We start from the raw sequence: 247,588 nt of genomic DNA, 5'->3' as shown, positions 1-247,588 counted from the left end.
TCACTATACCTTCCGTCTGAGACTGCAATCTATCAGGGGAAGGGAAAAGAGAACTCTCCTGCAGGGATTACTCCCCTCGTCCTGGGGCATGCAAGAGATGGAGGTACTGTCACCATGAGTACGAATTAGTATATACCCCAGAAGCCTGTTCTGCCATCCCCTACCACATGCGAGAGACTCAGATCTACTGTGTATGCACCACCACACTCCATGTAGCAGCAACATCTCCCGAGTGGGGGGAAAGATGTGCTACATTTGGAGGCGCTGCTGATATAGTCAGGACAGCCTTTCAGCAAATGCAGAAAGGGGCCAGGGCCCCTGATGGTATAATGCCTTGGACCATTGGACACCATAGTCCACTTTGGAACAGAGGGCCAGGGGTCAGCCCCCGAGGTATGGAGGGGGGGCCCTGGGTACCAAGCACATAGAGTGTGCAGGGAAAGGGGGAATCCCCACTGGACTAGCCTGGTGGGAGATATACGAAAATCCCAAATCCTTTCCTTTAATGGATGTGTGGGGCGCCCCTTGGTGACATTCAGCATCAGGGAGCGTGTAGACCCTTCACCCATTATGTTCTATATTGGGGGCTCCCAACAGGGCTGCGTGTCCTTGGAGCATGTACCCCAATAGGTGAGAGCTGCCATTAAAGGAATCCCTGTGTTACGCTGTGCTCACCACAAACAGGACGAGACCCCGGTACTGAGATGGGAATAGGTAAACACCAGCCACAGACACGGGGGCCACGTCCGGAGTGTAGGATAGTCTTGGTAGCAGGGTCTGGAGTGGAGAGGCCAGGGTAGTTGTATACTTGCCAGGTTCAGTGCAGGAGAGGTCCGGAGCATGGAAGGTACTATGCCAAGGTCAGAGTTAGAGAGAGCAGGGTAGTTGAAGATCAAAGTCGAGTTCAGGATTCCAGATAAGCGGGTGGTCAAAGGCAAGCCAGGTCGGTACACGAGGGGTTATTCTAGGAAGCAAGGCAACAGGACAAGGACAAGACAGGATCAGCAGAGGCAAACACAGAGTAACACATTCAGCTACACTGATAGAAGTGGACAGCCTCGACACTGTGACAGCCCATGGTCAGTGTGCCATAACAGATGTTCCAGGGGGTCCGTGCACCCCAGTTTCAGAGCCAAAACCACAGATGACGGAACCACAGGGTAAGGTGACTGCCCAGGGAGAGTTGGGTGTGCTTCCCTGCGTAGCGCAGAAGCAGGACCACTTCCTGCCAATAGCCACCTGTGAATAGAGGTGCCCTGCCGCCGTTCCCCTGCGGAGGTGCCCCTGCCCCTATCATCGGATGATGATCACGACAGCCTTGCATCGGTGGTGACGCGCCAAGCGGCGGACTACTCCAGCGGTGAAGAGAGAGTCACCTACCTGCGACGCCGAGAGGGCAAGTCCAGAGGTCCCAAGACAGCAAGTGCTGGTGCTGCCTGGACCGCGGAGAAGCCCCATGGCCGTGGAGGATCCCAGTGCTGTCAAGGAGATACCTGCGGCTGCTCCAGATGACCGGGCGACCATCGTAAGCCAGTGGAGTGGTGAGGAACCACCCCTTACTTCCTGCAGGCTGCGACGGAGTAATCCAGTGATGAGGCCCAGCTCGGCGCCTACTTCCGTGTGAAGGACCACGCTGAGTTTACGATGCCATGCCCAGCGGATGACGTGCTTCTGATACGGGACCTGGACCTGTACTGGGACTCCGCGACATCTCATGCCGATGACGTCACTTCCGTGTCAACCGCCGGAGTGGACCGGGACTATGCTGCGACTGCTCCAGTGAGTACTGCCCTCTCTCTAGGAAAGACACAGAACTTTATATGAAAGCGGTTACGGGCCGAGGGAAGAGAAGGTCTGTAGACTTGGACTCCAAAAAGACCCCACTGGTCGCAGCATAGCCCGACTCAAGAACTTTGCCAAGGACTATACTGCTACCCAGGCCCCAACCCATAGTACCTTTGCCCCTGTCCCATCTAGTTCGGGGTTCCGTTCTAGTCACTTTGGGTCCAGGGGTAAAAAGAAGAAAGCCCCCACACTATCCACGGACTGGCATGATTGGGTAACGTCAGATGAGGGGTCTGATGGGGAAATTCCTGTGTCAAGTAAGGTTCCTGTAATGAATCCCACGATCTATAGGTGTGAGGATTCGCCATCCTGGCGGTCGCAGACCGTCTCCTCACCTCAACAAGCCTTCCGTGATAGACACTCAGGATGTGCGGTCTTGTGGTCCCAGTACGCGCGCGCGGGCCTTGCACGGCCTAATTCCCCATCTGCGGATTCGGACCCCGTCCCCCGCTCTGACGCGCGGTCTGGGCTCTGCCCCCGCTCTGGTGCTAGACAGGACCGGCGTGGGAGTGACGCGCGCTCTCGGTTCCGCACCCTGACCTTCGTGTGTGCGCAGGTCGGCGTGCGAGCATTTCTGCCCCCATCCTGATTAGGCTGTGTCATAGGGCACAACTGTGTGCACCAGCAGCCTATCGGTACTTGCTTCCTGGTTCCGCCCTGGCTGGCTATTGGAGGTGCTGCCTTTATATACCTTGAGTCTGCTCTCATTCCTTGCTGAGCATAGTCTAGTGTGACGCCGTGCCTTGCTGCATTCTAGTTCCTGTGACCTTGCCTTGCCTTGCTGATTAACCTTTTGTTGCCTACCTTGCTTGTCTTTTGGATTCCACACCTCTCCTCTCCTCTCCTCTCCTGATCCGGCTACGAACAACCATTCTCCTGTCTCCAGTCCTGACCTTGGCAAAGTACTCCAACGATCCAATATTCTCCTATCCTGAACCTGGCTACATACCCCGACTATCTGATACTCTCCAATCCTGAACTTGGCTACAAACTCCGACGATCCGCAACTCTCCACTCCAGACCTGGCAAGTACTTACATTAATCTCAAATCTATAACCCTGACCTGGCTTGAATGACTACTCTACATCCTAGGCGTGCCCGCGAGGCTGTGGGTCGGCGTTAACCAATCCCCTACCTCAGCACCGCAGTCGCGCTTCATTTGTGGTGAGCTACTGTACCCATTACAGTATGCTCAGCCACACAAACTTCGACCCCACTGAGGTAGGAAGAGTCCTGCGCACACACGCAAGCTACCTGACAACCTTAGAGGGAAAAATTGTGGGAAGCCAGCAAACCATGCTCTCCCTTCAGGAAGACTTTTGCACCCTTTCTCGTGCCTTGCAGGAACCACATTCTCCTCTTGTGCCTGCTGTCCCTGATATTCCCACTACTCCAGCTTTGCCCTTCTCTCAAGAACCTCCTTTACCTACCCCCAACCGTTATAGGGGCGACCCTCATGAATGTCAGGTTTTTTTGAATCAAGGGCTTTGAATCCGAAGATTGCAGCGGAGCACAGCAGAAGAATGGGGTCAGCACCAGCAGTGAAGGGTTAAAAGCATGAATTTATTCGTACATTGTGTAAGAGGGGGGAGACAGAACACACTCTGACGCGTTTCAGGCTATGCAGCCCTTTTTCAAAGAGTACAATCGCGTCTCACAAACCCACAGTTAAGAAGGGGATTCCCCGTCTACATTACCCAGAGATGCCGCGCGGTTTTGGCGCGAACACCAGCATATGATGCTATTGGGTGGAACAGGCTTCCAATCAAAGAGCTGATTCGGGAGGTACGTCTGGGGCTGCTAAGGTTTCCCATTCAACTGCGGGAGTGAAGAGAAAGACAAGGGATAACACACGAAGTTTAAAATATACAGTACAAAAACATCTAACATATATATTGTTATTGTATACGCAATTGGTTCATCATATGGATGTGGTCAGGATGTGGGATATAACTTTCTGTTTGATTGATCAAAGAAAGGGGTATAATCTAAATGAATTATATAAAGTTAACCCTTATGTCATATGTGGCAAGTAACAATATTACAGAATGATGAATACAGATAATAAATTTCGAGAAAACAGCATAAATACTTGATAATTTACATCCTATTTGCCTCTCTTTGTATACTGATCTCTAAAGTCTATACAGAATGGTAAAATGTATTAATGAACCCAAAGAGGGAGAAGGATGGATTAGAGCGAATGGGTGGGGAGAGGGAGGGAAAAAGGAGAGGGGGGTGGGGGGGGTGGGGGAGGTGGGGGGTGTGGGGTGGGGCGAAAAAAAAAGGGGGGGGAGGGAAAGGGAAAAAGGGGAGGGGGAGGGGGGTTTTGGGGGTGGGGGGTGGGGGGAAAAAAGGGGGGGGGAGGGAAAGGGAAAAAGGGGGGGGGGGGAGGGGGGTTTTGGGGGTGGGGGGGGGAGGGGAAAAAAAGGGGGGGGAGGGAAAGGGAAAAAGGGGAAGGGGGGAGGGGGGTGGGGAAAGGGGAGGGGGGGAGGGGGAGGGAGGGGAAGGGGTTGCAGGGGAAAGAAATATATGTTAAAATATAGATATATTCAATATAATAGGAACAAAATAAACATATTTGAGAGATACATAATCATACCATACATTTCATATATGAAATATAATCCTACAATTTATGGAGGTAACATTGCATTAGTATTGAACAAAATATAATTAGTTTAAAAAATGTTTAAGTTCCCAGTCCTGGTTCATGCCCCTGGGTGCCATTGTCCCAAGGGCATAAATCCAGAACATCTCCCTGCGATTGAGCAAAGCTTCTCTATCACCTCCCCTGACATGGGCCTGGATATACTCTAGGGCACTGTAAGAAAAAGATGCTAATGTTCCTAATGGGCAGTTGTTGAAATGATGTCCGACCGGAAATCTGTCGTCACGTTTTTTAATGCTCCTAATGTGCTCATTTATTTGAATTTTGAGTGGTCTAATAGTACGACCTATGTAACCACTCCCACAAGGGCAACTGAGTAGGTACACCACAAAATTAGTATTACATGTTAGGAATATTTCAATACGGTAAATTTGATTGGTATGTACATTCTTAATAGATTTTCGTTCTTTAGCGTATTTACATGTGTTACAATTCCCACATTTAAAAAATCCCTTTGGTATTTTATTCGAATAAATGAGCACATTAGGAGCATTAAAAAACATGACGACAGATTTCCGGTCGCACGTCATTTCAACAACTGCCCATTAGGAACATTAGCATCTTTTTCTTACAGTGCCCTAGAGTATATCCAGGCCCATGTCAGGGGAGGTGATAGAGAAGCTTTGCTCAATCGCAGGGAGATGTTCTGGATTTATGCCCTTGGGACAATGGCACCCAGGGGCATGAACCAGGACTGGGAACTTAAACATTTTTTAAACTAATTATATTTTGTTCAATACTAATGCAATGTTACCTCCATAAATTGTAGGATTATATTTCATATATGAAATGTATGGTATGATTATGTATCTCTTAAATATGTTTATTTTGTTCCTATTATATTGAATATATCTATATTTTAACATATATTTCTTTCCCCTGCAACCCCTTCCCCTCCCTCCCCCCCTCCCCCCCTTTCCCCACCACCCTCTCCCCCCCTCCCCCTTTTCCCTTTCCCTCCCCCCCTTCCCCCCCCCCCACCCCACACCCCCCCACCCCCCCTCTCCTTTTTCCCTCCCTCTCCCCACCCATTCGCTCTAATCCATCCTTCTCCCTCTTTGGGTTCATTAATACATTTTACCATTCTGTACAGACTTTAGAGATCAGTATACAAAGAGAGGCAAATAGGATGTAAATTATCAAGTATTTATGCTGTTTTCTCGAAATTTATTATCTGTATTCATCATTCTGTAATATTGTTACTTGCCACATATGACATAAGGGTTAACTTTATATAATTCATTTAGATTATACCCCTTTCTTTGATCAATCAAACAGAAAGTTATATCCCACATCCTGACCACATCCATATGATGAACCAATTGCGTATACAATAACAATATATATGTTAGATGTTTTTGTACTGTATATTTTAAACTTCGTGTGTTATCCCTTGTCTTTCTCTTCACTCCCGTAGTTGAATGGGAAACCTTAGCCGCCCCAGACGTACCTCCCGAATCAGCTCTTTGATTGGAAGCCTGTTCCAACCAATAGCATCATATGCTGGTGTTCGCGCAAAAACCGCGCGGCATTTCTGGGTAATGTAGGCGGGGAATCCCCTTCTTAACTGCGGGTTTGTGAGACGCGATTGTACTCTTTGAAAAAGGGCTGCATAGCCTGAAACGCGTCAGAGTGTGTTCTGTCTCCCCCCTCTTACACAATGTACGAATAAATTCATGCTTTTAACCCTTCACCGCTGGTGCTGACCCCATTCTTCTGCTGTGCTCCGCTACAATCTACGGATTCAAAGCCTCTGTTCATTTACTCTGCGTGATGCACGCATCTATGGAGAAAAGATCTGAGAAGTGAGTATTGATTCTCCCCATTATGGATCCAAGGGGAGTTGTTGACCGGCAACAGTGCTGCAGGTAAGAGTTTAAAGTCTTTTGAGGTGCCAATAGGCATTGGATATTTCTTCACCATAAAGACATTATATCTCATGACATACTCCTGCTTTATAATGCACTGGGTCCAATACTCCAAATAATTGTATCATATCTCTCCGGATTTTGGTTATACATTTATACCATTCAACCGTGTACCTCACCTGCTGAAGCGCTGCTTCTGGGATCTTTCCCGTTCCTCTACTTTTTTTGAGTCAATGCTTTATACAATTTGAAATGAATCCTTCACGCTTAACTGCACCCTGCACCAAGGTGGCGTACATTTTTTCTTCCCTTGTAAATGACGCTCTTGCCTGGGCCTCTCCCATCTGGGATTGAAGATCCTACCTCACACAGGATATCGGAGCCTTTGCCCGGGAAATCCGGAAAGTTTTTGATACACCCGGTCGTCAGGTATGTGCTTTCTCTGCACTTTGTCATGTTTCCCAACGCAGTCGTTCAGTGGCCAAATATGCTCTTGAGTTTAGAACTATAGCTGCAGAGACCGACTGGAACGATGTAGCTCTGGCCACAGCCTTTTGGCAAGATTTATCAGATGCCTCGAAGAATGAGTTGGCAGTTTACGATCGCTCCACCGATTTAGAGGAGCTCATTGCCGTCTGTATCAAGGTGGATCATCGCCTCCTGGAGAGGCGTTCAGAGAAGGTTCGCCATCGTACCATTCCATCCCGGATCAGCCCAGGTTAGGTGAGCCCAGCTGAGGTTTCTCCCCTGGATTTTAGCGACAATGTATCAAAGTACTTTTCTCCAATTTTGCCTCATGTATTATTTTGTAATCTAGGAACTGCCAATAGAAGACATTATGGTTAAATTACACAGTATACATATTACATTAGAATGTTTGAAATGTTGCCATAATTTATTAATCTTTCTGAAATGCTGTAAACTTACTTGGCTAACAATCAGCATCAAATGTATGCAATTTTTTTAACATTTGACACCGCGCTGCGGTGTGAAAATAAAGTTTATTTTGTTTAATACGTCAACTTTTTAGTGAAAACTTGTTGCTGAAGTGAAAAAAATTTCAAGGAAATCATTTGGGTAAAGAATGTTTGATTGTCTTCAGTTCTTACTAGTGACGTACTTAAAATGCATGGAGCGGTCAATTATTCCAGGCTTATGAGGCCCTTTGTGTACTATTTTGTGGTGTTAATGTTTATATGTCATTATGTGAATGTACAATTAGTTCTGACCTATTTCATAAATAAGTTTCCTCAGAAAATACAAGAAAAGACTAGAGTGAGATCTTTAGTTTTGCATAAACTGCAGATCTCAAAGCCAAGTATGAAAGTCCAAAGTCAAATGATGCTCAGCTGTGGAATATTCATATGCAAGGATGCGGAAACTTGAGGTTTATATGTACAGTCTGGATGGCTTTCTGTTTGTGAGGCTTGTGCACATTAACACAGTACTGTACTATGAAATATTAACCTAGGGAGACAACCAAAAATATGGCATTCTTATAGCAGTTCAACAAATGACATAGTGCAGTTTGAAACAATATGAGGTGCATGAAAACAGTACCTTTTTGCCTTGCTTAAGCCTTCCATCCTTCATGAGTCCAAACTAGTCCCGGGTGTGCTTATTCACAGTAACATGGTCGTATGCATTACATAGTTACAAAGTTACATATTAGATGAGGTTGAAAAAAGACGTAGGCCCATCAAGTTCAACCTATGCTAAAGGTACTTTGGGGCTCATGCAGAGAGGAACGTTAAAAAAGTTTAAAATGCCTGTAAAATAGCCACAGATTTGCCGTTAGTGAAGGTGTTATGCAGAGAACACCGTTAACTCATTTCGGCAAAAAACTGCTAATTGCCAACTTTTCCTGGCTATTTGAAACTCGCCATACTAATGCACATATTGGCGTGTTCCAGCGATTCAAAGCTTCTGGATTACCACGCTATATTAGCATGGCGAGTTTCAGGTTCTCGCCACGAGTTTGGCGAGTTTTACAGCTCTGAAAAATTTTCTGAGCACTTTTAAAAATCGCGCCATTTTCTCCCGAGTTTAAGGATTTCTGGCTAGTTTTTTCGCCAGAAGATGGCGCTATTTCCTTATCTATGCTCTCTGCATGAGCCCCTTTATCCTATATCTATACTTACTTATTGATCCAGAGGAAGGCAAACATAAAACCCCAGTGTCATATCATCAAATGATATCTCATAAGGGGAAAATAAATTCCTTCCTGACTCCAAGAATTGGCAATCGGATTAATCCCTGAATCAACATCCTTCCCATGTATATTTATTTGGTATATCACTGTATACCTTTCCATTAATAAACATGTTAAAAAGCAGGGGTCCTAGTACCGATCCCTGAGGTACTCCACTCACGACTTTAGCCCAACCTGAAAAAGTTCTATTTATGACAACTCTCTGTTGTCTGTCCTTTAACCAGTTTTCAATCCAGGTGCATATACTGTATTATTACTAAATCCAATTTTCTTTATTTTGTACACCAACCTCTTGTGTGAAACCGTATCAAAAGCCTTTGCAAAATCTAAGTAGACCACATCAACTGCATTACCCTGGTCTAAATTCCTACTTACCTCCTCAAAGAAACAAATAAGGTTAGTTTGGCATGATCTATCCTTCATAAATCCATGCTGACTATTACTAATAATTTTGTTTTCCATTAGGTATTCCTGAATATTATCCCGTATTAAACCTTCAAGTAGTTTCCCCACTATTGAAGTCAGGCTTACAGGTCTGTAATTTCCCGGTTGTGACCTAGCTCCCTTTTTAAATATAGGCACCACATCTGCTTTACGCCAATCTTGTAGTACTGAGCCTGTGGAAATGGAGTCCTTGAATATTAAATATAATGGTTTGGCTATTGTGGAGCTTAACTCCTTGAGAACTCTTGGATGTATGCTATCGGGGCCAGCTGCCTTATTTACTTTAAGTTTTTCAAGTCGCTTATGAACTTCTTCCTCAGTTAACCAATTGTTCATTAATATGGAGGTTGTGGCTTACGCCTGCGGCACTACTATTGAACTTGATTCTTCCCTGGTAAACACAGAGGCAAAGAATTTGTTTAATACCTCAGCTTTTTCCTTATCTCCAATAATCTGCCTACCCATCTCACACTGAAAGGGTCCTATATTTTCTTTTCTCATTTTTTTCTTATTAAGGTACTTAAAGAACTTTTTAGGGTTGACCTTTCTTTCTATTGCAATCCTTTTTTCATTATCCATTTTTGCTAATTTGATTGCCCTTTTGCAATTTTTGTTACATTCCTTATAATTCTGATACGATGACCCCGTCTCTTCTGACTTAAAGAATCTAAACGCCTTCCTCTTCTTGTCCATTTCCTCCCCTACCTGTTTATTTAGCCACATTGGTTTTGATTTATTTCTTTTATACTTATTACCCAAGGGTATACACTGATAAATGTGCTTTTCTAACAATGTTTTAAAGACTGCCCATTTATCTTCTACATTTTTCCCTGCAAAAACATCATCCCATTGTATTACTACTAGATTAGACCTCAGTTTATTAAATTCTATCTTTTTGTCTGAGACTTCAATAAATATCATTTTTATTGGGGTAATCTTGTGATTATTTTTTGCTACATGGTAGTGCTCTGTTTTTCATCTCTACTTTAAGATCTCCAAGTCAATTTTTTTTTAATAACTTGTACTGTATATCCATCAACAGGTTGATAAGGTAACATCTCTTTCCAGACTAAAGCAATGCAATGATGCTCAAAACTAAGGGGTGTATTCTATATCAGATGAAAACTGCCCGATTGGTCACTTCAGGTGATATAGAATGAACTGATAAATCGGTAATTCAATAGACGATGAATTGGCCAATCAAATTTTTAGGCTGAAACCCCCCTTTTAAATCAATAGATTATCTTTTATTAGTCCCTAAACAATACAAGTATAAGGAAGAGCAGGAGAGAAGAAGTTCTGCCTAGGTAATTAAGGGATTAACCCCTCCCGCTACACACCCGGGAGGCCTAACCACCCACGCTGGGGCAACTGCAGTATAGGTTCTAAGGGGATGAGAGAGCGGAGGGCATCAAAAATATATATAATAAAAGAAACAAGAAGAGACCATATAATAGTATTGCTGGAATAGGTATGGATAGCAAAAATAGAAAATCCCCAAAGGTTGTACTCACGTCCTAGTGAGCATCAATGGGCATATCACAATCTGTGCAAATTCCAGTTGGTAAGGATGTGGATTATCTTGGAAGAAGAGAAGAAAACACTATTGTGCAAAATATATATGACAAGATTTATAAAGTAATAAAAACAAACCTCTCGAATGCGTACTTACAATTGGGCTATTCTTTAGGATGAAGGCCATCCTCCTTGTCCTTCGTGGGCAGTAACATTAAAATAAAAAACGAACTATTAGCCGCTAACCTCTTAATCACCTTAGCGGTTTGTAACCACTATAGTAATTGAGGGGTTAACCCACTCCCCCGCTACCCAACTGGGAGGCCTAACCACTCTTGCTGGGGCAATTACCCAAACCCCCACCACCTCTACCAATTGATGGTCACAGTTGTAAACTATGCCAACAATATGGGCATTGATTGCCACAATGACGATGAATGTATAATCTAAAAATAAACGTAACAAAAAATACAATACATTACAAGTTAATAAAAACAAACATTTGCCAAAAAATGCTTTGCTTGTCACTGTACTTATCCATACCCAGAAAAAGGCTGAGATAAGGACACTGCAGTCCAGAATGGTTTAGCAATTTCCTACCTCATGGTTTCTTTCTTTTGACTAAAAAGTGAACATGTAAAAAAAATCTAGTAGACAGGATTGAGGCTTTAACCATATTAATATATTATGGTTATTGGTTCACTTTTGTCCTAGAAGGAAATGCACCTCTGAACCAAAGAAACGTATTTGGGAATTTCACATTAAAGTCAAACAGAATGCAAATATGTTTTGAATATTTGTGAATATAAAACTTATTTCTAATTAACAAATCATTTATATCTGAACACTGCAAATAGCTTTGATCTTAAAAATTGTAACGTTTGCCAGTTACACTTTTGGGCTGGACAAACTGAAGTCATATTAATAAATTTTCATTGTAGCTGTAACAGTGTCATATTTTTTATTTATTTTTTACACAGAAACGAATGTGAAGCTTAACCTTACTTCTGGTACATCTCTTAATGCTTCTGTAACCTGGTAAGTACATGATAAACCTTTTTCCCAAAAAACAGACGTATGTATTTTGTAAAATGTGTGTAAACTTGACAAAAAAATGTCCAACTCAATCCTTTAAGTTGGACTTAAAACGCAGAATGTTGGTCTTTAACTGTATCTCCACAAGAGAGCAAATTTGACTTGATCGTTTAGTTAACCAAGTGTCACTAATAAAACTATGCATATAAGAGGATTGACTAGCATAACATTTATACTGCTCAACAATAAATCTAGATGAATTTTTTTAGTGCTCCATAAAATGTATCTTTCTTGTGTTTACACTCTAAACTAATCATATCCCAGAAACAATATAAGGCTGTGGCCACACTAGCGCTGAGCTTGCCTAATTTAGTTTTGGCAAATTCAAATTGTCCCGTCACCGCTCACACGGTGCGCGCTTAGCGCTTAAGTAAACAAAAAAAAATTGTCTTTCAAGCGTGCTCAACTTGCTCGCAACACCAACCTGCTTGCGCTTACGAAATAGCTAGGACAACCGGCGCTCATGCTTAAAGAGCTGGTGACGTCACCGTTCTCAAGCATGAGCGCGGTAAGCCGCAGCCTTAGAGTGGCGTAACAAATGATCTGCTCATGTAAATTAATTGCAGGCATTTAGACATTAAAACAACAATATAGGAAGCGCTCTAACAAAAATAGAAAAGTCCAAACTTATAGAAATGATTTGATGTGGTGCAGCTTGAAAAGTTGAAGTGTTTCCAATTCCAAGCAATAGCAAATTATTCAGCGCTCCTCGTGAAAAGGAAAGAGAAGATAAAAAAAGAAAAATAGTGAAGTACGTTCACGATACAGTATGTCATAAACATATAGAGATGGTAAGATATGCACTTACATTCTAGTGCCTATACCAGGCATATAAAGGTATCTTTTGAAGTTGTTTCACCTTTGTGTAGCAATAAAGGATTTCAAGAGGGACTTCTTAAAAAGCTCCAGCTTTATATAAATTCAGGGGTAGGTTAACACATAACAGTACATTGTGCAAATATTGTATGTACAATTAAACGTGAATGATTTAAGAGCTCCCAATTGCAAACACACAATAGAGTAGATATTAAGGAGCATATAATATATATATTATAAGGTTTACCATCGCTCCCTTGGTGTTTTTCTTCATATCTTTCCATTGGACCATGAAACAGTCCTATCTGAGGGTTTGAGTGATCATTTAATCTTATTTCACTATTTATTCACTGTCACTATTAGATTGCACTGATTATTTTTGTGCACGTATTTGATTGTGTTATGTTAGTCACTTAATAGGCATTGTCCACAATATAATTTAAGTTTGCACTGAGCACTATTGAGAGTATATTAGAGCGCCATCTTGTGTCGTTTTATAACACATAACAGTGTATAATACAGAGAGACAGACCAGTTCATGTGTGCTAATCCGGTTTCCGCGACATCCACCGCCGATCCAGCCGGCATTCTATGTCTCTTCCGGTTTTCGGTGTTACAAAAAAACTGGTCCTCCCATCAACCTATGTGTTTCAAAGGTGGTCCTTCTTACCCATTTGTTTTTTGGATGCACAGGAATGACACTATAACACGGCGGTGGCCCCTGGGTGGTCCCGCAGGTCCCTGGGGGTCCCCGCTTGCGTGCAGTACCAATTCTGTGCCCCAAAAATAATACAAAAATACATAAATACTTTAAAATAAATACACCCCGCCCCTTAACACATACAATACAGTAATGGGCAAAATTACTATTATCCACATATGGATAATAGTGCATTTGCGCTTTTCAAATACATAAAGCAGAATAAATAAAATAAATACATCTTGCACTCACCCTTGCCCGGCTGCCACGAGGAAGGCCATCCTCATCCCCGTCCATGTCCCCCTCCGTGGCTGCTAAACATACACAAGAATAAAAAGAGCCAATCTAATGTCCCCTAACCCCTTAATCACCTTAACGGTTAGTAACCACTTTAGTAATTAAGGGGTTAACCCACCCTCCCCCACCACTCACTCGGGAGGCCTAAACACTTTCCCTCGCTACCCACCCTTGAAGCCTAACCACCCTCACCCACTACCCACCTGGGAGGTCTACCCACCCACCATTAGGGACAAAAAACCCTTCCCCCACCCCAACTACCCACAATAAAAACAATACAGGAAACAGCCCCACAATAAACATTACTATATTTAATAAACAATACATAAATATGTATATATATATGTACTGTATGTTAGGGGGTATAGGAGTTTTTGGGGGCACAGGGGGTGGGTAGTGTATTATATATAGTAATGTTTATTGAGGGCCTAGAAGGTGAGAAGGCTTTTGAAGTTTGGAGAGAATATACTTCACAGGTATTGGAAGAGTCCTGAAACGGTGAAAAGACAACTAATGATGAGTGCAACAGGGGACTTACCCTGTTCAGAAATGGTTAATTGACCAGCACCTGGCTGATTAGAGGTGTTAGAAAAAGCCTGCCTCTGAGACAGGAAGAGAGACTCCTTAGCACACATGTGAGCTGAACAAGGAGACAGGCGTCTTGAGCCTGCCAGAAGAGACTGCACGCTGCCAGCAAGACACGGGGAAAGGACTTCTAAACCTGGAGAACAAAGAAGTCTTCCCCTACAAGAGACAGATAAGACTTTCCTTTCTAAGACTTTTTGTATATCTGCACATATCAAGATATATGTTTGGGGCTGGGAGACATGCTAATCTAAAGGGAGTTGTTGACTGTATAGGTTTAACTAGAAATACTCCCAAGTGGAACAGAAGCTTTGTTTGACCCCTTATTTGCATACATTTGAATGATTTTCTTGTGTTAAAGAAACAGGCGCAATAAAAGCCTTATTTAAATTTCACCTTAAAACAGTCTCCATTGCATATCAGAAAGCGTATCACACAGCAGATGCTAATGCCAATTATTGACTATTGAGACATAGTATATGGCTCGGCTCCTCAAACCCACCTTAGCAAACTTGACACCCTCTACAATTCAATTTGTCATTTTGTTCTCCAATGCAACTACAACACACATCACTGCGAAATGCTCAAAGAACTAGATTGGTCAACACTAGAGTCTAGGCGCTAAGTTCACCTTTCCTGTCTTGCCTTTAAATTCTTCATGGGCAAGCTACCCAGCTACCTGAACAAGCTCCTCACCCCTACCACCTGCAGCACCTATCACCTGAGATCAGACTCCAAAAGACTGTTCATGGTCCCAAGGCTCAACAAAGTATCCGGACGTTCCTCCTTCTCCTTCCGTGCACTCCAAAACTGGAACAACCTACCAGAGACTCTCACATCCACCACCAGTTTAAGTTCTTTCAAATCTAAGGCTGTCTCACATTTTAACTGTGCACGCAATGTCTTGTATATAATGTATACCCTGTTCATTTATGTAACTGTACTTGTAACCATGTACTATTTGTTTTACTCTGTGCCCAGGACATACTTGAAAACGAGAGGTAACTCTCAATGTATTACTTCCTGGTAAAATATTTTATAAATAATATCTCTGCACATGTCCTCTTATGAGTGTCTACGTCCCCCAGCGTCCACTACCATAAAGATGTATAAAGATCAGCATGTGGAGGTTACGGCACAACAAATGATGGATTCTCTTATCCGGCCTACGGAATGGAAGACGACGTGAGTTATGACTAAGTACTACAACCTACGCCAGAAGGAGGGGGAAGACCTATCAGTGTTTATACAACGGATCCAATTGGTCTTGTGGGATCTACGTTCCCTCTAAGTCATTAAGACCTCAGAAGTGAATGAGTATAGGCGCACTCAATTTCTGCGGGGAGCCATACCCACACATCATATTGTAGTAATTATCAGATGCTCGCTACTGAAGGGGAACCCCCCCTACGTTATAAGACCTACTGGACGAGGTGAAGAGTCATGAGGCCTACACTAGGTTGCACACTCCCAAGAAGACTAAAGACACTTGCAAGGACGAGACCAAGGAAGTACCCGTACCCAAAGCAAAGGGAAGCATGAGCGGAAAGGACACGACAACCCCGGAGGTGCCTTGGTCCACTCTCAGGTCACCTGGAAGTCCGGGTCCCCGCCCAGACTTCCGTTGCTTCAACTGAGGCGAAAAAGGCCATGCTGCAAGGGTCTGTCCAAACTCCAGAAAACCCACTAAGGCCCAGACCTACACAGTAAAAGTGCAGAAATCACTCTCTTCCTTATCAGCAATACCTGAGGAGGATGAGGGAGAGTCTGAGGCCCCCAACAGAGAGCCCCTCTCACAAGATGCTTACATTAGGGTAGGACCCACTGCTATAATAAGAGTCGTCGTGGAAGGGTCTATGCCTCAGCTTTGATTGACATTGGGTCTCAGGTGACCATTAGCTATCGGACATTCTGCAACCAACACCTCAGCCATCTGCCCCTACAGTCAGTCGAAAAGATGAAGTTGTGGGGCCTTAGCAACGAGGATTATCCCATCGATGGGGTGATAGCCGTGCAGATGAATATATCACAATTGAACACCAATCAGACTCACCCAATGAGAGTGGAAGCCCTGGTCTGTCCCGAGTCCCAAGAACACCCGCGTGCTCCCATCATACTAGGAACTAATGCTGATTTAGTGAGATCGGTGATCCACGCCTATCTTCAGGAGACAGGTGAATTATTCCTGTCTAAACTGCAGCTCCCTCCAGCCCTCAAGGATGAATGTTATGAGTTGCTTCACAGGAAGAATACGGGGAGATCTTCAATCACGAGAAAGGATTGATAGAGATTCCACCAGGGGGAGTGAGACACATGACCGCCTTGGTCAGATACTGGGTCCGAGACACCGCAGACACCTTGTTCTCTTTAGAAACCACCCCTGAAGACGATCTCAAGAGAGGGTACTAGATGGTACCGGAGATGAGGGAATGGACCGCGGCTATTCCTGAGAGAATCACGGTGTCCATGCAAAACATCTCCCTACATCCGGTGATGTTTGAATTCGGACAGAGACTGGGCAGGATATACCCGGTTACAACCGTGGAGATAGTTGTGCATGTCAAGGCTGCTACCGCACAGGAAGAGCCCGAGGGGTTACCATTTGATTTTGGGGATTCGACCATATCTGAAGAGTGGAAGAAGCGGCTAAGTACGCAGCTGAAGGAAAGCCGAGAAGTGTTCTCTACTAGTGAGTTGGATGTGGGCTGTAGCCGTAATGCTCAACACACGATCCGATTGAACGATGCCACTCCATTCGGAGAGCGATCCAGGCTAATTGCCCCCAGGGATGTGAATGACGCAAGGAATGTCATCAATGAGATGGAAACGGCCGGCATAGTGACTGAGTCACGAAGTCCCTACGCCTCTCCAATAGTGATAGTGAGAAAGAAGAATGGTCCGTCCGCCTGTGCGTTAATTATCGTACTCTGAATCAATATACCATCCCTCTTCAGTAAACACTACCTCGATTGAGGAGATCCTCAATGCGCTGTCGGGGAGTCAGTGGTTCAGCGTATTGATCTGCGCTCAGGCTACTATCAAGTCTCCATGAGTCCGGAAGACCAAGAAAAAATGGCCTTCATCTGCACTCTTGGGTTTTACCAGTTCACCCACATGCCTAAAGGTATTTGTGGTGCTCCTGTGACGTTCCAGAGGCTGATGGAGAAGACGATCGGGGACATGAACCTGCGCGAGTGTCTGGTCTATCTGGATGACATAATAGTGTTTGGGAAGACCCTTGAAGAACATGAGGCCCGTCTCCTGAAGGTGTTGGATAAATTGGGCAAGGAAGGCCTGAAGATATCCATAGATAAGTGCCTGTTCTGCCGAACCTCCGTCTCCTATGTGGGCTACATAGTTTCTGCAGAAGGAGTGGCCACCGATCCTGCCAAGGTAGAAGCCATGGTTAACTGGCCAATACCCGACAATGTGATGGAGTTACAATATTTCTTAGGGTTCTGTGGCTATTACGTAGATGCATCGAAGGATACTCTAGCAAGGCCAAGGCTCTCAATAATCTACTCAAGATTTACCCAGAGGAGCCTCGGCAGAAACTACATCTCCAAGAACACCCTTTGGTGATAAATGGACCTCCGACTGTGAAAAGGCATTCATTGGACTGAACAAAAGTCTGACGTACGCTCCTGGGCTGGCCTATTCTGACCCTCAGAAACCCTACTGTATGTCTTGCATGTGGATGCTACAGACGAGACAAGGAGTATTCTAAAGCTTGCCTTAAACTAGCCCGGTTATATGCTGGGTACATGCTGGGTGTAACCTGGCTAGTTTAAGGCAAGTTTAAGGCATTTCTGCATTGACTAATGACCCATCGGATTAACACAGCAGGGGTCCTTGGCAGTCCCATTCAGTTTGAATGGGACTGCCAGGGACCCCCGCTGTTTATCTGATGGGCCATTAGTCAATGCAGAAATGCCTTAAACTTGCCTTAAACTAAATCCAGCATGTACCCATCATATACCTGGGTCTTTTTGGTGATTGCCACTGGTTTGGGTTAGAATAACTGCCGGCACTACAGTAGTTTAAATGGTCTGGGAGCCATGTTACATCAGAAGTAGTGAAAAACAAAAATATACTGTGCGCAACTAATTAACCTCTATACCAATAAGTGATAGGTGCAATTACCATATACCCTTCTAATTAAGTAGCCCAATGTAAAGCCAAAAAAACCACAGTGTAGATAATAAAAATGATTTACATAACCGTGTAGTGAATATTGAAGGCGTCTGCTGCTATAAAGATAGGGGGTGGCTCAGCACCCCCCAACACACTACAGAAATGGAAACAAACAAAACAGCGCAAAACGCAAATGGTGAAGTAAGTAAATACAATTGTGTATTAAATAAGGGAAAAATATTCTGCGTACATCAAGTATAAAATTTCAAGCATTGAGTGTGTAAAACACATAGGTTACCACTCGGTGACTGCTGGTGTGGAAGTAGGATGCTAGCTTTCCTCAGTGGGCACTTCAAACAGTAGCTGTAAAGCAGGACTCTCTTGGGAACTCCTCTTCAAGCTGTCAGCGTTTCCATGGGGAATTTCCCTTAAGGTCAGCTGGGCTCCGCACTCGATACTGGCACTCACAGGGTCCCCAGAAAGTTCAACATGGACCGGAGTGGTTTGTAAAGCTCCTCGATCGAAAGCCGTCACTCACAGAGGTGAGTCTGCTGGCTGCAAGTGTACCCCCAGCGTGCCACGCTGCCGCTTCCTTGCGGGACGCTGCGTGATGACGTCACTGTGTCAGCGACTAGGGATCGATCGGCAAGAGTGTTTCTCAGTCTCTCAAATGCCCAAAATTACACACAGAGATTTAGATAACCAAGGCACAGGCGCTATGCACAGTGGCTAAAGTGCTGTAGGAAAAGTATTTTGTGCACTATGGTCTGCCAAATAGGATGCACTCCGATCAGGAAAGAGATTTCGAGAGCAATCTTATCAAAGTATTGCTAACGCTGTTAAATATTCAGAAATCCAGGACCTCTCCCTACCATCCTGAGGGAGATGCGCTCCCTGAAAGATTTAATCGGACATTGCAAGATATGCTAGGCACTCTGAAAGATTCCCAAAAAGGAGAATGGAGCAAACATGTGGAGGCCTTGGTGCATGCATACAATTGCACTTGACACGAGTCCACAGGGTACACGCCATATTTCATGATGTTTGGGAGAGAAGCTAGATTGCCGGTCGACATCCGTCTGTGGGTATCTACCGATGGGGTACCCAATATGGCTCATTATCAATATGTGAGAAGACTACAAGATAGTCTGCACCGTGCCTATCTGCTAGCAGAAAGAGCCACAGCTAAACTAAATGCCAATAACAAAAGGAGGTACGACCACAAAGTACGTTATCGGGAGCTCTGACCTGAAGACGCAGTTCTCCTACGCAACTTGGGGATTCCCAACAAGCACAAGCTGGATGATCGCTGGAGAGAGGGACCCTTCCAAGTAGAGTCCCAAATGCCGGGCCTCCCTGTCTATCGCATACGTGATGTGAATGGCAGGGTAAAGGTCTGGCACAGAAATTACTTGTTGCCTATCCCACAACTGAGAGAAAGTGATCCAGAAACAGAAACTGTAGTAACCGATAGTGAGCCTGAATAGTCTACAGAGAATTCCGCTTCAACAGCTGAGATGATTCAAGATCCTCTGGAAGGAACTTCCAACAGAAATTGGTGGGCACCTCCCGAAGAACCAACGGGTAATGGACCTGCGCCTCAAGTACCGCAACAGGCGAGTCACCAAATCAACAACTAAATCCTAATAGCCAGAGTTTTGTGCCGCACAGAGACAATGTTCAGTTACAAAGAGACTTTGCCCAAACTGGTTCACCCTCTACACGAGAGTCCAGGCCTCAAGCCTATGATGGTCTCTCCCAAGATGAAGAGATGGAGACAGACTCGCAGAAGCCAGCGAGTGAGACGCCCTCCCACTAGAGTGGCTTATGATTCATGAGGGGCACCTCACTATGAGTCTCAGCAGCCAGCAAAAGCTAAGCTAGACACATACCTGCACGCTTTACAAAAGGAAATTCGGGGCTACCAAAACTGGAGAAGAGCTCTATTCCTCATTCAGGAGGCTATATTAACAGGAGGGGGAGAAAATATCATAACGTCCACACAGGTTAGAAGTGGCCGTGCAAGATGTTGTGAGGAACAAATGGGTCCTCACTGGCAGGGTTGACCGCACCAGTGTGGAACAGTTAATACAGGGGTCCCTAGGCCAAGAGACGTGATAATGCTATGCCATCGTTCTGAGAATGGAAATTTACACCCCCCTATATTCCTGGAGCTCCTAAGGGAGATAAGGGATGAGAAACAATAGATGGCTGTTTGACTGTCCATATTGAGTGAGGTCAAGTAAAAGCATCGCGGCTAGCAAACAGTAAGGATCTGGAGATCATGCTGTCTGCTCATGGCCCATGCACCTGGACACATGAACGGGGAATTACAGAGCAGCATGGATGTGACAAAGCAGGTGGGCCCCTCATCGGAGTTCCGGAGCGCCTGGCCTCAATATGGATAAGAGAGAAGCCAAGAGATGATGACTTGAGTGGAAAGGCCCAGGGGGCCCCCAGGAGAAAAATGCCTTCTAGAATACAAGACAACCCCCACTCTAATGGACACTAGCCTTGGCTACTGCTATAGATGTGGAGAAGATGGACACTATGCCAAGTACTGTATAAAACAAGAACATCTGCAATATGTGTTTAAGAGATTCATCTGGTCTTACTTTAAGCAGAGAAACAAAAAAAAGGACCAAGTGAAAAAGTGTACTTGGAACCACATGAAGCAAGACTATTCCTGCTAATAGACCGAAGCAATCTCACCTGCCTAAAGGCCTCCTTGGCCAGTCATCCCAGGAGGAAGCAAAGATAGAGGGGAAGAAATGTGAAGCCCTTTTGAATAATGGATCCCAAGTATCCATTATATTTAAGCCATGAAACAATAAACACCTGAAGCACCTACCATTACAGCCATTGGAGGGGCTTGTTGTGTAGGGTTCCAGTGATGAAGTGTAGCTAGAATTACCAAAGAAGATTACGTGAGTATAGGGACCTCTGATGATGGTTGCCTTAATATGTCAGGAAGTCCAAAGTAAGTAGAAGACTGGAGCCATAATTGGTTCCACTGCCAATATCTTTGGGCAGCTAGTGACATGGTGCCAGAAAGTAATCAGGAGCGACTTTGGTCAGACCTTAACCCATCCACTGTGTTTGAAGGCCTACCAAAAAATAGAGAAGAGAGCCATCTCCCATGGCAAAGGACCCCTAGTTAAAGTCAGATGGATGGGCCTGCATCCTGTCAGGATATACCAAAAATATAAAGAAGATAAATGGAAAGGTGACCCTTCTATGGGACTTAGAAGGGCCCACTGTTATGATAGTCTTCCTCACAGTGGATTTCCAGGGGGACTGTTGGTAAAGAGTGGGGAACTGTCTGTACCCACGAGGAAGAAGGAGAGTGCAATGGTAGTAGTAAGGAACGAAACCACACACGATGTGCTGGTACGAAGAGGCACTGTGGTGGCCTAACTTTACGGTACTGAATTAATGGGACCAGCCTGTCAGGAAAAAACTGACTAGAGTAAGTTGACCCCAGATATGTTTGACTGGAGACAGTACTGCCCGGAATAATGTAAAAGGCATCTGAGGGACAAGATTGCTCAAAGGCCTAAAGTGTTCTCCCCCCATGAGTGGACATGCAAAGGGGGTGGAGCACCAGATGCATGTTCCATGATACATGCCCCTTTAGAGAAAGGTCACAAAGATAGAACCCCGGCTGATGTAGAAGATGCAAGACATCACCTAAAAGAATGGATGGTGGCAGGCACAATCTTGGAATTTCACAGCTTCACCCCATAGTTGTGGCCTGAAAGAAAAGTGGGACAGTGAGAATGTATATTGACTACCGTACATTGAACAAGCGGGCAACTCCTGACCAATATACCATGCCACACATAGAAAATGCATTGTACTGTCTCACAGGGAACAAGTGATTCTCGGTCCTCGAATTATGTAGTTGGTACTGCCATATTCCCATGTATGACCAAGACAAAGAGAAGACAGCTTTCATGTGCCCTTTGGGGTTCTATCAATTTGAACACATGTCCCAAGGAGTGTCAGGGGCCCCAGCCACTTCCCAGAGACTGATGGAATGAGTAGTGAGGGACATGAACTTGCTGGAGGTACTACTGTAGTATACTTAGAAGATCCAGTAGTGTTTTGAAGAACCGTGGAGGAGCATGAGGCCCGCCTGATGAAAGTACTGGACTGGCTCATTTAAAGAGCGGACTGAAGCTATCGCTGACAAATGTAAGTGTGACGGGAGAGGGTTAACCAGGCCAATAATAAAGGTATTATGCCTGGCTTGTTAACCCTAAATCCTGTTGGGAGTGAAGGGGTTAAAATGCATTATCACCATAGAACCCTGTTTTCCTCTACACTACCGTTATTGTCCCTGTTTTGCAGCCTGTTTGGACTGAAAAGGTTCAAATGTATTATCCCCATAATACCATGTTTTCCCCTACCCTACCGTTATTGTCCCTAGTTTGCAGCTCAGAAGCTAACTGCAGTTAAATAAATAAATGAAAATGTGCTAACTGTATTTGCGTCACAAGGGGGAGCTTCTAGCGCTGAACCAAGCGCTAAGTGAAGAAGCGTGCCTGTGAATAAGCGTCTGCTTTGAAGATGGGTATCACTTTCTAAGCCGTAGACCTCTAAACCGCAAAGTCAATTGGATAAGTGGTGTGCAGTCTAGCTGAAGTGCCGTCTTGTCAAAATATATACAGCGGTCTTGTTATCCATTTAAGCTGAATTGTTGGCGTGCTTCTGCGGTAACGATCAAAAGCCAGCATGTATGCAATGTATGCCGGCTTGTAACCCAGACCCATTATAGGTCAAACCACAAACCACATCACAGAGCCGATTCAATTAAGTGGATAACTTGCGCTAGGAAAGAGCTAGCACTCTAATTTTTGGAGTGGAGTCAGTTACACATGTACCATGAACATACGTATGAATTTTATATTTGTTACACATGCAGAACATACATTTATAAACATACTGTTTTTCAATGGTGTTTTAAATACAAAGGCAGGAAACCCTTTCTGCCGGTCCGGCAATTAATCCATTAGCATGCCCATATGTTATGGATGAATGAGCTGGGGGATTTTTCATCTCTGGACTTCAAAGGAGCACCTGCTATGGTGGTGACCCAGTGTCTAAGAGAAGTCCGGAGTTGAAAAGCCTCAGAGACCCTAGGTGTTAGGGTGGCTGGGATATTGTTAAGTACCAGATACCGGTGTGAAGTATGGGCACTTCACACTTGGTGGCCAAACCCCAGACTTACTGTCGCCAAGTAAGAGGTTGGGCCCGGTATGCCAAGTAGCTCAGGTGTGAGGTTAGCACATGCTCTGTGCAAACCAGGAAGCAACTTCTGCCCTCTTTGTAAGGTACTGGCAAGTCTGGGATAGGTGGGGAAAATTATTCCCGCGAGAGGATTGGGTGTATATGTTAAGTATAGGACCCTTAACCCTATAAAAATGCCTGCAGCCTAGTCCCAGTCAGATTCATCTCAGCTTTACCAAGATACGTCCAAGCTACAGCGTCATCGGTTCCAGAGTGTGAGGGGTTAACTACATTGTAATGAAGATTTGTACCTCTCTTCCAGAATTCGTTTGAGCTAAGGATTCCTGAACAAATCCTGTAAGGACTATATGAAAGGACTCCTTTTGGCGGAGATATAGGGCTGGCAAGTTGCGCCCCTAGCCAAGGAGTATTGCAGGACTCAAACCGCGCACCCACTTGCATGCTTGCAGGCGTGCCCAGAGACTTTGATTCGTTCTGTGGACATTTGATTTTGTTTCCCCATCCCAGTAAGTGTTTTATTGACTGTAATTGTGAATATCGTGTGTTTGTCTTAAAAGGAAATAAATTACAATTTATTTTGCCCATCTTGTGTGCTCAATCCAGAATCCCGGTATTAATGTATTGGTAAGACCTGGTCTACTGTGACAGTCAGTTCCATCGAACTTACATCACTTATGTGGGTTACATTTTGTCTGAAGAAGGGGTGACTATGGATCCATCCAAATTAGAGACTATTGCATCCTGACCAGGCCCAGACAGTTGACGTAGCCATGATCATTATTGGTGTTCTGTGGATATTATAGGCAATGCATGCTGAAGGTCTCGGCCATAGTCTAGCCATTGACTCAACTGTCTAAAGGTTATCTGCCAACTCAAAGATCCAGTATGGCCCTTGGGGCCACCAGTAAGGATGATTTCAAGATTAATAAACAATTTGGAGATACAGATGGACTCCCAAGTGTGAGGAGTCCTTCAAAGCCATCAATGCTTGTCTCACTAATGCACCACTACTGGCATTTGCCAACCCATAAAAGCACTATGTATTACATGTGAATTCCAGCCTACAGGGACAAGGGGCCTTATTCAGAGAGGGGTAATAAAAAAAATCACCAGGGAATTTAAAATGACTGTTTTTTGGGCGTTGCTATCACGGTATTCAGAAAGGCTCGATTACCAGTGATAGCAAAATGCCCAAAACGGTCGAGTTGCTGCCAGCGAGAGCATCGAGCCTCTGAAAAGGCCTAAACCAGTGATTCATTTCTGCTGCAGAGAGAGCTGCTCTGAGAGAGCCGCCTCTCCCAGCTGAAATCTCGCCCGAAAACTATTTATTTAAATATACATTTCTTTCATAGTGTAGAGGTGCAGGGGGTCTCCGGAGCTGAACCACGTTGGTTTTAGGTCTGGGGACCCCCTGCTTCCCGAGATACAGGCCTCTTTATGGGGTGCCGGTATCTCCTATGCAAGGAAATTTCCCAGTCACGTGACGCGGGACAATGCAGAGGGATACCGGCACCCCATAAAGAGGCCTGTATCTCGGGAAGCAGGGGTCCCCGGACATAAAACCAACGTGGTTCAGCTCCGGAGACCCCCTGCACCTCTACACTATGAAAGAAATGTATATTAATAAATATTTAAAAACACATCAATACACGCCCTCCGCCCAAACCCATACAGTACAGTAATGGGCAAAATAACTATTATCCAGATATGGATAATTAATAATGGGCAAATAATCTAACACTGCATTAGCATACATAAATAAAATAAATAAATAAAGTTATACATACCACAACAGCAGGTCCCTCTGTCCTCCGTTGCCAGAAAGCATATATACAAAATGAATACATTCTAAAGGCCCCTAACCCCTTAATCACCATAGCGGTTCCTAACCGCTATAGTCATTAAGGGGTTAACCCACCCTGACCCGGGAGGCCTAAGCACCCACCCCAGACTGACTATACCCACCCTTTACCCATTGAGTAGTATAGTGGTACATCATACCCATATAATAATAATATGGGCATGATAAGCCTCTATAGCACTCAATGGGCACCCTAATCACAATACAGTAATACACAAGACACACAGTAATAAAACGTAAATAAACTCCCAAAAAAACACACTTCACTAAATAAAAACAGTAGCCAGCTAATCCAATCAATATAATCAATAGCAACATCAACAATGAATTAATTAAACCATTAACCATCTAAACAATTAATTCCGAAACCAACTCAAAATGAATAGTAACACTAACCAATGTAAACAATGAATTACTCCAACATTAATTAATGTAACCATTAAAAGACAAAGAAATAAATTAAAACAATCTCTGAAGTAACCATAAAACACATGAGCTAACATAATATAACATTAAGTACAAGCGAACACCAATCGCAAACCTTTTATTATATTAAGCATAAACAAACAATCACATCCACATAATAAACTGCAATAACAAGCGAGAAATGCCCCCCAAATATTGTCATAATAATGTATTAATCTGTACCCTAAAGAGGTACAGATTAATATATTGTCAGTCAATGTGCCTCCCCCAAAAAATAAAAAAAACACATCCAAAGAATAAACCTGTAAAAAGAGACATTTACAAACATTGAATATATTACTTACCATTAGAAGCGGTGGCCCTCCGACTCCCGGGGAACTGGAAGCTCACGTACCTTGAAGGCCTCCAACAGCATCCGATGACATCCGCCATGAAGATCCGGCTCAGGTACCCCAATCTTCTTTTTTCTTTCTTTACTCATCGTCTTCTATCTTCATCTGTAACCATTTCTTGTTCTTCTTTATCTTCTTTCTTCATCTGTCAATCCAAAAAACCCCATGTTAAATCCCAGCCGATACTGTCTCGTCGGCTTCTTGGGCTCAAATGAGGCGTCACGGCCTTAAATATGGCTTGTGACGTCACATTTACCCTCAAAATGGTTAACAGCCACCTGATTGGCTGTTAAAACCACGTTCCGACATAATTTTTATTTTTTTTGCTGTGACGTCACTTAAAGGGAATGATGCCAGCCAATCAGAATGGCTGTGCTTCATTTGCCTTTAAGATGAGGTCACTAAATCCAAGATGGCCGGCGTCACATAATATTTCAGCCAATCAGATCATGTGAACCAATTCCACACTCTGATCGGCTGAAATACCTTGTGACAGAGCTAACTAAACTACCAAAAAACACACTTCACTAAATACAAACAGTAGCCAGCTAATCCAATCAATATAATCAATAGCAACATCAACAATGAATTAATTAAACCATTAACCAATCTAAACAATTAATTCCGAAACCAACTCAAAATGAATAGTAACACTAACCAATGTAAACAATGAACTACTCCAACATTAATTAATGTAACCATTAAAAGACAAAGAAATAAATTAAAACAATCTCCGAAGTAACCATAAAACACATGAGCTAACATAATATAACATTAAGTACAAGCGAACACCAATCACAAACCTTTTATTACATTAAGCATAAACAAACAATCACATCCACATAATAAACTGCAATAACAAGCGAGAAATGCCCCCCAAATATTGTCATAATAATGTATTAATCTGTACCCTAAAGAGGTACAGATTAATATATTGTCAGTCAATGTGCCTCCCCCAAAAAATAAAAAAAACACATCCAAAGAATAAACCTGTAAAAAGAGACATTTACAAACATTGAATATATTACTTACCATTAGAAGCGGTGGCCCTCCGACTCCCGGGGAACTGGAAGCTCACGTACCTTGAAGGCCTCCAACAGCATCCGATGACATCCGCCATGAAGATCCGCAACCCCCCCCCGCAACCGCCCTGTAATGCCTAAACAGCCACTAAGGGCCAAATTCCCTCTTCACCCACCCCTGATAGCCACAGTATTGTATTGTATGTTTTTACAGTAAGCCTGGCACAGGTGTTTAACCCCTTCATTGCCTTCGCGGTTATCCGCTAAGGTAAGGAAGTTGCTGTACATGCATGTTTCCTGCCTCGGATGCATGCCGGGGGAGTCCGGAGCTGCTATTAATGGCTATCAGCTCCGGAGACCCCCGGCATCAATCCGAGGCAGCAAAGGGGCCTGATTTTTTCTAAGTCCCGACACATCGCTGCTCATCGAGGCCATCTCCCCACCAATTGACCAAAAATTTTGTGGTGAATTGGATTTGGGGAGAAGACCGCCTTTTAGGGCTGCGATGGGCTGCGATATGCCGCGACAGCCGACTCGCGGGTCTCTGAATCGCGCGAGTTTATCAACCATCCGAAAATGGTCGATAAGGTGCTGATCGCTGCTCTGTCAGCGAATTTCGGATGGAGATAAAATGTTGCGTCGATACAGGCCGTTATCAAGCACTTATCGAGGCTATCTGAATACGAGTACCCATTTTGGGCGATAAGTGCTTGATAACGGCCTTATCGAGGCTTTCTGAATAAGGCCCAAGGTGCTGTATTATACAATATCAGGAACATTCTGAGGGACTTTGGCCTGTAGCATTCATGAGCAGGGGGTTAGCCCCATTGGAAATAATTACCCAGTGCACAAGCTTGAGTTTCTGGCCTTGAAAAGGGCAGTACATTGTCACGGTAGCTAGTACAGGGTTATAATATACACAAATATCACTGGGTTGAATCGAATGCGACTATGATATGACAAATATAGGTTATTCCTTAAAAAAGGTGAACACACAAAAGATACAAATAACACACAGAATATGAACACTTACTTAGGGGTTGGACAATGAAGCAATCAGGTACAGGATTGGCAATTCATTCAGGCATCAGGTAACAAGTAGATGTAGTAACGAAGACCCTGGACATAGGGCTTACACTCGTTTACATGGGGTTTCAGCCCTATCCCTTAACATTGGGTGCCAGGCATTGGTTATCAATTACCTCCACCCAATTACCCCTTGCCACCTCATGTGGGAGCAAGGTAGTACCTGTCCACAGGGGTGGGCATTATTCTAATCAGAGGCTCATTTCCCTAGCCCCCCTCCCACATGACTGGCGTCGCCTAGTCTGCCTGGGACAGGAAAACCTTTGTCTCAAGCTGTGAAACACAGCACTTTACACAAGTACCCATATTCTGTTCTTCTTTGTCCTAGAACACTCAATCCAGGGCGGTGAGCCTTTCATACATGGGTTTCCTTCAGACACCCTGACGCCATGTGGCAATTAACATTCCTTCTGGGCCAGTGGCTTTCACGGGCTTAGAAATATCAGGGATGCAGTGTCACATTTTAATATTAAACATATATTAAAATAATCCGTTCTGTGGGTCTGAGCGGGCTGAAATTTGCCAAGTCCTCATGACGGATGACCCTTGCCATAGTGGCCAAATATCAGCCTTCCACGACCACCGGAACCGGAGATGCCAAAACCAAGTTAAAATCCCCTATTAACTTTAATGCAGGAATCTCCGCAATGCTAAAAGAAATCACTGCATTTCACTCTTCCATTGAAATCAATGGGCTCCGCCACTATAGGCTTTTAATGGAGCAACTCCGCCATTGAAGTCAATGGGAAAATCTAATTTTTCACATTTACCCATACTCCGTCTGGTTGATCGGAGAGGGCTGGAAATTGCCATGCAGTCATGCCGGAGCAGTGACTACATGCTACTCAAATCCCAGCCCTCTGGTACTCACAGAACCGGAGATATGGGTTTTCACTTTACACACTTTTGGACTTAGCCATTTCAAAGCCACGCGGCTTTCCTCCATTAGAATCAATAGGGCCGGTGCTGCCGTAGGATTCAATGGGACCTACGCTACCATTGAAGTCAATGGGAAACACATACTTTTTTACAGTTAACCCTACTCCGTTCGTTTGAGGGGAGAGGGCTGGAAATTGCCATGCAGTCATGCCGAGCAGTGACTACATCCTGGCCAAATCCCTGCCCTCTGGTCCCCACGGAACCGGAGTTATGGGTTTTCAGTTTTCACTGTTTTGGACTTAGTGTTTGAAAGCCAAGCGGCTTTCTCTGCAATTGCGGACAATGGTGCGACCCTCATGGCTGGCGCGACCCTTTCTCGTCGCCATTAACTGTCGGACCCGGTTGGGGTCGAGTGAGGGCCAGGGGCCAGGGGCAAAATTAATTTTATTCATGGGTGCCCTAGAACCAAAGTTCCCATGCCAATTGGACGTGAACTTGACCGAGACCTGATCAAAGCTCTTTTTAGACATTGTTTCCGCTCTTGCAGTTTTGCGGTCTGGCTGGCTGGCAGCTCGTCTCCGGAGGTCGGCTTCAAGGAAACCCCATTTAAATGCATTACTCCATTCACTTTCAATGGGGAACTGCCGCTCCTCCTTTCGGGCACCACCTGCTTCTATGATATCGGGCCCAAACCACTGAAATTCCCATTGACTTGCATGGGACTTCAATGGTGGCATATGGACGAGCTGCAAGATGGAGCCTGAAAAGGAGGGAAAGGGGACAAAGGACCACAAACCTGCAAATGCAATTAACCCTTTCCCTCCCCGCCTGATCCCAGTGTATATGGTTGATGCATACACTGTACAGGTACAAACACCAATAATTGTACCCATATACATTTCTATCACATAGAACACAGTTTGCCCGAGGCAGGGGAATAAAAATACATTAATTCCCTCTAAATGTGGGAATAGGATAACCAAGGGACGTACATTTTGGTTGTGAAGCAGGGGAACATATGTATTATAAGTACATTTCGGGTTAACCCCTCACTTCCCAGATGGTGGAAGGGGGTGCCTAATGGGGGTAACCCCTATATTACTCGCTTGGCACCCCCCCCCCCCCCATCACATACATCTCAACCCCCTTATAACGCTGTGCTTGGGGTCCAAAGAATCACATCGCTTTATAAGCGGATTGTGTTAGAAATAGTGTACAATTGTATGCATTGTACAATAAAGTATTTAAGATACCAATAATCATGTTGTTAAATATTAATAAATACGAAAATTGGGAGCCATACTTGCATCGCGTTTTAAGCGGATTCGCGCTGTAACGGATCGCGTTATAACGGGGTTGAGCTGTAGTTGTCAAATTACATGACTATCTATACGGGGCAACTTCGTTGCATACATGACAATAAGCCGCTCACATACATCCTCTCATCAGCTAAATTGGATGGCCCTTGTCATAGGTAAACAAACAAGAGGGTAGTCCGGCGGTGCACAGCTGCCGTCTGGATATGAATCGATAGTCCACACGCATGTAGCTTAAAGGTAGTGGTTTAATGAGTGCATACACACAGAAAAAATACTGCTACAGAAGAACTCTTGACGCGTTTCGTCCCGCTTGGGACTTTGTCAAAAGAGGTGGTTAACTGCAATTGCCACGTAAAATTTTAGCCTGAAATATAGACCAAAGAGGCAGAATATTGATGCAGACATGCAATCCCAAATTTGCAGAAATACCTGGGAGACAGACTATAGGTGGAAGGAAATTTCTGCCGCTGGGGTACGAACATTGTGAGAACAAATTGATGCACCCGATGTGCCCTAACAGAGAACCTGATCATGGTTGCAGATAGTATGGGGATATCACTCACCGTTATACAAAAAGAAACGCTTCTGCTCAGCTATAATGTATTTTATTCAGTGTATGAGGGGGTGCATATAGGGATAAAATATGATAGCAGAAAAGAAAACAGTATCCCATAAACAGATGCACTCAACCTCTTGTTTTAGAACTTAATTTCATACTGGAAAGAGATGGAAATCCATCTCCACTAATATACATCTTTATTATTGTTGCAAAAGAAACACTGATATTTTAAAACCTATTTCAACAAATAGCGATATCAAACAAGTAGACCCCATGTATAGACGTAAACTTATTTGTTATTGCATCTGTCACATTGTATCCAAATTGGTGTGTCTACTCACAGAAGGAGGGATATACTGATCACATATATAGTGAAATAGTGCAAACATAAAATAGTAGTGACAGTGAAAGGAATCCACTAAAGTAGGGATATAAAAGTAAACTGCAGAGTGATAATCAAATCTGCAGTTGGTGAGTATATCTGTGACACACAAAAGAAATTATATAATAGATAATGTATCCCTACTGTTATTGTGCTTTATAATAGCCTGAGATAATCCCCTTTCTCAGTGGATGGAGATTAAAGGTAACTACTCACAATAATTTCTTGTATGGTGTATTTAACAAGAGAGTGATTACCTTAAGTAGTAGGAGTAGTTATTACTGCCTACCTTATAAACGAGTACTGTAGATGTGTCAGTAATGACTGTTTTAATAAATATCGGTCAGAGCCATATAATTTAATAAAATTGCTGCCAAAATTGCAACATATAATTTGTTGCAAATAATCATACCAATATTCTTATAATATTCAGTGGGTCCTTATTCAATCCTCCTTATACAAATTGTGGCCACTGTTCACACATGCAATAAAAGGAGAAAATGGTTGTTTAAATTGCTGCAGCATGAGTCCAGAACTTGTCACGTATCATTTTGTCCCTTTGTAAATACATTACTAATTATTAAGTCATCTAATAGATCACTATTTTGTGAATAACAAATTGTAGCGGTTATAACCACAAGCAGGTGGGTGGATAATATATTGACGAAGGAACAAATTGATACGTGACAAGCTCTGGACTCATGCTGCAGCAATTTAAACAACCATTTTCTCCTTTTATAACAAGATACGGTTTGCTTTGACTGCTCTCTTATTTTGGTACTCTTGCTGCCATTTGGATTCCTATGAACTGTTCTAATCTGTTGCTAGATATTGTATCTTTATTGTGGGACTATTTGGGATGTTATATTGGGGAAAGAGGGACTAAGGGAAGTACCTCTTGGTCCCGTGGGACCAGAAGGAATGGGCCAGAAGAAGAGGTTTACTCCTCAAAACGTTGCCCCCCTACCATACCCTCCTCCCCACATTGTGTTCCCCTCCCTCACTATGTCTTGTTTTTTCACTCCCGTGCCCTGTGTCCTTTCCCCATAATTTTACACCCCCCCGAGGCATTATTTTTCATTTGACACATCACACCAAGACAATATCCTTGTGTTGACATTAAATTCATTTATTATTTGGACTTTATTCCGTAGTTTATCATCATTATCTTTTTTGAGACAGTGAGTGCTGGAACATTTGTGTTTGTTTGTATATGCCTCTATTTATGAGTAATAGCGAAACGTGTTGATGTTGGCGTTAGAAGCCAATTAGGGTGTCGGACTGCTGGCATCTGCAAGTAAAGTTAATATGCTGCACACCAAATAAGTTTAGTTCAATACATAGGGTTACTGATGCGTCTGGCTCAGGGAATACCTGTCAAAGTAATCCAGAATCAGTAAAAGGAAGATGATTTAGGGCACTACGGATTTGCATTCAAAAGTTTTGAGCCGAGCTGCGCTGACGCTGACGCTGAGGCTCGCCTGCTGAAATCTGCACGATTTCATGCCCATGCAGGCGAGCCAGCGGGCGCGATCGGAGGCGGGGGGAGACTGAGGGAGGCGGGGCAGTGACGTCGCTGGGATAGGATAGGAAGCAAATGGTTTCTGTGCCATACCTTTACCAGGCCCTCGGCGTCCTTGATACGATAGACCGGGAGGGCAGGCACCTGAGACTCTACTTCATAGACACCTTCTCGCCACCGGTTGGCTAGCTTATGTTTTCCCGGTACTCCCAAGTTACGAAGAAGTACAGCATCACCAGGTCGAATGTCCCGGTGTTTGACCTTGTGGTCATAGCGTTTCTTATTGCCAGCATTCAGCTTCTCCGTAGATTTTTCGGCTTGCTGGTAGGCCTGTTGCAAATTCTCTTGCAGCCGCTTTACATACTTGAAATGATTGGCGTTGTGAACTTCATCTGTGGAGACCCTCAACCGTATATCCACAGGTAGCCGGGCTTCTCTACCGAACATCAGGAAGTAGGGGGAGACGCCCGTAGATTCATGTCTATTACAATTGTAAGCGTGTACTAATGTTTCTACGTGCCGGCTCCACTCTGTCTTTTGCACACCAGTTAGCGCCCCCAACATGTCTAGTAACGTACGATTGAACCGTTCGGGCAGGGCATCTCCTTCAGGGTGGTACGGAGTGGTTTGCGATTTAGTGATATTCAAAATCTTTAACAATTCCTGAATTAATTTGCTTTCAAAGTCTCTGCCTTGATCTGAATGTAGTCTGTTGGGAAGGCCGTAGTGCATGAAGTATTTTTCCCAAAGAACCTTGGCTACCGTGATTGCTTTCTGGTCCTTTGTCGGGAAGGCATGGGCGTATCGGGTGTAATGATCTGTGATGACCAATACGTTACTTTTTCCCTGGCTATCCAGCTCAATGCACAGGAAATCCATGCACACTAAGTCCATGGGGCCCGAGCTTTTCAGATGTTCCATTGGGGCGGCTCTTGTGGGAAGAGTTTTGCGTTGGATACACCTGTGGCATTTTCGACAATAACGTTCCACCGCCTCTCTCATTTTTGGCCAGAAGAATCTGTCTCTCACGAGTCCAAAGGTCTTATCGATGCCAAGATGACCATGCTCATCATGTAAGGACCTTAGTACCAAGTGTTGTAGCATCTTAGGGAGAACCAGTTGTCGTCGACTTGGGTGATTATGATAATCCACGACTCTATACAGTAGATTATCCCGCATCTCAAACTTGTCCGCTTCCCTCATAAGGATGCCCACCACATCACTAGGGGCATGCTTCAGCAGGTCTGTACAATTTTTCTGAATCGCATAGTGTATAGTGCCAGTGATTGAGTCACGGACCTGGTATCGCACCATATCTCTCCAGGATATAATTTTGTCAGACGTGATGTGCATTCCGCTGGGGTCACAGTACGCAGCCGGGATGGCTTTGGATGCACAACCTAAAGAGTCCGCCACTCTTAGTTCGGAGAACGCCACTTGATCATCAATGATGGCCGCCGTACAGCACATGGCCCACATCCCGGGTCCGGGAATCTCCTCCCATTGGTCATCATCGGGAGTGGCGTCCAGCTCCGGTCTTCTGGATAGGGCATCGGCTCCCACATTCAGAGGGCCGGGTTTGTATTTCAGGGTGAAGTTATAGCTGAAGAGCGCTGCCAACCAACGATGTCCAGCCGCGTCCAGTTTAGCTGAAGTTATAATATATGTGAGGGGATTATTGTCCGTCCGTACTTCGAATGTAACTCCATAGAGGTAGTCATGGAGCTTGTCCACTATAGCCCATTTTAAGGCGAGAAATTCTAACTTATGCACCGGGTAGTTTTGCTCACTGGGCGTCAGGCTGCGACTGATGTAGGCTATCGGCCTAAGCCCCGCGAGGTGTTTCTGATGCAACACGCACCTAGTCCGTTGAGACTAGTGTCCACATGCAGGATATAGGGTTGCTCTGGATCAGCATAGGCTAACACCGGGGCAGCCGTCAAACTCTGTTTTAGGTCCAGGAAGGCCTGCTCACACCCAAGAGTCCACTTGTCCCCGAAGAATTGTCGGGCAGAGGTCGCTTTTCGTCCAGTGTCCTCCGGATATATTTTAAGGAGACTGTTGAGTGATTTGGCACGACGGGAATACCCCTCCATGAACCTACGATAGTATCCGCAGAACCCCAGGAAAGAGCGCAGTTCCACAACATTATCGGGTCGCGGCCAGTTCACTACCGCTTCTATTTTGGCTGGGTCAGTGGCTATTCCGTTGGCGGACATGATATGGCCCACATAGGTGACTGAAGTTCGACAGAACCAACATTTGTCCAGGGACAGCTTGAGTCCTTCCTTGGCGAGGCGGTCAAGTACCTTCAGGAGTCTTGTCTCATGTTCCTCCAACGTTCTTCCAAAAACGATGATGTCGTCCAGATACACCAAACATTCTCTTGGATTTATGTCTCCCAATGTTTTCTCCATTAGTCTTTGGAAGGTGGCTGGTGTTCCACAAATGCCCTGCGGCATGCGGGTGAATTGGTAGAACCCCAACGGACAGATGAAGGCAGTCTTCTCTTGGTCCTCAGAGCTCATGGGCACCTGATAATATCCGGATCTTAAATCCAACACACTGAACCATTGGCTCCCATTGAGAGCATTCAGGATCTCTTCTATGCGGGGAAGGTTATACTGATCGGGAATCGTGCGATTATTCAACATCCTATAATCCACACACAGTCTCACCATCCCATTCTTCTTCCTCACCACCACAATGGGGGACGCATAGGGACTCCTTGACTCCGTGACAATCCCGGCCTCTTCCATCTCATGGATCACAGCCCACACATCATCGACGTCCCTAGGGGCGATGCGCCTAGAGCACTCACGGAGGGGGTCGTATCATTCAGGCAAATAGTATGCTGGGCGCTGCGACTGCACCCCACATCCATCTCGCCAGTAGAGAAAACTTCACGTCGGTCCTCCAACTTGCCCCTTAGCCTCTCTCTCCACTCATCGGGCAGTCCGGACGACCCGAAGTCGAAATCTAGTTCTTCGTTAGAGCATCGTGCCCGGGCGGCATTGACGTGGAACGGGTCATCCACAAGGCTGACCGGGTAGATTCGGCCCAACTTTTGTCCTGCATCGATGGCCATGATGAAGGGGGACAGATTCTGTACCGATACATAAGTTCGACGAGGGATGGCGGCGGCCCAATCCCGAAACTCATGTATTATTCGGTATCCTCTTCGGGCATCTTCTTCAGGCAAGCTCTCCAAAGAGAAGAGATGCTCGGCTTCTTCACGATCGGTATATGAACACCAGACTGGCAACCTTTGCACCCCACCGGGGGGAATTTCCGTTAGGCCGGCTCGACCGCAGAATAACAGTCCATAATTCTCAGGAGCAGGGGCCGTGGGGTCATTGCCCACCTGAATAAGTTGTAGTTGAAGACTGGACATGGGCAATTCATTGGTCTCTTGCAGGTAGGCTCGGATGATGGCCTGCACGATATCGGCATTGGTCCCTAGGATAATTGGATATCTGGGCAGGTCCTTGGGTTCTGGACACACTAGGGTGTCCACCTTCATGGGATGGGATTTCCCAGTGTTGAGCTGTTGAATCTCCAAAGACACCGTCACGATACCGTTGATAGAATAGTCTTCATTGCTCAGGCCCCTCACTTTTATATGTTCAGCCAATTTCAGAGGCCTCTTCTGCAGATGCTGATCATAGAACCCTCAATATATGATGGTCACTTGCGATCCTGTGTCCAGCAAGGCCAAGGAATAGATACCATCCACTAACACGTGTATGAGGGCTACTGGTCCCACTCGATTGTTCCCGTGGAGGGGAGAGTCGTCATCACCGGTAGTGGGTGGAACTAGGTCATTGGTGGCCCGGAGCTCTGGTGGTGCTGGGGCCTCCAAGGCCTCCCCGTCAGCGGTGTATACTCCGCAGACCATAGCACTAGGCGGAACTTCTTGAGGGAGGGGCTACGGTCACGGTATTCTCCCATTCGGCAGTCATAAGATAGGTGTCCTTTATTTCCACACTTATAGCATGCCAGGTCATGGGACGGCGTACGACGGTTGTAGGGGGGAGAGGTCCTTCCAGAGTACTTCGGCCGCTCTGACACGGTTTTGTTCGGGGGATCCTCTTTCTTTTCACCAGTTCCCTTATTCTTGGGGGTGGAGGCCACTTTTGATTTCGGAGGGGAATGAAGCAATAGTTGGGCCTTGTGTTCCTTAACTTGCTGCAGTAATCTCGTGAATGTAGGGGGGTTTCCTCGGGTGAGGTTATCACGAATCATGTTGGAAATGGAATGACTGGGGCTGGACCCCCGCACATGTTGTTTACAGAGATACTCATCCATCTGAGAGGCCATAACGAATTTGTGGTGAAGCAGAGGTCCCAACGCTATCTGCACATGATGGATGAAGGCCGACAAGTCCTCCCCTTCCTTTTGGTTGATGGCATAGTACTTGGCCCACAGGGCCCCATCGTCTTCTGTCACGCCATAAGCCTCTGTCAAAAATTCGACTATCATCCGGGAGGTTAAGGCAGGATGTTGCTCCCTGTGGATGCTGACCAGAGTGGAAGATGGGGGTCTTAAACATTCCATGATGCGTTGGCGTTTGACAGCGTCGGTACAGGACCATTCCTCCATTACACCCCGGGTGTGTTCCTTCCATGGTTCAATCCCGTCCTCTCCCGCTGGAACGGGCAGGGTTCCGGAGAAGGCCTTGAGTTTCCTGTAATTTTGAGAGTGCGAGGCCAGGGTTAGCGCTTCGACTAAGGGTGGTAAGCTTGGTGGGGCAGCCAGCTGGCCTATCTTGTCAGTAAGTTTTTGCAAAATATCCCTACACAGTCCCGCTTCTTCAGACGCACTGGAACCAGGACAACTGAATTCCGACCGGCAACTACCCGCGTCACTTTCAGGGTAGCTGGCAGATACGGGTGTATGACAAGCTCCTCCGAGCACATCGGTGGGTATGTCTCTTAATGGGTAGATGAAGGGACTTCCACCTGGTGGGGAATTGGGAGCTGTAGATATTGGGGAGCAGTTGGCTCCAGGACAACTGAGTCTCTGCGACAGTCAACTAGTAGGGTATTCCACTTGGCGTCTTTGTCTATTAGGACATCCACCAGGTGGGCTTTAGAGAATCCTGGTAGTTGCCTTAGGGCCATTTGCAATGTCTCTAAAGGTAAGGCCATAGGGACTTGACTCACGGCTACCACGCGGCGGGCGTCTGCATTTGCCGCGCCCATTCGCTCACGCTCTGATGCGAAGGGAGAGTCATTCTGGACAGATGGCTGTGTGAATTTGGAATCGGGGGCACCCCAGGTCTTAATCTCAGCAGCGCCTCCAAATGTAGCCCTGTTTCCTTCTGAATAGAGTATGCTACCAATGCTGTCTAACCTGTTGGCACGCAGGGCCTAAGCCTCCGCCACGGAGCGCCTGGGGTGATAGATATGTGTACAGATAATCTCTTACCAAGTGCAGCGTCTCCACCTGTGATGGCTCCCAGCAGAGCGGGAGTGGTTCCTCACAGGACAATAATATAATACTACGCACACAGCATATAAAAGGAACAGGGACTTTACTTCCGGTAACCATAACCATGCATGTGATACATTAAGTGTCTCTCTTCTAGGAGACACAATAGCTAACGCATCTCGTAGGATGTGACCCTTCACCGTGTGCCCACACCGTGTCCAATTCCCCCACACCACAAACCCCCACCCCCAAAGTAAGGTATGTGTGTGTGTGTGACTGCGCAGCCACTTAGGTACTGATATTATAGTTGGTGCACGTATGGATGTTACCAGGCCTACAAACAACTTTGCAAAGGATCCGACGACGAGGAATCGTCAGGGGTACCTTCCAGGGCGATCCCACCTGGTTGGCTGTTGCTGTGCTTGCAGAGGTCTGATCCCAAACCTCTGCGCTGGGGCTGCAACAGTCTCTGGGTCTTGACACTTCTCGCTCTCTCTAAGGGGACAGGTTCCTGTACTAGGGGCTGTCCCTGCGTTAATTCAAACTGACTGTGACTCAGGGTATAACTGGGCCAGGGGTATGAGGCCTTGTGTAGAGGCTACTTGCCTCTCTACACGCAGAGCTCCTTCTCCTTCCCCTTCCTGGTCTTCTCTGACTCACGTGCTCCCCTGCGCAACCTCCTAACTCTTCCTCCCGGCAATCCTGTCGTCCTACAGGCTCCCTGGCGTCACCTGGTACAGCTGAGGCTCCTGGGACTCGTAGTCCCCTGCGCTACGTCCCCTCTGATTGGCCCATGCTTCGCGGGCTAACACAACCCCTCCTGCGCATGCGCGACCTTTCCTCTGTCGTCGTACTCATTGGGCTCACTGCTCATGCGGCAGTATCCAACATGGCGGCGCCCTGAACCCTCGGACTGCCGCGGAGCCTCCGGTGCATCGGAGCGCTCCCTACACACGCTGCAACCTTCCCCTGTTCTCCCAGCAGAGCGGAGATAAGTGTGAAACTGGGGAACCAGGCTACATTTATATTTGATTGTATCTGTCACTTGACCCAATTTTTTTTTTTTTTAAACTTTCTTTTTTATTGGTTTTTGTATACATACATGGTAAAAGAAAATAATGTCAACATTTGTAGTACGCAAACAAAAAACTCTTTGGGACGTACAACACTAAACGGATGACGTGATGGGGAAACGACAAGACATCACGACAACACACACACGACCACGCAGGAAGGTGGGGGAGGGGAGAGTTAGGAGGGGTGGGGTGGGGAAGGGGTCAGGCGATGATTCTCCATCCTTTTTTCTTCCATCCGTGGCCACCGGTTGACTGCCACCTCCGCGGTACTACACCACCACATCGACTCATACTGTATTGCATCTGCTATACTATTTCTACCCAGGTGAACCCTACGTCCAGTCCGCCCATCCCATCTCGCTCCCGGGCCCCCTCAAAGGAGAACTCACTTGCTTCAATCATAGCCAAATTGTGGTATCAGTCGCCCCTTGGATGTCTGTCTGGGCCAGCCAAAGCAGCCAAACTTTTTGGAATTTGTCACCGGAATCATTAACTAGGCTCGTTAATTTTTCCATCCAGCATATGAACCAAATTCTATTCCTGATCTTTGCTATTGATGGAACTGCGTTCTGATTCCACAATGCTGCGGTCTCACACCTCATAGCCGTTGCAAAGTGTGCTATTAATTTGTTCCCCGAGCGCGAAACCTCCTCTGTGGGTTTGCTTAGTAAAAACAGCCACGGGACTTGACCCAATTTTTATTTCCCATTCCTTTTTTTAATTTATTGTTGATAATACGGTATTAGGATTCCTGTATGTGTATATGCTGTAAATGCAGAAGCCTATTTTCCTTTGTTCCACATCCTTTTTTCCTTTTTGTAGCCTTATCATTTTGCATTTATTCAAATTTGTTAAAATAACAACACAGGGAGGAGCAGGAAGTGTGATTCCTTTTATTGGACCATCAGATACATTTCAAGCTTTCAAACGGCTCATGGTTCTTCATGAGATATCCGTAAACTAAAGAGATGTAGAGGAAGTGAGATATATTATGACAGGGTGGGTGCTGGCAGTCTGGTGTGAAAAGGTACAGAGGAGACAGGAGAGGCCCAGGAGTAAGACGTGGAATAGTACAAGACAGTGTATGTGTAAATACATTAAACATACAATGTGTAGATATTTACTTAAAGAAAAAATAACAGTGAGAGATAAGAGCTGATAAAATTACAAAAGTTGTTTTTAAGATGTTTTAATAAACTGTTTCACAATTTTACATAATAAACATGCAGTGGGGTTATCCAATACACTGCAATAGTGCACATCGGGGCAATATCGCACAGACACTCCCATTGACTTCACTATCACAGGTTAATACATATTTCCTTGTTAATCACCAAATGTAAATAATTCAAATTGTATTTTCTGTATTTGCAATAATATCTTTTTCTGTGCTGCATCAACATGATTTCAGATTTTTGTATGATACAATGTTTGTAAATGAGAGGTTTACTGCTATTGAGTCTTAGAATCATCAAACATATCAGTTGGTGCAACTTCAAGAAAAAGCTGTAAATAGCAAGTGATCTTATCGAAAAAGGAAAAATGTAATTTGAAATATACAAAGGGAAAGTAGATAAGCATACCACTTAACATAAAGAGCAAGGCATAGAGGTATTGCACTTTTGGAGACTGTATTAAGGGTGCTAAAACCAAAAAGATAGACACTGCCACTACTCCAAACGCAATTGGAAGGAAGACCTGAAAATGAAAAAGATAACACTGGTAAGTTCATTATTGATGTAAACTACCAGGGGGGTCATTAACATATTTGTTCTGCACAAAGTTGCGTGAACAAAGGTAGTAAAGTGTGTATACACATGTTGCATTATATTGCTTAATACTGTATATCATAGTTTATTTGCATGGGAATTCATTTTAACTCATGAGAAAATTGACCTAATGTTGGCATAATTTTCAAAACAACACAAGAAAACAAGGACAGACACATTTACATGACCTTGGGAAAGTAAATACGTTTACAAAATAAACAGAATCTGAGCATTATTATTCTTTCTTTAAAAAAAACATTTCAATAGGGGGTTTATCTTCTACTGTAGGTGCAGGCAATGCTAATGTGAGAGTCTGGGACTGTCCTTTATAAACATTTCAGGAACACTCAAGTAAAAAAATAATACTTCATATGATTTGCATATGAACATTTTATTTTCCTTTTCGCTTTGGATCTCTTTTGTAGCCAGCCCTGCCATGTTCCAAGTGCCTTATTGGCCATGGATTATTAGATATGTTGCAAGTTGTGGCAATCTTGTGGCACACCGCCTAGTGGTCACACTCGACTCCTCTCTCCCATTCTCCTCTCACATTCAAAAGGTAGCTAAATCCTGTTGTTTTTTCCTTGACAATATTACAAAGATATGCCCTTTCCTCTGTTGCTCGACAGCTAAAACTCTGACACAGGCCCTCATTCTCTCCCATCTTGATTACTGTAACCTCCTGCTGTCCGGCCTTCCTACCTTTCACCTGTCTCCCCTAAAATCTATCCTAAACGCTGCTGCCAGAATCACTCTACTCTTTCCTAAATCTGTCTCCGCGTCTCCCCTCCTGAACTCCCTCTCCTGGCTTCCGATCAAATCCCACAACTCACACTCAATTCTCCTCCTCACTTTTTTAAAGCTTTACACTCTTCTGCTCCTCCTTACATCTCAGCCCTAATTTCTCGCTATGCACCATCCCGACTCTTGCATTCTGCTCAAGGATATCTTCTCTCTACCCCTTTTGTTTCTAAAGCCCTCTCCCACCTTAAACCTTTCTCACTGACTGCCCCACACCTCTGGAATGCCCTTCCCCTCAATATTAGACTAGCACCCTCTCTATCACCTTTAAGACCTACCTTAAAACACACCTGTTTACGAAGCATACAGTATGAGTAACACTGTGTTTGATACTTTATACCTCATGCATAAACCTCTGCATCTTGTAGACACAAATACCAGAACACCCGCCTACTGTCTCTGTATGTTCTTCCTACCTACCAATTAGATTGTAAGCTCTTCGGAGCAGGGATTCTTTTTCCTATATGGTACTTTTATGTCTAAAGCACTTCTTCCCATTATGTGTTATTTGTATTACTTGTTATTTATATGATTGTCATGTGTATTATTCTAGTAAAGCGCTATATCAATAAGGACATACATATATCATACATCTTTAGTATAACAATAAAAAACATTTTCTTATAGATATTGTAGTTTAACTTTTGATATCTCATAAGTCAGCTCTTTAGATGTAAATTCAACTAAAGCAATTAAGAGATCTTTAAAGCTTGAGCAATAAGCTCAACATTGATCAAATAATATCAAGCTATGTTATATGCTAGGCATATAAGCCATATAAAAGAAGTTATATCTCAAGAGTGTCCCACCTTTCTACTCTACTATATGGGGGCGGCGGTGAGGCGAGCCGGTCGCCAGGAGCTTGCGGCATACCCGGCTAGCGGGGGCCGCCATTTTGGATACTGCCTCGCGCATGTGCAAAGCGGGAGCATGCGCAGTATATCCCTTTCAGCCGACGGCCAAGAGAAGAGAGCCCACACATGCGCAGAGGATAGTGCTAGCGCAGGCTATGCAGGGGAAGCTCTGAAGGGACTACAGCCCACAGGAGGCCTATGGGCACATAGCCATTTGACGCCAGGGAGCCAATCGCACGGCCGGATTCCCCTGCACCCGGAGAAATACATTTCACGCGCTCAGCCCACGCTAGTCAGTCAGGACCAGGAAGAGCTAGGGGTAGGAGGTGAGAGCAGGGGTCTGTGACCCACTGCATTAGGCCAGCAGCCCCCTAGGCCCCAGTTAGGTCCTGAGCCATATTATAGTTTGTTGTGCTTCAGGGACAGGCCCTAGGTTAGAGACCCTGTCCCATTAGGGTTATATAGTGACAGTAAGGGATACAGCGGATGCTGCACTTTCTGCGAAGAGGCTTGGGATCAGGCCTACTCCCCCGAGAGAGCAGGATTATATTCAGGGTGGACTGCCCTGACAGAGCATCGCGCTGGTGGAACCGGACGTCGACTAGGAGGTCGTCGGATCCTTTGCGAAGATATTTAAACGCCCAGGTGCCGCCGCACTGGGCAGGTATCGTTTTACACATGCACCAACTGAGTACTCACACATAGTGGCAGCGCTGACCACGGGACACGGGTTGTACTGTGGACACGGTGTTTGGGTACATGGGGGTGGGAAGAGGATACACACTCTCGGGTGGGAGTGACTGACTTTGGGAACTTATAGAGTAATAAGTGAAATATATGTGTGTGTGTGTTCAGTAAAGACTGTTCTGTTTATGCCAGTGAGTATTACTGTGGTTGAGTCCTGTGAGGGACTCCTCCCACTCTTTTGGGATCTCTCCCAGGTGGAGGCGCTGCACCAAGTGGTAGAAATATATCGCCCCAGGCTCTCCGTGGCAGAGGTTCAAGCCCTGCGAACCAACAGGTTTATAAACAGCATTAGTAGTTTCTGTGTTCAGGGGGAAACAGTGCTACACATACATTGCTTCTTACCCATTAACCGATAATTAAAAATTGAGAAAATGCAAAAGAAAGATTTTGTTGTATATATATTTGTAGTTTATCTTACCTTGTATGGTCTATGAAGATTCGGCTCTCTGTAGCGGAGAACTATCAAACTAGTACAAGTTAGGCCAACTAACAGCCAAGAAGCAAAGCCAAAGTAATTTGTTAAAGAAAGTAGGTCAGAAGGGATGACAAAAATTGATGCAATAATTGTTGAGAGGATCATGGCTGGTGCTGGAGTCAAGTGATGAACATTAAGCATGGCTATGATGGATGGTAAATGTCCCTCTTTCCCACCAGCATAGTTTAATCTCCCTAACATAAACATGCCACCATTGAGTGAACCAAATATTGAGATAGCAACTGAGACAGGAATGATCCAGGCCACAGAGGGAATCGCTCTATCAGCCCAAGTAACAGACACCGCAGCTGCAATAAAACAATATGACAGTATCATTACTTGCACTCTAAAAGACACAGGTGGTGCTAAAATGAACAATTACTTATGTCCCCATTAGACTCTGGGAGACACTTTTCATTATAAGTCATTGAGGTTCCTTGACGTAATTGCTGTGCGGCTCAGGACCCTCAAATCTCACATTTCTATGCTTAAACATTTGACAATTATGATATATATTAATGGGGGTATCATTATGAGGAGGGGGTCACTTTTAACAACCAGTCTTAGATAAGGCAACAATAATAGATTTGGGGGAGAAAATGGGTGATATGAGTTTATAAAGTGCCCCAAAAATATCTTTTGTTTGAGGCTTATAGAAAAGTAAAGTTGTCACTGGCAAAAGATTAACTCAAAAACAATGAGTGATCCTCCTAGGATTAAAAATAAGGATGACTCCCCAATTTACAACCGACCATTTTGTTTCATAACTTCATATATAAAAGCTGTACAGATGTTTGTCGGTCTACTGTATACTATTCTTCTTTGATCACTTCAGCATGAGTTGCTACTTATAATATAAAGTAACCAGCTTGTGACCATGCAGTGTAGCTGATTTCATTTCTATGCCCATTAAAAAATAAAACAACCAAAACATGACCCAGCCAGCATATAGTAAATTAAAGTTGTACTTACCCCTGCCAGGATGAAGGCCTTCCTCGCCCCCCTCGTCTTCAGTGGGCACCGACAGTAAAATAAAATAAATAACTACTGGCCACTATCCCCATAATCAGCTTAGTGGTTATTAACCTTACCGGTATGGGGTGCTGGCATGCCCCTGCTTTGTTTAAATCTCCTGGTCACGTAGGCCGTGACGCGGGAGAATTTAAACATTGCGGGGATACCGGAACCCCATAATGGGACCTGTAATTCGGAAAGAATGGGGGGCCCCGGACCTGAAATTAATGCGGTTCAGCTCTGGAGACCCGTTGCTTCAATACTGTGTTATCTTCTCTTCTCAGGTAAATCCCATATTTGTATCCTGTCTTAATCACCCCTTGCTGTGTGTATTTTAGTATATGCAACTATAACAATTCCTAGGTAAATCCCATATTTGAATCCTGTCTCCAATCACCCCTTAATTAAATTCAGCTTTCACAACTAGGCATGGAACACCCTATGTAGAAAAAAACATCTGTTTTAATGTGCCTCACATGTGCTAATTTAGCAGGCTGATCTTAACTACGTTCTTTCAAATCTAAGGCTGTCTCACATTTTAATCTGATCTGTAACTGTTTCATTCGCCCATAATACATATTTTCTTTAACTGTGCATGCAATGTCTTGTATATAATGTATACCCTGTTCATTTATGTAACTGTATTTGTAACCATGTATTATTTTGTCTTAACTCTGTGCCCAGGACATACTTAAAAACGAGAGGTAACTCTCAATGTATTACTTCCTGGTAAAATATTTTATAAATAAATAAATAAACTGTCAGGTGACTTCTCGTCTATATAACCACAGACATAGCAGCCCATGTCCAAGTAGCCCATTGTAAGTAGCAAGCAAACATTAGTTTAAAAGGGAGGTCAAAAGGAGTGAACAAGTGGACAACACCTACTGGCCCTGATTCCTGGATTTGATCTACGCTGAAAAGGAGGATACTATCTATCCCAGACTGCATATCTCGGCACTTAACTATTGCTGTGATGCCGCCTTTACTATTTATATTTGCTATGGCCTCCCTTGTTTTCAAATGATGCACTTCTTTCTACCAGCCTCATGTCTCCAACATTATTCATATATTTCCATCTCTCCTTTTTTCGCCACTTCTGAGTTCACATGAACAACTTTCTTACCTGCGCCCTTTGTCACTACACAGCTATACCACCTGCACTAAAACACACCCCTACAAATCATCCTCACACATTGTCTTTCTATCCATGCTTCTCCTCCTTGCTTCTGGGGAAATCTCTCCCAATCCAGGTCCCTGCCTTATTTCTACATGCTCTCGTCCTCGCCTCCCACATGCAACTTCTACTCCTTACGGTGTTAACCCCTCCAACATCATACCCATCCCCTGCCACTCTCCCTCCTCTCTCCCATTCTCCATTGCCTTTTGAATGCCCGCTCCATTTCTAACTAGTTCCTCTCTGTGCATTACTTCTTTCTCTCTCACTCTCTGCTCCTATTTGCTATAACGTAGACCTGGCTCAGTCAGTCTGACTCTGTGCTGGAAACTGCCCTATCTCATGGTGGCCTTTCTTTCTCCCACACTCCATGCCCTGATGGCAGGGGTGGAGGCATGGGGCTCCTGCTCTCCTCTCTATGCCATTACTGAACCCTTCCTATTCCTCCCTCTCTTGCTTTTCCCTCCTTTGAGGCTCACACTGTCCAGATCTTCTCTCCCTGTCCATGTGGCGGTCATCTATTGCCCACCTACCTCTACTCATCCCTCTTCTGCCTTTCTCTCTCATATTGAATCCTGGCTCTCTTTATTTCTCTCCTTAGACTCTCCTGTTCTTCTCCTTGGGGACCTCAATTGCCACATTGATGACCCCTCTCTCCCTTGGGCTTCCCGCTTTCTCTCTCTAACCTCTTCTCTTGGCCTTCAACAGTGAACTGCAGACAGCACCCACAAGGATGGCCACTACCTAGACCTTGTTTTCATGAAAAACTTTTCTCTGTCTGATTTCTCCATTTCCTCCTTTTACCTCTCTGACCATCACCTCATCTCATTTTTTCTCTCGCTTCAACCCTACTCCATCTCCATCTACCCCTCGTTTCTGCAGAAACCTGTGCTCTATTAACCTACCAGCTTTTGATTCAACTTTACGCTCCTCCCTCTCCTCTCTCACTTCTGCTCCAGACCCTGACAACCTGGTCAGGAACTACCACTTTGCCTCTGGAGGAAAGCTCACACTCACAGACTTTCTTCACTACAACTTTATGCTATCCTGTTTCAACTCTGCCCTCTCAGGCTAAATAAACCTACTTTTCTTCTCTAATCAACATGCACAAGACTAACCCACGCCGACTCTTCTCTTTCTTTGACTCTACTCAGACCACCCTCAGCTGCTGCCTCTTCTTCTTCCTCCATCTCACTCACTTTGCTGACTATTTCAAGGAAAAGGTGGCATCCATAGATCAGAACATCCTCTGTTTCCTCCACCCATCCTACACTGCTTTCTAACTCTCCTCCTCCCTTCCTTGACTCTTTTTTCTGCTGTCTCAGAGGAGGATATGTCACTGCTGATCTTCTCTGCTCCCTCTACCACTTGCCCTCTTGACCGTATTCCCTCCCATCTCCTAAAATCCCTATGCTCATACACATTTTTAACTCATCCCTCTACTCTAGTACCTTTCCCTCCTCCTTCAAACATGCAACACTTATACCATTACTCAAAAATATCAAGCTTGACCCTACCTGTCTTTCTAACTATCGACCTGTCTCCCTCCTGCCTTTTGCCTCTAAACTCCTTGAACGTCTTGTATTCTCTCGCTTGGTCCACTTTCTCAACACCTATTCTCTCCTAGACCCTCTACAATCTGGCTTCTGTACTGCTCACTCGACTGAAAGACAGAGGTCATTACACTATGCTCATATTACTTGACTTCTCTGCAGCATTTGACACTGTGGACCACCCTCTTCTCCTTAACATTCTCCATACTCTTGGTATTCGTAACAGAGCTCTATCCTGGATCTCCTCTTACCTCTCCCATCGTACTTTCAGTGTCTCTTTTGCTAACACTTCCTCCTCCTTTATCGATCTCTCTGTGGGTTACCCCAGGGCTCTGTCCTGGGACCTCTTCTCTTTTCTCTGTACACACTTACTCTAGGTGACCTAATCACATCCCTTATGTTTAAATATCACCTCTATGCTGATGACACACAAATTTATTTTTCAACCCCTGACCTTACTCCTGCTGTACAGACAAAAGTTTCTGAATGTCTCTCTGCGATATCATCCTGGATGGCCCTCCGCCAACTTAAACTTAACAGAGCTCCTCATACTTCCTCCCAAACCTGACCCTACTACCTCCTTCCAGATTACTGTTGGTAGTACTATCATTTACCCAGTAGCCCAAGCACGCTGCCTAGGGGGTCACACTCGACTCCTCTCTCATATTCTCCTCTCACATTCAAAACGTATCTAAAACCTGTCGTTTTTTCCTCTGCAATATTACAAAGATACGCCCTTTCCTCCATTGCTCGACTGCTAAAACTCTGACTCAGGCCCTCATTCTCTCCCGTCTTGATTACTGTAACCTCCTGCTGTTTTGCCTTCCTGCCTCTCACCTGTCTCCCCTACAATCTATCGTAAACGCTGCTGTAAGAATCACTCTACTTTTTCCTAAATCTGTCTCAGTGTCTCCCCTGCTGAAGTCACTCTCCTGGCTTCCTATCAAATCCTGCACCTCACACTCAATTCTCCTCCTCACTTTCAAAGCTTTATACTGTTCTGCCTCCCCTACATCTCAGCCCTAATTTCTCGCTATGCACCATCCCGACTCTTGCGTTCTGCTCAAGGATGCCTTCTCTCTACCCCCTTTGTTTCTAAAGCCCTCTCCCGCCTTAAACCTTTCTCACTGACTGCCCCACACCTCTGGAATTTACTTCCCATCAATACCCGACCAGCATCCTCTCTATCCACCTTTAAGATCCACCTTAAGACACACTTGCTTAAAGAAACATATGAGTAGCACCGTGGCTAATAATATACACATGATACATAAAGCTTGGCCCCCTGCTGACGCACTTACCAGAATGCCCTCCTACTGTCTGTGTACATTCTTCCTACCTACCAATTAGATTGTAAGCTCTGCGGAGCAGGGACTTCTCTTCGTAAATGTTACTTTTATGTCTGAAGCACTTATTCCCATGGTCTGTTATTTGTTATTTATATGATTGTCATGTGTATTACTACTGTGAAGCGCTGTGTACATTTATATAAATAAAGACATACATACATAAATGAAAATAAAATAAAAGCTGTGCGATCATCTGTTGGAGGCGCGCAGGGAGAGTGACTCAATCAGTCTCACTTTTAGTGGGCGTCTCTTACAGACAATAGCAGCTCGGTAGGATTCACACATTTCACGTCCCATTTAAACACAGGGTCCCCCGCAGCGTTAATCCGATGGACCATGATGTCTGGTTGCTGAGATCTCGCAGCACGGGAGAGGAGGCCGTATGGGACACGCAAAGCGAGAGGGCTCAAACCAACGGTTTCATCTGTAGGTTGAATACAATGGCGGTTTTTGATGAATCCTTGCGGATTAAAACCGACCAAATCCATTTATTGATTTTACAGTCGGAAACTGATTTTGGGAGGGAAATTAGAAAAAAATCCGGGAAACGGATTTGGGCGGTGTAAGAGATGTATACAGAGGTATACAATGGAGACCGTTTTTAAGGTGAAATTAAAATAAGGCTTTGCCAGTTCCTTTAAATTACAAAACAAACAAAAATATACATAAAACAATAAACACCTATCCCTGTGTAAGGGATAACTTACATCCCCAGTCACTCTCTGCATGGCTGGGGAGGAAAAGCCCCTTACCCACTTATCACCCTGTAAGAGATATGTGCAGAAGTATGCAATGGAGACCGTTTTTAAGGTGAAATTAAAATAAGGCTTTATTGGGCCTGTCCCTTTTAACACAGCAAAACATATGAAAACAACAAACGCCTATCCCTGTTTAAGGGCTAATTTACTTCCCCAGTCCCTTTCTCAAGGGCTGGAGGGATAATCCCATTACCACCCTATTCCCCAAAGTCTTAAGAGATACCTTAAAGCAAGTGTCCCGTCATGTCAGTCTCTTGTAGGTTTCCTGGGTCCCCTGTGTCCAGGAATATAGGTCTTTGGGTGTCTTGATCACAGCAGAGCCTGAAAGAACCTCTTTCCTCTTGTCAGCACCCTTGTGTACTGATAAAAATCTCCCTTCCTGTCTCAGAGGCAGGCTTTTTCTGACACCTCTAATCAGCCAGCTGGTGTTGGTTAATTGTCTACCAGCAGTTAACCACCACACTGCTGGATTAGAGGCACATTTTTTAACAGGGATAGGTCCCCTGTTACATACCTCCCCTGTTTGTGGGAAGCTCGGGCTTGCCACGGCCAAGCCCATCCTACCACTCTCATTCAAGATCTTTCTGTGACTTAAATGAGAGTGGATGGAGGAAGAGAACCCTCAGTCCTGCTGGGATTGGAGCCCCTTCTCCAGTTTATTTGTGTTTCCTCCTGAAGGTGCTTGAGCTTAGCACTCAGTCGCTCGAGGAGGACTTTTCCCAAGTATCGTCTTCTTTCTGAGTGCGTGGTCATGAGATTTCCCTTGCATCGGTCGCTCTTCTTTTTGTAGATCAACTGTATGGTGACAGTTGTAGAGGAGTTAGGACCAGAACTTTGAGTTTTCCGCCCTTGAAGCTGTCTTTCTGCACTTCCTCCACTCAATGGAGTCGCCAGTCTAGCTTCTTTGGGAGTGAGTTGCACTTCTACCTCCCTTCCCAGAGAACGTCCTACCTTCTCAGTTTCACCAGCTAAGGATTTTTCTGGTTTTGATTCGGCACGTATACATTTTTGTGTTGCCTGTTGGGCCACTGAAGGTTTAGCTAGTGCTTGCTTAGGTGGTTTAGACTTTGCAACCTTGTTTTTTAGGTGAGCGGTGTTCCCAGCTCTCACTGTACCCTTTTTTCTTTGGGTTTTCGTGGCTGTGGGACACTGACGCTTGGTCAGGGTCAATACTTGTCCTTGTAGTACTGTAATCTCATCCGTGAGAGATTCCTGTTTTTTGAGTGCATCATGCAAGTCTCATCTCAGGGAATTTGTCTGCGCACTTTGCTTTCTCTGAGATTGTATCAGTGTCTCCTTCATATTCTGGAGCTCTGTAATTTTTGTCGTCAAGGTTGCCGCTGCATCTGTTTTCTCCTTGGTGTACTGACTCAAGGGGATGGAACAGACTCTCTGTCTCTCCAGCTCTTGCTCCAGTTTCTGGGCCTTCTCCTGCTCCCGCTCATACAGAGTCACCTGATCTCTAAGCTCTGCCTTCAGCGAGGCTCTGGTGACATGCAGCGTGGCCTTTAGCTCCTCATACTGCTGTGTGGGGACGCACTGGGTATTCAGACGTTCCTGCAGCGCTTGTACCTCTTTAGCAGCCTGCAGATTTTCTTCCTGCAGAGTTCGCTGCTTCTCCTCGGTATTCTGGAGGTGTGTATGCAGACCTTGCAGTTGGTTCTGCAGTCGGTGCTCTGCTTCAACCTTTTCACCTTCCAGAAATGTCTTTATTATTTCCAACTCGTGGAGCTTTTCATTCTTTCCATTGACGTGGTCTGTCAACTCAGAATTTTCTTTTTTTAGTCTTAATTTTTCTTTTTTTCAAGTCTTTGTAATATTCAGGGCATCCTTGTAGTCCGTCTTCCATTTTCGCACCTCTGCTTGGAGACTGACTGTCTCCTGGCGTGAGACTTCCGTCTCTAGGTTGAGGGTCTGAAGCTCCTTCTGAGAGACTTTGAGATCTATATTACGATTTACAATAGTTTTTTTAGAATTGTCCAGCTCCTCAGCGAGACTGTGAAGTTCCTTTTTGGAGACTTACAGTTTTGTGTGGCAGCTGCCGATCTCGTGGTGTGAGGCATCCAGTGCTGTGCGGAGAGTATGAACCTCCTTCTGGGATACGTCCACCTCTGTCCGGACACCGTTGACCTCCTCGTTGACCTGAATGAGGCATTCAGTTCTAGGTGAAGACTGTGAACCTCTTGCTGAAAGACTGTAATCTCCTTCAGTGCCTTCTCATACTTCCGCTTCAGCTTAGCCATCATTTGATCGGATTGGCTCTGCTTTTCCACCATGATGGCATTAGTAATGTTTGTAGCATCTAGCTCAGACTTGAGATTGTCCAATTCTGTTCCAGATTCAGAGTACATTGCGAGAACAGTCTTCTGTAGCTCAGCATTATCTTCCCTCTCAAATTTCAATTGTTCCCGGAGCAGATCACAGTCACGCCTGGCAATTTTCAGGGCATTTTCAGGGCTGGTCAAGGGATCGCCACTCATTGGTTCTGGCTCCGCTTCCCTGCTATGGTTGGTTGAGGGTTTCTCACTATTAGCACCGGACAGACACTTCTTTGGGGTACATGACTTCTGCTTTGGGCCCTCTGGATATTCGGTCATCCGCGGGACGAATTCTTCATTTTCTCTAGGCTGCAGGGCATCTCGGACCCCCTTTATCTTCGCGGGATCTGCGGATGTGTCTGTTCCTTCCACGGTAAGTGAAGAACCACTTTTCTTTTTCTTTTTCCGTCTTTTTGTTTTGGATGACTCCGTCCCATCAGGAGTACTGGGGTCTCCGTCTTTATTTGAAACTTCGGCAGCTTCATTCTATACGCCAGGCTTTTCTTGCAGTTGCGTTAGCTAACAGAAATATTCAATGATCTGCTGCTCCCGCTCTTTCTCCTGCCGATCATATTCGTCATCATAGAGAGCGGTCTTTTCGGTTCGTACAGAGTTCAGGCACCCCCACCATTCTTGGGATGTTTTGTGGGTGTGACTCTGTTTGGGTTCCCCATAAGAGATGTTTTCCTCCTCATCGGACTGGAAGGGCCACTCTTCTGTGTGGTAGGGTTCATTACAGGAACGCTGCATCTTGTCCTACATTTTGGGGCTACCAGGTGTATTTTTCTTCCTGACCTCAGGAGGCGCTATTGCAGCTGTTGCCACTGTTTTTGCTAGAACCCAAAATTGTGGTAGTCCTACAGGTGGGCATATTTTGCTTGTAGAGGTCGTAGCTCTCACAGGCATCTCTGTAGACTTTCTTTTTCTTTCGTTTGGTAAGTTTTAAAACATCAGTAATACTATGCATGCATTCACTCTCATCGTCTGAATAAGAGCTGAAGGGACACTGCTTCGTGTGGTCGGGTTCTTTACACCAGGAACACATTTTCTTTCCCATTTTTGCAGAGTCTGTATTTGACTTCAGCTGGGCGGCCATTTTAAATTCCCAGAATCAGTACCTTGCATCGGTCACCGTCTGTAAACGTTTCCCTGCTTCAGCACAGTCTTGCATCAATATTCATACTTTTCTGCATTTACTCCATCACAGCTGGTAGTCCTATGCGGTGTGGCAGCCTTTCTTCCAGAATCAGTACCGCTCATGGGTCACTGTCTGTATTCAATGCTTCAGCGCATTTTTTTTTAAAGAAAACAATAAACAAAGCCTAGCTCTGGAGCGCTAACTCACTTCTTGAACCCTGACTACGGCTGGAAGGCAAAGCCCCTTTTTCAACAACCATATTACACATTAATGTGATAGGCAAGTAAGGTTTACCTGCTTCAGCAGTCTCTCTCTCTCTCCTCTTGGGATCGGGGAAAAGAGTCCATCTGTGGTTTTGTGGCTTTCTTCAGTGCAGTGTATATTTCCTGCCTGGATGTGTATCCCTTTAATTCTGGTCTCTGCTCCATGTGATTCTTTGCTTTGTTGCTCAGGCTATTGGCAGGAACTACAGTATGCAGGCAAAAGCACAAAAAAATTCACAGGCAGTCTCCGGGGCCCCTTTGAACTTCAAGGGCCACCTCTCATCCCAACTTCTGACACCATATGTAAGAGATGTGTGCAGAGGTATGCAATGGAGACCGTTTTTAAGGTGAAATTAAAATAAGGCTTTATTGCGCCTGTCCCTTTTAACACAGCAAAACATATGAAAACCACAAACGCCTATCCCTGTTTAAGGGCTGGTTTACTTCCCCACTCCTTTCTCCAGGGCTGGAGGGATAATCCCATTACCACCCTATTCCCCAAAGTCTCAAGAGATACCTTAAAGCAGGTGTCCCTTCATGTCAGTCTCTGGTAGTTCCTGGGTCCCCTGTGTCCAGGAATATAGGTCTTTGGGTGTCTTGATCACAGCAGAGCCTTTCTGCTCAAGACCTCTTTCCTCTTGTCAGCACCCTTGTGTACTGAGGAAAATCTCCCTTCCTGTCTCAGAAGCAGGCTTTTTATGACACCTCTAATCAGCCAGGTGGTGTTGGTTAATTGTCTACCAGCAGTTAACCACCGCACTGCTGGATTAGAGGCACATTTTTGAACAGGGATAAGTCCCCTGTTACACACCCCAAAGTCTCAGAGGTACATTAATGCAGGTGGCCCTTCAGGTCAGTGTGTCCAGGTAGTTGTCTGCTTGAGTGTCCAGACATAGAGGTCTGGTCCCCTTTTGTCTTGCTCTCAAGATACAGCCATCCTTTTCCTTATCTCATCTCCCTTGCGAGCTAAAGAATCTCGTTCCTGTTTCTCAGAGCAGGCTTTTTCTAAAAGTCCTAATCAGCCAGGAGGAGTCTGATTGATTGCCTGTGTGCAATTAACCAGCACACTTCTGGATTTAGAGGCAGTTTCTCTCCAACAGTGATAAGTCCCTGTTACATACTGTACCTCCCCTGTTTGTGAGAAGCTTGGGCTTACTACGGCCAAAGCCCATCCTTCCACTCGCCCTCGAGATATCTTGTAATCTTGCTCGGGTCTTGCAAAGCCTCTGTCAGCTTAATTTTAAATTCTGTCTGATGTCCGGAATCTATTACTACTATCCTAGACTCATGCCATTTCATGGTATCACTTAAAGATTGTTCAAGAATAGCTATTTGAGTTTTCAGCTCTTGAAGCTGTCCTTCTGCAATTCTTTTTCCAATCAATGCAGTTGATTGGCATTGAGTTGCGATTCTACATCTCCTAGTTGACTCAGAGCAAGGCTTAAATCTGTTTTCTTTTCTCTATTTCTGATCTGTGGCTGCCAGTGCTCCTCCAGCTGTAGCCGGGCTCTCTCATTGTCTATGGTGTTCAGCAATTTATGGACATCGGCCATCTTGGCCTCATAGCGCAGTATCAGGCTGGCTCCTTGTCGAACAGACACCTCTTCACTCTCTTCCCTTTCTTCGAGCTGTATCTTGAGCTCAGCAATCTGCGTCTGCAGAGCTGCACATTGCTGGGATCTGTGTTTAGCTGCCAGCTTTAGCTCTTCCACTTCTAGGCTTTGCTGCAAGTTCAACTCATCAGCGATAGATCCCTATTTCTTGAGTGCATCCTGCAATTCTCCTCTCAGGGACTTGATTTCTTAACTGTGCTTCTCTGAGCTTGCTTCCACATATCCTTCATTATATTGTGGAGCACTGTGAATTTCTTCGCTAGGACCGCAGCTGTTTGCCTAAGTTTCTGGACCTTCTTGTGCTCCCTCTTGTACCGAGTCACCTGGCCTCTTAGCTTGGCCTCCAGCGAAGCTCTGGTATTGTTCCGGAAAGCCTTCAGTTCCTCATGCTGCTCCGCGGGGACACACTGGGTAATCAGCCGTTCCTGCAGCACTTCTTCTTTAGCAGCATGCAGATTTTTTTTCTGCAGAGTTCGCTGCTTCTCCTCAGCAATCTGGAGGTATGTACACAGACCTTGCAGTTGGTTCTTCAATATTTGCTCTGCTTGTGTGCGTCATTCCAATGCTTCAAATTTTTCATCTTCCAATAGTTTCTTTATTTTTTGTAGCTCATGCAGCTTTTCTTTCTTTTCATTGACGTGGTCAGTCAAATCAGAATTTTCTTCTTTCAGCTTGTATTTTCTCTTTTTACAGTCTCTGTAAGATTCAGGGCCTCTTTATAGTCCTCCTTCCATTTACACACTTCTGAGTTGAGACTCCTAGTCTCCTGGCATGAGACATCTATCTTTAGGTTGAGTGTGTGAAGCTCCTTCTGAGAGACTTTAAGATCCATACTAAGACTGTAGACAGCTTTTTGAGAGATGTCCAGCTCCTCAGCGAGACTGTGAAGTTCCATTTTAGAGACTTCTAGTTCAGTGCGGCAACTGCTGATCTCTTGGTGTGAGGCATCCAGTGCTACACGGAGAGTATCATTCTGCGATATGTCCACCTCTGTTGACCTGGTGTGAGGCATTCAGCTCTATGTGGAGAGTTTGAACCTCATTCTGAGAGACTTCCATCTCTCTATGGCAATTGTGAACCTCTTGCTGAGAGAGGCTGATCTCTTTCAGTGCCTCCTCATACTTCTGTTTCAGATTAGCAATCATTCTAACAGATTGGCACTGCTTTTCATCCATGGTGGTAATAGTAGCATTTGCAGTATCTTGATCTGTTCGTAGATCCTCCAATTCGGACCCGGATTCAAAGAACATTGCGAGAACAGTCTCTGTAGCTCAGTGTTATCTTCTCTCTAAAGTTTCAATTGTTCACGGAGCAGATAATAGTCATGCCTGGCATTTAGCAGGGCATCTTCAGGGCTGATCAAGGAATCGTGACTCATTGGTTCTGGCTCCGCTTCCCTGATACAGTTTAAGGGTTTCTCACTATTAGCACTGGACAGACACTTCTTTGGGGTACATGACTTCTGCCTTGGGCCCTCTGGATATTTGGTCATCCGCAGGACGAATTCTCCATTTCCTCTAGGCTGCAGGGTATCTCGGCCCCCCTTTTCCTCCGTGGGATTTTCGGATGTGTCTGATCCTTCCATGGTAATTGAAGAACCTCTTTTCTTTTTCTGCCTTTTTGCTTTGGACGACTCCGTTCCATCAGGGGTACTGGGTTTGAAACTTCAGCAGTTTCACAGCATCCACCATGCTTTTCTTGCAATTGCATTAGCTGGCAGGAATTTTTGGGATCATAGAGATCTGTTTGTCCAGTGCATACTGAATTTAGGCACCTCCACCATCCTGAGCGGTGTTTTGTGGGTGCATCTTGTTTTAGGTTCCCCATAAGAGATATCTTCATCCTTGTCCTCATAGGACCGGAAGGACAACTCTTCCGTGGGGTAGGGTTCATTACAGGAGCTCTGCATCTTGTCCTCCATTTTTGTGAAATCAAGTGTATTTTTCTTCCTGACCTCGGGAAGCGCTATTGCAGCTGTTTTCACTGTATTAATTAGCATCCCATCTGGTAGTCCTACAGATGGGCAGACTTTGCTTGCAGAGTTTTTAGCTCTCACAGGCGTCTCTGTAGACTTTTTCTTCTTCTTTACTTTGGTATGTTTTGAAACAAACAGCCATACTGTACACACATTCTTTCTCATCAGTGATACTGGATGTGCCCTTGCCAAGTAAACTTCTGTATCTTCCTTTTGACCACAGCGCATTGTTTGCTGCTGCAGTTCCTTGACTCTGAAAAAAATATTCCTCTGGATCCGCATAGGGATCATTCTCGTCATCCGAATAATGCCTGAAGCGACACTGCTCTGTGTGACTGGGCTCTTTACACCACCATTTTCTTCCCCATTCTTGTAGAGTCTGTATTTGACTTCAGCTGGGTGGCCATTTCAAAATCCCATGGCTTTTTTTTTTCCTTTCACAAGTGGTGGGGTAGACTCTGGTCACAGCATCAGTCCCTTGCGTGGGTCACCTTCTGTCGCAGTCCTCCCAGTCAAACTGTGGCATTGTGGCCTTCTCCAGTACAGTGTATTTTTCCTGCCTGGATGTGTAGCTCTTTAATTCTGGTCATTTCTGCAAGCGTTTTGTTGCTCAGATTGTTGCAGGAACTTATGCAGGCAAAAGCACAACATTTTTCACAGGCAATCTCCGGGGCCCCTTTATCTCCGGGGCCCCTTTGAACTTCAAGGGCCACCTCCCTCCCCATTTCTGACATTAGATGTAAGAGATGTGTGCAGAGGTATGAAATGGAGACCATTTTTAAGGTGAAATTAAAATAAGGCTGTATTGCCAGTTCCTTTAAATAATACAGCAAACAAAAATATACATAAAACAATAAACACCTATCCCTGTTTAAGGGATAACTTACATCCCCAGTCCCTCTCTCCAAGGCTGGGGGGGAAAGCCCCTTACCTACTTATCAAACCAAAGTCTCAGTGGTACCTTAACGCAGGTGGCCCTTCAGGTCAGGGGTGATCAGGTAGTTGTTTGCTAGAAGGTCCAGGCATAGAGGTCTGGTCCTCTTTTGTCTTGCCCTCAGAACACAGCCCTCATTTTCCTTATGCCAGCTCCCTTGTGAGCTAAGGAATCTCGTTCCTGTTTCTCAGCGCAGGCTTTTTCTAACAGTCCTAATCAGCCAGGTGGGCCTGGTTGATTGTCTACAGTATGTGCAATTAACCAGCACACAGATGGATTTAGAGGCAGTTTCTCTCCAACAGTGATAAGTCCCTGTTAAAGGCAGATTCACCCATCTCTACTGATTGCTGTTGTATATATACTTTATGCTGCATATACTTTATTTCTTAGTTTACACGCGCAAAGGCATTGATACGTCCCCGGTAGACTATATCAGTATTTTTCCTGTTAGTTGATATTTATGAGATTTTAGTCTATTAAAAAAATGGCTTTTACAAGTTTTAATTACTGTATTTAACTATTATACATAAAATTACAGACGTCTGCGACTCATTCAGTATGTAAGTGCAGGCTTTCAACATAAACACCTAAAATATTTTTGCAATTAATGTCTGTGTATTTGCCAGAATTTATTTTCTGTTTATGATGTATGTTACAAATTCATAATGAAAAATGCTAATTTTGTTGATTTACTCATTGTAATATCAGTACTATATACAGGGGCCCCCAGCACACAATATAAGAAGAAAACCAGACACAACTGTCAATGAAAAAAGGCAAGGACGTATTGAAAAATAGCAACTAAAACATCAACCACAATACAGGGTCTGGAGAGTACCTCTCATAGAGAATAAACAACAAACAGGGAGAGGAGGGTTGGAGGGGAAACAAGGGGAAATGAAACACTAAAAAACAACAAGCGGAGGGAAAACAATGTACAATACACGTAAAGACCGAGGTGATAAAAATGTAGGGGGACGATGATTCGGAGCCACAAATGCCCCTTAATGATGCCCGTTCCCACAGACTGAAACAGCCTATGGTACTTCCCTAATTTACACACCTCCAACCAAACACCTCTCAACAAAGTAAGTGTTGATTAATGAACCCAATAGACCGGATCTAAGTAATCACAGCCTGTCCTATGGATGTAGGTACATGGGCTGGTCCCTGAAGCACCCACAAGCTAAGTGGGACTCAAGCCTACCTGGGGCCTAAGGGGGCAAACTTGGCTTAGTCTCATGGCCACTGACTCCTGAGACACTACCTACTTGTTGCTGCTCCCTCACCCGACTAAGCGCGCGGTCCCAGCGCGCCAAAAATTATCTGTCTGCACAGGGGATATCTGCAGCCTTATTGGCTAATGCGCACCAGCTGGTCCTGCAGCCCCAGTGGCTGCTGGGGGTTGTAGTTCCCCTGCGGAGTTCCATGCAATGCCCGCCGCTTGTGCTATTCAATGTGCATTCCCAAATGGCCGCCGCAACTTGCTTCTGCGCATGCGCCGATCTCAAGCATGCACACTGATTCCCAACATGGCGGCGCCCCCGCAAAGGGAGTCGTCGTGGCCATCTGGCGACCCGTTCAACCCTGCTACCCCCTGCGCAGTTCCCTGCATCACCGGGCATCTGCACCCGCAAGCCTCCGTCGTGAGGTAAGAGTGCTCATGCATTCAGACAAATGTTTTAATCAGTGAAAGCAGCTTTTTTTTTCATTTGACAAAATAGAAATTTCAGTACCTGAAGATACAATCTCCTTGGGTGTCAAAACAGTGAGGTATGAGATGTTCACCAGTAAGTAGAATACAATCACTGCAGACACTGCTGTTATGACACTGCGAGGGATGTTCTTACTTGGATTTTTCATCTCCTCTGAAACAAAAAAAGTAATCAATGAAATAATAAATAACTAATCTGGCAAAAACCTTTATCCATAATATCTTTGTTTTTAGTAATTGAAAAACATAGAAAAAGTCACCTGCAACCAAAAGTTTGAAGCCATTGCACTTGTGGCCGTGACTTTAGAATTAGTACAGTATGTGAAGAATCCAACAGTGTGTTGTGGTTTGGAACTGAAAATAATACTTTTATTATGGGCGGTCTACTGATGATATTACAGTATGTTCTGAAAATACTATCATAGCATGCACCACTGAACTGGAATAGAACTCCAGCTATTTCCATATATGGGTGATCTATAGTGACTTCTCTTTCATCGTTACAGTGTGCATTATGCAAGATGTCTAGTTATTATAAACGTAAAAAGGCATGGGAAGATTGGTTGACTCACACAGGGCAATTACTCAGTTTATATTATCAAGCTTCTATCTATTTGTGTGTGCTTTTACACATTTTGGCACAGCGGTACATAGCCATCTATAATGATAACACTTCAGCATTCTCTGGCAGGCTGGGAATCCCATGATTAATTTTCCCCTCCAAACCTGGACTGGATAGGGAATAGCTGTGAATGTATAGTAACAAGTGTCTATACAATAAAAAAAAAGTCTGCAAGTGTTACTATATCATCAACTGTCTAGGGGTCATCTTTGACTCTGATCTCTCCTACATTCCTCACATTTAGTCCCTCACGAAGTCCTGCCGTCTCCACCTCAGAAATATTTTCAAGTGTAGCCCTGGTAAGAAGTTGGGCTATATGTCTTTCCTCCTACTGATATAAGCCCTGGTAAGGGCAGACTGCCAGTAGTTATCATGGGTTTCCCCCACCTCAAGCACTGCCCTGAGTGGTGGAGGTAGGTCACCTGACCCTGCGTGGAAGGCAGAGACACAGGGGCGGTGCCTGCCAAAGTCATAAAGAGCAGTGCATCCCTATTTAGTGACACAGACAGAGTTCCTGTTAAGAGTGTCTGACTGTACTGTTAGCACAGTGTGTGTAGCTAGAGCTAGGTTCCTGAGGAGTAGGGCCTAGTGAGTTATAAGTGGACCAATTCCTCTCACCCTGTTTAGGGGGTAAGGGAAGAGTTAGCCCCACCCTGGGTGCCCTTGGCCTGGGGTGGGGGCAGGGAACAAAGATACCATCCTGAGGGAGAGCAGTTTGGAGGAGAGAGATAAGCTATACCTGACTGTGATCCTGCTGCTATATCTGCTGTGCTGTGTGAATAAAGAGCTGCTGCTACTTTTAAGAAAAGACTGTGTGTGACTGAAATCTCTCGTCCCTGAGTGAGGGACTCTCTGGAAGGATTTCACCCCACGTTCCTGGGGCTTACCAGAGATAGAGTTGTTGCACCATTAAATGAGATGGAGGCATTCACCCCAGTAACATGGTCCTGTTATCCCCCATACCATTGCGGGAGACTCAGGCCCTCCTGTTGCCAGCAGGTATGCACCACCCATATACACGTAGCCAGACCTTAGTACAGAGGAGGGGGCCCGATCTGCGATTGGCCCAGGGAAGAGGGGCTACACAGGCTACGCCCTTTTCTCACTCATGATGCAACTAAAATCATAATTCACTGAAACATCCTATCCCACTTTAACTACTGCAACCTTCTCCTACAGTTAACATTCCCTTTAACCACCTATCCTAACTCCAGTCCATTCAAAATGCTGCTGCCAGACTCATCTATCACTCACCTCTACACTTCTGCTGCTCCACTGCGCAAATCCCTACGCTCGCTTCCCATATCTTCCAGAATCAAATTTATAACATTAGCTCTGACTTGCAAAGCTCTCAACGATGTTTTCCGCCCCTCAACCCTCATCCCCAAATATACAACTAAATGCCCCCTATGCTCTGCTTACGACACCCGTCTTTCCTGCTTCCTTATTTTCACATTTCACTCTGGCCTACAAGACTTCTCCTATGCTGCCCCCTCTCTCTACCATGTACCATCAGACTCTCTTCCAGCTTCCAATAATTTTAAAACTCGCTGAAAACTCACCTTTTCAAGGAAGTCTAACTAGCACACCTATAACACCCTCCCCGCCAGTCCAATTGATACCAGCTGTGTGGATATACCAAACTCCACCCTTTGTAACACCCCCAACTGCCACACACCCAAACCTTATTGGGACCAGCTATGTGGCTAGACCATACCCCATGCTGAGGCGTACTCTGTACCCCAATGAGCAACCACTTTACCTTATGTTTCAACATTGTCTCTCATTCGCTTTAGATTGTAAGCTCTCTCGAGCAGGGCCCTCATTACCTTTTTCTATCTGTTTGTGCATGCTTGTCCATATTTGTATGTAACTGTTTGTTATTATCAAATCCCTGTACCTCCAATGTACTGCGATGCGGAATATGTTGGTACTTTACAAATAAACGATAATAATAATAATCATTATTATAATAATATGGAAACCATCAGAACATTGGTGGTTTAATTGCATGTCTCTAACATACCCCTCTGTTGCAAGTAGCATCTAAAATATCCAATAACGTTACGTGTGGTTATCAATCCTATCCTCAGGGAACTCCAATAAGTCCATGGCCATTATTCTTTAAACTGTGATAGTGCAAACCCCGCTTTTCATTGGGGCTTTCCGTGCGATAGCTCAGATCTGGAGCTAATCATAGTTTATAATATATGGTATATATGGTATATATGGTATATATGGTCCCATGTGTTCAGGATAACTAACCAATATTCCACCCATACTGTATGTAAACAAAATTAATTCCCATTGGTTTGCTGGTTCATTGACTGTTGTCTTCTCAGTTTCCCAGAGGATGGAGGACGCATGTCTATATAAATCCTCCAGATAAATGACTAAATTGATGCTTATTTGCTGCCTCGATGTCAGTAAATGAACCAAGCTGAGTAGCTGAGTATAAGCTCAAGGAAACGGCACAAGGAACAATGTTATAATAACTGGTGCATCATTGGCATTACTATACAATCAACTGCTACAGAAAAGCCCAAACTGGTGGAGGGAGAGAGAACTGGAGAACACAGCAAGGGTACTGTACAGTATATCGACAGGCTAACCAGGTAGTCAAAAAGAGGCAAATATATTACCTCTGTATCATAGCCTGGACTGGAAGTATGATCAGTTGTCTCTTGGAGTTATCGGTGTGGAGTCGTGCTGCTCCCTGTGTAACACCGTCTCTCTCTCGGTTTGGCGTGACGCTGTAGTAAGCATGCTGTGCAGGTAAATCAGTATTGCCTGTGTGCATCGCTCCAATCATGGACAGGCATATAGAGAAGAAACAAAAGATTGGTGGGACAGCGGATCCTTAAAAAAAATTTTAAACTCACCAGATATACGAAAATACATTTTTTATTAAATTACATAATAAAAAACATAGAACTAAATATACAAGGGACAAAACAACTCCTCCCACGTGTTTCTCACCGAATTGGTGCTTTCTCTAGGACTCTTTGAGAAAGCGCCAATTCGGTGCGAAACACGTGGGATGAGATTTTTTTTGTCCCTTGTGTATCTTGTTCTATGTTTTTTATTATGAAATGTAAATTAAAAAAAGTATTTTTTGTATATCTGGTTAGTTCCAACATTTTTTTCATGGGTCCGCTGACCCACCAATCCTTTGTTTCTTCTATCAACAATGTCAGTGTCAGAGACTAAGTAAAATCTTTAAATATAGTTGTTATTTCCAATCGGCTCCATAAATATAGGATATCTTAACTGCAAACCTTCATAAACTTATCTGATTCACACAGTAAATAAGCTCATTTAAATTTTTTAAAAGTCTACAGTCTATCACCTTAATATTAAAAAAATAGTTAAAAAGTTAAAAAGGATAAATTGTGATCAACATTGCTGGAAATTAATAAATGAATCTGTGGGCAACAACAGCTTAATTGGAAACAAACAAAGTAGTACAGTATGTGAATAAGACCACTGGAATCAGTGTACTGTACATTACCGACATTTGCCAGAATTTGGATGATTCCACTTGTGTCTAATTATAGTCGTACAATGTTCTGCAAAACTAAACAATTATTTGCTTTTGTACTGTGTTATAAATTAATATATTTACAGACGGCAAGAAGCTACTCAATTAGAAAGCTAATCCCTACTCCACCTAGCGAACCAACAAAGCAAACAATTCTTGGAAGAATGCAATGAAAATACATATTTCACCCTAATATAGAATAATTTTATATCCTTAAAAACAAATTATATAAATAACAATATGGTAGGAGTTCAACCACACACACAAAGACCACTTGGGAATAAGGCACAAGTACCCTAAAATGAATTACAACAGCTTATAGAATGTAAATACATGAAACTCCATACAGAAACACATATTATGTTAAGAACACATATTATTCATGCACTCTTAAAATGCTGTTTAACAATACAGCATTGCTAAAACATATTAAAGGCTACAGTATAAAAAATATTTGTGCACATTATTAAAACACAGCACACACAATGCGTATTGTTTTAAATAGGCATCTTAAAATAAACAAGATCTATTTGCATCAAACCACAAGAAACCCTCTGCGCAGTTCTGGTCTTAATATATCCTTTCACTGTGTAACCCTCTAGCTACTACACATCTCACGTTGAGCAAACCTCTCAACAAGCTTAGAAACTGAAATATGGAGAAAAGAAAAGTATAATAGTAAAATATACCACATAAAAAGAAACTATCTAAACATACAATATAAAAAAACATTGAGGAGTTCATAGCAGAGATGATAGGCACTGGTGCTGGATGATGGTTCAGGCAGTATCTGACTTGTAGGGACATCCAACAGCTATACACAGTCCTCGTGGTTCGCCCAAAGAACAGGAAGTATGGCAGAAATGGCTTGACCAATCCCTATGTGTTTCGCACTTGTTTCATCAGGGGTTGAGCTAAAGGGATGTCTTCCAACGAATATTCATCCCAAGGGGAGTACAAAGGACTCGGGTCATCCCTTAAGGTTGGAGGAAAGGAGATTTCACTAGCAACAAAGGAAAGGGTTCTTTACAGTAAGGGCAGTTAACATTTGGAATTCATTACCCATGGAGATTGTGATTGATGGCAGATACAATCGTTTTGTTCAAAAAAAGGTTGGACATCTTTTTAGAAAGGATATATATAAAGGGAAATACCAAATAAGTAGACATGGGAAGGATGTTGATCCAGGGAGTAATCTGATTGCCAATTCTTGGAGTCAGGAAGGAATGTATTTTCCCCCTTATGAGGTATCATTGGATAATATGACACTGGGGGGTTTTGTTTGCCTTCCTCTGGATCAATAAGTAAGTATAGATATAGGATAAAGTATCTGGTCTAAATTTAGCATAGATTTAACTTGATGGATACATGTCTTTTTTTCAACCTCATCTACTATGTAACTATGTAACTAAATACTGTATACAGTATATCAAGCCCTTCACATTCATTGGCTAACATATTGATCAATCAAGTGATGCTCAGGGGTCTTTTATCTTGTCTCTCAGGGAGCTGGAATCCATGCAGGCTGGTATGGTGAGCAATAATAGAGGGCGACAGGAATTTTTAGATGGTTTATTTGCAGAGTAAACGTTCTTTAGACATCAACAGGACTGGTTTTCAATTACAGGGTAGCTTCTTATTACATCTTTCACATATGTGAACATACATCCTCCACCATAATTAATCTGAGTAAGGGCCATATCTTTTTTTAAGCCTTCCACCATATTACTGGGAACAGAACTAGGGCCTTTCCTAAGCAATTCCCCAGCAACACCTCCAGGTTCCCCTTGAGGAGAACCTGTAACAAGGAGTCCACACTCTGCTGTGGTAGTGACCGGTTCCAAAGAATATATCTATAGGCCTCTTACTATGGGATGCTTCCCTGTCTTAGAAAACAAGAAAGATGGAACTTACCTTGAACTACAGAACTATTAGCCCTTGAAATCCCCATCACGTGGGTCCTCTAAGACCTGAGGTGCAATGTTCCTTCCCTAACTTATCTACCCCAAGTGTTATCACTATGCTTACTATGCTTATGTTCCCTGTAACTGGTCAGAATAAAGCAAAACTCAGCCTATGCTGAACCACCCTCATCAGGTGGCCCTTCCAGCACACACTGGAAACAGGGAGTGGCAAAGCACCAGTCTATGTGACTTGCAACATCAAACTAGCAACATTATACTTGGGGCCTGTAGATGGATTTAACCCCTTAACTCCCTGTAGGAACCAGAATACTGTTGACTTTGTTTCAGAGCTCTTTGATGTTCTAGCTGGACAAGTGATTGATCATAGCCCTTATTAATAAATCTAACAGATTGAGACACCATCTATATCCTGAGTTTGGAGATGTCAGAACAATTTCTGACTAACCTAAAAAAAATGTCCATAAGAGACCTTATTGATTCAAATGTTGCTATGATAGTCTGATGTCGGAAGGAAATTACATTAAAATATGTATAAGTCTGGAGAGTTCCTTCAACAATATATATTTTTAAATCCAAAAGGCTAATTGAATCAACAATATTTGTGCATGTAAATTTCTAATTATTCTAATTAGAATTCAAAGAATCCACAAATTTTAATAGAGATGGTTCAACACCCTGCCAGATAAATCATCAATGTATCTCCTCCAGAGGAAAAACTGTGGCAGACATACATTAACAGTCCGACCAAATCTCTCCTAAAAAAACAAACCACATTTACAAAATGAGTGTCAAAATGAATGCCCATGGCAGTGCCACAAATTTGTAAATAAAATTATTGATCAAATAAAAAATAATTGTGTTGCAATATACTGTAGTGCCGACGGTTATTCTAACACCGCACCAGTGGCAATCGCCAAAAAGACCCAGGTACATGCTGGGTACATGATGGGTCTAGTTTAAGGTAAGTTTAAGGCATTTCTGCATTGACTAATGGCCCATCAGATTAACAGCGGGGGTCCCTGGCAGTCTGAATGGGACTGCCAGGGACCCCAGCTGTGTTAATCCGATGGGTCATTAGTCAATGCAGAAAAACCTTAAACTTGCCTTAAACTAGCCAGGTTACACCCAGCATGTACCCAGCATGTAACTGGGCAAGCTTTAGAATACTCGTTGTCTCGTCTGTAAAACGAATAATTTGCAAAATAAATTCATTCTGTACAGGGCAACGAACCATCCATATCCCAAAAATATCTTACTGCTTCAAGTCCATCTGATTGTTTAATTGAAGTATAGAGAAACTGAACATCCAAAGAAGCAAGCCTGTAACACTTACACCAAAACACAGATTTCAATACTTTCAGTGTAGCTGTAGTGTTCCGTAAGTATGATGACAACATGACAACCACCTTCTGAAAATACAGTAGGTATCTACATAACAGGACAAGTTAGAAGTTAGTGAGTTAGTACAGGGATACCCCGGTTTAAGGACTCTCACTTTAAGTACACTCGCGAGTAAGAACATATCGCTCAATAGGCAAACGGCACCTCACGCATGTGCCTGTCAGAACGCCCTGAACAGCAATACCAGCTCCCTTCCTGTACTGAAGCTGTGCGCAAGCGGGGAGACTATAGAGCCTGTTACAAATGTGTTTATTACATCAGTTATGCACGTATATGACGATTGCAGTACAGTACATGCATCGATAAGTGGAAAAAAAGTAATGCTTCACTTTAAGTACATTTTCGCTTTACATACATGCTCCAGTCCCATTGTGTACGTTAATGTGGGGTATGCCTGTACTTATATTCTCAAAGAGAGCACTAATAGGAGAAGGAGCTACTGTAAGGTTGTTCTAGTAGAAGAAGGAGCTAGTAGGTTGTTTCTAAAAAAAATAATTTGAACACAAACTTCCTAATACATTTCTGTAAGTCTGCATAGGTATGAAAACTAACCGTATAGCTGGTAGGAGAAAAAGACAGTCCCCTCTTAAAAACATTAGCTTGATCCCAGTTCAATACAAATGAAGATTGGAATTTTTTTTCTAAGGACTTCAACACGAAATCAAAATGTAACCTTATATACAAGGAAACTAAGTGATCAAATTGAACGGAGCACTCAAGGATATTCTTATGCATAAAAATGATTTATTATGGACTCAAAACGTAAATTTACTTGTTGTGTCCATAATAAATAATTTTTATATATCAGAATATACTTGAGTGCTCCGTTCTATGGAATTTCTTAGTTTATTTGTCTATAAGGTTACATTTTGCGTTCATGCTATGTTTGAATCTCAGGCAGCACCAGGGCAATTGCTTCTTTGTTTCTTAATAACTGTAGGGATAGGGACACACATTATATACAGGTGCAACTGCTGGTTCTCGTCTGCTTGCCATGCGGCATCCTAATCTGCACCCTCCATGTCGTGAAAATTGTTTAATTTTCACGTGAGTTAGCTGTAATTTTACCGTAATCTGAAAAAGTGCAGAAATTGAAATTTAGTGTTGTCTGTTATACCTGCCAGAAAATCAAGTCGGCGATCAGGAGTTATTGTGTCTTAGAAATCTAATTGCATTGCAACCTATCACTTATTCCCTTTCATGTTCGCACTGTCTTCATGGCTTCCCACTCCGATCACTGCAGACATTGCTGTATCAGGGTATCCAGGGTTCAGATGTACAGAGGCGACACACTTTATTCTAACTCGGCTAGTTCCGCAAATTTCAGAATATCCTGGTGATGTTCGGTTTTGTATCGTTTTCGCCCGGAGTGTATTGCGTTATTTTCCCGGCTGTGATTTAAGCATTTTATTCCCGCTGGCTGCAATACTGCAATGCCGTGTAAAAACACATGGGGGCGTTTGCGAGCTGTTGTGTTTGAAGCCATCCCCTATAACCCCTAACATACAGTACTGTACACATACAGTACTGTATATGCACATCAATGATACTGTATATGCACATTTATTTATACTGTACATGTGCAGAAGGTCTCCGGAGCAGAACCGCGTTGGTTTCAGGTCCGGGGAACCCTGCTTCCCGAGATACAGACCCCTTTATGAGGTGCCGGTATCACTCTGCATTTAAAGGTCCCGATCACGTGACCGCGGCCTGTAAACCAAGCAGAGGGATACCGGCACCCCCTAAAGGGGCCTGTATCTCGGGGAGAAGGGGGTCCCCGGACCTAAAACCAAAACGTTTCTGCTCCGGAGACCCTCTGCACATGTACAGTATAAATAAAACACATATATAAATAAACACTCGTTCCTTACCTTAGCGGCTATGTGCTATGGTAACGAAGCAGCATTTCTGTATTTTAATAATATTGTACAGTGAGCAGGGGGTTCCCTGAGCCACAAATTAATGCTCAGGGGACCCCCTGCTCCTGCACAATATTATTAAAAATACATAAATGCTGCTTCATTACCATAGCTGATAGCCGCTAAGGCAATGAAGGGGTTAACCCACCGTGCACGCTTTATTGTGGGTAGCGGGGGTGGGTGAAGGGGGTATTTGGCCCTGGGTGTGAGTTTAGGACTTGCGGGGGGGTTGCGGGTGCACTTATCCCCTTCACGACCGTAGCAGTTAATACCGCTACGGTCATGAAGGGGTTAACCCCTCCCACTACCCCCCCGCAAGCCCTAAACAACCACCATTGGGGCTAATACCCCCTTCACCCACCCCCGCTACCCACAATAAAAAAACCTCACACACAGCAGCCGCCCAAAAAATAAATAAATAAATCTAAATAAATAAATAAATAAATGAATATAAATAAATATATTTAAAATACATTTTTATTCATAGTGTACATGTGCAGGGGGTCTCCGGAGCTGAACCGCGTTGGTTTCAGGTCCGGGGACCCCCTGCTCCCCGAGATACAGCCCCCTTTATGAGGTGCCGGTATCCCTCTGCGTTTAAAGGTCCCGATCACGTGACCGCGGCCTGTAAACCAAGCAGAGGGATACCGGCACCCACTAAAGGGGCCTGCATCTCGGGAAGCAGGGGGTCCCCGGACCTAAAACCAAAAAGTTTCTGCTCCGGAGACCCTCTGCACATGTACAGTATAAATAAAACACATGTATAAATAAACACTCGTTCCTTACCTTAGCGGCTATGTGCTATGGTAACGAAGCAGCATTTCTGTATTTTAATAATATTGTACAGTGAGCAGGGGGTTCCCTGAGCCAGAAATTAATGCTCAGGGGACCCCCTGCTCCTGCACAATATTATTAAAAATACAGAAATGCTGCTTCATTACAATAGCTGATAGCCGCTAAGGCAATGAAGGGTTAAGGCAGAATAAACAATAAATACATTAAATACATATTTTTAATGTGTGTGTTAAACCTCTCTGCCTTCACTGTAATCTATGTAAAAAAAAAACTCCCCCTATTGTGTGTGTTAAACTTCCCTGCCTTCACTGTAATCTATGTAAAAAACCCTCCCCCTATTGTGTGTGTTAAACCTCCCTACCTTGACTGTAATCTATGTAAAAAAAACCTCCCCCTATTGTGTCTGCTAAGTTTCCCTGCTTTGACTAATCTTTGTAAGCCCCCCTTCCCCTATTGTGTCAGTTAAATCTCCATGCCTGTGTTTCTGTGAGTGCAGTGTACTGTATGTAAATGTGGGGAGGGGGATCCCGTGTAAATAACCACACCCACACCCACTACCCACTACCCACCTGCACATGGCCCCTCCGCTGCTGCAAACAAACCTGGCCTATACATTCAATACATACACCCCCCCCCCAACATCTACAGTACAATAATGTGCAAAATAACTATTATCCAGATATGGATAATAGATTAATTGCCCATTATTAAAAACATTAACTAGCATATTCAAATAAATAAAGTACTACTGACCTCATCAATACGAAGTGTCCGTCGCCTGCAACATCCTTGTATTGCCCACAAAATGCATAGCCAATACAAAGCCAATACAATGCAATTACATTCAGATATCAATTAACCCTTTAAACACTTTATCAGATAATAACCGCAAAGGTAATTAAGGGGTTAAGCCACACTGGCCCGATACCCACCATTCACCCATGAATTTGTACAGTGGCTTCATCATGCAACTATATACAGTATGTTGATGAAGCCACTGAATATGCTAGTTAATGTTTTTAATAATGGGCAATTAATCTATTATCCATATCTGGATAATAGTTATTTTGCACATTATTGTACTGTAGGTGTTGGGGGGGGGGGGGTGTATGTATTGAATGTATAGGCCAGGTTTATTTTTTTTACATTCAGGGTTGGTTCCGTGGTTCTGCGTGGGACCTCTGGAGACCACCTGCGGGTCTCCTCGGGTATCCCACGGGTATCAGGCTGGTGGTTCCATGGTTGACACATGCGGGGATGAAGCGGTGGCCTCACATCTGTGGGGGCTCCGCCGACCCGTAGTCTGCGGGGATGAAGCTGTGTGGTCCCACTTCTGTGGGGGCACCGCCGACCCGTAGGTGCGGGGATGATGATGTGTGGTCCCACTTCTGTGGGGGCACCGTGGACCCATAGTGAGCACTCATGAGTTCCCCAGACCCCCGTGGGAACCACCCGAGGCCCCGCAGACACCTGTGGGTCTGACCCGGGGCTCCCAGACATCCGCGGGCCTACCGTGGGGACCCAATTGTGGCCCACGGTGTCCCAAGGAGACCACCTGGGGGCCATGGTGCTGGCGGGATCCACCAGCAGGCCTCCAGAACCTGTTTAAAAAGGGCTGCTGGTACCCTGTAGGTCTGTCCAGGTGCCCCGCCAGCCCACCGGGGACTCGCGTGGGGCTGCATTATGAACCCTGTATGTAAAAGAATAAATCATGTATTTATGGGGGGGCACAGGGGGTGGGTAATGTATTTAATAAATAGAATGATGTTTATTGTGGGTCACTGTATTGTTTTTATTGTGGGTACTGGGGGTGGGGGGGGTGTTTCCCCAACGGTATGTGGGTAGGCCTCCCTTGTGGGTACTGGGTGAGGGTGGTTAGGGCTCACGGTGGTGGGTTAGTGTGGGAGGGTATGTAGGCATCCCGAGTGGTGGGTGAGGGTGGGTTAACCCCTTAATGACTGTAGCGGTTAATAACCGCTATGGTGATTAATGGGTTAGGGGACATTACTTTGTATGTTTTAATTTTTGTCTCTGTTTTGCAGCAGCGGAGGGGCCATGTGCAGGTGGGTAGTGGGTAGTGGATGTGGGTGTGGTTATTTACACGGGATCCCCCTGCCCACATTTACATACAGTACACTGCACTCACAGAAACACAGGCAGGGAGATTTAACTGACACAATAGGGGGAGGGGGGCTTACACAGATTAGTCAAAGCAGGGAAGTTTAGCAGACACAATAGGGGGAGGGTTTTTTACATAGATTACAGTGAAGGCAGGCAGGTTTAACACACACAATAGGGGGAGGGTTTTTTACATAGATTACAGTGAAGGCAGGGAAGTTTAACACACACAATGGGGGGAGGTTTTTTTTTACATAGATTACAGTGAAGGCAGGGAGGTTTAACACACACATTAAAAATATGTATTTAATGTATTTATTGTTTATTCTGCCTTAACCCTTCATTGCATTAAATCCTGAACCATTATCAATTTACACATCAGCTGCGCATCAGCTGGGCATGACCCCTGGCTTGGAACGCGGCATGCTCCAGATGAACAGTGTCGCATTCCAGGAACCAGCCAGGGACAAACCGGTGATTTGTTAGAATAAAGTCTGTCGCAGCAGTACACTCGGTGCTGGAATACGTCCACAGGGTAGTAGGATCACGGATGTGGATAACAGGATAGACAGGCGGTTCGGTGGAACAAACTAGCACCAAACTGCTGGCTCAGGGATAAGGACACACAATGTAAGCCACAGGTCCACGGCGCTACCAGGCAATACATTGATGTCACTGAGTTGTGCCACACTAGGCGACCAACTCGCGCTGGCTCAGCAAAGTATCGCAAGCTTACCGGACAAGCTTCTAGCAGTGTAAGAGGATTCAAGCAATTTGCCAACTCCTTCATGTTTCGTTGAGCTGGTCAACTTTTTCAGGGATAGTTATTGAACTGGTTTGTAAGGTATTTAAACCCCAGGTCATTTTGCGATTGGCTGTTCAGTGGGTCTTAATTAGCCATTCTCAACTTCAAGACAACAAACACACAGATGTATACATAATTAACTAGTGTTACATACAGTTACAATTTAATAGCAAAGCATTTAATACTAATTGAAACCAAATACAATATCAAAAATTTGCATCACAACTTTTCTTTAAACAAGTTGCTGAAATAAAAGAAACATAATGTTAGCAACAAAAAAGTATTTGTGCAAAGATGGCATAGTGACTTACAGTAGATAGTGAGACACGACTAATTTACAAAAAGTAACAGTGATTGGAGATTCATAATAATTAAAATATAAATAATATTATCAGGTCAGTACCAAAAGGACACAAGATTAATAATATCATTACAATTATTAAATAACATATAAAACACATTTCTATTTCTACAAAAATGTATATTTTATATTATTATTTTTTTATTATATATTATAACATTTTGTAAAAAAGTAATTACATTAAGCAATGAATTCACAATTAAATGGTTAATATTTATTTTTTAATAGAGTTCTTCATTCTTCATTCAGGCCCCAAGGGGCCAAAATCTTCATCTGGTATATCCAAAATGTTTCCTGTTTAGAGAGGGATTTTAATCTATCCCTCCTCTTCTACTCGGTGTACTACCTGAATCCCTTTATATTTCATTAAACTAGGGTCACTATGATGATACATTTTAAAGTGACGTGTACACCGGAGCAGAACCATTCCTATAGGACAGCCGGGTAGGAGCCGGCTGTCCAATAGGAATGGTCCTGCACCAGTCACATGGTTCCTTGGCTCACACTGGTATCGGCTGTGTGCTGTATTCCTGCTGCTCCCGACGGCTGTACACAGACTTCTGTTGCTACCACCGCCACGGGACCTCTGCTGCTGTTCCCAGATGTCGCCGCGTTCTTCCTCCCCCTGCAGGTAAGTGCCGTCCGGGTAACCGGTTGCCCGTCCGGGTAGAATGATTGATTTTGCCCCGGCACCCATTACACGGTTTTCTTAAAAATTAGGACCTGGTACAATACTACTCCCAAACAAAGATTTTTTTTTACAAATACCTTCAAGACATACTGTATGTTCTTCAGGCTCTCCATGCTGGGAACAGAGACCCACATGTGTTTCAGAAATTATTTTACAAAACTAATTTCCCCACTGAGTTACTATCCAAACAATATCTTTAACTGAACCAGGCAGGTGCCCCCAGCAAGTTGCTTTTTGTAATAACCCCTTTATGTGGTAAGGTTCTTAGACTGACTGGAAATAAACCTGGACTATCCAACCCTTGGGATTCTAGCTTTGCTCTACTCATTAGATCCATTCAGGATATACCCAAACCTTCAGAATTTTTTTTTTCCTACAGTATACAAACAGTGGTTTGTTGTTCATTTGCTGCAGCCTGGAAATACCCAGAATTTCTATCTCGCTCCCAAATTATTCAAAGGTTTTGTGAAATTGCAAGAATTGAAAAGTTGACAGCCTCACTAAATACATTCCTATTCGAAATAGCAAGAGCTCTTGGTTAAATGGTGTGGAACATCCACCCCCACTGTACACTTAGAGTTGTATAATCCTTGACATGTATATATATATATATATATACACATACACATATATGTGTGTGTGTGTGTGTGTGTGTGTGTGTGTGTGTGTGTGTGTGTGTGTGTGTGTGTGTGTGTGTGTGTGTGTGTGTGTGTGTGTGTGTGTGTGTGTGTGTGTGTGTGTGTGTGTGTGTGTGTGTGTGTGTAGCCAGGTCACCTGATGGCTACTATTCTGCCCTGTACTGGCAGTAAGCCCTGGCACAATCAGGTTGCCAGTAGTCAGCATGGAGTTTTCACGTCCTTGGTGCTGCACTTAAGTGTCAGTGGGAGGTGGTGACATCAGGCCTAAGCATGTCCAATCATGGGATAGACCTGGTGCCCTCCTCCTGCCTGTACTTAAAGGCAGTACTGCCCCAAATTTAACAGTGCCTCTACCTGCTTGAGAGGGGCAGGTCACACAGCAAAGAGCCTGATTAATGGGCCTACTCTGGTCCTCTTCCCTCCGGGGGAGAGTGAGTGTGTACCATACCTCTGCCCCTGACAGAGGGTCAGGGAAGAGCTGGGACTGCTGTGGGTGCCCTTGGCCTGCAGTGAAGGTCAAGGGACCATCGTTCAGTGATAGCTGAGAGACTGCTTCGGGCAGAAGTCTGCCTTGTTACTGTGCTGTACAGTGAGGACAATAAATCGTTCCCAGAAGCCTAGTCCTGTGTCCCAACTACCACCGGCGGATGACTCAGCCCTCCTGTTACCAGCAGGTATCATGCACCACACGACCAGTAATGGCCAAATCTCCCACGGGTGGGGGAAACACCGTTTTATATATATATATATATATATATATATATATATATATATAAACTACAGGCCAATCTCACTTCTCCCAATTCTATTCAAAGTCATGGAAAAATGTGTCCACTCCCAATTAAGCGATTACTATACCAAGACAAATTTCCCTAGCCAATTCCAATCTGGCTTTCGCCCCAAACACTCCACCGTAACTACCCTGCTAACGTTTGGAATGAAATCCAGTGTGGAATGGAACGGGGACAACTCACTGGTGCAGTATTCCTAGATTTTGCAAAGGCTTTTGATACTGTTGATCATGCTATCCTGCTTAACAAACTCCAGAGCTCTGGAATAGGGAAGCATGCTTTAAACTGGTTCCAGTCCTACCTATCAGGTAGATCCCAATATGTGTCCATCTCAGGCTCTAACTCCAACCCCCTGGATATCACCTGTGTTGTCCCGCAAGGCTCTGTTCTGGGGCCCCTACTCTTCTCAGTGTTCATCAATGATCTATCCACAGCTTGTAAGGAAGCCTCAATACACATGTATGCAGATGACACAATCCTATATGCACACAGCCATAGCCTCTTTGACCTTCAACACATACTTCAGTCAGACTTTTTGAGACTCGAAAACTGGATTTCCCAAAACAAACTGTTTTTAAACACTGACAAGACTGTAACAATGATATTTGGGACCAAGACTACATTTTTAAAGCGTCCATCGACTGAGCTCCAGATTAGAACCAACACTAACACCACCCTAACTCCTGTTACTAGTTTTAAATACCTGGGCATATGGTTTGACTCCCACTTAACATTCGGTATGCACATTGATACCCTGACAACCAAGACCTATGACAAACTAGGGGTACTTTACAGGAACAAATCCTCTCTAAGTCTCCTGGTCAGAAAGCGTATCGCACAGCAGATGCTAATGCCAATTATTGACTATGGAGACATAGTATATGGCTCGGCACCTCAAACCCACCTTAGCAAACTTGACACCCTCTACAACTCAATTTGTTGTTTTGTTCTCCAATGCAACTACAACACACATCACTGCAAAATGCTCAAAGAACTAGATTGGTCATCACTCGAGTCTAGGCGCTAAGTTCACCTTTCCTGTCTTGCCTTTAAATTCTTTATGGGCAAGCTACCCAGCTGTCTGAACAAGCTTCTCACCCCTACCACATTCAGCACTTATCATCCGAGATCTGACTCCAAAAGACTGTTCATGGTCCCAAGGCTCAACAAAGTATCCGGCCGTTCCTCCTTCTCTTACCGTGCACCCCAAAACTGGAACAACCTACCGGAGACTCTCACATCCACCACCAGTTTAAGTTCTTTCAAATCTAAGGCTGTCTCAAATTTTAATCTGGTCTGTAACTGTTTCATACGCCCATAATATATATTTTCTTTAACTGTGCATGCAATGTCTTGCATATAATATATACCCTGTTCATTTATGTAACTGTATTTGTAACCATGTACAGTATTATTTGTCTTATCTATGTGCCCAGGACATACTTGAAAACGAGAGGTAACTCTCAATGTATTACTTCCTGGTAAAATATTTTATAAATAAATAATATATGACACAAACAGCAAAGATTTCCTCAAAAAGAGTACACAGGTATTCAATAATTATGAGCATAATTTTATTAATGAAACCATTAAAATTGTAATGAAAATGGTAAAATGGAGGGGGTCACCATTCATAACAACATAGTGATGGACCAACACAAGCTACTGCACCGACACACTTTATTCGAGCAAATACCCAATATGTACCTGGCAGATACCTGGAATGCGCCGCTCCTCACCTCTGACAAGCCCCGTTGCGTTTGCCTTCCCAGCCTGGGTTCATGCCTGGCTGACGGGCGGCTGATCTGTTAAATGATAATGATTAGGATTTAATAGGCTGCAATGCTTCGCGTGTCTACCAGATGGCATAAATTCATGAATTGTAATGCAGTATATATATATATACTGTGCAGTATTGCAGCCAGCGGGAATAAAATGCTTCAATCCCTGCCTGGAAAATACCTCAATGCACTCGGGCAGAAAACAGTCACAAACCTCAATACACCCGGGTATACCCGAATTCATGGGACTAGCCGAGCTCGAATAAAGTGTGTCGCCACTGTATGGGACTGAATACACAATTCTATTTTTGTTCGACAATGAACAAAATGTATGAACTAAGGCAGCACATAGCAGAAAAGTGATAATGAATAGGAAATTCACAAACCTATAAGGTCTAGTAGCCTCAAAACAAATGCAGTAATTGCATCCCAAACCATTAGAGCATATAATAACAGGCTAACAAACACATGCGGAAATCAGTGGGACCAAAATCATAGATCCCAATACAACACAAGTGTAGTTAAGATATAAACACTAGGGCACAGCTCTAATGAATCCTAAACACTAATAGCTGCAGTGTGTATAAATAAGCCTGTAGACTTTCTAGTCATATATATTGTTCTAAAAAGTAGAAGATACGAATCCTAGAGCTCACAGCTCATGACAAGAGGAGAAAAGAAAAAATATACAGTCCATGATACTTCACCAATGTAGGCATACGTGTGTCAAAAAGTAAAGTCCATGACTTAAAGAGAAGGGGTCCCCCACCAACTCCCACTCCAAGGACTAAAAAGTCTACAGGCTTTTTTAAAAATTGCCGGCCCATTTAAATCGCCGTTTTTGTGAGCGTTGCTATCACGGTATTCAGAAAGCGTCAATTACCTGTGATAGCAAAATTCACAAAACGGGCGAGTTGCTGGCGGCGTGAAGATCGACCCTCTGAAAAGGCCTTACCTGGCGATTCCTTTCTGCTACAGTGAGAGTTGCTCAGAGAGAGCCGCCTCTCCCAGTGCAAATCTTGCCCGAAATTTATGCTTTGCAATATACATTTTATTACTAGTGTAGATGAGCAAGGGGTCTCCGGAGCATAACCAAATTGATTTCAGGTCCTTGGACCCCCTGCTTCCTGAGATACAGGCCCCGTTATAGGGTGCCGGTATCTCCTACTGTATGCATTTGATTCCCACGATCACGTGACGTGGGACGTTTACATGCATAAGATATACCAGCACCCCATGACGAGGGCTGTATCTCGGGAAGCAGGGGATCCCTGAGGGTGAAATCAAAGTGGCTCAGCTCAGGAGACCCCAAGCTCCCACACACTAGTAATAAAAATTACAATAAAGCAGCTTCATTACCTTAGTGGATATCTGCTAAGGCAATGAATGGGCTAAACACCAGTGCCATGTTTATTTTGGGTAGCGGGGGTGGGTGAAGGGGTTATTTGGCCCTTGGTGGGTGCTTAGGCCTTGTGGGGGGCTTGCAGGTGGACTGAACCCCTTCATTACCTTAACGGTTAATACCGCTAAGGTAATGAAGGGAAGTAACCCCTCCCTCTACCCACCCGATAGACCTAAACACCCATCCTTGGAGCTACAACCCCCCTCACACACCCCCGCTACCCACAATAAAATAAAATACACACAACAACCCTACTAGCCACCTCCTAGGACTCCAATAAACATTACAATATGTAATAAACAACAATACACAACCCACCCATCCCCTGTGCCCCCACATGAAACAATTATTTATTTTTTTACACACAGGATTAATACCACAGGCCGACGGGGGTCCCTGAGTGGTCCCGACACGTGTACGCAGGCCCCACAGTGCACCCCGGGGGGTACCCACAGTGTCTGGGGGCCCTCGGGTTGTCCCCGCTAGGCTCCATGGGCCTCCAGGTGTTCCCCGCGGGTGTCCGGTTCCCACTGAGGCCTGGGGATATAGTTCTCACAATCTGATTGGCTGAACCACCATGTTCATCAATGATCTGCCTACAGCTTATAAGGGAGCTTCAATACACATGTATGTAGATGACATAATCTTATATGCACACAGCCATAGCCTCTCCGACCTTGAACACATGCTTCAATCTGACTTTTTTAGACTTAAAAATTGGATTTTCCAAAACAAACTATTTTTAAACACTGACAAAACTGTAACAATGGTATTTTGGACCAAGGCTAAATTTTTTAAACTTCCAATGACTGAGCTCCCGATCAGAACTAACGCTAAAACCACCCTAACTCCTGTTACTAGTTTTAAATACTTGGGCATATGGACTGACTCCCATTTAACATTCAGGATGCACATTGATACCCTGACATGAAAAACATATGCCAAACTAGGTGTACTTTATAGGAACAAATCCTCCCTACGTCTGCTGGTCAGAAAGCATATCGCACAGCAGATACTAATGCCAATAATTGACTATGGGGACATAGTATACGGCACGGCACCCCAAACCCACCTTAGCAAACTTGACACCCTCTACAATTCAATATGCCGCTTTGTCCTCCAATGCAACTACAAAACACATCACTGCGAAATGCTCAAAGAACTAGATTGGTCATCACTTGAGTCTAGGCGCAAAGTTCACCTTTCCTGTCTTGCCTTCAAATACTTTCTGGGCAAACTACCCGTCTATCTGAACAAGCTCCTCACTCCAAGGTAGAAGAAAAAAACTGAGAGCACAGCAAAAAGTGAGGAACTGGAGACCAATAAAAAATAACAAAAATAATTTTATTGAATCATAACCTAATTAAAAAGAGAAACCTCTAAGCTCCTCACCCCTACCACATGCAGCACTTATCATCTGAGATCTGAATTCAAAAGACTGTTCATGGTCCCAAGGTTCAGGAAAGTATCCGGCCGCTCCTCCTTCTCTTACCGTGCCCCCCAAAACTGGAACAATCTACCGGAAACTCTCACAGCCTCCACCAGTCTACGTTCTTTCAAAACCAAAGCTGTCTCACATTTTAACCTGGTCTGTAACTGCTACATACGTCTATAATAAATATTATCTCTAACTGTGCATGCAATGTCTTGTATATAATTATACCCTGTTCACTTATGTAACTATATTTGTAACCATGTATTATTTGTCATCTTAACTCTGTGCCCAGGACATACTTGAAAACGAGCGGTAATTCTCAATGTATTCTTCCTGTTAAAACATTTTATAAATAAATAAATGTGACTGTGGCCATGTGGATTTGGTGATGTCATGTTAAAGGGAAAGGAAGCACAGCCATTCTCATTGGCTGGCTTCACTTCCTTTACATGATGTCACTCTCCCCCCCCCCCCATAAAAAGAAAAAGGCACATGATTGTCACAGCCAATCAGAGCTGTGAGAACCATTTTCCAATCAAATATGATGTCAGAGACCATATTAAGGCCGTGACGCCTCATTTGAGCCCAAGAAGATGACGAGACAACATCGTGTTGTGGATCTACCATTGGGTTTTTGGATTGACAGATGAAGACAGAAGATTAAGAAAATGAAAAAATAACTACAGAAGAAGATAGAAGAAGCGTATTGAAAAGAAAAGAAAGAAGAATTGGGTTACCTGATCCAGATCTTCATGGCGGATGACATCGGATGGAGTTTGAGGCCTTTGCGGTACTTGAGCTTCCTGATTCCCGGGGAGTCGGAGGGCCAACGCTTCTAAAGGTAAGCTAAATAATGAATGTATGTAATGTATTTTTTACAGGGTTTTGTTATTGTATTTCTTTATTTTTATGTTTTTGATTGCCCATTGACTGCCAATGTATTAATCTGTTCCCGTTTTGGGTACATTTTAATACGGTGGCAGCCAATGCTTTTTTGGCAAATTGCTTATTTTCTATAGAGTTTTATTTTTCCCATTTGGCATGATTGTTTGGCTTATATTCTGTGTTATGTGGTTGGCTTGTTTATTTTTATGGTTTACATTGATTAGCGTTTTAAAAAAAATCTTTCTTTTGCTTGGCTCTTGGTTTGACTTGATTTGTTGGATAATGGTTTTATTACTTACTTAATTATAACTACTGGTTATAATTAATTAATTGTTTTGTTGGTTAGTGTTTTTATGTAATTGGTTGGCTAGTGCATGTATTTATTTTATTTGTTGGCTAATGTTTTCATTTATTGAATGAGGTTGATTAGCTGCTTGTGTATATGTTTGATTAGTGTTGATTTTTGGCCATCATGCATTTTGATTAGGTGCCCATTGAGTGATATAGTGGCTTATCATGCCCATATTATTATATGGGTATGATGTACCATTATGCCACTCAATGGGTACAGGGTGGGTATAGTGTGTCCGGGGTGGGTGGTTAGGCCTCCCCTGGGGTTAACCCCTTTATTACTATATCAGGTATTAACCCCTAAGGGGTTAAGGGCCATTAGAATGTATTTTGCTATTTTTTTCTGGCAACAGAGGACATGGACCTGCAGTAAGTTGATGAGGACACCCTTCATACTGCATGGGGTAAGTACAACGGTTTTATGTACTTTATTTATGCTGCATGGCTAATTTTGTGTTTAATAATGGGCAAATAATCTATTATCCATATCTGGATAATAGTTATTTTGCCCATTACTGTACTGTATGTGGTGGTGGGGGTGGGGGTTTACTGAAATGTATGCAATGTTTTTGTTTTTTTTAATACATGAATGGTACTGCAGGCCAGCGGGGACGCTTAGGGACCACCCGAGGACCCCGAGACGACCACGGTGGCCCGCCGAGGACCCCCGGATGAACACGGGACCACCTGAGGACCCATGGACACCTGTGGGGAGGAACCCGGGACCCCTATAGGGCCCCTGGGGACCACCCGAGGGCCACCAGACCCCTGTGGGAACCACCCAAGGGAACCCAGACCCCTGTGGGAACAACCTGAAGGCCACCAGACCCCTGTGGGGATGACCCGGGGACCCCCAGATACCCATAGGGACCACCCGTGGACCCCATTGAGGCCTACGGGACTGCCTGGAGGCCCATGGAGCCTAGCAAGGACCACCCAAGGGCCACAAGACACCTGTGGGTACCCCATGGGGTGCACTTTGGGGCCTGCGGACACCCGTCGGGACCACCCGGGGACCCCCGCCGACCTGTGGTATTAACCCTGTGTGTAAAAAAATAAATAATGTTTTCATGTAGGGGCAAAGGGGGTGGGTGTTGTGTATTGTTGTTTATTAAATATTGCAGTGTTTTTTGGGGGCCTAGGAGGTGGCTAGTAGGGCTGTTGTGTGTATTTTATTTTATTGTGGGTAGCGGGTGTGTGAAGGGGGTAGTAGCCCCAAGGATGGGTGTCTAGGCCTATCGGGTGAGTAGCGGGAGGGGATAACCCCTTCATTACCTTAGCGGTATTAACCAGATTGATGCCGGGGTCTCCGGAGCTGATACCCATTAATAGCAGCACCAGAGACCCCCGGCATTTATCCGATGCTTGAAAAATGCATTTACAGGCAACTTCATTACCTTAGCGGTATTAACCGCTAAGGTAATGAAGGGGTTAAATCCAACTGCAACCCCCCCGCAAGGCCTAAACACCCATCAAGGGCCAAATACCACCTTCACCCACCCCCGCTACCCACAATAAGTATGGCACTAGTGTTTGACCCCTTCATTGCCTTAGCGGTTAGCCGCTAAGGTAATGAAGTTGCTTGCAAATCCATTTTCCATGCATCGGATATTATGAGTATCAGCTCCGGCATCAATCTGATGCAGAAAAAATGCATTTTGTTTTCTATGTCCCGTATCGCCGCTCATCGCAGCTTCTCACCACCCTCCAGCCAACTTTTCCTGGCATTTGGATTTGGGGAAAAAAGAATCATTATTCTAGAGGCGCGATAGGCCTTGATAACCTATTCGCAGCTACTAGAATTGCACGAGTTTATGAACATTCCGAAAAGCGGCACCACTCAATCACTTTTTTTTAAACAAAATTTTCTGCAAATCAGTCATTTATCACCCACCCACTTATCGACGCTTACTGAATAGCAGTAGGCATTTTGGGAGATAAGTGCTCGATAAGTGGCTTATGAACGCTTACTGCATAGGCTCCGTAAAGTGATCTAAATCCTGTTTCCCTCCTCCAAGTACAATGAGGCCATAAATAACAATGATGCTCAAGGCTATCATCTTCAGGACTGTAACTATATTCTGAACCCAAGTACCCATTCTTACACTCTTGGTATTTATGATTCCCAAAACCCAGAGGACTGCAAGCGCTAATATTTTCTTGAGCAGCACTGGTGTAGGACATCCAGAGTAAAATGGCTGAGTGACATATTCTGCAAATGTCAGGGCTCGTGCTGCTTTGGCCTTATAAATATTGTTAAAGTCCAGATGAAGATGAAAGCAGGTAGGGATCCAAGTCCTCTCTTTACATGACAGTATTCACTACCAGCATATGGTAATGCAGCACCCAACTCTGCATAGCAGAGGACTCCCAGCAAAGCTAAGACTCCACAAGCAGCCCATATGCATAATGCCACACCAACATTAAGACGAGAACTTTCCCTCCCCCCCCCCCCCCTGATTTTGCCACCCTAGGCCTGGGTCTAGTAGCCCTATTGGGAAATACAGCTTGCCTGAGATAAAAAGTGCAGGGCCTGTCTGCCCTGAGTATCACTATGATGCAATGTTGTCAGAACGGCGGCCGCCAATCGTTTCACGTCATAGCGATGTTTTTTTAATGATAACCTGATCTGTGGCCCCTTAAGGAGTTTGATGTGTGAGCCGGAACATTTAGTAAAAATTTGGTCCCAAACACCAAAAAAATTCCTCAGACAGAGTTTTATATGATGGGAAAAAATTGATTTGCAGGCCCCTGGGAATAAGATTATTCTTTATGTAATTCTCCAAGCTAGATATATCTCACCAAAATCTTGCCAACTGTTTCAATATCTTATCCAATTCAAGAAAATAGTCTTTAATATACCTTTTTTGAAGAGATACGGTATATAGGTATCTCACTGTATTTTTGTGTATTATTGTCACATTGGATGTTGCTCTGGACTTCTTTGTTTCTTGTTTTATACAATTAGCCACGCCCAGTAGCACTCCTTTTGACGCTTATATATATATATATATATATATATATATTGGTAATTTGAAGGGGTTTCTGAAAGCTTGCTGGGTATCTGTGTGTTTGTATAGTTTGCAGAGAAAACAACACATTCTTAGCTTAATTTTGCCAAGTGTTACAATTAGTTCTAGTAGAGAAAACATCTGCCATTTCTAGTATTCGTATAGCGAGCTCAGGAGGGAGAGGGTTGAAATACCAACCCAGAAAGATCAATATGTTCTACACAAGAGAAACACTCCTTGCTCTGCTACAGTGATCAAAGAGAGTAGAGTAATTAGAAGTTGATGGTGCAAAAAGAAAAATGGTAATATATACAGTAGCAGCAGAAGAGAAAAGTACTGTATGCTGCACTAAATCAAATAATTGGGAAATGGAAATGTGATCAAAACAAATTAACTTTGAATGAAGTAATTAATAAAATGAATGCAGAGATAAAAAATAGACACATAATAATGATAAACAATTAGTCAAAACATGAGGGGTTAAAAGTGTGGCAAGACCTTGCAGCAGTGGATAGAGTACTGATGTCCAGGAAGGTACAACTGCACTAATAGGGATAGGTAAGTATCAGATCATAGTAGGGAATTCTCTGTATATTAGAATAATGATAACCGATCTAGCTGATAATAGTTTTAAGTTTAAGTTTTAAGTATGCCTGTGTGGACTCAGGCATAACTGGAATAAATTTCCCAAGTTTATGATGCCTACAATATTTATCCTATCCAAACATATAAAATAGTAACCATAGTAAATATGTAGCCTAGACCTGTATTTGCTCAGAGAACGGCTGCTTCCCTATAGTAAGCCCTGATAAGATCATGGGAAACGGAAGAGGGTGGAAAGGCCCCTCAGGTGGTGGTGGTAGGTAACCCCTTGTTTGCCTTAGTGGTTAGTAAAGCATTGCATAGCGAAGGCATAGCACTGCTATACCCTCCTTCCTAATTTCCCATTTTCTACTGTCATCTACCTCATTCTGCAGTCATCAACTCCACTTGATTTTCACATCCCAACCCCATCATCCAAAAAAATCCAGAAACTCCTTGTCTTACTCGCTCTTCCTCTCCTTACTATTAATCCTATTCTGTGATGACATCTTGGCCCTATGCACATACCAATTCTTTCACGTCCCACACACAACTCCAAAGTCTCCTTCTCACCAAGCACTGGCAATCAATCAAACCCCATCCACATTTCCCCTTTTGCTTCCCTTTTCCTGTGCCCGATGGAATGCACGATTTGTCTGCACTAAACTTACTGCAATATATGACTTATTAATTTCCAACTTTCTCAACCTTACCAGCTATTACAGAAACCTGACTCACCTCCTGTCAGGATCCGCTGTTGCGGCCGTTCCCATTTGGCACTGGCACACCCTTGAAAGTTTAACATCTCCAGTTTATTTGCCTCAATCAACATGAATGAGATCAGACGTTGCTTTCCCTTTCCCTCAACAAAGATGGCTGACAACAGGAAGTGACCTCACTCTCCCTCATCTAAGATGACCGAAGTGGCTTCATTACGTCCTGAAGCAAGATGGAGATTGCTGACTTGATGCACATGTCCTGCATCTTAACGTACCATCTTAGGCAGGGCCCAAGCAAGGCATCTTACCCCTGGTGCTCCTGGATACTGTCTAATATCCTGATATACCTTGCCGAACATCTACCTGTAATTGGACCCTGTTTGCCTCTCTCCTGCCCTAAACTTGTAACTATAACCCTGAATACGCCACCGCACCCTGCCTTGCCTTTGGAACTACTATCCTGGGAATGCTGCTGCACCTTGCCCGGACCTTCGCTTATGTCTCAGATTTTCCCCTCGATCAGGACTTAGGGCCTCATGCAGTAAGCCCCGATAAGGCTTTTTCGGCATTTTATAGCCGTTTTTTGCCCTCCTGATTCAGTAAGCCCCGATAAGTGGGAATTATCGGCAACTTTTCTTGCGAAAAAATTTTTTTCGCCACCCGGCTGCCGATAAGCCACTTATCGGGACTTTTTTTTCCCGCCTGAATTCAGTAAGCCCCGATCAGCTTTTTGGTGCTGATCGGCAGGCCAGATTGGAGATTTTATGGCCAATCCAGCCCGCCAACTAAAGTTGGCAACTTGCTGAAGGAGAAGCATCGGCAAGGGCGACACTTAGGAAAAATCAGCCCTTTTTCCTGCCTGTGATTGATGCCGGGGGTCTCCGGAGCTGATACCCGCACCGGAGCCCCCCGGCATGCATCCGAGGCAGGAAAAAGGCATTTAAAAGCCACTTCATTACCTTAGCGGCTAACCGCTAAGGCAATGAAGGGGTTAACCCACCGTGCCAGCGTTATTGTGGGTAGCGGGGATGGGTGAGGGGGGTATTTGGCCCTGGGTGTGAGTTTAGGACTTGCGGGGGGGATGCGGGGGCACTTAACCCCTTCACGACCGTAGCGGTTAATACCGCTACGGTCCTGAAGGGGTTAAGGCCTCCTGCTACCCACCCGCAAGCCCTAAACAACCACCGTTGGGGCTAATGCCCCCTTCACACACCCCCACTACCCACAATAATAAAAAAAAAACACCCCAGCACCACAATAACGAATTAAATAAATAATTAAATAATTATATATATATATATATATATATATATATATATACCCAACAACACCTATACCCCCCTAACATACAGTATAGTAATGGGCAGAATGACTATTATCCACAAATGGATAATAGTGCAGTTGTCCATTTACAATACTTACACAACAATAAAGACTTTAAATACATATAGCACTCACCCATGTCCCACTGCCACGATGAAGGCCATCCTCATCTTCATCCTGCCCATGCCCCATCCGCTTCTGCAAAACAAACACAAGAATTACAACATCCAAATTAATGTCCCCTAACCCCTTAATCACCATAGCGGTTATTAACCGCTACAGTTATTAAGGGGTTAAGCCACCATCACCCACATACCCTCCCCCACAAAGCCCCCCAACCACCCTCACCCAATACCCACAGGGGAGTCCTACCAAATACCCTTGGGCCTAATACCCCCTCCCCCAGCACATACAGTACAATAATGTGCCAAATAACTATTATCCACATAGGGATAATACATTATTTGGCCATTATTAAACACATTCAATAACGTTAAAATGTAAATAAAATTGTACTAACCTCATCAATAAGAAGTCTCCGTCGCCAGCATCATCCTTGGGGTCCGTTGCCAACATTAGAAATAGCCACAACATTTCAATATCATTAACATAACACTGAACCCCTTAATCACCTTATCGGGTACTAACCTGAAAGGTAATTAAGGGGTGAAGCCATCCTGCAATGCCTACAACAGTTATGCATAACATCTTCAGTGAAATAAAAACCAATTGCCTAACCAAATTCCATTTAATCATTCCATCTGTAGGCTCACATGCCTCATAAAACATTGCATTTACAGTGTATACATGTAGCATAACATGTAAACTGCATGTACATGCTGCAAATCAATGTTAACAATACAATAATGCCACTCAAATCGCCATACATCACAAGAAGTATATTATTTAATACAATAAACTCACCATCAATGAATTACCACACATCAATTACATCCCTAAACAATTAAAATACCATCCATACCAATTACACAATGAACTAAAGCTATCCTAACAGAGAACCACTTCAAAACATAGAAAAAAGTACACCAACAAATACAATATACTAAAGCAAGGCTTTCCATATCCTATTGTACGGCCTGGAAGCCCAAAACTTACATCTGTCTAAAAATAAAATACATTTAGCACACATCAATGCATAGCCACAATGATTAACAATACAGAATTAGAAGCTTTAACAACACTATCATTTCTTACCCTGTATATATATCTGTACACATACATACAGACATACATACAGTGGGAAGAAATGATATGCATTATAAAAAATGAAAACATGAAAAAGCAACACAAAAAACAGTTACATTAAGTACATTTCTTTATTTAACTTACCATTACTTGCCCCCACCGACTCCCGTTGATCAGCTTACTCACGAACCAATCCACGACACCATCCACGACACCATCCAGGAACAAATCCACGAACCAAACCAGGAACCAATCCAAGAACAAGTGCAGGAACCAATCCAGGAAGCAAGCCACGAAGAAATCCAAGAAACAATCCACGACACGATCCAGGAACAGGAACCCATAAAAGAAAAGAAAAAAACAAATTAAACATTAAAATAATAAAACATGACAATCAAGGGTTGTACTAGTTTTATTCTTAGTGAATCTGTATTACAATACCTTGTTCCGGGGTCTTCTTGACATCCGGTGCCACGCCCTGGTCTTCAATCTTCAGGAGGAGGTCCGTCCTCCTCGGCATCTGCCTTCAAAATGAGACGACATAGGCTTTTATAGGCCTATGACGTCACATTTGTCGTCATATGGTTCCCACGGCCCTGATTGGGCCGTGAAAACCATGTGTTTTGGCCGATGTAAAAAAATTGATGACGTCACTTAAAGGCAATGCCAGCACAGCCAATCAGAATGGCTTTGCTGCTATTGCCTTTAAGAAAACGTCATGAAATGACACATGGCCGGACTCACATGGTAAGCCAGCCAATCAGAGCGTGGGAACTCCATCCCTACTCTGATTGGTTCAAGTACCATGTGAGTCCGGCCATGTGTCATTTCATGACGTTTTCTTAAAAGCAATAGCAGCAAAGCCATTCTGATTGGCTGTGCTGGCATTGCCTTTAAGTGACGTCATCAATTTTTTTACATCGGCCAAAACACATGGTTTTCACGGCCCAATCAGGGCCGTGGGAACCATATGACGACAAATGTGACGTCATAGGCCTATAAAAGCCTATGTCGTCTCATTTTGAAGGCAGATGCCGAGGAGGACGGACCTCCTCCTGAAGATTGAAGACCAGGGCGTGGCACCGGATGTCAAGAAGACCCCGGAACAAGGTATTGTAATACAGATTCACTAAGAATAAAACTAGTACAACCCTTGATTGTCATGTTTTATTATTTTAATGTTTAATTTGTTTTTTTCTTTTCTTTTATGGGTTCCTGTTCCTGGATCGTGTCGTGGATTGTTTCTTGGATTTCTTCGTGGCTTGCTTCCTGGATTGGTTCCTGCACTTGTTCTTGGATTGGTTCCTGGTTTGGTTCGTGGATTTGTTCCTGGATGGTGTCGTGGATGGTGTCGTGGATTTGTTCGTGAGTAAGCTGATCAACGGGAGTCGGTGGGGGCAAGTAATGGTAAGTTAAATAAAGAAATGTACTTAATGTAACTGTTTTTTGTGTTGCTTTTTCATGTTTTCATTTTTTATAATGCATATCATTTCTTCCCACTGTATGTATGTCTGTATGTATGTGTACAGATATATATACAGGGTAAGAAATGATAGTGTTGTTAAAGCTTCTAATTCTGTATTGTTAATCATTGTGGCTATGCATTGATGTGTGCTAAATGTATTTTATTTTTAGACAGATGTAAGTTTTGGGCTTCCAGGCCGTACAATAGGATATGGAAAGCCTTGCTTTAGTATATTGTATTTGTTGGTGTACTTTTTTCTATGTTTTGAAGTGGTTCTCTGTTAGGATAGCTTTAGTTCATTGTGTAATTGGTATGGATGGTATTTTAATTGTTTAGGGATGTAATTGATGTGTGGTAATTCATTGATGGTGAGTTTATTGTATTAAATAATATACTTCTTGTGATGTATGGCGATTTGAGTGGCATTATTGTATTGTTAACATTGATTTGCAGCATGTACATGCAGTTTACATGTTATGCTACATGTATACACTGTAAATGCAATGTTTTATGAGGCATGTGAGCCTACAGATGGAATGATTAAATGGAATTTGGTTAGGCAATTGGTTTTTATTTCACTGAAGATGTTATGCATAACTGTTGTAGGCATTGCAGGATGGCTTCACCCCTTAATTACCTTTCAGGTTAGTACCCGATAAGGTGATTAAGGGGTTCAGTGTTATGTTAATGATATTGAAATGTTGTGGCTATTTCTAATGTTGGCAACGGACCCCAAGGATGATGCTGGCGACGGAGACTTCTTATTGATGAGGTTAGTACAATTTTATTTACATTTTAACGTTATTGAATGTGTTTAATAATGGCCAAATAATGTATTATCCCTATGTGGATAATAGTTATTTGGCACATTATTGTACTGTATGTGCTGGGGGAGGGGGTATTAGGCCCAAGGGTATTTGGTAGGACTCCCCTGTGGGTATTGGGTGAGGGTGGTTGGGGGGCTTTGTGGGGGAGGGTATGTGGGTGATGGTGGCTTAACCCCTTAATAACTGTAGCGGTTAATAACCGCTATGGTGATTAAGGGGTTAGGGGACATTAATTTGGATGTTGTAATTCTTGTGTTTGTTTTGCAGAAGCGGATGGGGCATGGGCAGGATGAAGATGAGGATGGCCTTCATCGTGGCAGTGGGACATGGGTGAGTGCTATATGTATTTAAAGTCTTTATTGTTGTGTATGTATTGTAAATGGACAACTGCACTATTATCCATTTGTGGATAATAGTCATTCTGCCCATTACTATACTGTATGTTGCGTATTGCTGCTATGTTTATTGGGGGCATTTGTCCCCAATAAACATGCTACTATGCGTTAACCCCTTCATTGCCTTAGCGGCTATCCGCTATGGTAATGAAGCAGCATTAATGTATTTTAATAATATTGTGCGGAAGCAGGAGGCCCCCTGAGCTGAAGCGCATTTATTTGTGGCTCAGAGACCCCCTGCCTCCCGAGTTACAGGCCCCGGTTTGGGCCATCGGTTACAGTGTGGACGCCATGTTTATTGCGGGGACGCTATAAACATGGCGGCGACACTGCCACCCGATGACACATACCGGGGCCTGTAACTCGGGAAGCAGGGGGTCCCTGGTCCACAAAGCAATGCGGTTCAGCTCAGGGGACCCCCTGCTCACTGTACAGTATAATTAAAAAGACATTCATGCTGCTTCATTACCGTTGCACATAGCCGCCAAGGTAAGGAACGAGTCTTTATTGATGTGTGTGTGTTTTATTTATACTATACATGTGCAGAGGGTCTCCGGAGCAGAACAGCGTTGGTTTGAGGTCCGGGGACCCCCTGCCCCCCGAGATACAGGCCCCTTTATGGGGTGCCGGTATCCCTCTGGTTTGTTTACAGGCCGCGGTCACGTGATCGGGACCTTTAAACGCCGAGGGATACCGGCACCTCATAAAGGGGCCTGTATCTCGGGGGGCAGGGGGTCCCCGGACCTCAAACCAACGCGGTTCAGCTCCGAAGACCCCCTGCACATGTAGAGTATAAATAAAAGTTGTTTTTAAATACTTTTTTTGGTGCCGAAGTTTGCGCTGAGAGAGCGGCTTGGCTCTCTCAGCTGCAAACATCTATCGGCACCAAAGGCTTATCGGGAGCCTTATCGGGAGCCAGGCTGTATCGCCACAGCTCATCGGCAGCTTTGCTTTCGCAGTGCTTCAGCAGGGATCGGAAGGATTCGGCCCTTACTGAATACTGCGAGGGCAAATCGCCCAAAAAATACATTTTCGCAATTCGTGCCGAAAATTTTGTATCGGGGCTTACTGCATGAGGCCCTTAGTCCCTAGGCCTGTGATCAGTTCCCATATCGTGCCTCAGTCCTTCGAGTCGGCCTCCTAGTTAGAGATGAGCACCGTCACACACCCTCCGACACTCATGCGGCACTTTCCTATGGTGGTCTTTCCCTTAGCCACACCCCCAGACCAGAGAATAGACAGAAGGAAGAAGTTGGCATACAGCTGCGGCCCCTTTAATTCTCCAACATCTCCAAATTTTTTGGGGATTTTTTTCCGAATGCCACGCACTTCACCACGTTCATGCCGCATTCAGACCGCATTCATACCACATTCATGTTGCATTCACACCCGCGGTTGATGCGCGGTTGATGTGTTTATTGATAATGGTTTGGATTTAATTGGTTGCAATTCTTCGCGTATCCGCCAGATGGCAGATATTCATGAATTGTAATGCGCATGCTCTTCAGTAACGTGTCGACTTGCAGGTGTTTAAAAGAATATCACAGTGGTCTATTGTAAATTGGCCTTGGGACTGAAGAAGTTACAATAATGTATCAATTTAGGCTTTTCATATTAAAAAAATACATGCACAGTGTCTGGTCTGGTTTTATTGTCCTGAGAGTCCCGCCATGAGTGCACAACTGCAGTCCGTGTTCGAAAAACCCGACAGAACGTACGCTTATTTAATATGGGCCGCGATTAATGCAACAGATGATAAGATGGCAACAGTTGTTCAAATTTATCAGTATTTTATCGAAAACTATGACTTTTACAAATTTTCGCCAGATGCTCATGTGTGGAAGCGTGCAATAAGGAAAAAGTTATGTAGCGATCCATGTTTTTTTCGTATTGATCCAGATGTTATTGGAGGGTATTGGTGTGTATCACCGGGTTTTTCCCATATCTATGATCATGGAGACAGCAAAAGGCGAAAGGTCATCTTTAAACCAACTAAGAAACGTCAGTCTCTGGCAAGCAGTGCGACAGCGACAGCTTCCAATAATGGTCCGACCGTCAGTGAAAACCTGGTGACCGGCAACCCTTGCTGTCTGTCCCCGCCCGGATACCTGCAGCCTGAGCTGGATTTCGCGCACAGATTCGAGCAAGCTTGCATGTACCTAAGCGATTTCCAGCCTCATCAGCTGACTACAGGTGTAGTAGTCCCGCTGTCACCTGTCAACATCGTGTATGATCAAGAATACGGGACTGGCAGTGGCTCGGGCGCCAGCTGATTGGCAAAGTCTATGGTGAGTAATGTTACCGTATTTTATTCTGTTTTTGAAATATCAATATCAATTCGATTCAAAAGTCAAGCACTTCTCCTGTAAGCAATATCATTGGCTGAGCAGCTTCTACAGTAGATACAGCACAATTGGTGGAAAACTAGGCGCATGCGCATTGGAACCTTCTTGAAACGCATATGCGTGTCATCACATCGACGGTAGGCGCATGCGCATGTGAACAGGAGACGCCCCCCGAGAAAATTATTGGTGGGACTGACTGTGGGAACTTCTTTAAGGGACTGACTGACCATTACAGTAAAACTTTTACTTTTTTTTGTCATCTAATGCGGAAAACGGCAAAGGGAGGGATTTCGAAGGATAATATCGCTTTGTGTAACAATGCCTGCACATTGCTGAATCTGATTTAAAAAAAACACGTACCGAAGTCTACAGTTTAGTGGTTTTGTGGCCGTTGTTATTGATTAGGATAGAATACTGTAACTGAGAGCTTCATAGAAAACCTGAAACAGTATACTGTTGTTTTCAGACCGTATACAATACTTTTTTTTATATATACTGTATAATAAACCCGAAAAATAAAAAGTATGCATTTATTCTACATGTATTCCAGTACATATGTGTATTCTATACCCGTACAGCATGTATTGTTTAATACTCTTGTGATGTACAGTACTGAGCATGCCTACAGTATACAGTACAGTATTCCTGGACAGTACTGTACAGTATGTTCTAGAAACACTGTATTTTGTTACAGTATAAAAGGAGACAATGGAACAATTTAAAACAAATCAATATTTTCTTTTATTGGTGGAGTAAGTACAAAAATATTTATTTACAAATTCAATGTAAAAACATTTTAAGTGTACAGCAATTCAAAACATCAACAGGTGTATGGTTTACTGTTAGTGAAAACATTTATGTACAGAAAGTCAAAAGATTTACAGTCAGTCAGTATGGTTTACAGTCACATGGTGTTATTAAAAAAATTCTTTATTCATAAAATTTAAAAACGCAACATCTCCTTTATTAAAGTACAGCAAGTCAAAACATTTACAGTAGGATGGTGTACAGAACAGTCAGTCAGGCCTGCACAACTCCAGTCCTCGAGGGCCGCAAACAGCCCCGGTTTTAAGGATAACCTTGAAAAACGGGCCTGTTTGCGGCCCTCGGGGACTGGAATTGTGCAGGTCCTGTGTACGGTAAGGAACCATAAACAACAGTTGAACAGTCACGCAAATTCGATCCCCACCAGATTGTCCTTCCAGGGCCGATGCCTTGTATGGCGCAAAATGCCATTAATGGCGTCTCGAACGATTTTCATTAAAGGATCTGAAATTGAAAAATAACGCCGCAATTCCTCCATAATAGTCTTTCTTAAATTTTCAGGAAGCGCCCTTTTTTCGTGATTTCCTTCGTAGTTCACATTGTAGGCCCACCCACAGTACACCAAGTAGGACACGTGGTGCTTAAAAATTAACATGGCATACTTCTGGGGTAAACCAGCACTCATCACCCTATACTTCAATGCTATCGAAATGATCTGGCATCAGCTGAAGGACCATATCTGAAAAGTCATGAAACCCTCCAAAAAGGATGAGTTGGTGCAAGGCATAATGAGTTTTTGGTACGATGTACTCACCGTGGAACGATGCAATAAATATATTGACCATATTGCAACTGTGTTGCACATTGTGATCGCGCGTAATGGGCAAGCATCAGGAAGGTAGTATGGTATAGTACTGTACTGTAGTATTGTAAGTACAGTATGATACAGGTAAGTATGGCACAGATTTTTTTTCCCTGAGAGAGCAGCACCAGCCATCTGGTTACAAAGTATTTAACAGTAGTCACAGTATACAGTTGTTCCAGTATAGACTAGTTTGACAGTACTATACAGCACACAATGCCATAATACAGTATGCACATAACTGCACTAATTTTTTGTTTTCTTGTCTTTTCGGAGAAAAAGGATGGACTGGGGGAGAGGGGGGTATTGTGTAAAGTTTGTGAACTGTTTGTAAACTGCAGTCATGGTGTGTACACAAAACCTACCTCTCTCAATGAACTACTGTACTGTACACAGAATGAGGACGAAGATAAAGACGGAAAAATGTATATTATTATATATTATATATATATTATTATATATTATATATTATTAATTAATATTATCAATGTGCATTATTCATGATTATCCACCAGCCCTCAATTGTCATCTGACAGAAGAACTGAATAAAGACTGCATTTTATATTATTCATGATTATGTGTATATTTGTATTTTTTGTTCCTGATAAAATAAAATAAATATTTCTTTACATTCATGATAATCATAATCATTGACAGCCCCCCCCCCCACACACACCTACACCAAAGAAAAAGAAAGAATGGCCAAAAAGTGGTAATTTACTGCATCAACAACATGAATCAAATAATGTTTTTTTTTAACTCTCAATTTCACAGTGCTGTGCAAATCAGATTTACATACTGTATCAAATTCGAGAAGGGATTATCAAAAGCGTTATCGTAAACAAAGCTTCAAAGGGTTGGGGGGGGGATGGGTGAGTCATGCGCAGTAATCATCAGCTAGCTCCCTTCCCAAAGAGGATTACAGAGAGGTGACTAAAAGCCAACAATAGGAAAATTAGGCACGCAGGCGCAGAGAGGTGATGCTCGGCTAGGGACGGACGATTAAAAACACAATGGCAAGCTTTAGAAACGGAATGGTTCTGGAGAGGTGTCTGTCGATAAGAGGTTCAAATCCTTGAGCGAGCCTTGTGTGTGTGCGTGGGGTAGGGGGGTACAGGGTACAGCTGCATGAAGGATTAGCTGTGCTGCAGTTCAAAGAAATGACTTATTTTCAAAAGGCAGGTCATCATAATAATTTGATCCCTACACCCCCAAATACATAAAAAGCACACAAATCAACCATGTGCAGTCAAACGCACAGTGTCGCAGTCAAAAGCTACAGCACAGATTAAAAATCGTAATATCAAGATGGTTTAGGCAGGCTTGTGGAGAAAATAAAAATAAAAAATGAGGAGAAAAAATATATATATATTTTTTTTTGGTCACTCACTCTTGAACTTCGCAAGCAATCAGTGGTGAACTTACAGACGCATGCGCAGTAATCATCAGCTATCAAGCAGGAATGTGATTGAAACCAGAAAGACACACATTCAAAGGAATTGTGTGGGAGAGGTGTACTGTGCTGTAGATAAAATAAGAAGTTGAAATACAGCAGTGCAGTAAATTATCCTGTGTGTGTGCGGTGGCGAGTGAGGGGAGAGCGCTGTTTATGCCGAAATGTGATACTGTTACAGTACACACCTATGCGTTTCAACAATTTTCAAATGAGACATACTGTGCAGCACTGCACATGCATGAATAAATATGCAAATTTACAATTACTGCGCACGCACACGCAGACTGTGTACTGACGTAGGTTGAACTGCTAAAGTATTAGACTTCAAAGACAACAGCTCGCGAACGACCCCCTGAGTTTTTAAACGGCATTGCAGTATTCCAGACAGCGCTAATAAAATGCTAATATTACGAGCGCTAAAATACCGCAATACACTCCGGAAAAAAAAAACATACTGCATCTGCCCGCGGTTATCAGAGTTGCGCCGCTACGGCCGCACTAGGGTAAAGGCAGCCGCCACTGTACTTCTTTCCCAACACTGCTCATTTAATGTCATACCCCTCCTTCCCTCCTCATCCTTCGAAGTCCACGCTTCCAGTTTTGCGAAATTGCAAGTATTGAAAAGTTGACAGGCTCACTAAATAAATTCCTATTAGACATTCCAGGAGGTCTTGGTTAAATGGTGTGGAAACTCCTTCCCCACTGTACACTGAGCGTTGTATAATCCTTGGCATACATGTATATATGTGTATATGTTTTTGGGTACATTGAGTGCAAGCTGAAATTTGTTATTTGTTATGTGTATATGTTTTTGAGTACATTGAGTGCAAGCTGAAATTTGTTTCTATATATACATTGAGTGCAAGCTGAAATTTGTTTCTATATATACAGCTAAACCCCGTTATAACGCGCCTCGTTATACCACGATTCGGTTATAACGCGGTTTTCCCGTGGCTCCCGTTTTTAAAAAAAAAAAAAAAAAAAAAAAAAAAAAAAATTTTTTTAAAAAATTTTTTTTTACATTTTTTTTTTTGCACACTGCACACACTCACTGCACACACACTGCTCATTGCTCACACTGCCACACTGCACACACACTGCACACTGCACACACACTGCTCATTGCTCACACTGACACACTGCACACACTCACTGCACACACACTGCTCATTGCTCACTGCCACACTGCACACACACTGCACACTGCACACACACTGCTCATTGCTCACACTGACACACTGCACACACACTGACCACACTCACGCACACTCACACACACTTACGCACACTCACGCACACTTACAGACACTCACACACACTCACACACACACACACACACACACACACACACACTTAGACACTCACACACACTCACACACACTTACACACACTTACACACACTTAGACACTCACAGACACTCACACACACTCACACACACTCACACACACTCACACACACTCACACACACTTACACACACTTACACACTCACACACACTCACACACACTCACACACACTTACACTCACAGACACTCACACACACTCACACACACTCACACACACTCACACACACTCACACACACTTACACACTCACAGACACTCACACACACTCACACACACTTACACACACTTAGACACTCACAGACACTCACAGACACTCACACACACTCACACACACTCACACACACTCACACACACTTACACACTCACAGACACTCACACACACTCACACACACTCACACACACTTACACACACTTACACACACACTCAGACACTTACACACACTCACAGACACTTACCCACACTCACACACCCATATACACACACACACTTTCTCTCCCATATATACATACACACACACTCTCTCACTCTACACAGACGGGCCGCGACCAGCACCACCACCCGCTCCCCCCCCTCCTCCCGCGCAGGCAGCGGGAGCACCGGGGACAGCGGTGGGGAGAAGAAACCCCCCGCTACAACCTCCATGCAGGCAGCATGGTTCTGAGGTAAGCGGCGACCTGAGGGACATCCCCACTCCCATCTCCTGCCCCGCGGCCTGTCCCGCGGTGACAGGGTGAAGCGGGGACAGGAGGGACATCCCCGCTCCCATCTCCTGCCCCGCGGCCTGTCCCGAGGTGACAGGGGGAAGCGGGGACAGGAGGGACATCCCCGCTCCCATCTCCTGCCCCGCGGCCTGTCCCGCGGTGACAGGGTGAAGCGGGGACAGGAGGGACATCCCCGCTCCCATCTCCTGCCCCGCGGCCTGTCCCGAGGTGACAGGGGGAAGCGGGGACAGGAGGGACATCCCCGCTCCCATCTCCTGCCCCGCGGCCTGTTCCGAGGTGACAGGGGGAAGCGGGGACAGGAGAGACATCCCCGCTCCCATCTCCTGCCCCGCGGCCTGTCCCGCGGTGACAGGGGGAAGCGGGGAGCGGAGGGACATGCCCGCTCCCATCTCCTGTCCCGCGGGATGAATATGCGCTAAAGCGCGGCGGCCATTTTTTTTTCTCGCGACCCCGTTAGTAACGCGGTGGTCTTGGGGTGGACCCCGAGACCCGCGTTATAACGGGGTTTAGCTGTATATATATATATAGAAACAAATTTCAGCTTGCACTCAATGTACTCAAAAACATCAACAGGTGCCAGTCTCTAATAATAATAATAGAACAACATTACCATTCTCACGTCCGGTAAAGGAAGACTGCACTCAGATCAGTAAAGGCAAAAAAAGTGTAGCCTAATACAGACTTTTTTTTGCCTTTACTGATCTGAGTGCAGTCTTCCTTTACCGGACGTGAGAATGGTAATGTTGTTCTATATATATATTTATATATATATATTTATATATGTAACGGGTATTCCCCCCCACCCAATCGCAGATTATAGTGTGGGTGCAAAGGACATACAATGTTACCAGGTGTGGTGCTTTACCTGTTGGCTCGCAGGAGGGCTGAGCTTCCGCTAAGGGAACCTGGGGCAATTATAGGACACTATGAGTAACCGCATACTCGGTGCAGCGCCTCCACCTGCGATGGCTCCCACTAGAGGGGGAGTGGTTCCTCGCAGGACAATATACAATAACCACATACAACTGAGTGGATAATAACTAATACCTTTACTAACGAACATAGAAGACATGTAATAACAACATATAACAACAGGTGTCCCTCTCTAGAGGCAACCTGACTACGGCATCTCACAGGGCGCTAACGCTATCTTGCGCCACGGCGGGCGCCCACACTATATGCGTCACGGCGGATGCTAACACTTTATGCGTCACGGCGGACGCTAACACATTATGCGTCACGGCGGACGCTAACACTTTATGCATCACGGCGGACGCTAACACATTATGCTCCCACCCCGTGTCCGATAACCCCACCCAAATGTCTCGCACTACCAAGTCAGATACAGGTGTGTGTGTGTGTGTGACTGCGCAGCCACTATGTCTGATGATAGGCCTTGTTGGTGCACTTGCTGTTATGGGTTACCTGCCGAGCACTCCAGTGCACGGACCTGCAACAGCTTCACAAAGGGTCACGGCGAACTCCTGCACGATGTCCGTGATCCACCATAGGATGATCCCTCAGGGGCGATCCCACCCTGATAATAGTCCAGTTCGCTCGGCCAGACACACAATATTCTTTATTCCTTACTATCAAATAGCTAATGGGGCAGGGTCCCTAACCTAGGGCCTGTCCCTACAATACTCCACTAGGGTGACTCAGGGCTATCTGGGGCCTAGGGGGATTGCTGGCCTAGTGCAGGGAGTCACTGACTCCTGCACCCCACCTCCTTCCCCTAGCTGCTCCGGTCACCAACTGCCAACGTGCTCCAGCCCGCGAAATGTATCTATTTGTTGCTAGCAGAGAGCTCCTGCAGCCCTATTGGCTCCCTGGCGTCATGGGGCCGCTCCAGAGGCTCATGGGACTTGAAGTCCCCTCCTCTCATAAGGTGGCATTTCGCGCGCTTGTACCGCGCATGCGCGATCTACATCAGGGCCTAACCTCGCATTGGCAGTCTGCGCATGCGCGAAGAACTGTCATGGCGGCACCCTGCACCGGGAACCGCCGGCGCGCCTCGCAACCCGACCGCGGCCCTAGCAACCGGCCGCACGCGTCTCCGGCAACCGGCCGCAGCATGGAGAGAACGCGTCACGCGCGCTCATGCCCACACACCTCCCCACGATCGGTCGCATGGTGAGTACCCAGAGGGGGGGCCCACAAACAGAAGGGGGACCTGGCTACATATATATATATGTAGCGGTCATGTAAAATGGCTACAGTCATCTCTCCTGCTGACAGTAAGGCCTGGTAAGTTGTAGGCATGCCAGCAGTAATTATGGAGGTTTGCCCTCACACCCTGGTGGGGTGCCCTGTGTATGGGTGGGAGTGGTCACATGCTCTGACTCCATGGTTAGTGATGTCAGAGGTGTGTCAGCTTCCAGAGTGTACATAAGGCACAGCACTGTGTCTAAGAGTTAGTTCTGCCAGAGTCCTGCGAGAGTTCTGCCAGATTCTGCCAGAGTTCTGCCAGAGTTCTGCCAGAGTTCTGCCAAAGTTCTGCCAGAGTTAAGTACAAGTTCTAGCAGATGGTTATGTTATAGTAACTGAAGAGGAGACTGTGTCCAGGGACCTGGCAAAGGGCAGAGATCCCTGCGGGGATAGGGAATCCCTATCTAAGGAGAGATACACCTTTTAAAGGGAGGCACTGACTGAACATGAGTGGCTAGAAATCTACTGCGAGGGGCAGCTAGCCCACTCAGGCAATAAAGATGTTCTCAATCACAAACCCTCTCGTGTACATGTGTTGAGTGAATGTACAGAGAGGAGCACCACGGAGGAGTTCCTCAACAGGATCATCCCCATGTGGACGCAGGGACCCTGATGAGGTGGAGGCGCTGCACTGGAACTAGGTGAGACTCAGCACACTACTTCAGCTGCCTGTCTGGACGGGTCTTCCCCACACACCATCATGCGGGAGACTCAGGAGTCCTGTTGCCAACAGGTGCACCACCAGACACTACCACACTGTAATGGGGGCCGGTTAGACCACAGGGGCCAATGGGAGATTGGGTGGGTCAGGCCGGTTCAGAAATACCGTTACATATATATATGTGAACATGGCAAAGAAAAAAAGAATCCCAGATTAGCACTCTAGCATTCAAAATATTTCAAAATGTATTAAACACATATAACAAAATATATAATAAAAAGGATCCACAGTGTACCAAGGACTGATTGCTACTGAACACTAATGAATTGAAAATACATGAAGTTACAGACATACTGTCCCGGCCAGCTTAAAACTAATGCAGCTGCCGCCGCAGTTTAAATACAGCTGCGGGCGGCGCACGGCTATCTTTGGCCGTTTTCGGCCGGTTTTCCTGCGCCTCGGGCACTTTCAATAGTAAGCGCCATTAGCGCTTATCTATTGAAGCGGCCGCCGTGCGGGAAATTCCATTTTAAACGGAGAGCAGCCCCGCGGTTAGCCCGCTGTACACCCGACAAGCTTTAGAATAAAGCTGGCCGGAACAGTAAGTGTAGCCCTCTTTTCTGCTGCTCTAGAGCAACTACTAGTGCTGTATGTACCTGCTGGCTCAGCGAGATCTGGGCCTCCACTAACTGGGAGCCTGGGGTAATATTTCTGTCTTGGCAGCACCTCCACTTACCCAGGATCCCCAAAAAGGGAGATTCCCCTAAGCAAGAATAATGATAACACACTTCAACCTTTGACTCGTTTACTATTATGTGATAGCAGAACCTTATCTCATATACATAACATATAGCACACATAGAACCCAGCATAGAACTGAATGACATGCAATATAACACCTGTGGCTCAGCCACTCTCCTAAAGAGAATTGTCACTTTCCCGTCACCGCGTGCACCCCACACCGTGTCCAATATGTATGTGCGCAGTCCCTTGGTCACCCAACCCAGTGTCCCCAATGTGTCCTTCCCCAAGGCGGGATCAGCGCCTGATGATACCGGTGTTGGTGCACTTATTAAATACCTTCCGGCTACTCCTGTAACCGGTAACTGACTTTGAAAAGGATCCGCCGATCCAGCGCAGTCTTTCACGAGTTGGTGATGTCCAGCAGCTTGAGCCCAAACAACTGTCACCACCGCAGCTCCACGACATTGTGTCCCTATCTGTTTCTACAGTAAGGGGCTGGGTGTCTCTATCTATATAGGGCGTCCCTGCAGCACCACAAGCTTATGGTGACTCAGGGTATACACTGGGGCCTGAGGGGAAATCTGGTCTGCACAGGTGGGTCACTGATCCCCTACACACACACACTAACTCTCCCCTAGCTCCTCCTGTGCCCTCTGACTAGCGTGGTCTCTCCCCCATGCTTCCTTTCCTGCCTGACAGCAATCCCTGCAATCTTATTCGTTCCCTAGCATCAGATGGCTTCCCTGAGGCTCCTGGGGGGTTGTAGTTTACTGCTGAGCCTCCTGGTGATTGGCCAGCCGTTCGCGCGCTTTTCACTGCGCATGCGCGACTTCCACAGGGCCTCCCGTCGCGCATTGGTACTGCGCATGTGTGACACACAACATGGCGGCGCCCTGTACTATCGGGCCGCCGCGGAATGCTCCCTGCTCAGCCCCCACCTTCCAAATGTGCCGCAGATCTACCATGCGACCCTGACAGCACCCATGATCACCCCCTACAGCGGAGGTACAGAGGGAGAGCCAGGGAACCCCACTACATAAGTATGAACACATTCAACAGATCACAAATAAGCTGGTATAAAAGCTGTAAGCTAATGTGTGAAAAACCAGAAATAATGTGTCAGAAGTAACTATGTATAGGCTGCCATATGCACACGCAGAGACCCAAACCCTAAAGAGTGGAGGCAACTAAGTTGCTTCCTAGCACTTGGACCGGCCGGTCAGAATCACCAATAATAAAGCTCAAAATAGATGCATATGCTGATGTGTGCACAGACAGTTGGTAATATATAGCAAACATGTATGAGTATTGCACATTGAATTGGCACACGCAGATAAGCAGCAGAGCTAAAGACATTGAGGATGAGGATGTCAACAATAAGTATAATGGAGTACTTAGCACTGGTCCAAGTGAGGGTTAATAGTGGCTGGGTGTTTGCAACTGGAGCGCTGGTAGAGAGTCCAGATAGGTGAAATCGCCACAATGCGCATGCTCAAACGAGCAGTGAGAGCGCCAAATTGAAAATTGCAGCAGGGGAGAGATGGCGGCAGGGACAATCCCAAGGGAGAACAGGTAGTGGACTGTGCATCAACTGTACCTGTCGGCTGCTGCTGCTGCCCAAGAGAATAAAGAGTCTGCTGGTTTTAACGATAACTTGTGTGAGACTGGAATCTCTCATCCCTGGGAGGAGGATTTCTGTGGTAGGGATTCCACCCCGCGTCCCTGGGGCTTACTACAGATGGAGGCGCTGCACCATTGAACGAGAATGAAGGCATTCACCCCAGTAGCCTGTTCCTGTTGTCCCCCATGTCATCGCGGGAGACTCAGGCCCTCCTGTTGCCAGCAGGTATGCACCACACAGAGACATATAGCCAGACCCCAGAACACCTTAGGGGGCCGATCAATGATTGGGGGGGATGTATGGGTTATATATATATATATATATGTATTGTGCAATTGTATACAACAATGGGCCTCATACAGTAAGCAGCGATAAACCACTTATCGCCAAAAAAGCTTAGAAGCTGCCGATAAACGACGAGACGCGACTTAGAAAAAAATGCATTTTTCCTGCATCAGATTCATGCAGGGAGACTCTGGAACTAATATCCATTAATATCAGCACCGGAGACCCCCAACATCAATCCAATGCAATAAAAATGCATTTACAGGCACCTTCATTAACTTAGCGGGTAACCGCTAAGGCAATGAAGGGGCTAAGGAACAACATCAGATTTATTTGGTGCAGAGGGGGTGAGTGAAGTGGGTACTTGGTCCTTCATTCACCCCCTCTGCCCCCAATAAACATTACAATATGTTATAAGCACCAATACATAACCCACCCCACCCACATAAAATAATTTTTATTTAACACAGGATTGATAACATAGGCCAGCGGGTGTCACCACGGGTCTGGATAACATGTCACCACGGGTGTCTGGGGGTCCTCAGGTTGTGGGCCTCCAGGTTGTCCCTGTGGGTGTCCAGGGGCCACACAAGGGGTCTCCAGGTGGTCCCTGTGGGTGTCTTGGGGTCCCTGGGTCATCCCCATGGGTGTCTGGGGACCCTCGGGGGACTCCCATGGGTGTCAGGGGGCCCTCCGGTGGTTCCCATGGGCGTCTGGGGGCCCTCGGGTGATTCCCACAGGTGTCCAGGGGCCCCACAGGGGTCCCCGGGTGGTCCCTGTGGGAGTTCAGGGGTCCTCGGGTGGTTCCCATGGGTGTCCGGGGTCCTCGGGTGGTCCCCACGGGTCCTCGCTGGCCTGTAGTACCAACCCTGTTGTAAAAAAAAAAAATATGGCATACATTGCAATAAATATACATTTACAGTAATACACATTGCAGACAATCCCATTGGTTGTTGTACCATGTGATAGGTTTCAAACCACATGACTAGGTTACCTTAGTTCACAAGGATGTGACATCATTTTAAGGGAGGATGTCACATCCATTTGAACTAAGGTAGCCTATCACATGGTACAACAATCAATGGGATTGTCTCCAATCCCATTGGCTGTAATACCATGTGATACAGTCATGTGGTTTGAAGGATGTGACATACCTCCCTTAAAGATGATGTCACATCCTTAAAAAAAAAAAAAGAGGCAGGCATATGATACAGCATCCAATCAGATTGGAGCTGTACCATCTGATCCAAAAATGCGACATCGTAGGCGATATTTAAGGCCTTGACGCCTCATTTGAGCTCAAGAAGCTGACGTGACAATATCGTGTTGTGGATCTAACATGGGGTTTTTTGGATTAACAGATGAAGATTGAAGATGAAGAGAAGCAAGAAATAATTACAGATGAAGAAAGAAGAAGGTGTTAGAAGATCAAATAAAGAAGAATTTTGTTACCTGGCCAGGATCTTCAAAGTGAATGGCGTTGGATCGAGTTGGATGACGTCGTGGTACGAGAGCTTCCTAAAACCTCAGGATTCAGAGAGCCAACGCTTCTAAAGGTAAGTTAAATATTGAATAAATGTAAATGTATTTTTTTTCAGGTTTTTTGACTGGATATGGTTTTTTTATGATTTACATTGCACATTGACTGATAATGTATTAATCTGTACCCATTTAGGGTACAGATTAATACATTATTAGCCAATGCCTTTTTTTTGGCAAATGCCTGCTTTGTATTGAGTGTTACTTTTTCTATTTCTGATTATTCTGTGGGTGTGTTTCTTTGTCATTTTGCTGGCTTGTGTTGTATTTTTTTTTTGATTGATTAGCGTTTTTAATTAATGGTTTTTTGTGTTGGCTCCTTGCTTTTAAGTGATGTGTTGGATAGTGGATTTAATAATTAATTGATTTATTTGATTTGTTGGGTACTGTTTGAAATTAATTAATTGATTAGTTGGTTACTGCTTATTTTTATTTATTTGGTTGGCTACTGTTTTTAATTATTGAATAGTATTTTTTAGGTGCTTGTGTTGTTGAATTTTGGCCTTTATGATTTTGGATTAGGGTTACCATTGAGTGCTATGGTGTCTTATCATGCCCATATTAAATGGGTATGATGTAACACTATGCCAATCAATGGGTACAGAGTTGGTACGGTGAGTCCGGGGTGGGTGGTTAGGCCTCCAGGATGGGTAGCATGGAATGGGGGTTAACCTCTTAATTACTATAGCGTTTATTAACCGCTGCAGTGATTAAGGGGTTAGGGGCCATTAGATTGTATTTTTTATATGTATTCTTCTGACATTGGAGGACATGGCCCTGCAGTGTGCTGACGAGGATGCTCTTCATGATGGCAAGGGTAAGTAGAATGGTTTTATTTACTTTATTTATGCTGCTTGGCTAATGTTTCATTTAATAATGGGCAAATGAGCTATTGTCCATATCTGGATAATAGTTATTTTGCACATTACAGTACCTTATGTTTTTGGTGGGGGGGGTGTATTTATTGCAATGTATGCCATATTTAGTTATTTTTCCAACAGAGTTGGTACTGCAGGCCAGCGGGGACCCGTGGAGACCTCCGAGGACCCCCAGACACCCACGGGAACCACCCGAGGACCCCCAGACACCCACGTGGACCACCCGAGGACCCCCACTGGGACCACCCGGGGACTATTGTGGGGCCCCTGGATACCCGGGAACCACCGGAGGGCCCTCAGACACCCGTGGGAACCACCGGAGGACTCCCAGACACTCATGGGGATGACCCAGGGACCTCCAAACACCCACGGGGACCATTCAGCGATGCCATGTGGGGCCCACAGACACCCGCGGATCACCTGATCACCGGATCACCGGATCACCACCGGATCACCTGAGGGCCCACAGACGCCTGCTGGGACCACCTGAGGACCCCAGACCCCTCAGGGGACCACCTGAGGGCCCACAGACACCTTAAAGGACCACCTGAGGACCCCCGGACACCTGTGGGAACCACCCGGGGACACCCGCCGGCCTATGTTATCAATCCTGTGTTAAAATAAATACAAATTATTTTATGTGGGTACAGGGGGTGGGTTATGTATTGGTGCTTATTTCATATTGTAATGTTCATTGGGGGCGGAGGGGGTGAATGAAGGGCTAAGTACCCGCTTCAATCAATACCTCTGCCCTCAATAAAGCAGCTATTGTGCCTTAACCCCTTCATTGCGTTAGCGGCTATCTGCTAAGATAATGAAGCTGCTTTAATGTAATTTGTATTCATACTTTACGGGAGCAGGGGGTCTCCTGAGCTGAACCGCATTGATTTCAGCCTCAGGACACTCTGCTTCCCGAGTTACAGGCCCAGATATGGGGTGCCGGTATCTCCTTCATTATTTAAATGTCCCACGTCACGTGACGCAGACTATTTAAAAATGGCGGCGATACTGGTACCTGATGCCCATACCAGGGCCTGTAACTTGGGAAGCAGGGGGTCGCTGAGGCTGAAATCAAAGCGCTTCATCTCAGGAGACCAACTGCTCCAGCACACTGTTAATAAAAATTACATTAAAGGAGCTTCATTACCATAGCGGATAGCCGGTACAGTAACAAAAGTGTTACATTTTTTATTATGGTTTTATTACTAGTGTATTGTAGCAGGGGGTCTCCTGGAGCAGAACCTTGTTGATTTGAGGTTCGAGGACTCCCTGCTTCCAGAGATAAAAGCCACGTTATGGGGCGCCAGTATCTCCTATGCATTGAAATGTCCCGCGTCGCGTGACCCTGGGAATCAAAAGCATAGGAGATACCGGCACCCCATAATGGGGCCTGTATCTCAGGAAGCAGGGGTCCCTTAACCTCAAATTAACGTAGTTCTGCTCCGGAGACCCCCTGCTCATCTACACTAGCAATACAATTCAAATTAAAAATTTTTTTATTTCAGGCGAGATTTGCGCAGGGAGAGACGGCTCTCTCTCTCTGCAGCAGATAGAACTCGTCGGGTAAGCCCTTTTCCAAGGTGCGATCTTCACGTCGCCGGCTACTCGCCATGTTTGCAAAGGTTGCTATCACTGGTATTCGGGTCTTTCTGCATACCGTGATAGCATTGCTGTCAAAAATGGCGATTTAAAAACCGTGACGATTTTTTTTATCGGCGCTTACTGCAATAACTCTTAATGGATAACTACGTACGTGCTGTAACTTCCTATTTTCCCCTTCCCCTCCAGTCCTCATCTCCCCTTTATTTCTGTATCCTCCCCTACTTCATTCCACTCATATACGTCTATATTACGAAAGTATCAATTAATGGAGAGTTTTTGCTCTTTTATTATTTTTAAATTCAAGCTCTAAAATGTATTGCTGATACAATTCAGATGCATTTTATTCAGATAGTTAAACTGTCTCCATGTTGAAGGACATTATTAGTCATTTTATTTATTTTAACCAATGGTAATATTAGAGACCAAATGGATATTAGCTAGTTGCAAGCCACTTCAATCTAATCAGCAATTGCTTAGTCTAAATAGATGAAACCCTGAGCAGTGATTAGTTTCTTTTATCAAATTAAAAGCGTAAACTAATTTCTCAGATGTGTCATTTTAATTTAGTTGTCGTCTTTCATTTTTCTTCAATATTAATAGTTATAGTACTTTCAATAGTTGATAGTATTAATTCCCCCAGGTGAATGTAAATTATAGATACAGCATAGTTTATTTCATTAAATTTCTCCAAACATTTTGAAAAGGAGAGAAGTAGAAGACAAAACAGATAAACAAGAAATGAAAAGAAGCATATCTAAACATGGAAACCATTCAAATGATTTGTATGAGAATTGTGTTCTTCAACACTACAGTTGATGTCTTTAAGGTTTGTTTTGCAAATGAGAAAAATATATACATACCAGCTATATAATTTAGGTAGCTCCACCCTCCATATGCATATGAACCTTGGAAGAAAGATTCTGCCCTTTGTGCTACATTTGGAAGTTCTGAGCTGAATGCATTCTTAAAGTGATCTAAATCCTGTTTCCCTCCTCCAAGTACAATGAGGCCATAAATAACAATGATGCTCAAGGCTATCATCTTCAGTACTGTAACTATATTCTGAACCCAAGTACCCATTCTTACACTCTTGGTATTTATGATTCCCAAAACCCAGAGGACTGCAAGCGCTAATATTTTCTTGAGCAGCACTGGTGTAGGACATCCAGAGTAAAATGGCTGAGTGACATATTCTGTAAATGTCAGGGCTCGTGCTGCATTGGATGCAGGCCTTAGAAATATCGTTAAAGTCCAGACGAAGATGAAAGCAGGTAGGGATCCAATTCCTCTCTTTACATGATAGTATTCACCACCAGCATATGGTAATGCAGCACCCAACTCTGCATAGCAGAGGGCACCCAGCATAGTTAAGACTCCACAAGCAGCCCATATGCATAATGCCACACCAACATTAAGACGAGCATATTTAAGCACACCTATTGGAGACACAAAAATGCCGGCACCTACAATGCTGCCAATGATGAAGCTCACACCATCAAAAACACCTAGAGTTCTTTTCAGGTTAACTTTTTCATTTCCGTCATTTTGTTCTCTCTCTGGTGTGGCAGCTCTTGTTTTCAGCATGTTGGAGTTTGCTCTTGTTTGTAACTTAGGTGTCAGAACGTCTATTAACTTTGTTCATGAACTGACTTTTTATTTTGGATTAGATTCACTGCAGTGATGCTGCTTGTACATTAACCAGTGCTGATGTAAAGCATCACACATTAACCTTTAAACAAACATCATCTTTTTTTATTTTATATATATATAACTTGAACACAACGCTTGATTACTAGGCTCTTCTAAATTGCTGATGGCATATTTAAAACATCTCCCAGGAATGATTGGCATATTAAATATCTATCAATACACTACTCAACTAACAATGCTTATAAATGGTTAACCTGTGTTGAATTTCCTGAATATCAGGAACAGTTCTATGTACCGTACCATATGTAACGCTTACATATCATAGAATACTCTGCCTGACTATTGATTAGGATGTGCAAGAACAAAAAACTAGGATGGCGCTCTCCAATATACCAGTGAGAACTAAATAAGTGATAATAGTAAGATGAGCTCAAATCTAAACTTATATAAAATTCCACTAATGCGGAAAATGAATAATGCACATGCAATTGTTTCAAGGTAAATGTGATGATAGTGAATACACTCAAATATACTAAGTCAGAGGTCCCCAACTCCAGTCCTCAAGGACCGCTAACAGTGCAGGATTTAAGGATAGCCTCTCATTAGCACAGGTGGCCCAATCATTTTGACTGAACCACCTGTGCTCTAGCAGGGGTATCCGTAAAACCTGCACTGTTAGTTGTCCTTGATGACTGGAGTTGGGACCTCTGTACCAAATGAAAAAATGAATGGATGAAAATTTGATATATAGAAAAAATTAATAATGGAATGGGAGTCCACCACTCAACCTCCAACAGAAAACTGTTTTCCAGTTTCTTGAAATGCGATGATTCCAAGGGGGACGAGGGAGCGGCAAACATCGAATGTGTGAAAAACAAAAATAGAAAAATACCAATAGTGTAGTATATAATGGCTAGTGATAAAATAGTCTCAAATACCTCAATGGTTATACTCACATTTGTGATTACAATACTGGTGGTATAAACTTATGGTGATATCCATCAGATGGCTCTTGTGTGGGTAAGCTCAAAGAAAGACAAATAAACCACAGGGCAAATATGTCTGTAAACTTTATAATTAAAAATAAGCCTTGGCCTCCCAAATGGAAACTCACATTTAGGCAAATCATTAAAAGCATGTAGCTAAAATCATCATGCTGTCAAGCGGCGATCTCACCGCTCCCGCGTCACTGCTCCGGATGGCTATGTGGTGTCGGCTTGTCTCTGCTCCAGTTGCGGACGCTCCGAGGAACTCTCGCACCTCAAATATCTATGCCTTCCTGAAGTATGGATGCCTTGATGGGACACAATACTTCTTCACAGACTCAAAGAGATTCGCTTGCAGAATCAGCTTCGTCAGGAGTCAGAAGCCATGACTTCTGACGAAGCTGATTTTGCAAACCCAATAGCCTACTTACACACCCAATATTAAATATATTGTACCCAATATTTGAAAGGTGTATTATCAAACCCACACAAACCAGATATGGCCTCTTGTATCTCTGTGTGCTTTAATGAATGGTCTCCCAAACCTTTTATAAATGTACCCATGGCCTTGTTTATCTTGCACCTGCAAATCACAATTTCCCCAGGGTTCCTAGCCCCAATACAACACAACAGTGGCATAATTTCAGACCAAATAAAAAATATTGTTAAACGCCATTAATATACTTGCCAAATTCCTTTTTATTTCCCGCACAAGATCCACTGAGTGCTTATAACTAAAGACGTTGCCCCAGAATGTACTACCAAAAGATCCAGGCGGCAGTGTAACCATTGCTGTCTTAATAAATCAGGTACAACCTGCATCCAATGCAACCTCTACTGCCCAACCATGTAATGTATAAATATTGTTAAAGTCCAGATGAAGATGAAAGCAGGTAGGGATCCAAGTCCTCTCTTTACATGACAGTATTCACTACCAGCATATGGTAATGCAGCCCCCAACTCTGGCAGAGGGCACGCAGCATAGTTAAGACTCCACAAGCAGCCCATATGCATAATGCCACACCAACATTAAGACGAGAACTTCGCCCTCCCCCTCTCTCCCCCCCCCCGATTTCGCCACCCTAGGCCTGGGTCTAGTGGCCCTATTGGGAAATACAGCCTGCCTGAGATAAAAAGTGCTGGGCCTGTCTGCCCTGGGTATCACTTTGATGCAAAAGGGTTAACTAAATTACCCTTTTTTCAAGAGATACAGTATATAGGTGTAGCCCTGTTTCCTTCTGAATACAGTATACTACCAATGCTGTATAACCTGTTGGCTCGCAGGGCCTAAGCCTCTGCCACAGAAAGTCTGGGGAAATGTATATGTAGGGATAATCTCTTATCAGGTGCAGCTCCTCCACCTGTGATGGCTCCCACCAGAGCGGGAGTTGCTCCTCACAGGACAATAATACAATTCTACTCACCGCATATAAAAGAAACAGTAGCTTTACTAGCAGTAACCATAACCATGCATATATCATTCCTGTCAATGTTACTCTTCAAGGAGACACAATAACTAACGCGTCTCGCAGGACGCGACCCATCACCATGTCCCCACACCGTGTCCAATACCCCACACCATAAACCCCCAAGAGGAATGTATGTGTGTGACTGCGCAGCCACTAATATGGACAGTGTTATAGTTGGTGCACTTAATTGGATGTTACCTGCTGAGCGCTCCTGCGTTCAGGCCCGCAAACGGTCTTCACAAAGGATCCGACGACGTGGGGCTGTCTGTGATGTCCTCCGGGCCGATCCCACCCGCCATTGATGGTACTCCTGGAGAGGTCTGGTCCCAAACCTCTGGGATGCAGCTGTGACAGTCTCTGTGTCCCTAGCTCCACACACACTAACGTGACAGGTTCCTATTCTAGGGCCTGTCCCTATATAACTAGACTTGACTGGGACTCAGTGCCTATCTGGGCCTGGGGTATGCGGGCCTAGTGTAGAGGCTTCTTGCCTCTCTACAGTGAAAATCTGTCAAGCGCTTCTGTGTGAGGCAGGTCTGAGAATATCAGACACTGGGGTAGGCATAAGGGAGCTGAATAAGGTCACTAATTCCACCGGTGCAGGGGGAAAGATTAACCTCACCTGCTCCTCCGGTTGTGGGACCGCTCTCCTTGCCTCCTCCTGCGTGCCGCCGCCGAGATGCAAGTCAGGGAAAGGATGGAAGTGCGGCGCAACTGCGCATGTCTGAAAGAGGCTCCCTTATGCCTACCCCAGTGTCTGATATTCTCAGACCTGCCTCACACAGAAGCGCTTGACAGATTTTCACTATCTGATATCCTCCCTGTCAGCAGCTCGTGGACACAGGCTGTCATACTTCCCTGGCACTGTTCCAAAACTTTCCCTGCATTAATTGCTTGACAATTTTGGGTTTTACCCCGTGCATTGCACGTGTGGTTTGAAACACACACACACGATATAGGGCTACACCATCATGGATACTGCATCTGAACCAGATCCAGAATTTTTATTTAGCTGTTGCAGCACTGCCAACCGGTTGCACAGAGCTGAGGCTATTTTTAGCAACACAAAAGAATTGTTTTGTGAGGACACTGCAGACCTCAAGGCACACTTCAATAAGTTGGAGAAATGCTTACTATCACGGCAACGCACATGGTGGGAAATCACGACTATGGAGAATTACAGCCGCGTTAAGCGTATCCCCAGGGGGTTAAGACATACCAAAACTCCCTCCTTTGGCTTTGTGAATGGGGAGTTTGAGCAACAATGGTGCCACATCCTCAATGATTGCTCATTTAAGTTAATGGACTTGATCATCAGATTTAAATCTGAAGAAAACAAAATTGTGTCCAAACAAATAGCAGAATTGCAACACCAATTAAAAGCCTTTTCGCACATGGAGAACTTTAAAGAGCTAGATTTGAAAACAGCTAGCAAGCTCAATAAACAAGAAAAAACCATCATGTTAAGTAAACAATCAAAATTTGAGCGCGATAAGGCAGATTATGAGGTGAATCAAGTGTATATGTCGCAGAAATTACCCTCTAGAAGCAAAGGAAAACCCAAAGCGAAGAAACCTCATAAGGAGGGTGGGGGTAATAGATCCATCCTGAAAGGAAACAGGGACAATGATTTAACTTCACATGCTGTGTCTTTTTCACTTTCTGAGAGTGATTTCTACCCATCTTCTGGAGATGAGAAGGCGGGCACCAGTGAGATGATGCATCCAGATCGACCGGCCAGCAAGAAGTCTTCTTCAAAAAACGAGGAAAGACAAGAAGAGGCAGGAGGAAGAACCTACAATGGGATGCCCTCAAAGAGATTAAAAACTTAAGTATTGAGAACAGCAATGTTATTAATATTTCCAAGTATGAACTGACGCAATCAGAACTGTCCATTCTACATCTAGGACTATCTTTTGCGCCTAGCACGTCATTCAACCTGTTTACCACAATGGTGGATCTTTTTAAATTCACAAGGAAACTAACCCTGAAACGTTTTTTCTCCACCAGAAGTAATGCGTCCAATACTCTGTTACCTATTTATGATGCTAATACAGTTGTCCCCTTTCCTCTAGGTTTTCAGGATCAATGTAATCAGCAGGACCTTAGGGATCTCTTCATGGAGAATAATACCCTAGATGACCCTGTTGATTTCCTGGGGAGTATAAATTCTGGCCTTAAGAAGAAGTCGGTGTTCTACCCCTCACATATGAGGGGTCAGTACATTGACATCTTCCAGAAGGGCATTGAGAGAGATCTCTCACTGCTAGCCAAAGGCATAGGACCTAGGGGTTTGCAGCGAGACAATCTCACAATGGATCAAAGGGCAGCTTTAAAATCTCTGAGTAACAATGACCTTATTCTCATTAGGAAAGCGGACAAGGGTGGCGCTACAGTAGTGCTCGATCGAGATTACTACGTATCGGAGGCCAAACGGCAACTGGGGGATCCAGAAGCGTACCATACCCTCGACAGGGACCCTACCCCTATGTTCATTAGGGAGTTCCAGGACCTCTTGGACGAAGGTGAGATTCTACATGTTCTCTCACCTAGTGAGCGGGACTTCCTCACCACTCCAGATCCTATCACTCCCATCTTTCATCACCTGCCCAAAGTACACAAAACACTCACTGCACCCCCAGGTAGACCCATAATTTCATCTATTGGTTCCCTGGGTGAACACTTATCACAATATATAGATCACTTTTTACAGCCACTGGTCGTTTCTTTACCCTCACACATTATTGACACCAAGCACGTCTTATCTCTTTTAGCACCTATCACTTGGCACCCTAGCTACATCTGGGTCACCCTGGATGTGGCTTCCCTATATAACATTATCAATCACGAGCACGGCCTCACAGCCACTGAGCACTTTTTACAACATCACTCCACTCTCTCGCCAGCACACATAGTTTTTATTCTTGATAGTATTAGATTTTCACTCACGCACAATTATTTTTTCTTTGACCAGCAGTATTATCTCCAAACACGTGGGACAGCTATGGGGACATCCTCTGCCCCCTCCTACGCCAACCTGTTCATGGGCTGGTGGGAGATGTCCCACGTGTTTGGAGATTCCAATCCTTTCAGGCGTCATGTGGTGTTCTACAAACGCTACATTGACGACCTGATTTTGATCTGGAGTGGTGGGGAGGAGGACCTATTGAGGTTTTTTGAATACCTGGCAGACAATACTCTTAACTTGAAATTTACTCACACATATAATAAAAACCAAATTTGTTTTCTAGATTTAAATCTATATGTGGATATGGAGTATAATATTCAATCAGACATTTATAGAAAGGAGAATGCCAGGAATTCATTGCTTCATTACAAGAGTTGTCACGCACGCCCTCTGGTTAGAGGCATTCCAAAGGGGCAGTTCCTGCGACTGCGCCGGAACTGCTCCACATTGGAGGCCTTTATCCACAGGGCGAACGAGATGAGAGAGAGGTTCCTGTCGAGGGGGTACGATGGTGCAGATCTTGACCAGGCATACCAGCATGCATTGAGCATAGATAGGAATACCCTTACTAATATGTCAGCCAGGAGTACACAGATAGACACCAAGGCCGAGAACACAGAAGCGCCATTCTTTATTACAAATTATAGCGATCAAGCGAACTCAATTAAAACTATCATACGCAAACATTGGGCCACACTATCATTAGATCCTTTATTAAAAGAAATGGCATGTGTGGGACCCAAAATAGTGTTTCGTAGAGCAGCTACGCTAGGGAATCTCTTGTCACCCAGTTTGTTGAAAACAACCAATACCAACCAAAATAAACTGTCTTTTTTTCCAAAATTGATTGGATCATTTAAATGCGGGCATTGTAAGATTTGTCCCAAAATGAAGAAAGTTACACATTTCACTGACAAAGAGGAAACACGTAAATATCAGATAAAAACCTTTATGTCATGTCAGACTAACTATGTCGTATACCTGCTACAATGCGGATGTAAGAAACAGTATGTGGGGCTCACTAGTAGAGCCTTAAAAATCCGCATTCTAGAACATTTAAGGCTCATAAAAAATCTAGACATGACACATCCGGTCCCAATCCACTTTAACAATTGTCCACTGGGTTCTGTGGACAATTTCAGTTGTTGCGCCATAGAACACATAGTCCTCCCCCCTCGGGGTGGAGATAGAACTAAGCTCCTACATCAAAGGGAGGCGCACTGGATCCACACACTTAACACGTTACAACCCAATGGACTTAATGTGGATTGGGATCTACGGTGTTTTCTCTAAGATATATATCTAGGAGTGTCACATGTGGAATGCTTATATGTATACATTACAGTCCTCTTTGGAACAGAACGTCTAGTGTGTATTTTGCACTGATCTAGTCTCCGCACTGTCCCCTTTCTCATTTCCAACCTTTTTTCCTTTCCTTCCCCCCCCTTTTTCCCCCCCTTCCTGTTTACCCTTCCTACCTCCCCCCCTCCCCATTCCCCCCCCTTCCCTTTCCCCCCCCCCCCTTTTTTTTCCATCCCTCTTTCTTTTCTCCCTACCTGCCTTCCCTTCATTCACTGGTCTATAAGTCATGGGTTAATAAATGTGTTTAAATTTAGCACTAGGAAGCCCTTATTTGTATAATTGACTGATAAGTGTATGACCTTGTCCAATGTGAATTAAGTGTTGAGCTTACATCTTTTTGCAGTGTTGACAACAGCATTTTACTGTATTTATACACCTGGAATGTGCAGCCAAACAGTCTTAACCTCACCTGCTCCTCCGGTTGTGGGACCGCTCTCCTTGCCTCCTCCTGCGTGCCGCCGCCGAGATGCAAGTCAGGGAAAGGATGGAAGTGCGGCGCAACTGCGCATGTCTGAAAGAGGCTCCCGGATGTCTTGTTCCAAATTAAGTGTTGAGCTTACATCTTTTTGCAGTGTTGACAACAGCATTTTACTGTATTTATACACCTGGAATGTGCAGCCAAACAGTCTTATCTTTTTTGCAATTAAGTATGTCTGATTATATATTTAAAATGCTCTTTATGCATAGAATATGTCTAAAGTGATTTGTACAGACATTAGGATTTAATAGCATTGATATTAGCTATTGGGCTAAAAGCACTGAAGGGGTTAAATTTTTAATGCCGCTTTCGCGGGCTTTTAGGTATTTAAGAGGCTGTCACCACTTCTCCCCACTCCAAGACGAAGCCCTCTGCGTAAGGGTGAAACGCGTTGAGGGGGAGATGCTGGTGTAGCCCTGGTGTGTGTCAATAAAGTTATTTTGGAACAAGACATCCGGGAGCCTCTTTCAGACATGCGCAGTTGCGCCGCACTTCCATCCTTTCCCTTACTTGCCTCTCTACACACTGAGCTCCTACCTCTTCCCCTTCCCGGTCTTCTCTGACCAGCGTGCTCCCCTGCGCAACCTCCTATATCTTCCTGCCAAGATCCTGTCACCCTATTGACTCCCTGGCGTCACCTGGTCTGCCTAAGGCTCATGTCGCATGTGCGACCTCTCCTCTGCTGCCGTCGCCTACGGGACACACTGCGCATGCGCGATTACCAAAATGGCGGCGCCCTGAAAGCTCGGGCCGCCGCGGAGCCTCCGTTGCACCAGAGTGCTCCCTGCACGCTCTGCAACCTTCCCTTACCCTTCCATTGCAGCGGAGATAAGGGTAAACCTGGGGGACCTGACGACATCGGTATTTCACTGTGTATTTTTGTCACATTGGATGATGGAGATTGCTGACTTGATGCACATGTCCTGCAACTTAAAGTACCGTCTCAGGCAGGGCCCAAGCAAGGCATTTTACCCCTGGTGCTCCTGGATACTGTCTGATATCCTGATATATCTTGCCGAACATCTACCTGTAATTGGACCCTGTTTGCCTCTCTCCTGCCCATAACTTGTAACTACGACCCTGAATACGCCACCGCACCCTGCCTTGTCTTTGGAACTAGTACCCTGGGAATGCTTCTGCACCTTGCCCCGACCTTCGCTTATGTCTCAGATTTTCTCCTCGATCAGGACTCAGTCCCTAGGCCTTTGATCAGTTACCATATCCTGCCTCAGCCCTTCGAGTCGGCCTCCTAGTTAGAGATGAGCACCGTCACACACCCTCCGACACTCATGCGGCACTGTCCTATAGTGGTCTTTCCCTTAGCAACACCCCCAGACCAGAGAATAGGCAGAGGGGAGAAGATGGCATACTTCTTTCCCCACACTGCTCATTTAATGTCATACCCCTCCTTCCCTCCTCCTTCTCATTCTTCTACAGCCGCGGCCCCTTTTATTCTCCAACATCACCGCATTTTTCCGGGATTTTTTTCCGAATGCCGCGCACTTCACCGCGTTCATGCCGCATTCTGACCGCATTTATACCGCATTCATGTTGCATTCGCAGCCGCGGTCGATGCGCGGTTGATGTGTTTATTGGTAATGGTTCGGATTTAATTGGTTGCAATTCTTCGCGTGTCCGCCAGATGGCAGATATTCATGAATTGTAATGCATGCACTTCAGTAATGTGTCGACTTGCAGGTGTTTCGTTTAATACCACAGTGGTCTATTGTAAATTGGCCTTGGGACTGAAGGAAGATGTTACAATAATGTATCAATTTAGGCTTTTCATATTAAAGAAAGACAAGCACCAGTTTCTGTTCTGGTTATTGTCCAGAGTCCCGCCATGAGTGTACAACTGCAGCCTGTGTTCCAAAAACCCGACAGAACGTACGCTTATTTAATATGGGCCGCGATTAATGCAACATAGGATAAGATGGCAACAGTTGTTCAAATTTATCAGTATTTTATCGACAACTATGACTTTTACAAATTTTCGCCAGATCCTCATGTGTGGAAGCGTGCAATAAGGAAAAAGTTATGTAGCGATCCATGTTTTTTTCGTATTGATCCCGATTTTATTGGAGGGTATTGGTGTGTATCACCGGGTTTTTCCCGTATCTATGATCATGCAGACGGCAAAAGGCGAAAGGTCGTGTTAAAACCAAGAATGAAATGTCAGTCGCTGGCAAGCAATGCGCCAGCACCAGCACCGACTTCCAATAATGGATTTCGCGTACAGATTCCAGCAAGCTTGCATGTACCTAAGCGATTTCCAGCCTCATCAGCTGACTACAGGTGTAGTAGTCCCGCTGTCACCTGTCAACGACGTGTATGATCAAGAATACTGGACTGGCAGTGGCCCGGCGCCAGCTGATTGGGAGATTCTATGGTGAGTAATGTTGCCGTATTTTATTCTGTTTTTTTTATTTTGAAAATATCAATATCAGTGCGATTCAAAAGTCAAGCGATTCTCCTGTAAGCAATATCATTGGCTGAGCGGCTTCTACAGTAGATACTGCACTATTGGTGAAAAGCTAGGCGCATGCGCATTGGAACCTTTTTGAAATGCATATGCGTGTCATTACATCGGCGGTAGGCGCATGCGCATGTGAACAGGAGACGCCCCCTGAGAAAATTATTGGTGGGACTGACTGGGAACTTCTTTAGGGGACTGACCATTACAGTAAAACTTTTACTTTTGTTTTTCCTCAGAAAAGAAAACTTTGTCATCTCATGCGGAAAACAGCAAATGGAGGGATTTCGATGGATAATATCGCTTTGTGTAACAATGCCTGCACATTGCTGAATCGGATTTAAAAAACCACGTACCGGAGTCTACAGTTTAGTTGCCGTTGTTATTAATTAGGATAGAATACCTGAAACAGTATGCTGATGTTTTCAGACCGTATACAATACTTTCTTATATATACTGTATAATAAACCCGAGAAAATAAAAAGTATGCATTTATTCTACATGTATTCCAGTACATATGTGTATTCTATACCCGTACAGCATGTATTGTTTTAATACTCTTGTGATGTACAGTACTGAGCATGCCTACAGTATACAGTACAGTATTCCTGGACAGTCCTGTACATTCTATAAACACTGTATTTTGTTACAGTATAAAAGGAGACAATGGAACAATTTAAAACAAATCAACATTTTCTTTTATTGGTGGAGTAAGTACAAAAACATTTATTTACAAATACTGTACAATGTAAAAACATTTTAAGTGTACAGCAATTCAAAACATCAACAGGTGTATGGTTTACTGCTAGTGAAAACATTTATGTACAGAAAGTCAAAACATTTACAGTCAGTCAGTATGGTTTACAGTCACATGGTGTTATTAAAAAAATTCTTTATTCATAAAATTTAAAAACGCAACATCTCCTTTATTAAAGTACAGCAAGTCAAAACATTTACAGTAGGATGGTGTGCAGAACAGTCAGTCAGGCCTGCACATCTCCAGTCCTCGAGGGCCGCAAACAGGCCCGGTTTTCAGGATAACCTTGAAAACCGGCCTGTTTGCGGCCCTCGGGGACTGGAATTGTGCAGGTCCTGTGTGTACAGTAAGTAAAAACATTTCTTTATTAATACAAGTTAAAACACGCAACATCTCCTTTATTAAAGTACAGAAAGTCAAAACATGTACAGTACAGGACAACAGTATGGTGTTATTAAAAAAAATGCTTTATTCATAAAATTTAAAAAACGCAACATCTCCTTTATTAAAGTACAGCAAGTCAAAACATTTACAAAAAATAAACAACAGTTGAACAGTCACGCAAATGCGTACCCCACCAGATTGTCCTTCCATGGCCAATGCCTTGTATGGCGCAAAATGCCATTAATGGAGTCTCGAACGCTTTTCATTAAAGGATCTGTAATTGAAAAATAGCGCCGCAATTCCTCCACAATAGTCTTTCTTAAATTTTCAGGAAGCGCCTTATTTTTGCAATTTCCTTCATAGTTCACTTTGTAGGCCCACTCGCAGTACACCAAGTAGGACACGTGGTGCTTAAAAATTAACATGGCATACTTGTGGGGTAAACAAGCACTCATCACCCTATACTTCTCCCTGAGTTGATTGGGCAGCTCGCGCAGGATGATGTTTAGCACCGTATCGATGCAAGCGTATGTAGGTTGGGTTCTGTGAGCGGGTGTGCTTCTGTGAGTGGGTGTGCTTGTGACGCGGGCGAGGGTAGGTTGTCTGGGAGGAAGCTTTCCTCCTGTCTTGTCACCGTGTTGTCTCCGGGCGTGGTCTGACGGGGTTGTCATGTTATCCTCCCGTGGATTTTAGGGGCACCAGCGGCAGCGGCGTCGAAGAGCAGTGGCGAAGATGGCCTGTGGGTTTCCGGGAGAGCGGCGGCAGCGTCGTGGCCGAGTAGTGGAGAAGATGGGCTGTAGATTTCCGGGAGAGCGGCGGCAGAGTCGTCGAAGTGTATTGGAGGAAGTGGTCTGTGGGTTCGAAGGGTTGGCTGACATTTGTTTTGCGTTGAGTGTACATCACCGTATTTCTTCTTGACATAATAAGGCTTATGTGTATTAAAACCCTTAGCCTTTGGGGTCAGCAGAAGGTTTTCTTTATTAGCCTTAGCCTGTTGCTTTGGCCTTGGCTTAGGAACGGCTCCTGCCTTTCGCTTTTTCTGCGTGACAGGCACGGCAGAGGCGAGTGGCTTCTTACGTCCGTAGAATCGGGGTTGATCCATGGAAGCAGATGGCACAATGCAGTATCTGGACAAGGGCAAGTTCAGATAAAGATCATCGAGTGGTGGGCTATGCAAAGTGTGTAACCTTTTATGCATGGCGACGAGGTACAGGTGTTGAAAGAGGGCGTACTCAAATGTGAGTCATTAACGTATAAATACACCATCCATTTTGTGGATTCACTGCACATTGAATACACATCGACTAAACATCGAATATACATTCTTGTGTTTGTATTTGTTTCTACTCACAGCAATGTCTGTTAAAAAGATTTCAAAGAATCTCAGCATGAGAATTAAGGAGATGTATACGAGCGGACACCGAATTGCAGATATCCAATGCTGGTTAGCTGCTTCTGGCCTCGTTGTGCCATCAACCACCGTGTGCTATCATGCACACGGAAAAAACAAACAACGCACGAGGACACCAACGGAAACTAACGCGTAAGTATATTTATATAACTATATAATACAGTATATCTATCATTGTTTATATTGCTGCATATTAATAGAACAATATATTGTGTAGATCTATCTAATTTTATAGTTATTTCGGTATATTTATATAACAACAGTATATATATTGTTTATATTGCTGCATATTAATAGAACAATATATTGTGTAGATCTATCTAATTTTATAGTCATTTCGGTATATTTATATAACAACAGTATTTATATTGTTTATATTGCTGCATATTAATAGAACAATATATTGTGTAGATCTATCTAATTTTATAGTTATTTCGGTATATTTATATAACAACAGTATATATCTTGTTTATATTGCTGCATATTAATAGAACAATATATTGTGTAGATCTACAGTATCTCATTGTATAGTATTTTTACTGCAAATGATGTGCTGTGCTTGTGGCCTACTGCACTGTAACTTACCAGATTGTTGTTTTTCTGTACATTGTAGGGAGACAACTCTTCTGGTCGACAAAATAAGTGAGGAAAATGATGAGAAGAGTGCATTAAGGGTCAAATACACTCTGCAGCAAAATCACAATCTCACTGTATCCGAGACCAGCATAAAGAAGATGAGACCCAGAATTGGATGGAAATATGGACGCGTGAGGTTAGTACTGGACAGTACAGGAGGTAAAAGTGTTGTTTAAGAAACTGTACTGTACCTCTAAAATTATTTATTCCTTGTCATTACAGAGCATACCCCATGATAAGGGACATTAACAAGATCAAGAGAGTGTCCAGGACCAGGCATGGATCGACAGTTTCGCTAGAGAGATTTGCAACCTTTGCATTCCACAAAAAAGGTCGCATATCTATGAAGCCGCGTCCAAAACACCCAGTGAAGATGCATGTGTGGGGTGTCATCTCTAGGCGTGGACCAGGATGCATCATCATCTTTGAAGGTACAGTAAAATGTATGTCATACGCTTTTGCCTTACACACTGTACTGTACTAGTGTGCAGTGTTTTGAGCACTTTTCTTTTCTTATTATAGGAATCATGAATAAAGCTTTCTTCCAAGAGAAAATTGTGCCTGAGATTGTGGAATACATCACACATGAGTTCCCGGATGGTCACCGTTTCTTCCAGGACAACGATCCGAAGCACACCGCGTCAACAGCGCATATCCTTGAGCGCGGTATCAACTGGGTGAAGTTGCCAGCGGAGTAAGTGCGGTAACCGTGTCTCATTTTTTCCCACTGTTTTTACTGTGTACTGTATCTCTTTAACTAATTGTCCTTTTTTTCCCCCTCCAATGACAGATCGCCAGACTTCAATCCTATCGAAATGGTCTGGTATCAGCTGAAGGACCATATCCAAAAAGTCGTGAAACCCTCCAAAAAGGATGAGTTGGCGCAAGGCATAATGAGTTTTTGGAACGATGTACTCACCGTGGAACGATTCAATAAATATATTGACCATATTGCGACTGTGTTGCCCATTGTGATCGCGCGTAATGGGAAAGCATCAGGAAGGTAGTATGGTATAGTACTGTACTGTAGTATTGTAAGTACAGTATGATACAGATAAGTATGGCACAGATTTTTTGTCCTAGTAGTCAGAGTATACAGTAGTTCCAGTATAGACTAGTTTGACAGTACTAACTGCATACTGTAGTCCAATATGGAGTAGCTATACAGTACACAATGCTATGATACAGTATGCACCTACAGTAACTGCTAAAAAAAAATATTTCCAGAGAGAGCAGCACCAGCCATCTGGTTACAAAGTATTTAACAGTAGTCAGAGTATACAGTAGTTCCAGTATAGACCAGTTTGACAGTACTAAAAGCATACTGTAGTCCAATATGGAGTAGCTATACAGTACTCAATGCCATAATACAGTATGCCCCTACAGTAACTGTTCGATTTTTTTCTTTCCAGAGAGAGCAGCACCCGCCATCTGGTTAGAGAGTATTTAACAGTAGTCAGAGTATACAGTAGTTCCAATATAGACTAGTTTGACAGTACTACACAGCACAAAATTACATAATACAGTATGCACATAACTGCACTCATTTTTTGTTTTCTTGTCTTCTCAGAAAAAAAGGATGGACTGTGGCAGAGGGGGGGGGGGTGTCGTGTACAGTCTGTGAACTGTTTGTACAGTTAAGTGTACAGTATCTAAACTGCAGTCATGAGATACACAAACCTCTCCTCTCTCAATGAACTACTGTACTGTACACAGAATGAGGAAGAAGATAAGACGGAAAAATTATATTACTATATATATATATATTATTATATATTACATATTATTAATTAATATTATTATCAATGTACATTATTCATGATTATCCACCGGCCCTCAATTTCCATCTGACAGAAGAACTTAATAAAGACTGCATTATTTATTGTTCATGATTCTTTTTATATTTGTTTTTTTGGTTCCTGATAACATAAAATAAATATTTATTTACATTCATCATAATCATAATCATTGACAACAACCCCCTCCCCTCACCTACACCAAAGAAAAAGAAAGAATGCCAAAAAGTGGTAATTTACTGCATCAACAACATGAATCAGTTAATGTTTTTTTTAACTCTCAATTTTCACAGTTCTGTGCAAATCAGATTTACATATCAAATTCGAGAAGGGATTTTCCAAAGCGTTACCGTAAACAAAGCCTCAAAGGGTTGGGTGGGGGGGTAGGGTGAGTCATGCGCAGTAATCAACTAGCTCCCATCCCAAAGAGGATTATACGCAGGCACAGAGAGGTAATGCTCGGTAGGGACGGATTAAAAACACAATGACAAGCTTCAGAAACTGAATGACTCTGTAGAGGTGTCTGTCGATAAGAGTTTCAAATCCTTGAGCGAGCCTTGTGTGTGTGTGGGGGAGGAGGGTACAGGGTACAGCTGCATGAAGGATTAGCTGTACTGCAGTTCAAAGAAATGGCATATTTTCAAAAGGCAGGTCATCATAATAAATTGATCCCTACACCCCCAAATACAGTACTGTACATAAAAAGCACACAAATCAACCATGTGCAGTCAGACGCAGAGTGTCACAGTCAAAAGCTACAGCACAGATTGAATATCGTAATATCAAGATGGTTTATGCAGGCTTGTGGAGAAAATAAAAATAAAAAATGAGGAGAAAAAATATATATATATATTTTGTTTGGTCACGCAAGCAGTGGTGAACTTTCAGACGCATTAATCATCAGCTGTCAAACAGGAATGTGATTGAAACCAGAAAGACATACATTCAAAGGAATGGTGTGGGAGAGGTGTACTGTACTGTAGATAAGATAAGAAGTTGAAATACTGCAGTGCAGTAAATTATCCTGTGTGTGTTGGTGAGCCAGGGGAGAGCGCTGTACTGTATATGCTGAAATGTGACACTGTTACAGCACACGCCACACGCCTATGCGTTTCAACAATTTTCAAATGAGACATACAGCACTGCAAATGCATGTACTGTATAAATATGCAAATTTACTATTACTGCGCACGCACACGCAGACTGTGTACTGACGTAGGTTGAACTGCTAAAGTACTGTATTAGACTTCCAAGACAACAGCTCGCGAATGCCCCCTGAGTTTTTAGACGGTATTGCAGTATTGCAGACAGCGATAATAAAATGCTAATATTACGAGCGCTAAAATAACGCAATTCACTCCGGACCAAAAAAAAACGTATCTGCCCGCGATTATCAGAGTGCCGCAGATCCGGCCGCATTAGGATAAAGGCAGCTGCCACTGTAAGTCCACGCTTCCCGTTTTGCGAAATTGCAAGTATTGAAAAGTTGACAGACTCGCTAACTAAATTCCTATTAGACATTCCAGGAGGTCTTGGTTAAATGGTGTGGAAACACCTTCCTCACTGTACACTGAGCGTTGTATAATCCTTGGCATACATGTATATATCTGTATTGTGCAATTGTATACACCAATGGGCCTCATGCAGTAAGCAGCGATAAACCAGTTATCGCCAAAAAAGCCTACAGCGATTCAGTAATCCCCGATAAATCAGCAGTAAGAGAGCTTTTCGACAAATTTTTTTGCCGAAAATAAAAATCGACAAATGCGTGGCGAGAAGCCACGTCACCTCTGTCTCCTCTGTGATGACTGCAGACTGTCTTGGATGCAGAGCTACGCGTTTCGCCCTATGCAGGACTTCCTCAGGCTCGTTTGGTGTGGAATGGCTGAGTGCTAGCCATTTTATGTCGCCTCTGACCAATCACTCTCCTTCTCCAGTCAAAAAACTCATCTCGGCACAACGGAGCGCAGCCATCTTAATTGATGCGCGCGCATCCTGCAGGGAGTTTCATACGCATCTCGCATGATGTCTGTAAGTGACGCCCTCCTGATTCAGAGCGTGTGTTTTCTCCAATAGTTCGCGCATGCGCCTTGCGCTAGTGTCCTGATGGATGACGTTTGGTATCCCATAGTCTTTAGTACGTTGTTATGGATACTGGTTTTCACGAATCAATGCATGAAAGAGTCCATTCTGAGGTATATACAGACGTGGATTCTATGGGAATATGAGCCCATGGTGTGTGTATAAGGGAATATGGATACCCTCAATGATAATAAAAAATGCACTGTGAAGTGTCAATTAATACTTTGTGGGGTGACCTGAAAAGTGTACCCCTAATTCCTCACTAGAATTTTATATAACGTATATGGGGAGAGAAATTATGTTTGATTACCTATTGCTGATATATCAAATGTCTAATGTCATGGTTAATTAAAAAGTGTATAATGATAATGCTAAGAGTGATGCTCGAAAGAATGATGCTAAAATTTCGCCTAGTATAAAAAATAATGAATAATGAAAAAATGTTTGACATGTCTCATAGTCTTAATGTTCGTGAATTGAAATGAGCACTTTGAGCCTCGATGGGTATATCTATGAAGAAAGGACAGATACAAACTTAGTGAATACATTGAAGTGGCACTTAAATTAAAATCTGGAGATAATCTACGAATTAATAGTTTGATTACCTCCAAATAGGTAATAAAATGAGTCTTCATATAAGGAAAAGTAGAGGTGCAGAAGGGCTACATAGAAGCCCCCAGGTCTATGTCTATATTAAGACCTCTGGGGGTTAGTGTCTTCAATTTATAAATCCAATACGTTTCTCATTGGCACAGCTTACGTAACCTATCTCCACCTCTCCAGTGGTTATCCACTCTCTCTATTCCTTTATAGGTAAAAGACTCCTGGGTTGCCTTCGTGAAACAGGCTAAAATGTTTAGAAACGCTATGTGTCATAATCTGTTTTCTTATGTTTCCCATGTGTTCCAGTACGCGGACCCTCAAAGATCTTGAGGTGCGGCCCACGTACTGGAGTCCACATGGGCATGACAGTAAATACACGATATGGTCTGTAAGACAGTTTAGAGTCTGTTTGATTTTGAAAGTCTCTTTTGTTACATTGGAGGTAAACTCCATTTTTTCCCCCCTTGATACCTGCTTACATGCCTTACAGCCGAAGCACCCAAAGAAGCCTATTGGTGGAGGCAACTAACTCTGAGTCTTAGGTGCTTCTTCTTTTCTGAAGATGCTAGGGGCCAGTTTAGATTGTATGCATGGTGCTTTTCTGAAAATCACTCTCGGAACATTGGGAATGTGATCTTTAAGAACCGGATCTATGTGCAAACCACATGCCAATGTCGTTTGATAATTTGTTGTATTTTTGTGGCATCTGAATTGTAGGTAGTGATAAAAGGTGTTTTAAAATCGACATTCCTATCCTTTGCTTTTATTGTTAATAGGTCACTGCATGGTAGTGCATTTGTTTTATCCACAGCTGATTTTATTAATTCGGGTTGGTAGCCTCTATCTAAAAACCTCCCTTTTAATGTGTGTGTGTGCTTGGTTTCTGAATACACTAGCATCCGTGCAGTTCCTTTTCACTCTCCGGAATTGGCCATACGGTATGTTATGGAGCCACTTCGGATGGTGACAGCTGGATGTCATTAAAAAATTATTAGCATCCGTCGGTTTAAAAAACGTTTTGGTTTTAATTTCTGAGTTCTCTATATAGATTGTTAGATCCAAGAAATTAATGTTCACTTGGCTATGTTCAGATGTGAACTCTAAATTGACATTGTTGTCATTAATGTGTTTAATAAAATGTATTAGTTCGGTCTCCCCCCCCTTCCATATTAATAGTGCGTCATCTATATACCTGTGCCAGGAGACCAGGTTTGCGCTAAAAGAGTGAGTAGACCAAATATTGGCTTCTTCCCAGTCTGCGAAAAAAATATTTGCATAACTGGGCGCAAACCTGGTCCCCATTGCAGTTCCGCACATTTGGAAGTAGAAAACACCATTGAACCAAAAGGCATTGTGTGTTAAAATAAAATTGATACTGTCGATTATAAAATTACGTTATTCGTCTAAAATCAGGGTGTCCTTTGTCATGAACCTTTCAAATGCCTTGAGGCCATCCCTGTGTTGGATGCTTGTGTATAATGATTTTACATCGCAGGTAGCTAATATAAAATCATCTTGCCATTGTACATCCGCTAGCAAATTTATGACCTGTGTTGTGTCCTTGAGATATGATCTCCCCCTTATTGCATACTTTTGTAGAAAATGATCCAAGTACTCCGAAAAGTTCTGAGTCACACGAGGACATCACAAGACAATTACGCAATACCGAAAGGCTGTATTACACCCTTCTTAATATTTTCTAGTCATTTATAGACCCACTGCATACTACAGATAGAGATAGCGCCCGGGTATTTTTCCAATTAAACTTCCCCATTATCCACATTACCTGTTGGCTGCTCTTCTCATTGCCTAGTCTATCAGATTCTGATTGTTACACTCATTATGGATACTGAGGTAGATAACACAGAACTAGAAATAGACACCATAGAAACAGAAACAGATACCACGGAAATTACCCTTAGCATCTTTGAAAAAAGATTGCTAAGAGGTAAAGACATGGTAAGCAGAATGAAAATAACAGAAAAGAAGAAAGACTCAGAAGTTGTTAATGAGAAGTTTGATCTTTTAGAAAAACTCCTGAAAAAGGAAATTCGAAAGGTACTAGACATGGCCTATTTAGAAGAATATATCAAGGACAACAGGGTGCCACAAGGACTAAGAGTCAGTAAAAAAAGCCTCTTTTGATCTAGAGGAAATAGAGTTTACAGTAAGGTGGGAGACCATACTGGATACATGTGGCATTGATCTCATGAGATTATTAATTGAACATCACCAATTTACCTTAAAAAAATTAGACGAAGACATTAATATAATAAGAGCTAAATTGGAGCCCCTGAAACACTGTCCCACATTTCAGGAAAGGAATAAGAAACTCTCAACAGAAATAGATACCATAGAGAGGAATCTAGAGATCTCCAAAAATGTAAAATTCAAAAGAGACGAGGAAGATTACAAAGAGGGATTAAACAAAAAATGGGATAAGAGCGGACAAAATAAACCTAATGACAAAAGCAGGGATGGGAGCACCCACACACCAAGGAGACCTAGGTTCAACTCCACTGATTATAAATCAAATCATGTAGATAATAAAAGCCCAGCAAAAGAGCCCCCTACCAAATTGGACAAAAAAAGTCCAGACAGATATGTAGATAAAAAACGGGAGAGGGAACAAAAAAGGCTACCTGATGATAAAGAAGCATACCGCACATATAGACACTATCATCATGAGAGGCCCCGATATTTTTGGGAAGGGGAGAGAAGATATGATCACAGAGATAGAAGAGATCATTACCGTAGGGACAATCAGAGCCAGGAAAGACGCCAAGGCTGGGGCACTAGATCCAAGTATGAAAGGGAAGCTAGAAGAGAGAGACCAGCATGGAGAGGTGAAGGGAGCAATTTAGAGAAAGGAGGGAACATTCAAGAGCAATGGAAAGGGAAAGAGAAACAGAGAGAGTAAGATATCTGAGTAGATCACCAAACAGAAGCCCCGTATGGGAACGCACGAAGACGGGTACAACGGTGGCTTTTTTAGAACAGAGCACACCACACCTCCACACATCAAAAAACAAATTTGCAGCACTAGCAGACCCAGGGACGGAGGAAAAGAAACAAGGGAAAAAAAGAGAAAGAGAGGAAAGAGAGGTAGAAGGAGGTCTCCCAAAAAAAACAAACAAAATAAAAGGAGTTTTCAACATCAGTAAGGCTGATTTGACTGACACACAACTTAATCTCATAGCCAGGGCCTTAATTTCGCACCAGTCACCAGACCAAGTGGTTTCACTATGTTCATGGATGCGAATAAATTTTTGAGGCAACTGACTATGAAAAGGTTCTTCCTTAACAAGGATACCCAAACTAGAGACATTAACAACACCACCCGGGTGGGAGTAGAAGAAAAAGAAAACTACATCCACACAGGGTTGAAAGAGAAATCCAAGTTCAATGCCACTGGCAGTAAAGGACATCACTTGGAGGTGTACCATCAGCTGATATTAGAAGATCTAGAGAAACTTACAGCCAGTAAAAAGAACTTCAGAGATAACCTGAGTGAGGATGAAAAACAAGCACTGCAAGAACTATCAGAGGATAGGTCCATCACCATCAAGCCGGCTGACAAAGGCGGCAGCGTGGTGGTGATGGACACGGACTACTATCTCTTGGAGGCCAATTGGATTTGGGGGGATACGGTAACATACCAGAAATTAACTCATGATCCCACAAAGTATCATAAGAAGGAACTAAAAAAAATCCTAGAGAGAGGGAAGACCTTAGGTATCCTCAGCGATAAGGAGTAGGGGTACATACATCAGGATAATCCAATTCTACCTGTATTCTATTTCTTACCAAAGGTCCATAAATGCATGGAGACTCCACCAGGTAGGCCGATCACTTCAGGCATAGGGTCCCTAACACAAAACCTTTTGGAGTACTTGGATCATTTCCTGCAAAAGTATGCAATAAGGGGGCGATCATATCTCAAGGACACAACACAGGTCATAAATTTGCTAGCGGATGTACAATGGCAAGATGATTTTATATTAGCTACCTGCGATGTAAAATCATTATACACAAGCATCCAACACAGGGATTGGCTCAAGGCAGTTGAAAGGATCATAACAAAGGACACCCTGATTTTAGACGAATAACGTAATTTTATAATCGACAGTATCAATTTTATTTTAACACACAATGCCTTTTGGTTCAATGGTGTTTTCTACCTCCAAATGTGCGGAACTGCAATAGGTACCAGGTTTGCGCCCAGTTATGCAAATATTTTTTTCGCAGACTGGGAAGAAGCCAATATTTGGTCTACTCACTCTTTTAGCACAAACCTGGTCTCCTGGCACAGGTATATAGATGACGTACTATTAATATGGAAGGGGGGGGAGACCGAACTAATAAATTTTATTAAACACATTAATGACAACAATGTCAATTTAGAGTTCACATCTGAACATAGCCAAGTGAACATTCATTTCTTGGATCTAACAATATATATAGAGAACTCAGAAATTAAAACCAAAACGTTTTTTAAACCGACGGATGCTAATAATTTTTTAATGACATCCAGCTGTCACCATCCGAAGTGGCTCCATAACATACCGTATGGCCAATTCCGGAGAGTGAAAAGGAACTGCACGGATGCTAGTGTATTTAGAGACCAAGCACACACATTAAAAGGGAGGTTTTTAGATAGAGGCTACCAACCCGAATTAATAAAATCAGCTGTGGATAAAACAAATGCACTACCACGCAGTAACCTATTAACAATAAAAGCAAAGGATAGGAATGTCGATTTTAAAACGCCTTTTATCACTACCTACAATTCAGATGCCACAAAAATACAACAAATTATCAAACGACATCGGCATGTTGTACAGACAGATCCGGTTCTTAAAGATCACATTCCCAATGTTCCGAGAGTGATTTTCAGAAAAGCGTCATGCATAAAATCTAAACTGGCCCCTAGCATCTTCAGAAAAGAAGAAGCACCTAAGACTCAGAGTTAGTTGCCTCCACCAATAGGCTTCTTTGGGTGCTTCGGCTGTAAGGCATGTAAGCATGTATCAAGGGGGGAAAAACGGAGTTTACCTCCAATGTAACAAAAGAGACTTTCAAAATCAAACAGACTCTAAACTGTCGCACAGACCATATCGTGTATTTACTGTCATGCCCATGTGGACTCCAGTACGTGGGCCGCACCTCAAGACCTTTGAGGGTCCGCGTACTAGAACACATGGGTAACATAAGAAAACAGATTATGGGCTCTATGCAGTAAGCGGCGAAAAAGTGCTTTCGGCAAGTGTTGCCGATAGGCATGATTTTGGCGATTTGGCCTCGCAGTATTGAGTAAGGGCCGAATCCATGCCGATCCCTGCCGAATCACTGCGAAAGCAAAACGCAGATGAGCCGGCGATAAATAAACCTGGCTCCCGATAACCTGCCGATAGGCCGTTTCTGCCGATATGTGTTTGCAGCAGAGAGAGACAAGCCGCTCTTTCAGCTCAAACATCGGCGAAATAAAAACATATCAAAACACTTTTTATTCATAGTGTACATGTGCAGGGGGTCTCCGGAGCTGAGCCGCATTGGTTTCAGGTCCGGGGCCCCCTATTTCCTGAGATACAGGCCCCTTTATGAGGTGCTGGTATCCCTCTGCATTTAAAGGTTCCGATCAAGTGACCGCGGAATGTAAACAAAGGGGCCTGTATCTCGGGAAGCAGTGGGTCCCGGACATAAAACCAAAGCGGTTCAGCTCCGGAGACCCTCTGCACATCTACACTATCAGTAAAACACACATATAAATAAACACTCGTTCCTTACCTTTGCGGCTATGTGCTACGGTAACGAAGCAGCATGAATGTATTTTTAATAATAGTGTACTGTGAGCAGGGGGGTCCCCTGAGCTGGATCGCGTTGCTTTGTGGACCAGGGACCCCCTGCTTCCCGAGTTACGGGCCCCGGTATGTGTCATCGGGTGGCAGTGTCGCCACCATCTTTATAGCGTTCCATTAGCGCCATGTCCGCTATAAATATGGCGGCGACACTGTAACCGATGCCCCAAACTGGGGCCTGTAACTCGGGAAGCAGGGGGTCTCTGAGCCACAAATCAATGCGGTTCAGCTCAGGGGACCCCCTGCTTCCGCACAATATTATTAAAATATAAATGCTGCTTCATACCATAGCGTATAGCCGCTAAGGCAATGGAGGGTTAAGGCAGAATAGCATGTTTATTGGGGACATTTGCCTCCAATAAACATAGCAATAAACAACATACACCCCCTGTGTATTTAAAATACATAAACAACAATAAATACATTAAATACATAAAGCACTCACCCATTTCCGGCTGCCACGATAAAGGCCATCCTCATTTTCATCCAGCCCATGCCCCCTCCGCTGCTGCAAAACAGACACAAGCATGAAAACATCCAATGTAATGTCCCCTAACACCTTTATCACCATAGAGGTTATTAACCGCTACAGTCATTAAGGGGTTAACCCACCCTCACCCACCACTTGGGATGCCTACATACCCTCCCACACTAACCTCCCACCCCGTGAGGCCTAACCACCCTCACCCACTACCCACAAGGGAGGCCTACCCACATACCCTTGGGGCCAATACCCCCTCACCCCACCCCCAGTACCCACACTAAAAACAATACACTGCACCACAATAAACATTATTCTATTTATTAAATACATTACCCACCCCCTGTGCCCCCCATAAATACATGATTTATCCTTTTACATACAGGGTTCATACCCCAGTCCCACGCGAGTCCCCGGCGGGCTGGCGGATCACCTGACAGACCTACAGGGTACCAGCAACTTGTTTCACACAGGTTCTGGAGGCCTGTTGGTGGGTCCCGCCAAGCGCCATGGCCCCCAGGGGGTCTCCTTGGGTCACCGTGGGCCATAATTGGGTCCCCACGGTAGGCCCGCGGATGTCTGGGAGCCCCGGGTCAGACCCACAGGTGTCTGCGGGGCCTCGGGTGGTTCCCACGGGGGTCTGGGGAACTCACGAGTGCTCACTACAGGTCCGCAGTGCCCCCACGGATGTGGGACCACCGCTTCATCCCCGCAGACTACGGGTCTGCGGTGCCCCCACAGATGTGAGGCCACCGCTTCATCCCCGCAGGTATCACCCGTGGAACCACCAGTCTGATACCCGTGAGATACCGGAGGAGACCGCAGGTGGTCTCCAGAGGTCTCACGCAGAACCAAGAAACCAACCCTGAATGTAAAAAAAATAAACCTGGCCTATACATTCAATACATACACCCCACCCCCCTCCAACACCTACAGTACAATAATATGCAAAATAACTATTATCCAGATAGGGATAATAGATTATTTGCCCATTATTAAACACATTAACTAGCATATTAAAATAAATAAAGTACTACTGACCTCATCAATAAGAAGCCCCCGTCGCCAGCAACATCCTTGTCTTTCGTTGCCCACAAAATACATAGCCAATACAAAGCCAATACATTGCAATTACATTCAGATATCAATTAACCCCTTAAACACCTTATTGGATAATACACGCAAAGGTAATTAAGGGGTTAAGCCACACTGGCCCGATACCCACCCTTCACCCATTCATTTGTACAGTGGCTTCATCATGCAATTATATATATATATACAGATATATATATATATATATATATATATATATATATATATATATATACACACACGATGAAACATTATACAAATAAATGTAGAAGGGTTATCAAAAACAGGCTGTACTACAAATACCACTTCTCCATACAGACACACTACAATAAAATCAATTTCCTTTAATAATCCAATCTGATTTTCCAATCAAAATCCTCAAATGCCAATCAAAAGCCACAAATGACAATGAAAACATTGCATTTACATTGTATATATGATGCATATAATCTATGCACCATATACATTCTGCAAATGAATGTGAACAATAACATATTCAAAACAAAAAGCAATACATCCAAACAAGTATACTATTTAAACCAATCCAGTAAACATAAATCAATTAGCATTCATTAATTACATCCCTAAACAATTTACATTCCGTCCCTAACAATTAAACAATTAACTAATTCAAGCGTTGAACAGAACAAGTTATCCTGTGAAATAATATAAGTACCAACAAGAATACAATATACAAAAGCAAGCCTCACCCTGACCTAAAGTACACCATAAAATAGCAACAATTACATCTATCTAATTTTAAAATACATTATACACACATTTATGCATAGCAGCATAGCCAAATTAATTTAAAACACAGCAAATCAAGCTTTTAAAACAACATCATTTCTTACCCTGTATGTATATATCGATCTAGACATACATACATACATACAGTGGCAAGAAATGATATACCAAAAATAAATAAATACACATGTTAAAAAAGCTTTTAAAAAAATTAACAAGTTAAATAAATACATTTCTTTAGTTCACTTACCATTACTTGACCCACTCACCGACTCCCGTTGAGCAGCTTACTCTCGAACCAATCCACCAGGCACAGGAACCCATAAAATAACAAACCATAAAATAATAAACATTAAAATAAAAATCCAATACAATCCACGGGTCTTCTATTTGTAATCCATCTTCATCTGTATTCTTCTTTCTTCTATCTTTGGCTCTCTTCCGGGGTCTTCTTGTCTTCTACGGCCACGCCCTTGCCTTCTTCTTCTGTAGGAGGTCCTTCCTCCTCAGCGTATTGCTTCAAAATGAGACGACATAGGCTTTTAAAGGCCTATGACGTCACATTTTCGTCATTGTTCCCACGGCCCTGATTGGGCCGTGAAAACCATGTGTTTTGGCCGATAAAAATAAAAATGATGACGTCACTTAAAGGCAATGAAAGCACAGCCAATCAGAATGGCTTTGCTTCAATTGCCTTTAAGATGACGTCATTAAAAGAAACATGGCCATCCCTCACATGGTACGGTAGCCAATCAGAGCGTGGGAACTCCATCCCAACTCTGATTGGCTCTAGTATACCATGTGACAGAGGCTTGGGGGCGAAAGGATGTGACGTCATTTAAAGCCTGTCACATGGTACTAGAGCCAATCAGAGTAGGGATAGACTTACCACGCTCTGATTGGCTACTGTACCATGTGAGGACGGCCATGTTTCTTTTAATGACGTCATTTTAAAGGCAATTGAAGCAAAGCCATTCTGATTGGCTGTGCTTTCATTGCCTTTAAGTGACGTCATCATTTTTTTTTCTCGGCCAAAACACATTTTTTTCACGGCCCAATTAGGGCCGTGGGAACCATGATGAAAATGTGACGTCATAGGCCTTTAAAAGCCTATGTCGTCTCATTTTGAAGCAAGACGCCGAGGAGGAAGGACCTCTTACAGAAGAAAAAGGCCAGGGCATGGCCGTAGAAGACAAGAAGACCCCAGAAGAGAGCCGCAGATAGAAGAAAGAAGAATACAGATGAAGATGGATTAGAAATAGAAGACCCGTGGATTGTATTGGATTTTTATTTTAATGTTTATTATTTTATGGTTTGTTATTTTATGGGTTCCTGTGCCTGGTGGATTGGTTCAAGAGTAAGCTGTTCAAAGGGAGTCGGTGAGTGGGTCAAGTAATGGTAAGTGAACTAAAGAAATGTATTTTATTTAACTTGTTAATTTTTTTAAAAGCTTTTTTAACATGTGTATTTATTTATTTTTGGTATATCATTTCTTGCCACTGTATGTATGTATGTATGTATGTATGTATGTATGTATGTATGTATGTATGTATGTCTAGATCGGTATATACATACAGGGTAAGAAATGATGTTGTTTTAAAAGCTTGATTTGCTGTGTTTTAAATTAATTTGGCTATGCTGCTATGCATAAATGTGTGTATAATTTATTTTAAAATTAGATAGATGTAATTGTTGCTATTTTATGGTGTACTTTAGGTCAGGGTGAGGCTTGCTTTTGTATATTGTATTCTTGTTGGTACTTATATTTTTTCACAGGATAACTTGTTCTGTTCAACGCTTGAATTAGTTAATTGTTTAATTGTTAGGGATGGAATGTAAATTGTTTAGGGATGTAATTAATGAATGCTAATTGATTTATGTTTACTGGATTGGTTTAAATAGTATACTTGTTTGGATGTATTGTTTTTTTGTTTTGAATATGTTATTGTTCACATTCATTTGCAGAATGTATATGGTGCATAGATTGTATGCATCATATATACCAGGGGTGAGCAAACTTTTTATGCCGAGCCCCCATTTTCATCCATAAAATTTCTCGGGCCCCCCCTGCCTGATTTAATCAAAATCACATGAAAAAAAAAAAAACCTTTATTAAACGGTATACAATATAAATACAAATATGTCTAAATATTTACATATTTCAACAGCTTGCGCTTGCAAAATTAGGCTGCGTCCACGCTGCCGCTGAGAGCGGTGACATCACCAACTCTCCAAGCATGAGCACAGGGTGTCCTGCATAATTTTGCAAGCATGGATCGGGGCTATTTGTGTGTGTTTGTGTGTGGTTGTGTGTGTGCATTGTCTGCTGCTGAGTGCGCTTCAAAGTCAATTTTGTTTGTCTCCCTAAGCGCCAAGCTTGGGAGAGCGTACGTGCACAAAGGCAATACTTTTGGGGGGCATTCATCCACCTCTTTGCTTCCTCCCTTCCCTCTCCCCCCCCCCTTTTTGTTTCTACCATCCCCTCCATGCTTTTTGTCTTGCCATCCCCATTGTCATCCACACTCCTACCTACATTATTAAAAAAAAAAATCCGTTTTCAATGTTGTGTTTTCACTTTCTTTATTATTATTTCTGTACATTCATAGTGTGATTGATATAGGTGCAGCCTACCCTTTCACTTGCAGAGGATCGCAGTGAAGCAGGTTGCCAGCGGAGGAGAGCAGGAACACAGCGCTATTGCAGGGCAGACACCGGGAGGGGCGTTTGACTTCACCGTGCTTGGGCGTGCTCCTACCCGTACCCCCGAAGCCACTGCGCATGCACTCACACACCATCACGAGGCCGCCACCTGCACTATCCTGTTCAGCCAACCGCACACATCTTCGGCTGCCCGCCCATGCACATCTTCTTGGCCGCCCCTCGCGCACAGCTTTTTCGTCCTCCCACGCACATCGTCTGCCGGCCCGCACACCCAGTTTTTGCCGCACGCCGCCTGCGCCCCCCTAAATAATCTTGCGCCTCATTGCCCCCCCACTTTGCGCACCACTGCATTACAACACACACTCTCTCTCTATAACAATCACCACATACACACACACTCACCACACACACACACACAATCCCCCCCCCACACACACACTCAATCCCCCCCACACACACACACTCAATCCCCCCCCACACACACACACAATTCGCACACACACACACACACACACCCCACACCCCACACACACACACTCAATCCGCACACACACACTCAATCTGCACACACACACACACATACACACACTCAATCCGCACACACTCACACACTCAATCCCCCCACACACACACTCAATCCCCCACACACACACACACTCAATCCCCCCCACACACACACACACACTCAATCCCCCCCACACACACACACACACTCAATCCCCCCCACACACACACTCAATCCCCCCCCACACACACACTCAATCCCCACCCACACACACACTCAATCCCCCCCACAAACACACACTCAATCCCCACACACACACTCAACCCCCCCACACACACACTCTCAATCCCCCCCACACACACACACTCAATGCCCTCCACCCACACACACACACACACTCAATCCCCACACACACACTCAACCCCCCCACACACACACACTACACCCCCCCCACACACACACTCAATCCCCCACACACACACACTCAATCCCCCCCACACACACACTCAACCCCCCCACACACACACTCACTAAATCCCATCCCACACACACAAACTCACTCAATCCCCCCCCACACACACTCACTCAATCCCCCCACACACACACGCAATCCCCCCCCACACACACAATCCATCCCCACACACACACAATCCCCCCCCCCACACACACACACACTCAATCCCGCCCACACACACACTCAATCCCCCCCCCACACACACTCACTAAATCCCATCCCACACACACAAACTCACTCAATCCCCCCCCACACACACTCACTCAATCCCCCCCACACACACGCAATCCCCCCCCACACACACAATCCATCCCCACACACACACAATCCCCCCCCCCACACACACACACTTAATCCCCCCCACACACACACTCAATCCCCCCCACACACACACTCAATCCCCCCCACACACACACTCAATGCCCCCCACCCACACACACTCAATCCCCACACACACACTCAATCCCCCCCACACACACACACACACTAAATCCCCCCCCCACACACACACACACTCAATCCCCCCCACACACACTCAATCCCCCCCCACACACACACTCAATCCCCCCCCCCACAAACACTCACTCAATCCCATCCCACACACACACTCACTCAATCCACCCCCCACACACACACTCACTCAATCCCCCCCCACACACACGCAACCCCCCCCCACACACACAATCCCCACACACACACACACAATCCCCCCACACACACACACAATCCCCCCCCCCACACACACACACACAATCCCCCCACACACACACTCAATCCCCCCCCACACACACACAATCCCCACACACACACACACACACTCAATCCCCCCACACACACACTCAATCCCCTCCCCCCCCCCCCCCCCACACACACACACACACACACACACACACACACACACACACACACACACACACACACACACACACACACACACACACACACACACACACACACTCAATCCCCCCCACACACACACTCAATCCCCCCCACACACACACTCAATCCCCCCACACACACACTCAATGCCCCCCACCCACACACACTCAATCCCCACACACACACTCAATCCCCCCCCCACACACACACACACACTAAATCCCCCCCCACACACACACACACACTCAATCCCCCCCACACACACACTCAATCCCCCCCACACACACACACTCAATCCCCCCCCACAAACACTCACTCAATCCCATCCCACACACACACTCACTCAATCCACCCCCCACACACACACTCACTCAATCCCCCCCCACACACACGCAACCCCCCCCCCCCACACACACACAATCCCCCCCACACACACACACACAATCCCCCCCCCCCACACACACACACACAATCCCCCCACACACACACTCAATCCCCCCCCACACACACACAATCCCCACACACACACACACACACACTCAATCCCCCCCACACACACTCAATCCCCCCTCCACACACACACACTCAATCCCCACACACACACACTCAATCCCCCCCCCACACACACACACACACTCAATACACACACACACACTCAATCACCACACACACACACACACACACACACACACACACACACACACACACACACACACACACACACACACACACACACACACACACACACTCAATCACCACACACACACACACACTCAATCACCACACACACACACTCAACCCCCCCCCCCCCACACACACACACTCAATCCCCACATGCACACTCACTCAATACACACACACACACATACAATTTCACCTGGGGGGCGACATGCTCCGATCCCCCAACCCCCCATGCTGCTGAAAACTGGTGCGGGAAGCAGACAGGAAGAGAAGGAGAGGCTGTCTGTGTGCAGAGAGAAGCCCCGCCCCCTCTGCAAGACACAGACACACAGAAGCAGCAGCACAGAGCTTCTGGCCGCCCGTGCACAGCTCTGCCCACCCCCAGGTTTCCCTGCAAGCTGCCCGCGCCCCTACCCCCCCACATAATCTTGCGCCCCCCCAGTTTGCGCACCGCTGATATATACAATGTAAATGCAATGTTTTGATTCTCATTTGAGGTTTTTGATTGGCATTTGAGGATTTTGATTGGAAGATCAGATTGGATTATTAAAGGTAATGGATTTTATTGTAGTGTGTCTGTATGGAGAAGTGGTATTTGTAGTACCGCATGTTTTTGATAACCCTTCTACATTTATTTGTATATTGTTTCATCATGTGTGTGTATGTATATATATATCTGTATATATATATATATATATATATATATATATATAGTTGCATGATGAAGCCACTGTACAAATGAATGGGTGAAGGGTGGATATTGGGCCAGTGTGGCTTTACCCCTTAATTACCTTTGCGGTTATTATCTGATAAGGTGTTTAAGGGGTTAATTGATATCTGAATGTAATTGCAATGTATTGGCTTTGTATTGGCTATGTATTTTGTGGGCAACGAAAGACAAGGATGTTGCTGGCGATGGGGGCTTCTTATTGATGAGGTCAGTAGTACTTTATTTATTTTAATATGCTAGTTAATGTGTTTAATAATGGGCAAATAATCTATTATCCCTATCTGGATAATAGTTATTTTGCACATTATTGTACTGTAGGTGTTGGGGGGGGGGGTGTATGTATTGAATGTATAGGCCAGGTTTATTTTTTTTACATTCAGGGTTGGTTTCTTGGTTCTGCGTGAGACCTCTAGAGACCACCTGCAGTCTCCTCGGGTATCTCACGGGTATCAGGCTGGTGGTTCCACGGGTGACACCTGCGGGGATGAAGCGGTGGCCTCACATCTGTGGGGGCACCGCGGACCCGTAGTCTGCGGGGATGAAGCGGTGGTCCCACATCCGTGGGGGCACCACAGACCCATAGGTGCGGGGATGAAGCGGTGGTCTCACATCCGTGGGGGCACCGCGAACCCATAGTGAGCACTCGTGAGTTCCCCAGACCCCTGTGAGAACCACCCGAGGCCCCGCAGACACCTGTGGGTCTTACCGGGGCTCCCAGACATCCGCGGGCCTACCGTGGGGACCCAATTGTGGCCCATGGTGACCCAAGGAGACCACCTGGGGGCCATGGCGCTTGGAGGGACCCACCAACAGGTCTCCAGAACCTGTGTGAAAAAAGTTGCTGGTACCGTGTAGGTCTGTCAGGTGACCCGCCAGCCCGTCGGGGACTTGCGTGGGGCTGGGGTATGAACCCTGTATGTAAAAGGATAAATCATGTATTTATGGGGGGGCACAAGGGGTGGGTAATGTATTTAATAAATAGAATGATGTTAATTGTGGGGAAGTGTATTGTTTTTATTGTGGGTACTGGGGGTGGGGGGAGGGAGTATTGGCCCCAAGGGTATGTGGGTAGGCCTCGCTTGTGGATAGTGGGTGAGGGTGGTTAGGCCTCACGGGGTGGGGGTTAGTGTGGGAGGGTATGTAGGCGTGGGTTAGGGTGGGTTAACCCCTTAATGACTGTAGCGGTTACTAACCGCTATGGTGATTAAGGGGTTAGGGGACATTACATTGGATGTTTTCATTCTTGTGTCTGTTTTGCAGCAGCGGAGGGGGCATGGGAAGGATGAAGATGAGGATGGCCTTCATCGTGGCAGCCGGACATGGGTGAGTGCTATATGTATTTAATGTCTTGATTGGTGTTTATGTATTTAAAATGGGCACATTCAATATTATCCATTTGTGGATAATAGTAATTGTGGCTATTACTATACTGTATGTGTTAAGGGGGGGGTGGGTTATTTCTTTATAAGTATGTATGTGTTTTGACATTAATTTGGGGGGGGCACATAATTGGTACTGCAGGCCTGCGGGTAACACCCGAGGGCCCCCGCCGGCCTATAGTATCATTGATGTGCATATATGTGTATGTTAGGGGTTATAGGGGTTGTTGGGGTAATATATATATATAAATATATATATATATATATATATATATATATATTTATTTATTTATTTAGATATATTTATTTATTTATTTAGTGTGGGGCTGCTGTGTGTGATTATTTTTTATTGTGGGTAGTGGGTGTGGGTGAAGGGGGTATTAGCCACAATGGTGTTTGTTTAGGGCTTGCGGGTGGGTAGCGGGGGGGCTTAACCCCTTCATGACCGTAGCGGTATTAACTGCTACGGTTGTGAAGGGGTTAAGTGCACCCGCAACCCCCCCGCAAGCCCTAAACAAACAACAAGGGCCAAATACCCCCTTCACCCACCCCCGCTACCACAATAAAGCTGGCACGGTGGGTTAACCCCTTCATTGCCTTAGCGGTTAGCCGTAAAGGTAATAAAGAGGGCTTTACATGCATTTTTCCTGCCTCGGATGCATGCCGGGGGGCTCCGGTGCTGGTATCAGCTCCGGCGTCCCCCGGCATCAATCACAGACAGGAAAAAGGCCTGATTTTTTCTAAGTGTCGACCTTGCCGATGCTTCTCCTCCACCAACTTGCCAACTTTAGTTGGCGGGACGAATTGCCGAAAAACTCTCAATTCTGGAGTGCCGATCAGCAGCGAAAAGCTGATCGGGGCTACCTGAATTCAGCCGAGTTCAAAAAGTGCCCATAAGTGGCTTATCGGCACCCGGCTGCCGAGAAGTTTTTATCGGCAACAAAAATTGCCGATTTTTCCCACTTATCGGCGCTTACTGAATCGGGAGGGCAAATTTGGCGAAAAAATGGCGATAAACGGCTTATCGACGCTTACTGCATGAGGCCCTATGACACATAGCGTTTCTAAACATTTTAGCCTGTTTCACGAAGGCAACCCAGGAGTCTTGACCTATAAAGGAATAGAGAGAGTGGATAACCACTGGAGAGGTGGAGATAGGTTACGTAAACTGTGCCAACGAGAAACGTATTGGATCTATAAATTGAAGACACTAACCCCCAGAGGTCTTAATATAGACATAGACCTGGGGGCTCCTATGTAGCCCTTCTGCACCTCTACTTTTCCTTATATGAAGACTCATTTTATTACCTATTTGGAGGTAATCAAACTATTAATTCGTGGATTAACTCCAGATTTTAATTTAAGTGCCACTTCAATGTATTCACTAAGTTTGTATCTGTCCTTTCTTCATAGATATACCCATCGAGGCTCAAAGTGCTCATTTCAATTCACGAACATTAAGACTATGAGACATGTCAAACATTTTTTCATTATTCATTATTTTTTATACTAGGCGAAATTTTAGCATCATTCTTTCGAGCATCACTCTTAACATTATCATTATACACTTTTTAATTAACCATGACATTAGACATTTGATATATCAGCAATAGGTTATCAAACATCATTTCTCTCCCCATATACGTTATATAAAATTCTAGTGAGGAATTAGGGGTACACTTTTCAGGTCACCCCACAAAGTATTAATTGACACTTCACAGGGCATTTTTTATTATCCTTGAGGGTATCCATATTCCCTTATACACACACCATGGGCTCATATTCCCATAGAATCCACGTCTGTATATACCTCAGAATGGACTCTTTCATGCATTGATTCGTGAAAACCAGTATCCATAACAACGCACTAAAGACTATGGGATACCAAGCGTCATCCGTCAGGACACTAGCGCAAGGTGCATGCGCGAACTCTTGGAGAAAACACACGCTCTGAATCAGGAGGGCGTCACTTACAGACATCACGCGAGATGCGTATGAAACTCCCTGCAGGATGTGCTCGCATCAATTAAGATGGCGGCGCTCCATCGTGCCGAGATGAGTTTTTTGACTGGAGATGGAGAATGATTGGTCAGAGGCGACATAAAACGGCTAGCACTCAGCCATTCTACACCAAACAAGCCTGAGGAAGCCCTGCATAGGGCAAAACGCGTAGCTCTGCATCCAAGATAGTCTGCAGCCATCACAGAGGAGACAGAGGTGACGTGGTATCTCTCAATCCGGACGCGGATACCAGGGATCTCTTACCACTTACCACTTAATAACTCCCCTTGCTGTTTGCATTTCTTTTAGAAGCAACAGTTGCTTCTTTGTTTTTAGCTTTCATTTATTTTCCTTTGTATACCATTGTCTTTGTTTCATTGCTTATCCTCCATTAAAGTGTATACCTTCCTTAGACCTCAGTGTCCCATAGTCTTTATACCCCTCCCATCAGCACATAGGAGGTTTCCACCACAGGAACCAGAAGCCTAAAGAAACTTCTACAAGTGTGTACTCACACTGGCCCATGTGAGTATTTGGTTTTATTTATCGTTCTGCATCCCTTCCCTCATCTAAATTACCAGGTGACCCCTAGATATACTTTCTGTACTCATCTGCAATTTGTTGCAAGATGGCCACAGACTCCTCCATCTGAAGACTTTGTCAATCCTTGACCAGAGTTATAACAAGGCACCGCTATAGGAGAACACTCACATTAGGCCGTGTGAGTGAGACATTATTATTAACAGCACTAACTTGCGATAATATATTGCATCACAGTCTCCCCTTGTATCGCAGTTAAACATTCACATATGTGCATCTAACTGCCTTTTCATTCCTATGAGAGACAAATCATCGTGAAGGAGCCACTTATCCAACGAAGAACATCCAAGACACAGTGAGGAACGAAGACAGGAAGAAGAATCTGCATTCCAAAGGGAGATCCAGCATTCAAAGAAACCTTGATGTGATAGAACTCACTCAAGGCCGTGTGAGCAATCATTTATTCTCTCATCCACTTACACACTTTATTTCATGTGCATCTACCACCCCAGGAGTTTACCTCATAGACTGAAGGCTCAATAGAGATGTTTCACACCACATTGATCTTCAGTGAAAGAAAATACACCTTCAACCTACTTTCCCTCATACTGTGCTCCCCCATTTCTCCTTGTGTTCTTTTACAGTACAGTAATACACATTGCAGACAATCCTAATGGTTGTTGTACCATGTGATAGGTTTCAAACCACATGACTAGGTTACCTTAGTTTACAAGGATGTGACATCACTTTAAGGGAGGATCACATGGTACAACATGAGCCTATCACATGGTACAACAACCAGTGGGATTGTCTGCAATCCCATTGGCTGTAATACCATGTGATACAGTCATGTGGTTTGAAAGATGTGACATACCTCCATTAGAGATGATGTCACATCCTTAAAAAAAAAAAAAAAAATAGGCGGCATATGATACAGCATCCAATCAGATTGGAGCTGATCCAAAAATGCGACGTCGTAGGCCATATTTAAGACCTGACGCCTCATTTAAGCTCAAGAAGCCGACATGTCAATATCGTGTTGTGGATCTACTATGGGGTTTTTGGATTAACAGATGAAGATTGAAGATGAAGAGAAGCAAGAAATAATTACAGATGAAGAAAGAAGAAGATGTTAGAAGATCAAAATAAGATTAATTTTGTTACCTGGCTAGGATCTTCAAAGTGGATGGCGTCGGATCGAGTTGGATGACGTCACGGTACGAGAACTTCCTAAAACCCCAGGATTCAGAGAGCGAACGCTTCTAAAGGTAAGTTAAATATTGAATACATGTAAATGTATTTTTTTCAGGTTTTTTGACTGGATATGGTTTTTTTTATGTTTTACATTGCACAGTGACTGATAATGTATTAATCTGTACCAATTTAGGGTACAGATTAATACATTATTAGCCAATGCCTTTTCTGGGCAAATGCCTGCTTTGTATTGAGTGTTACTTTTTCTATTTGTGATTATTCTGTGGATGTGTTTCTTTGTCATTTTGCTGGCTTGTGTTGTATTTTTTTTTTTTTATTGATTAGCATTTTTAATTAATGTTTTCTTGTGTTGGCTCCTTGCTTTTAAGTGATGTGTTGGATAGTGGATTTAATAATTATTTGATTTATTGGCTACTGTTTGAAATTAATTAATTGATTAGTTGGTTACTGCTTATTTTTATTTATTTGGTTGGCTACTGTTTTTAATTATTGAATAGTATTTTTTAGGTGCTTGTGTTGTTGAATGTTGACCTTCATGCTTTTGGATTAGGGTTACCATTGAGTGCTATAGTGGCTTATCATACTCAAATTATATGGGTATGATGTAACACTATGCCAATCAATGGGTACAGGGTGGGTACGGTAGGTCCGGGGTGGGTGGTTAGGCCTCCAGGGTGGGAAGCATGGGATGGGGGGATTAACCCCTTAATTACTATAGTGTTTATTAACCGCTGCAGTGATTAAGGGGTTAGGGGCCATTAGATTGTATTTTTGTATGTATTCTTGCTGACATCAGAGGACATGGCCCTGCAGTGTGCTGACGAGGATGCTCTTTATGATGGCAGGGGTAAGTAGAATGGTTTTATTTACTTTATTTATGCTGCTTGGCTAATGTTTAATTTCATAATGGGCAAATGAGCTATTATCTATATCTGGATAATAGTTATTTTGCACATTACTGTACCTTATGTGTTTGGTGGGGGGGGGTGTATTTATTGCAATGTATGCCATATTTAGTTATTTTTCCAACAGAGTTGGTACTGCAGGCCAACGGGGACCCCCCGAGGAGCCCCACACACCCACGGGGTCCTCCTGTGGGCCCCCCGGATACCCGGGAACCAACCGAGGGCCCTCAGACACCCGTAGGAACCACCCAAGGACCCCCAGACACTCATGGGGATGACCCGGGGACCTCCAGACACTCGCAGGGACCATTTAGCAAACCCCTGTGGGGGCCTCCAGACACCCGCGGGGACCACCTGAGGACCCCCAGACACCTGTGGGAACCACCCGGGGACACCCGCCGGCCTATGTTATCAATCCTGTGTTAAAATAAATACAAATTATTTTGTGTGGGGTTACAGGGGGTGGGTTATGTAGTGGTGCTTATTTCATATTGTAATGTTTATTGGTGGCAGAGGGGGTGAATGAAGGGCCAAGTACCCGCATCCATAAACACCTCTGCCCTCAAAGCAGCTGTTGTGCCTTAACCCCTTCATTGCCTTTGCGACTATCTGCTAAGATAATGAAGCGGCTTTAATGTAATTTGTATTCATACTTTACGGGAGCAGGGGGTCTCCTGAGCTGAACCGCATTGATTTCAGCCTCGGGATCCACTGCTTCCCGAGTTACAGGCCCAGATATGGGGTGCCGATATCTCCTTCATTATTTACATTTCCCACGTCACGTGACGCAAACTATTTAAAAATGGCAGCGATACTGGTACCCGATGACCCATACCAGGGCCTGTAACATGGGAAGGAGGGGGTCGCTGAGGCTGAAATCTAAGCGCTTCATCTCAGGAGACCCCCTGCTCCCGCACACTATTAATAAAAATTACATTAAAGGAGCTTCATTACCATAGCAGATAGCCGGTACGGTAACGAATGTGTTACATTTTTTATTATGGTTTTATTACTAGTGTATTGTAGCAGGGGGTCTCTGGAGCAGAACCTTGTTGATTTGAGGTTCGAGGACCCCCTGCTTCCAGAGATACAAGCCACGTTATGGGGCGCCAGTATCTCCTATGCATTGAAATGTCCCGCGTCGCGTGACCCTGGGAATCAAAAGCATAGGAGATACCGGCACCCCATAATGGGGCCTGTATCTCGGGAAGAAGGGGGTCCCTTAACCTCAAATTAACGTGGTTCTGCTCCGGAGACCCCCTGCTCATCTACACTAGCAATACAATTTTAAAACTTTTATTTCGGCCGAGATTTGCGCAGGGAGAGACGGCTCTCTCTCTCTGCAGCAGATAGAACTCGTCGGGTAAGCCCTTTTCCGAGGTGCGATCTTCACGTCGCCGGCTACTCGCCATGTTTGCAAAGGTTGCTACCACTGGTATTTGGGGCTTTCTGCATACCGTGATAGCATTGCTGTAAAAAAATGGCGACTTAAAAACCGTGACGATTTTTTTTGTCGGCGCTTACTGCAATAACTCTTAATGGATAACTACGTACGTGCTGTAACTTCCTATTTTCCCCTTCCCCTCCAGTCCTCATTTCCCCTTTATTTCTGTATCCTCCCCTACTCCATTCCACTCATATACGTCTATATTATGAAAGTGTCAATTAATGGAGAGTTTTTACTCTTTTATTATTTTTAAATTGAAGCTCTAAAATGTATTGCCGATACATTTCAGATGCATTTTATTCAGATAGTTAAATTGTCTCATGGACATTATTAGTAATTTTATTTATTTTAACCAATGGATATTAGCTAGTTGCAAGCCACTTCAATCTTATCAGCAATTGCTTTCTTCAAAATAGATGAAAGCCTGAGCAGTGGTTAGTTTCTTTTATCAAATTAAAAGCGTAAACTAATTTCTCAGATTTGTCATTTTAATTTAGTTGTCGTCTTTCATTTTTCTTCAATATTAATAGTTATAGACTTCTTTCAATACTTGATAGTATTTCGTTATAATTCTCCCAGGTGAATGTAAATTATAGATACAGCATCTTTGTAAGGTTTACATATTTGTGTGCTTTACAGGCATACCCCGCATTAACGTACGCAATGGGGCCGGAGCATGTATGTAAAGCGAAAATGTATTTAAAGTGAAGCATTACCTTTTTTCCCCTTATCGATGCATGTACTGTACTGCAATCGTCATATACGTGCATAACTGATATAAATAACGCATTTGTAACAGGCTCTATAGTCTCCCCACTTGTGCACAGCTTCAGTACAGGTAGGGAGCCGGTATTGCTGTTCAGGACGTGCTGACGGGCGCATGCGCGAGCTGCCGTTTGCCTATTGGGCGATATGTCCTTACTCGCGAGTGTACTTAAAGTGAGTGTCCTTAAACCGGGGTATGCCTGTACTCAGAGATATTAATCCTGATAGTTGACAGTACACCAGGGTTAGTTGACTTTAGTATAAAGCATGTATTATTTGACTTCTGTTTTCTTGCTGATTTTTTGAGGGATGTTTAGGGGGAGGGATATTATAAAGGGAACAACCACAGACTATTTTAGTCTGTGGGAACGGGCCTGAGGAAGGGGAATCTTTGTCCCCGAAACGGTCGTTGCCCCCTATAATATGTCACCTTTACCTTACCGTATGTTATACGTCACCCGTGTTTTTCTCTTTTTTGTCTACTGCTTTTTCTTTTTCCCCTATGGTTGTTGTTCCCCACATTTTTTCCCCCACCTCCCTCCCTCTCCAGACCTGTGTTTTTTTGTATAGCCCTCTTTTTCATGTTAGGCTCCCTCCTAGCCTACAGTAGGGTTGGCTTATGTTATACTGTACATTTATTGTTTCAATACATTACTGTTAGTTTTCTATTGATGTCTTTGACTTATTATTTCATATTTTGAGTGTTGGGAACCATCACATCTATATAGATAAACTATGCTGTATGTCATTCAATTTCTCCAAACATTTTGAAAAGGAGATAAGACAAAACAGATAAACAAGAAATGAAAAGAAGCATATCTAAACATGGAAACCATTCAAATGATTTGTATGAGAATTATGTTCTTCAACACTACAGTTGATGTTTTTAAGGTTTGTTTTGCATATGGGAATAATATATACATACCAGCCATATAATTTAGGGAGCTCCACCCTCCATATGCATATGAACCTTGGAAGAAAGATTCTGCCGTTTGTGCTACATTTGGAACTTCTGAGCTGAATGCATTCTTAAAGTGATCTAAATCCTCTTTCCCTCCTCCAAGTACAATGAGGCCATAAATAACAATGCTTGTCAAGGCTATCATCTTCAGTACTGTAAATATATTCTGAACCCAAGTAGCCATTCTGACACTCTTGGTATTTATGATTCCCAAAACCCAGAGGACTGCAAGCGCTAATATTTTCTTGAGCAGCACTGGTGTAGGACATCCAGAGTAAAATGGCTGAGTGACATATTCTGCAAATGTCAGGGCTCGTGCTGCATTGGATGCAGGCCTTAGAAATATCGTTAAAGTCCAGATGAAGATAAAAGCAGGTAGGGATCCAAGTCCTCTCTTTACATGATAGTATTCACCACCAGCATATGGTAATGCAGCACCCAACTCTGCATAGCAGAGGGCACCCAGCATAGCTAAGACTCCACAAGCAGCCCATATGCATAATGCCACACCAACATTAAGACAAGCATATTCAAGCACACCTGTAGGAGACACAAAAATGCCGGCACCTACAATGCTGCCAATGATGAAGTTCACACCATCAAAAACACCTAAAGTTCTTTTCAGGTTAACTTTTTCATTTCCCTCATTTTGTTCTCTCTCTGGTGTGGCAGCTTCTGTTTTCAGCATGTTGGAGTTTGCTCTTGTTTGTAACTTAGGTGTCAGTACGTCTATTAACTTTGTTCATGAACTGACTTTTTATTTTGGATCAGATTCACTGCAGTGATGCTGCTTGTTCATTAACCAGTGCTGATGTAAAGCATCACACATTAACCTTTAAACAAACATCATCTTTCTTTATTTTATATATATATAACTTGAACACAACACTTGATTACTAGGCTCTTCTAAATTGCTGATGGCATATTTAAAACATCTCCCAGGAATGACTGGCATATAAAATAACTACAGTGGCGGCCGCCTTTAGCCTAGTGTGGCCGTATCGGCGCAACTTTGAAAAACGCGGGCAGCCGCGGGCAGACGCAGAATTTGTTCCGGTATTTTAGGCGCTGTCTCACCATTAATGCGGCATGAACACAGTAAAGTGCGTGACGTTCGGAAAAAATCCCCGAAAAAATTCGGAGATGTAGGAGAATAAAAGGGGCCACAACAGTATCAATACACTACTCAACTAACAATTCTTATAAATGGTTAACCTGTGTTGAATTTCCTGAGTATAAGGCACAGTTCTATGTACCGTACCATATGTAACCCTTACATATCATAGAATACTCTGCCTGACTATTGATTAGGATGTGCAAGAACAAAAAACTAGGATGGCGCTCTCCAATATACCAGTGAGAACTAAATAAGTGATAATAGTAAGATGAGCTCAAATCCAAACTTATATAAAATTCCACTAATGCGGAAAATGAATAATGCACATGCAATTGTTTCAAGGTAAATGTGATGATAGTGAATACACTCAAATATACTAAGTCAGAGGTCCCCAACTCCAGTCCTCAAGGACCGCTAACAGTGCAGGATTTAAGGCTAGCCTCTCATTAGCACAGGTGACGCAATCATTTTGACTGAACCACCTAGCAGGGGTATCCGTAAAATCTGCACTGTTAGTGGTCCTTGAGGACTGGAGTTGGGGACCACTACTACCAAAAGATCCAGGCAGCAGTGTAACCATTGCTGTCTTAATAAATCAGGTACAACCTGCATCCAATGCAACCTCTACTGCCCAACCATGTAATACAAGCCTGGTCCGGGTGAAATACAAATTGACAGCCGTAAAAGTTTCTCCTTCGCCAGGCAATGGCTCAGAAGACAAGTGAATCCCCATGACCCAGATCTGCCTACAACTAGGGGCTTTCTGCCTCCGATGCGGCTCCGAAGTGAAATGTATTCATCCCGTCATCACGCCAAACCCATCACGTACAGTATGTATGCTCACCCCATCTGTATAAAAATGAAACCTCCGTTGTCTTACAAATTCCATCAACCTTTGTATCCAACACCAAACTTACTTGGCCAACCTGCTCCTTTTGGAATTTGAGCCAAACGCTGTATACACTCTCTCAAGACTGACCCCAGAAGGCTATACAAACCAACATAATACCTCTCCACTCCATACTAGAATGGAAAAAATAAAAGTTAACATACACCTGAATCGGTTCCGATGTCCGTTATGTCGATGGCCACTACCGTCAGCCATTTCAAAACGAACCATGCTGCCAGATAAAAAGAACGGGTGAGGGGAGGACAAACTACTCCCCCTGCTATTGCTCTGCACACACCGTTGTCCGCCCATAAAACTCTGCAAACAACGCCCTTGATACATGGAAAATTTGCAAGTATCCATCTCCACAGTCTTTTATTTCAATTGATTATTCAATAAGCTAATACATAATATGCCATGACTAGCTGTGTAGAGAAAGCCTGTTCCCGGAGGAAAATTTGCACCTTGACCACCAAAAGGCCCACCAGAGTGGAGTGTCATAAACTCCTAATTCTTTACCCTCAGACCTGATGTAATTATAACCCGCAGCATGCCACACTTTTCCCTATGGATCCTATACCCAGTCCCCAGTATCTATAATGATGCCTAGCAAAGACATAACAGAAGGAGGGCTCTCTGTCTTGTAATGGAAATGTTCAAAAGTGTCCAGTTTTAAACCACTTACATGTAGCACCAAACACTCCCGGTTCTTTCTTTGGGACTTACCCTAAAAAAGGGGAATTAGCCCCCCAAATCTTGCCATCATATAACTCCTGTTTAATGTCATACGCTAACAGATTATAGAAATCAAACTAATATCTCCCTTTCTGATATTATACCAATAGTTCTTAGACCTGATTGCTATTTTGTAACGTAACTGCATATATAGTTGCATCAATGTGTGACTCAGAAGTCTGCAATCTGTTGCATTAATGCATACCTCGGGGAATCGTGGAACCAGAATTGTGTGATGCCTACGGCCTCCGGCCGCCAACATTGTACGACTATATCGCGAGTGCCATGAAAAGGCTAAGGCTCAAGACCTGATACAGGCTCTAACAAAAGCATATGGCCTATAAGACGACCACATTGCGTTGCTAGTCCAGTTCCATGCCCTCAAGCAAAAGGAGGGGGAAGACATCCGATTTTCTATGACGGCTTCAGCTGACTCTGTGGACCCTGATTAACAAGAAGGTCATCCGCACGGCCGAGCTGGATGATTATCGAATCAGGCAATTCTTGCAGGGAGCTTCGCTCACACCCCCCCTCGTTACCAGGATCTGCTGTATGATCTCCACCACGAATCCTCCCAACGTTGAGGACCTAATGGACCAAATACAGGAGCAGGAGGCCATTTTTCAGTTTCAGACCCCCAGGGCATCCCATGAATCATCCAAGGGGGAGTGTAACGTGACTCCAGCAAAGAAGTCCAGCACAATGGAGAAGTCTGAGGACCTTACTCCCCAGAATCCATCCCAACAGATCTTCTCCACGCCTAGGAGATCGACTCCTACCTTCAGTGCCGGTGCGAACCGAAGTTACCGCTGTTACACCTGTGACCAAGAAGGTCATTTTGCAAAAGACTGTCCAAAGTCAAGGACTTCCCCTCCGGGAGCACCTGGCCCTGAAGAGGCACCCCAACCGGATGCCTACAGTCGAGTGGGGCCTGCCGCTATAGTACAAGTTCTGGTTGAAGAAATCTACGCCTCCGCATTACTGAACACAGGGTCTCAGGTGACCATAATTTATCACCCCTTCTATGACTCGCACCTCAAATACCTACCTATGCCGTCGGCGGAGAAGATGAAACTATGGGGCCTCAGCAAGGAAGACTACCCCATTCACGGTGTGGTTAAAGTACAGTTGGACATACCGCAACTGAATACCAACAAGACCCACCCCATGCAAGTGGAGGCTTTAATATTATAACGTGTGGTCACAACAATGAAGACGGGGCCGCGAGGCTTAGGTGGGGATGTTAGTGTAAACCAACCTCTAGCAGCGTGAGTGATAGTCATATAGCCGGGTCAGGGTTGGAGAAGTGAGAGGAGTCATAATACTCGCCGTGGTCAGGGGTTGGAGAAGTGAAATGGTCGTAGAGGGTAGCCAGGGTCGAGGAGTGGAGATGGTAGAGGTCCAGATGCAATCCGAGGTCGAAGTAGAGAGAAGTCGGGGATCCAGGTACAAGCCGAGGTCAAAACACTGAGGAACAAACAAGAACAGAATGCGCAAGGCAACAGGACAAGGCAACGGAGGTTTGAGGTAAGCACTACGTTCAGGACGAAAGATTATGCTCAGCCAATTTGCCAGAGGGCTGGCTGAGCATTTAAAGGGCTGATGAACAATGAATGGCTAGCAAGCAGCTGCTGGAGATTAGGGAGAACCGCCCACTCGGTAGCAGGCACCCAATGGCAGGGCGGAGGCGGAGAGAGTTGCAGGTGCTGGTGGTCCTGGTTTCTTAGTTTTATTTAGTTTAGCCTACGACGCCTAGTGGGGACCACCCGGAGACCCCAGACACCCGTGGGTACCCCCCGGAATGCACTGTGGGGCCTGCGAACACCTGTCGGGACCACCGGGGCCCCTCATTGGCCTGGGGTATTAAGCCTGTATGTAAAATAATAAATCATGCTTTTATGGGGGGCACAGAGGGTGGGTGAGTTATGTATTAATGTTTATTAAATATGGCATACCCTATAGGGGTAGTTCGTCTGTTTCCTGGGGTACCCCCGGCCTGACTGTCCTGTTTTGGCTCTCCTTGAGACCTGCTGTATTCGTGGCTCAGTGGCTTTACAGTGCTGCTGAACTGCAGAGGACTGCTGTGTGTTGTGCTGCTTGACGCTTGCTGCTGTGCTGGTTCTCACGCTCGTCTGCCAGTCCCGGTGTTCGCGAGTTCAGGGTAGGAGGTTTACCTCTTATTTACCAGCGTCCTCTAATTCTTACAAGTAGATATTTATTTACTGCTGGGGGATATATCACTGAGCCTCTGGGCTCGTTAGTAAATCTGAGATCCGGATTGAATGTATGCTGCACACTGGAAGAATTGTGCTGACAATGATGGAATATACTGGGACTTACTACACTGTGTTTTATAAGGATTATTCTATATAAGAGTGCTACCATTTCAAATTTTAACCCCCCCCCCCCTTTTCCTACCTAGGGCTGCTGCTCACAGTGTATGGTTTTTCCTATTGCTGTATTATGTGATATATTATCAAGGGATGTCTTGCATCTTTTATGCTTCAGCTCACACCGGCCGGTGTATTAGGGGTTAAGGTGAAAAATATATATTTTTTCCACCTGGTCCAACTAATGAGGTTTAACAATGGTTCTTACTTCTGTGTAGTATACATGTATTATTCATTATGATAAATATATGGTGTTGTATACTTACACAGGAATTATAGTTGACAGTCAGGACAGGTTTTTGGGATTTAATTACCTCAGGAATTTTAATTTTATGTTGTATATATTTTTTCTGATATTGCTTGAATAAAATTTTGTACTTTATTGGACATACTAGAGTGCTGTTTTAAGGTTCCTGTTTGTTTCTTGTTGTGATTGTCCTGTGTCAGGTGTCATTCTATATGCCTGGAATCCCTACACAGGTGGAGGTGCTGTAAGCATACTTTCCAGGATACACCCCAGGCTCCCAGTGGCAGAGGTTCAGGCCTCCTGTGAGCCTATCAGGTATTGCCCCACACTGGTAACATATGTAGATTTCCCCACATGGTCCCTATCTGCGATTGGGGGGGGGGGGGAGTGCAATATGTGTTACACCTGTATGTATATATATATTTATATACATATAGGTGTAACATATATTGCACTCTCCCCCCCCAATCGCAGATAGGGACCATGTGGGGAAATCTACATATGTTACCAGTGTGGGGCAATACCTGATAGGCTCACAGGAGGCCTGAACCTCTGCCACTGGGAGCCTGGGGTGTATCCTGGAAAGTATGCTTACAGCACCTCCACCTGTGTAGGGATTCCAGGCATATAGAATGACCCCTGACACAGGACCCACATAGTAGTAAACACATACACTGAAATATATATATAAACAGTTTACTATATGCAGAACATCACATCAACATCACATCAACAACAACACAGCCGTGTCACCCCTTAACCTGGCCTCACTGGGCTTCAACCCCACCAAAGTGTCCCAAGAGTCCAGCAACCCACCCACTAGGCGTGATCAGCGCCTGAAAGGAACCGGTAGGATGGTTAAAGTTGGTGCACTTGGTGACTGTACCTGCCCGGGGCTCCTGCACCCGGGTACAGCAAACAACAGGAAAGGACCCGTGTACGTCCAGCGCTGAATCCGCAGCAATGGCGTCCTCTTCCAATTTGGATAGTCTCACCCACAGCAGATAGTCTCCATCTTGAGTGAGGCAGGTCTGATCCCAGACACACTTGTCACACTGCTCCCTCCTTGTCAGAGCACGCAGCACTGCAGCTGTGTTCCTGAACTAAGCTAACTGCTAAAAGGGCAAAGACCCTAACTGCAGAGGGCCTTCCCTACAGCAACCCAATCTAAAGATGTGTTGGGCCTAGCTGGGGCCTAGGGGATAACCTGGACTAGTGTGTAGGAGCACTGCTCCCTACACACACTACCGCCCCCTACCTTATCCCAGATCCAACTAACTCATGTGCTTCACTGTCTGCTTCCTGACTCAGCACACAACAATGTATCCAAATGCAGCATGAGAATCTGTAAGCCTTATTGGCTGTCTGGCTGCATGTGACAGGGATCATTGGGCAGTCCCCAGTGGCTGCTGGGAGTTGAAGTCCACTCAGGACCTCTTTAGCATTGGTGCCGCGTGCGCTATGTTCATTGCGCTTGCACAACCCTATAATGGCTGCCGCTAGCCCTATCTGCGCTTGCACTACTTCTAGGGGTCCCTGCACTACATGTAATGGCCTCCGCGACTCCCCATACGCACCGCACATGCGCAAACCTCGCGCCAGTCGTAATATGGCCGCCGGTACTCCTGGGGCTACACTGCGCATGTGTGACTTCCTGCGCATGCGCAAACGCACGCAAGATGGCAGCGCCCTGTCACTGATGTTGCCGGGAGCCCCCAGCAACGCAATCGCCCCTGCAACTGCCTGACATACCGCGGGGGTCCCTGCTATGCCACGCAGGTGAGGGGGGCCAGGGGGAACACTGCTACACAGATATATATATATATACACAGGTTTTATGGTCATTTGTATACCTCGTCCTCCAGAAAGGCTGCTTGACAGCCGAAACATTGGATGCTTTTTTCTGACTCATATTAAAATTGTGAAACAGATCTAAAGTGCCCAGTTCCCTGCTTTTTTTCTCTGGAATTCCTATTAGATGAGGACAGTGGATAAAGCAAAGTGAGATTAGATGTAAGAGCAAGATGTATATAATGCCAGCAAAAACAGGAGAAATATCTTAAATTAAAAGCAAGATCTAAAATGTGCCAGTTAAAAAATATAAGGAGAGGATTGCTAAAGTAAATTTGGTCTGCAATGACTAACTTAAGTGTTTATAATTGTCAAAAGGAGTTGAGTTGAGAAGAATGGAGGCAAATTGGTAGGAAGTTATCACTATATTTGAGGGCAGGAGTTGGACATGTGTGAGAGTAAATAAAGATTATCTTCACACTATGAGGTGTAGAAAAAAATACAACTGTGATGGTGAGCAGAGAAGGTTAAAGCTGCGGCCATAGTAGGGGTGATGGCGCGAGCGACATAACTCGTGCCAAAAACAAATGCATAATGTTAATGTGCACGGCCATAGCGCGCACGTGCACATGAGAGATGGCACTGCAGAAACTTCACGAGACAAATAAATGTGTTTTTACAGCGCAACGGCTAGGTCACGTGCGCGGTTCAGCCAATGAGGGTGAACTGCTCACGTGACATCACGGGCACGCCCTAATCATGCCCTCGCCACACCCCCCATAGCGCAAAACCTTCAGGCCACGTCACGAGCTCGGTTGCGAGCGCATGCCTACTATGGACCTGGCCGTAGAAGGAACAAATGTTGCTGCATATCTCAACCCAAAATTTGGAAACCAACTTTATCATTACTGTCATGATAATATCATTAGAAATTATGTATTTGACTCAATCTGGTACTTCAGGGGTTAATACAACAGCAGTTTGGGTTAACAAATACAATATATTGTGTTTATAACAGGTCTAGACATTTCCTGAGTCTGTGCTGGTCTTCAAAGTGACATTTGTGTTTAGAAGGTCATAAATGCTAACCAGAGATGATGCTGTCAGCCTCAAAGAGAACTACTGGTGCATGCCAGAGAAAGGTAATAACTGCCTGAATCTATTGATGTTTAACACTTTAAGTTATGGTGGGTGAAAAAGGCAACAAAAACACTACACCGTTAGCATATATCCAATAAAGAATATCACTTGTGAGCAGCTTGTCTTAGACAGGTCTGCACCCCTGCCTTTCAACAATTATCACCTAGCATACAGTGCTCCCAATGTAATGTAAAGTAAATGGTAAACCTACCCAGCCTAGAAATATTGCAAAGCAAGTATAAACCAACCTCACACAGATGATACCCATTAAGGTTGAAACATGTCTGTGAGTGGTTTGACTTGCTTTGCTAGTCCCATGCTGTGCTTAAAAGCTGTGTGAACAGCGATGCATCTGCTTAAATGGGCTCCATGTGTATGGATATTCCAGGCAAAAGGTGACACATTGTGTGCTCATTTGCATGTCATTTCCCAGAATCTCTTGTTGCAATGGGAGCACTGTATGCTAGGTGATAATGGTTGAAAGGCGGGGGTGTAGACCTGTCTAAGACATGTGAATGTGCTCACAAGTGATATTCTTTATTGGCGAAAATCAGAGGCCCTCCCCTGCGATGTGAGTGAGCACAGTGAACTGCCAGTAGCAACTTCTGTTCCCCCTAAGAAAGATACAGGATGCAGTAAACCACAACCTCAGCTCACAGGGGCATGGCGAGCGAGAAAAGTAAGTGCACCATTTATTTTGTGCCCCTGTCTGCATAAAGTGAGAAAGGGCGATATGGACTTTGCCTATTATTCATTGCCTAAAGGGTTCCGGGAAGTATCCACTGATGGGATCACCAGCTTGAGGTGTTTGGGCCCTGATTGTGTATTCCTGGGAAAAGAATTTGTTTGGGAAGCTATTTTCTTTGTGAATGGAGCAAACCGTCTTGTGTCTAGCCCTTTTCTGCCTACGCTTGAGGAGTACTAAGCCCCGATGATAGAGACGGCTCCAGATCCGGTTCCAGACTCGGTTCCAAAACCAGAACCCCAGATGATGGAACCACAGATGACGGAACCAACGAAGGGTAAAGTGACTGCCCAGGGAGAAGGGGGATCGCTACCACTGGTAACGCCGGAGCAGGACCGCTTCATGCCGATTGCCGCCAGTGAAAGCGAGGTGCCCCGACGCTGTTCCCCTGCGGAGGTGTCCCTACCCCCATCCTTGTCTACCGATGACAGCTGCCAACCATCAGTGGTGATGCACCTACCGGTGGGCAACTACAGCGGTGCGGCAGAGGCAGAGTGGCTTACCTGTGACTTGGGTCCACTGCACATCGACATCCCTCGGCAGCAAGCGCTGGTGCGGCCGGAGCCGCAGAAGAGTCCCACAGCCGTGGCAACTCCCAGTGTGTCGGAGGGACATCCGGAGATGGGACTGGAGGAAGAGGAACCCATCGCAAGCCAACGGAGTGCTGAGGAACCTCCTTACTCCCCACAGGCTCCGATGGAGGCGGCCGTGGAAAAGGCCCCAACTAAGGCTCATGCTGAGCAGCAGAACGTCACAGGACATCCGTGTGCCCGAGGTGAGACTGCTCATGACCTGACGGTGGGCCCGTGTGACACCATAACCGCTACCATAACTGAACTGAGTGTGAGCCCGTGCGCTCCATCCCAAATGGTCTCAGGACTGGGGTCCAACGCTCCCGAGTTTCAAGACAGTGAGTGGACAGCCCCAGAAGGGCCGGGGACAGGTCCCAAGACAGCCGAGCTGGGAACTGACAGCGTCCCCGAGGACCTGTTGGCCACCATGAATCACCGCAGTGGTAAGGTATCAACCCTTTACCCCCTGCAGGATGTAACAAAGACTTTGAGTATGGAGACATTGCTACTTGCTCGCTTCCCAGTCGAAGCCTCCCAAGTGCGTAGGGACAAGGACTGTGTTGTGAGTGATACCGTGAAATTTGTCTCCTTTAAGCACCAAAAGGAGCGCTCCATTCACCATGTGGTGGACCGAGGAAAGGGTCAAGACCTCCTGGCCTACCGCATCCATGCCGCGGATGGTCGGGTAAAGGTCTGGCCAAGAGACACTGTGCTATTCCTTCCACCAGGGGGAGGAAGTAGTATGGAACCAGTGACTGTTGCTCCCGATCATGACTTCCAAGAAATTACCCAGACGGAGGCTCACAAAAGTAAAAATGAGGTACCCCCACATTATCAGTTAGGGGCGCACCCCACATTAGGTCTCAGCAAAAAGCTAACACTCAGCTGGCCTCGGGTATCACTGATGTGAGTATTTTATGTACCATTGATGTTAGAGTACATATGTTAAGTTATACCTATTATGCACTGCATTTTGATTGTGTAACCTTATGTTGTGATGTCCTCCAAGCGGGGACGTTGGTATTTCCAGCAGCGGGAGAATGTAGCCAGGTCCCCTCTGGCTCCCCAGACATTCGGTTCTCTCTCTCTTTTACCAGCGACAGCGTGAAGGCAGTTGCAGGGGTGATCGCGTCACCGGGGGCTCCCGGCGACATCAGCTACAGGGCGCCGCCATCTTGTGTGCGTTCGCACATGCGCGGAAGCTCGCGCATGTGCAGTATAGCCCCAGATGCAATACGGCAGCCATTACAGGGAGTGAGAAGAGGCGCTCCATAGTCAGGGACATCCCCCAGTTCGCTCATGCGCAGTTAGCAGCGGCGGCAGCCGTTACACAGCGCGCACGCGGCCCCAATGTTAAAGAGAGCCACCAAGGACTACAATTCCCAGCAGCCTCTGGGGACTGCACTTTCACCCTGGTCACAGGCAGCCAGAGAGCCAATAAGGCTGACAGATTCCCATGCTGCAAAGTTGCACAATGTTGTGTGAAGACAGGGATTGTCAGTTAGGAGCTGGGACACAGAGAGGGGAGGGTGTGTTTGTGCAGGGAGGAAAGTAGCCTCATGCACTAGGCCAGAAGTCTCCCCTTAGGCCCCAGCTAGGCCCTACTCACCTCAGCTTGTGGTGAGACTAGGGACAGGGTCCTGTAGAACCTAGACAAGTGAGGGTCCAGCCAGGAAACGTAACTATCCTGGCAATTGCTGTGAAGGTGAATTGCGTGAAGTAATAACATACTCTGCGTTAGCAAGGATAAGAGACATTATAAAGGTGGATCACTCCATGCGGGAGCCACCCACCGTTGAGGCGGAGGCATCTTGGATCATCTCCTGGAGCAAGGGAATCCAAGTAAAGGTCATCTGCGCACCCGGTAGCAGGAGCACCGGGCAGGTATTATCGAAGTCACCAAGTGCACCACCTATACACTTCATCTTAGTGGACAGCGCTGTCCCACACGTGGGTGGGGTTGTGGGACTCTTGGGACTTTGGGTACAAGGACTTTGGGAATACTGTGTGGGGTTAAGGCCCTGCAAAGTGTGTGGATAGTTGTGCTTAGTAGTGTTACAGGGTGACACTGAAGTTATGGGCTGTTGATGTCATATGGTTGATGCATGTGTATTGTATTTTATCTGCCCATATAGTAAACCTGTGTTATATATACCTTGGTGTATGTGGTTCATATATGTGGGTCCTGTGTACGGAATTTTCTACACTCCTAGAATCCTGCACAGGTGGAGGCGCTGTAATTAGAAGATCGTTGCAGAGGATTCACCCCAGGCTCTCACTAGCGGAGGCTCAGACCTCCTGTGAGCCTGACAGGTATGCTGCACCACACCTGTTAACATATAGTTTCCCCTTACATACGCCATATATGCGATTGGGTGGGGGAATACCCGTTACAGCTGTAATTAGAACCGCTCTGTGTTATTAATGTGGTTACAGAGAGGAATCAACATTCCAGACCCTTAAAGAGCCAGAGCGCGGACTGAACTTTTCTTTAGTGGTTACAATGTTATCAACTCTGCCTTCTGGGAAGTTCCTTTTTGGTTGATAATTTCTCTAAATAGGGATGGCTAAGATAGGGAATTGTATGTTCTCCCCCTTTTCTTAATGTTGTTCCTAATAGGTTCTTTATACATCACACAATATATATATATATATATATATATATATATATATATATATATATATATATATATATATATATATATATATATATATATATATATATACATGTTTGACTTTATGGGACTCCATTTTTACATTTAGGTTAAACGAATGGTATGTTTAGTGAGGTTTCACATGTAATGTCTCTCTTGTTAACTAAATCTCTGCAATTAATAACATGATGTAAGATGTATGTATTATGATTATAATTAGTGCTATTGATGTGAATTGATATGTAAGATAGTAAGGCTACAAATATAATGTATTTTCTTTCTGGTGGTTAAATTTTTATAGTAAGCAATATGACTAATGATGTATATATTGTAATAACAAATGGTGCTAATGATGATAATTAATATTATGGGAATTGATAGTATGGTGACAGTACTTCTCTTTGCTGTTGGTAATTGTAACTATTCATAGGCTACAAATAAATTATGGCATACTGTACATGGGAATATCATCCAATTGCTAAAAGAAGGGAGCTCTTTATAATAGAGACCCTCTGGGGATTATGACTACATCTCCTAAAAATACTAAATGTCCGTCAAATAATTAATGTATGCATACAATGCAATTATATAAGAAGTTAAATAAGTATATATTACGTATTGCACGTTTGCTTACTGAATCAGTAGCAAGTGAAAGAATTTTATGTATAACAATCTAACTCAATTTATATATCCCCTCTTGGAATGAGATTTGATAACTATCTATTTAAATATAAGGATATAGATATGTTAGATGTCCTATATACATACATAGTGAGGGTAACATGGGCAATTAAATATGTAAATTAATGAATTTAACAATTAATCAGTCAAATTAGGGAGGAGTGTATTTAACCTGAGGTGAGGGACAGATAGGGAGATCATCTCCTGACGAAGCCGTAAAGGAGAAACGCGTAGGGCGTGGATAGTTCATTGCATTGGTGTAGCACGAGTATTCGGTAGTGGATAGGAGCTATATTTTAATTCTCGAGGACTACCGGCACCCGGCATTAGTGACGTTATACGTAGGAGCGCGGTGCTCACGCGAGATGGAGTGACGTCATTACGTCCTGCAGAGGCACCGGAGGAGCCCAGAAGGCGAAGAGAAGCTGATGCTGGGGTGCTGTTATAACCAAAGGTGCCGTGAGAGATCACAACGGAGCTCATTGCAAGGGCATCTAGGTCCTATGAGTACCGTGAGTACTGGGAGTACTAAAAGTGCCGTGAGAGACTACAACGGAGCTCACTGCAAGGGAACTGTACTACTATACATAATACCATACACCAGGACAACAGCAAAGGTGTATAGGGACACTATTACGGGAATAGTGACTGCTAGAAGCCCAGCTGGGAACCGGTAGACCCTATGAGTGTGAGATACTCTGATATTCTCAATTGTTTTTAAAGAGCTCATAAAGTGTGAGTTTTTTTTACTTATTGTGATTCATTTAGTTTTTTATCATTAAAACTGTGTTACACTATCCTGTGTGTTCTTTACCTCTCCCTATATATGTATCACTACTTATGAGATGGAAACTTGGCAGTGAAGAATCACTGTAGAAAGTTCCGAGGACACAGACCCAGGAATGTGCCCAGAATTCCTGCAGAGTTACAGATCCCAGGGTGGATAAAAGGCCTGAATTACATGAAACGCTGTGAGTGCATATCTTACCATTCTAGGGGTTCATTTTTTCAGACATACTATCCTATGTTTTTTCTCTCTCTTGTCTCCCCTTGCACCTAGGTCATTCTTCTGATTATATATATATATATATATATATATATATATATATATATATATATATATATATATATATAATCATTGAATAAGTAATGCTTTGGGACTCTGAATAAACTGTTGCATGCTCTGAAGAGTACGGTATTTACATTTTGTGGACACATTTTGCTACAACAGATTTGTGTGTGTTAAGTTCATAGTTTTTCTATAATAAACAAGGACCTGAGATCCTGGCAGATATATTAATAACATATTTTTGCATTTCTTGGGTTGTGGAAGCATATAGATATGATTGCAATTGAGTAATATTGAATATAACTCATTGAACATACCTTGCGGAGGAGAAAAGTGAGTTAGCTAGAGTAGCAATGTATTATCCCTGGTTGCATATCTAATTCAAAGGAGAAGGAGTGGCTCAGTGAGTAAAGGCACTGAGTTTGAAGCAGGGGAGCCTGGTTCAATTCCCAGTGTTGGCTATTTGTGACCTTGGGCAAGTCACTTTATCTCCCTGTGTCTCAAGCACGCAAAATACATAGATTGTAAGCACTATGGGGAAGGGACCGTGTCTGCAAAAATGTATCTGTAAAGCTATACAAGAATAAAAAAATATTATAATTATATTATGGGGTCACTTGTGTGCTGTTTGTGACCAGGTGGTATGTTGGGACAGATTGAGGGGAGATATTGTTCATTTGAGGGACCTTTGTGAAGGTGAAAAGTGGGACAGCGTGCGAGCTGTGTATTAACCCTTGTCCCATATGCAGGTCGTACATGACAATTACTATCAAAAGATTTAAGGCCATAAAGTATTTACTTAATAGTGCTACTCCATAAGAGACTTTCCAACACTGGAAGACATGTTACAGCCCATTCAGGAGCAATGTGGACATTAGTTAAATGGCTTTTACTTAACATAACATACAATAACTTACCTATGAAATAATTCAGAACATTCCAACCACCGAATGCAAACATCCCTTGGTAGAAGGCTTCTCCAATCTGTGCAACTGTAGGAATGTCCCCTTCAAACGCTCTATAAAAATTGTTTGTTTTGCCTAGTCCCAAATTTACAATTCCAATTATGACTATAACACTGAGGGCAGTCATCTTAAGTACTGTAAATATGTTTTGGACCAAAATTATCCATTTTAGATTTAAACAGTTAATAATCCCTATTATTAAAATAACAGCAATAGCCATAGCTTTTCTAATAAGTTCTGGAGCCGGGCATCCTGGAAAAAATGGCTGAACAACGTATTCAGCAAACATCAAAGCTTGAACAGTTGTGGCAGCTGGTTTGATGAATACAGTAAGAGTCCACAGGAAAATAAACGCAGGTACAGAACCTAGGCCCCTTTTAATGTAAATATATTCCCCTCCACACGATGGGAAAGTGGTTCCCAGTTCTGCATAGCACAAAGCTCCTAGCAATGACAGCATTCCACATGCGACCCATATTACTAGTGCAATGCCAACATTTAATTGTGAATAAAGCAATACACCTCCAGGTGAAATGAAGATCCCAGATCCCAGTATGACACCAACAATAAAACTAACTCCACTGAAGTATCCAATTTTCCTTCGTAGAATAATGCTTTCTTTCTTAATATTGGTTTCAGGTTCCCCTTTTGAATTCAGCAGGATTGCCATTGCTTTTCCGTGCAGAGCTTTTTGATGACAGTACGGGTTTAGATTTTTTTGGCACGGTACATTCATGTTTTGTAAAAAAAAAAAAGAGTGAACGCCAAAGCAATCACACTGACCCTGGCTCTTTGTACTTTGCTCTTTTAACAATGTTATGATTAGGTATAAACATAACTCTTGTGTTGCAACTCTGGCCAAAATGATACTTGTATAAAATGTGCTATTACTGTATTTTAAAATGTAATATTTTTTTTGCAGTTTTGAAAGTGCAGGCTGTCGGAGAGCACAATCTCATTCTTTGTCTAGCAGGTATACGATATTACCTCCCAAGTTCCCTGATGAGAGACATTGGAAACAAAAAAAATGTAGTGTATAGTTTCAAAACAGCTTTATTCTGTTCAATACAGTTTAAAACAAAAGTACAGGCAGTAATACTTGGAGGACTTGGCCAGTGTTAACAGGAACAAATAGCATTAAATGATACTGTGCCCTGGCTCCTTTTTATACATGATAAAAATAAGTTTCAGCATTATTTTGGACTTATCTCTTACCCCTTTTTTTGACCAATTAATATCTAATAAAAGAGCAGTATATATTGGTGTTTTTCCCCGCATTGTGAACATTTTCTCTGTAATGTGCTGTATTATTGTAGTCGTTTATTTGTAAAACATCTGTCCGGTCTGGTGTTTTGCAATTGTAGCCCTTGTTCCCCCGTACCAGGGAAGGAACTACCAATGCTGCTATTATCTGTTGGAAACCAGGAGGCCTGAGCCTCCGCCACTGGGAGCCTGGGATGATTCTGATTCGTCTCTATAATAACAACCTTTACTGAACGCAGACCACTGTATCCTGTACCCAACAGTATAACAATGCCCCAACCTGATAACACCAGTGAGTGTCCCCCAAGGTACATAGGGTGCTATGCACCAATTGATGTCCTTTTCCCCCAATGTCACGGCCCACCCAAAAGTGTAGGAGATAGCCCTATCCCATGTAGTGTTGGTGCACTTAGTAGAGGTACCTTCCGAGTACTCCAGTACTCGGTGCGGCCGACTTATCAAAAGGGATCCGCCGATCCAGCGACATCGTCCGCGATGGCGTCCGCCTCCACGTGGGGTGAATTCCAGCATGGATAATATCACCATACAGTCTCTAACATGGAGATGGTCTGGTCCCAGACCACAGACCGCAGTCACCGCGTAGCATCTCACCGGTGCTGTACCTGACTAGGGGCTAGGTCCCTAACTAGGGGCTTTCCCTGTAGCAGCCACAACCTACTATGAGTTGGGGCCTAAGGGGGGAGATCTGGCCTAGTCCAGGGAAGCATTGCTCCCTGGACACTCCCTGCTGTTGAGGTCCCTCTTCCAACTGACATTGTCCCGCTGAGTGCACCAAATGTATCAATCTGTGGCAGAGAGATTCCAGGAGCCCTATGGGCTACTATGAGGCATGTGGTGTGCAGCAACAGAGGCTGCTGGGAATTGTAGTCCCCGCTGAGCCTTTGGTGTAATGGCCGCCGCTTGCAAGGCCTTCTGCGCATGCGTGGGGAGTAGCAAGATGGCCACCGTACTTGTGAGCCTATTGCGCATGTGTGACTGCTTCTGTGAATGCACGGCTGAATCCAAAATGGCGGTGCCCTTACCAGCGTGCTGTGATGGTGCTCCGGTGACCGGGTCACCCCCACAACCTCCCTGACTACCCGGCAGGTTCCCCACCTGCAGTGGAGGTAAGGAGGGCTAAAGGGAGGACCGGGCTAAACACTTTTTAGTGTGTACATGTGTAGCCCCTTTACCCCCACCCTAAGTGAGATCTGGTCTGCTACTAGTGTCTTTCATGCAATGCTGTGCATACCTGTGAGGTAACAGGAGGGCTGAGTGCTCCGCGTTGATGTGGGGAGAATCAGGACAGGTTTACAAGGTACCTTATTCATTGGCAGCGCCTCCAGTCAGCGAGGATCCTGTGGTAGTAGGATGGTCCATGCTGACAGCTTTCCATATACCAAGACAGTGATTCACACTTGCATATGGTTCAATGTTATTTATTGCATTGGTTAGTTGTTACAGCAGTCTATTCCTTTCTTGCTTCCCGTGGAAGGTTACTTTAAGGCTTAAGGCCCATCTAAGTTCCCTTCTGTGGTACTCCTGTATACACTTATGGGACAAAGGGTAGCTGTTGTTCGCTCCACAGGGGGAGGAAAGAGACACACCCAATTTTAGGCGAGTATCAGTTCATATACCCTGTGGTTGGGCTTGTAACCCTGTCCCATAACAGGGCAGGTCTGATACTGCCAGGTTTCACATCTGCACATGTCACCCAGCCAGTACACTCGCCCAGGCTGACACTCTCTGGTTGTTGCTAGGCCCGCCCTTGGATACAGTAAGTGTATTCAAGGCTGCAATAGCACACTAGAAACAGATGACAAAAAAACAGCGCACAACGCTCATAGTATAATCAATTTTAGTAAAATATGTAATAAAAGGTAAATATTCTGCATACATCAAATCAGACACAAGCGAGCATTTGACATGCGTTACCAACACTGGAACCAGCCGCGGAGTAGTCAGCCTCAGGTCACCAGATACAAAACTTTGCAGGTTATATCACCACTGTAGTTTAATTCATTCTTGGTTATTATTTCAGCCACCTTTTAGTATATACTACTATTTCTTTAATGTAAGTGACCTTTTTCTTCACTTGCTGTGCTACATTGTCACATTTTTTATTAAATATAAATGCAATACATATTGCTGGATCGTACGACACAGAAAATCATGCATTACTCTAACATTAAAATCAAGTATTCTATCAACAACAAAACTCATCTATTTCACACAGATCAACTTGACCTTCATTCACCAGTTACAGAAAGAGCTATTATTTGATTTACATTAGTTTTGCCATACCACGCATGACATTCTTATTGATGAAAGTGTATCTTCTCTTTCATTAAAATACATGTAACTTTGTTATTGTTCACCAAAAATATGATAAACTTATGATGCAACGTTTTAAGTCAAGCATTTGAAAGCCAATAACAGAAAGCTCTTACAGTTATCGTGCAGTTTTTTTTTAACTAAAAGTATTTCAGTTTTTAAGTAAAATATCAAGAGAATGTCAGATGACTACAGTATTTTTTATTATTATTTAACTCTTTGCCAATCTGTAGTGGAATAATCAAAGGCTGTACACCAGGTTTGGATCAAATCAAAAGACCTTTGTGTAGCAAAATAGGCAAAACAATAAAAAGTTAATATTCAGGTATAGCAAAGGTTATTGCTCCTGTTAGTTATGGTAGGGCATTCTGTGATATTCTGCATTATAACGTGATATGTTGTTTTATCAGTGAGAGCAATTACATTTCTACATCTGTTTTAATGAGATAGGATTACTAAGGCAGTCTCTGGTTCTTTTGGAGAATGTACTGTATCCTGACTGTTGGCTTCACAGTTTGTTTACTCCAACAGGCTAATAGTACAGTAATCAGACCCCTAGGCTCACAGCATGCCAGAATATAAAAATGAATTACAGCAAAGTAACAAGTTTTGGAATTAGCTTAGGCTCGCAGGATGGTTATTTACTATGTTTTTTTTCTTTACTTAATAATTCAATCCATTGCACTTGTAGCTGAGGAGTAGCTCTGTTGCTCCCGGTACACTTGAAACCCAGATCTGTCTCAGATAGAAGTGCTGCCTATTAAGAAGGCACATGTTGTCTTTCTCTGGCATATGGGCTCCATTTGTGGGTGACTCATGGTACCTGTGTCAGAGACCCAACATGCCAAGCTTTGTAAGAATGAAAATCTGTGTTAGTAATATTCCTCTGGGGTCTGTAGCAGATGTTAAATTAAAAATTCTATCTCTCTGGGGTTCGTATTTCTCATGCAGTTAAGCTATCTTAGGGGAGGGAGCATAATCAATGTACTTAAAAATGGAGATAAGCAACAACTGGAATTGCATATGCTTGGTTGCACATTCCTTTCAGTCCTGCTGCTGCAAGCATGTAACCAAAATTAACGCCTAATGAAGGTGTCATTTTGCGCCAAAATATTGATTCTTTAATACATTTTTTTGTATTATTCTACATTAAGAGTGGTGTGCTATTCAATTTTTGCTATTTTTGGCATAATCAGTGAAACACACAATCCCTGTATAGCATAGCGTCTGGCCAATATTTCTTCTTTTGGGGCCCTAACAGTATAAGTCCTGCTAAGGACAGGCACTGGAAGGGTTAAATCCTCATGAAGGCCTAGTTTGCTATTGCAGCCTGGATACACTTACTGTATCCAGTGGTGGGCCTAGCAACAACCTGAGAGTGTCAGCCTGGGGGAGGATACTGGCTGGGTCACATGCCATTAATGTGACGCCTGTCAGTATCACACCTGCCCTGTTATGGGGCAGGGTTACAAGCCCATCCCACAGGGTATATACTGGCACTCTTCCAGAAGTCAGGGTTCTCTACCCTCCCCATGTGGAGTGGGTAACATCTACCCTGTATTCCAGCAGGGGATACAGGAGGAGCTTAGGAGGAGCCTAAATGGGCCTCAAACCCTGGAGGTGCTATTCAGGGGGATGTGAATCATGCAGCGACTGCTGGAAATGCAATAAACTGCAGTTAAACCTAAGCCTGTGTAGTTAACTGTCTAGATCAACTAAGAAGTGTCAGCATGTACCATCCTGGTCATCGCATGATTCTAGCTGACTGGAGACGCTGTCTACAGAGATGAACCATCCTGAAAACCTGCCCAGATATCTCCCCACACCATAGCGGAGTACTCAGAGCATCCTGTTCCAGCTAAACAGGTATGCACCGCACCAGCAACACCAGTTAGCCGGATGGGGGAACAGGTGCTACACCTGCAAGCTCTAACCCCACCAACCCCCACATCATATATATATATTGTGTTGCCGACGAGTATTCTAAAACAAACCTGGGGCAATCACCAAAAGGACCCAGGTACATGCTGCAACATTCCAGTGGCATTTCTGCAGACAGACTAATGGCCCATCGGATTAACAGCGGGGGTCCCTGGCAGTCCCATTCAAACTGAATGGGACTGCCAGGGACCCCTGCTGTGTTAATCCGATGGGCCATTAGTCTCTGAAGAAATGTCACTTAAATGTTGCAGTATGTACCCAGCGTGTACCTGAGTCATGTTGGTGATAGCCCCAGATTTGCCCTAGATTTTCAAGGCAAGTTTAAGGCAAGATTTAGAATACTCGTTGGCGCACCTGTATATGTCAAAAGGAGTGCTATTGGGTCTGACCAAATGTATACAACAAAAGATAAAAATACCCAATGCGACAACATATATGACAAAAAATATATAGTTAAATACTTAACTGCTAGTCTTCTCATAGGTAATGGTAATTTAGTTAAAAGCTTTGGCAAAAGTGTTATAAGCCTGCAGCCACATCACGGCATGATCACTATGCATGTCCTAACACTACCTGTAAAAATTCTTATTTAACTTTGCAGCAGAGGGAGAAATATCGCAATGGACCAGGATTGCATATGTGAATGAAAAAACCTGCTACTTAAAAAGTGGGGAGGAGTGAGCTTAAAGCCAGGGAGGAGAGGTCACTACCCTCCCTTTGTCTCCCCTCTCTCTCCCCTACCTGGCTTCAGTGGTCTGGAGTCAAAATGGCAGGAGCAGGGCAGCAGAGATGGAGGATGTCAGGCTGTGGGAGAAGAGGACTATGGAACGCGGGAGCAGAGCAGAATAGCCAGGGAGGAGCTGCACTGTAGCAGCAGCTGACACCGGAAGTCAGTGAAGACTTCCGGATCGGACTGCTTTGGTGTGGTCTATAATTCAGGAGTTATGACTAGTTATGATTGGTAATTATAAAACTATTTAGAAAATAAAATTATTTTAACATTTTTAAGAAATTATACAATATCATTATTATAGTGTAGAAACTTATTAAACAGAATTCTAGGTCACATATAATTTAATGTAAATTATATCAAGGAAAGGCAGGTAAATATAAATAAACAGATATAATTGCCAAGAACCTATGTAAACCTGATGTAAAACCTGATACTGTACATGATTTTCTCCGCAGGTGAAGGATGGATCTGGAAACCTGGAAGAGAGTCCCTTTTGGACACAAAGTACCAGACAAACCAGAATTTCTTTTTTTCCCTGAGAGTATAACGTTAGCAGGTCCATGGTATCTGACACTTTTTGGAGCCTGGGATGTCCGATGTCCAAAGTGGTTAAAGAAGAAACAACATTTCCTAAACCAGAACCAAAGATAAAGGACATGGATCCATCAGATGATAAGTGACCATTTCCGGAACCAGATGGAAGACCAGATCGGAATCAAGGAAAAGAAAAATCAAAGAAACTTTGTTAAAGAATCATTTCACATCACCAAGCTAAGAACAACCAAGCTAACGATTCTCCACTCTATAACTAAATTCTATATGCCTCAATGATGTAACCAACTGAAATGAAGCTGCGAAGGATGTTTTCTATTGTCTCTGATTAAATTGAGAAAAGAACCGAACCATGGACTATTTGATATAAATTGAAAGGTGGGACATTTATTTGCACCCATCTAATTAGCAAATCTTCATGCTCCTCCCTGGCTGTCCTCTGCCGCCCTGCTCCAGTCCCGCAATCCCCCAGCTTCTTCTCCCACTGCCAATGTAGAAATCTGCCATGCGCTCCAGGTTATATGGAATGAAACAGGATCTGTGTGATCAGTGTGAATCAGAAGGGGGAAGAGTGTATGGGGAGCATAATCAAATAGGCGATATCCAAGGGGAGGAGTTTGGGTAAAGAAAAGGGGGCAGTATAAGTCCTCTATATCTTCAGTTGAAACCCTCTAGTATCCTCCTCCCTCACAAAGAAACAGTGCAATGATGCAGAAAGCATGAAAATACTTACAGGTTCAGGCAGTGGGGAAAACACCTCTCACTGCTAGATGTATATCCAACACAGAGCTCCCACGGTGGGTCAGGCAAGGGGAAAAACCAACCTCACAATGCTCTGCATATGCTCCATTCAGAGCTCCCACTGTGGGTCTGGCAATGGGGAATCCACCTCTCACAGCTCCCTGTGTGCTCCACTCTGTGCTCCTGCTTCCAACTCCTACAATTAGTAGCACTGCACGTCCGCAGTGTAAGCTCCTCCTTCTCCCCCCGGACGGGTGCCTCCAGAGACCAAATGCAGGCAAAGAAAGAGACAGGCTCCAGGGCAGTCACAAACTGATCCTGATCACTTGCTTGAAAGACCAGTCATTGGTTGAAACGCGTGGGAGGTTTTATACTGTTCACTTTTGTATGCTGCTCCTCCTCTGCTGCTGCGGCCGCCCCCAGCACTTACCGCCTTCTTCCACCCCCCTCCCCCCAAAAATGTGCTGCCTAAATTACCAAGTGGTTGAACCGGCCCTGAACATGTGATGTATTTTATAAAAACAAACAGAACCCCTATAAGCTCATATTGAACCCCCAAAATAACCACAATATATATATATATATATATATGCGTATGTGTCAAAGAGGAGTGCTACTGAGCATGGCAATATATATTTAAAACTAGAGACAGAACATGAAACACAGACAGAGCTCAGTGCTACATCCTATGACACAAATACACAGTACAGTGCCTATATATATAGAACTTATATATGTAAATAGAACTATGCAACTAACTTTGACAGATTTATTATAAATCATTCTTCCTGGTAATGTTCAGGTTATTAAGAATTTTTATATATATATATATATATATATATATATATATATATATATATATATATATATATATATATAAATATATATATATATATATATATATATATATATATATATATAATATATATATATATATTCTTAATACCCTGAACATTACCAGGAAGAATGATTTATAATGATTTATAATATATATATATATCTTTTGAATAAAATGGTCTTTTAGTTTAACTCTTTGGCCAAAGTGTCGTGAGCCCTTGAGCCCCTCCAAGGCAGACCACGTCTCAAGGGTCCTAACACTAATATAAATTCTTAATAACCTGAACATTACCAGGAAGAATGATTTATAATAAATCTGTCAAAGTTAGTTGCATAGTTCTAAGTTTGATTGAAGCTCTTATTAACCTGTACAATACCAGGAAAAACACTCTGTATTAGATTTGTCACAATCAAACTGCATGCAAGTTCCTATGAGTGTGGAAGGTGAAATGGAGTGAGCTTTAACCATTTAAAAGTGGGAGGGGGTGAGCTTCAAACCTGGGAAGGAGGAGCCACCCTCCAAATCAGCTAGGAACAGCTGAACAGAATTGCAAAACAAACAGAACCCCTTTAAGCTCTGCTTCGTGAGGAGAACAGCGCTCCCGGCCTTCTCTTTCCGATTGGAACCGGAAACGATGTCATCAGGGGTGCCCGCAGAATCTCCATCCGCTCCGTGGTCATGCACCGGATGTGCATCGAGGACCGGCATGGGCGGTGGCGGAGCATCCGGTGCAAGGCCTCAAGCCTCTCCTTCTCGTCCTCCGTGGTTGCGGTCTTCGCCTGGCGGGAGTAAGGGGGTGGTGGAGTCTCCTTACCGCTCCGCTGCTGTTTGATGATATCGGATTCCTCTAGGGTCGTCTCGATCGCCATCTCCTTCGCACTGGGAGTCACCATGGCCGTGGGACTGCTACGAGCCTCCGGTCGCACCAGCGCTCGCTGTCGGACGGTGTCCGCTCTCGTCTGCTCCTCCTTGATGCCGCGTGGGTGGTTCGCCGGTAGGCGCATCGCCACCGATGGTACACCAGCCTCTACCTATGAGGATATCACGATCGGATCCTTCGCTCGGGAGTCACCGGGTTCTTCTGCGATACAACCAGTGGGTATAGGTACGAAGCTGGCGGGCTCCGGCACCTCCACTGCGGTTGCGCTCTTCTCCATCGACGGCTCTTTTGGCTCGACAGCCAGTCGGGCCTCGGTTCTTCCCGCCTGCTTGTAACGGGGAACCAGGGCCGTTCTCTCGGTGCTTTCCGCCACCTCCGCTATCGTTCCCGGAGAGGCACCCCGTGGGGTCTCGGTCAGTGGCCCCGGCTCGGTAGGCCACAAGTAGAACGTGCCACACTGGAAGCATCATGCCTTGGTGCTGGGTACCTCGCCGGGTACCCCGCAGTGGACGCACAGGCACCTCAGGTATTCTTGCTCCGCGATCTCTATTACCAGCAAGCCGCCTGGTAGTTGGAAAATCGAAGTATTCATCTCAGTCATGGTTCGCTCAGGGTTGGACCAGCTCAGTGTTTCAGCTCCTTGATCCTCGAATGCCAGACAAAAGTGAAGCTCTTCGCTCTGGCTTCCGGTCCCTCCCTTCGCTGGGGAAGACTCTCCTGATTGGCTCTCCTTGGGCCTCCTCCCTCTGGTGGAAACCAGAGGCGGGGCCTTCTCTCCTTCAGTATGTCGTGGCCTGGTTTTCTGACCATTCACGGCACAGGTGGGTGGGTTTTCGGCTTTCGCGCCGCTCCGCTCCTCTTGCAAGGAATCTGGGTTTGGCGCCAGACTCTTGCACATTTCCTGCCACATTTCTCTCACTGTCTCTTTGCACAATTCACGTGCTTGCTCCAGGATTGGCGGGAACCGCCATTTTAAATCGGCTCTCTTGCTCCGAGGAGCAAATGTAGGGACGGACGCCATCTTGGATGAGCCCTCCAAATGTACATGTGCCCTATTCTCAGTGTCTACTGGGTATCTCGTACCTAAACACTGACTGACCTCCACTCGTGTGCTCTGCATTCTGTTTCTGTATCACACTAATATGAGGTGGCTGTACCCCAGGCTTGGCGGAACTCCTCTCCTCCATACACTGTACTTGGTGTCTACGGTGCAAGTGCTCTGTGGTGCGTTTGTGTGGGTGATAGCTAGTGTACCGGGCATCTCCCTAGGTATGGGCGTCTCCTACTTTTGGCCACTCATAGCGCGGGCCCTGGGCCATGGTCCCTGGACTAGTTAACAGGCTGACCCCCCCAGTTGCCTCACGCTATCTGCCTCAAGGGACTCGAACAGCTATAGCTATTCACCCCTCCACGCCACCTCCTACGGGCGCCCAGGACGTACTGTGCGAGAGTCTACGCTCCCCTGACTACCCTCAGTGTACAATTGCGCCCTTCCTTCTCCAGCACTTGCACAGAGAGTGCATCTCACTCTTCCCGTTCCGCCTCGCTGTAAGCCTGACTGTTCTGGCCTCTCAGCAGCTCGCCTCCAAATGTAACCCTTGTTCCTCCCCCCCCCATACTCATCTGTGGTGTCTAGGGTGCTTGAGGGCAGATTACATGCATAGTGGTGGTGGAGCATACCTGCGTGGAACAGGAGGGCCTGAGCTTCCCACGGTGTTATGGGGGGAGACAGGACCAGGCTTCTAGGGTATTGGCCTCCATAGTATCTTAGTGGTGGTGCAGTGCCTCCATCTTCTATAGCTCCCAGGGATATGGGAGAGGACCCGTATAGAAGAACCACCCTGGTCCAGGGGTGAATGCTCCAAATCACACAGTCTTTGGTAAAAAGCCACAGGGTCTTTATTGTACTCACAGCTTATTAGAGCAGCACACAGGAGCAGTAGTACACAGCAAAACACTTCCTTCACAGTGTACAGGATCTGTCTCCTTCTCCTCTCCTTCCCTCCAAATAGTTCTCCTCAGGATGGTCTGAAGGGGGGTCTTTGCTGCCTGCCTCCACCCTCAGCCCAGGGCACTCAGGGTGGGGCTAGCTCTTCCCTCACCCCCTAAGCAGGATGAGGGGCACTGGTCCACCTATAACTCACTAGGCCCTACTCCTCTGGAACCTATGATCTAGCTCAGGGGAGCGCAAACTTTTGGTGCTGCGCCCCCCTGTCACTCTGCCCCGGCTCTCGCGCCCCCTGCCTACCTTCAGCCGCGTCATATGACGCTGCGTGGGCGTGTGACGTCATGTCACATGGTGACGCGGCGTCTATTGACGCCGCGTTGCCATGGCGACGCAACACAGACGGCTGAATCCCGGTAAGTAAACAGTTGCAGGGGCCTCACGCGATCCCCCGGCATTTCATTTAAATGCCTGGGGGAAGAGCGCGGGGCCTCTGCAACTGCCCGCGCCCCCCCAGCACAATCTCCCGCCCCCCCTGGGGGTCGCGCCCCCCACTTTGCGCACCGCTGATCTAGCTCACACAGTCTGACTGTCCAGTCAGACACTCCAACACTAACAGAACTGAGAGCACACAGGAACTGCAACTACGTTTGGTCAGCCCCGCCCTTCATGACATCAACAGAACCTCCCCTTTGCATCAGGCCTACAGCAGAGTCAGGCTTGTATCTATCAATCAGGCAGGACTTACAAGGGGGGAAAACCCATGATTACTACTGGGGCCTGTCATTAACAGGACTTACCACAGTAGTAAGAAGATGTTATAGCCCGCGCTGTTTACAGGGGGCTACATATATATATCTTTTGAATAAAATGGTCTTTTCGTTTTGTTGTATTTTATAAACAGGGATTAATAAACAAGCAACATCACTCCTCTGATTTAAAATAGAAAAATGAATGCAATGCATATATGTTCTGACACTTAGCAAGTACAAAATCCTATTATGTACAGCAAGGAATGGAATACCTACCTGCTTTTATCTTCATTTCGACATTAACAATGTTTATAAGGCTTGCGTACAATGCAGCAGGAGCCCTGACAGTTGTCCTACACCAGTGATGCTCAGAAAAATATCAGCACTTGCAGTCCTTTCTGTTTTTGGGAATGATAAATACCAAGAGTGTCAGGATGGCTACTTAGGTTCAGAATATTTTTACAGTACTTGAGCAGCCTTGAGCAACATTGTTATTAATGGCCTCATTGTACTTGGACGAGGGAAAGAGCATGTAGAAGGTGAAGCTACCCAAATTACATGGCTGGTACTGTATGTATATATATTTCTTCATTTCATCAATATAACCTTAAAAACAGCAGCAGTAATGTTCAAGAAACAGTAGCATGGCTTTCAATGCCTAGATATCCTTTTTTAGACTTACAGATGCAGCGGCCGTTATTCGAACACTTCACGCGTTGTATACCTCGGAATACCCATGTCATGGCGCGTGATTTCTTCCAACCGTACCGCCATAAGACACGAGTGCAGAAAATGGCATTTTAGTGTTCTGGTTTTTAAACACCTGAAATTGACACAGTAGCACAGTACTGTACACATTGCAATACATTCAATTCATTGCACCCAAAGAAACAGAATCCATGAAACTCAAACAAAACTACCTCGATAAACACGGGTGCCTGGGGCAATTGTCCACGTTAATGCCGCGTGGAATACAGCAGCGAACACGAAAACGGCGCCGTGATTTGTTCGAATAACGGCCGCTGCATCTGTATTCTCATTTATCATTTATCTATTTGATCAATTACTTCTCTTGGTTTCCTAGTGTTTGAACAAGTTGAATGACATCAAAAGATGCTCTATCTATATTTACTTTCACCTGGGGAAATAAAAATGAATTATATCAAGTTTTGAAAGTAACGGTTAATATCCCCCGAAAAATTAGAGCAGACAACTCAATTAAAATGACAAATCTACTAAATGAGTTTGGTTTAATAATTTAATTAAGAAATCCTCCACTGCTCATGGTAATGTAGTTTCGTCTATTTACAAGAAAGCAATTGTTGAAGGTATTGAGGTTGCTTGCAACTAGATAAAAAACATTTTCACTAATTCCACCACAGACTAACACAAGCAAATCAAACATTAATAACATTCAGCTTAGTAGTCTGTTCTATTTTTTTCTTTCATAACAACAGGACCTTTCTCAAGGGTATGCTGTCTCTTTTCTTGCTGCGTGGTCCTGGATCTCCTGGTCTGCCTGGTAAGGAACTCTGTTACCTCTATATTTTATATATATATATATAAAAGATATAGCTGCGCCTCTAATAATCTAATAACAATATAACCTCACTAAACCATATATTCTACTCATATATTAGCCAATAAATGAAATATTCAAAAATCCCTTAATGAGAAATAAAGTACAGAAACATACAAAAACAAACAACAAATAACCAGGAAAAACAATACCAGTCCCTCAAGAAGTCCCAAATTGAATAGTACAGTATTATAGTCCAAATCCGGGTGTAGGCTGCTTTCTGTTACGCTGGTGCTGCTGCTGAACGAGGGGAGCGCCCCCGCACAGCGGGAGCAGGTCGGGTGAGGAGAGGAAGCTGTATCATGGCAGCGGGGACATTCGGAGGTGAGGAGGGGTCGTGCTGTGACCGCCGCGATCCCCGCATCCTCACAGTACCCCCCTCTTCAGGCTCGGCCTCAGGACGATCCTCCCATGGTTTGGATGGGAACTTCTTATGGAAGCGTTTGAGAAGTCCTGGGTAGAAAAAGGGGGAAATGTCCTCGGGCGCGTCACTATGGAATTTCTAATATCTTGAGCTGATGTTCTCTCCTCAACACGTGATTACATAGGTTGTAGGTGAGGATGTGCCCTCTGGTATCTTCCTTGACAAAAATAAAAGGGAAAACAAAATAGTGCAATACAATTTAATTAGACAGTGGGTGAATGAGATTTAAAACTTACAAGCGACCGATATTTTTAGGCATAGAAAGGAGATGTCGCCAGACTCCACAGCATATCCCTTTCTGGGTTGCAGTGTTGCTTCTCGGCTGATCCCTGCTGGCAAAAGGTCTTTCTGTCTGTATGTGGGGATAATTCTGGCTGCAGTGTGGATACTCAAGGCCCGTGCACAGGCTATGTTCTCCTCCGGCCGCCTATCCCCTCTACAGATGCAGTCTTCAGCTTCCTTACTCCGTTGCGCATGCGCATGCACAGACGGCAAGACGCTGGGCCAGGATACAGGGGAAAGAAACTCCTCGCTACGGTGGCTTGGAATAACCAAAAAACGTCAGACGCGTTTCGCCAATGCTTCCTACGTCACTGAGGAAGCATTGGCGAAACGCGTCTGACGTTTTTTGGTTATTCCAAGCCACCGTAGCGAGGAGTTTCTTTCCCCTGTATCCTGGCCCAGCGTATTGCCGTCTGCGCATGCGCACGCGCAACGGAGTAAGGAAGCTGAAGACTGCATCTGTAGAGGGGATAGGCGGCCGGAGGAGAACATAGCCTGTGCACGGGCCTTGAGTATCCACACTGCAGCCAGAATTATCCCCACATACAGACAGAAAGACCTTTTGCCAGCAGGGATCAGCCGAGAAGCAACACTGCAACCCAGAAAGGGATATGCTGTGGAGTCTGGCGACATCTCCTTTCTATGCCTAAAAATATCGGTCGCTTGTAAGTTTTAAATCTCATTCACCCACTGTCTAATTAAATTGTATTGCACTATTTTGTTTTCCCTTTTATTTTTGTCAAGGAAGATACCAGAGGGCACTTCCTCACCTACAACCTATGTAATCACGTGTTGAGGAGAGAACATCAGCTCAAGATATTAGAAATTCCATAGTGACGCGCCCGAGGACATTTCCCCCTTTTTCTACCCATACTTATACAGAGGTTGGTGAATAACCTCTGAAAGACTCAGGCAGCGTAACCATTCTGTGGAAAGGACTGAAGCCACACCTTGAATAGTAGGCAAAAAACTTTTTTTGGCGCAAATTTTCTCTTTTTCCGTTTGAGAAGTCCTGGTGCGTGAATGTCTTCAAGAGGTACCCAAGACCTTTCTTCGGGTCTGTTGCAGGGTACATGCAACTACACACGTGGGTTTCTTGACAAGGCTGTTTTATTTAGCCTTAAAAGATATACAGCACACAAAACAAAAATAGCTTTCCATCAGCAAAAACGAAAATGGCTTTTTCTTCAGCAAACCAAACAAAACAGTTTCTCTTTAGCAGACAGTTTATATATGAGGCAGCTACCCTTTTTCTATGCAGTGGACAGACAGTTCACAATACAACTACTTTGCTACTCAGACCTTGTTTTCAGGAATCTCTTTACTTCTTACTCCTCTCTCATCAACAGCCAGGATCCATGTGTCTACAGCCTCGGTTTTAACACACCTTGATTAGGCAGCTGGGATCCAACTAATTGTCCTGAGGTTCCCAGCTGAAGTTAACCTAGTCAGTGCTGCACTGCAGACTAGACATAGGTTTTCCAGGCATATAACTGGTGGCTTTTATTTACCCTGTCACATTCCTCCCCTGTTAGTGTGTGGCTGGGGCTACGCACGGCTGAAGCCCGACCATCCACCCCTTCTCTAGAAAAGAAGTCAGCATTTGCGTTCTCTTTTCCCGGCCTATGCTGAATATCAAATGAGAAGGGTTGGAGGGCCATATACCACCTAGTCAATCTAGCATTGGAATCCTTCATGCTATTTAACCACTTCAGTGGAGCATGATCCGTCACCAAAGTAAAATGGACTCCTGCCAGGTAATGCCTCAAAGCCTCGATTGCCCACTTTACTGCGAGGCACTCTTTCTCAATCACTGAGTAGTTTTTTTCCCTTGGGAACAATTTCCTACTCAGGAAAAGGATAGGATGTTCAACTCCCTCAAACTGTTGTGACAACACTGCCCCTAGCCCTATCTCTGATGCATCTGTTTGCACTATAAAAGGGCTGTTGAATTCTGGGCTTCTAAAGATGGGAGCCTCTGATAGACACCTTTTTATGTCCTCAAATGCTCTCTGACAATCCCTTGACCACACCACTTGTGTAGGGGCACACTTTTTTGTGAGGTCCGTTAAAGGGGCTGCCACTTCCGAATAGTTGGGGATCAACTGCCGGTAGTACCCTGCTAAACCCAGCAGAGAGCGTACCTGCATTTTTGTTTGGAGGGTCGGAACTTCTTTCAGGGCAGCTACCTTATCGGCTAGTGGCCTTACTTTTCCACCTCCCACTGCATACCCTAAGTATTTGGTTTCCGCTTTACCCAAGGCACATTTCTTAGGGTTGGCTGTGAGCCCTGCCTCTCTTAGAGATTTGAGGACCGCTTTCAGCCTATTTAGATGGGCCCGCCAGTGTTTACTATAAATGACAATGTCATCTAGGTTGGCTGCAGCATAAGTCCTATGGGGCCTCAGTACCTTATCCATGAGTCTCTGAAATGTGGCTGGGGCTCCATGCAGTCCAAATGGCATTTTCACAAACTGGTATAAACCCATGGGAGTGGCAAAGGCTGTTTTGCATTTGGACTTTTCCTCTAAGGGTATTTGCCAGTATCCTTTTGTCAAGTCCAACGTGGATATATATTCCGCGTTACCAAGGGCGTGAATTAATTCGTCTACCCTTGGCATCGGATATGCGTCAAACTTGGATACCGCATTGAACTTTCGGAGGTCCACACAAAATCTTACCTTCCCATCGGGTTTAGGGACCATAATTAGTGGACTACACCACTCACAGCATGATTCCTCAATCACTCCTAAGTGTAACATTTATTGTACCTCCTTCTCTACCAGAGCCCTACGACTTTCAGGCAACCTATAAGGACGGGAACGTACTTTTACCCCAGGTGCTGTCTCGATTGCATGGGAAATTAAGTTAGTTTGTCCTGGTAAGTCAGAAAAAACATCCTGGAATTGTGTAATTATTGCTAACAAGTCCCCTTTTTGTTCAGAGGACAACTGTTTACCCATTGGGATATTATCGTCACTCACGATGTTCTCCTGTGGAGGCTGAGGACCCAAGTACGTTTCCTCCTCCACCGGGTGGATGAATAGAGACCGCTGCATCTTCCAGGGTTTCAGCAAGTTCACATGGTAAATTTGTTTACCCTTCCTGGACCCTGGTTGAGCGATCTCGTAAACCACATCACCCGTACGGCGGAGTACTTCGAATGGGCCCTGCCATTTGGCCAGGAGTTTACTCTCGCAACTGGGTAACAATAACATCACCTGGTCTCCTGGGTGAAACACTCTCATGCGAGCATTCTGATTGTAATGTCTCTCCTGACTGTCCTGGGCTGATCTAAGATTCTCCCTGGCAAAATGGCCGACCACATATAGGCGCTTCCTAAGGTCTAGTACATACTGTATTGCAGGGTATTCTTAGAAGGGGACAGCTGTTCCTCCCAGGACTCCTTTAGGAGGTCTAGGATACCCCGGGGTTGGCGGCCATAGAGCAATTCAAATGGAGAGAATCCCGTGGAGGCCTGGGGAACTTCCCGCACTGCAAACAGCAGAAAAGGGAGAAGTTCATCCCAGGCTCTCTTCTCTGAATCTACAAATTTCCTCAGCATCCCTTTTAGAGTTCGGTTAAATCTTTCCACCAATCCGTCAGTCTGTGGATGGTAAACCGATGTCCGAACAGACTTGACCTCTAGTAACTTTAAGACATCCTGCATCAGTTTAGCCATGAAATTTGTACCTTGGTCTGTCAACATAACCTGGGGAAGTCCAACCCGTGAGAACAGTTCCAACAACTTGTTGGCTACTTGCTTCGCCGTTGCTGTTCTCAGGGGGAACGCCTCAGGATACCTTGTTGCAGAGTCAACTATTACAAGGATAAACCTGTGTCCTTTCGCAGAAGGTTCTAGAGGTCCTACCAAGTCTACCCCAATCCTCTCAAACAGAACTGACACCAAGGGTAGAGGAACCAAAGGGGTTGGTTTTTGTCCTTTTGGACTAGTTAGCTGGCACTCCGGACTTGCTGCACATAGCTTAGCAATATCACTATGCATCCCTGGCCAATAGAATCGGGATGAAATACGGTCCAATGTTTTATCCCTGCCCAGGTGACAACCCCAAGGGACAGTATGGGCTAGAGTGAACACAGATTTAACAAACGCCTTGGGAACCAATATCTGTCTGGTGACCTCCCCTGTTTGTGTCTGCCTATTCACCCTATATAGGATATGCTTTGATAGCCCAAAATGGGGGAATACTATCACCCCCTGTGCATCTAAAATCTGTTCATCAATTTTCACCACCTTGTCATACTGTCTAGCAAGGACTGGGTCTTCCCTGTGCTTCTGGCGAAAGTCAGGGAGGTACAGGTCTGGTAAATCTCCAGGGCCCATATCCCCCTCCCTTTGGCCATCCCCAGCCATCACTTGTGACCTCTGACTACTAGAATGGTCACCTTGAAACCCAGATTTCTGCAACCAGTCCTGTTTGTCCAAGCGTCTTTGCTTTCAAGTCTTTTGAACCCGGTGTCTACTGGGAAAAAGGTCTGCCGAGAAGGGGCAGTTTGCCAGGGTTCTCCTGCGCCCTAGAAGGAGGCTCCTCGTGAAAGACTGGGGCCATTAGGTCCAAAAAGAAAGGCCAGTCCCGACCGAGCACAACGGGGGCAGGGAGCAAAGGAGCGACTCCTTCGAGGTAAGCCTCCTGACCTTTTACCTGTAGCTGGATTTTGACTGTCGGATAGCGTTTTACATCGCCGTGTATACATTCTATGCTCCATTGGGAGTCAAAAGAACACACGTTGGGCGGTAACAGTTCCTGGAGGACCAGAGTTTTCCCAGAGCCCGAATCTACAAGGGCCTGGACGGTTTTTCCCTCAATCAGGGCTGGAAGTAGCCAGGGCTTGTAATTTTCCTCAGTAAAAGCCGAGGCGACAGTTCTGCTGAATGAACAATCCATCAGTGGACAGTCCACATACCGGTGGTCTTGTTCTCCGCAGGCGGAACATGGAGAGGGTTCCCTCGCAGGAGGGGGCTGTGGATAGCGCTCCGCTGGACCGGTTAATGGAGACCAGGCATCTGGTGGGTCCTGTGGGCGACGTACTCGGAAGTTCCTCTCATTTTGCGACGAGCCGACATCTGGAAGGAGATGAGGGTCTCTGCGGGGACCAGCATTTGGACTCCGTCCTTGCTGGAACGACTGCTCCTTCCATTGGACTTGGCGGTTGCGTATGGATGGGCCGTAGGTTCCCCATTGATCCGACCTCCCTCTTTGGGCGTCCGCAAGTGCCGGTGGAGTCGGGTCCAGGACACTCGTCTGCTGCTCAGCCCCAAGGAAGTTCTCCACGAGTCGGACCGCCACAGCTAGGGTTTCAGCAGCGTGGCGTTTTACCCACAAGGGGGAATTATTTGTAGAAATTGTGCACTCCTCAGGTTGTATCCAGCATATACACAAGTCCAATAATCGCTGAGCGAGGACTCGGGGTCTACTCTTAGCGGTGTACTTCATGTTCTGGAACTGCTGCCGGTAGGTCCCTGGGGTCAGACCTAAGCGATCCAGTATGGCGGCTTTTACTTGGCGGTAGTCCATTGCCTGATCTGCTGGGAGACCCTGATATGAGGCCTGGGCTTCTCCTATGAGGAGCGGGGCCAAAGCAGTTGCCCAGCGATCTGTAGCCCAGCCCTGAGCTTCGGCAACTCTTTCAAAAGTCAGTAAAAAAGCCTCTGGATCCTCGTTCGGAGCCATTTTCCTCAGGAGTATCGGGGGTCTGCTTGCTAGTTCTGCACTGGCAGACCCTTGGATTTGGGTCAGCAGCTTGGCAATCCGCTCATCCTGTGCTGCTTGTAGTCTTTCATCTCTCTCCGCTTGCAGCCGGGCCTGATCCTGTAAAAACTGTCCCTGCTGTCTGATTTGCTCACACAGAAACTCTTTCAACATTTCTTCCATTCTTGTGTGTGTGTGTGGCTCTTTAACTGCAGGAGCCTTTTGAAAAAAACCTTCCCAATTCTTGATACCATATGTTGCAGGGTACATGCAACTACACACGTGGGTTTCTTGACAAGGCTGTTTTATTTAGCCTTAAAAGATAAACAGCACACAAAACAAAAATAGATTTCCATCAGCAAAAACAAAAATGGCTTTTTCTTCAGCAAACCAAACAAAACAGTTTCTCTTTAGCAGACAGTTTATATATGAGGCAGCTACCCTTTTTCTATGCAGGGGACAGACAGTTCACAATACAACTACTTTGCTACTCAGACCTTGTTTTCAGGAATCTCTTTACTTCTTACTCCTCTCTCATCAACAGCCAGGATCCATGTGTCTACAGCCTGGGTTTTAACAAACCTTGATTAGGCAGCTGGGATCCAACTAATTGTTCTGAGGTTCCCAGCTGAAGTTAACCTAGTCAGTGCTGCACTGCAGACTAGACATAGGTTTTACAGGCATATAACTGGTGGCTTTTATTTACCCTGTCACAGGGTCCAAAGCCCTTCCAATGGACCAAGAATTGGACCTTACCCCTTGAGAGACTGGAATCTATTATAGTTTGGACCTCATACTCTTCGTTGCCACCACTACTAGAATGGTAGGCCACAAGTAGAACGTGCCACACTGAAGCATCGTGCCTTGGTGCTGGGTACCTCGCCGGGTACCCCGCAGTAGACGCACAGGCACCTCAGGTATTGTTGCTCTGCGATCTCTATTACCAGCAAGCCGCCTGGTACTTGGAAAATCGAAGTATTCATCTCGGTCATGGTTCGCTCAGGGTTGGACCAGCTCAGTGTTTCAGCTCCTTGATCCTCGAATGCCAGACAAAAGTGAAGCTCTTTGCTCTGGCTTCCGGTCCCTCCCTTCGCTGGGGAGGACTCTCCTGATTGGCTCTCCTTGGGCCTCCTCCCTCTGGTGGAATCCAGAGGCGGGGCCTTCTCTCCTTCACTGTGACGTGGCCTAGTTTTCTGACCAGTCACGGCACAGGTGGGTGGGCTTTCGCGCCGCTCCTCTTGCAAGGAATCTGGGTTTGGCGCCAGACTCTTACACATTTCCCGCCACATTTCTCTCACTGTCTCTTTGCACGATTCACGTGCTTGCTCCAGGATTGGCGGGAACCGCCATTTTAGATCGTCTCTCTTGCTCCGCGGAGCACATGTACGGACGGACGCCATCTTGGATGAGCCCTCCAAATGTACATATGCCCTATTCTCAGTGTCTACTGGGTATCTCGTACCTAGACACTGACTGACCTCCACTCGTGTGCTCTGCATTCTGTTTCTGTATCACACTAATATGAGGTGGCTTTACCCCAGGCTCAGCGGAACTCCTCTGCTCCATGCACTGTACTCGGTGTCTACGGTGCAAGTGCTCTGTGGTGCGTTTGTGTGGGTGATAGCTAGTGTACCGGGCATCACCCTAGGTATGGGCATCTCCTACTTTTGGCCACTCATAGCGCGGGCCCTGGGCCATGGTCCCTGGACTAGTTAACAGGCTGACCCCCCCAGTTGCCTCACGCTATCTGCCTCAAGGGACTCGAACAGCTATAGCTATTCACCCCTCCATGCCACCTCCTAAGGGCGGCCAGGACGTACTGTGCGAGAGTCTACGCTCCCCTGACTACCCTCGGTGTACAATTGCGCCCTTCCTTCTCCAGCACTTGCACGGAGAGTGCATCTCACTCTTCCCATTCCGCCTCGCTGTAAGCCTGACCTGTTCTGGCCTCTCAGCAGCTTGCCTCCAAATGTAACCCTTGTTCCCCCCCCCCCCCAGACTCATCTGTGGTGTCTAGGGTGCGTGAGGGCAGATTACATGCATAGTGGTGGTGCATACCTGCGTGGAACAGGAGGGCCTGAGCTTCCCGCGGTGTTATGGGAGGAGACAGGACAAGGCTTCTGGGGTATTGGCCTCCATGGTATCTTAGTGGTAGTGCAGCACCTCCATCTTCTATAGCTCCCAGGGATATGGGAGAGGACCCGTATAAAAGAACCACCCTGGTCCAGGGGTGAATGCTCCAAATCACACAGTCTTTGGTAAAAGCCACAGGGTCTTTATTGTACTCACAGCTTATTAGAGCAGCACACAGCAGCAGTAGTACACAGCAAAACACTTCCTTCACAGTGTACAGGATCTGTCTCCTTCTCCTCTCCTTCCCTCCAAATAGTTCTCCTCAGGATGGTCTGAAGGGGGGTCTTTGCTCCCTGCCTCCACCCTCAGCCCAGGGCGCTCAGGGTGGGGCTAGCTCTTCCCTCACCCCCTAAGCAGGGTGAGGGGCACTGGTCCACCTATAACTCACTAGGCCCTACTCCTCTGGAACCTATGATCTAGCTCACACAGTCTGACTGTCCAGTCAGACACTCCAACACTAACAGACAAAAGCACACAGGAGCACACAGGAACTGCAACTACGTTTGGTCAGCCCCGCCCCTCATGACATCAACAGAACCTCCCCTCTGCATCAGGCCTACAGCAGAGTCAGGCTTGTATCTATCAATCAGGCAGGGCTTACAAGGGGGGAAAACCCATGATTACTACTGGGGCCTGTCATTAACAGGACTTACCACAGTAGTAGGAAGATGTTATAGCCCGCGCTGTTTACAGGGGGCTACATATATATATCTTTTGAATAAAATGGTCTTTTTGTTTTGTTGTATTTTATAAACAGGGATTAATAAACAAGCAGCATCACTCCTCTGATTTAAAATAGAAAAATGAACGCATTGCATTTATGTTCTGACACTTAGCAAGAAGTACAAAATTCTATTATGTACAGCAAGTAATGGAATACCTACCTGCTTTTATCTTCATTTCGACATTAGCAATGTTTATAAGGCTTGCATACAATGCAGCAGGAGCCCTGACAGTTGTCCTACACCAGTGATGCTCAGAAAAATATCAGCACTTGCAGTCCATTTTGTTTTTGGGAATGATAAATACCAAGAGTGTCAGGATGGCCACTTAGGTTCAGAATATATTTACAGTACTTGAGCAGCCTTGAGCAACATTGTTATTAATGGCCTCATTGTACTTGGACGAGGGAAAGAGCATGTAGAAGGTGAAGCTACCCAAATTACATGGCTGGTACTGTATGTATATATATTTCTTCATTTCATCAATATAACCTTAAAATCAGCAGCAGTAATGTTCAAGAAACAGTAGCATGGCTTTCAATGCCTAGATATCCTTTTTTAGACTTACAGATGCAGCGGCCGTTATTCGAACACTTCACGCGTTGTATACCTCGGAATACCCATGTCATGGCGCGTGATTTCTTCCAACCGTACCGCCATAAGACACGAGTGCAGAAAATGGCATTATAGTGTTCTGGTTTTTACACAGTAGCACTGTACTGAACACTGAAATGTCTGAAATTGACACAGTAGCACAGTACTGTACACATTGCAATACATTCAATTCATTGCACCCAAAGAAACAGAATCCATGAAACTCAAACAAAAGAACCGCGATAAACACGGGTGCCTGGGGCAATTGTCCACGTTAATGCCGCGTGGAATACAGCAGCGAACACGAAAACGGCGACGTGATTTGTTCGAATAACGGCCGCTGCATCTGTATTCTCATTTATCATTTATCTATTTGATCAATTACTTCTCTTGGTTTCCTAGTGTTTGAACAAGTTGAATGACATCAAAAGATGCTCTATCTATATTTACTTTCACCTGGGGAAATAAAAATGAATTATATCAAGTTTTGAAAGTAACGGTTAATATCCCCCGAAAAATTAGAGCAGACAACTCAATTAAAATGACAAATCTACTAAATGAGTTTGGTTTAATAATTTAATTAAGAAATCCTCCACTGCTCATGGTAATGTAGTTTCGTCTATTTACAAGAAAGCAATTGTTGAAGGTATTGAGGTTGCTTACAACTAGATAAAAAACATTTTCACTAATTCCACCAGACTAACACAAGCAAATCAAACATTAATAACATTCAGCCTAGTAGTCTGTTCTATTTTTTTCTTTCATAACAACAGGACCTTTCTCAAGGGAGTGCTCACTCCCTTGAGAAATGTCCTGTTGTTAGGACCGAAACGTCGGTTGATTGTGCCTTTTAAATACATCGTTTTGGACTTTACCATGAGTGCTGTGTCTTTTCTTGCTGCGTGGTCCTGGATCTCCTGGTCTGCCTGGTAAGGAACTCTGTTACCTCTATATATATATATATATATATATAAAAGATATAGCTGCGCCTCTAATAATCTAATAACAATATAACCTCACTAAACCGTATATTCTACTCATATATTAGCCAATAAATTAAATATTCAAAAATCCCTTAATGAGAAATAAAGTACAGAAACATACAAAAACAAACAACAAATAACCAGGAAAAACAATACCAGTCCCTCAAGAAGTCCCAAATTGAATAGTACAGTATTATAGTCCAAATCCGGGTGTAGGCTGCTTTCTGTTACGCCGGTGCTGCTGCTGAACGAGGGGGGCGCCCCCGCACAGCGGGAGCAGGTCGGGTGAGGAGAGGAAGCTGTCTCATGGCAGCGGGGGCATTCGGAGGTGAGGAGGGGTCGCGCTGTGAGTGCCGCGATCCCCGCATCCTCACAGTACCCCCCTCTTCAGGCTCGGCCTCAGGACGATCCTCCCATGGTTTGGATGGGAACTTCTTATGGAAGCGTTTGAGAAGTACTGGTGCGTGAATGTCTTTAAGAGGTACCCAAGACCTTTCTTCGGGTCCAAAGCCCTTCCAATGAACCAAGAAGAACTAATACCCCTCGAGAGACTGGAATCTATTATAGTTTGGACCTCGTACTCTTCGTTGCCCTGTATGATCACTGGATCTGGTTTAAGAGTGTGGTCCGGAAAGAGGGGACTGGAGATGAACGGTTTAAGAAGAGATGTGTGAAAAATATTAGGAATTCTCATTCTTTGAGGTAATTGAAGACGGAAGGCCACCGGGTTTACCTGCTCCATGATAGGAAATGGGTCCAGAAACCTAGGTGCCAATTTAGGGGATGGGGTTTTGAGGTGGATATTTCTTGTAGACAACCAAACCTTATCCCCTGGCTTATAACTGGGTGCAGGTCGGCGACGACAGTCAGCCTGGAGTTTCGAAGTCTGGGATGACTTTTGAAGCGCCGATTGGATCCTGGACCAAGAGTCCTGAATAGTGTGATGTGTTCATCCATGGCTGGTACTCCAGAGGAGATATTGGAAATTGGCAAGCGAGCTGGATGGAATCCGTAATTAATGAAGAACGGCGTCTCACGAGTGGATTCATTCCTGGAGGAATTAAAGGCATACTCAGCCCAGGGAAGTCATTCCTACCAGTCGTCCTGCGACTCAGAGACGAAACACCTCAAGTACTTCTCCAGAGATTGATTAACCCTCTCAGTCTGCCCATTAGATTGAGGGTGATATCCTGAAGAAAAAGAAGAAGAAATGCCCAGTCTTCTGGTGAAGGTCCTCCAGAATCTGGAAACAGATTGAGAACCTCTGTCCGAAACGATAGATGCGGGAATACCATGGATCTGGAAAATTTCTCTGAAGAAAATATCGGCTAGCCCGGGTGAGGAGGGTAAACCTTTGAGAGGAACGAAATGTGCCATCTTGGAGAAACGGTCCACCACTACTAGAATGGTGTTCATGCCATTCGACCTAGGCAATTCGACAATAAAGTCCATGGATATGTGGGACCAAGGGCGCTCTGGAATGGGTAAAGGCATAAGAAGACCATGGGGTTTTTGACGAGGTATCTTATTGCGTGCACATACTGGACAGGCCCGAGTGAACTCAAGGATGGTTTTGCCATATTGGGCCACCAGAAGGTGCGACGGATGAGGTCCAGAGTTTTTTTGAATCCCGGATGTCCTGCTGAACGGGAAGCGTGCCCCCAATCCAGAATCTCAGGAATAAATTTGGAGTCTACGTACAAAGTATCCTTCGGAACTTCGAGATCACTAGGAATGTGTTCTTGAGACTTGATGATCTTTTCCAGATTTTTGAAAGCAGTGACCGCGAGAATCTTTTGCTTGGGAAGGATGGACTCGGTAGTTTTCTCCGGTCTCTCTTCAGAAGAATACTGTCTGGAGAGAGCATCCGCCTTGATGTTCTTGGTGCTGGGAATGTAGGACAAAATAAAATTAAACCTGGAGAAAAATAACGACCAGCGGGCTTGGCGGGAGCCCAAGCGGCGGGCGCTCTCGATATACAAAAGGTTTTTGGGGTCCATGAGAATCGTGAACGGCTCTTTACACCCCTCCAGAAGACACCTCCATTCTTGAAGGGCCAATTTGACAGCCAAAAGTTCCCTATTGCCCACGTCATAGTTCCTCTCAGCTGGAGAAAACTTCTTAGAGAAAAACCCACAAGGGTGGAGTTTCTCCCGGGGAGAAAATCTCTGGGATAGGATTTCGCCGGCCCCGCTGTCTGAGGCGTCTACCTCCATGATATAAGGAAAATTGTTGTCCGGGTGTCGGAGGACGAGAGCAGAGACAAACTCTTGTTTCAAAGTTTTGAAAGCCATGACTGCCTTAGGTGACCAGGCCGAAGGGTCGGCTCCTTTTTGGGTTAGTGCTGTGATCGGAGCAATGATGGTGGAAAAATTGCGAATAAATTTCCAGTAATAGTTGGAAAACCCTAGAAACCGCTGAATGGATTTGAGGGAATCGGGTTGTGGCCAGTCCACTACAGCTTTAAGTTTCTCTGGGTCCATGGCAAATCCCTTGTTGGAAATAATATACCCAAGAAAAGAGGTGGAAGACTGATGAAAAAGACACTTCTCCATCTTGGCAAACAAGCGGTTCTCTCGGAGGCGGGAGAGTACGAACTTCGTCTGGGAGATATGATCCTGTAGATTCTTAGAAAAAATGAGAATGTCGTCCAGATAAACAATAACAAAAAGGTTAAGGACATCCCGGGAAAATGTCATTGATAAAGTCCTGGAAGACCGCCGGAGCGTTGCATAGGCCGAAGGGCATCAGAAGATATTCGTAGTGGCCGCTACGGGTGTTGAAGGCGGTCTTCCATTCGTCACCTTTCCGGATGCGAATGAGATTATATGCCCCGCGGAGGTCTAGCTTGGTAAACAGGTTAGCACCTTGAAGTCTGTCGAAGAGTTCAGAGATGAGTGGGAGTGGGTAACGGTTCTTCACCGTGATGCGGTTCAGTCTCCTATAGTCAATACACGGTCTGAGAGCACCGTCCTTCTTCTTAACGAAGAAGAATCCAGCCCCCGCGGGCGAAGTGGAATGCCGTATGAAGCCCCGCTTCAAGTTCTCGCGAATATATTCGTCCATGGCTTCCGTCTCCGGCAGAGAAAGGGGGTAAAATTTGGATTTGGGCAAAGTGTATCCAGGTACCAAGTCAATCGGACAATCATACGATCTGTGAGGGGGTAGTAGCTCGGATTGAGTCTTGCTGAATACATCCAAAACATCAGCGTACGGGGCAGGTAAGTTTCCCATGGGATTGGATGTATTAGCCAGCATTTGAGGTGAAGGTACAGCTGGTGGGGATGACTCCTCTGACCTTGACCTCCAGACTATGGGATCACGAGAGGTCCAATTGATATGAGGATTGTGCTGCTGCAACCAAGGTAAGACAAGTGTAACCGGTGTTCCAGGAGCATAGATAACATCCAAGGTCAGGATCTCCTTGTGGGAAGAAGAAGAAAGAGTGAGAGGGCAGGTCTCCAAGGAGATGTAAGCTGGGGTGAGTGGACGGTCGTCGATCACTACCAAGGCTACGGGAGATTTCTTCCTAATGAGTGGGATCTGGTTCTGTGCAGAGAAGGTCAGGTCAATGAAATTTCCTCCCGCGCCGGAATTGATAAATGCAGCTGTGGAAGTGCGGAAGGTAGAACCAGAGAGGGAGACAGGAATGGTCAATTTCTTGGGAAGTTCACTTTTGGGAATAGGACAAGGGAAGTTGGCGCCCAGGGAGAGCCCCTTTGTACTCACTGGGCTTGGTCATTTCCCGGACACAGTGGGCATACCTGGACCAGACGCTCGGAAGATCTGCAGTAGTAACATAACCCACCGGCTCGGCGAAGTTGTCGTATGGGTGCCCGGGGATGTTGGACTCTGAGTTGTATCGGTTCTGGAGCCTCCAGAGCGGGCAGCGGGAGACGGCAGGTCCTGTGGTTGAAGAGAATCTGGGACAATGAGCACGGAAGGGCATAAATCGGGGATGCTGGCGCTGAGTGCAGCGTACCTGAAGGCGCTGATCCACTCGATTGGCTTGGGAGATGAGTTCCTCCAAAAGCCCTGGCCTGGGTTGTGAGGCAAGTTCGTCCTTCACAGAATCCATTAAGCCCCGCCAGAAGACAGAGACTAAACCCTCCTGGTCCCATCATGTCTCAGCTGCTATGGTCCTGAACTCCAAGGCGTACTGGGCCACGGAACGACGTCCCTGAGAAAGCTCAAGCAAAGAGTCAGAGGCCGTTTCTATGGGGTACGGGGGTATCGAAGACCTGTCGAAAGTCTCGTCTAAAGGCCGCATAGTCGCGGGTGATTTCAGGACGTAGTTCCCAAATCGGGGAGGCCCATGCCAGCGCATTCCCCGTGAGTAGGCTGTATACATATGCCACTTTCTTACGACCAGTGGAATACTGCTGCGGGGCCATCTCAAACTGGATCTCGCATTGATTGAGAAAACCACGACAGGCGTGCGGATCCCCCGTGTACGGTTTAGGCGCCGGAATCTTCGAGCCTGAGGTCGTGGCAGATACTGGTTCTGCCGACAGCAGCGGTGCGGCTACAAGAGGTGCCTGAAATGAAAGGTCCTGTACCTGTTGAGTGAGGAGAGCCATTTGATCAGTTAGGGCCTGGACTTGTTGATACATGGCCGTCATCATGGAGGCCATGTCAGTCTGGTCTGCGTCTTGTGGGCTCGACATAATGTTACGCCGGTGCTGCCCGCAGACCAGACTCATTATACTGAGGTGGGGACGTATATGTACACGCACCCGCAGCAGAAGGAGCGTGTCCGGAGTGTGGTGTTTTGGCGTTGCCAGACCAGGTGTGAATAGGTGTAGCAATACTTGCCAGTACCGGTACAGAAGAGACAAAGTCGTTGCCGTTAGCCAAGGTCAGGGAGAGAGAGATCCAGGAAGTCGAGGTCCAAACTGTAGTCGAGGGATGGGAGAAGCTGCAAGGTCAGGTGGGAGCCGGGGTCCAGAGCCAGAGAGGAACTTCCGCCAAGCCGGGTCGCAACCTGAATAACGAAGAGCAAAGGGAAAGCCAGAATAGATGTCTGTAAGCAGAGACTATGTCGAGCGATGTGAGAGAGGCAACATAGGTACTATATATCGTGGCTGACCAATAGGAAACAGAGGCAGACCTGGAGGAACATGAGGAGCAGTCCTGGATTGGTTCCTGTAATAAGCAGCCAGGTGGGGAGCTTTAGGGTTAAGTAGCAGCCTTTGTGAGATTTGGGGGCGTGGTTTCACTGCTAGTGCAGTGAATAAATTATCCTTGCCCGGCATGCGCTCTGTAAGGTTGGAGAGCGCGCGCCTGGGACCCGAGGGAACTGCCAGAGCTCTGAGAGGTCGCGGGGCATCGCCAGTCCACCGGGAACGAGGGGGGCGCCCCTGCACAGCGGGAACTGGTCAGGTGAGGAGAGGAAGCCGTCTCACGGCAACAGGGGCATTCGGAGGTGTCGCGCTGTGAGCGCCGCGATCCCCGCATCCTCACACTTTCTAGACGGGAGAACCACCTCCAAGGAAAATCTAAAAGAAGAAAGCGCCCGGCCCATAGTGTAACATTGCTACACATTTATTACAATAATAGGGAAAGGGGGGAATGGGGGGAAAGGCTCACTCACAAACAAATGGTATACAGGCATACCCCGCATTAACATACGCAATGGGTCCAGAGCATGTATGTAAAGCGAAAATGTACTTTAACTGAAGCATCACCTTTTCCCCACTTATCGATGCATGTACTATACTGCAATCGTCATATACGTGCATAATTGATGTAAATAACGCATTTGTAACAGGCTCTATAGTCTCCCTGCTTGCGCACAGTTTCGGTACAGGTAGGGAGCCGGTATTGCTGTTGAGGACGTGCTGACAGGCGCATGCGTGAGCTGCCGTTTGCCTATTGGGCGATATGTCCTTACTTGCGAGTGTACTTAAAGTGAGTGTCCTTAAACCGGGGTATGCCTGTATAAAAGCATTTCGTGAACAATTGTCACCGCCTGCTGGAACGGATACTCCAAACAATTCCTCCACAGTGATGATCGTGGTGCAGGGGACAGGATCAGCTGCTCGCTCGTAGTATTAAAAGCCAAAACGCCGATGATATACACATGACTCTTCTTCTCCTGAGTCCCGACAGTCTGAGTGCAGTAAGCTTCTCACTCCGTGGCCAGTTGGAGCAGAGACGCAGTCTGGCCAAGTTCCCATCCCTCTATAGTGACGCAATGTCGCTGGTTGATCTCGTCCTGGTGCGTTTCGTCACGTACTGAGACTTTCTCAAAGGCTCATAGTAAATTGAACATTCATGGTAGAATAAATAGCAATGGGTTGCTAAGCAACAACTCCAAACACAGGTGCACTAGCTAATATCAAAACTCACTACACTTAAGGTACTGACCTACAAAACAGTAAGATCATTATAAAACAACCGTGTTAACCTTACAAAAGTAATTAAAGCTCATTATATTTGTTGTTCTATCATAATAGAGAAGTGAAATTATCTCAACATTTAAATGAAATTTGTATAAAAGCATAAATTGAGGCTGGTAATATAGCAATTTAAATACATATACTGTATACACATATGCACATCTACAATAATCACAAAAGGATTATATGATACAACCCAACAGTTTAGATGAATCAATATCTACTGTGTATTGGTGCCATAACACAGCACAAAAAACTGTAGATCCACAATATATGGAATAATAATAATATATGCGGGAAAGGGGTAAAACATAAACAAGCTATAATCAAGAGGAACCAAAAATACTGATCCCTTCATGATTAATAACTGCACACGGGATGCATATCCTCAATATATATATCTATATAATCAAAAATCTTGTTTGAGAGTGTCTGGAGACCATTTGATTGGTCCGTCTGTCCGCCCGCCCTCCCACGGCTCTCATTGGCCGGTGTGTCTGCCCCACCCCCTGTGTCCCGCCCCCCCACGGCTCTCATTGGCCCCCCAGAGCACGCTCTCTCCTGCTCTCTCCACCCACAGGCCGCTCCCTTCCCGGGCACTCACCCTCCCCACGGCTCTCACATCCCCCCAACTCTCACCCTCCCCGCGGCTCTCACATTGCCCCGACTCACCCTCCCCACGGCTCTCACCCTCCCCACGGCCCTCACCCTCCCCACGGCTCTCACCTCCCATAGGCCACTCCCCCTGGCTCTCAACCTTCCCCGGCGCTCTCCTCGCTCACCCGGCGCTCTCCTCCCTCACCCGGCACTCTCCTCCCTCACCTGGCGCTCTCCTCCCTCACCCGGAGCTCTCCTCCCTCACCCGGCGCTCTCCTCCCTCACCAAGCGCTCTCCTCCCTCACACACCGCTCTCCTCCCTCACACACCGCTCTCCTCCCTCACACACCGCTCTCCTCCCTCACACACCGCTCTCCTCCCTCACACACCGCTCTCCTCCCTCACACACCGCTCCCTTCCCCGGCGCTCTCCTCCCTCACACACCGCTCTCCTCCCTCACACACCGCTCCCTTCCCCAGTGCTCTCCTCCCTCACCCGGCGCTCTCCTCCCTCACCTGGCACTCTCCTCCCTCACACACAGCTCTCCTCCCTCACACACCGCTCTCCTCCCTCACTCGGCGCAATCCTCCCTCACACACCGCTCTCCTCCCTCACATACCGCTCTCCTCCCTCACACATCGCTCCCTTCCCCGGTGCTCTCCTCTCTCACACACCACTCTCCTCTCTCACACACTGCTCCCTTCCCCGGCGCTCTCCTCCCTCACCCGGAGCTCTCCTCCCTCACACACCACTCTCCTCCCTCACCCGGCACTCTCCTCCCTCACACACCGCTCTCCTCCCTCACCCGGCGCTCTCCCTCACCCGGCGCTCTCCTCCCTCACCCTGCGCTCTCCTCCCTGACCCGGCGCTCCCTTCCCCAGCGCTCTCCCTCACCCGGCGCTCTCACCCTTCCCGTGGCTCTCCCCTTACATAGGCCGCTCCCCCAGCTCCCCATCCCCGAGAGCGCTCCTCCAGCTCTCTCCGCCTCCGCCTCCCCCGTGAAAGGCACAGCACCTCCTCACCAGAGTGTCTCAGCCTCGCCTGGGGTCATGGACACCGCTGAGGAGCCCGAGGTGGAGGAGGAGCGTGGCCGGTACCCGGAGGAAGAGGAGGAGCACGGCTGGGTGCAAGGTGAGTAAACGCAGGGGAATGGGTTCTTTAACGTGTCCCTGACTCCCCCTGCCCTTTGCCCTCCCCCCCTGCCCTTTGCCCCCTGCCCTCCCCCCTGCCCTTTAGCCCCTGCCCGCCCTCCCCCTGCCCTTTGCCCCTGCCCTTTGCCCCTGCCCTTTGCCCCTGCCCTCCCTCTCCCTGCCCTTTGCCCTCCCTCCCCCTGCCCTTTGCCCTCTGCCCTCCCTCCCCCTGCCCTTTGCACCCTGCCCCCCCTCCCCCTGCCCTTTGCCCCCCCTCCCCCTGCCCTTTGCCCCCTGACCTCCCATCTCCTGCCCTTTGCCCCCTGACCTCCCTTCCCCTGCCTTTTTCCCTCCTGCCCCCCGTCCCTCCCTGCCCTTTGCCCTCCCGAAACCCGTCCCTCCCTGCCCTTTGCCCCCCCGTCCCTCCCTGCCCTTTGCCCCCACCCCCGTCCCTCCCTGCCCTTTGCCCTCACTGCCCTTTGCCCTCCTGCCACCTGTCCCTCCCTGCCCTTTGCCCTCCCGCCCCCATCCCTCCCTGCACTTTGCCCCCCCCATCCCTCCCTGCCCTTTGCCCCCCCACCCCTCCCTGCCCTTTGCCCCCCCGCCCCTCCTTGCCCTTTGCCCTCCCTGCCCTTTGCCCTCTTGCCCCCCCTGCCTTTTTCCCCCCCACCCCTCCCTGCCCTTTGACCCCCCGCCCCTCCCTGCCCTTTGACCCCCCAGCCATTGCCCCCCCTGCCCTGCCCTTTGTCCACCCCGCCCTTTGCCCTCCCTTCACTTTGGCCCCCTTCCCTTTGCCCCCCCTGCCCTTTTCCCCCCTGCCCCTCCCTTTGCCCCCCTGCCCTTCCCTTTGCCCCCCTTCCCTTTGCCCCCCCTTCCCTTCCCTTTGCCCCCCCTTCCCTTTGCTCCCCCTTCCCTGCACTTTCACCCCCCCCACCCCTTGCCCCCCCGCCCTTCTACGCCCCTTGCCCCCCCCCCACCCCTTCTACGCCCACGCCCCTTGGCCCCCCACCCTTCTACACCCCTTGCCCACCGCCCTTCTATGCCCCTTGCCCCCCACCCTTCTACGCCCCACGCCCCTTGGCCCCCCGCCCTTCTATGCCCCTTGGCCCCCCCCGCCCTTCTACGCCCCTTGGTCCCCCCCGCCCTTCTACACCCCTTGGATCCCCTGCCCTTCTACGCCCCTTGGCCCACCCTGCGCCCTTCTATGCCCCTTGGCGCCCCCTGCCCTTCCACGACCCTTCCCCACCCCCCTGCCCTTCCACCCCCCCCCGCCCTTCCATTCCCCCCACTTCCCTTTGCCCCCCCTTCCCTTTGCCCCCACTTCACTTTGCCCTGCCTTCCCTTTGCCCCCTTTCCCTTTTCCCCCCTTCCCTTTGCCCCCCCCTGTCCTTTGCCCCCCTGCCCTTTGCCCTCCTGCCCTTCCCTTTGCCCCCATGCCCTTTGCCCTCCCTGCCCTTTGCCCTCACTGCCCTTTGCTCTCCCGCTCCCCGTCCCTCCCTGCCCTTTGTCCCCCCTTCCCTAACTGCCCTTTGCCCCCCTGCCCCTCCCTGCCCTTTGTCCCCCCCTTCCCTAACTGCCCTTTGCCCCCCCGCCCCTCCCTGCTTTTTGCCCCCTGCCCCTCCCTGCCCTTTGCCCTCCCTGCCCTTTGCCCTCTTGCCCCCCATGCCCTTTGCCCCCCCCACCCCTCCCTGCCCTTTGACCCCCTGCCCCTCCCTGCCCTTTGACCCCCCACCCTTTGCCCCCCCTGCCCTGCCCTTTGACCACCCCGCCCTTTGCCTTCCCATCCCTTTGCCCCCCTTCCCTTTGCCCCCCTCTGCCCTTTGCCCCCCTGCCCTTCCCTTTGCCCCCCCTTCCCTGCCCTTTACCCCCCTTCCCTGCACTTTGCCCCCCCTTCCCTGCCCTTTGCCCTCCCTGCCCTTTGCCCTCCCTGCCCTTTGCCTGCCCTCCGCCCTCCCTGCCCTTTGTCTGCCCTCTGCCCTCCCAGCCCTTTGCCCCCCCCCCCCCGCCCCTTGCCCCCCCGCCCTTCCACGCCCCTTGGCCCCCCGCCCTTCTACACCTCTTGGCCCCCCGCCCTTCCACGCCCCTTCCCCACCCTTCCACTCCCCCCCCCCCGCCCTTCCACTCCATGCCCCCTGCCCTTCCACGCCTGGGCAACGCCGGGTATATCAGCTAGTATATATATATATATATATATATATATATATATATATATATATATATATATATATATATATATATATTAAAAAAAAAACATTACCATTCTCTCGTCCGGTAAAGAAAGACTGCACTCGGTTCAGTAATTATGAAAAACTGTATTGGACATCTGAATAGGACCTTTCTCAAGGGGTTTCCAGGACCGAAACGTCGGATTGGGTGACTTATCTTTTCTATTCAGTTTTTCATGATTACTGAACAGAGTGCAGTCTTTCTTTACCGGACGAGAGAATGGTAATGTTGTTTTTCTATTATTTGAGACTAGCACCTGTCTATATGAACCAGTACATTGAGTGCAAGCTGTGATGTTTGTTTTATATATATATATATATATATATATATATATATATATATATATATATATATATATATATATATATATTATATATATATATATATATATATATATATATATATATATATATATATATATATATATATATATGACATACACAAAAATGAATACCGCATCTACAGCCAAAGAATAAATGCAATGTCTAAACCTTATAATTAACAGTAAAATAACTGAAAAAATAACAGAAAAAATATCTGCTAGGCGGTGCTAGAGGAATAAATTAGATATAGAAACACAGAAAAAGAAACCTCTAAAAAGCACTCAGACAAATTATAAATAATAATAGTAATTTATTAAATCAAAATAAGATGAAAAACAAAAAAAACTGCTGGTTTGAAACCCTGCCTGACTGAACAAAATACATGTAAATAGGACAAAAGAAAAAAACCCTTAAACTACCATAAAAAAACCATAATATGATCAAAACCTCAGAACATGTAACTACTATGGGGACAAAGTACCCATAGTGATCCACAACCGGCCGGTCGTATAAAGGAGATAATGAACAAAAAAAGAAACCAATAAAGGAAAATAAATTATAAATATCTAAAGAAAATAAATAAACAAAAATGGTAGAAGGTAACAGACATACTATGCTAGTGTACAGGGCACTATAGTAGGAAGACCTATAAGCATGAGACTATAAATATAGTACATGACAGCAACAAATATTAATAGAAAGGTACTTCAATGACCCAAAACACAAGAGTCACAGATGACATATGTAACGGGTATTCCCTGTGAATACTGACGCTACTACCGTGCTGGGTAACCTGTGTGGCTCTCAGGAACCTAAGTCTCCGCTGCGGAGCCTGGGGAACATGCATATATTACGATCTGGTGGTGCAACGCCTCCACCTGGGAGGGATCCCAACACAGTGGGAGAAGGCCCTCACAGGAAACAATCACATTGAGCAAATAGTGGCAGAACAGAACTGGCTTTACTGCATATACAATGGTTAACAACAATCAACAGGTGTCCCTCCTTTGAGGGGACACTGAATACTGCGTCTGGCAAAACGCTTCCACTTACACCGGGTGACCCCACCCCGTGTCCATAACCCCACACAATCTGTCCGCACCCTTTGAGGGAGAAAACATATATGACTGCGCAGTCACTAGTCCCGTAACAATAATAAGCAATATCGTTGGTGCACTTGCTCACCAGAGTTACCTGCCGAGCACTCCAGTGCTCGGGCCTGCAACGGAACTTCACATAGGATCTGCGGATGGAAGAACACCGAAACCACCATCCGGGGAAATCCCACCCGAAAGGCCTCTGCAACGGCCGCGGAGGTATAGGTCCAAACCTCTGGCTGGACACGCAGCATCGGCTGTGTCTCTTATGGACTCTGTTTAGTAAGGGGCAATGTCCCTGACTGGGGCCGGTCCCTACAATACTCAGCTGTAGTGACTTAGGGCTATCTGGGGCCTAAGGGGCTGCTGGCCTAGTGCAGAGAGTCACTGACTCCTGCACCCTACCTCCTTCCCTTAGCTGCTCCCGGCGCCGACTGACTAACGTGCTTAGAGCCCGCAAAATTTATCAATCCCTCTCTGCAGGGAGATACTCCAGCCCTATTGGCTCCCTAGCATCATGAGCCGAGGCTCATGGGACTTGTAGTCCCTTCATAGAGCCTTCCCTGGTAGTCTAGGGTTTGCGCACGCTCCTTCCTGTGCATGCACAACTCTGCCGAGCAATGATGGTGACCTTAACAACGCGACAGCGGCCTTAGCAACGGCCCGCACGCGTTCCCGACAACCGGCTGTATTCCTGTGATGGCGCGCTGCTCGCTACCATGCCCCCACACCTCACTGCGAATGGCAGAAAGTACAAGGGGGGGGAAGCTGGCTACATCGTCGCCCTGGCGAAAACCCCAACGTTCTCGCTTGGGACACAACTCCATATACTGTAACTATGTACAAAAGTTATGTAATGAAAATAGCACAACATTGTTATATAATGAAAACTTCAACAACCAATGACGATCTTACTTATCATCGTTAGATCAACTTGCTCAACTCAGTGAACATATTTATAACTGAGGCTAGCTTGGCTTTAGCTTGCTGCTGAGACTCATAGTGAGGTGCCCCTAATGAATCATACGCCACTCTAATGGGAGGACATCTCACTCGCTGACTTTTGCGAGTTTTGGTCTCAATTTCTTCATCTTGAAAGATATCATCGTTGGCTTGAGGCCTAGATTCTCTGGCAGCAGGTGGATCAGTTTGAGGAAAGTCTCTCTGTACTTGAACATTGTCTTTTTGCGGCACAAAACTCGGAGTGTTAGGGTCTAACGATTGATTATGTGATGAACTCTCTGCAGATGGTGGTTGAACCGCAGGCCCATTACCCGTTGCTCCTTCAGGAGGTGCCCACCAATCTCTGTTGGATGTTCCCTCCAAAGGGTCTTCAATTATTTCCTCTGTGGTCTCTGAATTCCCGGTAGACTCTTCATTCTCACTGTCATCTACTAATGTTTCTGGCTCAACTTCTCCCAGTTGCGGGATAGGTAACAGATGATTTCGGTGCCAGACCTTGATCTTGCCATTCTCGTCACGTATGCGATAGACAGGGAGACCCGGCATTTGGGATTCCACATGGAAGGGTCCCTCTCTCCAGCGATCGGCTAATTTGTGCTTGCCAGGGATCCCTAAGTTGCGCAACAGAACGGCGTCTCCCGGTTGAAGTTCTCTGTACCGTACTTTGTGATCGTACCTTTTTTTCTTACTGGTGCTCAATCTGACAGTAGCTCTTTCGGCTAACTGATAAGCCTGATGTAGGCTATCCTGAAGTCTTTGTACATATTTATAGTGAGCCATATTTGGTACCCTATTGGTAGATACCCGCATGCGAATGTCAATTGGCAATCTGGCTTCTCGTCCAAACATCATAAAGTATGGTGTGTAGCCGGTGGACTCGTGCCGAGTGCAATTGTAGGCATGTACCAACGCCTCCACATGCTTGCTCCACTCCCCTTTTTGGGAATCCTTCAGTGTGCCCAGCATATCTAGCAATGTCCGATTGAATCTTTCCGGGAGTGCATCTCCCTCAGGATGATAAGGGGTAGTTCTTGATTTCTGAATGTTCAACAGAGCCAATAATTCTTTGATCAACTTGCTCTCAAAGTCTCGTCTCTGATCCGAATGCATCTTGTTGGGCAGGCCATAATGCACGAAATATTTCTCCCACAGCACTTTAGCCACCGTGGTAGCTTTCTGATCTTTGGTAGGAAAAGCTTGCGCGTATCGCGTGTAATGATCTGTCACTACTAGTACATTCCCTATACCCTTTGAATCAGGCTCGATACACAGAAAATCCATACATACTACATCCATAGGCCCAGAGCTCTTGAGATGGCCCATTGGGGCAGCACGAGTGAGCAGGGTCTTCCTATGGATGCATCGCAAACATTTCCGACAATGTTGTTCAATGGACTCCCTCATTTTGGGCCAGAAAAACCTGTCTCGTACTAAACCCAGAGTCTTATCCACCCCCAAATTGCCTTGCAATTGCCGGGGTAGAAAGAGTTGTCGACGATCCGGATGATTGTGAAACTGAACAATCCGATAGAGTAGCCGGTTATTAATCTCAAATTTGTCCCATTCTCACATGAGAAGGCCTACCTCAATGGAAGGAGCTCGATTCACCAAAGAGGGATCATTGTGGTGTAATGCTTCTCGGACAGCCGCCGCAGGATCATATGTCTGTGCTTTTACCAATTCCCGCCGAGGGTAACGTTTTGAGTTAGACCCATGCCATCAGGGTGACAGTAAGCTTTTGGAAGGCCTTGTGGTTGACACCCTAAAGAATCCACGACCCCTTGCTCTGAGAAAGCCACTCTATTATTTACAATAGCCGCCGTGGAACACATGGCTCGCATTCCCGGCCCCGGGATTTCTTCCCAATGCCCGTCCTCTGAAATGTCGTCTAACCCCGATCTTCTAGAGAGTGCATCGGCACCTATATTGAGGGGTCCAGGTTTGTATCGTAGAGAAAAATGGAACGTGGCGAGGGTGGCCATCCATCTCTGACCGGTCGCATCTAATTTGGCGGTTGATTGTACATAGGTCAGTGGGTTGTTATCCGTTCTGACCTCGAAGGTAACTCTGTAGAGATAGTCATGTAGCTTTTCAGATATAGCCCATTTGAGAGCAAGAAACTCCAACTTATGGACAGGATAATTCTTTTCACTGGGGGTCAGACTTCTACTGGCATAGGCCACCGGTCACAGCCCAGTTGGATACTTCTGATGTAGTACGGCTCCCAGTCCATTAAAGCTGGCATCTACGTGCAGGATGTAAGGCTTCTCAGGGTCAGCATAAGCCAGGACTGGAGCTTCCGTTAAACTCTTTTTAAGCCCGGTAAACGCTTCTTCACAGGCTAGTGTCCACCGGTCCCCGAAGGGTGTTCTCGGATTAGTCTTCTTCTGGCTGGGTTCTTCTGGATATACTTTCAGCAAGTTGTTCAGCACGGCCGCTCGCTTTGAATATCCCTCTACAAACCACCGATAGTACCCGCAAAACCCCAGAAAGGACCTCAGTTCCATTACATTCTCGGGTCTCGGCCAATTCACCACCGCTTATACTTTGGCCGGGTCAGTGGCCACTGCATCTGCCGATACGATATGGCCCACGTAAGTGACCGAAGTCCGACAGAACCGACACTTGTCTAGAAAGAGTTTCAATCCTTCTTGACCCAATCGATCCAATACCTTCATCAGCCATGTCTCGTGTTCTTCAAGGGTGGCCCCGAACACAATTATGTCATCTAAGTATACCAGACATTCACGAGGACACATTTCGCCAATCGTCTTCTCCATAAGTCGTTGAAAGGTAGCGAGAGCACCACAGATGCCTTGATGCATCCGGGTGAATTGATAGAAGCCCAACGGACAGACAAATGCCATCTTTTCCTGATCAGCTGGGCTCATGGGTACCTGGTAATACCCCGACCGAAGGTCCAGCACACTAAACCATCGGCTTCCTGATAAGGCACTGAGGATCTCTTCTATGCGTGGTAACGTGTATTGGTCCGGCACCGTACGTTTATTCAGAGTTCTATAGTCCACGCACAAGCGCACGGACCCATTCTTCTTACAGACCACCACAATCGGTGAGGCATAAGGGCTTCGAGAGTCGGTCACTATGCCGGAGGCTTTCATTTCGTGCAAGACACCTCGCACATAGTCTACGTCTCGAGGTGCTATACACCGAGACCTTTCTCTAAACGGAGTCTCATCATTCATGCGGATGGTGTGCTGAGCGCTTCTACTGCATCCCACATCCATCTCGCTCGTAGAAAACACTCCTCGTCTCTCTCTCAACTGATCACGTAGCCTCTCCTTCCATTCCTCTTCCAGGGGAGACTCTCCAAAATCAAATTGTAGGTCCTCAGTCTCCTTCCCCACACAGTCGGCATAGACGGTTGCCGTAGCGTCTACAGGATCCACCGGGTACACTCTACCCAACCGTTGCCCTCGTTCCAGTGACACCGTATGAAGCGACATGTTCTGTATGGTCACCTCAACTTTCCTAGGGATTCTAGATGACCATTCTCGTACTTCAGGTATCATACGATATCCCCAATGGAGTTCAGACTCGGGAAGGGTCTCTAGCAAAAAATATCGATCCTGTTTATACCGTTGGGGGTACGCGATCAGGGCCGTCACACACTGTACTCCCCCTGGCGGAATCTTCAGTAACCCTGGCTCTAGATTAGAGATATCGCCATACTCTTCTTCATATGCCACACGATAACATTCTTCCCATAGGCCAGCGGCTATGTCCAAGGAGGCTAACGGTAGTTCACCGGCTTCTTGCAGGAAGGAGCGAATCACTGACCGTACTATGTCTGCATTGGTGCCCAGTATGATGGGGGCTCTTGGGTGTTCTCGAGCCTCGGGGCAGACCAGAGCTTCCACCAACATGGGATGTGACTTGTTAGTGTTCAGCTGGAGGATGTCTAACTTGACTGCCACTATTCCGTCAATGGGGTAATCATCTTTGCTCAGTCCCCACAAGGTCATCTTTTCGGCGGACTGCAAGGGCAGGTGGCTAAGGTGTTGATCATAAAATGGCTGATAGATAATGGTCACCTGTGACCCAGTATCCATCAATGCTGAAGAATAGATCCCTTCCACAACGATCCTAATTATGGCAGTGGGTCCTACTCGGCAGTAAACGCCGGGTGGAGGATTTTCTGTTGCGACAGCCTCTCTTGAATTTTCTGTGGCCCCCTCGGGTAAGGCCGAGGAGGAAGTGAGAGCTTGCTGTGCCCGTACCATGTAGGACTTGGCAACCGTATGGGGTTTCCGAGGATTGGAGCAGAACCTTGAGATATGTCCATCTTCCCCACAGTTGTAGCAGCGTACACCCGGATAGGGTCTTGCCCCGCCTGAGAACCGAGGGGGCGATCGAGACATTTCAGTAGCCTCTACGTCTTTCTTGGTCCCCATTTCTTTAGGTACGGGGGCTTCTTTCGTATCCTCCTTGCGGCTGTCCTTGCCTTTCTTACGGGTGTGAAAATGCAGTTGGACTTCATGCTTCTGGATATACCGCATTAACTCCACATAGTAGGGTGGGGTGACGGGATCGGGGGCACCCCGCATCAACATAGCTGTAGTGTCCAGCGGGAGCGAACCTTTCAGTAACTGCTTATATCTATGACGATCCACTTCCGAAGCTACCACAATCTTTTTGGACAGAAGAGTGCCTATAGACAGCTGAAGCTTGCGGGCGAACTCGGACAAGTCTTCTCCTTCCCTTTGCCAAAGAGCTTTGAATTTTGCCATCAGCTCATCTTCATCGTCTTCGCACGCAAAGGACTGAGTGAGCATTTCTACTAACTCCAAGGCCGTCACCTCTCCTTCCACTTCCCGATGCGTTCGAACCAGTAGCGCAGCTGGGGGTCGGAGGCTCTCCACTAGCCATTGCCATTTGACGGCCTCGGAACATGACCATTCAGCTAATATCTGGACAGTATGGTCTTTCCAGGTTTCAAATCCTTCTTCTCCATTAGGTATCGGCAGGGTCCCGGAAAAGAGCTTTAATTTCCTGCAATGCTGAGGTTGAGAAGCGAGAGTTATTGTTTCAATGATTTCAGGCACAGTCAGGTTTGGGGGAAATCCCCCAGGGATGGGACCACTGTCAGCCACGAAATTTCCAGTTGGAAGGGCTTGAGCATTGGTTGAGAGTTCATCCGGGACAGGGGACGACTGTGATTGTCTCTGAGCCCAACTAGTTGCTCCCTCAAATGCACTTGGGGAAAAGATCACTCGGGGTGGGCGAGAAGCACGGGCAGGGGTACTTGAGATAGGCACTATCGTCTGCCAGTTGCTGATATGGGGTTCATCCGCAACCAGTTCAGTGGGGGAAGAGCGGGTAGAGGTGAATATCTCTCTGATTTCGGGTAGGGCTGCAAATACTACCGAATAGCCTCCGGGCAGGGCCTCGAGGCTTGTAAAGTCTGTGGCACATGGTCCCGATCTATCTCACGCCCTGCCATAAATAATATGGCGCTCCATTCAAAGGTGTGGTCATATTCCCGTGGCCCTGCTCGCTCCACAGTGTTAACACCCAGTAGTATCCCTAGTGAGTCTCGTATTTTGCTCGCGGATGCTGTGAACGGAACGTTCCCTACAGCTACTACATGACTGGAGAATTTGCTGACCTTGAAGGCCTACGCGTGGACTTCCGAGCTGAACGGGGAGAACATAATGAGCAACTTGGGTAGTTATACACAATTTTACTAGGCACCCCAGGTATCACTCTCAGCAGCGCCTCCACATGTAACGGGTATTCCCTGTGAAAACTGACGCTACTACCGTGCTGGGTAACCTGTGGGGCTCTCAGGAACCTAAGTCTCTGCTGCGGAGCCTGGGGAACATGCATATATTACGATCTCGTGGTGCAACGCCTCCACCTGGGAGGGATCCCAACAGAGTGGGAGAAGGCCCTCACAGGAAACAATCACATTGAGCAAACAGTGGCAGAACAGAACTGGCTTTACTGCATATACAATGGTTCACAACAATCAACAGGTGTCCCTCCCTTGAGGGAACACTGAATACTGCGTCTGGCAAAACGCTTCCACTTACACCGGGTGATCCCACCCCGTGTCCATAACCCCACACAATCTGTCCGCACCCTTTGAGGGAGAAAACATATATGACTGCGCAGTCACTAGTCCCGTAACAATAATAAGCAATATCGTTGGTGCACTTGCTGACCAGAGTTACCTGCCGAGCACTCCAGTGCTCGGGCCTGCAACTGAACTTCACAAAGGATCTGCGGACAGAAGAACACCGAAACCACCATCCGGGGCGATCCCACCTGAAAGGCCTCTGCAACGGCCGCGGAGATATAGGCCCAAACCTCTGGCTGGACGCGCAGCGTCGGCTGTGTCTCTTATGGACTCTGTATAGTAAGGGGCAATGTCCCTGACTGGGGCCAGTCCCTACAATACTCAGCTGTAGTGACTTAGGGCTATCTGGGGCCTAAGGGGCAGCTGGCCTAGTGCAGAGAGTCACTGACTCCTGCACCCTACCTCCTTCCCTTAGCTGCACCCGGCGCCGACTGACTAACGTGCTTAGAGCCCGCAAAATGTATCAATCCCTCTGTGCAGGGAGATACTCCAGCCCTATTGGCTCCCTGGCGTCACGTGGGGTGCGCAGAGGCTCATGGGACTTGTAGTCCCTTCCTATAGCCTTCCCTGGTAGGCTAGGGTTTGCGCACGCTCCTTCCTGCGCATGCACAACTCTGCCGAGCAATGATGGCGGTGCCCTGCACTTCGAGCCGCCGTGACTTTAACAACGCGACAGCGGCCTTAGCAATGGCCCGCACGCGTTCCCGACAACCGGCTGTATTCCTGTGATGGCACGCTGCTCGCTACCATGCCCCCACACCTCTCTGCGAATGGCAGTAAGTACAAGGGGGGGGGACCTAGCTACACATATAAAGGAGAGAGACCCATATAGATGAAAGCAGTATAATGACTGCAAATAGTAATAGTATATGAAGATACTCAGCTCCTGAATGACTGTAGTAACTGAAAAGTCCTGGATACACGTAGCCACAATCACAAAAAGTTACATCAAGGGGTATTCACAGCAAGTAAAATGTCCAGATAGAGTGCCAGCAGGCTTTCATGCTGCTGGCCCTGCCTGCTGGCACTCTATCTGGACATTTTATTTGCTGTGAATACCCCTTGATGTAACTTTTTGTGATCGTGGCTACGTGTATCCAGGACTTTTCAGTTACTACAGTCATACAGGAGCTGAGTATCTTCATATACTATTACCATTTGCAGTCATTATACTGCTTTCATCTATATGGGTCTCTCTCCTCTATATGTCATCTGTGATACTTGTGTTTTGGGTCACTGAAGTACGTTTCTATTAATATTTGTTGCTGTCATGTACTATATTTATAGTCTCATGCTTATAGGTCTTCCTACTATAGTGCCCTGTACTCTAGCATAGAACAGGCATACCCCGCTTTAAGTACACTCACTTTAAGTACACTCGCGAGTAAGTACATATCGCCCAATAGGCAAACGGCAGCACACGCATGCGCCTGTCATCACGTCCTGAACAGCAATACCGTCTCCCTACCTGTACCAAAGCTGTGCGCAAGCAGGGAGACTATAGAGCCTGTTACAAATGCGTTATTTACATCAGTTATGCACTTATATAACGATTGCTGTACAGTACATGCATCGATAAGTGGGATAAAAGGTAATGCTTCACTTTAAGTACATTTTCGCTTTACATACATGCTCTGGACCCATTGCGTATGTTAATGCGGGGTATGCCTGTATACCATTTGTTTGTGAGTGAGCCTTTCCCCCCTCCCCCCTTTCCCTATTATTGTAATAAATGTGTAGCAATGTTACACTATGGGCCGGGCGCTTTCTTCTTTTAGATTTCCCTTGGAGGTGGTTCTCCCGTCTAGAAAGTGTGAGGATGCGGGGATCGCGGCGCTCACAGCGCGACACCTCCGCATGTCCCATTGCGTACGTTAATGCGGGGTATGCCTGTATGCCTGTTACCTTCTACCATTTTTGTTTATTTATTTTCTTTAGAGGTTTATAATTTATTTTCCTTTATTGGTTTCATTTTTTGTTCATTATCTCCTTTATACGACCGGCCGGTTGTGGATCACTATGGGTACTTTGTCCCCATAGTAGTTACATGTTCTGAGGTTTTGATCATATTATGGTTTTTTTATGGTAGTTTAAGGTTTTTTTTTCTTTTGTCCTATTTACATGTATTTTGTTCAGTCAGGCAGGGTTTCAACCAGCAGTGTTTTTGTTTTTCATCTTATTTTGATTTAATAAATTACTATTATTATTTTGCATAATTTGTCTGAGTGCTTTTTAGAGGTTTCTTTTTCTGTGTTTATACACTCCAGGAAGAAGCCCACTGACGGGTGAAACATGTTGAGTGTTTACTTTACTACAGCCTTTATGTAATCTTCTATTCTGAGGGACTTATGATGGATCTGATGCAGCATTTTGGACTTTATTTTTTGTTCCTGTTATAAGCAGACTTTGGAAACACATCCTGTACAATCAATATGGACACAAACTCTACACAATCTAGCTGCAGCTGAGTATTACCCTCCTTACTGTTTGGGCATTACATGTCCTTGCAGTGCTGCGCTTTGTGGTGTTTTCAATATGTATGACTCTGTTTGCTAATATGTCTTTATTAGTCATATTTTTCTTTATTTGCTGCAACAGTTCTCATTGATTTCATTTTGGGGAAATGCTGTTCAGGGTATAACTATTATTATTGTTATATTATTTTTCCCTGGTTGCTTTATCTCTTTTTTTCCCCTCTGTTTTTGGTATACATACTAATTTTTCCTGGCTATATACTGGGTCATTGACTATATACTTTTTCCAACGCAATGATTTATTATTTTTTCATGCATATGTCAGTGGGAATATATTTTGTATTGCCTATTATGTTAGACTAAACTACTTTGTTGTCATTATTTAAACTTTATTTAGACACATTTTAGTTTTTTTTTTTTTTTTCTTTTTGTAATACTGATAGTGTTTGATTAGTAGTCCTCTCTTTATATTTTTGATACATATATATTTTCATAGGCTGTCTTTAGTATTTTTATGTTTTTAAGTTAGTGTGTCTTGTTGTTTAATCAATAAAATCTTGTTCATTTTTTCTGAATTGGCGGAGCATCTGTTTCTTTTTAACCATCTTTATCTTATACATTAGTTTAGGTGTAATTTAGAGTGCTACTAAGGGGATTGTCTTTGTTCTTTTCATCTGTGTGTCTTATATAGTTTTCACTATCCCCTAGCACCATCAGGTCCTATTTAATTTATATACTGACTATAATTGGGGTATATATTTTACTTTACCCTTATAGTTAGTTTTATTAAAGGGCTTGAGTTAACCTTATATATTATGTGTTGAGCAACTTCTCCTTTTGTGTGTTCTGTATATATATATACATACACACATATGTGTATATTTAAAAAGTACAATAGAGGTGTTCCAGATATTATTAGAGAACATTAACTAGTTACCATAAACAGGTGACAGCAATACATGTATAACACAATCACAACTAAATACTTACTCCAGCTATTTCCTGCTCTGTGCTTTTTTGCCTGCCTGTTTTATACAGTATATGAATGAAAGAAAATTGATTTCTCTTTTAGAGATGCACATCTTGATTTAACACATTATTATATTTTTTTAATAGATTGGATAACCAGTTGTGTGTTGCATATATTTTCATGCAGTGAAGGCTGCTCTAGACAGCACATACTTGATCTCCATGAGGTATGAGATTAGTCTAGATTAGGGCATTCGAGACACTTTAACTGAAAATGTAATGAGCTGCTGTTGATTAAATACATTTCCACAATATTGCCACAACTGCAGCTGGGCTCAGTCAGCATTCAAATTAGAAGTCTGATTTCCATGATTACATTGCAGGTTAATGAATCATCACCAGTCTACACAAAGTACATTTAGTTCTTTTTTGGAGGACTTCCATAGATGAAACCCAAAGGAAAATAAAAGGCACTTGAATCAGGAAGAAGTATACAGTTAATAAATTAGTTTTGTATCTAATTAACAGTTAATGATGTGTGCAATCACAAACTAGCCTGGCAAATGGCCAAGTCGGAAAAATCTCAACTATATGAAATAAAAGATGTAGTTGTCAATATTCCCAATTCACAGTATTACTTGGGTAAATTAAAATGAATCAGTATTGATCTTTACTGTCTTTCAACAGTTTACATGTTTTTTTTTCAAAAGTGCAGTTACACTAACAAACATATATTTACATTTGCACTTCGTTATGTAACACTATCTAACATGTACTTATTGTCTTATTATCTTAAATACATTTAACAGACTATAAAATGCGTATCACTTAAAAAAACAATAGAACATTTATTAGGGAGGATAAGCGGCTTATACTGTATGTGTAAACTGGGAAAATAATTGCCTGGATGCCGCACCAAGACAAAGGAACAAAATGAGTGCAGAGGTGTGTAAATCTAAACTCAAAATTATATTCTATTAGACTTGGATAGGAAAAAATACTAGTTGTCTGTTTAAAACATACTAACATCATATGTTCCCACTGTTCAAATTACCAGGTTCATGATTATTGTATATAGTTTATACTCTCAGTAGTTCACTTATATTTAAAGATAATTAATACCTAAATTGCCAAGATACAATAGATTTGTTCAAAACAAGGTTGGACATCTTTTTAGAATGGAAAGGTGTACAGGGATGTACCAAATAAGTAAACATGGGCAGGATATTGATCCAGGGAGTAAGCTGATTGCCAATTCTTGGAGTCAGGAAGGAATTTATTTTTCCCCTTATGAGATATCATTGGATGATATGTCACTGGGGTTTTTTGTTTGCCTTCCTCTGAATCAATAAGTAAGTATACAGTAGATACTGTATAGGATAAAGAATCTGTTGTCTAACTTTAGCATAGGTTGAACTTGAAGGACGCATGTCTTTTTTCAACCTGATCTACTATGTAACTATGTAACTACAGTGGTTACTAACCGCTAAGGTGATTAAGGGTTAGGGACCATTAGATTGTTTTTTTTTTATTGTACTGTTGCTGTTGCTGACAACGGAGGACAAGGACGGTGATGAAGATGAAGACAGCCTTCATCCTGGCAGGGGTAAGTGCAAGTTGTATTTACTTTATCCTGGCTGATGTTTTATTTTAAATGGGCAAATGCACTATTATCCATATCTGGCTAACAGTAATTTTGCCTGTTACTGTACTGTATGTGTTAGGGGGGTTGTTGGGGGTACAGGGGATGGGTTGTGTATTGGCACAGTAGGTAGTAGATATTTTAATGTTTATTGTGGGTAGAGGTATTGAGTGAACTGGGTAGTTGCCACAGGGTGGGTCGTTAGGCCTCAGGTGTGTAGTGGGAGGGGTTAACCCTTTCATTACCATAAGGTATTGAAGTGGTTAACCCCTCCCACAACCTTCCTGGCAGGCCTAACCACCCAGCCTGGGGCTATTACCCCCTTCACTCATCCCCACTGCCCCAATAAACCTGGTAGTCTGCCTTAACCCCTTCATTGCCTTAGCGGTTAGCCGCTAAGGTAAAGAATCTGCTTTTATTTTAATATTACAGTATTGTAGCAGCGGGTCTCCGGAGCTGAACCGCATTGATTTCAGGTCTGGGGCCCCCCTAATTCCCGAGTTACAGGCCCCGTTATGGGGTGCCAGTATCCCTCTGGTTTGTTTAAATCCCGATCACGTGGGCCATGACGTGGGATAATTTAAACATGACCACCAGGATACCTGCACCCCATAACGGGGTCTATAACTCGGGAATTAGGGGGTCCCTGGACCAGAAATCAATGCAGTTCAGCTCCGGAGACCCCCTGCTACAATACTGTAACATTAAAATAAAAGCCCGGCGATCGCCTGTTAGAGGTGCGTAGGTAGCGTGACTGATTCAGTCTATCTCTTACTGCGCGACTCTTACAGACAGATAGCACCCGGTAGGATTCACACAGCAGGGACCCCCGCTGTGTTAATCCGCGGGGCCACTAGTCTGCTCCGGTTCACCTCGCGAGATATCTCACCGAAATCTCAAAGACTTTGGCGAGAAGTGGTTGAATCTTGATGGCTGCATCTGTACATACAGTATTTAGTATTTGTCATATATATACAGTACTATATTTCTATTTTGTATCAAATTAATGCCCTTTGTTCTCTTTTTAGCACTATTATTCTACTGGCCAGGCGCCATATCTTGTACACTTATATTCATGGTATTACTTGTGCTGTCTTGCAGCTGAGACTCTTTGATAAATAACACAACTGGGTAAGGAGAGCCATGGGTGGAATAAGAGGGTTCAGAAAGACAGAGACAATCACAGGGGAAATGGGTAGCATGGAAAGGATTGCAGATTTATTGAACATCAAGACATTAAGGCACCAAGATAGTTTGGGGAAGAGGGATAAGATGAAGAAAGGGGGTTTGGGGGGAAATGTGATGGAATGCAATTTTCATTATTGGTGTTGCTATCCGTGACATCAGTAAATTTAGGGCTCAATCTACTGTAGATGCAAATAGATCGATTTTACTTTTGAGGTGTCTATTGCAAACATTTTATATTGTAGTGTACTATATTTTAATAAAGTGTAAAATATATTTAATTTTAGACTGTAATACAGTATGTTTTAAGCAGTGCCCTATAGCAACAAAATGTTTTACTGTATTTTAATAATTAATGTTTTAAGAGTGCGTGAGATTTTATTGATTCAATATGTGATCCTGTATGGGATGTAATGTATTTATATCTATAAGAGGTTGTCATTTACTTTGGGGCTTTGCATGCATGCCTCAGCTCCTACCACGTACATTATTTCTAAAAGGCATCAAAGGATATTATATTAAGGTGAAATATGCGGTGTTCTTCCTAAGAAGTCTTTGCTTTGTTGGTTCCAAGCTGGAGAAGGGATTACCTTTCCAGTTTCAATTTAAAACTCCAGCTTCTTACTAGCTGTGAATATGTTCAGTTATAATATGTTCGTTTATAATACTGTATAAATGGCCATAATTGTATACTCTTGCAGTCTATTTTCTATCGGTTTTGAAGTATTGCAGCAAAGGGCTATAATTAGAAGTAAGTAGAATCATGAAAGCACTGGCAAATGTACTGTAGGTAATATACTAATTTAAGTGATGTTCTTCATGTCATGCAACAGTATGTCTTCAGTTAAGATGTCAAATTGCTCCACACCATATTGCAAACCCTGTAATTGAATACACTAAATTCACGCAGGAACTTAATGCCTCCCTGGAGACAATGAAAGCAGAAACACTACAAAGAAAATTTACAAAATATAAACACGACAAAAGGATTATGAACAAAACCAGGAATATATATGGCAGCAGACTAGCCGGACGTTGAGAAGATGGACTGCGCAGACAGACACCGATCGGAGACCAAGAAACAATTCAGACTACTCATCTAATACTGTATCACCTCTTCAAATTCATCATTCACAACAAGGCCTTTTTTACACGACAACCGCAAGTTTTGCATGGGAAAAGACAAAAGGACACAGATGGAAGATGAGATGAGGGAGAGTAAAGAGTAATTACATGCTCCAGGGACAAGGATTAACCCCAGAGGAGGACCTGATTGTGAAAATCAGCTCCAGTGCTTTGAAGAGTGCAGAAATAGAGGAACTCAATAAAGGTTTGGGGTTTGTTCCTATAATGGGTATCATTTATCCTAAGGTACAACAAATCTCATTGATAAACAAACCTTTGTTTTTTTTTGTTAACAAAAGCACTCTGCCCACCAGTCTACCAAAAACTCATAAGAACTTAGACAACCCACCTGGACGTCCCATAGTCATGGGCATTGATAGCATTGATAGCATACTTCAACCATTATCCATATACATTGACTGCTTCTTACAACCACTGGCATAAATCTCTACACTTCTATAAAAGACACAATGGATTTCATTAATAAAATGAATATGATTAGCAGGATTACATAGTTACATAGTTACGAAGTAGATGAGGTTGAAAAAAGACGTATGCCCATCAAGTTCAACCTATGCTAAATTTAGGCAACAGATACTTTATCCTATATCTATACTTACTTATTGATCCAGAGGAAGGCAAACAAAAAACCCCATTAAGGGGAAAAATTAATTCCTTCCTGACTCCAAGAATTGGCAATCGGATTAATCCCTGGATCAACATCCTTCCCATGTATACTTATTTGGTATATCCCTGTATACCTTTCCCATCTAAAAAGATGTCCAACCATTTTTTGAACAAATCTATTGTATCTGCCATCACAGTCTCCATGGGTAATGAATTCCACATTTGTGACAAACGCCCCTCTTTTGTAGCGCTGACGTCTGTCTGGGTTCTTCCCGACACAGTCTTCTAGGGTTAATTATACAACAAACAGGAACATGCAATGTATTACGTTGCTTAACTCAGGCTTCTGCCTGCTTTATTTTCATCCAAGTAAGGTACTGCAGCTTTAACATGTGTAGGTTAGAGGTACTCAGATACTTTCATTCAGCAGTTCACTTATTTCAGTGTTACAGTATTTCCCACACTGTTATTTTTAAGAAATAAAACCAAAATCATATAAACAAAATCCTATCCCTTTCAGGGATCTAACTACACACCAGAATCAGTCTCTCTAACAGCTGCTGGCCAACTAACCTGGTTCCCCAGCTTAATACAATGCTCTCTCATTTAGGGTCACTAGATACAGCACAGTCTTTTAGCCACAGCAATAACCATTTGTTTTGTCTTATCTGTTCGTGGTGGGAACTCGGTCCCAAGTGTCCAGGCAAATCCTCTGGTACTGTGATACTTGGAGGGGCCGTCCACCCCGAATTGGATTCTGGGGAGCAGCGATACCCCCAGCCTCCAGGCTCTAAGGAGAGAGAGTGAAATGCAAAACCTCTCTGCTCTAAATACCTGTGCATGTGATTAGAAGAGCAGGTGAGGGAGAACTAGAGCCATTGTAATCTGTGGTCTGGATTTTCCATCCAGCTGCCTGAGTTAATGGGAAGCTGTGGAACGGATCATTTTTAACTATTCCTGCACTTTCTGACCTAAAATGGGGCAGAAAGCTGCCTAACATCTTTGGACTATGTCACACTGCCCTTACTGTAAAGAACCCTTTCCTTTGTTGCTGGTGAAATTTCCTATCCTCCAACCTGAAGGGATGGCCCCGAGTCCTTTGTACTGCCCGTGGGATGAATAGTTCTTTTGAAAGCTCCTTGTATTGTCCCTGAATATATTTGTATATAGTTATCATATCCCCTCTTAGACGCCTCTTTTCTTTTTTTTTCCAAACTTTTTTTCCTTTATTGGAGACATGTGTAAAGGTTACAAACAGTGGTTCCATCAGTTCAATAGACTGTACAGTGAGGTCATCGGCACATGACCGTAGAGTATATCAGATGTCCCAATAAATCCATTTCCTGTTTTTTAGTAGAAAAAGAGGGGGAGGCATAGGGTGGGACGATAGGTGGGGACGACAAAAGAAGGGGAAGAGGGGGAGGGGGAGGAGAGGGGGAGGGGTAGGGTATCTCTCCGATCAATTCCCAGCTCTAGTTGAGTAGTTAATAGTTAGAACCTGTGGTGGGGGTAGGTCTTCTGAGTTGGGCCAGGGTTCACATGTGTTGTAAAATTGGGGCATTTTTTGTTTCAGCATGGCCGTGAGTTTTTCCATGTTCCTAACCATGTTTATCCTATTCACTACTGTCCTTCTCGAGGGTGCCTTTACTTGATTCCAGGCCGCCGCAACTGAGCATCTCGCCGCCGTGAGTATGGCGGAGGACAGCCTGGCCGCGGGGGCCGGGAGGTCCTCTATTGGTTTACCCAGCAAGTATGTCAGGGGGTCCAAGGGGATCTCCAGGCCCAGGGTATCATCCAGAAGTCTCTGGATTGTAGCCCAGAACCTCTGGATCTCCGGACATGTCCACCAAATGTGGGCCATGTCACCCTTTTGTCCACATCCTCTCCAGCATAGGTCAGCCGTGCCGGGGAAAATCTTGCTCAGTCTACTCGGGTTCAGGTACCACTGAAATAGTATTTTATAAATGTTTTCTTTTGTGACAGTGCATATTGAAGTTTTGGAAGCTGCTTCCCAGACGTCCTCCCAGTCCTCCAGGTCCATTGGCGTGTTAAGGTCTGCACACCATTTTTGCATGTAGGTATGTGTGGGTAGGGGGAGGGAATTCTCGATTATTCTGTAGATTCCTGAAATTAGTCCTTTTTGATACTCTCTTATTCGACAGAGAGACTCAAATCTGGTCAGCGGGGGGAATTTTGAGGTCGGGGATAGAGCTCCAAGGAAATGCCTTATCTGTAGGAATTTGAATATGGGGAGATTGGGGGCTGTAAATTTAGTTTTGAGCTCTTGGAAGCAAGAAGAAGGGTATAGATGTGTAGCACTGCCGCAATTTACAGCTCCCAGTGAAACCGGAAAAATGATGAGGTAAGCTTTCAATTGAACAACAGGTCAGGTTTTATTGCAGGGTGGTGCAGCAAGGGGACAACGGAGCAACACTAACGCACCTACGCGTTTCGTGCACTAAGCACTTTATCAAGGTGACAAACATACACAATACTGCATAATTTATACTCACCTGGACTGTGCCTCGCGCTACCGGGTGTGACGTCATCGTCCCGCGTCGCAACGGGTCGCGGTGACGCTGCGTGCACAGCCATTGGCTCGGCCAGTCAGGTGGTATGCTTGACTTTTTCTGACTGTCTTTTTTTTCCCTTTTTTTTTCCTAAAACAAACTTTATTAGCAATACATGAACAACAATTAGAAAAGCCCCATATAGATAGCGTGTTTTGGTATGTACTTGAGTGAGTGATGCTTGATAGTTCGTGAAGTGAATATGATCAGAAGTCAGTCTGTACAGTGGATACAGTTGATGGGAACAAATATCAAATAAAAGTGTACCACTAGAGATATAATCCATAGAACACTAATGATAATGTTAATAATATATTCCCTGCACAGATGACTGTTGTGAAATAGAACCTGATCTCATGTGTGGATAATACAATACCATTCATATACTTGATCATATACCATATATGAATAACATATATCAATAACATATAACATGAGATATAATAAATTGCTTGCATTATAATTACAAAGGCATGAACACGGATTGGGAGAGCATGTAATAATTAAATTAATTTAACGAATAATACTAATTAATATCAAAAAAATGAAAAATATTACTAAGCTCTATTTGTCCACATAGGAGTGTGTAATTACATATTAATAGTTGTAAATATAAAAAAATGACAATAATAGTGTTTTAATAATATTATACAATTCAACGTAGACAAAACAGGGCAATGTGTTAAATTATAAAAAATGACTTATATCCCAATCAATGTTCATGCCAAGGGGTTCCCTGGTTCTTAGAGTGAAAATCCAATAGGATTCGCGTCTGTCTAACGTCTTAACCCTATCTCCTCCTCTAGGGGAAGCAGGAATATGTTCAATACCTTGAACCGTGCATAGATTGGCATTACCATAAGGACAATTAGAGAAATGTTTTGGTACAGGGTGATTCACATCTTTGTTCCTAATTAGTCGGAGATGTTCTAGGACTCTGGTCTTTAGTTTTCTCGTGGTCCTCCCGACGTATTGACGTCCACAGCCACATTTCAATAAATATACTATGTGTGTGGAATTACAATTGATGAAACCTGGGACATTATATGTCATTCTCGTAACTGTAGATGTAAATGTTTTACTCTGACACATGGAAACACATGCTTTACATTTAGTACATGTAAACATTCCTTTAGGTAGAGAAGATTTATTCTCGTCTGCTGTGGTGAATAGGCTGGGTGATATCGTGTTGGCTATTGTTTTTGCCCTTTTGAAAATGATGTTTGGGCCTAGCGACACGTATGGTTTCAGCACAGGATCAAGCGACAGCACGCTCCAATGTTTTTTAAAAATAGCTTTAATAGATTGAGCTTGTTTGCTGAATGGTGTTATGAAAGATGGACTGAGATCAATTCTAGATCTTTTCACTGTTGATTGACTAAGTAGACTATTTCTGTCCATCTTCCATACCCCATCGAGCAGTCTGTCTAAGTCTGTTTTTTTATATCCTCTCTGTAAAAAACGAACATATAATTCTTGTGCTTTCACTTTAAACTCTTCATCATTTGAACAATTGCGGCGGGTTCTAATGAATTGACTTTTTGGTATTCCCATGAACGTGGCTTGAGGGTGACAACTACTTGGTCTTAAGAATGTGTTCCGTGAATTTGGCTTACGGTATAATGTAGTTGAATAGACAGTGCTGTGTCAACATATAAACATAAATCTAAATAATAAATGTGATGATGGTGATAAGAAAAAGTGAAAGAGAGATTAAACTCATTATCATTAAGTGCAGAAATGAACGCCCGAAGTGTGTTGATGTCTCCTTCCCAAATGAACAGGAGATCATCTATGTAGCGTCTAAAAAATACAATGTGCTCCCTAAATTTGTTCTTATCTCCAAAGACGTGGAACGACTCCCACCACCCCATAAAGAGGTTGGCGTATGAGGGGGCAAAACTCGTGCCCATAGCCGTTCCACGTCTCTGGAGATAATGAACCCCATCAAAAAGAAAAAAATTGTGAGTGAGCAAAAAGTGAATGGCATCCAACGAGAAAGTGACTTGTGCTGGTGCTAGATCAGAGAGATTAAGAAAGTGACGTGCTGCTGTCAAGCCATGTTCATGGGAAATGATGGTATACAATGACGTTACGTCTAATGTTACCCACACCATATTATGGTTCCATACAATTTGGTCTAGAGTGGTTAATAAATCACTGCTGTCACGAATGTATGAAGGCAATTGTTGAACAAGGGGCTGTAGGAAATAATCCACGTACCGTGAGACACCATCTCCCAAAGAATCAATACTGGAGACAATTGGTCTCCCAGGAGGGGACACCAATGTCTTATGAATCTTCGGGAGATAGTGAAACACGGGCGTGGTGGGCATGGGGTTAAACAGGTAATCAATGTCATTGTCATTTAATACTTTTAGCATAGAGCCTATGTCTAGTAGATTTTTGAGATCCCTTTGAAATTTAAGGGTGGGATCAGAGGGTAGTGCAGCATAGGAAGTCAGATCTCCAAGTTGGCGCAAGGCCTCCCTGAGATAGTCATCCCTATGCTGCACCACCACCGCCCCTCCTTTGTCGGCTTTTTTAATAACCAACTGTTTATTGGTCTGTAAATCCTTTAATGCCTGTCTTTCATTTATTGATAAATTATCACCTTGTTTGGCACTATGTTTGGTAGTGAATGAGAAACCTTTGTGTAGAAGTCTTAGGTCTCTTTCTACTAGGGACTCAAATGTGGATATAAATTTACCTTTAATAAATGCGGGAAAAAATACTGATTTTCTCCTCAAACCTGTTTTGTAACTCCCTAGAAAATTCTCGGGGTTAAATTCGGGGTCTTGAAATCCCTGAATCTCGTCCATGTCCTGAACCAGACCCTGTTCCCTGAAAGAATTGATGTTAATATCATTACTTACAGTGGGAGAAATACATTCTATATCAGATGTTACACTAATATTCTCATTACCCTGATTATTTTTGTCATGATAGAATTTTTTAAGGGTACATTTCCTAATAAATTTATTCAAATCTATCACAGTGTGGAATAGGTTGAAATCAGTGTCCGGAACATATCCTAAGCCCTTGTTAAGTAGTGATAGTTCGTCGTCTGAGAGAACTACATTGGAGATATTTATCACACCACAGTCCTGATTTAAGAGTTTTTCTTTCTCTTCGCTGGAGCTCCTTTTAGATTTTGTTGTTTTTGTCCCCCGCCTCGTCCTTTTGGGTTTTTTGACATCTCAGAGGGTCTTGAGGACTCAGAGGAATATCCTTGTTGGGGTCTTTGTTCTGGATCTCTTTCTTTATACTTCCTCTCCCAGAAGGGGCGTTGTTCTTTAGGGGCATCCACATCTGATTGGGAATAATCTTCCTCATGTGTGGTGACAAAGGAAACTGTGTGTGCCATATTGTCAGTGTCCGCTGTGTCTGAGTCTCCACTATATGCAGTGTTAGAATAACCTCTTGGCTTAAGAATAGATTTTTTGGACTGATTGGATTTACCGTCTGGTGTTGAGTGATAGGGACGTGCATCTTTAAAACGTTTGTTAGGTGTTGTTCTTTCCCATGAGTACACTTGATGCCGAACGTAATCTAACTTGTCCCTTTCAAACTTTTGTTGTTTTTTATCCATAATATTTTTTTCTAGATCTTTAATACTTTTTTCCAAATTATTATCTAGTTCTTTAAAGCCATCCATTCTACAGAATTTGGTCAGGTAAGTTTGTAAGTCCTTAATTTCTTTTTCAAGAACCAATTTTTCTTTGGATTTTAGTTTCACAATTAGTTCCATCAATTTGAATGAGCAGTCATTTAAAATGCTTTTCCAATCATTTTCAAATTGTGGGCTTACAAACCCAAATGTCGGGGATTTTTTGACTCTTAAGCCTCTTGGAATCCTCTTAACAAGCAGATAATTTTCCAATGAGACAAGGTCCCACCAAATTCTGGTATCATTGGTCATCAATTTACTGAGTTTCTGGAAGTGATCTTCCAGATCTGTTATATCCTCAACATCCAGAATTGTTTGGCTCTCAAAAACCTTTTTAGCCTTTCTAAGCCTTTGTGTATTATCAAAATACCCAGACATATAATTGGTGGGATCTTCAGGATCAGCATGTTCACTTTCTTCCATGTCCATAGTTACAGAAGAAATGAAAAAAATGAAAAAAATGTAGAAAACTTTAAGTTGATATATATTTCTGAAGATGATATTGTATATTTATTCATATAATTAATTGTTGAAAAAATTCATTAAGCTCGTGTAACTCCCCTTCTATTAAACATAGAATGGGGGAAAGAAAATTGCTTGCACCACCACTATTGCAGTAACCAATAATATAATGACCTATACAGAGTGCATACCTCAATATAATGGCCAAATTCACGGAACACATTCTTAAGACCAAGTAGTTGTCACCCTCAAGCCACGTTCATGGGAATACCAAAAAGTCAATTCATTAGAACCCGCCGCAATTGTTCAAATGATGAAGAGTTTAAAGTGAAAGCACAAGAATTATATGTTCGTTTTTTACAGAGAGGATGTAAAAAAACAGACTTAGACAGACTGCTCGATGGGGTATGGAAGATGGACAGAAATAGTCTACTTAGTCAATCAACAGTGAAAAGATCTAGAATTGATCTCAGTCCATCTTTCATAACACCATTCAGCAAACAAGCTCAATCTATTAAAGCTATTTTTAAAAAACATTGGAGCGTGCTGTCGCTTGATCCTGTGCTGAAACCATACGTGTCGCTAGGCCCAAACATCATTTTCAAAAGGGCAAAAACAATAGCCAACACGATATCACCCAGCCTATTCACCACAGCAGACGAGAATAAATCTTCTCTACCTAAAGGAATGTTTACATGTACTAAATGTAAAGCATGTGTTTCCATGTGTCAGAGTAAAACATTTACATCTACAGTTACGAGAATGACATATAATGTCCCAGGTTTCATCAATTGTAATTCCACACACATAGTATATTTATTGAAATGTGGCTGTGGACGTCAATACGTCGGGAGGACCACGAGAAAACTAAAGACCAGAGTCCTAGAACATCTCCGACTAATTAGGAACAAAGATGTGAATCACCCTGTACCAAAACATTTCTCTAATTGTCCTTATGGTAATGCCAATCTATGCACGGTTCAAGGTATTGAACATATTCCTGCTTCCCCTAGAGGAGGAGATAGGGTTAAGACGTTAGACAGACGCGAATCCTATTGGATTTTCACTCTAAGAACCAGGGAACCCCTTGGCATGAACATTGATTGGGATATAAGTCATTTTTTATAATTTAACACATTGCCCTGTTTTGTCTACGTTGAATTGTATAATATTATTAAAACACTATTATTGTCATTTTTTTATATTTACAACTATTAATATGTAATTACACACTCCTATGTGGACAAATAGAGCTTAGTAATATTTTTCATTTTTTTGATATTAATTAGTATTATTCGTTAAATTAATTTAATTATTACATGCTCTCCCAATCCGTGTTCATGCCTTTGTAATTATAATGCAAGCAATTTATTATATCTCATGTTATATGTTATTGATATATGTTATTCATATATGGTATATGATCAAGTATATGAATGGTATTGTATTATCCACACATGAGATCAGGTTCTATTTCACAACAGTCATCTGTGCAGGGAATATATTATTAACATTATCATTAGTGTTCTATGGATTATATCTCTAGTGGTACACTTTTATTTGATATTTGTTCCCATCAACTGTATCCACTGTACAGACTGACTTCTGATCATATTCACTTCACGAACTATCAAGCATCACTCACTCAAGTACATACCAAAACACGCTATCTATATGGGGCTTTTCTTAGTATTCCTCTATAAATTTACACTTGTTCATATGTGCCCCTTTATGTTTCAAGCTTATACTGGTTATACTTGTGTTGATTCACTGCTAGTATATTATTTCGTATGTGATTTTAATTTGTTTTTATTTAAGTGTTGTTCATGTATTGCTAATAAAGTTTGTTTTAGGAAAAAAAAAAGGGAAAAAAAAGACAGTCAGAAAAAGTCAAGCATACCACCTGACTGGCCGAGCCAATGGCTGTGCACGCAGCGTCACCGCGACCCGTTGCGACGAGGGACGATGACGTCACACCCGGTAGCGCGAGGCACAGTCCAGGTGAGTATAAATTATGCAGTATTGTGTATGTTTGTCACCTTGATAAAGTGCTTAGTGCACGAAACGCGTAGGTGCGTTAGTGTTGCTCCGTTGTCCCCTTGCTGCACCACCCTGCAATAAAACCTGACCTGTTGTTCAATTGAAAGCTTACCTCATCATTTTTCCGGTTTCACTGGGAGCTGTAAATTGCGGCAGTGCTACACATCTATACCCTTCTTCTTGCTGCATACTTACCTGGATGAACAGCACGCCCTGGATATCGAGGAGTCCTGCTAGCACCAAGGTAAAGGGCCATAGTGCCCCCACATATATGTATATGGTTACCGGTGCCTGTTATTATGTCCTATTGGTTACTAGGAGGGGCCGTCATGGGGTTTCTTTCTGTGATGGTCAAGTGGACCTCACTAGACTCCTAGCCCTTACCTGATGAATTACCACATCATTCATGGACTTTCTCATGTTATCCAGTATTATTTACATATGTCATGGAGGAATTCTGACCGATTTTGACGCATCACAAACACATTTTTGTTCTATTGAGCTCTTGGAAGGACAGAGCTTCGTTATTCTCCAGCAGATCCGCAACCATGCTAATGTCTAGGTCCTGAAATTGACCAAACTGGGTTCGGGAGCACCCATGAGGGAATTCTGGATTCCCAAGTATGGGGGTGAGTTGGGAGGGGGATGAAGTTAGGCCATATTTCCCTCTGTTCTTGAACCATGTGGACCACGTGCATTTCATCGCTCCAAGCTCTAGCCTCTGAGGTCGTTTTTCCTTGTACTCTTGGGACCATAATAGTACTGGAAGGGGGATGGGGGATGCGTGGTGAGTCTCTATTTCTATCCAGCAAGCAGAGCTCGGGGGGTTGTTGCAAACCACTGCCTGCCTAATCTGGGCTGCATGGTAGTATCTAACCATGTCAGGGACCCCCAGTCCTCCTCTTGTCTTTGCGGACAGGAGTACCGACCTCGGGACTCTAGGTTTACGTTGTTTCCATATAAAACGTAGGATATGTGATTGTATATTTATTAATACGGCCAGGGGGACTGGGACTGGGAGTGTCTGGAAATAATACAGTAGACGGGGGAGGATATTCATTTTAGCAGAGACAATTCTGCCAAACCAGGATATCTGGTATATGTTCCAAGTATCTAGGTCTCTCTTGATTTGGTCAAATAGAGGGGGGTAGTTTGCCTTGTACAGCAAGTTGTATGAGCTGGAAATTTTTATTCCCAAATATTTTATGTGGGAGGAGTTCCACTTATATTTGTAATTTAATTGCAGAAGCTTCCAAATGGGATCAGGGAGGGATATGTTCATCGCTTCGGATTTATTCATGTTTATCTTATAGTCTGAGACCTGACTGAATTGGTCCAATAGTTTCTGTAGGTTAGGGAGGGAGATGTGTGGGTCAGCTAGGGTCAGAATTACGTCATCCGCGAAAAGGGATATTTTATAGTTTTTATCGGCGATTGTTATGCCTTTGATGTTCGGGTCGGCTCTAATTTGAGATGCTAGTGGTTCAATAGAGATCGCGAAAAGCAGAGGGGAGAGGGGGCAGCCCTATCTGGTTCCATTTCTTATATGGATTGGGTTGGATTGTCCTCCTGGGAGTTTTAAGTATGCGGTGGGGTTCTGATATAGGGCTCGGACACCCTCGAGAAAAGGGCCTGAGAAGCCGAGTTGAATTATGGTTTGGTCGAGAAAGGTCCATTTGATCCGATCAAAGGCCTTCTCGGCATCTAGACTAAGAATCATGGCCTGGAGATTATTGAGATGCACGTGGTCGATAATATCAATGATTTTACGGGTGTTGTCAGAGGCCTGTCTTCCTGACACGAACCCCACTTGGTCTATATGAATTAGTCTGGGGAGAATAGGGTTTAGCCTGTTTGCGAGTATCTTGCTGAAGAGTTTCAGGTCTGTGTTAAGCAGGGAGATCGGTCTATAGTTACCGCATTGTAGCGGGTCCCTTCCTTCCTTATGAATAATGGCTAAGTTGGCAGCTGAAATTATGCCCGGGATCGGTTCTCCTTCTAGGAAGGAGTTGAACATTTCAATTAGGTAAGGGGAAAGGGACGATATGAATTTTTTATAGTAGGCGTTCGAAAAGCCGTCAGGGCCTGGGGTTTTAGCTATTTTGAGAGAGCTTATGGCTTGGGGCAATTCCTCCTGTGTGATTTTGTGGTTCAGAGCTGTAAGCTCCTCGTCAGTGAGAGAGGGAAGGTTACATTGCGCCAGAAATTGCGAGGCAATATCTACTGCGTCTGGGTCTTGGTTAGGGGGGTGTAGATTATAGAGGTCTGTATAATAGTTTGCAAATTCTTGGGCGATTTCTTTTTCCACATAGGTGGTATGGCCGCTCTTGGTGCGGATCTTTGTGATTTGGGCCTTTGCCTTAAGACCTCTGAGCTTTGACGCTAGGAGTTTGTCTGCCTTATTGCCCCTATCACAGAACCTCTGGTTGGTCCACTTGAGCGCTCTCTCTACCTCTTCTAGTTGGGATTGTCTTAGCTCAGATCTTGTTTTGTCAAGTGTTCTGAGTAGTCTCTTGGAGGGGGTCTTTTTGTGTTGTTGTTCGAGGGCTAGTATCTTTCAGTTAGTGCTTTCTGTACTTTTAGTTTAGTTTTTTTCTTGTGGGATGCTAGAGAGATTAGATCTCCTCTGATTGTAGCCTTGTGGGCTTCCCACAGCGTTGACGCTGCGGAGACAGACCCTTTATTTATTTCAAAGAATGATGCTAATTTTCGCTGAATTGTTTCCACAACTTGTGGGTCGTTGAGGAGAGAGTCATTAAGTTTCCACTTATACGAGGAGTTCTTAACAAAAGGTAGAGAGAGGGTCAATTCGACTGGGGCATGGTCCGACCATGTGATTGGTCCTATGTAGGAGTGTGAGGTCGCCTGGAGAACGTTTGTGGTTCCTACCAAATAGTCGATCCGCGAGTAAGACTGATGTGGGGCCGAGAAGAACGTGTAGTCCCTCTGGCCTATGTGCTGGGCCCTCCAAATATCCGTGAGGAAAAAGTTCTGTAAGATCTCTCTGAACTTTTTCGCCTTTTGCTGGGTCTGGGCTGTGTGTGTAGTGGAGGGCATGCTAGACTTGTCTTGGTCTGTTGACAGAACCATATTAAAGTCTCCGACCAATAGTAGCGAGGCGAGTATTGATTGGTCTAGGGATTCTAGAAGGTCCTGTATGAAGCGTACCTGATTTTCATTGGGGGCATATACATTGATGATAGAGATGGGGTTTCCGGATAGGGACCCCTGCAAAAGTAAGTATCGTCCCTCTGGGTCTCTGACTTTATTAGTAGGGGCAAAGGGGACATTGTTTTTTATCAATATGAAGACTCCCCTTTTTTTAATGGGGGAGGAAGCATAGAAGGCCTGAGGGAAGGCCTGTTTGAACGTGTTGGGAGGGTCGTTAGAGTTGAAGTGGGTTTCTTGAATACAAATAATGTCGCTCTTGGTTTTTTTAAGTTCCTGTAGTGCTAGTTTGCGTTTCTTAACTGAGTTGAGGCCCTTAACATTGAGGGAGGTAATTTTAATTGACGACATTATTTGGGGGGGTTTTTCCCAGAGTTGGGGGGTCTGGGCCCCGTGTTTTTCCCATGACGGGGGAGGTCTGGTTCCTTATGTGGGGGAGAGATGGTGGGCATGTTTTCTGCCTTATGATCCTTACTGAAGTGGGGAGTCGGAGAGGGATGGGGGGAAGGGTTGGGAGGGGCAGGGGGAGGAAGGGGGGCAGACACACATAGGGAGAAAGAGAAGCGGGCTTTCGGGGAGCCCAATAGTAATTTCCTTTGTGTCAAGGAAAAGGGGATCAGAACCCATGGAGATCCTTCCGGAGCGTCAATCATGGGGCACTGCCAGGCTGGGAGGTCCGACACTCTCCCTGTCTAGGTTAACTGGGGGGTCTGCCTGTGGCCTTGGGGAGGGCTATAACCCGGGAGGGCGACGTGTATTCCCAACAGTGGGACAACGTGGGGGTAGAGGGGTGCGGAGGGGATCGCTCGTAGAGCCTAGAGACTTTTGGACCCCCTGGTGTTGGAGGTAGATATGAGGGGAGATGCCTGGGGGGGGGGAGGGAAGGGAGGTGAGAGGGGGGGGAGGAGGAGGGGGGGAGGCGGGCTCGATGAGCGGGCCTTGGTGTAGGTGAGTTCTCGTGGTGTGTCCCTCTGTACAACATATGTTGGGTGTAGGGGGTGTCTAGTGGTATATAGTTCTATAGAGGTGGGCTCCGATTGCTCTGCTACCCTTGGGGTATGGATGGTGTGGGGGGATTTGTCAGCGTGCGGATGTGGTGGGGGGGGTGAGGGGGGAGGGCGTGATAGGAGGGGTTGGGGGGGGACTCAGGGGGGTCCGCCATTTATAGGTGTATGGTGCTTTTTCATCACCTTTGAAGCAGCTCCCAGGTATAACAGGATATCTATACATCATATTGGCCTGTGGTTATGCACAGGAAATCTCGGAGGGTGCGTGTTTTTGCACTTTCATAGCAGTTCCAATTTACCACCGGATATCTGTGCACCATATTGTTCTGTGGTTACGCACAGGACATTTTAACACATTAATATCATCTAATGATTTCCACCTCTTATTTTCACCATATAAACTACTGATATGCGGTTCAGATGGTCACTGGGGGCGCAAGTTTCTGCTTAGACAGGCATAGAGTGCTCCTGCAGCCTATGTGTGAGGGGGGAGAGAGGGGGGGAGTGGGGGGGGAGAGATGGGTGGGGGGGGGGGAAAGGGGGAGTGGGGAAATGGGGGGCGGGGGAGGGGGGAGGGAGGGGGGAAGGGAGGGGGGAGAGGGGTGGGGGGTAAGGGGGAGAGGAGGGGAGGCTGGGGGGGGAGGGGGGAGAGGAGGGGTGGGGGGAGGGGGAGGGCGAGAGAGGGGGGGGTGAGATGGGAAAAAAGGGGGGGGGACTCATGGGGATCTGATATTTATGAGTGGGTGGTGCTTTTCCATCACCTTCGTAGCAGTTCTCATTTACCACAGGTTATCTATACAGCATATTGATCTGTGGTTATGCACAGGACATTTCAACACATTAACATCAACGAACAATTTCCACATCTTATTTATACCATATAAACTGCTGTTATTCGGCTCAGAAAGTCATTGGGGGCGCGAGGTTCTGCTTAAACAGATTTAGAGTGCTCCTGCAGGTGGCGTGCGGGGGGGGAAGAAAAGGGGGGGAAGCAGGGAGGGAGAGGGGGGGAGAGGGGAGGGGGAGGGCGGTTGAGGGGAGGGGAGAGAGGGGGTTGGGGGGAGGACGCGATGAGGAGGGGGGACTCTTGGGGATCTGACAATTATGAACGTGTGGTGCTTTTTCATCGCCTGCGTAGCAGTTCCCATTGATCACAGGTTATTGATATCACATATGGACTTGTGGTTATGCACAAGACGTTTCGACACATTAATATCATCTAGTGCTTTCTACATCTTATTTACATCATTTGAACAACTGTTGTGCAGTTCAGAGGGTCGCTGGGGGCCAGAATTCTGCTTAGACAGACTTAGAGTGCTCCTGCAGTTGATGTGGGGGGGGGGGAGAGGGGGAGGAGAGAGGGGGGGAGGAGAGGGGGGAGCAGGAGGGAGAGGGGGGGAGAGGGGAGGGAGAGGGATTGGCGGAGAGGGATCACTGGTGTATGACCTTAAACAGATGCAGTAGTAAAAATTCCCTTAACTGAAAGCTGTAGTTCGGCGCATAGAGCTCCTGGGAGGCGTGTAGGGCCCCTGCGGTTGTCATGGTTTACCTCATAAGTCCGGGTGTACAGGGGACATTGGGGGGGGGGGGAGGGGGAGGGGAGAAGGGGAAGGGGGGGAGGGAGTAGTGTTGGTTGAGGTGGGACTCCTTTAGAGGGTGATATCAACTAATAATGGCAACAGTTGTAGGGCTGTTAGGACTAGCCCGTAGAGTTTTCTGCTCTTTAAGCGCTCTTTCTGCAGTTTCTCCACACCACGGAGTCGCCAGTTCAGCTTCTTTGGGACCGAGTTGCACCTCCACCTCCTTTTCCAGAGAACGTCCTATTTTTTCAGCTTCCTCAGCTAAGGACTCTTCTGGTTTTGATTCTGCACTCCTACCTCTGTTTGTTGCCTGTTGGGCAGCTGTAGGTTTGGCTAGTGCTTTCTTAGGTGGCTCAAACTTCGTAATTTTGTTTTGAAGTTGCATGGAGTCCCCAACTCTCACTGTACCCTTGTCCTCACGGGCATTAGTTACTGTGGGATACTTGTGCTTTCTCTGAGTCTGTATCAGGGTCTCCTTCATATTTTGGAGCTCTGTAATTTTTGTTGCCTTGTGGCGCACTATGAACTTCTTTGCTTGGGCCACAGTTACTTGTTTCAGTTTCTGGACCTTCTTGTGCTCCCTTTTGTGCCGCGTCACCTGGGTTCTAAACTTGGCTTTTAGCGTTGCTTTGGTGATGCTCAGGGTAGCCTTCAGTTTCTCATGCTGCTTTGCGGGGACATACTGGGTCATCAGACGTTCCTGCAGCACTTGAATTTCTTTAGCAGCCTGCAGCTTTTCTTCCTGCAGCGTTTGCTGCTTCTCCTCAACATACTGGAGGTGTGTACGCAGACCTTGCAGTTGGTTCTGCAGTCGGTGCTCTGCTTCAAACTTTTCCTTGACTTCTTCTGTCAACTGAAAATTTTCTTCTTTCAGTTTTAAGTTTTCTGTTTTTAATCTTGAATTTTCTCTTTTTTCTGTCTCTGTATTCTTCAGGGCTTCTTTACAGTCCTCCTTCCATTTACGCACATCTGTTTTGAGAATGACACTCTCCTGGCGTGTCCAATAGATATCTATGTACATTACTAACCAGCAGTCCCGTGAATTGGACTAGAGAGACACTGAGTCAGTCGCAAACAGACTTTTCCTTTGTCCAAGTCACGCAGAAGTATTATAACCCCCAAGAAACTTAAGGGTGTTGTGAGTTCTGAGACTGTACTGGCTCAAAATCCCGGTAGGGTGAATATACCAGCTACCAATATGAACCCTGAAAGCTCACATTCTGTCTATGGAAACATACTTTGAACAGGTTATCTCACCATTAAGACAGTGTATACCACTAAGATATGTATATAGTAAGATGTGTATTGCACAAATATAAAAAAAAGTATATACAAAATTGTTGCAAATGATATTATATCAATTATGTGATAATATGTGAAAGTGCATAAATATCAAAAAACTATATTATATTTAATTAAAGAAATGTAAAAAAATTGTTAAATCATAAATAAAATCTAAGATCTACAACAGACTCCTGATAGCTATAGTCCTGACCTTTTATTTTATTTCTACAATAGTCCTCCTTATATGTAGTTACTTCAGTTTGAATCACGCTGGATTTCCAATTGACGTGTGGGATTAGTGAGCTTGTTGAGTCTCCGCTTTACATAATAGCAACTTGCAAAGTTCAATCATATGCATTTCGTGACAGTGTTACTTCATCAGGGAGAATGATATGATCACCAGGATATGAGTATTTTATAGTCCCAACAATTGGCCGAATTCTTCAATTAAACCTGAGCATGTGTTACTATTAATTGAACAGCTGTTACATACAAATAATTCTAACATAAGAGATCTTAATCACAACTTTACCCTCACAAAACATGGGCACGTTATCTCCTATCCATATACCTATAAATATATAAGCAACCAATATAGACAGATCATGAAAATCTGAGAGGCAGGCAAGGCAGGGTACTGCATTGCAGTGAGATGCAGCATCACAAAACAAGGTTATGCACGGCAAGGAAGTTCAGACAAGGTATACTGTATAAAGGACCACCCTCCAATGGGAGGCATTCAGGAAGTAGTGGCGCCCTCAATGATAGGCTGCTGGATCGCGCAGGTGCGCCCTATTGTGTAGCCAATTAGGAGTGGGGGTGGGACCATTAGTGAGTGCGCACGCCCCCCGTGTAACCCGCGCATCATACTGGTGACCTGGTCGCGCACTACTCGTGCGCGTCACGGCACCCGTGTCAGTGTGGGGACGGAGACTAGAGGCGGGACCCAATAAGAGGTGGGAGTCCCTCGCGTGACCGCTGTGCCGCGTACCTCTGTCGTCAGAGTGGGGGCGGAGTCGGGAGGCGGAGACCACAGGATGCTGGGGAGAGTGCGCACCGCGTATGCGTCGCACGTCATTGGCACCGGGAAGAGAACGCATCCTGGGGATGGGAACCGCGGAGATGGAAGGAGCCTGCGCACTGCCCACGCGCGAACCACCGCTGAAATGCCTCTAGATCCTGACAGACAGGTAAGGGTTAAGGGGACAGAATCGCCGGCGAATCCTCAAAGTAACCCCCCCCTCTAGGAGCGACCTCTGGGCGACTCCATGAAGGCTTTTCTGGAAAGTTCAAGTGGAATCTCCGGATCATTCTTGCCGCATGAACCCAATGACTAGGAACCCACGACCTATCTTCTGGACCGAATCCCTTCCAGTGAATTAGATAGTACAAGGAGCCTCTGGAAAATTTGGAATCCAGGATAGACTGAATCTCATACTCGGGCTGGCCCTGCACCATAACGGAGGTGGTGGGTAGAACAGGAACTGAGTGTGTGTTCTGGATCACTGGTTTGAGTAGCGAAACATGGAAGACCGACGGAATTCTCATGGACGGGGGCAAGGACAACCGATAAGTGACTGGATTAATTTTTTCAGAGATAGTGCATGGACCAAGGAATCTAGGTGCAAACTTCATTGAGGGAACCTTCAGCCTAATATTCTTTGAGGCTAACCAGACTTTGTGGCCGGCCTGAATTAAGGAGCTGGTCTGCGATGGCGATCAGCCTGATGTTTTTGCCTCTCGACGGCTGACTTAATATTCCTTTGGGTCCTTCTCCAAAGAGTTTGAACTTCCTTGATCCTATCATCAGTGGCTGAGACACCAGAGGTAGTAACTGCAAGAGGAAGAGAAGCGGGATGGAACCCGTAATTAATGAAAAAAGGGGATTCTGTGGTAGATTCACTATGTAGATTATTATGTGCAAATTCCGCCCACGGAAGAAGCCCCGACCAATCGTCCTGGGAATCGGACACAAAGCACCGATTGAATTGCTCTAAAGACTTGATGGTCCTCTCCGTCTGCCCATGAGTTTGCGGGTGGTACCCAGAAGAAAAATGAAGGGATATGCCCAACTGAAGGCAGGGCAAGACAGGGTACTGGATTGCAGCGAGATGCACCGTCACAAAACAAGGTTATGCTCGGCAAGAAAATGAAGTTCAGACAGGGTATATAAAGGACCTCCCTGGGGGTGGGACCACTAGTGAGCGCGCGCGCCCCCCACACAACCCACGCATCATACTGGCGACCTGGTCTCGTGCTACTCGTGCGCACCACGGCACCAACATCAGTGCGGAGGTGGAGACCAGAGGCGAGACCCGATGAGAGGTGGGAGCCCCGCCCGTGACCGCTGTGCCGCGTACCTCTGTTGTCAGAGCGGGGGCGGAGTCGGGTGGCGGAGACCACAGGATGCTGGGGAGAGTATCAGTGGCACCGGGACGGGAACGCATCCTGGGAACGGGAACCGCGGAGACGGACGGATCCCGCGCGCCGCGCATGCGAACCATCACTGAAATGGCCGCTTTGAGTGCCTCTAGATCCTGACGGAGAGGTGAGGGTTAAGGGGACAGAACCGCCAGAATGTCGAATCCTCACAAGTACTAGAATATACATTTTTGATATGTTTAATTTTGAATTTTAATTTTATTTTGTTGGCGATTGTAATTGAACTTTTAGTAGTTACCAAATTATTTTTCAAAAAACCTGAACTGTTCAGCATTTTTGGATTGATTTGGGACTTTTTCTGATTGGCGCTATACCGACCCAGATGACTATAAAACCACATGAGTGTCAGGCTGTCATAACCCCTGAGGAAGCCGATTCTTTGACGAAGGCGAAACACATAGGATTTTTGGCACTCGGAGAACACCGTACAGAACTGCCAGCCATCCTGACTCCACTGGGACACCGTACTGTAGTGCGTGTTAAGACGCAAAAGTGGCCAACACGAGGAGTGGAGCGGAACATCGGAGGCACACCTGTATCAATCCAGAGGCTAGAGTGTGCCCTTATCACACTCAATGCGCTGAATAGACTGGGAACATATTAGTGCAATCCCTATATTTCCTTGTTCTGTTATTGTAATAAACTGTATCACGCTATGTCCATCTAATTGTTTATTCTGAGGATCCAAGCTTGCAGTTCCCATCATCCACATTCTATGTGATTGCTCCAAACAGGCTGAGTGCTTTTTTTCACCAATTGAGCAATGCACACTTTCACTTATTTACGCCTTTTCATTGTTTACTACTGATCACAGGTTACTAGTGACCGTTCTTTTAGGCTGCGCTAAGTCACTGTCATTTATTTATATGTATATGTGATATACAGTATCAGTTTGCGCTCTATTTTGTTTTCCAAGATGGGGGCTGCACTGATTCTATTGAAACTTCTGACAGATCTAAATTAGGATGGCAGAAATGTACCCAGAACATTTAATCAGAATCAGTCAAGGCGTTTGGCCTGTGGAGAGAGAACACACAAACATACAACCAAAGAGGTCACAAAGTCTAGTAGAAGTCTTCACTCGCTCGCTCATCCAATTACTAGACTAATTGCACCCCCCTGATCATCTCACTCATTTACAAATGTACTATTGATGTTTATTCACACACAGGATAGAAACTGACTTATTGTCACTGATCAGTATAGATTATATAAAGGGTGTATATGTCATGTATATGCTAATTCAGTATGACATTATGAAGACATTCATTTTTGATGCATTGTGAGAAGGGTGGGAGTAGTTTTACCAATAGGCTTTATGTATTTAAGGGTGTTGTTTGCTCATGGTTAAGGTGACCAGACTTAGCGGTTTGATGGGGACAGTATCATTTTAAGAGCTCCTGCCCTAGTGTCTCAAAAGGCCAATTAAAACTGCTCATTTGTACCGGTTTGGAAAACTGCGGATTCAAATGTTCCAGTAATGCAGCTGTCAACATGCCAGTGATCATGTGGCAGTGCTCATGCGCATACACGAGCGCTCATGTGCAAGTGCTCTCGCTGGTCGCACAAGCACTCGTCCCTTGCACTTGAGAATGAGTGCTTGCCGCTCACATTTGATTGCTTGCAGGTGGGGCGGTATGCGCGAGGCGATGGCTGGTAGAGGTCCAGGGAGGATGTGTGTGCAGTGTTTTGTTTGCATATCCTCTCCAGCCAGGGCAGTCTGTGAGTGAGCCTATTTTTAATTCAGTGAAAGGCAAGGGGCAAGGGAGCAGAACACCATTTCTTTTTGTTTGTTTAAATAAGCATGCATATTCCACAAAAAAAAGGGGGTATTTTGTGTATTGGACACACTTTTCTTGAACACAATAATAAGAGAAGAGGATAAAGAAAAAGAATCAACAGAAACTATCGCGTTTTCTTCATAGGAGGGTAGGTCATTGATATATACTTTCCTTATAGCAGGGCCCAGGTAGGTGATTGACTGCTAACACAGCATATATCTATGATTTGTACTCAAGAATGATATTGGACATATTACATGTAACACCCCTATCCCCCCCAAAAGGGAGATTTGCTGGTAGATAGGTGTTAGTGGTGCTGTGGTGCTCACCTGTTGGTTCTCAGGAGGCTGAGTCTCTGCGATGTTGTAGGGAGTGGGGCACAGGATAGTCTTTAGTGATGCTGATCTTGCAGGGCTCCTGCCATAGACAGGGGTTTATCTCCATAGGAACTTCAATTATGTTTAGAAAGGACTCTGGAGTACCATAGTCAATGCAACAGATTTATTACAACTGAACATAACTGAATATAACATTACATAACTGAAACATAACCCAGCAGGAACATAACCTAACTGGTCCCTTTTATTCCAGTATCCCAGCCCACGGGTACCATACCTAGGGAGGACATGACTAGTCACGCCCAGGGGCTTGAGGCCCATAGGCTAGTCTGAGGTTCCTTACCCGCTTAGGGGTAAGGCAGGAACCAGCACTCTGAACCCAGAGGGAACTCCCCAGCCAAAACAGAACTCATAAGTTTGGAAGGGAGCCAACTTTTATACCAGGGGTGTGCCCCACTCCTAAGCCCCAGTAACTGGGCAGTACCACTGGAGTAAGCCCACCCCCTAGCACATGCGCCAACGGTTTCCAGACACCTGCCTGGAAACAGCAACAATGTTACATACCGGAGATGAGGCTCACATGCTGGGCCATGTGAGTGGGATTTAACCCTAGCACTGTCTGATCCTACCAGGATTTATGGTGCTAGGGTATAGCATTTAGTAGCCAGAGGTTACATGGCTACATAAAGATGACAGATGTTTGGCATTTTATAATAGTGTGTGTAAGGATAAAAGTTTCCTGAAACAAATTCATACCTATAATAAATATAAATAGTTCCAATACAATTCTGCAATTTAAGCCAAATTCAAATGTTTGCAAATACTATTGGAAGTGCATAAAAAAAGTTTCCTACAAACATAACTGTTATAATAAATATGCAATTACTGTTGAAAGTGCTCAAAAATGTTTCAAATAAATAATTTTATGATTCATAAAAATTTGTCTTGGTTTGTCACTTTAAAAATATGGTCACCTTACTCATGGCTCTTCTCTTCTTTTTTGCACCTGACATACTGTAGGCTAACCCCAAACCATTGTGCTTTATCTCCTTTCTGTACACATCACTCTGCATAATAAATGTTTTTTTGCTTTTGAAATTATCAGCAGTGTCTACAAATTCAGTTTTAAGTGCTACAGGTTCTATTTCAATTTGAAACTCTTTAATTGCTCATGAATCCCCAGCCAGTTGTTTATGTCAAACAATTAAAAGGTACAGGATCACATTTGATTATTTTTATTACATGTGGGTGATTTTATGTAAACTGGTGGGAAATGTAGAAGCTTATTAGCAAATAAGTTTAATGAGGTTTCCAGTTACAGTATGAGTTTCTACATTTACCGTGCACATTTGGAAAATGACTAGATTTAAAGACTACATTTTTACTGGTCTCAGAAACAGGTGTTCATGAATATTTACTCAATAAGGCCCCAAATGAGAATCAGTTTGGTCCTTCCTTCAAAGTTAAATAGAAGAGGTCTGCACTCTATCCTCTGCAAAACCAAGAATACAACAGTCAATGAACTAGAAAACCGACTTGAATACATTTAGTTTACTCATGATTCGAATATTGGTTGGTTATCCTCAATATAAGAAAACAATGGGATTCCATGAGGATAGGATTAATAACCACAGGTATATTTGTGTAATTTTTCAGTTACTACTCGAACAGAGAGATTCGTTATAGACCAGCTAACAAGCAACCGTGGTTCTCATGGTTTCTATACAGTTGATGAAATAGTAACGCTTGAGGCCATTTTTATTGTAGTCTTGTGTTACTATCCTGAAACAACTCAACCCTATCAAGTCCAGTTGTGGAGAGAATTAATGACAGGCTTTATACAAATTCAGCTTTCTCTGGGCATGTTATCATTGCAGTTGACTTTGTACTGCTGTGTCCAATTTCTATAATCTAACAACACAACTGGATTGAAGCTTGGTAATTCAAATTGAGTCATTGCCCTGAGTTCATCTTTTCAAGTTTACAATAACTTGATATTGTGTGCAATGCCGGAGAGACCTGCACAATGTAATGATGAAATACAAGTCAATATAGAATGTTCTGGAAATGAAATAGCTACAGTTCTGTATATATTCTAACTGATATGGTAGATGTACTAGTGTTGCATGCTTTGAGTGTATTTTTTAGGGCATAACACCAATCGCAACATAATAAAATAATAATTTTCTGATTCATGCCAAAACAAAGCTTGTGTAGCGCAAATATTAATTCTAAACTGACTATAGCAATTGCTTTAAACGTACATTTTTAGCTGCATTTTTTTTAATGTTTTCATTGATTTAAAAACAAAAGCATTTTTTAAATAGCATTATTTTCCAAAGGCTTTATTACATTTTTTATTGATTATAGTTTCCTCATACGTATTTTTGCAGAGATGAAAAACCCAAGGAAGAACATTCCCGCAGTATAATAGCACCAGTGTCTGCAGTGATTGCATTCTACTTGCTGGTGAACATCTCAAACTTCACTGTTCTGACATCTAAGGAGATTGTATCTTCAGGTACTGAAATTTCTATTTTGTTAATGACAGAAAAAACAGCTTTCACCATTTAAAGCATTTGTCAGAATTCAGAGTGATACAGTACCTGCTGTTTATTGTTATTAAGAGGTACATTTGTGCTTGTTTCCTCCAACTGCTGTTCGAGTGCAATGGCTTGGTATACCAGTTGGTTACAAAACGAACTAGTCAATCCCAGTTGCCATATAACAGTATGTTTATTGTTATTATTTTTTTTTATTAAATGACATCTGTACTACTTCTCGACAACATGAAATGAAGAGCTAAGGAAAATATGAGTAGATAGACTTCTGACTAGTGGAAAAGATAACAAAAGAAAGAAATTACAACATGTGGTGAAATCACAGGAATTGAACACGTATCCCCTTCCCTGCTTAGGTTAGCTAGCATTGTGCAGCACTGAAAGGCTTAGGGCTAAAATCCCAGACATCGGTTGTAAAATGTATATGAATTTGGTGTTTAGTTTGAGAGCATGTAAGTATAAACATAACTGGTCTTTTTTTTTTTCTTTTCTATAATATTATACTATAGAATTAAATATTTAAAAATTACTGAACGAAACTGACTTGTAAAACCTGTATTTTTATTGAATACACACTTTTAAATAACAACACATACAGTTAGGTCCGGAAATAATTGGACACCGATACAAGTTTTGTTATTTCGGCTGTGTACCAAAATAAATTCAAGTTACAGTTAAATAATGAATATGGGCTTAAAGTGCAGTCTTTCAGCTTTAATCTGAGGGTATTCACATCCAAATTGGAGGAAGGGTTTAGGAATTACATCTCTTTAATATGTAGCCCTCTCTTTTTCAAGGGACAAAAAGTAATTGGGCAATTGACTCAAACGCTGTTTCATGGACAGGTGTGGGCTATTCCTTCATTATTTAATCATCAATTAAGCAGGTAAAAGGTCTGGAGTTGATTCCAGGTGTGGCATTCGCATTTGAAAGCTGTTGCTGTGAACCCACAACATGAGGTCAAAGGAGCTCTCAATGCAAGTAAAACAGGGCATCATTAGGCTGCAAAAAAAAAGAAAATTCATCAGAGAGATAGCAGGAACATTAGGAGTGGCCAAATGAACAGTTTGGTACATTCTGAGAAAAAAAGAACGCACTGGTGAGCTCTGCAACACAAAAAGGCCTGGACGTCCACGGAAGACAACAGTGGTGGATGAGCGTAGGATCCTTTCCATGGTAAAGAAAAACCCCTTCACAGCATCCAGCCAAGTGAATGACACTCTCCAGGAGGTAGGCATATCATTATCCAAGTCTACCATAAAGAGAAGACTTCATGAGAGCAAATACAGAGGGTTCACCACAAGGTGCAAACCATTCATAAGCCTCAAGAATAGAAAGGACAGATTAGACTTTGCCAAACAATATCTAAAAAAGCCAGCCCCGTTCTGGAACAGCATTCTTTGGACAGATGAAACTAAGATCAACCTTTACCAGAATGATGGGAAGAAAAATGTATGGAGAAGGCTTGGAACGGCTCATGATCCGAAGCATACCACATAATCTGTAAAACACTGTGGAGGCAGTGTGATGGCATGGACATGCATGGCTTACAATGGTACTGGGTCACTAGTGTTTATTGATGATGTGACAGAAGACAGAAGCAGCTGGATGAATTCTGAAGTGTATAGGGATATATTGTCTGATCAGATTCAGCCAAATTCAGTGAAGTTGATTGGATGGCGCTTCACTTTACAGATGGACAATGATCCAAAACATAGTGCAAAAGCAACCCAGGAGTTTTTTTAAGGCAAAGAAGTGGAATATTCTGCAATGGCCGAGTCAATCACCTCATCTCAACCCGATCGAGCATGCATTTCACTTGCTGAAGACAAAACTTAAGGCAGAAAGACCCGCGAACAAACAACAATTGAAGACAGCTGCAGTAAAGGCCTGGCAAAGCATCACATAGGAGGAAACCCAGCGTTTGGTGATGTCCATGCGTTCCACACTTCAAGCAGTCATTGCCTGCAAAGGATTCTCGACAAAGTATTAAAAATGAACATTTTATTTATGATTATGTTAATCTGTCCAATTACATTTGAGCCCCTGAAATAAGGGGACAGTTTATGAAAATGGTTGCAATTCCTAAACGTTTCATACAATATTTTTGTTCAACCCCTTGAATTAAAGCTGAAAGTCTGCACTTCTATTGCATCTCCGTTGTTTCGTTTCAAATCCATTGTGGTGTCGTACAGAGCCAAAATTATGAAAATTGTGTCAGTGTCCAATTATTTCCGGACCTAACTGTAAATCTACACTGACATAGGGTTTCTATTTTCTTCTGTCATTCAGCAAACTGTACACACCTGTCATGATTTTGCCCTCTGAGGCTCTTAAATCTATTTTAATGTGAAGATATTTATCCAGGCTGAAATTCTGAATGGTTCTATGATTCTATTAAGGTCACAAATATTGTAAGAACTACCATTAATGCACTGTAGCAGTACTAGCTAGAAAATAACATTTTTGTAGACTAAAATCTAACATTCTGGGGTTTTATTAGTTGAACTGAATACGAGAAAATTCCTAAAATATTCTTATGCTTTTAGTAGACATGATGCTTCTTACATGTGGTGAAGAACATTTTCGTCTCATTCATTGTATAGAAATGATCTATGCCCAGTACTGGAAAGGGGCTTCACAACATATTTAATAGAGCCTATAAGTCACCTGAATGGTGTTGACACAAGTGGATCCCATTATATTATAGCTGCCTTAGCAACCCATGCTGAATAGGTCAAAGAAGCATAGTAAAGAGTGATAAACCATTGTGCAGCATTTATGTATGGATGTCATGAAACAAAATGAACTTTAACATTGTTATTAACCCATCATCTCACCCCTTTATTCCCACAAAACCTATTGTTTTTTTTATCTAGGTCTAGTTGTTAAATGTTACCCTTTTCCAATAATGACGGCAACATTATTATACATCATTATTGTCAATTTTATAGCACACAAAGAGGGGCCAAAGAGCAATTAAAGGACTAACGTCTGTGACTGGGGGCAGCCATAACGCCCTCCCACAGTAAATTTGGCTTTTAGTAGCTGCCCCTGAGAGTCTCAGCAGCAGCCACAGCAGCTGTTCGCCCTACCTTTCGCATCTTCTATGCTCCCCAACAGGGTCCATCGTCATCCTGCAGCTCCATGGTCCTTCCCTCTCAACCTAGCATTTCTTCTCCACATCCTGCTTCCCGACATCTCATGCACCATGTCAAATCCTCCAGCTGCGTTCGCAATCCAGGGGGAGCATATAAGGGAAATAAAGCAAAAACAATCTAAGTGTAGACAATAAAACAATGTGAATTCAGTCTGTGGTTTTCTTGGCTCATATGTACAACCTACTCACAAGATCTCAGTATTTTACGGGCAACAGGGAGCAGTTAATGGATGACAAGAAGAGCTTCTGGTTCAGAGAGGATGAAGACCTCCAATCACAGCAAAATGATGGTGCATGAAAAAAGAAATATATCCATAGTGCAGACCAATCATAACAAAAAGTAACTTTATAGGGCTTCAAAAAATGCAAACTTACAATAAAAACGTTAAAATAACGCATATATCACTACAATGTGATGGAAGAGAATCGCTGTGAACACCTGGCTCACCTCCCGCCTCCGGTCTGCAATCTGTTCATGAGATGCCTCCAAAGTCAGCTCTCTGCTTCCTGGTCTCTCTCCGAGACATTGCGTCACGTCACATCCGGTTGTTTCCGTCACGTCACTTCCGGTTTCGGGTTAGGGATCCGCAATCTCTGTCACTGCTTCTCTCCTCCTGTGGGCAGCTATCACTCTATGCGTTTCGCCAATCCGATGCGTGGCTTCGTCAGGAGTGAACCGCCCCCTCCCACCTAACATCTTTATATACCCTGCGCAATTGGCATAGATAAAAAAAACCTGTTTCATCAGGTCTGCACTAATTAATATGAATAATAATCAATTAACATTTATATCTTTATGTAAAAAAATGGGACTTGAAAGGAAATATAGAGGTGATAGCATAATCACAAAAATAGTGATTGGTATATATGCGAGTCAAAAAGGACAGGGAACGATCATTACATTGAGAAAAAAAGGGGGATAACGAAATGTATCTAAAAAGCCAGTTAAAATCCTAGATAAAAAAAATCAATATATGTATAAAAAATGGATTGATAAAAAAGAAAAAAAAAGCTGTGTGTGCCGAGCATGCGCATAGTAAGTGAAACTTCTTTGACTTTTGTCACAGAAATTGTATTTGTATTGGTGATGTTTTAATTAAAAATCAAAATACAATTTCATTGACAAAACGCAAATAAATTTGACTTAGAACATGCGTACACATCCCTTGTATTTGCACTAAGCGTGAATTCCTCGTGTGTGTGTGTGTGCGTGCGTGTGACTGTGTGACTGTGCGTGTGACTGTGTGACTGTGCGTGTGACTGTGTGACTGTGCGTGTGACTGTGTGACTGTGCGTGTGACTGTGTGACTGTGCGTGTGACTGTGTGACTGTGCGTGTGACTGCGTGTGACTGTGTGACTGTGCGTGTGACTGTGTGACTGTGTGACTGTGCTTGTGACTGTGTGACTGTGCGTGTGACTGTGCGTGTGACTGTGTGACTGTGCGTGTGACTGTGTGACTGTGCGTGTGACTGTGTGACTGTGCGTGTGACTGTGCGTGTGACTGTGTGACTGTGCGTGTGACTGTGCGTGTGACTGTGTGACTGTGCGTGTGACTGTGCGTGTTACTGTGTGACTGTGTGTGACTGTGCGCGTGACAGTGCGTGTGTGCGTGACAGTGCACGGTGCACGTGACAGTGCGTGTGAGCGCGACTGACTGTGTGCGTGCGACGGACTGTGTGCGCGCGACGGACTGTGTGCGCGACTGACTGTGTGCGCGACTGACTGTGTGCGCGACTGACTGTGTGCGCGACTGACTGTGTGCGTGTGACTGTGTGCGTGTGCATGTGACTGTGTGACTGTGCGTGTGTGCGTGACCATGTGCGTGTGTGTGTGACCGTGTGACGTATGCGCAGCCCCCCTGCACCTCACACATCCCCCTAACCTATTCACAGTCAGTGTGTATGTGTATGTGTCAGTCAGTGTGTGTGTGTCAGTCAGTGTGTGTGTATGTGTCAGTGTGTGTGCATGTGTGTCAGTCAGTGTGTGTGTATGTGTGTCAGTCAGTGTGTGTGTGTGTATGTGTGTCAGTCAGTGTGTGTGTGTGTATATATGTATGTGTGTGTGTCTGTCACTGTATGTGTGTCTCTCTTTCTGTGTCCTGCCCCCTCTCTCCTGACTCCCCCCCCCTCAAAGGCAGGCAGAGCTGCGGACCCGCGGCGGCTCTGCCTGAGACTCTCCTCCCCCCCCCTCCCTCCTCCCCACAGACAGGCAGAGCTGCGGACCCGCGGCGGCTCTGCCTGAGACTCTCCCCCCCCCCCCCCCCTCTCACAGACAGGCAGAGCTGCGGACCCGCGGCGGCTCTGCCTGAGACTCTCCTCCCCCCCCCCCCTCTCACAGACAGGCAGAGCTGCGGACCCGCGGCGGCTCTGCCTGAGACTCTCCTCCCCCCCCCCCCTCTCACAGACAGGCAGAGCTGCGGACCCGCGGCGGCTCTGCCTGAGACTCTCCTCCCCCCCCCCACCCCTCTCACAGACAGGCAGAGCTGTGGACTCGCGGCGGCTCTGCCTGAGACTCTCCTCCCCCCCCCCCCCTCACAGACAGGCAGAGCTGCGGACCCGCAGCGGCTCTGCCTGAGTCTCTCCTCCCCCCCCCCCCCTAACCCCCCCCGGCGAGACGCGGCCGCACCGGGCACCGGGCAGATACCTTAATAAAGGCCCCCCCCCCTCCGGAAGTGCTGCGTGGGCAGATGCAGTGTCGGCGGGGAAGGGGGGCAGTGCGTCATCGTCAGCGGGAGCTGGCTTAGAGGGGAGCGCTGCAGCGATCCCCTTCTGATGGTGCTGTGGGGCTCCTCTCCTCCTCCGACCCCGGCGGCGCTCAGTCAGCGGGACGCAGGAAAGCGGAGGTAGGGAGGAGAGAGGCTGCGCGGCATGGCAGCGGCCGTTAGGAGCGGCGGCATATGTCACGGTATGTGGGGGGTGTGGGGCTCGTGGGGGGGGGTGATTAGGAGCGGCGCCGGTGGCTATCGCCGCCGCCGCATCTGATTTGTGGAGCGGGTGTGATGTTAGTGTTGGGGTCGGGCTGAGCCAGAACACAGCCCGGCCTCAACTGCCAGCACTGACGTCACATCCGTTTCATTTCTGTCTCCACAATTCTTTTTTGCCCCATCACGAATGAGGTGCCACTAAGGAAGTTTCACTTCAACTAGTGCAAAAAAAGGGGAAACCAGTGTGTAAAGGGTGATACTACACTGGGGGTCTCAAAGGAGTACAAAGATGTAAATGTAATGACTACACACCTTACATAATCTTGTTATATAATCCAATGAAAAATATACACAACAGTATATGGATACACATTTATCTCTGGGACATAATACAATGGAGGAGTAATGGGCAGAGGGAACACAGAATAAAAAAGGACCTACTGATCTACATAAACAGGGCTAATAATTCTAATCGCCCTGCAAGGAACTGTGGAGACACAGAGAGGAACAAGAAAGGCATAATTAGTATTACAATATAACTATTCACAGAAATGGTGCAATTTCTATTTCCATGTTGAGGCCTCTGGGGGAGAGAGTCCGCAACCTGTGTATCCAAAAAGATTCTCTCTTAATGAGTTCCAAATTGCGATCTCCCCCTCGCCAGTGGCCTGGAATATGTTCTATGGCCATGTAGGTAGAACCTGCAGTGTCCCCCTGGTGTTTCTCCATAAAATGGTTGGATAGACTGTGCGTGGTAAGTTGTCTCTTGATGCTACTAAGATGTTCTATAATTCTGACCCGAACTGGTCTTTCAGTTTTCCTTACGTATTGTAGTTTACAAGGACACTCCAGGAGGTACACTACATGGTCCGACCTACATGTTAGACAAGACTCTACTTTGAAACTCTCTCCTGTGTTGTTGGAGGAAAATTCTATTTTGTTAGTGGATTTGAATTGACATGCTCTGCATGTTTTACATCCATAGAATCCTTTGTTGTGTTGCAACCAGTTTACAGATTTGGTTTTCCTTTTTAGAGTACTTGGTGCCAATTTGTCTTTTAAATTACATGCCTTCCTGAAAATTATGTTCGGATTCTCTGGAATTTCTCCCACCCCAGAATGGGGTCATTCCTTAGAATGCCCCAATGTTTCGTTATGATCTTTCTAATTTCTTTAGCTTCCCCACTATAATTTGTAAGGAAAGCAAAATCTAGTTTAGTCTTTCTATCTAGATTTTTTGGTCTGGGTTTTAGGAGATCCTCCCTATTTAATCCATATACCTTCAACAAAGCCTCATTTATCTTGTCCTCTCTGTAACTTTTCTCAATGAATCTGTTCTTCAGTTTATTCGATTGAGACAAAAATGTTTCTCTTTCACTACAATTCTGTTTGATCCTTGTGAACTGACCAGATGGAAACCCATCCATCCACCTACGCTGGTGACAACTGGTTCTCAAAATGTAATTATTTTTGTCAGTTTCTTTAAAATATGTTTTAGTTTTAATACTTCCTTCTTCTATGTAAATCTCTAGGTCTAAATAGTTCACTTGTTGGTTACTCGAGCTGTTTGTAAATCTCAGATTCATGTCATTAATATTTATCCACAACAGGAATTTCTCTCGTTCCATCGGTCCCCCCCTCCATATTAAAAACACATCGTCGATGAAACGACGCCATAGGACCAGGCCCTTCCCAAGCTCACCATCAGGCCAGATGTTATCCTCCTCCCAAGAGGCCATGAATAGGTTGGCGTAGCTTGGGGCGAACCTGGTCCCCATCGCCGTTCCCCGCTTCTGTAAGTAGTATTTCTCCCCATACCAAAAGAAGTTATGTTGTAAAATAAACATGATTGCGTCTATGATAAAATTGGCTTGAATTTCCACAAGATCTGTATCCTTCAACAGAATTCTTCTTACAGCCCTACAGCCCTTCTCATGGTCTATTGATGTATAGAGTGATACAACATCACATGTTGCCATTATGTAATGTTGTTCCCATTTAACTTTACCTAAGGTATTCAACAAGTCTGTAGTGTCCCTTAGATAGGCCCTCTG

General features: G+C 44.8%; 1 protein-coding gene across 2 annotated transcripts; it reads right to left on the bottom strand.

The window, feature by feature from the left end:
* Positions 1-40,271: 40,271 nt before the first annotated feature.
* Positions 40,272-165,973, bottom strand: LOC142482172 (solute carrier family 7 member 13-like). 2 transcript variants are annotated; one of them, XM_075583008.1, is made up of 4 exons: positions 165,231-165,973; positions 59,867-59,998; positions 43,982-44,346; positions 40,272-41,090 (listed from the first exon to the last, which is right to left on the bottom strand). In XM_075583008.1, the coding sequence occupies exons 1-4, from the start codon at positions 165,946-165,948 to the stop codon at positions 40,845-40,847; spliced, it is 1,461 nt and encodes a 486-aa protein (XP_075439123.1). In that variant the 5' UTR covers positions 165,949-165,973; the 3' UTR covers positions 40,272-40,844. The 2 variants fall into 2 exon arrangements, with proteins under 2 accessions (XP_075439123.1, XP_075439124.1); XM_075583009.1 differs by lacking the exon at positions 165,231-165,973 and adding an exon at positions 108,728-109,451.
* Between the last annotated feature and the right edge of the window lie 81,615 nt (positions 165,974-247,588).

This window comes from Ascaphus truei, chromosome 2 (assembly GCF_040206685.1).
Source record: "Ascaphus truei isolate aAscTru1 chromosome 2, aAscTru1.hap1, whole genome shotgun sequence".
In the NCBI taxonomy this organism is placed as follows: Eukaryota; Metazoa; Chordata; class Amphibia; order Anura; family Ascaphidae; genus Ascaphus; species Ascaphus truei.
The sequence above is the reverse complement of the archived record's forward strand: the minus strand, read 5'-3'. Positions and strand labels throughout refer to the sequence as shown.

Bases quoted from the DNA above. Each gene is read 5' to 3' on its own strand.
- LOC142482172 (XM_075583009.1), bottom strand. From the start codon at position 109,451: ATGCTGAAAACAAGAGCTGCCACACCAGAGAGAGAACAAAATGACGGA. The intron at 44,347-59,866 runs GTACTGAAATTT...GTTTTATTGCAG, and splicing joins CAAGGAGATTGTATCTTCAG to CTGCGGTGTCTGTTACTTGG. The intron at 41,091-43,981 runs GTAAGATAAACT...TTTCATTTTCAG, and splicing joins ATCTTCATAGACCATACAAG to GTCTTCCTTCCAATTGCGTT.